Genomic DNA, 272,983 nt, shown 5'->3' on the forward strand with positions numbered 1-272,983 from the left:
CCGGCTCTCCCTATAAGCGATCTAAGCGGCTGCTTAGAGCTCCGCCGCCACTAGGGGGCCGCCTAACTACAGATTGTACTCGCCCGGCATCGCCGCAGTCAACCAACCGTCACCGTGTAAAATCGTTGTCTGTCTTCCCTGAACTTGGAAATTTGACCTAAAAAATTTAACGAATCTATCCATCGGGTGCAGAAAAACAGAAAAAGAAGAAGGATGACGATGAGGAGACAAGTGCAAGGTAAATTAATTTTTTAATAACGTAATTTAAGTTAAAGGGTTAGTTCACCCAAAAATGAAAATTCTGTAATTAATTCCTCACCCTCATGTCGTTCGACACCCGTAAGACCTCCGTTCATCAACACAAATGAAGATATTTTAGTTGAAATCTGATGGCTGAGAAAGGCTTCAGATAGGCCTCCATTGGCATTCAGTACATTCACACTTCCAAGACCCATAAAAGGCACTTAAAACGTCGTTACAAAGTCCATCTCACCACAGTGACTCTACAATAATTTTACGATGCGGCGACAATTGATCCCTTTCGTTCAGTCACTACGACGTAACGTTAGTGACTAACGAATGGGGGTTTCGCTTAGAAGCCTATCATCTTCGAGCTTAGAGAAAACGCCCAATGGCGTGCCAATGCCATAGGGCATGCGGAATTTGCATACGTAACTCCGCCTCACAGCGTGAGTATATAAGGAAGTACGTGGCAATATCGCATTATGTTTCTGCTTTCGGAGCCAAGAGAACCAACCTCTTCACTCCTACAGCCTTCTGAGACTCTGTCAGCTTCTTCGAGACGAGCAGCTTTCCAGTCGGTGTTGGTGTGACGGCGCGTTCCAGTTTTCGCATACTTCCTGCCTGCTGATCTGCGCAGTGGTCCGTTTGACAGCTGGTGTGTGTTTCCCTGGGCGCTTCGGCATCGACTGCGAGGCTTTCCTCTCACAAAAAGAGCTTGCGCGTGGCACGTCTTTTTCAAGACGGCTCGCCCGTGCACTTCCGGGTGCGATCGATTTCCGCTGCTGTCTATGGGCACATTCACTGCTCGAGCGTGTTTGGGCTTCAGCACGTTCGGGCAGTGTTTGCGGATGTGTCACGTTTCCACTGCGGGAACGTGACCATCGCGATGTCGCGGACGAGACTCAATGATCTCCGTGAGGAGAGAGAGTCCCCTCTGCCACACCCCAATCTACCGTCCCCGAGTGAGATGGTACTTTGGCTGGTGGCCAGGGTGACCTGAGGGCGATGCTGTGGTATTAAGAACCCCGACGATCATTCCTCGGGCCACGCCCCCCTCTTGCACATCGCTTCCCGCGAGTGTTGGACTGAATCAACGGCCCGTCTCTGACGCCTCGTTCGTTCAGTTCACGCTCCGGATAGCAGTGAGATGTCGATCGCCACATCCCAAGGTGGGCTGGAGTCCTTTGGGGATGACAATTAGGTTGTGCTCCGCCTCCGGGTGTGTCAGCACTGCCTGATCCGACCTAAAGTTGACAGCCATGTTATCTCGGGCAGCCGCGAGTCTCGCACTGGTGTGGAACTCCGCCCAGTCGCGGGTGCTCGTGGTTGCGTGATTGGTTTTTGGGGGCGGCACCCGACAGCTGTTGGGCCCCGCCCCCAATGCCTTTCGCTCCCGGGGTGCATGAGGAGGTCACGCGGTCCTGGAAGTCCCCGTGCTTCCCGCGACCGTTTGGTGGCCTCTTCCGCCTTCTCTGCCCTTGATGGGGCCGCGGCCTAGGGTTTGCCCCGTGCAGAGGATCTCTTTTCTCGGGTTGGAGATCGACTCGGTCGCCATGTGCACGCAGCTTACGAGCGAGCACGCGCAGTCTCTGCTGACTTGCCTCCGTCAAATCGAGAGCAAGAGTGCGGTTCCACTGAACTATTCAGAGGCTCCTGGGGCATATGGCATCTGCAGCCGCGGTGACACTGCTCGGATTGCTTCATATGAGACCGCTTCAGCACTGGCTTCGCGATCGAGTCCCGAGATGGGCATGGCAGTCTGGCACGCTCCGGGTCCAAGTGACTCGGGCCTGCTTACAGGCGCTCACCCCGTGGTCGAACCTCAGTTTTCTACGGGCCGGTGTGTCCTTAGAACGAGTTTCCAGGCTTGTTGTTGTATCAACGGATGCCTCTGCCACGGGCTGGGGTGCCATGTGCAATGGACAAGCAGCCGCGGGCTCCTGGACAGGACCCCAGCGCCTCCTGCATGTCAATTGCCTTGAGTTGCTGGCAGTACGGTTCGCCCTGCACCGCTTCCGAGCGTTGCTGATGGGTCAACATGTGCTTGTCCGGACAGACAACACGGCCGTAGTAGCATACATCAACCACCAGGGCGGTCTACGCTCCCGCCGTATGTCTCAACTCGCCCGCCATCTCGTTCTATGGAGTCAAAAGCGCCTTAGGTCCCTTCGTGCTGTCCATATTCCGGGAGTCCTGAACCACGCAGCCGACGAGCTCTCGCGGTTTTCAGCCTCTCCCGGGAGAATGGAGACTCCATCCCCAGACGGTCCAGCTGATTTGGGAACAGTTCGGGGACGCGCAGGTAGATCTGTTTGCCTCCCACGACTCTTCCCACTGCAGCCTGTTCTATTCCCTGACCGAGGGCACGCTCGGCTCGGATGCACTGGCGCACAGCTGGCCGCGGGGCCTACGCAATTATGCGTTCCCCCCAGTGAGCCTACTCGCACAGCTCCTGTGCAAGATCAGGGAGGACAAGGAGCAGGTCCTTTTGGTCGCCCAGTACTGGCATGGCCGGACCTGGTTCCCCGAACTCATACTCCTTGCGACAGCCCCTCCCTGGCCTATTCCTCTGAGACCGGACCTCCTCACTCAGAGACGGGTTACCCTATGGCACCCGCGTCCCGACCTGTGGAACCTCCACGTGAGGCTCCCGGACGGGACGCGGCAGGTTTGAGTGGCCTGCCACCTACGGTAGTCACCACCATCACTTCCGCTAGGGCAGAGTCCACTCGGCATGCCTATGCGTTGAAGTGGAACCTCTTCGTCACCTGGTGCTCTTCCCGCAAGAAGACCACTGGAAATGCCCGATCGGGTCCGTGCTCTCGTTCCTCCAAGAGGGGTTGGAGCGAAGGCTGTCTCCCTCCTCCCTCAAAGTTTATGTGGCCGCAATATCTGCCCACCACGATCTCTTGGAGAACAAAAAGGTAAGTCAGCACGACCTGATCATCAGGTTCCTGAGGGGGGCAGGGAGACTGAATCCTCCTCGCTCTCCTCTCGTACCCTCTTGGGACCTCTCAGTAGTCCTAAGTGCTCTGCAGAGGCCTCCCCTTGAGCCTTTGCGGTCGGTCGATATTAAGTTCCTGGAAGTGCTCTCTCAAAGCAAAGGCTGTCTCACTGGATAGTGGACACCATTGTTTTGGCTTACCAGCAGCAAGGTCGACCAGGTCGACTCATTTTTACGTTATTTTACCGTTTTGAATTGAAAATATCATTTACACAATTCATGTGTGACGAAACATTTAGCATTATACAAATAAGAGTGAATGTGTGCATATTTAAAAAAATATATATATTATTTGCAAATAGTTAACTTCATAACTACAATCCCTTTAGTAATTAAATTACTTTAAGTAAACCAATAATATGAGGATGAGTGAGATGGCCAATCAAATCAAAGAAGGCGGGACTTGTGGTGTGTGCACAGCAAAACGAAGCGATTATTCGCATTGCGTTACTCGTTGACTCGCGGATAACAGGATTACGCGTCATGCTAATATTTCAATTTGCGTGGAAGACACGTTTGAGACGATTATCGCACGTTCGCGGGCAAACAAGTCACCCACTTTCCGTCCTTCGCGTTGAGTTTGAATGCAATCTACTCGCACAAACAATTAAATTTGCGTTTGGTGTGAACGCATTATTACTGTTAGTGCAACGCTTTAGTTTTAGCAGTGAAAGTGTGTATCGTAAGATAATAATTGACAACCGTTTTACGACGGAAACGTTCAGCGACTGACCGTTATATCCAGTGACGCAAACTACTAATTTTTACGATATTTTACCCTTTTGAATTGAAACTGTCATTATTAACAAGATTCATGTAAATCAAAACTGAATTTGATGTGACGAAACATTTAGCATTATACAAATAAGAGTGAATGTGTGCATATTTAAAAAACATATATTATTTGCAACTTCATAACTACAATACTTTACGTCCTTAAATCCCGTTAGTAATTAAATTCCTTTAAATAAACCAATAATACCAACGGGTTTTGCGCTCGACTGTGTGTTTTGAATGTAAATGCGCGCCTCTAGACCGTTACGTCAATAGCTAAAATAACTTTAACCTTATTTTTCCTTCCACTGCCCCGCGCCTCAGAACGATTGGCCGGTCTGCCGTTTACTCGTCTGTGATTGGTCCGCTGTTTTTTAGGGTGGAGCCCACGGAGGCGGGAGACTATCAGATCTGCTTCGACAACACCTTTCAGCAGGTTCTCCGAGAAGATGGTCTTCTTCGAGGTCATCCTGGACAGCCCGTCCAATGACGTGGGGGCGGACGACGAGTGGGCGGGGCTAGGAGAGCCAGAGAACTTATTAGAGTACAAGCTGGACGGCATAAAAGTGAGTGTCACACGATTATATAGTGTTGATTTATAAAGGATTATTTCGCTCCATGGGCAACATCTAATACCGTTTGTTGAAGTTAAATGTACGCGGAACCCCAGTATTTCTGTTAAAGCACTTTTTCACAAAACGAGAAATGTTTATTTGGCGTTATTAACGCTAAACAGTGTTATTTTAGTATAATTTATATACTACTATAATACTTATTATTTGAGTAATTTTGTAATTTGTATTCTTATTTCTCTTTAGCTTTATTTTATCTTCAGTTTTAATCATTTTAGTAGTTCAATTCATTTTATTTCAAATTTGTTTAAGTTCTAAATGTTTCACCTTTAATATTTATTTCAATTACTGTAAACAAGTTGTTAAGTTTTAGTTTTTGTTAACTAGAAAATCTCGTTAAATTTAGAGAAAAAATTTGAATTAAAATTGAGAATAAAGTTGTTTCGAGAAAAAGATTGAGAATCAAATGTTTTTCAAATTAAGTTTTTTCCCCCTTTAATATTTATGTTTTATTTAAATTACCATAAACAAATTAACAGTTTTAGTTTAACAAGAATGAGAAGAATCTCGTTAAATTTAGAGGAAAAAGCAGAATTAAAATGTTGAGAATAAACTCATTAAATTGAGAATAATGTTTCAAGAGAAAGAAATGTTTATTTTAAATTTTTTCAAATTCTACTTTTTTTCCTCTTTAATATTTATTACGTTTTTTTCAATTACCTTGAACTATTTTTAACAGTTTCAGCTTTTGTTAACAATAAGCCTTGACTTTAAGCAAAAAAAAACAAAACGATAATATGGCCTGGACATGTGTTCATCATCGACAAGATTGTTTTCTTTAATTGTATTTAACTATATAAGCTTGTTTCTGCCACCGAATACACAAATATGAAAGGTAATTGTGACTTTTTTCTCAGAATTGCGAGATTTAAACTCTCAATCTATAATAATCAACTTCGAGGAAAGTCAGAATTGTGAGAGTCACAGTATTTATTTAACCCAGAACATGAAATGGTAGAATCCATAGATGAATAACTTGTTTTTCCTCCCCTTTTCTGTGGCAGGCGTTATTAACTTTAACTTTTATTTTAGTATTATTTATATACTAGTGTAATTACTTATTATTTTAATTTAGTTTCAGTATTTTAGTTTTGTGCTTTTGTCATTTTTATTACTTTTTATTTAAGTTTAGCTTTATTTAAATTTAAGTAATTCAGCTCATTTTATTTCTAATTTTTGTTTTAAATTCTATGTTTTTTCCCCTTTAATATTTATTTCAATGACCGTAAACAATTTTTTAATAGTTTTTGTTTTTAACAATAACAGCATTGATTTGAAGTAAAATTGAATTTCTTTTAATGTTTTATTTTGGGTGAAATATGGCTTGGACATTGTTCTCTTACGAGAGGTTCTCTCGTATTGCGTAAGTTCCTTACGCTACGGGAAAGTATTCTTTCTTCGAGATTTCTGAAAAACCCAAAATTATCCTTAATTTTGTAACATTGTCAACGCAGTGCGGCAGCCTGGCAGACCATAGCAGGCTATTCCAGCGTGCTATTGGCTGCTCTGCTGGCAACTGCAGCAGCCTATCGGTGAGCCCGCGTGACGTGGCGACCAATGAGGGCGCTTCGCGCCCACCTGGCTTCATTTGCCTACAGGTGGGGCGTGGCCACGTGTATATAAGCAGGGCTCACGGGCTGCATATTCGATTTTCTTTTCTTCAGCGAAGCCCTTCGCATCGCTGGATCTGGAACCCGCAGCCGTGACCGCGCAGACAAGCAAGCAGAGGACAGCGCCTGAGGAAGCCGGCAGCATCGCGCCACCTTCAGCCATCCGTGCCTGCTCTGCTATCCGGCAGCCCCATATCCTTTTACGCTCAAAGTGTTGTCGCCGCTGCGTCACACTTTTCACAAAAAGAGCCGAGCGTTGATACAAATGTCTCGTTCCACCTGCGGCTCGTGTCACGCGCAGCTCAGCTCCGGGGACCGCCATGTGATCTGCGCTCTCTGCCTGGGCCGTGATCACGCCGCCGCCGCACTCCTCGCCGGCGGATGCCAAGAGTGCAAAGAACAGACGATGTCGACCCTGCGGGCTCGACTCGTCCTGTTCGACGATGATATCCCTCCAGTACCTGCCACGCCGCGCAGAAAGAAGCGCCGCTCGCAGCGGACTCCGGAGTTCGCAGAGAGAAGCTCGCCGGAACCTTTCCCGCCCGCTTCACTCTCGCCTTCCCCGCCCCCACCCCAGGCCGCCATTTCTGTTGCCGCCTCCGGGGATGAGGCGGATGCGGCCGCGGAACGCGCCTACAGCTGCTCCATCATGGCTTCCGACAGCGAGGACTGGTCTTCCGCGACCTCTTCAGTCCGGGGCTCCGGACGCTCTCGAGAGGGTGAGGACGCCGAACTTTTGCGCCTTCTCACCCGGGCTGTCGAGCAGCTAGGCCTCGAATGGGCCCCGCCCAAGGTGGCAGCGCCGAACCGACTTGACGGATGCTTCCTAAACAGTCGCCGCCGTGCGCCCACCTCCAGGACTGCACCCTTTCTGCCAGAGCTTCACGAGGAGCTCGCGAAGTCCTGGAACGCGCCATTCTCCGCGAGGGTCTCGTCTCAGGCTTCTTCGACGCTCTCACAAGTTGACGGCGCGGCTGAGAAAGGCTACAACGCTATCCCTCCGGTGGAAGAGGCGGTCGCAGCGCACCTTTGCCCGCCTTCTGGTTGGCGCTCAAAGGCTGCCCTCCCGTCTAAGGCCTGCAGAGTGACGTCATCGCTGATCGGCCGCGCTTTCGCTGCCTCCGGTCAAGCTGCGTCTGCTCTGCACTCTATGGCCGTGCTGCAAATCCTCCAAGCTAATCTCCTCCGCGACCTGGACGAGAAATGCTGTGACGCTGAGTTAATCACGGATTTGCGAAGCGCGACGGATCTCTCCCTTCGCGCCACCAAGACCGCAGCACAGGCCCTCGGACGCTCTATGGCCTCCCTCACGGTAGCTGAGCGCCACCTCTGGCTCACGCTCGCGGACATGCGAGAAACAGAGCGCGCGGCCTTCCTAAATGCCCCGCTCTCTCCGTCTGGGCTTTTCGGACCAGCGGTCAAGGGGATCGTCGACCGTTTCTCCGAAGTGCAGAAAACGACGCAGGCCATGAACCTTTTCCTGCCTCGACGCCCCGGCGCTAGCAATAGCTCGCGCTGAAGCCCGAGCCTCCAAAGTCCTCCTAGCCAGAGGCGAGAAACGACGGTTAAGTCCCGCCGCGGCCGGACCACCGTCAAAACTCTTTTTCCTGTCAGCCCCCACCACTGTGGCTGCTGCAGATGGATTTCACGCAGCCAACGAGCCGGCAAAAATGCCTTCTCGCCTGTCAATAACCGCCGTTTTTACGGCGAACCAGAGAAATTACAAAAGTTGCATTATTTCTGGTTGCACGGCTCACGCCGTATGTTTCAAATGCAGTAAATGTGCCCACTTTTCTGTGTTCACCCCTGCACACAAGCACTATAAACCCTGTGTCCCCCACTCACATAAAGCGGCCACCGGCCGCTCGAGTGCTAGAGTTAGGTCACGTGTCCGCTTGTTTGCGTCCACGACTAATCACCACACGCGCTGTCACACAGCCACTCTTAACCGGTCATGTTCCACGCGTAAGAGTTGTGCCCGCTCAAACGCGCTCACACATTTTCGCGAACATTATGCCTCAGGCGCGCCGCGCCACACACCATTTGTTTTCCGCCCAGGGTGGCCGGAGCGATGAGTGTAGGGCCGCACACAAGCCACTCCCCGCTCAAAGCGGCAGAGATGCAGTGTGTAGGGCGGCCAGCCATCGCGAGCGATCGGCTGGCCCACAGCACAGAGAGCGCGCGCACTGCGCCTGCCCCTCCTATACAGGCCGTCAAACCCGCGAAGCACGGCGTTTCGAGCCCGGAGGCCGTTCTATCCCGTGTGGCGCACGCGAGAGCGTGGGAAGCCATTCCAGGTGTATCAGAATGGGTGCTGAAAACAGTGAAGCACGGCTACACTCTGCAGTTCGCTCGCCGCCCTCCGCGCTTCTGTGCGCGTACAGAGACGAAAGTGAGCGAGGAAGTAGCACATCTACTTCGAGCAGAAATAGCCACGCTGCTGTGCAAAGGGGCTATAGAACCGGTTCCCCATTCTATGAGCGAGTCAGGCTTTTACAGCCGGTATTTTCTCGTGCCAAAAAGGGATGGGTCGCTCAGACCGATTCTGGATCTGAGGCGTCTGAACAAAGCTCTTATGAAAAGATCGTTCAAGATGCTCACGACCAAGCAGATCCTCGCGCATATTCGCCCGAGAGACTGGCTAATCTCCCTAGATTTGAAAGATGCATATTTTCAAATCAAGATAACGCCGCGTCACAGGCCATTCTTACGATTCGCCTTCGACGGCCAGGCTTATCAATACACCGTCCTTCCGTTCGGCCTGTCACTAGCACCCCGTACATTTAAGAAGTGCATGGACGCGGCCCTCGCTCCTCTGAGAAATCGAGGGATGCGAGTATTGAACTATCTGCAATGCTGCTCAGCCATCTGGACAGCCTAGGGCTCACGGTCAATTGGACCAAGAGCTCATTAGTGCCCACGCAATCAACCTCATTTCTGGGTTTGAATCTGGACACTGTGGCAATGTCAGCCCGCCTGTCACCCCATCGCGCGCGCCAAGTTCGGCGCATGGCTGCGTACTTTCGGCCGGGCAAAATCGCACCTCTCAAGCTTTTTCAGAGGATGCTGGGACGTATGCCCTCAGCTGCAGCTGTGCTCCAGCTGGGCTTAATGCGCATGCGCCCGCTGCAATGCTGGTTAAACGCCCGAGTGCCTCACAGAGCCTGGGCGTCCGGTGGCTTCAGGATCAGAGTGACTCAGGGCTGCGTGTCAGCCCTAGAGCCCTGGTTAGTAGCCGACTGGTACCAGAGGGGAGTGACGATGGGAGCCATCTCACACCGCAAGGTCATCTCGACGGACGCCTCCACCACGGGTTGGGGCGCCGTTTTCGAGGGCAGATCAGCCTCGGGCCTTTGGTCGAGCGAGGAAAAACTCCTACACATAAACTGTTTGGAGATGATAGCGGTAGAGAACGCGCTCAGGCAGTTTCTCCCGCTTATACGAGGACACCATGTGTTAGTCCGGTCGGACAACACCACAGTGGTGTCCTACGTGAACCGGCAGGGCGGTGTCAGGTCCAGAGGTCTGGGCAATCTGACAGAACGCCTGCTCGTGTGGGCACACAGCTCGCTGCGCTCGTTGAGAGCTGCGCACGTGCCGGGCCACCTCAATGTGGGCCCGGACAAGCTGTCCAGGGGCCTCATTCTCCCAGGAGAATGGTCCCAGCACCCCCAGACAGTCCAGCTGGTATGGCGCCTGTTCGGCAGAGCGGAGCTCGACCTCTTTGCAACAAAAGAGAACGCCCGCTGCCCGACGTTTCTGTCCAAAAGCGAGGATGCGCTGTCCCAAACTTGGCCCAGCCTCCCGCTGTATGCTTTCCCTCCGATCTCCCTATTGCCCCAGGTCATAGCGAAAATCAGGGAAACGCGCCGTCCGGTGCTCCTTATAGCACCGCGCTGGGAGAACCAGATTTGGTACCCAGAGCTGGTGAAGCTGTCGCACTCACCCCCCTGGCCAGTTCCGCTGAGAGCAGACCTTCTCTCTCAAGCAGGAGGGTCAGTTTGGCATCCACATCCAGAGCGATGGTCTCTGCATGTATGGGTGACCAACGGATACCCGTTGACCTGCCCGAAGGGGTTATGAACACGATTTCACACTCTAGAGCCCCCTCGACGAGGCGGTTATATAGTTCTAAGTGGTCGGTGTTTACTGAGTGGTGTGTTTCCAAGGGATTGGACCCACAGCAATGTGGGGTCCAGCGGGTGCTCTCCTTCCTCCAAGAGCTTTTGGAATTGGGCAGGTCCCCTTCCACGCTCAAAGTGTATGTGGCGGCTATAGCAGCGTTCGCTCAGACGACGCTAGGTAGCACGCTAGGAAGGAACGAGCTCATCATCCGTTTCCTCAGAGGAGCCAGACGGATGAATCCCCCGCGGCCCCCGTCGGTTCCTATATGGGATCTGGCCTTGGTCCTAGAGGCCCTGAAGGCTCATCCCTTTGAACCGCTCGAGACTGAGGAACCAAGGTTCCTTTCGCTAAAAACCGCGTTTCTGATAGCTCTGGCTTCAGTGAAACGCGTGGGGGATCTACACGCGCTCTCAGTGAGCCCGACGTGTATGGAGTTCGGTCCTAATGACTCTAAGCTCATTCTCAGACCGAGGCATGGTTATGTCCCCAAAGCGATCGGCACTCCCTTCAGGGCGCAGATTATCTCCCTCTCGGCTCTGCCAGCATCCGATGAGGGGGACGGTGGCAATTTCCTCTGCCCTGTCAGGGCATTGAGGGTTTATGTCACACGCTCCGCCGCCTTCAGGCGTTCTGAGCAGCTATTTGTTTCGTTTGGTGGGCGCACTAAAGGTCTCGCCTCCTCGAAACAGACCCTGTCCAGGTGGATAGTGGACGCGATTGCAACTGCATACGCTTCCAAACACCTGCAGTGCCCGCTAGGTGTCAGAGCACACTCCACCAGAGGCATGGCCTCTTCGTGGGCTTGGGCCAGAGGGATTTCCATCCACGATATCTGTATGGCGGCAGGCTGGGCCTCCCCGTCTACGTTCGTGAGATTTTACAATCTGGAAGTTCCTGCCTTACAGGCGAAAGTGTTATCAGTTCAATAGGGCCGTTGGTTCTGCCCAGTGATTCTGCGCAGACATAGCTCACATACTGGTAGTAAGTTCGGTACTAGGCTCATGTGAATTTGAAGGAGACCGGCGGTGCCGTTCCCTCATTTACGAGACGAGCTGTTGTGAGTTTGAAGGTGACCGGCGGTGCCGTTACCTCACTCATATAACAAGATATTGTGAATTTGAAGGCGACCGGCGTTGCCGCTCCCTCATTCATGAGACAAGGTGTGGTGAATTTGAAGGAGACCGGCAGGTGCCGTTCCCTCATTCATGGGACAGGGTGTTGTAACCACCCGTCGTAAACCACCCGTCAGTTCGAATGAAGTGTCTGTATATGTGGTGGCCCGTTTTCCTTACCGGCCACCCTGCCCGAGCAGTGTTATGGTCCCCGGTTCCCTGGGATACATATGCTGTATGCGAGGCGCGCACGGCGTTGACAATATGTTCCCGTAGCGTAAGGAACTTACGCAATACGAGAGAACCTCTCGTAAGATAACGATACTCGGTTACTTAACGTAACCTCGGTTCTCTCTAGAAGAGGGAACGAGTATTGCGTTCCTTGCCGTGCGCCCCGCGGGCTTTTACGCTTCAGAACTACGAAAACCGAATATGCAGCCCGTGAGCCCTGCTTATATACACGTGGCCACGCCCCACCTGTAGGCAAATGAAGCCAGGTGGGCGCGAAGCGCCCTCATTGGTCGCCACGTCACGCGGGCTCACCGATAGGCTGCTGCAGTTGCCAGCAGAGCAGCCAATAGCACGCTGGAATAGCCTGCTATGGTCTGCCAGGCTGCCGCACTGCGTTGACAATGTTACAAAATTAAGGATAATTTTGGGTTTTTCAGAAATCTCGAAGAAAGAATACTTTCCCGTAGCGTAAGGAACTTACGCAATACTCGTTCCCTCTTCTAGAGAGAACCGAGGTTACGTTAAGTAACCGAGTATCGTTTTCTTTGATATTTCATAGATCTTCTTGAATTTAACCATTCATGCCACCGGATACAAAAATATGAAAGGTAATGCGACTTCTCATCTCATAATTCTGACTTTTTTTCTCAGAGAAATGTTTATTTGATCATCTTTCTGAGGTGTAACTCGATGATTATTAGTGTTTAATATCACAATGTGAGGCGAGTAAATGATCCCCAGACAGGCGTTATTAACGTTAAACAAGTTATTTTAGTATTGCTTATATACTAGTTTAATACTTAACAAAATTACTAAATTCAAATAACGTTACCTTTTATTTCTGGTTAGCTTTATTTACATTTTTAGTAATTCAGCTAATTTGAATAAATGTACGTTTTTTTTACCCTTTAATATTCATATTTTATTAGTTTTATTTAAATTACCGTAGACAATTTTTAATAGTTTTTGTTAACAATAACAGCCTTCTTGTTAACAACTAAAACTAATAAAATAAAATTTTAACTTTAGAACTTAAATATGAATTACTAAAAATTATTAACTGAAATTAAAATAAAGCTAAAATAAAAAGTAATACAACTTTCTCAGAATTGCGAGTTTATATCAGATTTTGTCGGACTCTCAGAATTTCTCTCACTTCAACTTTTGACTTTTTTCTCACAATTTCTCAGAATTGAAAAGGTATAGTTTTCATAGGTATAGTCAAAATCTGATAAACTCAAACGTTTCGTTTTTCTTAATTGTACTTTTGTCATTTGTATTACTTTTTATTTCTGTTTAGCTTTATTTACATGTTTAGTAATTCAGCTGATTTTATTTAAAGTTTTTTTCAAGTTTCTTTTCCCTCCCTTTAATATTCATATTTTATTAGTTTTAAACAATTTTTAATAGTTTTTGTTAACAATAACTAAGAAACTACAACTGTTAAAAATGGTTTACAGCAATTGAAATAAAACTAATAAAATACATCAAAGGGGCAAAATTTCAACTTTTGAACTAAAAAATTTGAATTACTAAAATGAAGTGAAATTAAAATAAAGCTAAACATAAATACAAAGTAATACAAATGACAAAAGCACAATTACGAAAAACTAAACGTTTGAGTTTATCAGATTTTGTCGGACTCTCAGAATTTCTTTTTTTTCTCTCACAATTTAAACTATTTCTCAGAATTGAAAAGGTATAGTTTTCATATAGGTATAGTCAAAATCTGATAAACGCAAACGTTTCATTTTTCTTAATTGTACTTTTGTCATTTGTATTACTTTTTATTTCTGTTTAGCTTTATTTACATTTTTAGTAATTCAGCTCATTTTATTTAAAGTTTTTTTCAAGTTTCTTTTCCCTCCCTTTAATATTCATATTTTATTAGTTTAAAAAAATTAACAGTTTTTAACTGTTAAAAAAATGGTGTACAGCAATTGAAATAAAACTAATAAAATATATCAAAGGGGCAAAATTTCAACTTTAGAACTTAAAAATTTGAATTACTAAAAATGTACTGAAATTAAAATAAAGCTAAACAGAAATAAAAAGTAATACAACTTTCTCAGAATTGCGAGGTTTATATCAGATTTTGTCGGACTCTCAGAATTTCTCTCACTTTAACTTTAGACGTTTTTCTCACAATTTCTCAGAATTGAAAAGGTAGTTTTCATATCGGTATAGTCAAAATCTGATAAACTCAAACGTTTCGTTTTTCTTAATTGTAGCTACTTTTGTCATTTGTATTACTTTTTATTTCTGTTTAGCTTTATTTACATTTTTAGTAATTCAGCTCATTTTATTGAAAGTTTTTTTCAAGTTTCTTTTCCCTCCCTTTTAATATTTTATTAGTTTAAAAAAAAATTACAGTTAAAAATGGTGTACAGCAATTGAAATAAAACTAATAAAATATATCAAAGGGGCAAAATTTCAACTTTTGAACTTTTGAATTTTTGAAAAATTTGAATTACTAAAATGAAGTGAAATTATAATAAAGCATTCCATTGAAAATAAAGTCGTGTTGAGAAACTCGTTAAATTTCAAGAAAAGTCGAATTAAAATGTTTTTGTTTTGTTTTGAGAAAAAAACTTTAGAGAAATTCTAAATAAAATGTTGAGAAACTTGTTAAATTGAGAAAAAAGTAGAATTAAATTGATAATAAAGTTTTGTTTTGAGAAAAAACTCGCTAAATTTAGGAGAAAAAAGTAAAAATAAAATGCTGAGAATGAACATAAAATTGAGAATAAAAAAAGTCGTATTTCAAGAAAAAACTATTTAGAAACATTCTAAATAAAATGTTAAGAATTAATTCATAAAATTGAGAATAACGATTTGTTTTGAGAAAGTCGGATTAAAATGTTTAGAATAAACTCATTAAATTGAGAATAAAGTCGTGTTGAGAAACTCGTTACATTTCAAGAAAAAAGTTCAATTAAAATTAGAAACATTCTAAATAAAATGTTGAGAATAAATGTATTCAATTTTGAGAATAAAGTCATTGTGTTTTGAGGAAAAAACTCTAAATTTTGGGAAAAGTCGAATTAAAATGTTGCGAATTAACATTCAATTTGGAGAATACCGTTGTCGAAACAACTTTATCCTCTATTTAGTGATTCTCTAAAAGTAGCTGTTTTTCGTGTCATTATAATGAGTTTACTCTGCAGACGTGTGATCATTGCTTGACCCTAATCTCCTGCCGTAGGCTGTGATGAATAAATCCAACAGTAGAGTATCAGATGCCCTTTTATTGATAATCATCACTCGTGCTTTTGTTCGCAGTCCATGCGAAACGTCATGAAAGAGAGAGAAAATACATGAAGGAGTGAAGGGTTTCCACTCCCTGTTAGTCACACGGTATAAAAGCCTTGGGTTTCCAGCTCAAGCCGAGTGAGACTCGTGTGGACTGAACCTCAGAGGAGTCCAGAGGATGTGTTAGTGCTAGTCTTCGCCTGTGCTTGAGATGCTCAGAGGAGGCATTAGGGCGGACCCTCAGGAGGAACAGGAAGTGGGTAAAGACGTCTGTAAACGCAGGTGTGACGGCACACATTTAAAGTGTTGCTCGACCTCCCAACACCTTCCCTGAAGTTATAGAAAACTATAAACTAGAGATGCTCCTATCAGCATTTTTGGGGCCGATCACCCATTACCGATCACCAAGATCATGATCTGCCGATTGCCGATCACAGAATGGCAGGGGAATGGCAATCTTTTATCTACAATCTTGCAGAGTTTGCACCATTTGTAGAAATGAAACTAACTCTAAATTAACTGAGTCAAGATCTTGAAGAACCACCAAGTGTTTATTTTAGAAAATGAGATAACTTAAGGCTACTGTAGGCCATCTTTCCCAAATAAATGTATATAATAAATGTATATAATTATCTCACCTAAATATTTGATCATGCAGTACATTTTTGTTTTTAAAAACTAATTTTCAGGTAGATCTAACATTAGTATTGAGGTAAGATATACTAAAGACATTTAATAAGAAATCAAATGTAAATTAATATTGGTCTTCCCTGAATAAATTAAATTAGATTAATCCTTACACTTAAGGTTGCAAAAGTTAGTCATTCAAGAGCAGTGAGTGTAATAAAGGTGCATCAAACAACACAAGACAAAGAGAAACTCAGAGACAACAGCAGTTTATTCGACAGCTGTCACTTTAAGAGCGAACACGGATACGGTTACAGTTGCACAAACGTTCACTCGCGAGTCACCACGGGGTTTACGTGCATACTCGTCAAGACGGTAATTTAGTACATACATTTGTGTGTATCTGACCATTTCAGCGCAATTTGTACTCGCAAGCTTTTTGTGAGATGGCTTGTGTGTGTGTGTGTGTGTGTGTGTGTGTGTGTGTGTGTGTGTGTGTGTGTGTGTGTGTGTGTGTGTGTGTGTGTGTGTCTCTCCAGACCATGCGCGCGAGTGCTGAGCGGTTTGAACACTGGCAAGACTTAAAAATAAATGCAAATGATAAACTTTAGTGACGATGCGACACTGCCTCGATTGTGCAAAGTGGCAAATCCTGTGTCAACTGTGCAGCTGGATTTTAGTGCAGATGCGATGATATGAAGCCATTTGAGCATTCTGAAAGGGAGAGAGAGAGCGCGCGCACGCGGTGATTCACGCGCGCTGTTTGTGAACTTAAGTTACGTCCCACAGAAAGTTTTCAAATGACTGCGTAAGTTATTTAATATAGAAATATGAATTGTACCTCACCTTCAGCATTATAATTATTTTACCCGCGCTGGAAAGAGAATGAGACGGTGTCGCTGCATATCATGCCCTAGCTCTCACGGCATTTTATGTGTCGTCAGCATGCGATCGGTTCATGAGATCGGCCTTTTTGGAGACCGCCGATCAATCATCCCAAAGCGATTATCGACCGATCGGAGCACCCCTACTATAAACTTATTACTACAAGTGCTACTATTTGAAGTGTATCAAAAATCATGTGTCACTCAAACTTTGAGTTGACGCCCTTATTTGCACGTTTGTGTGTGTGTGTGTGTGTTTGTGTGTGTGTGTGTGAGATGTTGGTTCCTTTGGTTGTTGAAAGTCTCAGTCCAGTAGAGACGGCTCTGATGGTCTGATGATAATGGGCCGGTTTGGAGGTCTCCTGCTACACACACACACACACACACACACACACACACATCAGGGTATTATAGTACTGTGAAATCGGTTTCGCCTTTTCCAAAAAACACTTACTTTTAATCATTAATTCCATTTTTTCAAATGGAAAAATTAGAATTTCAAATGGTTAATTGTATAAATCAATAAGCATGTCTAATAAACTCAAATTAACATTTTATTAAAACTTGACAGAAAAGACAGAAAATACCCTTTTAATAATAATAATAATGCCCTGTGAAATAAGTTTGATAATTTCCCCCCAAATTCATTTTTTTTTTCCATTTTCAGGTTTTATTTTCTTCAGGATTCAGTTTTAATGGTCAAGTGAAGTTTTAGTAATCAATAAGCCTAAAGAATGAAATTATGACATTTAGACAATTTAACAACAATTTATTAGAAGTTTAACAAAAATGACATTTTTAGGGCCCTTATTCATTTTAATTAATTGAAATTTAGACATTTCAAGATTCAACAACAGTTTATTAAATGTTTAATATTTTTTTCCAAATTCTCTTTTTTCCATTTTGTTTTTCCACATTTCTGCTTTAATGATCAAACTAAATTATAGTAAATAAAAAAGCACGTCTGATGAATTGAAATGTACACATTTCATGATATAAGTTTAAGAAACATGACACTTTTAGGCCCTATGACATCAGTTTTATTATAATGGTTTTGTCAAGTAAAATAAATATGAAACATTTTATTTTTTCATAAGTTTCTCTGGATTTATGATTTAATATAAATGTATTATCAGAAACGAAGGCATAAAACATTAACAACTCAATTCATCTTTTAAAATGTAAGCGAATGAAAATCCAGCAACAGACGCATGGATGAATAATGAAGGGATTCCTTGAAACAAATATTTAGAATGATAACATTTTAATAATTTTGTTATTATTATTATTATATACTAAAGCAAATAACTATTAGTCACAACTAATATCAGTAAATCATGTAATATTTGACTGACTTGAAGAATCATGAATATTAATTACCTTCAGCCAGTGGGAATAAATGATTGGTTGAAAGGCAGCCAATTAGAGAATCTTACTACGAATAATCTGTGGCTCATGAATATTTAATTTGTTATGGGACTTGACATGTGATCTAATTAATATTCACGAGGCTGTGTAGGAAGAGTCGTACCTGGGTATGCCGGGTGGCAGAGCGGGCGGCACGCGGGCGGGGCGAGACGGCACCTGAGGGGGCGGAGCCTCCAGAGCGCCACTCCCAAACACATTAGCGCTGACTGGAGGCGGGCCGGGCCTGGATGGCACAGGCGGGACTCCAAACGCAGGGGAGGGGTTCAGAGGAGGCGCGGCCGGCGGGCCGGGGGTGGGGCCTCGCACTGCAGGGGGCCGGCCCGGGGGCGGGGCCGTGCCGGAGGACGGCTTGCGCTGAGATGGAGGACTGACACACACACGTTTGGCTTTAAATGCGCTTCCGTTATCACCAGAGCCGTGATTTATTAGAGGAGCAGTACCTGGGGTCGGTGTGGATCCAGGTGTCGTCCACCGGAGGCGGGACGCGCGCGGATATGGTGCTGGTGCTGATGTCACCGATGATGTGCAGCGCCTCCTTGAGCGCGTGGTACATGCGCAGCATCTCGTCGCGCCGCTGGGCCTGGTCCGCAGACTCCTCCATCAGACTGGTCTGATCGCCGGACGAGTACAGGAACGCCAGCAGCTCCGAGTGGATGAACTCCTTCGCCTGAGACACACACACACACACACACACACACACACACACACACACACACACACACACACACACACACACACACACACAGAGACACACAGAGACACAGACACACACACACACACACACACACACAGAACAAACCCCGCATGAACTCACTGACGACACTTCCAGGTGGAGACTAGAGATGTTCCGATACCCTTTTTCCCTTCCCGATACCGATTCCGATACCTGGGTGTGTATCTGTATATACATCTGTATACACAACTAGCCCTGTATGAATTGCTAGAATTATTTTATGGTGTGCTTCAGACTTATCCCTTAATAAAACATGAACAAATACATACAGTGAACTACATTCATTACAGTATTTTCATTATCTGACATGCATTTGACAGTAATATTATTTATTTTTATTATATTTTTTTATTAAATCTAACACTGCAAACTGAAAAAGGTATTTTAGTTGTACAATATAACTGTATAAAAAACAGTGCAAGAAATAAATGTAGGAATATAAAAAAAATATATATATATATTTATCAGAAAATAATCTCTTTACAACAAAACAAGTGAAAAATAAGCAACCATCTAGGCATTATTAATAGTAGTAGAGACGTATTATTATTACATAGAGACGTAGCTAAATCTACTGTACAGCAGTAGCCTAAAATATTCTGTCAATTTAAAATGTTTTAAACCGAACTTTTATTTTGAAGGGTAGCCGTGAAGATATTTCAGTGTCTGTGTTCCTTATATGAAAGTTTTCCCAAAATGAAACGGTAAATTCTCATGAAGTGACAGTTTATGCGTTTGTGTCCTCATATAGAGACCATAGACTGTGAATATGGACGTAGAGAAACTGGTGGAGTTTGCCGCTTGAGTGACACACGGCAGAGATTACAAAGACAGCGGGCGAGTGTCACGCGTGTGTGTGTGTGTGCGCGCTAGGGATGGGCGATATGGACTTAAAAATTTATCCCGATATTTTCTAGTATTTATTGCGATAACGATATCAATGACGATAAATGTAGTATCATTCCCCATGTTTTTGGATACAAGTGAGAGCTGCATGCATTCTTGAGAGACTCAGAAAAACAAACAATGATCTAAAGTAAAAAGTACATGTCATCAAATAGGCTCCTATAATACATTAAAAAAAAATAATAATAATAATAATATATATATATATATATATATATATATATATATATATATATATATATATATATATATATATATATATATATATATATTAGGGGTGTAACGATTCATTTTAACAACGATTCGATTCGTATCACGATTTGAGGTTGTCGATACGATTCAAGGACGATATTGGTTCATTTAGAACGATACGATCCAAAACGATTCAGTGACTTGAAATCGATTCAGTAACTTTTTAGCCAAAAATTGTGTGACTGAAATAAATATCTGGATACTGGTCAGTGCAGGTGAAATTTCCTAGATTTCTTTTGTTTCTTGTAAGGGAATCAGGTATCAATTCATTATGGATATAAACAAACAAGTAAACAACAATTAATGGCAAATGCATTCAAATTTTATTTGAATAAAGTGCAACCAACAGTTTAGGTTGAATTAACAGGAAGTTAACCTTTTCTGCTCTCATTTTAAATATTCAATACATTTTCAATAAAAGCACAGTAAGTGCAACCAACATTTCAACAGGTTAACCTGCTACTTCTGCTTTTGTTTTCCAACATAAAAATATTACAATATTAATATCAAAAATAAAGTGCAACTAACTTCTCTTCAGGTTTAATTAATAGTAGGTTTACCTGCTACTTTTGCTGTTGTTTTTCAACATTAAAATAATACAAATACAAAAATAAAGTGCAACCAACATTTCTTCAGGTTGAATAAACTGTCTGAACCTGCTACTACTCTCAGTTTAATAAACAAACAATATTTAACAAAAGATAAAATGTAACCAACTACCCTTCAATGACTACAGATTTATTTTTCAAAAATATCACCATGATCTGACCACAGAACACTTGTCTGTGCGTTCACTATGTCTCCAGCAGTACTAAAACTCGCTCTGCTGGCACACTGGTGCCAGGAATGCACAGGTAACAAGCAAGGGTTGAAAGTACAGGTAGCGCTTTCTCCTGGTGGCTTGATAATTTCTCGCTCGTTGGCTTCTCCTCTGCCATGCGCCATGCTATGTTTTGTTTTCTTAGCGCTGCTGCTGCTGGTGCGTTGCGATGATGTCACAGATAGGCAGACTGAATCGAGTAACGTTTAACGCCTTTATTATTAAAAGTGCTAAGAAAAAACATCCATATAAAGTCTGACGTGCTTAAATCCAATGCGTTATTTCCTATTATCGATACAATCGATTGATTACCTTCTAAAACGATGTTAGATCGATATATGTCGTCCGGAAGGCCAACTTGCCGAGCACAGATCGATGTAGTTAGATCATAGGAAAATAAATCGATGCATCGATGTAGTAGATGAATCGTTACACCCCTAATATATGGACAGTGAAATGCTCGTTGGGTCAGCAGGGTCAGACAAAAACATGTGGCGGAGAAAAGACACCTGTTAACTGCAAAAGACTTAAGAATTAAGGTGAAGAATTAAGTGTGAAACCATCAGGAACCCTTTAGTCTCCAGCGCCACCATTTTCCAGATAGGTTGAGAGTGACTCTTGAAGGACCAGCACCACATCCTCTAGTACCACTGTTTGAAGAATTCATCTTCCAGAATCTGGCAGTACGTTTTGGGAGTTCATTTTTAGTCCATCTCTGCAAAACGGACTTCAGGATAGACTAAAATGAACTCCCAAAACGTACTGCCAGATTCTGGAAGATGAATTCTTCAAACAGTGATGCTAGAGGATGTGGTGCTGGTCCTTCAAGAGTCACTCTCAACCTATCTGTCCATAAAGCCTATAAAAAAACCTTCTTCATGTATTTTACAACACTTCAGCTTATGATTCTTATCTAGTGGGGGTCATTTTTTAGGATTCTTTACCTAACTGAAGTCTCTGAGATCCTGACACCTTCACTTCTGGAGACTCCAGGTAGGTTGCAGCTTTGGAAAATGGTGGCGCTGGAGACTAAAGGGTTCCTGATGGTTTCACCCTTAATTCTTCACCTTAATTCTTAATTCTTTTGCGGTTAACAGGTGTCTTTTCTTCGCCACATGTTTTTGTCAGATCCTGCTGACCCAACGAGCATTTCACTGTCCAATGGTCACGCCTTAACTGCAATGTCTAGTATTGCATTAGTATTGCATCCTTCTCATGGGCATTTAATACTTTTTGACTTTTCAGTCTGAGTTAAATCTCTTTTTTGGCTCAATTTATCTGTAAAAGAAAACATGCCTAATAATTCTGCACACCTGAATATAAGGTGATTTTCATTTCCAGCCTTCATGAACAATTATATATCACTTATACATTATTAAATACTAAATCAATAGTAGTTATTAGGATTACTGTGGTTTGGAATTGGTCAAATGTGCCTGGAAAAAAAATATGGTCAGAAAATCAACGTGCCTAATAATTCTGCACACCCTGTATATATATATATATATATATAATTATTTTTTTTATGTGAAATTCCTCACCAGCCTTTTCAGAAATGGAAAAGTTGCAGATATAATTGTCTTCTGTAAAAGTGCAGGTAATGTTTAAATAGTGCAACTGTGCTGAAAAACAATACACAATACAAACAAAAATAATTTTGAAATCAATGACAAGTTTAAAATGTAAACCGATTCTGTATTTATTCATACATGGTGCAAACAGTGGTAAAAATAGCAGAGATAGCAAAAGTAATTATCCCAAAAATGTCTTCAGATTACAAAAAAGTTTACAATAATTATTTAATGATAGAACTTCAGTAATTTGAGTTAAGATAATAATACCACGAATTCTTCTACTAATAAAAATAAACTGCACTAAGGAATAATGAGCTTCTGGGTTCATGAATATTAATCACGTTGTCAGCACTCATTTAAACTGATTTGTTGAAATCAAAACACATAGGTGCACGCCAGCCAATGAGATTCCCGTTTGTGCATTCGTTTCTTCCTGTTCATGAAAGGCTGAATAATTCCAAATAAACGCCATTATTTTACAGGAAAATACAACAAAGGATATTGTTTACATGTAGCATGTCAATTCTGTGTTGTGTAAGACTCTCTCGCTCTCTCTTTGAGTGTGTGTGAAACACTGGGCACTCTCAGTCGCGCGCCTCACACTAGTGTTTACTGCGCGTCAAATACACTACGCATTCATTGAGATGAACTGAAATACTATGCTTTACCGATCGATTGAGACAGAGCGAATCTCTTAAACGCTCAGTCCAAGTGCTCAGCGAGTGAAAATACATCTGTATGTACAGGTTCAGATTGCCCTCAGGTAGCCCCTCGTTTAGCTATGAACTCTTCCGCCATAGTTGTTTTCGCTCTGCACGTGAGATGCGGATTCAGTGCCGCCGCTCCCATTGCGCTGCGCTTAGGGCACCGAGTGCTGCGGGGGCACCACAAGAAAATCTCTCTACAACCCCCGTTCAGCTATACAAATTGACAGATGCAACCACTGCGGCCATCATAAAGTAATAACGGCCAGCAGCGGCACTATGCGGATGGGTCGCGCTATCAACTAGGCTTTATCGTTATTATCGCGGGAAGACAAATTCTTATCGTGGGGAGAATTTTTACCGGTATATTGCAAACGATAAGATATCGCCCATCCCTAGTGCGCGCGCGCCATCCACACAGAGACGAAATACTGCTAAACAGCCAGTAAACAGCGGACATAGCCTACTGCTAATGCGTTTTCATTTCTTCTTCGCTGCTCTAAACAGTGGTTCCTTGTGGCAAAACAGCACAACATCCTGTGTTTGCAATGCATTCTGAGCACCGAGGAAGAACCGCGCAGTGGTTAGGCAAAGCTCGCGGTCATAACTAGGTCTTGTTTAAGAAAATGGTATCGGATCGGCACATGGGTTCAAGTACTCGCCGATACCGATGCCAGATTTTTTGTGGTATCGGTGATATTTCCGATACTAGTATCGGAATCGGAACAACTCTAGTGGAGACCGCAGAAATCCAATTAAATAAAACCCAACGCAAAATAAATAAATAATAAAAATAAAAATAAATGTAATAAAAAATATTAATAAATAAACCCCAAAAATCCTTTAAAAAAATTATTAAATAAATAATAATACAAAAAATAAATACACCCTAAAACTCCTTAACAATAATTAAAAAAATCGTATAAATCATCACCATCACAAAAACATAAATAAAATAAAAATGATACATAAAAAAAGGAAAACATAAAATAAACCTCAAAACATAAATAAGAGAATGAATGAATGACAAAAAACTAGGGCTGTCAAAAGATTAATCGCGATTAATCGCATCCAAAATAAAAGTTTGTGTTTACATAATATATGCGTGTGTACTCTGTTAATTATTATTTATATAAAAATACACACACATTCATGTATATATTTAAGAAATATTTGCATGTATATACTGTATATACATTTATATAATCTATAATATATATAAATATAAATGTTTCATATATAAAAATAATATTTTTTTCTTAAATATATACATGCTTGTGTGTGTATTTATATATAAATAATAATTAACAGAGTACACACGCATATATTATGTAAACACAAACTTTTATTTTGGATGCGATTAATCTTTTGACAGCCCTACAAAAAACATAAATAAATAAAGCAACCCAAATAAAATAAATAAAAACAAAAAATCCATAAGAAATTAAAACATAAAAATAAATAAATAAAATTTATTAATTAAAATAAACAATAAATTAACAGATAAATCAACCTAAACACCCCCCCCACAAATAAAACATAAATAAATGAAAAAGAAATAAACCCTGAAACAGCTAAAAATAAAAAAATATTAAATCAAACAAATAAAATAAAATCAAACCCTTAAACTCCAAATGTACAAGCCCCGCCCACCCTTCTGTGATTGACACCTGACTAACGCCCCGCCCCCCCTCTGTGATGACACCTGACTAATGCCCCCCCCTCTGTGATGACACCTGACTAATGCCCCGCCCCCCCTCCCCCTCTGTGATGACACCTGACTAACGCCCCGCCCCCCCCTGTGATGACACCTGACTAATGCCCCCCCCCCCCCCCTGTGATGACACCTGACTAATGCCCCGCCCCCCCTCCACCCTCCCCCCTCCCCCTCTGTGATGACACCTGACTAACGCCCCGCCCCCCCTCTGTGATGACACCTGACTAATGCCCCCCCTCCCCCTCTGTGATGACACCTGACTAACGCCCCGCCCCCCTGACTAACGCCCCGCCCCCCCTCTGTGATGACACCTGACTATTGCCCCGCCCACACTCACGCTGTTGATCATGAGGTGCATGATGGCCTTGGGCATGAGGTCGCGGATGCTCTTGTTGACGATGCCGATGTAGGAGTCCACCAGGTTCCGGATGGTCTCCACCTGCCTCTCCAGCTGAGGGTCCATGGAGAGAGAGTCGGCCGGGCCCCCGTCATCGTTCTCCGGGTGGTCCTTCTCGGGATAGACCCCGGCCCGCAGGAACGAGGCTTTCCAGCTGTCCACGTCCTCCTGAGAGTCGCAGGCCAGCTCGATCTGACGCAGGTCTTTATACATGTTCCTGCATCAGCAAACACAGAGTTATGAGTTATGAGTCTGCATGAGTTATGGATCTGCACTTCAGATGATGTGAAACATGAACAAAGCTCCAGGTCAGCACAGTTTGGACAAACATTTGATCATTATGAATCAGTATCGCTAGAAAATAATACGTTTCAATTATTGCTGTATTTATTTATATATATATATATATATATATATATATGCAGGTCTGAATGACAGGAAAGGATGCATATTTACAAATGACATGAAGTTGACCAGACAAAGCATGAAATATTTTGTGTTCATATTGTCTGCAATGAAATACAAGTCAAAGTAAATTTAGAAATCAAAAAAAGTATTTAGTCAGCCACCAATTGTGCAAGTTCTCCCACTTAACAAGATGAGAGAGGCCTGTAATTTTCATCATAGGTACACTTCAACTATGAGAGACAGAATGAGAAAAAATCCAGAAAATCACATTGTCTGTTTTTTAAAGAATTTATTTGTAATAAGTATTTGGTCACCTACAAAAAAGCAAGATTTCTGGCTCTCACAGACCTGTAACTTCTTCTTTAAGAGGCTCCTCTGTCCTCCACTCGTTACCTGTATTAATGGCCCCTCTTTGAACTCGTTATCAGTATAAAAGACACCTGTCCACAACCTCGAACAGTCAGACTCCAAACTCCACTATGGCCAAGACCAAAGAGCTTTCAAAGCACACCAGAAACAAAATTGAAGACCTGCACCAGGCTGGGAAGACTGAATCTGCAATAGGTAAGCAGCTCTGTGTGAAGAAATCAACTGTGGGAGCAACTATTAGAAAATGGAAGACATACAAGACCACTGATAATCTCCCTCGATCTGGGGCTCCACGCAAGATCTCACCCCGTGGGGTCAAAATGATCACAAGAACGGCGAGCAAAAATCCCAGAACCACACGGGGGGACCTAGTGAATGACCTGCAGAGAGCTGGGACCACAGTAACAAAGGCTACCATCAGTAACACACTCCGCAGCCAGAGACCCGAATCCTGCAGTGCCAGACGTGTCCCCCTGCTTAAGCCAGTACATGTCCGGCCCGTCTGAAGTTTGCTAGAGAGCATTTGGATGATCCAGAAGAGGATTGGGAGAATGTCATATGGTCAGATGAAACCAAAATATAACTTTTTGGTAAAAACTCAACTTGTCGTGTTTGGAGGAGAAAGAATGCTGAGTTGCATCCAAAGAACACCACACCTACTGTGAAGCATGGGGGGGGGGGGGCATCATGCTTTAGGGCTGTTTTTCTGCAAAGGGACCAGGAGGACTGATCCGTGTAAAGGAAAGAATGAATGGGGCCTTGAGTAAAAACCTCCTTCCATCAGCAAGGGCATTGAAGATGAAACAAGGCTGGGTCTTTCAGCATGACTATGATCCCAAACACACCAGCCGGGCGATGAAGGAGTGGCTTCGTAAGAAGCATTTCAAGGTCCTGGAGTGGCCTAGCCAGTCTCCAGATCTCAACCCCATAGAACATCTTTGGAGGGAGTTGAAAATCTGTGTTGCCCAGCGACAGCCCCAAAGCATCACTGCTCTAGAGGAGATCTGCATGAGGAATGGGCCAAACTACCAGCAATAGTGTGGAAAAACCTTGTGGAGACTTACAGAAAACATTTGACCTCTTTCATTGCCAACAAAGGGTATATAACACAGTATTGAGATGAACTTTTGTTATTGACCAAATACTTATTTTACACCATAATTCGCAAATACATTTTTAAAAAATCAGACAATGTGATTTTCAGGATTTTTTCTGATTCGGTCTCATAGTTGAAGTGTACCTTTGATGAAAATTACAGGCCTCTCTCATCTATTTAAGTGGGAGAACTTGCACAATTGGTGGCTGACTAATAGGGATGGGCGATATGGACTTAAAAATGTATCCCGATATTTTCTAGTATTTATTGCGATAACGATATCAATGACGATAAATGTAGCATCATTCCCCATGTTTTTGGATAAAAGTGAGAGCTCAGAAAAACAAACAATGATCTTAAGTAAAACGTACCTGTCATCAAATTAGCTCCTATAATACATAATATATATACATTTATTTTTTTATGTAAAATTCCACACCAGCCTTTTCAGAAATGGAAAAGTTGCAGATATAATTGTCTTCTGTAAAAGTGCAGGTAATGTTTAAATAGTGCAACTGTGCTGAAAAACATCACACAAAACAAACAATAATAATTCAAATCAATGACAAGTTTTAAATGTAAACCAATTCTGTATTTATTCATTCACTCATGGTGCAAACAGTGGTAAAAATAGCAGAAACAGCTAAAGTAATTATCCCAACCATGTCTTCAGATTACAAAAAAGTTTAAAATAATGATTTAATGATAGAACTTCAGTAATTTGAGTTGATAAAATAATACCACAAATTCTTCTACTAATAAAAATAAACTGCACTAAGGATTAATGAGCTTCTGGGTTCATGAATATTAATCACGTTGTCAGCGCTCATTCAAACTGATTTGCTGAAATCAAAACAGTAATAGGTGCACGCCAGCCAATGAGATTCCCGCTTGTGCATTCGTTTCTTCCTGTTCATGAAAGGCTGAATAATTCCAAATAAACGCCATTATTTAGCAGTAAAACACAATAAAGGATATTGTTTACATGTAGCACATCAATTCTGTGTGGTATAAGACTCTCTCGCTCTCTCTTTGAGTGTGTGTGAAACACTGAGCGCTCTCAGTTGCGCGCCTCACACTAGTGTTTAATGTGTGTCAAATACACTGCACATTCATTGAGATGAACTGAAATAGTTTGCTTTACCGATCGATTGAGACAAAGCGAATCTCTTAAGCGCTCAGTCCAAGTGCTCAGCGAGTGAAAATACATCTGTGTGTACAGGTTCAGATTGCCCTCAGGTGCCCCTCGTTTAGCTATGAACTCTTCCGCAGCTCTGCACTTGAGATGCCGATTCAGTGCCGCCGCTCCCATCACGCACTGCGCGTAGGGCACCAAGTGCTGCGGGGGCACCACAAGAAAAGTTCAGCTATACAAAGTGACGAACGCAGCCACCGCGGCCATCATAAAGTAATAACGCTTAGGGCATCAACGCGGCCAGCGGAGGCACTGTGCAGATGGGTCGCGCCATCAATTAGGCTTTATCGTTACTACCGCGGGAAGACAAATTCTTATCGTGGGGAGAATTTTTACCGGTATATCGCCCATCCCTACTGACTAAATACTTTTTTGCCCCACTGTAATTATGATTTATCTTTCAATGAAAAGCATCAATAAAAAGAGTTAAACTAAAATTATAATATTTGTTTCAATTATTGTTATCTTTTATGTATATATACAAAATTACTACATTTATCCAAATGTGTTTATAATAATAAAATACAAGTATATACTTTATTCATATGATATTATACATATTTATTATTTATATCCATTATTTAATTGGTTAATGTATTATTATAAATGTCAAATTCATTAATTTACTTATTTATTAATTTACGTATTTATTCATACAATGTTATAAATGTATAATATATTTATTTACTTATATAATATTTTGAAATATTTGTTCATATAATATCATACAAGTATAATATCTATTAATTTATCATAAGATTAAATAATTAATGTAAAAATATAAATACATAATTGATCAAAAATTTATTTTACAGTACCACTTTAAAAAAAAAATTATAATACTAATATTTATATCAGTCTTAATTTCTTCATTTTCAAGCGTTAAACCATCATCAAACCTTTATTTCGGCTCCTCTTTGGTTGACAACAGCCAGTTTATTATGATTAAGATTTTGATTATTGATCTTTACCGCTGCTCAGTGTTGAAGATGGCAAAGGTGTGTTTGGTGGACATGAACCCTTTCTCCACGTCTCTGAGCTTCAGGTTATCCAGAGGCAGCATGAACTTCTTCTCTTTCTCCTGGAAAACACACACACACACACGTTTTATTTCCACAAAAGATGAAGAATACACATCTACACACACACACACACACACACACACACACACACACACACACACACACACACACACACACACACACACACACACACACACACACACACACACACACACACACACACACACACACACACACACACACACACACACACACACACACACACACACACACACACACACACACACACACACACACACACACACACACACACACACACACACACACACACACACACCTCCTCGTCCTTGTACCAGGACAGAGACTCTGTGGTCAGGATGAACCAGTAGTCCTTGGACCCGCCCTTCATGATGCTGATGTTGAGTGTGAGCCAACCGCGCCGGATCACCTGCAGCGGGGGGAGGGGATATGATAATGAGGCGGGGGAGTGGACCAATGGGCCGGCGCGTGAGCTGGTGCTGCTGTACCTGGTTGGGCATGGCCCTCTTCTTGCTGACGGTGGCGCTCCGCTGCTGCGCGCTGAAACACACTGAGGTTAGACCGCTGCCACTCAAATCACAGGTCAACAGAGGGCAGAGGTCAACAGAGGGCACTCACTTGGCAAAACCGATGAAGTCATCGTGGTTGGTGTTGATGTAGGAGAGCTCGATGTCGATCAGCAGCATCACCTGCGACACACACACACACACACACACACACACACACACACACAGGTGTGAATAAATGAATGAATGCGATGGGATAACAGGAGGAGGGTTGAGGAACACACACCTGGTCTTTAGTTTTGCTCTCTCTCTCTCTGACGTATGTGGTGACGATTCTCTCCGTCTCTTCTCTCAGCCGAGGATACGAGTTCAGCTAGGACACACACACACACACACACACACACACACACACTAACGTGTCATAAACACGCATGAGCAGGACTGCAGTGATGTGTGTTTAAACACTGACGGCCTGTGATTAGTGAAATAATCCCCACAAAGCAAAAACACAAGCGGAGCTCATCCACCACAGACAAACACTGAACTAACAGCAGTTACTGCACTGGATTTGATTGGTTAAGAGATCTGTCAATCAAAGAGGGTTCGGTTACTGCACTGGATTTGATTGGTTAAGAGATCTGTCAATCAAAGAGGGTTCGGTTACTGCACTGGATTTGATTGGTTAAGAGATCAGTCAATCAAAGAGGGTTCGGTTACAGGACTGGATTTGATTGGTTAAGGGATCTGTCAATCAAAGAGGGTTCGGTTACAGGACTGGATTTGATTGGTTAAGGGATCTGTCAATCAAAGAGGGTTCGGTTACAGGACTGGATTTGACTGGTAAAGGGATCTGTCAATCAAAGAGGGTTCGGTTACAGGACTGGATTTGATTGGTAAAGGGATCTGTCAATCAAAGAGGGTTCGGTTACAGGACTGGATTTGATTGGTAAAGGGATCGGTCAATCAAAGAGGGTTCGGTTACAGGACTGGATTTGATTGGTAAAGGGATCGGTCAATCAAAGGGTTCGGTTACAGGATTGGATTTGATTGGTTAAGGGATCGGTCAATCAAAGAGGGTTCGGTTACAGGACTGGATTTGATTGGTTAAGAAATCTGTCAATCAAAGTGGGTTCGGTTACAGGACTGGATTTGATTGGTTAAGGGACCTGTCAATCAAAGAGGGTTCGGTTACAGGACTGGATTTGATTGGTTAAGGGATCTGTCAATCAAAGAGGGTTCGGTTACAGGACTGGATTTGATTGGTTAAGGGATCTGTCAATCAAAGAGGGTTCGGTTACAGGACTGGATTTGATTGGTAAAGGGATCTGTCAATCAAAGAGGGTTCGGTTACAGGACTGGATTTGACTGGTTAATAGATCTGTCAATCAAAGTGGGTTCGGTTACAGGACTGGATTTGATTGGTTACGAGATCTGTCAATCAAAGAGGGTTCAGTTACAGGACTGGATTTGATTGGTTAAGGGATCTGTCAATCAAAGAGGGTTTGGTTACAGGACTGGATTTGATTGGTTAATAGATCTGTCAATCAAAGTGGGTTCGGTTACAGGACTGGATTTGATTGGTTACGAGATCTGTCAATCAAAGAGGGTTCAGTTACAGGACTGGATTTGATTGGTTAAGGGATCTGTCAATCAAAGAGGGTTTGGTTACAGGACTGGATTTGATTGGTTAAGGGATCGGTCAGAAGCGGTCATGTTTTACCTTCTCGGTGCACTTGTGGATGAGCGTGGCGAGTTCAGACACCACCAGGTCTACACACTTGAGACACGGCTCCTTCAGTTTAACAATCTGCTTTTTCACTATGGCCTCAAAGGCCAGGTCAGGGGTGAACAGCCCCGTCCTGGAGGATCATGGGACAGCGGAGGTGTTATTTGGATAATTAGGGGCACAATACTGGGAAAAAGTGGACGGGTGGATGAAAACAGAAGCACATAACGGTCCATGCGTTCCTCTTTCCTAAACGGGACGCATGGGATTGCAGCTCTTTGTCCGTGACGGTTTTCTAACAGTATTTGACTGTAAACACAACACTTATGGGGCAGCTTTGGTCATTTCCTGAGGTAGAGGGCGGTTGGTGTTACATGAGTGTTTTTGCTTTGCGGAGCCGTTAGCGGCGTGAGTCGGGCGGGTGTTAGCGTGACATGCTCGCTCTCCGTCTACCTTCAGTGTGCACTGCCTGACCGTATTGATGAGCTCCTGGATGACCAGGTCAATGCATTTGAGGCACGGCTCCTTCAGCTTGATCAGCTGCTTTTTCACAATGGCCTCGAAGGCCATGTCAGGGGTGAAGAGCCCCGCCCTGAGGTCACACACAGAACACACGGTCAGAGTGAAACCATGTCCGATCACAGAGAGAACGACTCTAGTAATGAGCCCATGTTGAATATGTGTGGTGTATCTATGATTAACATGGGTCAAATGTGAGAGGTTAAGCGATGAAAGCGGACTCAATGATCGGGGATATTCCTGAAGTGAGTATGGTCGTGTACAGTGTCAGTGTGCTCTTGCCTGACTCCATGAATGTTCTTGATGGCGTAGCTGATCTCTCTCCTCAACTCCTTCTCATCAAACTCCATCTAAACACACACACACACACACACACACGTTTATCCACAGTGTTATATGATTAAAAGCATGTCAAATCAGTTATTATTTACAACATATTAGAGCTGCACCATTCTGGATGAAGTAAGAATCACGATTCTGAACTAAACTAATTAGTTTTTAAATTAATCTCTTGAGTGAATGATTCAATGACTCACTAATAAAGACTCCACTTGTTTCATTACTGGGTGAATCAGTGTTTTTGAACGAATCTCTTGATTTATACCCATCTTTCATCTGAAAGCCACATTTCTGGCATCTGTAAAACGGCATTCTTCCATCTTAAAAATATATCTAAATATATCTTTTTTTTTTTTTTTTTTTCAGAATGGCTATACAGCTGAATAAAATTATGCTGCATTATATTCCTGTTTAACACTGTAAAGCTGCTGAAACAATCTACATTGTTAAAAGCGCTATATAAATAAAGTTGACTTGACTTGACTTGACTTGACTAAATTACGACATATGCTCTCAATGACAGAACAGTTAGTTCATGCGTTCATGAGCTGTAGATTATTGTAATGCTCTACTGGGTGGTTGCCCTGCTCGCCTAATAAACAAACTCCAGCTGGTCCAAAACGCAGCAGCTCCAGTTCTTACTAGAACCAGGAAGTGTGACCATATTAGCCCAGTTCTGTCAACACTGCACTGGCTGCCTATTAAACATCGCATACATTTTAAAATCTTGCTTATTACTTAGTCCAGTACTTGATTGAGCTCTTAACACATTATCCTCCATCACGTCTACTGCGTTTATCCCGAGGTTAACTGCCGGATTCAGATCTGCACCTAGACACAACCACAACTCATCCCTGGAGTGTCAGAGAGACTGTGACTAGACTCTCCCCTGTGACGCCTCCTTCACTTTCCCTCTGTACAGATAAAAACGTTACCGAAATTATCGAAAACCAATAAAACGCTGTATTATGCAGGCCAGACAAGTAATTTGGCGGTCATTTTGAAAGAAAAACGCCACGCCTGCGCACATACAGATTCAAATGCTCTTGCCAATAGACTGAACACATAATGCTTACATGTGTGCCGTCACCTTTCTCACAGAATCTGCGTTTAACAAATCTCTTGAATGAATGATTCAATGACACACTTTTTAACAGTCACTTGTCTTCACATACTGGTGTAACGATGTAATAATCGTTATTTGAAGCATCAAGTTTCTTTCAAAAGGTGATTTACTCTATTTTACTCTATCAGTGTTTATATCTGAACTATAAACTTTTATCTGGTTCTTCTGTGATATCTGTGAATCTGAATGACTGTAAGACAGAAATAATGATGCTGTGTTGATGAAAAGAAGCGGTTTATTAAGCGGTTTTATAACTATCCAGATCTGAATGTTCACTGTCATCGGACTGGACAAAGGTTTAACAGACATAGAGCCGAATCGCTGACATTTAGGAATAAGATCAGACCTTATCACAATCTTTTAACGATTACTCATGCAGCTCTACATGCTGCAGGTTTGGCATTATTATTTAAATCAGAATGGAAGCTGATTAGATTGAAAAAGAGATCCATTAACACAGACGTGCTCCTCATCAGCTAGAGAGACTCCAGCGAAACCAAACACAAACCCGGTTGTAACGCTTTGACCAGGATGGCTCTCGTGAAGTCAATTGAAGAAAGAGTTTAGAGGCGGAAAGGCTGTATCGCACACATTTAATGGCAGGTACACAGGCATCGCGATCCTCTCACACATGAGAGATTACTCTTAGCGTCACAAAATAAAACTAACAAAACAAAAGTATATCAAGAGGGTAGAGCACGCTTAGCATCTACAGGGGATCCCACTCTCACTCAACTCAAAAGCGTCATCACGCATAGCGCACGTCATGAATGACGTGATCAGTCTCTTAAAGGGGCACACCGCACAATAATGTGATGCATGTAAATAAACAGTTTCGTTCGTTACAGATTCCCCCCCGGAAAGAAAAAGGCTGTCCCCAGCCGTACACAACATAAGGACAACATATACATCCAGCCCCATACATGGAAACATGGAAAACCCATTAACCAAACTATGTTTCACATACAGAAGCCAATACCTGGCATACATGTCAGTATGAGCTACACATTACACTGTATGCACTACAAAGACATCTAAAAAAACAAAAGCCTTTGAAAACCAAACCATGTGTACAAAATACAATTTTCTGTTTTTCTTTTTAACATAACATACGAAAACTTAAGAACCAAAATGAAATGTACAAGTTCTTATTCTCTTATCAGAAAATAATATCTCAGAAGAACATTTAAACACAGATGTTCAAACCAATAAACTCAACATCACTTCAGGTCTAATTTGTCGGTATGATACTCATTAGTCCATCCTCTATCTGACCAACCCAATGTGATTCTAGGGGCCAACCTAGGTCTGAGATTGTAACGAGGGCCCTGAGGGACAAAGTCAAAGTCAGGGAGGTCTGTACTACCTGTAGACACGTCAATGTCAGCGTCAGAGATGCGAGTACAACTTGTGTATTCCCTGGTCATGTCATGAGCATTTTCAGTGAAACCGTCACAATCAACAATAGTCTCATCAGGTAAAGCAGCGCATGTCTCCTGAGATATATCTCCATTCAACTGTGTTGTTTGCCGACAGTCCTCAAATACACCATAGGGCATTTCAGATGCATCCTGAGGCACACTCATCGTATTGCTGCCGCACGAGTTCCAAGTGTGAAAAGGCTGCATATTGACCACATGAAAGACTCCAGCATCCTCACCAGTGTCCAACTTCGCAAGTCTATAGTTCACACTAGACAAGACTTGAGTGACACGATATGGACCAGAGTACAGGGGAGCTAGTTTAGCAGTAAAGTTGGCTAAAGCATCCAATTTAGGATGAGTTCTCACTCTGACAAGGTCACCAATGTCATAAGTAGCAGATCGGTGTCTTTTATCATAGTGCAGCTTCCTTTTGTCATGACTGGCTTCCAAAGCTGCCTTAGCATGATCATGTGCTTCCTGCAGTGACAACCTCAAACGCTCAGAGTATGGGACTTCAGTTTCCTCCATCCCATCCCAGACAGGCTGAGTGACCAGATCCAGAGAAGTGTCCAACTCCCTCCCATACAACATCATAGACGGTGTTTGACCCGTGCTTTCATGTGGCGCAGTCCGTAGTGCAAAGCAGATTTGTGGGATATATCGGTCCCATGAGGTGTGTTTGTCATCCACGTACGCTCGAATGGCCGTCTTGAGAGTACGGTTTACCCTCTCTGTTGCAATCGTCTGTGGGTGATATGCAGTCGTTAACCGATGTTCAGTTCCCAGGGCAGTAAGCACATGTCCAAATAGCTCGCTCACAAAAGGGGAACCTCTGTCTGAAATTAAGTAAGTGGGGGCCCCATGACGGGAAAAAACTTCACTCAGCAATTTGCCGGCTGCCACATGAGCTGTGGCTTCTCTTACTGCCACAATCTCAACCCACTTAGAAAAGTAGTCGACAAATACTAAAATGTGAGCATTTCCCCTGGAGGTACGAGGTAAAGGGCCCACAAAATCAACACCAACATACTCCCAAGGTTTCTGAGGCCGAATCGGGACCATTAGACCGGCAGGCTTCCTTTGGCTTGGTTTTGTCAGTTGGCAAACTGTGCAAGAGGTCACATATTTCTTTATCTCAGATGCCATTTTTGGACAGAAAAACCTGAGTTTCAGACGGGCTAAGGTCTTAGTTATTCCCAGGTGACCCGCAGTTGGATGATCGTGATAATACCTCAGCAAGGTACCCTTGAGAGACTCAGGAGCATACAGCTTTAATGCTTTCAAAGGATGGATACCGCAAGCAGGTTTGGGGTCGTTGTAGTACAATAGACCATCTTGAATGCAATACTGAGAGCATCCTTCAACTTCACCCTCCTGTTGGAGCGCGGCCTCCATTTTGCGGAGAAGGTCACCAGTAACTGGATCATCAAGCTGTAGTTGTCTGACATGAGAACGGTCCGTGAGAGTCACAGAAGAAAGCGTACGGAGGTCAAGACCACCAATCACAGCGTACTCAGGAAGTATGTCCATTTGCGCCGACTCGACTGTTAGGGGATTCCTCGACAGCGCGTCAGGCACCGTGTTTCGAGCACCAGGTTTGTAGACAATATCGAAATCGAAGTCTTGAAGGCGGTGAGACCATCGTGCTAGACGGCCAGTGGGATTCGGGCGGGACATCAACCACTTAAGTCCACTGTGGTCAGTGAAGATCGTGACATGGAGACCCTCAACATACGGCCTAAAGTGCTCCAGGGCCCAGATGACAGCAAGACACTCTTTCTCGGGCGTGGAATAAGTTTTCTCAGCTTTATGCAGGGCCCGACTAGCGTATGCCACAGCCACATCTCTACCATTCTGATCTCTCTGCATCAACGCAGCTCCAAGGCCTGCGTCACAGGCATCAGCATGAATGAAAAACAGGAGAGTAAAGTCGGGGAAACTCAACACAGACGCCGAAGTTAATTTTCCTTTAAGCAGGTCCATAGCTTCCTGGCAAGCCGTGTCCCAGACAAAAGGAACGTCGTTTTTTGTGAGGTTGAAGAGTGGCTCAGCAAGGCGAGCATGGTCTTGCATAAATCGACGATAATAGCCTGTCAAGCCTAGGAACTGCCTAATTTGCTTCACATTGACAGGTGGTTTAAAGTCCGTCACAGCCTTCACCTTGTCTTGTTCCGGCAGGATTCCACTTGGACAAACCCGATACCCCAAGAAGGTAAGCTCTCTGCGACAGAACTGGCATTTGGCTAGTTTAATGGTATAACCGGCGGACTGAAGCCTTGAAAACACTTCCCTGAGATCCTCAAGATGTTGTTTGAAGGGTGGGCGAAGCCACAACAATGTCGTCCAGGTAGACCGCACAGGACTTGTATATAAGCCCAGCCAAGACGCTGTTCATAAGTCTTTGAAAGGTCGCCGGTGCATTGCACAGACCAAATGGGAGCACTCGGAACTGAAACAGCCCACAATGTGAAACAAAAGCAGTCTTCGGTTTTGAGCCTTCTGCCATGGAGACTTGCCAGTATCCCCGAGCAAGGTCAATTGTAGTCAAAAATTTCCCTCGGGAAAGGAAGTCAAGGGACTCATCGACTCTCGGCAATGGGTAAGAGTCCTTTGTGGTGAGCTGGTTTAACCCACGATAGTCCACGCAAAATCGTGGTTCACCACAAGGTTTCTGCACAATCACAACCGGGGCAGCCCAGGGGTCAGCAGCAGGTTCAATAATTCCCTCGTGCAACATTTTCCCTATTTGGTCCTCGATCAATAGCTTTTTAGCTGGAGAAGTTCGATAAGGGGGAAGGTGAACTGGTTTGGCATTTCCCGTGTCTATGGAGTTCTCAGCTAGAGTAGTACGGCCCAGGTGACCATCGAAGAGGTCCGGAAAGCTTACAAGTAGTTCTGTCAATTGTTCCTTTTCGGCAACACTCAGACATGCATCTTCAATTTTTTTCTTGAAGCGCAGAGGATGGAATTTCCATGAACAACAAACTGTTATCCAACTCAAGCCCTGCTCCGTCATCCAATTCCTCCATGAATAAAGGATTTTCACCCATGACGACAGTTCTAGATGGGACATGAATCGTAATGGACGCACGCAACATGAAGTCCATCCCCAAGACTACTGTTGAGGGAAGGCGTGGGACAATAGCAAAACGGTGGTAAAAACGCTGTCCCATAAAGCCAAAAGCCAGCCATGTAAGCCCCACGGGCAGGCATGCTCCACCGTCTGCCAGTTGTATAGGGGAAGAGGTCCATGGTTGAAACTTAGCCTTCAATCTGTCATGATTTTGAACTAGGTCTGCCTGCACTGCAGAAAGTGATGCGCCAGTGTCAAGGGTAGCATCAACCACCTGGCCACGTAGGTTAATTTTAACTCTTAATGGGGTGTTCCAACAGGATGATGATGTGGTATCTTCCACATGACAAAGGACAGGTTGTGCAGGATCAGTCAGTTGAGGCGAGTTCATCTTCTGGAGGGAGGATTGCCTCTGCGAATCATCCTCCCCCCTCTGTAGTTTCCCCTCTGTGTGACAAAAGGAATGTTTTCCCCTCCATTACTGCTTTCGCCGTTGTTTGTATCCTTTGCATCAGGATTCTGTCCTGAATGTACATCAGGTGACTCGCTTCGTTGTGAGCTCCTTCTGGGAATTGGGTTGCAATCTGGGCACGTGCGAGATGTAAAGTCAGGGCGTGAGCACTTGTAACAGTAAGTTCCTTTGTCAAGTTTAGCTTTACTCTGCCCCGAAGGTGGGAAACAATTACTTGGTCCAAGAACCACATGGAGCTCATGAGCCCTCAGGAGGAGATCCATGACTGGGGAAACGGAGGTTCCATAGAGTGCAACTCTATATTTCTCAAGAGCATGTTTAGAAATAAGGTCAATTTGTTCTTGCTCGGGTGGGGGGGTTTTCAGCTTTCTGAACTCACTTAGCATGTGGGCCACAAAAGTAGGGAGGGGTTCTTCAGGACTCTGTATACGGTCTAGGATTCCTCTCATTATTTGTTCTTGACTGTTGGAGGGAAGGAAGACTGTCCTGAAGAAATCACAGAACTGGGCCCATGTTACGACATGAGTGTCAAGGACTGTGAACCTTTTTTTTGGTTCTTTTGCCAAAAATCGAGGCAGCTCGAGGAGAATTTGGGCATCGGTTAAGTCAAGTGAGGTCCTGTAAACATTGACTGACTGGAGCCAGTCCTCTGGGCTTACACGTCCATCTCCTGCAAATACAGGTGGCTCAAGCCTTGACTGGTGCAGTTCGGATGCAAGGATTCTACTAGTATTGCTCACATCAGAAGGATTAGCCTGTGGTGAGAATGACACGTTTCTGAGGGAAACATTATCAGTAGTTGTACCTTGTAGTGGCGCTTGGCCTGGTGAAACACGGACATGTGGCGTAGAACTGGCCATAGGAGGCAGCTGGTCGTGTGGAGCAGCAAGGGTGTCCACCTCAGGAGGTCCAAACCTTCTTAATATGCTCTGCTGCAACTGGAGAGAGTCATTGAGACACTGTTGCAGCACCGATACTTCAGCTTGTAGCAGTTCCACTTGAGTCTCCAGACTCACTGCAGCACGCTGCGCTGACTTTTGTCTCCGCCTGGGAACAGAGTCTGGCAATGAGTAGGTCAAGTCAGTCTTAAAGTCTGGGTAGGAAGCCATCACAGTAACTGCGCATTCACATAAACAGTGGTACACGTCTGTAAAATTCACAATGTAACCCAGAAAATATAAATTGACATCAAAATGCACACACCATCAGATGAAACTTAAACAAAATTCAATAATCCTACTGTGAAATAGCAAATGTCACCAAAAACATACAGATTTACTCTTTTATGGTAGTTCAGTTTTTATATTGTCCATCAGTATACCCAGAGCAAAGGAACACGCTGTTTCGAAGTGAATATAATGTTCTCAAAGTCACTTGACCATGTAAATGAGTGCAAAAAGTTAGAAATTGCCCAGTTCGCACAAGCAGTTCAGTTCACAATGGATTAGGAAAGAAAAACTTCCAAGAAAACTGTTCCCAAAAATTTTTGTTTCTCCCGTGCTCCCAAATTCAGATCAGACAAACAAAAAAGGTGGTTGTGCTGTCCGTTTGTGCACAAAGTACATTCAAGCACGCAAAGCAAAAAAAAATTATATCCGTGCTACAATATCACTGAAAGGTAATGGTCCAAAAGTCAGTCTGCGTTTGAAAACAGTGAGGAAAAAGGAAAGTTGGATCACTTCCAAAAATGAGGGGAGAAAAAATTATAATCCTCTGTTCACAATCAATCTATTTCACTCAGTCTTTTACCCTGGGCAAAAAAAATTCTGACGAAGCACAGTCTAAATTTATCAAATTAATCAGCTGTCACTTCCAAGAAAAATATCAGGCTGAAGTGGAGAAAAGGAGAGAAAAAAAAAAAAAAATTCCCTCAGCTGTCATTGCACGCGGTCCACGCACACGTGTCACCCAGCGTTTGCAAGCTAATCTCACCAGTCTCTGCCATGCCAGTTGAACACTTCCAAAGATCTCCACCCACGATCGGAGTGTATCAGGTTCCAAGTAGATGACGGATCCAGATTCAAGTTGTTCGGGCGCCAATTGTAACGCTTTGACCAGGATAGCTCTCGTGAAGTCAATTGAAGAAAGAGTTTAGAGGCGGAAAGGCTGTATCGCACACATTTAATGGCAGGTACACAGGCCTCGCGATCCTCTCACACATGAGAGATTACTCTTTCTTAGCGTCACAAAATAAAACTAACAAAACAAAAGTATATCAAGAGGGTAGAGCACGCTTAGCATCTACAGGGGATCCCACTCTCACTCAACTCACTAGCGTCATCATGCATAGCGCACGTCATGAATGACGTGTTCAGTCTCTTAAAGGGGCACACCACACAATAATGTGATGCATGTAAATACACAGTTTCGTTCGTTACACGGTGGGGCCCCAGAACAGCTCAGACTCCAGAGGGTTAAGACATTTTAAGACTTTAAGGCCTTATTTAAGGAAAACCTTATTTAAGACATTTTAAGACCTTATTTAAGGAAAACCTTATTTAAGACATTTTAAGGCCTTATTTAAGGAAAACCTTATTTAAAGGTCCCATGGCATGAAATTTTCATTTTATGAGGTATTTCAACATTAATATGAGTTTCCCTAGCCTGAATATTGTCCCCAAGTGGATAGAAATGTTGATCGGTGTAAAACCGAGTTCTGGCTGTCTTTCTCTGCCTTTGAGAAAATGACAGGCCAGACGAGCCAATCCTGACGTCTCCTGGTTTGACGTCCAAGCAGGAACGGTTTCCTCCCTTTCCTCCGCCCAGAGAATCTGCCACGCCCATGCAAACGCTCGAGAGATCATTAACGTTACTTGTGAACGAGTGAACGCTGGCAGTTTCTCAGTGTTTGAATGTACAAATGAAAACAGAAGTCTTTTTTTCAGTTCCTTCTGATCTGTGATCAGTAATTTCTTATGTGTAGCTAATTATTTATTATTCATGCACACGCTGCGGCTTCTCTCTCTCCCGACAGACAGACAGAGCGGTGTTTTCGTGTTTTCTATCTTGTGAGTCAGTGTTTTTGTACGTCCTCGTCGCGTCTATCTGTTCTTAAATGTGCATACAGTCGTTTCTGCTCAACATGAGTAACATCTTTAGAGATAAACCTCACACACGCCGAAGCTCGGCCTTCAACATCCCCGACCCCCAGTACTGCATCTGGCCCACAGCGGAGGCACCAAACGTGGCGTGAGATTAAGCAGAAGGGGGGTAAGCGTGATGGTATCAGGCTAGGCTAGCCAGCTTTCCCCACAATAAACTGGATTACATTCGATTACTGCTGTTGTGTCTTTGTTTGCGCTGTGTACTCAATGCGCGTCACTGACGCTTTTCATATGATTGGAACATATCTAGAAATACTGCTTTAATCAACACTTACTAACTCGTTCATCTCGCTGTAATGGTACATTGCATGTTACAAAGTTGGTAATAATGATGAAGACGGACTCGGCGTGACTGGGACTCGTGTTTATTCAGAACTCTCAGATACAAACACAATAAACTCGCACTGACTGACAGCTCTCTTAACTCAGTAGTTACTATAAATAACTTTGTTAGCAATCGCTCCGTCTCCGTGATGTCCGGTTCGCGAACGAATCATTCTTTTGAATCGGTTCTTTTTAGTGAACCGAACCAGTTCACCAAATCGGACTGAATCGTTCTAAACGGTTCGCGTCTCGAGTCAGCGCTGATCCATTATTTACTAAAGTTACTAACTTTCTGACATGAGTGACAGCCCCTCCGACTAGAAATAAACTATTAACCTGAAGTATATTCTAGTAACTATAACAGTTCACTGAACTGAGACTGACAGAACTGATGTGAAGTGAACTCAGGTCCATCCGTCTCTCTGGCAGCAGCTCGTGCGTCGTAGACCTCGTTAAACCACGCCCCCTGCGCTCATTTAAAATGCAAAGATGTCAGCCAATCACAACAGTGGGCGTTTTTACTGAAGTCTCACAGCAGACACGCCTCTTGAAGCAGGGCATTCAGCCACAGGGCAAACAGCAGTATAGAAAAAATGCCTTTTATTTCTAAATTATGACATTTTATGATGTAAAAATCCTACTAACAATATAAGTACACCTCAGGAAACACTATAAAATAATAGAAAAATGCCATGCCATGGGACCTTTAAGACATTTTAAGGCCTTATTTAAGGAAAACCTTATTTAAGACATTTTAGGCCTTGTTTAAGGAAAACCTTATTTAAGACATTTTAAGGCCTTATTTAAGGTAAACCTTATTTAAGACATTTTAAGACTTTTTAAGGCCTTATTTAAGGAAAACCTTGTTTAAGACATTTTAAGACTTTTTAAGGCCTTATTTAAGGAAAACCTTGTTTAAGACATTTTAGGCCTTGTTTAAGGAAAACCTTATTTAAGACATTTTAGGCCTTGTTTAAGGAAAACCTTATTTAAGACATTTTAAGGCCTTATTTAAGGTAAACCTTATTTAAGACATTTTAAGACTATTTAAGGCCTTATTTAAAGGAAAACCTTATTTAAAGGACCCCGTTTATGCCACCCTGGTTTTTGAACGAATCTCTTGAATTAATGATTTAATGACTCACTCATAAAGGCGAATAAACGGGGCTAACCGTACCTTAACCAGCTCAAAAGGGAAGCGCTCGTGGAAGATGCGGTTGATTCTCGCTCCGCCGGAGAGTTCCAGCGTGTCCACCTGATTGCCAGAGCCCTCGATCCGCTTCTCGAAGTCCACGCCGAACTGCTGCACCATCCTACACACACACACACAGTAGTTTAATGTGCATGTGTTCTCTTCACACTCATTTGTGTCTTTAATTGTCAATGGCAGAACATGTGTGTGATGTAGATCTCGATGTGTGATATGTTAATGGAGCTGTGTGTCCGCCGGGTCTCACTGCAGCAGAGCTTTGGTCTTGCGTGCTGGATCATCTGGTTTGAAGTTCTTGTACTCCTCCACCTCTTTCTCCAGAGACAGCATCTGAGACTGTAGTTTACTGCGCAGCGCCGGCAGAGTGTCGCGGATGTGATTCGTCAGTTGCTGGAAAGAGGCGATGTAAACGTGTCACATCCAAGCGGTGTGTTTTAATGGAGCGGCTGAAGCGTCTCCGGTCAGAATGATGTGTGTTTGTACCTGGTTGAGTGTTTTCTGCAGGTAAGGTGTGCCCATCCGCTCCGCTATGTGTCTGTACGACGGATGAGACAGGAAGAACTTCCTCTCGGCAGCCAGAGCGGCTCGGATGTCCTTCCTGCCGTCAATGTCCTTCTGACTGCGGTTCACCACACCAATATAACCTGGAAACACACACACACACACACACACACACACACACACACAGATGGCATTCAGACCCTGATCACTGATAAGAGAACAAAATCATCACTTCCTGGGAAACTGGTGCAGAATATTAGGAATAAACTGTATACGTTTCTGCAATGGGACTCTTTTCCCGCCATCATAAATGAGTGTCGTCTCATGCTGCGTTCACACCGGACGCGATTCGCGCGAGTGAGGCAGCGCGAAGGACGCAAATTGAGCATTTTGACCGCGCAAATCGCTCAAGTTGAAAAATCTGAACTTTGGCGGATATTTCGCGCCGCGTTAATCAATCAGGCGCTTGCTCTAGTAGTGACAACAATGAGGAGAAAATCTGTATATTAATATCTGGTTCAGACAATATGATTATCACGGTGATAACATTAAATGACATGAAACACAACACAGTCTCTTTTTGTTAAATGCAAGTTTATGTTTGATCAATAATACAAAAGTATAAGTAAAAGGTATAAGAAGCTACACATTAAATAAAGCAAACAATTCAGTCAAACATTCAAAGGCAGTGCTAGGAGGCTAACGTTACAACTGCAATGTACAGTTATAGCCTAAAAATATAAAGTAATGAAACTTCTCTTTGCCCTCAGCCTAAACGATTTGCCAGGGAACAAATTATAGATCCATGAGAGCAAAGATCGGCCGTTACAAGACGAATTATATCTGGAGACACCACAGAGACATCAGAGCCAGCGGCAGAAGGACTGGCTGAGGAAAGGCTGCTCTTGCCGGGTTAATGAGCGCCGCTGATCCACTGGAGCTCACACACACACACACACACACACACACAGACATCAGAGCCAGCGGCAGAAGGACTGGCCGAGGAAAGGCTGATCTCACCGGGTTAATGAGCGCCGCTGATCTGCTGGAGCTCACAACTCCCACAACACCAGATCACATGTTCAAATAGGCACTCTTCATATAAATAAACCACAGATTTGAGCTTTAAACAACTACATTATCGACTGAAAAAGTCTTAAAACTACGTTTTGTCACACATTAACAGTAGATATTAACAAAAAAAGACGTGTAAATGTCACCTAGTGACCAACGTTTTAATAATAGAATCAGGTCCCAGCCACAGAAACACAACAGTCAGTCACGGTTGCATACAAAGAAATACACTTTATTAAATGGACAAACAAGCACCAAATAGGAAACACTGATACGTAAGAGAAAAGAGTTCACTGAAATCAAGTCTCTGAAACCCCTTGGAAAGAGGTAAGCTTTAGTGACTGGGTAGCTTCTCAGCTTCTCACAGCTGTCCTCCCTCAAAACCGTCGAACGGACACGTCCAGAGGATTGCGATAGTCGTCAGACCCACAGGAAGAAAAGCACAGTACTCCAAGCAGCAAACGTTGAGAGAGGTTTGAAGATAGCCACAAAGTACAGTACTCCAGGCAGCAAACGTTGAAAGAGGTTCGAAGATAGCCACACCGTCTTCAGGACAACGACAGACGTCAGAACCACAGAATGGATATGGCAGAGGCTAGAAGCAAGTAACCACAATAAACACTACACCACAGATAGCAAGAGAACGCACATTCACACTGTGGAAGTAAAATATAGTTACGGCCCTTCAGGCAACGATAGCGAGCGTTGAGTGAGGTTCGAGGATAGCCACACAATCTTCAGGACAACGCCAAATGTCGGGACCGCAGCATGGATATGGCAGAGGCTAGAAGCAAGTAACCACAATAAACACTACACCACAGATAGCAGGAAAACACACATTCACACTGTGGGAATAAAATATAGTTACGGCCCTTCAGGCAACGATAGCGAGCGTTGAAAGAGATTTCACTGCAATACACCGGTGTTCAAATGGAAGGGCTTGGGAACCTGGGCTTCCTTTACAGAGCAGGAGTGTGAAATGAACACAAAGGCCGATCGACTGCCACCAGCAACAACCTCCTCTCTTCCAAAGGACCAGTTTTTATCTTCCTTCAAGCCAAGCATGGCCAGGTGGTAAACAATTAGTCACTAATTGGAATCAGCAGCAAGGCAGAGGCAATAATAATATTACTCAATAGCAGGAAGTATCACCCAAATATGGATAAAAAGGTGGAGCATTATAACAAGTTCTAATAGACTAATTTCATCACATTAGTAGGGGAGGAAGCACCATCCACATATGGGCATAGTAATAAAACAGGAAGCGGGTTTGCAGATTTGTCCATGGGCGGGTGTCTAAAAAGAGTCCAATAGGGCAGATTTAAGTAATTGCAATACAAAACCCACTACAGATTTGATGCACATGCACCATGAATAACCACTACAATTCAGTGCAAATTATGTTCATGCACACAGTAACACCATCACACGATACACCACACACACAATAAGGCCCTAATGTCTCTGCAATTAAAAAGAAAAAAAAAAGAAAAGATAGTGCCAAGTCAACCTGTGACATAAACACAGCCCATGTCAGCCATTTCTCAACGAGACGAGCCGCTGGCAGAAGCCCCGCCCATGAGGAGAATTCGCGGCTGTTGTGCAGTGAATGTCACGCCCGATTCGCGCGAATTTCATGCACGATTGAAGCGAGTAAACGCCACATCACAGTGTCAGGCGAAACGCACACACACACACTCCATCAATCACATGAGACGCTTCTAGAGGGAATTAAACCAAATCATTCTGATCTCATACTTTGACTCCGGCGTTTCAGAGCCACCAAACCAACATTTGAGATGCTGCGACGCCATTGGTCCGCTGGTCCAGTTATCCAATCACAGCCTCTGCTGAGGCACAGTCACGTTAGGTATTAATTCAGTAAATGTGTTTCCATTCAGGTTTTTTTTTTAATGTGATTATTTTGCATTTGATTATTTTATTTTTCAGCAGTGCTGGTTCTGGAAGCTGGATCTTGTTTTCCCATAACAATTTATATTAAGTATATCGCAACATATGCATACATATTCAAGTATTTTCAGAGCGTAGAGACATCATTTGCAGTGCTTCATAGGAGTCGGTGGGGTTTCGATTGGTGGGCTTTTCCATAGAGCATCATGGGTAATGTAGTTTTTCCACCAGGAGTTCCGCAGTTAAACACTGTGATTTTAAAAGAAAACTGAGCTTCAACACCATCGATTAACAACTCACAGCTCACGGTAGGGCTGAGTTTGAACGGTTTAGGACTTATTGTTGAAAACTCATCTTTCTTTGTAGGTCCTTATTTACTGATAATTTGTCATTAATGTTGTGCAGATGTGTGTGTTGTATAATACTGGTGTGTAATGTATGTTTGTGCATATGTTTAAAATGTGTACAGCACACTGGTCAACTAACAGTTGTTTTTACACTGCATTTTTTTGTATTTTTGTCTCGTTTCCAGTCCAAATATCTAAAAATACTTAAATCATGATAATTTTTTTCTTGTTTTCTGGAAATCAAATCAAATGAAGTTTTTGCTTAAAACAAGCAGAATGATCTGTCAATGGGGTCAGAAGAATAATCTTGTTTCTGGTCTGAAATCTTGTTTCTATCCAAATCAAGATTATTTTTCTGACCCCATTGGCAGATAATTCTGCTTGTTTTAAGCAAAAACCTCATTTTGATTTGATTTCCAGAAAACAAGAAAAAATATGTAATTTTGCTCTTCTAGTAAAAGCCTCTTGATGTAAGTATTGTTATATATTTACAGTAGAAACAAGACACAAACACTGTAGAAAGAAGAGCATGTTGTGCTTTATGAATAAGTTGCTTTGCTTATTGCTAAAAATCAGTTGTGAGTTCTTACTTCCAGAGCCGACTGTTGCACTTCTGAACATTTGAGTCATTTTTATAGTTTTTATTTCAGTTAAAGTTATTTTAGTACATCAAGTTACACTCAATAAAAACCTTGGCAACTAGCTGAAGTGAAATAAACTTCACATTACATTTTATTTAAGTTAAAGCTGCACTATGTAACATTTTTTGCACTAAAATATCCAAACACCACTAGGCCAGTGTTATATATTTTGTTGAGTACTTACAATATCCCAAATGTTTCCAACTATTTGTAAATGGTGAGATGCTATTTTACCCGAGGAACCGGGACGTGTGGGGGCGTGGCCTGTCGATGACATCATATCCGCGTTAGTTTGCGGTTTTATTCTGCAGAAACGCTTTCCTCTCACTGCAGTGTGAACAAGTGTCACAGCAGCGGCGAGAGAACGCACAGAGTAACGCCATCCCATCATCAACACACTCAGATGTGTGTAATATGATCTTCAGAGCTGCGTTTCCTCACACTCATGAGCGGAGGAGAGGAAGTGGCCACTGTGGCTTCATAATAAAAGTCCCGCTGCTCGCGAGGCATGTGTTGCGTCATCTTATTAACACTAGAACTGCCACGGGGTAAAATTTACCCATGGCTGTTTTTCAAATGTACAGGTTTCCAATAAAATATCCAAGTCTCCCAGACACTGACTTTTACTAAAACTGTGTTCTTTACAATCCCCTGTTGGTAAAAATTGTTTAGATAAAACCAGATTTAAAAACGGGGCATTTATACCTATAAGCGCCAGCTGGTCAAATTTACCCCGATATAATTCCTCTATTTTCGCGCTGTGTTTGAGCAACGCGTCGGCTTACTGTAAACATTCACACAACGCACGGTCAAATAAAGATGCTTTAGCCTGTTTATAAATGTTCAAACTTTGGATTAATTATACATTTTTGTTTTGCAATTGTGTATTGAGTTTGCTACGGTGTTGCTATTTATTCAAGTCTGCCCGTTTCCCTAAAAAAAAAAAAAAAAAATCCAATATGATGGAAATAATAAAAAATTTTCATGATAATCCCAAGTTTATTGGTGTTGTTCTCTTATTCAAATTATAAATGATATAACTATACAATTGAATAATTAATTAGGTCAAACTGTGCGTATGTTATCCTTATCGTAAGTTGTCATTCATCTTATGCAGTGCTGTGTATTATTACTGCTCTTCATTGTCTATTTCAGGTATTTTAGTAATTTAAATAATATGGGTTATCTTAATATGAGATTAATGACGTTTTATTATAATATTACACCACCCAAATATGTATATCTAATTCCCGTCGTCATTGCAGGCTGGTTTAGCCTACAGTCACCAAAAAGTGATTAGTGTAGCTGCTTAAAATAGCATAAAACAACAGGACAAAAACATAGTTAATGACTAAAAATATTAATTTCATGACTCTATACATTACTTTGTGAAGACAGTGGCATAATACGATACGTTTATTAGCCGTATCAATACAGTAATAATCTGCATGGGTAATTTTTACCCGCTGGCGGTTTTAGGTATACAGCGCCCCCTGGTGGTTCTAGAGTTAACAATGGCTCCAGCGGTTCCTCAGCTCCACAACACTCGCTCCTGCTCTGCTTCACTACAGTAACGTTAATAATCACATCCATCCTATCCCCATTCTGAGGTGAAGACCACATGTCCCGAGATTCTGCGCTCAAATGTGACCTCATCAAACTACGCCTTTGTTTTGAATAGCGGACGGAAAACGTACACAGTGCAGCTTTAAGTGTGTGTGTGTGAGATTAGTGTTGTCCTCACCTCTGCGCAGCGGCAGCAGCTTGTTCTCCAGGATGTCTTTGGCGTCCGTTCCTTCATCCATCAGGTCCAGTTTGGTCATCACGCCGATGGTGCGAAGGCCTGCAGGGCAAAGGGCAAAGGTCAAGATGAAAGCGCTATTTCGGAATGTTCTCTGAACGTTCAAAGCCTCCAGTTTATTAAACGTGTACTTATTGGAACAAACATTACATTTGAATGTGGGAACAGTCTAAAACAAGAGAAATGTCTGACTGAAACATGTCAGAAACACACCACTCCATGAGCAATGTGTAAACAGGGTTCCCACTCTATTCCTGAGATAGTTTTCAATTTCACTACAGCGGGAATAAAAGACAAGGATCACGCCAAATATTGCCTCCAGTTTATTGCCATGACTGAACTATAAAACAGTTTTTAATGAGCTCTTAATCAGACATTATGGACGCTTGTTTACGCCACAAGATAAAATATGAAAAAGGTAATTGCGACTTTTTATCTCGCTATTTTGACTTTCTCACAATTGCGAGTTATAAAGTCAGAATTGTAAGATATAAACTCGCAATTCTGAAAAAAAAAAAAAAGTCTTCTTTTCCCCTCAGAATTGGACTTTATAACTGGCAAATTGTGAGTTTATATCACAATTATGTGAACTCGCAATTGCGGAAAAAAAGTGATTGCGTGATATAAACTCACAATTGTGATATATAGTCAGAATTGCAAGGTATGAACTTTCAAATGTGTGATAAAGGCAGATTTGCGAGTTTATATCACGCAATTCTGACTTTATAACTCCCAACTGCAAGTTTATAATCAAAATTATGTGCTAGGATGTTTGCTAAGATGTTCTGGTGGTTGCTAGGGTGTTGCTCCGCATTTTGGGTGGTTGCTAGGGTGTTGCTATGTTAACCTTATTAATGTTTGCTTAGCGGTTGCTAGGGTGTTGGCTAGGGAATATCTAGGCGGTTGCTAAGGTACTCTGTGTTTGCTATGGTGTTGTTAGGGTGTTTGCTAGGGTGTTACTAAATGGTTTAGTTGTTTGCTAGGGAGTTCTGGGTGGTTGCTAGGGTGTTGCTATGTTAACCTTATTAATGTTTGCTGAGCGGTTGCTAGGGTGTTGACTAGGGAATATCTAGGCGGTTGCTAAGGTATTCTGTGTTTGCTATGGTGTTGTTAGGGTGTTTGCTAGGGTGCTACTAAATGGTTTAGTTGTTTGCTAGGGAGTTCTGGGTGGTTGCTAGGGTGTTGCTATTCAGTTGCTATGGTATCCTGGGTGGTTGCAAGGGTGTTGCTATGTTAACCTTATTAATGTTTTCTGAGCGGTTGCTAGGATGTTGGCTAGGGAATATCAAGGCGGTTGCTAAGGTATTCTGTGTTTGCTATGGTGTTGTTAGGGTGTTTGCTAGGGTGTTACTAAATGGTTTAGTTGGTTGCTAAGAAGTTCTGGGTGGTTGCTAGGGTGTTGCATGTTAACCTTATTAATGTTTGCTAAGCGGTTGCTAGGGTGTTGGCTAGGGAATATCTAGGCGGTTGCTAAGGTATTCTGTGTTTGCTATGGTGTTGTTAGGGTGTTACTAAATGGTTTAGTTGTTTGCTAGGGAGTTTTGTGTGGTTGCTAGGGTGTTGCCATGTTAACCTTATTAATGTTTGCTAAGCGTTTGCTAGGGTGTTGGCAAGGGAATATCTAGGCGGTTGCTAAGGTATTCTGTGTTTGCTATGGTGTTGTTAGGTTGTTTGCTAGGGTGTTACTAAATGGTTTAGTTGTTTGCTAAGTAGTTTCTCGGTGGTTGCTAGGGTGTTGCTACGTTAACCTTATTAATGTTTGCTGAACGGTTGCTAGGGTGTTTGCTAGGGAATATCTATGTGGTTGCTAAGGTATTCTGTGTTTGCTATGGTGTTGTTAGGGTGTTACTAAATGGTTTAGTTGTTGGCTAGAGAGTTCTGGGTGGTTGCTAGGGTGTTGCTATGTTAACCTTATTAATGTTTGCTAAGCGGTTGCTAGGGTGTTGGCTAGGGAAAATCTAGGCGGTTGCTAAGGTATTCTGTGTTTTCTATGGTGTTGTTAGGGTGTTACTAAATGGTTTAGTTGTTTGCTAGGGAGTTCTGGGTGGTTGCTAGGGTGTTGCTATGTTAACCTTATTAATGTTTGCTGAGCAGTTGCTAGGGTGTTGGCTAGGGAATATCTAGGGGGTTGCTAAGGTTTTCTGTGTTTGCTATGGTGTTGTTAGGGTGTTTGCTAGGGTGTTCCTAAATGGTTTAGTTGTTTGCTAGGGAGTTCTGGGTGGTTGCTAGGGTGTTGCTATGTTAACCTTATTAATGTTTGCTAAGCGGTTGCTAGGGTGTTGGCTAGGGAATATCTAGGCGGTTGCTAAGGTATTCTGTGTTTGCTATGGTGTTGTTAGGGTGCTTGCTAGGGTGTCACTAAATGGTTTAGTTGGTTGCTAGGGAGTTCTGGGTGGTTGCTAGGGTGTTGCTAGGCGGTTGCTAGGGTGTTAGTTAATAACTAATAACAGTACATTATCAAACTGCTGCAAGTGGCAACACAAGAATAAACATCATTAGCCAAACCCAGCGTTCCCGAGCGACACACTTTCTGCGGTTAAATGTTTTGGGCCGGCGATAAACTCTTATTAAAGAAAACGTACTCGGTTACTCAAGTAACCTCGGTTCCCTGAGAGAGGGAACGAGTATTTTACGCAATACTCGTTCCCTCTCTCAGGGAACCGAGGTTACGTGAGTAACCGAGTACGTTCCCTTTCGAGAGGTCTCTCGTATTGCGTATGGGAACCCAATTTAAAACGCTGTGCGTGCTAACTGACCCAATGGCCTGAGGCACGTAAGATGGGTAACAGTGAGTCACAGGAGACCTACAAAGTGGGTCTCTTGAGAGGACATAAAGAGTATATAGGCCGGATAGAATCGGGCCCTATGATATAGAATTATGACCGGATATAGCCGGCCTTATAGATATATAGTGTAATACATGCTATGAAAGTTCCAACATGCTTGTGAGAACTTATCATGTATGAATAACAGGGAGACCAGACGCATCGGGTCTAGTTAATAACGATAGGCAATACCTATTAAACGGAGATAATCCCAGCTTGTAAAGCGGGGACTTCCAGATTATAAAATCTGATAAAAGTGGACGGAGAGGCCCAGCCTGCCGCCGCACAGATATCTTCTAGCGTGTCCATGCCCATGACGAGGCCATGCCTCTGGTAGAATGGGCTTTAATGCCTATAGGGCAAGTTAGATCTTTAGACTTATAAGCCATAGAGATGGCGTCCACTATCCAGTGTGAGAGTCTCTGCTTCGTGACAGCAAAGCCTTTAGTGCGGCCACCGAAGCACACAAAGAGCTGTTCCGATTGCCTGAAAGGGGCGGAGACGCTCTAGATACAGTCTCAGCGCTCTAACTGGGCAGAGCAAATTCGCGTCCTTTTCGTCTTGTGACGCGAGCAGGGCCAAAAGAGAAATCACCTGTGCCCTAAAGGGAGTAGAAAGCACTTTAGGAACATAACCATGTCTAGGTTTGAGGACGACCCTGGAGTTGTTAGGCCCAAACTCGAGACAGGAAGCACTCGCGGAGAGTGCATGTAAATCGCCCACTCGCTTGACTGAGGCAAGTGCCAGCAGAAAAGCGGTTTTCAGTGAGAGGTGCTTTATGCTCACAGACTGAAGCGGTTCAAAGGTAGAGCCCTTCATAGCTTCCAACACTGTGGCAAGGTCCCATATAGGGACTGAGGGGTGGCGAGGCGGGTTCAGCCTTCTGGCCCCTTTAAGAAAGCGTACTATAAGTTGGCTTTTCCCCAGTGATTGTCCCGTGACCTGAGCGTGATAAGCTGCTATGGCGGCAACGTACACTTTGAGCGTGGAGGGGGAACGACCCGCGTCCATTAGCTCTTGAAGGAAGGCTAGCACTTCTGCCACCTTCGTGCTGTACACCAGTTAGAGAATACCGACCATTTCAGTGCATAGAGCCGCCTGGTTGTGGGTGCTCTAGCTTCAGAAATAGCATTTAGAACTCTTTCAGAAAGGTTCGTGGGTATTGGTTGATGGGCCAAACGTGGAGAGCCCACAGTTCGGGGTGGGGATGCCAAATTTTCCCCTTCGCCTGAAGGAGGTCTTTCCTCAGCGGAATCGGCCATGGGGCTGTGTCTGACATGAGAGTCAGTTCAGAGACCCATATTTGATTCTTCCACAACGGGGCTATTAAGAGCACTGTGGAATTGGTTTCCCTGATCTTTTCGATGGCCTATGGCAACATCGCGAACGGAGGAAAAGCATACAGAGGGAGACTGGGCCAGACATGGGCCAGCGCATCTCTGCGTTTGGAGAAAATATTGGGCAGTGAGCATTGTCTTCTGAGGCGAAAAGGTCTACTTTCGCTTCGCCGAAGGTGCTCCATATCAACTGAATCGTTTGCGGGTAAAGAGACCACTCCCCGGGGGGAATACCGCCTCTGGATAACATATCCGGACCCTGATTCAGGATACCTGGCACGTGAGCCGCCCTCAGGGAGCTCAGGAAGTGCTCTGCCCATAAAAGGAGGTGATTCGCCATGGAATGTAGGGAGCGTGATTTCAGCCCGCCCTGGCGATTTATAAAGGATACCACTGACATGTTGTCCGTTCGGACCAAGACATGGTGACCCTTTATCTACGGAAGGAAAGCATTCAGCGATAGGATGACCGCTTTCATCTCTAGACAGTTTATGTGTAGCCTTTTCTCTGTATCTGCCCACTGGCCAGAGACTGGCTTGCCCTCGTGTGGGGCGCCCCAACCTAGGTTGGACGCGTCTGTCGAGACCAATTTCCGTTTCGTAACTGTACCCATCATAACACCTGTTTGATACCAGGTGGTCGCCTTCCAAGGAGCCAGAGCTTTGACACAGCTGTGGTTCACTTTGATGCGAAACTGGCCTGATCGCCATGCGTGAGCCGGAACGCGGGAGTTTAGCCAGCGTTGGAGGGGGCGCATGTGTAATAGACCTAGTTTGAGTACTGCTGATGCAGAGGCCATAAGACCTAGCATCCTCTGAAAACGTTTGAGAGGAACGCAAGCGCCAGCTTTGAATGACTTCGCCATGTTCTGAATAGAGAGGGCGCGCTGCGACGTAAGCCGCGCCCTCATCTGTATTGAGTCTATGACTGTACCCAGAAAATATATATTCTGGCTGGGAGACATTGAACTCTTGGCGATATTGATCCTGAGGCCCAAACATTCTAGATGGTTGAGCCAGGACTTGTGTATCATCAACTGTGCCTCTGATTGGGCTATGACGAGCCAATCGTCGAGGTAGTTGAGTATCAGCATGCCTTTCAGCCTCAGCGGGGCTATGGCTGCGTTCATGCACTTCGTAAAAGTGCGGGGTGCCAGGGATAAACCGAATGGCAGGACTGTGTATTGATAAGCCTGACCCTCGAAGGCAAATCTCAAGAATGGCCTGTGACGGGGCGCTATCTGAACGTGAAAGTATGCATCTTTCAGGTCGACCGTGAAAAACCAATCCCTCGGGCGAATGTGCGCGAGGATTTGTTTCACTGGGGCGAATGTGCGCGAGGATTTGTTTTACTGTCAGCATCTTGAACGAGCACGTCATAAGTGCTTTGTTCAGATGTCTGAGGTCTAGGATGGGCCGGAGGCTGCCATCCTTTTTTTTTTTTTGGAACGAGAAAGTAACGCTTCACCGGCGAGAGCGAGGCACATGGAGAGGTACTCGGCGTGCAGTCGCTCGGACGCTCAGGTGGCCTCTGGTCGCGACGTTTCTTTTAGCGCGGTCAGAGGAGCGCGGTTGGAGACGCTGAAGCTGGCGAGGCGAGCCCGAAGGGTCTGCAGAGCCATCTCGTCGCACTCGGGGCAGCCGCCCTCGTTGAGTGTAGTCTCAGCGTGGTCGCGTCCGAGGCATGCCACACAGATGATGTGGCGGTCCCCGCCGAGGAGAGGTGCTCAGCACGCAGGAAAAGCGAGGCATTTGCAACAACGCTCGCGCTCTTTTTGAGGTGGGTTGCAGCGGCAACACACACACACAAATAACACAGACAGAATAAAGGATATATCGTCGGATGGCGCAGATGGAACGGGAGGCGGCTGAAGGCGGAGACCAAGCGGGAATCCGACATCCTCAGGGCTGCAGAGAAGTTCCGCTGAGTGCTGTGCGACGGCGGGGCTTCTATTCCGGAGGTCAACGAAGGTATCGCTGAAGGAGATTAAATCTGATTTCCTATGGCAAAACACGGTCTTTTATAGCCTTAGATATGCTAATTCTAGAGACCTTGTTCGGCGGGAATTTGAGCGACCCCTATTGGTTCGCTCTCTCTGCCGCCTCGCCATAGGTTCATGCAGTTCCCACTGCACAGCCAATCAGCGCGTAGCTCGCGCTGGTCTATCGGCTGTGCAGCGGCACTGCGTTTTACATAGACACTTTATAGAATAAAGTTTTTGCTTCATATTCTCGAGAAAAGGAGTTTTTCCCATACGCAATACGAGAGACCTCTCGAAAGGGAACCCTAATTGTCGATGTGTTTGTCCCAGGGCGAGTGGGACCCCTGAAGACGTGAATAAAGAGCAGATGAGTCTGATGGAGCCTCACCCTGAGGATCCACCTCTTTGCTGATCTTCAGCGCGTCAGAGTTGGCGAGGTTGGTGTTGGCAGGCGTGACTGCCAGGATCAGGCAGTTCTCCCTGGAGATGAACTGCAGCAGCATGTCTCTGATCACAAACACACACACACACAGCCGTCAGTGTTTCCATCAGGTCCTGTAGGCCATCAAAGACGCGGCTCGTACCTGATCTGGATGTCCGTCGGCTGGTCTCCCACCGCCACCTTCGTCATGCCGGGGAGATCGATCAGCGTCAGGTTTAAGACTGAGAGAGAGGAGGAGAGGGGTCAGATCAATAACTGAAGATGGAGGAGAGGGGGTCAGATCAATAACTGAAGATGGAGGAGAGGGGGTCAGATCCAGAACTCAAGATGGAGGAGAGGGGTCAGATCAATAACTGAAGATGGAGGAGAGGGGGTCAGATCAATAACTCAAGATGGAGGAGAGGGGGTCAGATCAATAACTCAAGAAGGAGGAGAGGGGGTCAGATCCAGAACTCAAGATGGAGGAGAGGGGGTGAGATCAATAACTCAAGATGGAGGAGAGGGGGTCAGATCAATAACTGAAGATGGAGGAGAGGGGGTCAGATCAATAACTCAAGATGGAGGAGAGGGGGTCAGATCAATAACTGAAGATGGAGGAGAGGGGGTCAGATCAATAACTGAAGATGGAGGAGAGGGGGTCAGATCAATAACTGAAGATGGAGGAGAAGGGGTCAGATCAATAACTGAAGATGGAGGAGAGGGGGTCAGATAAATAACTGAAAATGGAGGAGAGGGGGTCAGATCAATAACTGAAGATGGAGGAGAGGGGGTCAGATCAATAACTGAAGATGGAGGAGAGGGGGTCAGATCAATAACTGAAGATGGAGGAGAGGGGGTCAGATCAATAACTGAAGATGGAGGAGAGGGGGTCATATCAATAACTGAAGATGGAGGAGAGGGGGTCATATCAATAACTGAAGATTGAGGAGAGGGGGTCAGATCAATAACTCAAGATGGAGGAGAGGGGGTCAGATCAATAACTGAAGATGGAGGAGAGGGGGTCAGATCAAGAACTGAAGATGGAGGAGAGGGGGTGAGATCAAGAACTGAAGATGGAGGAGAGGGGGTCAGATCAATAACTGAAGATGGAGGAGAGGGGGTGAGATCAATAACTGAAGATGGAGGAGAGGGGGTCAGATCAATAACTGAAGATGGAGGAGAGGGGGTCAGATCAATAACTGAAGATGGAGGAGAGGGGGTGAGATCAATAACTGAAGATGGAGGAGAGGGGGTCAGATCAATAACTGAAGATGGAGGAGAGGGGGTCAGATCAATAACTGAAGATGGAGGAGAGGGGGTCAGATCAATAACTGAAGATGGAGGAGAGGGGGTCAGATCAATAACTGAAGATGGAGGAGAGGGGGTCAGATCAATAACTGAAGATGGAGGAGAGGGGGTGAGATCAATAACTGAAGATGGAGGAGAGGGAGTCAGATCAATAACTGAAGATGGAGGAGAGGGGGTGAGATCAATAACTGAAGATGGAGGAGCTACAGCCCCAGAGGAGCTCACCATTGGGCGAGGAGAGGGAGTCAGATCCAGAACTGAAGATGGAGGAGAGGGGTCAGATCAATAACTGATGTCCCCTTCTATTGAATGACACTGGTTTGATGTCTCTATCTCCCTGACAAAAAAAGCTATTACAAAAATAAAGTTATTTTTAGACATGCAGTACCCTTTTCCACCAGTAGGTCAAAAAAGGTTGTGAAAGTGGGCCCCTGATGGAGGAGAGGGGGTCAGATCAATAACTGAAGATGGAGGAGCTACAGCCCCAGAGGAGCTCACCAAAGGGCGAGTACACCCTCAGGTTAATGGGCACTGGAGAGATCCCCTTATTGGACCCTGTGATCCGCTCCGTCTCCGCCTCGATCTCCAGCCGAACCTCGTCAAAGTCCACGAACTTGCGGCCCTTGCAGTGCAGGAACTCGGCATACTCTACAGAAACACACATTAATACACCATAATCACATTATTAATATCATATTCCCTGTTCATTTTAGTGTGCGTTTGAGTTATTTAGTTGTGTTTTTGGAATAAATCGACTTCTTAATGCTCAGATTAAATATGCCAAACTCATCTTCTGAACACAAATGAAGGGATTTGTAATGAAATGAGAGATTTCTGTCCTCCATTGACAGGCTAAGCAACTTCAGAAAGTTCATAAAGAGAAACTGATCCATACGGATCATTGAGCGGATGATTCCAGATGTTTCACAGAGACTCCATGGCTTTATTTGATGAAGGAAAGTCTGACGTTAGGGTGAGGAAATGACCACAGGATTCTCATTAATGGGTGAACTGGCCCTTTAAGAGACGGACCGACTGTTCATTTATTCATACATTTGATCTGCATTATACAGTAAATTACAGTTTTTATGAACGGATTCTTCCATTCCCGCAACGCATAAATCATATTTAAAGCCATGATATTGAATTTTAGACTTTCTGATGAAATGTAAGACATTTTATAAGGCCTTAAACTGTGGAGGGTCTAATTAAAGGTGCAGTGTGTAATATTTATGAGGATCTATTAACATGACTGACCAAGATGGCGGCGCGAGTAGATCGCGAGGCTCAGCGTCTCTCCAGATTCTGCAATTTTGCGGTATTTTTCCTGTTCTTCTCGGGTCTGTTCGCACAGAACAGTTGTGCCTTTACATCGTACACCCGCGCTGAGCTTTTGGATATTGGTTTGCGAATTTCCGACAGTTTTATGGACAATCTACAACTCCTTCCTGAGATCGCTAAGACACCGGTGACTCTGCACTCTACCCGGCCGGGCGGAAGTGCACGCAGACGGCGGCGTGATCGTAAACAAAGGCGAGGGAGACGTGGAGGAACGCGTGCTAAGCTAACGCTTACTCCTCATCGGCTCTCTTTACCCAGCATTTTCCTTGCCAATGTACGGTCGCTAGTGAACAAAATGGAGGAGATTCGACTCAGCATCACACACAGTAAGAAACTTTTGAACTGTAACGTCCTAATATTCACGGAAACCTGGTTAAACAGCGGAATACCGGACACCGCTATCGAGCTAGCGGGACGCCACACACTCCGGGCGGATAGAACATTAGATGGCTCTGGGAAGAGCAGAGGGGGTGGATTGTGCATTTATATTAACAAAGCTTGGTGCACAAACTCTGCTATTGTTGGGAGTCATTGTTCAGCTAACCTGGAGTTTCTCATGGTTAAATGTAGACCGTTTTATCTACCGCGGGAGTTCACCTCCACTATTATCACAGCAGCTTATATTCCACCCGATGCTGATGCCAAGCTTGCTATGAAAGAACTTCACGCAGCCATCAGTAAACAACAGACTGATCACCCGGAAGCTGCGTTTATTGTTGCAGGTGACTTTAATCACTCAAACTTAAAGTCAGTGCTACCCAAGTTTCACCAGCATGTTTCCTGCCACACCAGAGGAAACAAAACCTTAGACCATGTCTACACAAACATGGCCGGAGCCTACGTTGCGACACCCCTCCCCCACCTGGGACAGTCAGACCACCTCTCTTTGTTTCTCAGACCCAAATATTCACCCCTCATCAACCGCGTGAAGCCATCAATGAAAACCATCAAGGTGTGGCCTGCGGGGGCAGACTCCACACTCCAGGAAAGGTTTCTAAACACAGACTGGAGTATGTTTGCTTCTCAAGCCACCAGTGGCGCTCACACGGACATTGACTCCTACACCTCCTCAGTATTGGATCATATCAATACCACCATCGACAGTGTTACAACCCAGAAACAGATCACCACATACCCAAATCAGAAGCCTTGGATGAACAGGGAAGTACGACTCCTGCTGAAGTCACGCAATACTGCCTTCAGATCAGGAGATGCACAAGCCTACAGCGCATCCAGGGCAAACCTGAAGAGGGGCATCAAAAAGGCCAAGCACTGCTACAAGCTTAAGATTGAGGGTCACTTTTCCAACTCTGACCCTCGACGCATGTGGCAGGGCATCCAGGCCATCAGTGACTACAAACCCCCCCACTCCACCCCCGCAGCCACTGATGTCAACTTCCTGAATGAGCTAAATTACTTTTATGCTCGTTTTGAAAGAGACAACAGAGAAACTGCCACCAAGCTCAAACCCTCAGCTGACCACCCACCAATCACACTCTCCACCACAGATGTCTGCAAGGCACTGAGCCGGATCAGCGCGCACAAGGCTGCTGGACCAGACAACATCCCTGGACGTGTGCTCAGGGCATGTGCGGAGCAGCTCGCTGGGGTTTTTACAGACATTTTCAACCTGTCTCTCGCCCAAGCAGCTGTACCATCATGCTTTAAACGCACTTCCATTGTGCCAGTGCCGAAACACTCCAGCCCGAGGTGCCCTAATGACTACCGCCCTGTAGCACTCACACCCATCATTATGAAGTGCTTTGAGCGGCTGGTCCTGGAACACCTAAAAGACTCTATACCATCCACATTGGACTCACACCAGTTTGCCTACCGCAGCAATAGGAGCACAGAGGATGCCGTTTCCATGGCACTGCACTCTGTGCTCACCCATCTGGACAGTAAAAACACTTATGCACGCATGCTGTTTGTTGACTTCAGCTCAGCATTCAACACTGTCATCCCATCCAAGTTAATTGCCAAACTTGGAGACCTGGGCATCAACACTTCAATGTGTAACTGGATTTTGGACTTCCTAACTGACAGACCCCAGAATGTTCGATCAGGATCCACCTGCTCCACATCCATCACACTCAACACTGGTGTACCACAGGGCTGTGTGCTAAGTCCGTTTCTCTACTCCCTCTTCACCTCCGACTGCAAGCCTGTGTATGGAACTAATTCCATCGTCAAGTTTGCGGACGACACTACGGTGATTGGTCTCATCAGCAACAACGATGAGACTGCCTACAGGGAAGAGATCCAGCACCTGGCCACATGGTGCGCTGATAATAACCTGCTCCTCAACACCACCAAAACGAAGGAGCTCATCGTGGACTTCAGGAAGGAGTCAAGAGGCACACACGACACCATCCACATCAATGGAATGGCTGTTGAACGTGTCTCCAGTTTCAAGTTCCTGGGGATCCACATCTCGGCGGACATGTCGTGGACGACCAACACCTCCAGCCTGGTCAAGAAGGCTCACCAGCGCCTCTTCTTCCTGAGGACACTGAGGAAGAATCAGCTCTCCTCGGCTATCCTGGTGAACTTCTACCGCTGCGCAATAGAAAGCATCCTGACCAACTGTGTGGCAGTGTGGTATGGGAGCTGCTCTGTTGCGGAGCGCAAGGCACTGCAGCGGGTGGTGAAAACTGCCCAGCGCATCACAGGGACTCCACTGCCTGCCATCGAACACATCCAGAGGAAACGCTGCCTGCATCGAGCTCGCAGCATCCTCAAGGACTCCTCTCACCCAGCCCACAGACTGTTTTCTCTCCTGCCCTCCGGCAGGCGTTTCAGGATCCTCCGGACCAGGACCAGCAGACTAAAGAACAGTTTTTTCCCCAGAGCTGTCTCTTTATTGAACTCAAACCCCCGTTGATCCACTTCCCTCATAAACTGATAACTCTCCTACCTCACATCTGCCTTCACTTTGTTATTTGCACTACTGACTGTTTATTACAGTAACAACTGTTTACTTATGCATTCTGCACTACCACACCGTAACTGGATAATGCTCATCTGCACTGCCGACTGTATTTACAGTAACAATGTTTACATTTGCATTTTGCACCGTACTTCTAACTGGAATATGCAACCACTTTCCACTGCACTTTTACACTTTCTTTCGGATAGCTCTGTCCATAATTTATTGTACTAACTTAATCCACTGCTATATTCCTCATATTAGCCTAACATATTATTGTATACCTCTAACTGTAAAATTCTGTTCAAGTAATAACCGTCTGTATATTTATTCATAGTACATAGTCACCTGTAAATTCTGTTTATAGTAATAGCCATCTGTATATTTATTCATAGTACATATTCACCTGTAAATTCTGTTTATAGTAATAGCCATCTGTATATTTATTCACTGTATATATTCATCTGTAAATTCAGTTCTACTTATAGTAATAACCATCTCTCTACTTATACATATTTATATATATTCAGAACATTTTTATGCCCTGCACTTACGCAACCATTGTATATATCCTGCACTTGCTGCTATTGCACTTCTGGTTAGACCTAAACTGCATTTCGTTGCCTTGTACTTGTACTTGTGTAATGACAATAAAGTTGAATCTAATCTAATCTAACAGAAATGCAATATAATTGAGATTTTTAAAACAGAAAATGTGTTAAAAATGTTGAAATACTTCATACTAATAAGATAAATTAGACTGTTTATGTAATAATAATCACACATCACATTCAGTTAACATTGTTTTAACTTCTTAACCCGCACCGGTTCGTGGGCGGGGGGGTTGACGGAAGTGGGGGGGTGTGTACTTTTATTTACTTTTGTTTTATACAAAATATTCAATCAACTATCACAAACTATGCATCATTTGAAAGCTAAAACACTCAAGATTCATGTTCTGAACTTGTTTTTGCAATAAATACACCAGAGAGGAAAGGGTTAAATGAAACGCTAAAGGACCGGCCATGTAAACATTAGAAAAATATCAGCGTTACTCATCTTTCATCTCCTGTCGTTCAGATCAGATCGGACGAATCCAATAAACACCCGCATACATCTCTGTGTAAGAGTCCACTCTTCAAAATGCATCCCACTTTTTAATCCAAAACAACGAAAAAATAGGGAAAAAACTAAAAATCCTCCGTTGTATGCAAGAGAGTTTTGAGTTAGCGTAATCAATCATGTCCATTTTCAATGAAATATCGATTCTAATCCGTGTCTGGCAAACTCCCCCTGCTAGAATAGTTTCTCCCACGTGCAATCGTTCAACCCTCGTCTCTCTCCTTCAATCAGAGACTCTTCTGGGATGCATCATATAGAGGAAGCGCTTTACAGGCTTGGTGAGCTGTCAATCATTGCGCCCATGGTTTTCGTTGGATAAAGGCACTCGGTGCCCAGCCAATGCCTTTCCAACAAAGGTTTGATTGACGGACTTAGTAACCAATCAAAAGGCATTATCTTGCGCAGTTTACGTAAGTAGGCTTTGGTGAATACTGTTTGTGCGCTGGCTGCGCGCTCTCCATGGCGCAACTGCAGTGGAGCGCGCAGACTCTTACTGACACTTATTATCAGCTAAATTAGCTTTTTACACTTTGTAATCTCTGTAAATAGTTGCTTTAGTTTTTCAGTAACTGTTTATCCATTATAATTAGTAGTTTATTGCAGTTTATTGCCGATTTATTTGAATGAAAAACTACTCTTTACAATAGCAAATGTTCTGAAATAAATGGCCTTTTTGAAATGACGCCTAGACTTTTCTTGACATAAAAGCTCACAGAAGCCACATTACTGAGAGAATCATCCTCATATTTGAATCATGACATGATTAGACATTCAGTTTTATATTTAAGTTATTTTCAGGCTCTTAACATTAAATTATAATATTTTTTTCCCTAAGTGAAATAAAAATTAAAAAAACGTGAGTCACTTACATGTATATTACTCTGTTCCCATATTACTTTGAGTTATTATGACTCTTGGGTAGCAATATTTCAAGTGTCTAGTTTAAAATAAGACCAGGTTTATGAATATAGATCATAGGGTTTAAGAGCTGCAGACATTTTCATTTGGGTATATCGTTTTCAAAGAATTCTCAAAAATGGGGCGCTTGTTAAGAGGTTAAAGGTTCAATGTAGTATTTATGAATATCTATTGACAGAAATGCAATATAATTTAACATTAACACATTTTCTCTTTTAAAAATCTCAAATACTTCCTACTAATAAGATAAATTAGACTGTTTTTGTGATAATAATCACACATCACATTCAGTTTACATTGTTTTAAAGGTGCAGTGTGTAGTATTTATGAGGATCTATTGACAGAAATGCAATATAATACACATAACTCTGTTTTCAGACCTCACATAATGAGCCGTTATGTTTTTATTACTTTAGAATGAGCCGTTTCTATCTACACACACCGCGGGTCCCTTACAGTGAGGACGGCATTTTGTGCCGCCATGTTTCTACGGTAGCCCTAAAGGGACAAACTTCTCTACAGAGCACTAGTCCCTCTCTGCTCCCTCTTTCGACATGTTTGTCCTGTGTGGGCCACCATAGCTTCTCTATGTGCTCTGAAAGGGAGGGGCGAGCAACACCACCAGATGCTGCTAAAACTTACACACTGCACCTTTAAGACCCGCAGAAACCCAGTCAAAATTAAGGTTTTCTTTGTGAGCAAACTGTAATTCAAAGATGATTTTTAGCGCCATCATAATGTATTATTGTGATATAATTTCGAGGATGTGATGTGTGTAAGAAGGTGTGATGTGTGTTTTACCCGCTTTACTGTAGACCAGCTGGAGAATCAGAGGCCTGCGCGTCACGATGCCGGACCCTCGGGGCAGAAAGTCTCTGAGAAACAGAGAGAGTGTGTGTAAACTTCATCACTACACACTGAAAACTGAGAAAAGAGCAATAACTCACACACACACACACCCTTAGAGACGAGAAATCATGTTTCACTTCCCAGAGCAAAGTGCACTGACATGAGATTGTCACATACATGTGTGTGTGTGTGTGTGTGTGTGTATATGTGTGTGTGTGTGTGTGTGTGTGTGTGTGTGTGTGTGTCTTCCTGTTGCCCAAGCAGGAATCCTGAAGATGTCAAGTCAGCACACGCTGAAATCTGTCTCACACACACAGTTATTATCTTCATTTCCAGCCCGTATGCCGTCATTCTTCCCATAAACTGAGTCACATTATGGGCGACTGTGATGGTGCTTTCGGAGAGAGACACGCGTGCGGTCACAATGAATTGCTGTATTGTTGAACAGATCTGCAGAAATCGCTCATAAAAACGGGTTTGTGTCAACATAAAGGTCAGTAAATGGTGCATTTCCATACTATGGACGTCAACTGTTTGATTATATTCATCAGAATATCTTTTGTGTGTCCAGCAGAAGAAATAAAGTCATTCAGGTTTAGAACTTGAACTATCCCTTTAAGGCCGGTTTACACCAACAACAATATCTATGCCTTTAAAGGGATAGTTCACCCAAATATTTAAACAACCCCATGATTTAGTGCCCCTCAAGTCATCCTAGGTGTGTATGACATTCACAAGCAGAGATATATTAATACATATCCTATTAATAAATATCCTATTAATAAATATCCAGAATGGCTGTTTCTGTTTTGAAGTCCATAAAAGCGTCCATCATAAAAGTGCATCTATCCATCATAAAAGTGCATCTGTCCATCATAAAAGTGCATCCATCCATCATAAAAGTGCATCCATCAATCATAAAAGTGCTTCTATCCATCATAATAGTGCATCCATCCATCATAAAACAGCATCTATCCATCATAAAAGTGCATCTGTCCATCATAAAAGTGCATCTGTCCATCATAAAAGTGCATCTATCCATCATAAAAGAGCATCTATCCATCATAAAAGTGCATCTATCCATCATAAAAGAGCATCTATCCATCATAAAAGTGCATCTGTCCATCATAAAAGTGCATCTATCCATCATAAAAGAGCATCTGTCCATCATAAAAGTGCATCTATCCATCATAAAAGTGCATCTATCCATCATAAAAGTGCATCTATCCATCATAAAAGTGCATCTATCCATCATAAAAGTTAGGGATGCACCGATATGAACATTTTGGCCGATACCGATAACCGATAATTCTTAATATTTGAAAGCCGATAACCGATATATTGGCCGATAAATCTAAATACAAATTTTAATAAACTCTGAGAGCCTGATTACAAAAACAAAAGGCTCACCATTAAAAGCCATGTCCCAAACACTTCAACATAAATCAAACCTATACACTACAGTAGCCTATTTGAACCAGTGTGAGATTCCTTACCTTTTCAAATTAATTTTACACTCCTATGGCCAAATTTTTTTTTTTTACACTTTACAATAAGGTTTAATTTTTGTTAGTATTAGTTAACCAACAATGAATGAACAATACTTCAACAGGATTTATTAATTTTAGTTCATGTTAATCTCAACATATTCAGACCCAAAGTTGTGTCTTTTAACATTAGTTATGAACTGTGAATGGACTGTTACAAAACACAAACATTTTATTACTAAAAGAAACAAAGGTTATTGCTCTCTGTTTGTTCATGATAGTTAATGCATTAATAAAATGAGACCTTATTTGTAAAATGTTACCAAAAATTATATTGTCTAAAAAATAAAAATAATATACCTAAATAATGCAAACAAGTAATTGAATAGCATTACTTAGGCTGCATAATAAAGAATCAGAATGCAAGTGCATTAAATAACCTCCGCACAGACGATAAAGAAATGGTTTTAATCAAACCATATTGTTGATGGAAATGATACGAGAACAATAAAAGTGCTAATTATAAAAAATAATGCTTCTGTGTTTTTGAAAAAAAAAAATATGTTTAATATTACAGTAATAGTAAACATCTGTAATATTAGTCTAGTCTATTAGGAATAATGTTGCTGTTTGAGAGCGCGCTGAAGCTGGAGAGAATGAACGAACAACCATAAACTGAAGCGCTTAGAAGTTTAATTAACAACTAAACGCATCATATATGAGAACAATCAGATATTTATACAAAATAAATATAATATTACAACTTATATTAGCACAAAATCACGCATAGGTGAAGGGTTTTAACTCCTGTGGATGCTCTTCCCCTGTTTAAGAGCGTGCTGAAACTTAAGATGATCACCGGTACAGTGAAGCGCTGCGGGTTATTGACTTAACCAAACACATCCTATATGACTTTAATCAGATGTTTATACTACAAAAACATAATATTACGACTTACATATGCTTAAAATGACGCGAATGCACAAGCGAACTTGACTGCTCGTCATGAAGGTGTAACTCCGTGGGCGCGCTCTTCCCTCAACAAACGCGCTGAAACACAACGCTCTTTTACAGCCTATTCTATTCTCATTATCATTTTATGTAGATTATAGAAGACTTGCGCTGCACATGTTGCACATAACTGTATTTTCCTTATCGAAGTGATTCCAAACATATTTAGAGCAATTCAAACCCATCATGGTGGAAAGCGCGTCCATCTCAGCTGAAGGAAATAATACATTATCTATCGGCTTGACTATATCGGTCAAATTTTCTTATTGGACCGATAACGATAACATCAAAAATAATCATTTATCGGCCGATAACGATATGTTGCCGATATATCGTGCATCCCTAATAAAAGTGCATCTATCCATCATAAAAGTGCATCCATCCATAATAAAAGTGCATCCATCCATCATAAAACAGCATCTATCCATCATAAAAGTGCATCTGTCCATCATAAAAGTGCATCCGTCCATCATAAAAGTGCATCCATCCATCATAAAAGTGCATCTGTCCATCATAAAAGTGCATCTGTCCATCATAAAAGTGCATCTGTCCATCATAAAAGAGCATCTATCCATCATAAAAGTGCATCCATCCATCATAAAAATGCATCTATCCATCATAAAAGAGCATCTATCCATCATAAAAGAGCATCCGTCCATCATAAAAGTGCCTCCATCCATCATAAAAGAGCATCTATCCATCATAAAAGAGCATCTATCCATCATAAAAGTGCCTCCATCCATCATAAAAGAGCATCTTTCCATCATAAAAGTGCATCTGTCCATCATAAAAGAGCATCTATCCATCATAAAAGTGCATCCGTCCATCATAAAAGTGCCTCCATCCATCATAAAAGAGCATCTATCCATCATAAGTGCATCTGTCCATCATAAAAGAGCATCTATCCATCATAAAAGTGCATCCGTCCATCATAAGTGCATCTGTCCATCATAAAAGAGCATCTATCCATCATAAAAGTGCATCTGTCCATCATAAGTGCATCTGTCCATCATAAAAGAGCATCTATCCATCATAAAAGTGCATCCGTCCATCATAAAAGTGCCTCCATCCATCATAAAAGAGCATCTATCCATCATAAAAGTGCCTCCATCCATCATAAAAGTGCATCTGTCCATCATAAAAGTGCATCTGTCCATCATAAAAGAGCATCTATCCATCATAAAAGAGCATCCGTCCACCATAAAAGTGCATCCGTCCATCATAAAAGTGCCTCCATCCATCATAAAAGAGCATCTATCCATCATAAAAGTGCCTCCATCCATCATAAAAGAGCATCTATCCATCATAAAAGTGAATCTATCCATCATAAAAGTGTATCTGTCCATCATAAAAGTGCATCTGTCCATCATAAAAGTGCATCTGTCCATCATAAAAGTGCATCTATCCATCATAAAAGTGCCTCCATCCATTATAAAACAGCATCTATCCATCATAAAAGTGCATCTGTCCATCATAAAAGTGCATCTATCCATCATAAAAGAGCATCTATCCATCATAAAAGTGCATCTGTCCATCATAAAAGAGCATCTATCCATCATAAAAGTGCATCTGTCCATCATAAAAGTGCATCTGTCCATCATAAAAGAGCATCTATCCATCATAAAAGTGCCTCCATCCATTATAAAACAGCATCTATCCATCATAAAAGTGCATCTGTCCATCATAAAAGTGCATCTATCCATCATAAAAGAGCATCTATCCATCATAAAAGTGCCTCCATCCATTATAAAACAGCATCTATCCATCATAAAAGTGCATCTGTCCATCATAAAAGTGCATCTATCCATCATAAAAGAGCATCTATCCATCATAAAAGTGCATCCATCCATCATAAAAGTGCATCTGTCCATCATAAAAGAGCATCTATCCATCATAAAAGTGCATCCATCCATCATAAAAATGCATCTATCCATCATAAAAGAGCATCTATCCATCATAAAAGAGCATCCGTCCATCATAAAAGTGCATCCGTCCATCATAAAAGTGCATCCGTCCACCATAAAAGTGCATCCGTCCATCATAAAAGTGCCTCCATCCATCATAAAAGAGCATCTATCCATCATAAAAGAGCATCCGTCCATCATAAAAGTGCATCCATCCATCATAAAAATGCATCTATCCATCATAAAAGAGCATCCGTCCATCATAAAAGTGCATCCGTCCATCATAAAAGAGCATCCGTCCACCATAAAAGTGCATCCGTCCATCATAAAAGTGCCTCCATCCATCATAAAAGAGCATCCGTCCACCATAAAAGAGCATCTATCCATCATAAAAGTGCATCCATCCATCATTAAAGTGCATCTAACCATCATAAAAGAGCATCCGTCCACCATAAAAGTGCATCCGTCCATCATAAAAGTGCCTCCATCCATCATAAAAGAGCATCTATCCATCATAAAAGTGCCTCCATCCATCATAAAAGAGCATCTATCCATCATAAAAGTGCATCTATCCATCATAAAAGTGCATCCATCCATCATAAAAGTGCATCTGTCCATCATAAAAGAGCATCTATCCATCATAAAAGTGCATCCATCCATCATAAAAATGCATCTATCCATCATAAAAGAGCATCTATCCATCATAAAAGAGCATCCGTCCATCATAAAAGTGCATCCGTCCATCATAAAAGTGCATCTGTCCATCATAAAAGAGCATCTATCCATCATAAAAGTGCATCCATCCATCATAAAAATGCATCTATCCATCATAAAAGAGCATCTATCCATCATAAAAGTGCATCTGTCCATCATAAAAGTGCATCCATCCATCATAAAAGTGCATCCATCCATCATAAAAATGCATCTATCCATCATAAAAGAGCATCTATCCATCATAAAAGTGCATCTGTCCATCATAAAAGAGCATCTATCCATCATAAAAGTGCATCCATCCATCATAAAAATGCATCTATCCATCATAAAAGTGCATCTATCCATCATAAAAGTGCATCCATCCATCATAAAAATGCATCTATCCATCATAAAAGAGCATCTATCCATCATAAAAGTGCATCTATCCATCATAAAAGTGCATCTATCCATCATAAAAGAGCATCCGTCCATCATAAAAGTGCATCTGTCCATCATAAAAGTGCATCTATCCATCATAAAAGTGCCTCCATCCATTATAAAACAGCATCTATCCATCATAAAAGTGCATCTGTCCATCATAAAAGTGCATCCATCCATCATAAAAGAGCATCTATCCATCATAAAAGTGCATCTGTCCATCATAAAAGAGCATCCGTCCATCATAAAAGTGCATCCGTCCATCATAAAAGTGCCTCCATCCATCATAAAAGAGCATCCGTCCACCATAAAAGTGCATCCGTCCATCATAAAAGTGTATCTGTCCATCATTAAAGTGCATCTATCCATCATTAAAGTGCATCTATCCATCATAAAAGAGCATCCGTCCACCATAAAAGTGCATCCGTCCATCATAAAAGTGCCTCCATCCATCATAAAAGAGCATCTATCCATCATAAAAGTGCATCTATCCATCATAAAAGTGCATCTGTCCATCATAAAAGTGTATCTGTCCATCATAAAAGTGCATCTGTCCATCATAAAAGTGCCTCCATCCATCATAAAAGAGCATCTATCCATCATAAAAGTGCATCCATCCATCATAAAAGAGCATCCATCCATCATAAAAGTGCATCCGTCCATCATAAAAGTGCCTCCATCCATCATAAAAGAGCATCTATCCATCATAAAAGTGCATCTATCCATCATAAAAGTGCATCTGTCCTTCATAAAAGTGTATCTGTCCATCATAAAAGTGCATCTGTCCATCATAAAAGTGCCTCCATCCATCATAAAAGAGCATCTATCCATCATAAAAGTGCATCTATCCATCATAAAAGTTCATCCATCCATCATAAAAGAGCATCTATCCATCATAAAAGTGCATCTGTCCATCATAAAAGAGCATCTATCCATCATAAAAGAGCATCCGTCCACCATAAAAGTGCATCCGTCCATCATAAAAGTGCCTCCATCCATCATAAAAGAGCATCTATCCATCATAAAAGTGCCTCCATCCATCATAAAAGAGCATCTATCCATCATAAAAGTGTATCTGTCCATCATAAAAGTGCATCTGTCCATCATAAAAGTGCCTCCATCCATCATAAAAGAGCATCTATCCATCATAAAAGTGCATCCATCCATCATAAAAGAGCATCCATCCATCATAAAAGTGCATCCGTCCATCATAAAAGTGCCTCCATCCATCATAAAAGAGCATCTATCCATCATAAAAGTGCATCTATCCATCATAAAAGTGCATCTGTCCTTCATAAAAGTGTATCTGTCCATCATAAAAGTGCATCTGTCCATCATAAAAGTGCATCTATCCATCATAAAAGTGCATCTATCCATCATAAAAGTGCATCTATCCATCATAAAAGTGCATCTATCCATCATAAAAGTGCCTCCATCCATCATAAAAGAGCATCTATCCATCATAAAAGTGCATCTATCCATCATAAAAGTGCATCCATCCATCATAAAAGAGCATCTATCCATCATAAAAGTGCATCTGTCCATCATAAAAGTGCATCTGTCCATCATAAAAGTGCATCTATCCATCATAAAAGTGCATCTATCCATCATAAAAGTGCATCTATCCATCATAAAAGTGCCTCCATCCATCATAAAAGAGCATCTATCCATCATAAAAGTGCATCTATCCATCATAAAAGTGCATCCATCCATCATAAAAGAGCATCTATCCATCATAAAAGTGCATCTATCCATCATAAAAGAGCATCCGTCCACCATAAAAGTGCATCCGTCCATCATAAAAGTGCCTCCATCCATCATAAAAGAGCATCTATCCATCATAAAAGTGCCTCCATCCATCATAAAAGAGCATCTATTCATCATAAAAGTGTATCTGTCCATCATAAAAGTGCATCTGTCCATCATAAAAGTGCATCTATCCATCATAAAAGTGCCTCCATCCATTATAAAACAGCATCTATCCATCATAAAAGTGCATCTGTCCATCATAAAAGTGCATCCATCCATCATAAAAGTGCATCTGTCCATCATAAAAGAGCATCTATCCATCATAAAAGTGCATCCATCCATCATAAAAATGCATCTATCCATCATAAAAGAGCATCTATCCATCATAAAAGAGCATCCGTCCATCATAAAAGTGCATCCGTCCATCATAAAAGTGCATCCGTCCACCATAAAAGTGCATCCGTCCATCATAAAAGTGCCTCCATCCATCATAAAAGAGCATCTATCCATCATAAAAGAGCATCCGTCCATCATAAAAGTGCATCCATCCATCATAAAAATGCATCTATCCATCATAAAAGAGCATCTATCCATCATAAAAGAGCATCCGTCCATCATAAAAGTGCATCCGTCCATCATAAAAGTGCATCTATCCATCATAAAAGTGCCTCCATCCATTATAAAACAGCATCTATCCATCATAAAAGTGCATCTGTCCATCATAAAAGTGCATCCATCCATCATAAAAGTGCATCTGTCCATCATAAAAGAGCATCTATCCATCATAAAAGAGCATCCGTCCATCATAAAAGTGCATCCGTCCATCATAAAAGTGCATCCGTCCACCATAAAAGTGCATCTGTCCATCATAAAAGTGCATCTGTTCATCATAAAAGTGCCTCCATCCATCATAAAAGTGCATCCATCCATCATAAAAGTGCCTCCATCCATCATAAAAGAGCATCCGTCCATCATAAAAGTGCATCCATCCATCATAAAAATGCATCTATCCATCATAAAAGAGCATCTATCCATCATAAAAGTGCATCCGTCCATCATAAAAGAGCATCCGTCCATCATAAAAGTGCATCCGTCCATCATAAAAGAGCATCCGTCCATCATAAAAGAGCATCCGTCCATCATAAAAGAGCATCCGTCCATCATAAAAGTGCATCCGTCCATCATAAAAGAGCATCCGTCCATCATAAAAGTGCATCCGTCCATCATAAAAGAGCATCCGTCCATCATAAAAGAGCATCTATCCATCATAAAAGAGCATCCGTCCATCATAAAAGTGCATCCATCCATCATAAAAATGCATCTATCCATCATAAAAGAGCATCTATCCATCATAAAAGAGCATCCGTCCATCATAAAAGTGCATCCGTCCATCATAAAAGAGCATCCGTCCACCATAAAAGTGCATCCGTCCATCATAAAAGTGCCTCCATCCATCATAAAAGAGCATCCGTCCATCATAAAAGAGCATCCGTCCACCATAAAAGTGCATCCGTCCATCATAAAAGTGCCTCCATCCATCATAAAAGAGCATCTATCCATCATAAAAGAGCATCCGTCCATCATAAAAGTGCATCCATCCATCATAAAAATGCATCTATCCATCATAAAAGAGCATCTATCCATCATAAAAGAGCATCCGTCCATCATAAAAGTGCATCCGTCCATCATAAAAGAGCATCCGTCCACCATAAAAGTGCATCCGTCCATCATAAAAGTGCCTCCATCCATCATAAAAGAGCATCTATCCATCATAAAAGTGCATCCATCCATCATAAAAGAGCATCTATCCATCATAAAAGTGTATCTGTCCATCATTAAAGTGCATCTATCCATCATAAAAGAGCATCCGTCCACCATAAAAGTGCATCCGTCCATCATAAAAGTGCCTCCATCCATCATAAAAGAGCATCTATCCATCATAAAAGTGCCTCCATCCATCATAAAAGAGCATCTATCCATCATAAAAGTGCATCTATCCATCATAAAAGTGCATCCATCCATCATAAAAGTGCATCTGTCCATCATAAAAGAGCATCTATCCATCATAAAAGTGCCTCCATCCATCATAAAAGAGCATCTATCCATCATAAAAGTGCATCTATCCATCATAAAAGTGCATCCATCCATCATAAAAGTGCCTCCATCCATCATAAAAGAGCATCTATCCATCATAAAAGTGCATCTATCCATCATAAAAGTGCATCCATCCATCATAAAAATGCATCTATCCATCATAAAAGAGCATCTATCCATCATAAAAGAGCATCCGTCCATCATAAAAGTGCATCCGTCCATCATAAAAGTGCCTCCATCCATCATAAAACAGCATCTATCCATCATAAAAGTGCATCTGTCCATCATAAAAGTGCATCCATCCATCATAAAAGTGCATCTGTCCATCATAAAAGAGCATCTATCCATCATAAGTGCATCCATCCATCATAAAAATGCATCTATCCATCATAAAAGAGCATCTATCCATCATAAAAGAGCATCCGTCCATCATAAAAGTGCATCTGTCCATCATAAAAGTGCATCTATCCATCATAAAAGTGCCTCCATCCATTATAAAACAGCATCTATCCATCATAAAAGTGCATCTGTCCATCATAAAAGTGCATCCATCCATCATAAAAGTGCATCTGTCCATCATAAAAGTGCATCCATCCATCATAAAAGAGCATCTATCCATCATAAAAGTGCATCCATCCATCATAAAAGAGCATCCATCCATCATAAAAGTGCATCTATCCATCATAAAAGTGCATCCATCCATCATAAAAATGCATCTATCCATCATAAAAGAGCATCTATCCATCATAAAAGAGCATCCGTCCATCATAAAAGTGCATCCGTCCATCATAAAAGTGCCTCCATCCATCATAAAAGAGCATCTATCCATCATAAAAGAGCATCCGTCCATCATAAAAGTGCATCCGTCCATCATAAAAGTGCCTCCATCCATCATAAAAGAGCATCCGTCCATCATAAAAGTGCATCCGTCCATCATAAAAGAGCATCCGTCCATCATAAAAGTGCATCCATCCATCATAAAAATGCATCTATCCATCATAAAAGTGCATCTGTCCATCATAAAAGTGCATCCATCCATCATAAAAGTGCATCTGTCCATCATAAAAGTGCATCCATCCATCATAAAAGAGCATCTATCCATCATAAAAGTGCATCCATCCATCATAAAAGAGCATCCATCCATCATAAAAGTGCATCTATCCATCATAAAAGAGCATCTATCCATCATAAAAATGCATCTATCCATCATAAAAGAGCATCTATCCATCATAAAAGAGCATCCGTCCATCATAAAAGTGCATCCGTCCATCATAAAAGTGCCTCCATCCATCATAAAAGAGCATCCGTCCACCATAAAAGTGCATCCGTCCATCATAAAAGTGTATCTGTCCATCATTAAAGTGCATCTATCCATCATTAAAGTGCATCTATCCATCATAAAAGAGCATCCGTCCACCATAAAAGTGCATCCGTCCATCATAAAAGTGCCTCCATCCATCATAAAAGAGCATCTATCCATCATAAAAGTGCCTCCATCCATCATAAAAGAGCATCTATCCATCATAAAAGTGCATCTATCCATCATAAAAGTGCATCTGTCCATCATAAAAGTGTATCTGTCCATCATAAAAGTGCATCTGTCCATCATAAAAGTGCCTCCATCCATCATAAAAGAGCATCTATCCATCATAAAAGTGCCTCCATCCATCATAAAAGAGCATCTATCCATCATAAAAGTGCATCTATCCATCATAAAAGTGCATCTGTCCATCATAAAAGTGCATCTATCCATCATAAAAGTGCATCTGTCCATCATAAAAGTGCATCTGTTCATCATAAAAGTGCATCCGTCCATCATAAAAGTGCATCCATTCATCATAAAAGTGCATCTGTCAATCATAAAAGAGCATCTATCCATCATAAAAGTGCATCCATCCATCATAAAAATGCATCTATCCATCATAAAAGAGCATCTATCCATCATAAAAGAGCATCCGTCCATCATAAAAGTGCATCCGTCCATCATAAAAGTGCATCCGTCCACCATAAAAGTGCATCTATCCATCATAAAAGAGCATCTATCCATCATAAAAGTGCATCTATCCATCATAAAAGTGCATCTGTCCATCATAAAAGTGCATCTATCCATCATAAAAGTGCATCTGTCCATCATAAAAGTGCATCTGTTCATCATAAAAGTGCATCCGTCCATCATAAAAGTGCATCCATTCATCATAAAAGTGCATCTGTCAATCATAAAAGAGCATCTATCCATCATAAAAGTGCATCCATCCATCATAAAAATGCATCTATCCATCATAAAAGAGCATCTATCCATCATAAAAGAGCATCCGTCCATCATAAAAGTGCATCCGTCCATCATAAAAGTGCATCCGTCCACCATAAAAGTGCATCTATCCATCATAAAAGTGCATCTGTCCATCATAAAAGTGCATCTATCCATCATAAAAGTGCCTCCATCCATCATAAAACAGCATCTATCCATCATAAAAGTGCATCTGTCCATCATAAAAGTGCATCTGTTCATCATAAAAGTGCATCCGTCCATCATAAAAATGCATCCATCCATCATAAAAGTGCATCTGTCAATCATAAAAGTGCATCTGTCCATCATAAAAGTGCATCTATCCATCATAAAAGTGCCTCCATCCATCATAAAACAGCATCTATCCATCATAAAAGTGCATCTGTCCATCATAAAAGTGCATCTGTTCATCATAAAAGTGCATCCGTCCATCATAAAAATGCATCCATCCATCATAAAAGTGCATCTATCCATCATAAAAGAGCATCTATCCATCATAAAAGAGCATCCGTCCATCATAAAAGTGCATCCGTCCATCATAAAAATGCATCTATCCATCATAAAAGAGCATCTATCCATCATAAAAGAGCATCCGTCCATCATAAAAGTGCATCCGTCCATCATAAAAGTGCCTCCATCCATCCATCATAAAAGAGCATCTGTCCATCATAAAAGAGCATCTATCCATCATAAAAGTGTATCTGTCCATCATAAAAGTGCATCTATCCATCATAAAAGTGCATCTGTCCATCATAAAAGTGCATCTGTCCATCATAAAAGTGCATCTATCCATCATAAAAGTGCATCTATCCATCATAAAAGTGCCTCCATCCATCATAAAAGTGCATCTATCCATCATAAAAGTGCCTCCATCCATCATAAAAGTGCATCTGTCCATCATAAAAGTGCATCTGTCCATCATAAAAGTGCATCTATCCATCATAAAAGTGCCTCCATCCATCATAAAAGTGCCTCTGTCCATCATAAAAGTGCATCCATCCATCATAAAAGAGCATCTATCCATCATAAAAGTGTATCTGTCCATCATAAAAGTGCATCTATCCATCATAAAAGTGCATCTGTCCATCATAAAAGTGCATCTGTCCATCATAAAAGTGCATCTATCCATCATAAAAGTGCCTCTGTCCATCATAAAAGTGCATCTGTCCATCATAAAAGAGCATCTATCCATCATAAAAGAGCATCTATCCATCATAAAAGTGCATCTATCCATCATAAAAGAGCATCCGTCCACCATAAAAGTGCATCTGTCCATCATAAAAGTGCATCTGTCCATCATAAAAGAGCATCTGTCCATCACAAAAGTGCATCTGTCCATCATAAAAGTGCATCTATCCATCATAAAAGAGCATCCGTCCACCATAAAAGTGCATCCGTCCATCATAAAAGTGCATCCATCCATCATAAAAGAGCATCTATCATCATAAAAGTGCCTCCATCCATCATAAAAGAGCATCTATCCATCATAAAAGTGCATCTATCCATCATAAAAGTGCATCTGTCCATCATAAAAGTGCATCTGTCCATCATAGAAGTGCATCTGTCCATCATAAAAGAGCATCTATCCATCATAAAAGTGCATCCATCCATCATAAAAGTGCATCTGTCCATCATAAAAGTGCATCTGTCCATCATAAAAGTGCATCTGTCCATCATAAAAGTGCATCTATCCATCATAAAAGTGCCTCCATCCATCATAAAACAGCATCTATCCATCATAAAAGTGCATCTGTCCATCATAAAAGTGCATCTGTTCATCATAAAAGTGCATCCGTCCATCATAAAAGTGCATCTGTCCATCATAAAAGAGCATCTATCCATCATAAAAGTGCATCCATCCATCATAAAAATGCATCTATCCATCATAAAAGAGCATCTATCCATCATAAAAGAGCATCCGTCCATCATAAAAGTGCATCCGTCCATCATAAAAGTGCCTCCATCCATCATAAAAGAGCATCTATCCATCATAAAACTGCATCCATCCATCATAAAAGAGCATCTATCCATCATAAAAGTGTATCTGTCCATCATAAAAGTGCATCTGTCCATCATAAAAGTGCATCTGTCCATCATAGAAGTGCATCTATCCATCATAAAAGTGCCTCCATCCATCATAAAAGAGCATCTATCCATCATAAAAGTGCATCTGTCCATCATAAAAGTGCATCTGTCCATCATAAAAGTGCATCTGTCCATCATAAAAGTGCATCTGTCCATCATAAAAGTGCATCCATCCATCATAAAAGTGCATCTGTCCATCATAAAAGTGCATCTATCCATCATAAAAGTGCATCCATCCATCATAAAAGTGCATCTGTCCATCATAAGAGCATCCGTCCATCATAAAAGAGCATCCATCCATCATAAAAGAGCATCTATCCATCATAAAAGTGCATCTATCCATCATAAAAGTGTATCTGTCCATCATAAAAGTGCCTCCATCCATCATAAAAGAGCATCTATCCATCATAAAAGTGCCTCCATCCATCATAAAAGAGCATCTATCCATCATAAAAGTGCATCTATCCATCATAAAAGTGCATCTGTCCATCATAAAAGTGCATCTATCCATCATAAAAGTGCATCTGTCCATCATAAAAGTGCATCTATCCATCATAAAAGTGCCTCCATCCATCATAAAACAGCATCTATCCATCATAAAAGTGCATCTGTCCATCATAAAAGTGCATCTGTCCATCATAAAAGTGCATCTGTCAATCATAAAAGAGCATCTATCCATCATAAAAATAAATCTATCCATCATAAAAGTGCATCCATCCATCATAAAAATAAATCTATCCATCATAAAAGAGCATCTATCCATCATAAAAGAGCATCCGTCCATCATAAAAGTGCATCCGTCCATCATAAAAGTGCCTCCATCCATCATAAAAGAGCATCTATCCATCATAAAAGTGCATCCGTCCACCATAAAAGTGCATCTATCCATCATAAAAGTGCATCTGTCCATCATAAAAGTGCATCTATCCATCATAAAAGTGCCTCCATCCATCATAAAACAGCATCTATCCATCATAAAAGTGCATCTGTCCATCATAAAAGTGCATCTGTTCATCATAAAAGTGCATCCGTCCATCATAAAAGTGCATCCATCCATCATAAAAGTGCATCCATCCATCATAAAAATGCATCTATCCATCATAAAAGAGCATCTATCCATCATAAAAGAGCATCCGTCCATCATAAAAGTGCATCCGTCCATCATAAAAGTGCCTCCATCCATCATAAAAGAGCATCCATCCATCATAAAAGTGCATCCATCCATCATAAAAGAGCATCTATCCATCATAAAAGAGCATCCGTCCATCATAAAAGTGCATCCGTCCATCATAAAAGTGCCTCCATCCATCATAAAAGTGCCTCCATCCATCATAAAAGTGCATCCATCCATCATAAAAGAGCATCTATCCATCATAAAAGTGTATCTGTCCATCATAAAAGTGCATCCATCCATCATAAAAGTGCATCTGTCCATCATAAAAGTGCATCCATCCATCATAAAAGTGCATCCATCCATCATAAAAGTGCATCTATCCATCATAAAAGAGCATCTCTGTCCATCATAAAAGTGCATCTCTGTCCATCATAAAGTGCTTCTATCCATCATAAAAGTGCATCCATCAATCATAAAAGTGCATCCATCAATCATAAAAGTGCATCCATCCATCATAAAAGTGCATCTGTCCATCATAAAAGTGCATCCATCCATCATAAAAGTGCATCTCTGTCCATCATAAAAGAGCATCCGTCCATCATAAAAGTGCATCTGTCCATCATAAAAGTGCATCCATCCATCATAAAAGTGCATCCATCAATCATAAAAGTGCATCTCTGTCCATCATAAAGTGCTTCTATCCATCATAAAAGTGCATCCGTCCATCATAAAAGTGCATCCATCCATCATAAAAGTGCATCTGTTCATCATAAAAGTGCATCCGTCCATCATAAAAGTGCATCCATCCATCATAAAAGTGCATCTATCCATCATAAAAGTACATCCATCCATCATAAAAATAAATCTATCCATCATAAAAGAGCATCTATCCATCATAAAAGAGCATCCGTCCATCATAAAAGTGCATCCGTCCATCATAAAAGTGCCTCCATCCATCATAAAAGAGCATCTATCCATCATAAAAGTGCATCCGTCCACCATAAAAGTGCATCTATCCATCATAAAAGTGCATCTGTCCATCATAAAAGTGCATCTATCCATCATAAAAGTGCATCTATCCATCATAAAAGTGCATCTGTCCATCATAAAAGTGCATCTATCCATCATAAAAGTGCCTCCATCCATCATAAAACAGCATCTATCCATCATAAAAGTGCATCTGTCCATCATAAAAGTGCATCTGTTCATCATAAAAGTGCATCCGTCCATCATAAAAGTGCATCCATCCATCATAAAAGTGCATCTGTCAATCATAAAAGAGCATCTATCCATCATAAAAGTGCATCCATCCATCATAAAAATGCATCTATCCATCATAAAAGAGCATCTATCCATCATAAAAGAGCATCCGTCCATCATAAAAGTGCATCCGTCCATCATAAAAGTGCCTCCATCCATCATAAAAGAGCATATCCATCATAAAAGTGCATCCATCCATCATAAAAGAGCATCTATCCATCATAAAAGTGTATCTGTCCATCATAAAAGTGCATCTATCCATCATAAAAGTGCATCTGTCCATCATAAAAGTGCATCTGTCCATCATAAAAGTGCATCCATCCATCATAAAAGTGCATCCATCCATCATAAAAGTGCATCTATCCATCATAAAAGTGCATCTGTCCATCATAAAAGTGCATCTGTCCATCATAAAAGTGCATCCATCCATCATAAAAGTGCATCCATCCATCATAAAAGTGCATCTATCCATCATAAAAGAGCATCTCTGTCCATCATAAAAGTGCATCTCTGTCCATCATAAAGTGCTTCTATCCATCATAAAAGTGCATCCATCAATCATAAAAGTGCATCCATCAATCATAAAAGTGCATCCATCCATCATAAAAGTGCATCCATCCATCATAAAAGTGCATCTCTGTCCATCATAAAAGAGCATCCGTCCATCATAAAAGTGCATCTGTCCATCATAAAAGTGCATCCATCCATCATAAAAGAGCATCCGTCCATCATAAAAGTGCATCCATCCATCATAAAAGTGCATCCATCAATCATAAAAGTGCATCTGTCCATCATAAAGTGCTTCTATCCATCATAAAAGTGCATCCATCAATCATAAAAGTGCATCCATCCATCATAAAAGTGCATCTGTCCATCATAAAAGTGCATCCATCCATCATAAAAGTGCATCCATCAATCATAAAAGTGCATCTGTCCATCATAAAGTGCTTCTATCCATCATAAAAGTGCATCCATCAATCATAAAAGTGCATCCATCCATCATAAAAGTGCATCTGTTCATCATAAAAGTGCATCCGTCCATCATAAAAGTGCATCCATCCATCATAAAAGTGCATCTATCCATCATAAAAGTGCATCTATCCAACATAAGAGCATCTATCCATCATAAAACAGCATCTATCCGTCATAAAAGTGCATCTATCCATCATAAAAGAGCATCCATCCATCATAAAAGTGCATCTGTCCATCATAAAAGTGCATCCATCCATCATAAAAATGCATCTATCCATCATAAAACAGCATCTATCCATCATAAAAGTGCATCTGTCCATCATAAAAGTGCATCTATCCATCATAAAAGTGCATATATCCATCATAAAAGTGCATCCATGGACTTCCGGTTGTCGGCTGATCAGTATGGCGGATTAGTCTTTGAGCTCCTCAAAGTTGGGTTGTACTTTCCCCTGAAATTCAAATTAATTGCTTTTGAAATAGACAAATTTTGTCTGAAAATATGCCAGGGGGAGGCAAGAGAGGGCATAGGAAAATGCAAGGAGATAAAGAACAGCTACATTTTGAACAAGACGAAGCACATGTGAACGCCGAAATAGAAGATGACGACGGCGAGGCATCAACGCAGACCCTACACGAAACAATGCTAACTATTAGCAAACAGATAAGTGGCTTACGGACGGAGCTGAAATCGGATCTGGATGCTTTCAAAGCAGACATGAAACAAGAGATGAATACTCTTAAACATGACATCAACCAACAACTAACAGTGACAAAGCTAGCGGTGCAGGAACAGAGTGAAAAACTCGAAGAAGCTCAGAATCGCATAGGAGGAATTGAGACTTGGTCAACGGCAGCTAACGACGCGCTCAAACAATTACTTAAGGAGCAAAAGAAGATGCTGGACAAGATTAACGACCTGGAATCAAGGGGGAGAAGGAATAATTTGAGAATTTATGGGGTCCGCGAAGGAGAAGAGGGCAATTCCACAACGACTTTCGTTGAAAACCTACTTCGAAGTGAAAAGTTGATCAGCGAGGGTACTGACCCGCAAATACAACGAGCTCATCGCTCCCTTGGCCCCAACCCTCCCGCGGATGCCCCCCCACGATCCATCATCGTGAACTTTCTTGAATTTAAGATCAAGGAGACCGTACTGAAAAACGCGTGGCAGAAAAAGATACTCATACGAGATAAGCCCGTAACGTTTGACCATGACTATACTACGGCAGTGGTCCAACAGCGCCGAGCTTATAAACACATTAAGAGCGCGCTAAAGGCCAAAGGCATCCGATTTCAATCACCTTTCACCAACCTTCGAATCCATTGGGACACTGGCCCACGGTTGTACCACACCCCGGTGGAGGCTTTACGTGAGTTGAGAAATCAGGGAATTGAGGTGGAAGAACCCAAGGATCGCGGAGGTCTCGACACGGCTGTCCTGCTGGATCAGCTGGAGAGTGCATCACCATGGCAACCCGCTCCTCGCCACAGAGACAAGGGAGCTATCAAACGCGTACGCGATCGACTACAGGAGTTTCAACGTTCCCCGCACTAGCTAAATGTCGACATGTCCTACAGGTGCTTCTCGCTTGTTTATTTTGGGACCATTAACCCACACATAAAACATGTGCTGATTAGATCTACGGTTGTAGCTTACGAAGTTCATGCTACTTTAGGCGTTAAGAATATAGTTACCCTACTTTGAGGATGACAAATCTGAGCTGGAATGAGTGAAACTCATTTTGCGTTATCACTAGTTCTGGGAGGGGGCCCTCGCTTCGTGCGTGGCTTTTCCCCCTCACTTAATGTTGGGATTACAACCCAGAGTGTACTTTTAGTACCTCATTTTGGAAGTCATTGTGTTCATTCTAAATATACTTCTGTGTGTTCATTAGTTCTTTTTTATTGCTTTTTATTTTGGAGGCTTTGGGAGGAGGAAGAGCTACATTTTATTTTATTATCTGATGATACAAAAACTTGAAATAATGTCACTGAATGTAAACGGTCTTGGGAATGCAATCAAAAGAGCAAGGGTAATGACAAAAATAAAGAAAGAAAATAAGCACTTTATCTTTCTGCAGGAAACCCATTTGTCACCACAAGAGCACGAGAAATTAAAAAAATTTGGATACGAGAAAATATGCCACAGTTCTCATGTTCATAGTCACAAAAGAGGTGTAGCCATCCTCATCTCGAAGTCGTTGAAATTTGACACATATAAAGAAATAAAAGACAAAGAGGGGCGCTATGTTATAATGAAAGGCAAAGTTGAAAGCAGCAAATTGACTTTAGTTTGTATATATGCACCTCCAAATAGTGAGAGACACTTTTTCAAAGACTTATTTGATATGATCACTCTAGAATCTGAGGGAATTTGTATTTGTGGTGGGGATCTCAATGTAATACTGAATTATAATATTGACACAACTAGCCAAACCAGAAATAAAAAAGCAATTGGAAAATTTGTAAACACTACACTTAAAGAAACTGGTCTTGTAGATGTATGGAGGCTATTACACCCCACACAAAGAGACTATACCCATTACTCTGTCCCGCACTCTGTACATACACGGATTGATTATTTTCTAATGCAAAAGGAAACATGCTACAGAGTGTTGGACTGTAGAATTGGAGTCGCTGATGTTTCTGATCATAATGCAATTTTCTTAACTATCCAAATAGACTCCACACCCAAAAACTCTGTGTGGCGGCTCAATGTGGGTATTCTCAACAATGAGAAAATTGTGAATGATATTAAGCAAGAAATTGATACATTCCTTAGAGAAAATGATAATGGGGAAGTTGACCCGTTAATCCTCTGGGATGCGTTGAAGGCTGTGCTGCGGGGAAAACTAATAGCTATAACTGCACAACTTAAGAGAGCTAGAAAAGAGAAGTACGAAAAATTGATGATTACTTTGAAAGAGCTAGAAGATAAATTTAAGCATAAAAGAGAATTAAATATACAAAAACAGATAAAGGAAGTAAAAATACAAATAGAAGAATTACTTAATCAAGAAGTAGAGAAAAAGGCAAGATACGTCAAGCAAAGTTATTATGAACTTGGTCCCAAGTCAGCAAAGTTACTTGCTCGTAGACTGCGGAAACAATATGCGGATACTGCAATTCACAAAATTAAAAACCCAATATCCCAGAAAATTGAAACTAAACCTGAGGAGATTGAAAAGATTTTTAGAGAATATTATCAAAAACTTTATTCACAAGATGAGACCGTGAACAAGTGGTGCATAAGGAATTTCCTTTATTCATTAGATTTACCTAGCATTGGGATGATACAGAACAAAACAATCACCAAAGAGATTTCACTAGAAGAACTAAATAAAGCGCTGGGAAAAATGAAGACTAATAAAACTCCGGGTGGTGATGGGTTTCCTGCGGAGTGGTACAGAAAATTTAGTGACAATCTGAACCCAATTTTATTAAGATCTTTTAACTGGACGATAAAGGAAGGCCGCATTCCACCATCTTGGAAAGAGGCCATTGTGTCGTTGATTCCCAAGGAGGGGAAAGATAGAGAGGATTGTGTTAATTACAGACCCATTTCCATTTTGAACGTGGACTATAAATTATATACTTCAATTATTGCTAAAAGACTGGAATCATTTGTTACAGAATTGATTGATGAGGATCAATGTGGGTTTATTCCAGCTAGACAAACACAGGATAATATTAGAAGAACTTTACACATACTCGGAAAAATCAACAGAGATAAATCAAGTACAGCTCTTATAAGTTTAGACGCTGAAAAGGCATTTGACAGGGTGGGGTGGGAATTCCTGTACCAGACGCTTGAAAGATTCGGATTCAATCAAGACTCAATAAAAATTATTAGGGCAATTTATCAGCAGCCTACCGCCAGAATCAAGGTGAATGGGTCTCTAACAGATCGTTTTTATTTGAGTAGAGGGACGAGGCAAGGCTGCTGTTTGAGCCCCATCCTCTTTGCTCTGTACATTGAACCATTGGCACAGGCTATTAGACAAGAGGAGGGAATAAAAGGTATTACTATGGGACAAATGGAGCACAAAATAGGATTATTTGCTGATGATATTATGCTATATTTGCAGGAGTTGGACACCTCTCTCCCTAAACTTCTGGAGATAATTGAACAGTTTCATGTTTGCTCTGGTTATAAACTAAATATCACAAAAACTCAAATTATTCACTTTAATTACTGTCCAGGAGAAGAAATTAAGAATAAATTAAATATAAATTGGAAAACAAAAACAATGAAATATTTAGGCATAATCATAACAAAAAACCCTGAGCTGCTATACAAAGCAAACTATAAGCCAATAAATAATAACGTAAAAAAAGATTTGGAGAGATGGTCGACCTACCCGTTAGATTTTAGTAGCAGAATAAATGTAATAAAAATGAATATTCTGCCAAGGCTCCTGTATTTGTTCCAGTCGCTTCCAGTGGAAATACCACTTCAACAATTTGCACAATGGGACAAAATGGTGTCAAGGTTCATATGGGGGGGGGAAACGTCCCAGAATACGTCTCTCTACTTTACATCTTCCAAAAGAGAAAGGTGGAATGGCTTTGCCAAATTTAAAACTGTACTTTCAAGCTGCACAACTACGACCTTTGTGCCTTTGGTGTGATAACTCTTATATTGCACGATGGAAAGATATTGAGACTTTTGTACCAGGTTATAATGTTCAAACCCTGTTGGGGGAGGAAGGCCTAGATGACACTTTAAGGAAGGGTCTGAATCCTTTAGTTAAATTTTCTCTTGAAATATGGTTCTCTTTGATTAAACAATTGAAACTTAAAAATGATCAAAGAATACTAAAATGGATCGCACTGGACAATAGTTTTAAGCCGGGTATTAATGACAGGACTTTTAAGGATTGGATGAATAGGGGACTGACAGCTTTCTGTATAGCAACTAAAAATAACAAGATGAAGAGTTTTCAGGAGCTAAAGGATAGTTTCGATCTAAATAACCATGACCTTTTCAGATACTTGCAATTGAGAGATTACTACTGCAAAGAAATTAAGGGGACTTCTTCTGACGTGGTAAACCCTCTTATTGAAATAATGTGTGGCGCTTATCAACAAAAGACTAATAAGACTGTGTCTAAACTCTATCGGAGTTTGATGGAGAACTTGAAAAACACTACACTCTATGTAAAAACAAAATGGGAGTCTGAATTAAAGATTGTCCTCACAGAGGAGGAATGGTACCAAACATGCCGTCTACTCCAGACCTCCACCAACTCCCAACAGTGGAGAGAATTTAATTGGAAGTGTTTTATAAGGTTTTTCATCACTCCTTATTTGAAGAGTAAACAACTTGGGATACCTCAAGACTGTTGGAGGGACTGTGGTAGTAGGGACGCAAACCATGCTCACATCTTCTGGACATGTCCTAAAATTCAATCATTTTGGACTATTGTTAACAATACATTACAGAAGGTACTGGGATACAGGATCCCAAAGGATTGTAAAGTTTTGCTTCTTGGAAACATCACAGAAAGTGTGCGGAAGGAGGATCTTTATTTATCCAAGATTTTGTTATCTGCTGCCCGAAAGGCTATTACTAGACTTTGGCTCAAATCGATCATCCCAGATCAACAGCAATGGACAAATATAATTCAAAGCATTTTCATAATGGAAAAATTAACCTACACTATAAGGTTAAGAGAATCATCTTTTAAGGAAAAATGGAGAAAATGGACCGATTTTCTTGCCCTAGAGTCTGCATAACTGTTCCTCATTATATAACTATGCATTATGTGTTGAGTCTGTGAGATTCTACGGATTGGGTTCTGGTAATTTTGCACAAAAGATGAAAGAAGTATTGCATATGTAATATGTATGGTTTATTATTCAGTGTTTCCAAAGATCATAATTTGACTTATTTTTTGTTTAAATTGTACTAGATACCTCCTCCTAGGCCTCAGTTGATTTGGTTCAATGTAGGATATTATTATTATTATTTTATTTATTTATTTTTATTTTTTTTTTATTTTTTGTAATTATTTTATTTTGTTGTTATTATAAAACTTCAATAAAGATGCAAGTTAAAAAAAAAAAAGTGCATCCATCCATCATAAAAGTGCATCTATCCATCATAAAACAGCATCTATCCATCATAAGAGCATCCGTCCATCATAAAAGAGCATCTATCCATCATAAAACAGCATCTATCCATCATAAGAGCATCCGTCCATCATAAAAGAGCATCCATCCATCATAAAAGAGCATCTATCCATCATAAAAGTGCATCCGTCCATCATAAAAGTGCATCTGTCCATCATAAAAGTGCATCCATCCATCATAAAAGAGCATCTATCCATCATAAAAGTGCATCTATCCATCATAAAAAAGCATCTATCCATCATAAAAGTGCATCCATCCATCATAAAAAAGCATCTATCCATCATAAAACAGCATCTATCCATCATAAAAGAGCATCCGTCCATCATGAAAGAGCATCCATCCATCATAAAAGAGCATCTATCCATCATAAAAGTGCATCCATCCATCATAAAAGTGCATCTGTCCATCATAAAAGTGCATCTATCCATCATAAAAGTGCATCCATCTCCAAATAAAGGCCTTCTGAAGCTAATCAATGGGTTTGTGTAAGACAAATATCCATATTTAACACTTCCTAAAGTCAAATATCTAGCCGCCGCAGGACTGCCTTCCGTATTCAACTTACGAATAAAGCGTAACTGGAGACGTCGTAAGTGTTTTTAACTGCAAGAGGCATTTTTTAATATAACTCCGAAAACTAGCGTAATTTTCATTTTATTGCGTAAACTATCCCTTTAACTACAACTATAACGAATCGTCGATGACGTTTTGTTTATTATAAGGGCGCGTTGCCGCTTTAAATGCTCCTGACAGCAGGGTGGAATCTGATTGGCTGTCGGTGTTTATTATAGTTTAGTCATCAGCTGGGGGGAAAGTCGTCAAGTAGGTATGTCTGCAGCTTGGAGAACTCCAAATGGGGGCGGGAACTCCAAAACGGGGCGGGAGCTCCAAAAGGGGGCGTGGCTTCCCACTGACAGGAAAATACGACACTCAAAGCGCGCTAAAGAATGACACTGAAGGTAAGTCGAGATTGTTTGAAATAACGTTATTTTTAACGTAATTTTTGTTTATTTAATGACAAATGTAAGTGTAATGTTGTTTTCTTGTGTGTAGTTGACATTGATATTAAAGGAAATATAGAATGATAGCGACTATTCTTGGACAGCATGATTCATGATTACACGACACTCAAAGCACGCTAAAGAAAATGACACCGAAGGTAAGTCGATCATGCGATACGAGATCGTTTGATATAACGTTAGTTTGAAAGTTTATGTATTTTTTTCGTTTTAATGACAAATGTAAGCGTAATGTTGTTTTCTGGTGTGTAGTTGACATTGATATTAAGGGAAAGATAGAATCCTAATGACGATTCTTAGACAGCATGATTCATGGAGTTTCTATCATGTTTTTTCCTCAACTTTTAACGCTTAAGAAATGTACAGTATGCAGTTTGTGTTGTTAATAGTGAGTGATAAATTAGTGTGATAATTTAGTGTGTGTTAATGTTGATTTTTATATTAGGTACATGGATCAATAATTTCATCTGGGCAGACACTTTCCGTACAGTATAAGCATGGATCCTTCCACTGTCCTGTCTGTCGTTTCCAGACAGGACTTGAGTCTGAGGGAAAAGCACATATTATTGTGCATTTAAATACATTTTTGGACTATACAGGTAAGAGATCATTTGACAATTGAACAAATTCAACAGTATATCAAAACTCTTATGTTTTAGTTGACAATTAAACTTAACCTTAAACATCATTACCACCACAAGTACTACTAATTATGTTATTTTATTATGTAAAAATACTTTTTAGGTTTCAGAATATACAAATGCCACCAACACTGCAGGGTATCGCCCCATTTCCATTGCCCAGGCTGTATAGACACAAGGATAAGGAGAAAAGATTTCTTAAGTCTTTTACCAAACTGCTCTGGCATTGCCTCCACACTGAGCCCCAGCAACGTCTTCACGACGAGCCAAAGCAATGTCTCCACGTCATGCCCCAGCAGCCTCTCCACGTCATGCCCCAGCAGCCTCTCCACGTCATGCCCCAGCAGCCTCTCCACGTCATGCCCCAGCAGCCTCTCCACGTCATGCCCCAGCAGCCTCTCTGTGTTGAGCCCCAGCAGCCTCTCCACGTCATGCCCCAGCAGCCTCTCTGTGTTGAGCCCCAGCAGCCTCTCCACGTCATGCCCCAGCCGCCTCTCCACGTCATGCCCCAGCAGTGTCTCCACGTCATGCCCCAGCAGCCTCTCTGTGTTGAGCCCCAGCAGCCTCTCCACGTCATGCCCCAGCATTCTCTCTGTGTTGAGCCTCAGCAGCCTCTCCACGTCATGCCCCAGCAGCCTCTCCACGTCATGCCCCAGCAGCCTCTCCACGTCATGCCCCAGCAGCCTCTCCACATCATGCCCCAGCAGCCTCTTCACGTCATGCCCCAGCAGCCTCTCTGTGTTGAGCCCCAGCAGCCTCTCCACGTCATGCCCCAGCAGCATCTCCGTGTTGAGCCCCAGCAGCCTCTCCACGTCATGCCCCAGCAGCCTCTCCACATCATGCCCCAGCAGCCTCTTCACGTCATGCCCCAGCAGCCTCTCTGTGTTGAGCCCCAGCAGCCTCTCCACGTCATGCCCCAGCAGCATCTCCGTGTTGAGCCCCAGCAGCCTCTCCACGTCATGCCCCAGCAGCCTCTCCACGTCATGCCCCAGCAGCCTCTCCACGTCATGCCCCAGCAGCCTCTCCACGTCATGCCCCAGCAGCCTCTCCACGTCATGCCCCAGCAGCCTCTCTGTGTTGAGCCCCAGCAGCCTCTCCACGTCATGCCCCAGCAGCCTCTCTGTGTTGAGCCCCAGCAGCCTCTCCACGTCATGCCCCAGCAGCCTCTCTGTGTTGAGCCCCAGCAGCCTCTCCACGTCATGCCCCAGCAGCCTCTCTGTGTTGAGCCCCAGCAGCCTCTCCACGTCATGCCCCAGCATTCTCTCTGTGTTGAGCCTCAGCAGCCTCTCCACGTCATGCCCCAGCAGCCTCTCCACGTCATGCCCCAGCAGCCTCTCCACGTCATGCCCCAGCAGCCTCTCCACGTCATGCCCCAGCAGCCTCTCCACGTCATGCCCCAGCAGCCTCTCCACATCATGCCCCAGCAGCCTCTTCACGTCATGCCCCAGCAGCCTCTCTGTGTTGAGCCCCAGCAGCCTCTCCACGTCATGCCCTAGCAGCATCTCTGTGTTGAGCCCCAGCAGCCTCTCCACGTCATGCCCCAGCAGCCTCTCCACGTCATGCCCCAGCAGCCTCTCCACGTCATGCCCCAGCAGCCTCTTCACGTCATGCCCCAGCAGCCTCTCTGTGTTGAGCCCCAGCAGCCTCTCCACGTCATGCCCCAGCAGCCTCTCTGTGTTGAGCCCCAGCAGCCTTTCTGTGTTGAGCCCCAGCAGCCTCTCTGTGTTGAGCCCCAGCAGCCTCTCTGTGTTGAGCCCCAGCAGCCTCTCTGTGTTGAGCCCCAGCAGCCTCTCCACGTCATGCCTCAGCAGCCTCTCTGTGTTGAGCCCCAGCAGCCTCTCCACGTCATGCCCCAGCAGCCTCTCCACATCATGCCCCAGCAGCCTCTCCACGTCATGCCCCAGCAGCCTCTCTGTGTTGAGCCCCAGCAGCCTCTCTGTGTTGAGCCCCAGCAGCCTCTCTGTGTTGAGCCCCAGCAGCCTCTCCACGTCATGCCCCAGCAGCCTCTCCGTGTTGAGCCCCAGCAGCCTCTCCACGTCATGCCCCAGCAGCCTCTCTGTGTTGAGCCCCAGCAGCCTCTCCACGTCATGCCCCAGCAGCCTCTCCACGTCATGCCCCAGCAGCCTCTCCACGTCATGCCCCAGCAGCCTCTTCACGTCATGCCCCAGCAGCCTCTTCACGTCATGCCCCAGCAGCCTCTCTGTGTTGAGCCCCAGCAGCCTCTCCACGTCATGCCCCAGCAGCCTCTCCACGTCATGCCCCAGCAGCCTCTCCACGTCATGCCCCAGCAGCCTCTTCACGTCATGCCCCAGCAGCCTCTCTGTGTTGAGCCCCAGCAGCCTCTCCACGTCATGCCCCAGCAGCCTCTCCACGTCATGCCCCAGCAGCCTCTCTGTGTTGAGCCCCAGCAGCCTTTCTGTGTTGAGCCCCAGCAGCCTCTCTGTGTTGAGCCCCAGCAGCCTCTCTGTGTTGAGCCCCAGCAGCCTCTCTGTGTTGAGCCCCAGCAGTGTCTCCACGTCATGCCCCAGCAGCCTCTCTGTGTTGAGCCCCAGCAGCCTCTCCACGTCATGCCCCAGCAGCCTCTCTGTGTTGAGCCCCAGCAGTGTCTCCACGTCATGCCCCAGCTGCCTCTCTGTGTTGAGCCCCAGCAGCCTCTCTGTGTTGAGCCCCAGCAGCCTCTCTGTGTTGAGCCCCAGCAGCTTCTCCACGTCATGCCCCAGCAGCCTCTCCGTGTTGAGCCCCAGCAGCCTCTCCACGTCATGCCCCAGCAGCCTCTCTGTTTTGAGCCCCAGCAGCTTCTCCACGTCATGCCCCAGCAGCCTCTCCGTGTTGAGCCCCAGCAGCCTCTCCACGTCATGCCCCAGCAGCCTCTCTGTGTTGAGCCCCAGCAGCCTCTCTGTGTTGAGCCTCAGCAGCCTCTCCACGTCATGCCCCAGCAGCCTCTCCGTGTTGAGCCCCAGCAGCCTCTCCACGTCATGCCCCAGCAGCCTCTCTGTGTTGAGCCCCAGCAGCCTCTCTGTGTTGAGCCCCAGCAGCCTCTTCACGTCATGCCCCAGCAGCCTCTTCACGTCATGCCCCAGCAGCCTCTCTGTGTTGAGCCCCAGCAGCCTCTCCACGTCATGCCCCAGCAGCCTCTCTGTGTTGAGCCCCAGCAGCCTCTCTGTGTTGAGCCCCAGCAGCCTCTCCACGTCATGCCCCAGCAGCCTCTCCACGTCATGCCCCAGCAGCCTCTCTGTGTTGAGCCCCAGCAGCCTCTCTGTGTTGAGCCCCAGCAGCCTCTCCACGTCATGCCCCAGCAGCCTCTCCACGTCATGCCCCAGCAGCCTCTTCACGTCATGCCCCAGCAGCCTCTTCACGTCATGCCCCAGCAGCCTCTCTGTGTTGAGCCCCAGCAGCCTCTCCACGTCATGCCCCAGCAGCCTCTCCACGTCATGCCCCAGCAGCCTCTCTGTGTTGAGCCCCAGCAGCCTCTCTGTGTTGAGCCCCAGCAGCCTCTCCACGTCATGCCCCAGCAGCCTCTCTGTGTTGAGCCCCAGCAGCCTCTCCACGTCATGCTCCAGCAGCCTCTCTGTGTTGAGCCCCAGCAGCCTCTCCACGTCATGCCCCAGCAGCCTCTCTGTGTTGAGCCCCAGCAGCCTCTCCACGTCATGCCCCAGCAGCCTCTCTGTGTTGAGCCCCAGCAGCCTCTCCACGTCATGCCCCAGCAGCCTCTCTGTGTTGAGCCCCAGCAGCCTCTCTGTGTTGAGCCCCAGCAGCCTCTCTGTGTTGAGCCCCAGCAGCCTCTCCACGTCATGCCCCAGCAGCCTCTCCACGTCATGCCCCAGCAGCCTCTCTGTGTTGAGCCCCAGCAGCCTCTCCACGTCATGCCCCAGCAGCCTCTCCACGTCATGCCCCAGCAGCCTCTCTGTGTTGAGCCCCAGCAGCCTCTCTGTGTTGAGCCCCAGCAGCCTCTCCACGTCATGCCCCAGCAGCCTCTCTGTGTTGAGCCCCAGCAGCCTCTCCACGTCATGCCCCAGCAGCCTCTCCACGTCATGCCCCAGCAGTGTCTCCACGTCATGCCCCAGCAGCCTCTCCACGTCATGCCCCAGCAGCCTCTCCGTGTTGAGCCCCAGCAGCCTCTCCACGTCATGCCCCAGCAGCCTCTCTGTGTTGAGCCCCAGCAGCCTCTCTGTGTTGAGCCCCAGCAGCCTCTCCACGTCATGCCCCAGCAGCCTCTCTGTGTTGAGCCCCAGCAGCCTCTCTGTGTTGAGCCCCAGCAGCCTCTCTGTGTTGAGCCCCAGCAGCCTCTCCACGTCATGCCCCAGCAGCCTCTCCACGTCATGCCCCAGCAGCCTCTCTGTGTTGAGCCCCAGCAGCCTCTCTGTGTTGAGCCCCAGCAGCCTCTCCGTGTTGAGCCCCAGCAGCCTCTCCACGTCATGCCCCAGCAGCCTCTCCACGTCATGCCCCAGCAGCCTCTCTGTGTTGAGCCCCAGCAGCCTCTCTGTGTTGAGCCCCAGCAGCCTCTCCACGTCATGCCCCAGCAGCCTCTCCACGTCATGCCCCAGCAGCCTCTCTGTGTTGAGCCCCAGCAGCCTCTCCACGTCATGCCCCAGCAGCCTCTCCACGTCATGCCCCAGCAGCCTCTCTGTGTTGAGCCCCAGCAGCCTCTCCACGTCATGCCCCAGCAGCCTCTCTGTGTTGAGCCCCAGCAGCCTCTCTGTGTTGAGCCCCAGCAGCCTCTCCACGTCATGCCCCAGCAGCCTCTCTGTGTTGAGCCCCAGCAGCCTCTCTGTGTTGAGCCCCAGCAGCCTCTCCACGTCATGCCCCAGCAGCCTCTCCACGTCATGCCCCAGCAGCCTCTCTGTGTTGAGCCCCAGCAGCCTCTCCACGTCATGCCCCAGCAGTGTCTCCACGTCATGCCCCAGCAGCCTCTCCACGTCATGCCCCAGCAGCCTCTCTGTGTTGAGCCCCAGCAGTGTCTCCACGTCATGCCAAAGCAGCGTCTCCGCATTGAGCCATCACTTTGTAAAGGACCAGCCTGGTAATATTAATTGTGAATATGTGACCCGGCGGCCTGTTAGAGCTATTAAATCAAGTCCAACAATTGTGGACTGTCCTCACTGCAATATGTCATTGCATTTAAAAAATCTGAAGCGCCATATGCAAAGAAGGCATTCATCAAAGTTCCCAGATATCACAAAAGAACACCACTTACTGAGTCAGCCTATAGACCCACAATTAGGCATTTATGCAGTGGCAAAGGCATTTCGTGGACCTCCTGTTCCTGTTCATGTCCAGCATAGTATTCAGGGGCCAAAACAGCACATCGAGTGTGAGCTTGAAGAGTGTTGCCTCTACTCTGAAGTTGCTGGCAGAAGTGGACACCAGACATTTCGATGTTGCCACCTGCGCTCACTAGATTACTGTTCTGTGCCTTCTAGTTATTGCACTCTGGAAGAAAATGCATTGAACGAAATGGTAGCTGCACATTGGTTTGGTGTAGAAAAAAAGCTATGTGTTTAGAACGGCTTAAGAATGCTGGCTCTGCTCCACTTGCTGTGTCTGTCAACATTGGACCTGACACAATCCACTATATTTCTGTTTTGGAGCGAAAACTGTCGTACTATAGTCGTGTAGGGCGAGTGATGGTGGCCTACAACTAAAAAAAAAACAGCTGGCATTGTCCTTGTGCTAAACCACGGGCATCCTGTATACATAAGTACATTGCCAAATGGTTTTTGTTCCAAAAACAAACGGCATCTGTTCAAATCTGTGAAATCTACAGAACAAGCAGAGGAAACCACAGGCAATCATCTGGAAGAGGGTGAGATTTCATGTGATAGCCAACAGTATCCACTTGGAAAAGAGCTGTTAAGGACTCTCACATACATCCAGAAATGCAAGAAGTTGCCAGCCAAGCTTCCCAAGGATGTATTGACACCATCAATTGAGCAACACCCCCCAAAAGAATTCATACCATCTGAAATGTTTTGCACTGAATGCAGTGGACAAAGAGTCCTTAGGTGACCCCATTCTCTTATCAAAATGTGCAAAACTTGTAACACTAACGCGTATCTTTGAAGGTAAGTGGAAAAAGCTGCACAGAACAAATTCCTTGTTATAATATTCATGCATTAAAAACACATTTTAACTATAATCCTTTTTTCTTATAATGTATTTGTATCAAATATCCAGGCATATCAACATACTATAAAAAGTGCTTCTATTGTGGAATGATATACCGATATCAAGAGTGGGCTGATGGTGTACACAACTATGATGACCATGTCATTCTTAGCCTTCACTTCTGTCTGTATTTACGGGCGTCTCTCCAGGTTAGGTTGTAGGACTATGTAGTCCTTGCTTGTAATAAAATTTTAAGTATTTCTGAATTTTGCAATTCATGTGATATAACTTGTTTCATAAATCATCTTTATGTCCATTTTAATTAAATATTGTTAAAAAAATTTAATTAATAAATAGAACAATGTTATCAATATAACAATTATCTTTAATGTTTTACTTTTATAGACTCACACAGCAGCAGGAAGGGTTTTTGAGACCATGGAACTGGCATTAGATGTGAAGTTACCGCCGCACAGCCGTATACTGCGGGGATACATGCATTTCGAAGCTTTGACAGAACACGAATACACATACTCGTGTGTAAAATGTGGCTCCAATCCAGCCATTGTTGAAATGGATCTGCATAAGAAGGGAGTTTTCAACCTGCCAGGTGAGGATTATTTTTTTACATACTAATTTTAGGTGTTACTGAAAGAATTATCATCATAGTATATTTATACACTTGCTGCAACTGTCTTTCACAGTAAGTGAAATCCCTGCTCCATCAGAGTACACTGGTATGGTAGATATGGAAGAATTTTGGACTTCAGTCTCTTCAGAAATCATTTCTGATGGACTTAGAGAAACCTTCAGTAAGGCATAAATTACTTAACATGATTTCATACAATATTAATGTATACTTTGATTTAATGTTATTTTCTTTTACCTACGTACTTACAGATCAGGAAACAAACTTGTTTAGTGTACAGCCTGACTACAATAAATGGGCACCCTGGATTGGGCCACAAACCAGGAACTCGAATGTGGTCTACAACACCGAGTGGGAGAAGGTACACAAATCACTAACATCATCTGAGAAGGCCAATGTGGAAATTCCTGAAGATAGACTTCTGGAACAAGTGATGGCAATGAAGGTTAACCATTCTTTTCACATTTGTTTTCACCATAATGAATGTATTCTTAGCAGGGCTCGACATTAAGCCTATTCACGTGCTTGTCATTCACTTGTCTGAGTAAACAATTGTTTTTTTGTGTGTTGTAAATTTATTCTGAAGCAATATTCTCAACAGTGTTCAATCAGCTTTGACATATTTAAATCTGCATATCTTTCACTGTTGCTGTGAGATGCGCTATGGTTCTGCTGTGATCTTTGTTTGGAACTATTTTTCGCTGCTAAAACAGAACAAAAACAGTCAATATTACATCTAAAATGTAAGAGACTTAATGTTCATTAATTGTTTATGGAACTGTCAAATTAATCAGTGTCATTTTCAGTCGTGATGGTATTCAGGAAAACAGCACTCTTGGTCATGTGATGTTGCTTAACTGTATCATATAAATATAAAACTCCATAATTTGTCATTTTAACTGTGTATGTTAATTCTCTTTCACTTGCCCCTTCAAAAAATCCACTTGTCCCAGACAAGCGTTAATGTTTAGCCCTGCTTAGTCTTTAAATAAAATATAATGCTTAATATTTGTGTTTTTGCTGTTTGACAGGTGGAAGAGGTGAAAAAACTATGCAAGTCTTGTGGCATGAACTTATCAGGGTCTAAAATTGATCTCATTCTGCGTCTTCGCACTGAAATAATGAATCGTAGTGACTATGACAAAATATTTGCCAAAGTGTGGGGTGCCTCAGGTAAATATTACTATTATTACTAATTATATTAGTTATACTTATTTTTGGAATGAGTATTGTGCGTTGCTAAAGGTTTTTTTATTTGTTTTATATTTATATTCTTAGTTGGTTGGGCTACAATAATGTGTCCATGTGGAATAGTGTACAGTTTGAAGTTCAACTTGAGAGCAGAAAGTCCAAGGGACTATATGGACTTGTTGATGTCATGGCAGCACATTCCAAACATAGTAATTTATGACTTTGCCAGAGGACTTGCTACTCATGGAAATATACGATTTCCCACAGTATTGCCCTTTTCTCCTCATGAGGGAAGATTACTAAACCCAACTGCTGAAAACATCCAGCATGCTAAAGAAGGGAGGGTTACAGTTAGACTTCCGTGGTTAATAAAGGCAAAGGAAACTCCTGATGTAAATGGGCATCCCTTAACAGGATCATCTGAGCATTATGTGCTCTATGATAAATTGCATGAGGGAAATACCAAGGATGAGAAAGATGTGCTAAGGAAGATTGAGCTGGTTCCTGAACTTGCTGGCCGTATCAACAGTCAAGTGGTTGAACAGTTTTTCTCACAAATGGAAAAGAATAACTACTTCTCTCAGCCAAATCGCAAACCTCAGGCCCTGCAGGGTTTCATGGACACTAAAGGGGCATCACATTCAAGACCAACTGGTATGTTAGAAAGTGTATGTATGCATGTATGTATGTGCCATGAGTTTACATAACATTGATTTTTAATGTTCAGATCAACTATGTCTTGGATGCAAGTAAACCAGCCAAGGAGCTGATAGTTAAGGAGGGATCAGTCTGCCTTACCCGGGAGAATTGGTTGTCTCTTGGTCTGCAAAGGAACATGGATTCATTTGTGAGTACCATTCTAGTGGAGTTGTTACCCCTGTTGCATGTTATGATGAGAATGTTATAAGTATATATGCATTATTATATATATATATATATATATATATATATATATATAAAAAATATATATATATATTATATATATTATATATATATATATATATATATATATCATTTTTTTTTTCTTTTTGAAATTATCTTTTAAACAGGTAGGAGATGCATGTTTGGATGTTGTGCGCAGTATGGCACAAAATCAGGTATAATACTTCCAACATTTAACAGTGCAGTCGAGTCTATTCATAGTTTAAAAAGTTAAGACTTTTGGATTGTTTTTTATTGTTTTGCAGGGGAAGGACATATTTATTTCTTCATTGCACATTCCACCAACTTGGCTCTCACCTACACACTGTGATCCTCTAATATCTCTCCCAGTAAGTTGGGCTAGATAGAACTTACATCAAGTTTTGCAAATTTGCATAGAAGAGATATTTACTTAGCTTTTAGTCTATGTAACCATAATCAATGTATATTCAGTAGCTCAGTGACATCACTGTCATACACTAGAAATAGGACTTTGAACCTTACAATTTGGATGAGAGCATGTTTCAAATGCTTTACCTCATGAGATGCTGTGTCTTAGATATTGACCGGCTCTTTCGCCTATATAGAGTACTGTACACAGTTCAGTTAAGTACTTGGTTGAATTTTTTGTAAAAATAACGTTACAAATTTTCTTTCTTTTTCTTTTTTTTTAATCAGGCAGATGCGTCTATGAAAGAAGCTCTGTTTTTCCCACTGTGGGTTCCAGGACACTACATGCTATGTGTAAGTAGTTTATATATTCACGCCTCTCCTCTTTAGCAATCAAGTGGGGATTGTATGTCTGTCAACCTGTATTGTATTGTATTTTATTGTATTGTGTAATGTTTTCAAAGTGTTTCGGCAATAATACCTTCAAAGGCCTATTCTGTGAAGCGTGGCATTTGTTTCTGGTTTAGATTGCATATTTCCTGCATGTAGGTGATGAAGCCTCAGCAGAGAGAGTTGGTCTTTCTGGACTCTTTGTACCACAAGACACAAGGAGAATTTGGAGACATGTGTCGGGTAGCTGTTAGGACCACAGCCACCAGCTCCTAGTTGTTTGCCGAAAGGCCTGGGAAAGTGTTAATGAGTAGAGTACACAGTAGGTAACTATTAACGTCCAAGTGGTTTTATTAGGACAGCTGTCTCACCACACGTGCTCTCCAAAGGAAGTTCAAAAATAAACAAAACAAATAATTAAAAATACAAAACTCAACAATATAAATCATAAAGAAAACATGCTAGAAGCAGCAAAACATGGCATCAAATCTAGCCTTGAGGCACAAGCCTCTCACAGTAAAGACTCACATCTTTCAGCGCTTGACTGTGCAAGCTTCGGCTCTTGGCCCATCTCTTCCCCCCAGGCTCAACTAACCTCTCCCCTTTTATGCATGGAATCTTCCCGCCAAACACTAACGGACCATACCAATAGTAGGGGTCAGGAAACTTCCATGACAATCAAAATGCATTCAATGTCTATGCTGTTACATATGCATTTAAACAGAAAACAATCTCAACTAATACCATCATTCAAATAAACAATATGAAAACAATCATAATACATTAAACAATAAATCATTGTATACAACACTGTGCAATGATGTTCCTGTGATGATAACCCCTCCCAGGTTCATCATCACACACCCCCCTTCCTCTAAACAGGCACGACCTCAGGAGTGCCGTGACAAAAAGTCGGCCAAAACATTAAGTGCTCCTGGTCTATACTGGATTTCAAATTTAAAAGGTTGAAGGGATAAATACCATCGCGTTATCCTTGCGTTAGTGTCTCTCATTCTCTTGAGCCATTGCAACGCTCGATGATCGGTCTCAAGCACAAAGTCTTTACCAATCAGATAGTACTTTAACGTATCTAAGGCCCATTTGATGGCTAGAGCCTCTTTCTCCACTGTGGAATACTTAGTCTCTCGGGGAAAAAGTTTTCTACTTATGTACTGTACAGGACGACGATCTTCTCCTTCCCCCTGTAACAATACCGCCCCCAGTCCCATCTCAGATGCGTCCGTTTGTACCACAAACGGCAATTCGAAGTTCGGACTCTGTAACACAGGGTCTTTGCACAAACAAGACTTAAGATCTTGAAAAGCACGTTCACATTCTGGTGTCCACTTGACTCTAGTGGGACTGCTTTTCTTTGTAAGTTCAGTCAGTAATGCAGCTCTGTTGGCAAAGTTAGGTATAAACCTTCTGTACCAGCCTATCAAACCTAAAAAGGATCTGACACTTTTCTTTGAAGACGGAGGTGCACATGACAAAATTGCTTGAAGTTTGTCCACTTGAGGTCTCACTGAACCTCCTCCAGCGACATAGCCCAAGAAGGAAACCTCCTGTTTGGCTATTTGGCATTTCTTTGCGTTCACCACCAGACCTGCCCGTTGAATTCTTTCAAACGCCTTTGCCAGGTGTTCCAGATGCTGTTCCCAGGACTCACTGAAAATGACGATATCGTCGATGTACGCTGCTGCGAAACTATCCAGGCCCCGTAGCACTTGATCAACCAGGCGCTGGAAGGTCGCTGCGGCCCCATGCAGACCAAACGGCATATACTTAAAATGATACAGCCCTGCAGGAACACGAAAAGCAGTCAAGTTCTTAGCAGAATCAGTCAATGGTACTTGCCAGTATCCTTTACAAAGATCTAAAGTTGTCAAATACTTAGCTTTGCCAAGTCGCTCGATCAACTCGTCGACTCTCGGCATCGGATAAGGGTCGAAAGCTGATACTGCATTCAGCTTTGAGAAATCAACGCAGAATCTAAGAGTCCCATCTTTCTTTGGCACCAGCACGACTGGACTGCACCATTCACTTGTGGACGGCTCGATGATGTCTGACTCCAGCATCATTTGCACCTCCTCTTTCAAGGCTGGGATCAGGCGTGCTGGCACTCTGCAATGGTTTTGCCTAATCGGCTCTGCTGCAAGTAAATGAATATTATGCTGCAAAAGTGTCGTTTTTCCTGGTTTATCAGAAAACAATCCCCCTGGTACTAGATTCTGGAACTCCTTTTGCTTTTTAGGTGACAGATGATCTATTAGTGGATAAGTTGATTTTGAATTAACAGGAAAATATTGTTCCTCCAACTCCTCTTCCTCCTCCACTTTCCTTGCCCACAGCTGCTCTGACCATGAGCCTTTCCTCTCATTCCAAGGCCTTAACAGATTAATATGGAAAATTTGTGACTTTTTCCTACGATCAGGTACAGAAATCTCATAATTCGTGGGACTTAGCTTTCTCAGTACTTCATATGGTCCTTGCCATTTCGCCAAAAGTGAACTTTCAGTAGTAGGAAGTAACAACAGTACCTTCTGCCCTGGAGTCAGCGTTCTTTTCCTACTTGACTGATCATACCAGAATTTCTGCTGCTGCTGTGCTTTGGTCATGTTCGCCCTCACAGCCTCCGTCATAGAATCCAGTTTCTCTCTCATCTTCATAACATACGACAGAATGTTTGTTTGCTCACGTGCATTACCTCCTTCCCAAGCCTCTTTTAGTACATCCAGCGGTCCACGAACCTGACGTCCATACAGCATCTCAAATGGTGAGAAGCCGGTTGACGACTGTGGGACTTCACGATACGCGAACATCAAATACGGCAACCATTGGTCCCAATCAGTACCTGTATCAGACACAAACTTCCGTAACATTGACTTCAAGGTCTGATTAAATCTCTCCACCATACCGTCTGTCTGAGGGTGATAGGGAGTGGTCTGTATGGGATGTATACGCAACATTGAGCAAACTTGTTTCATCAACCTGGATGTAAAGTTAGTGCCCTGGTCCGTAATTATCTCTTTGGGCAATCCTACTCGAGAAAAAAGTTGAACTAGTGCATTCACAACCTGTCTTGTCTTAATGTTTCTGAGAGGAAAAACTTCTGGGTAACGCGTAGCGTAATCGGCAACAACCAGAATGTACTTATTACCTGATCTACTTTTTTCCAAAGGTCCTACAATGTCCATTGCAATACGCGTAAATGGTATGTCAATAATAGGTAAACTTACAAGAGGTACCCTATCACTCTTTTTAGCTGGTCTCACCATCTGGCATTCTGGGCATGATTTACAAAAATCCACAACATCTGTATAGAGCTTAGGCCAATAAAACTTATTAGCTATTCTAGACAGCGTTTTCTGTTGACCTAAATGTCCTGCCCACGGCACTGAATGACCCAACTGTAATACTTTCAACCTCATTGACTCCGGTACCACCAATCTCTCTTCACCTTCCGCACTTATTAAGTACAACTTATCATCTTTGATAATCAGCTGATCTTTCTGAGTAGATGTTGTACTGTTAGCCTTCGCTTTCTCAAACAACAGTTTCAAAGTTCCATCCTGCCTTTGCAACTGCACAATATCACAAGGAATTTGCTCCAGATCATCTGTGTTAGGCTTTGTCACCTTTTCTACCACTTCAGTACCCATAACTTTAGCTTGACGTTTCTCCCTCTTAGATTTTCTATTTTTAGACGTCACATGAAATGGTAAATCTTGTAAAAGCTGTTTACTAACCTCCTCTTGATTAGCCCGAGCTCTAGTTACAACCCTAGCATCTGCTACGTTATCACGCTGCAACAAATCCACCAACACAGGCACATCTCTGCCTAATATCACTGGATAAGGGGATCGGTCAATTACCCCAACAGATAACCTATAAGCTTGACCTTCAATTTCAATCACAATCTCAGTCTTAGGATATTCCTTTACATCGCCATGAATACAACAGACTCTCAGTTTATCATGATTCAGCACATTTGACTCTCCCAAACATTCTGATCTTACTAATGTTTGACTAGAACCAGAATCAACCAATGCTTTAAACAAAATATTTCCAATCTTCACCTCTACTACTGTGTCTGTGTTTAGTTCGATCTCATTTAACTTCACCGACGATCTTAACTCATAACCCAAGCGAGTATTAGACATATTTTGCACCGGACACTCAGATTTTTTATGCCCTGCCTGGCCGCATGCATGACATATAATCACAGATCTACTGTTATACTGGCTAACTCCACCAGCTCGCACACTGCTACTCATAGTAGAACTGTTTGAAAACGTACGACTATCATGATCAACATTTCTCAGACCACTACCCTTAACATCCCCAGACTTACCGGTTGGACTGTGGTTGATGCCTCGCCACCGTCTCGGCTGATGTAATGAACGCCTCGCCGCAATGAATGTCTCTGCCAGTTCTGCCGCTTGTCTACACGAAGTAGGACCATTCTGTTTCACCCACGTTCTCACTTCCGGATTCAGCACTTTGAGAAACTGCTCCAGCACTATCTGATCCCCGATCTCTTGCTTGGTTCGTCGTGAAGGGACCATCCACTTTTCATACAGATCTTTCAACCGGACATACAATTCACGTGGCGTTTCCTCCTCTTCCCGACTGTACGCTCTAAAACGTTGACGGAAGGTTTCTGGGTTAATTTCAAACTTGTCAAGTATCACTTGCTTAACACAATCATAACTCAGTGAATTATCAGGTTCCATGGCCACATACGCCGCTCTTGCCTTGCCTGTCAACAATGGTAAGAGATGTAACACCCAGTCCTGACTCGGCCATTTACACGCCTGAGCAATACGCTCAAAAGTCATCAAATAATGCTCAATGTCCTCATCACTTGACCACGGCAGCATTCTTGGGCTGTTAAAGCTTACCGAACGATGACCTTGTGTTGCCATTGCAGCTTCATCTGTAGCAGCTGATGTAGTCACTTCACCTTGTGCTTGTTGGTGCCTGGGACGCACACTTGAATCAGAAATCACCTCCGTCGTCGTCTGTCTACTGCTCACCACTGATGCTCCATTTGCCAGTCGATCCTGTCTTTCCTGATGCACCTCGGACTGTAGCTGTACGAATTGATGTTGCAGTATCCGATATTTGTGCTCGTGACGTTGTGCTTCCTTTTCCAGCCGTTCTTCTCTTTGCTGTTGACTATCCAGAAAAGTTTGCAGCATTGAGGCCATCTGCTCTGCCGCACCTCCTGAAGCCATTTCCTCATGCACTGCAGGTAAACTCTCTGCATCTCGTTGCTCTGCTACCTTATCTTCCTTGCTCTTAGCTCCGTCTTGTTTCTTTGGTGGCATTTTCCTCTTGACAACAAGTCAGCACCTGCCACTTCCGGTTAAATGAGGTACAGCTGGAACCACCCGATTACCTCTGCCTGCGTACTCATTTCCCTTTCAAGGCCTGAAAGCACCGCTGCCACCATGTGTCGGGTAGCTGTTAGGACCACAGCCACCAGCTCCTAGTTGTTTGCCGAAAGGCCTGGGAAAGTGTTAATGAGTAGAGTACACAGTAGGTAACTATTAACGTCCAAGTGGTTTTATTAGGACAGCTGTCTCACCACACGTGCTCTCCAAAGGAAGTTCAAAAATAAACAAAACAAATAATTAAAAATACAAAACTCAACAATATAAATCATAAAGAAAACATGCTAGAAGCAGCAAAACATGGCATCAAATCTAGCCTTGAGGCACAAGCCTCTCACAGTAAAGACTCACATCTTTCAGCGCTTGACTGTGCAAGCTTCGGCTCTTGGCCCATCTCTTCCCCCCAGGCTCAACTAACCTCTCCCCTTTTATGCATGGAATCTTCCCGCCAAACACTAACGGACCATACCAATAGTAGGGGTCAGGAAACTTCCATGACAATCAAAATGCATTCAATGTCTATGCTGTTACATATGCATTTAAACAGAAAACAATCTCAACTAATACCATCATTCAAATAAACAATATGAAAACAATCATAATACATTAAACAATAAATCATTGTATACAACACTGTGCAATGATGTTCCTGTGATGATAACCCCTCCCAGGTTCATCATCACAACATGTCCTACCAAACTGTCCTAAGGTTACTTAAGGAAGAAATGCATTTTGGCAGCCACGTTCTCCTGGCCTCCCTGTTATGTTTCATTTGGCGGTCATGTTCTCTGGCCTGCAGTTAACAGGGAACACTTTATGTGTGACTTTAGAGTATGTACTATTCATGCATCAGTTTGTGTTTAAAAGTGTTGGTTGATTAATTCAGTGTTCCAAGCTAATAGAACCTTCACCATCCTTTTTTTATAGGAAACTTGCACATAATCTTGTACCTGGAAAGTGGTCAGAAAAAAATGGATGTGATTTAAAGGTAACCATACACAAAATGTGATTATGAACCATTCTTCTTGCATTATCACAGTGAATAAATAACTGTAAAGTTGTCTGTTCAAACAGGGAGTTCCGGCACAGGATTATGGAAATGATTGTGGAATCTTCATGATCATGGCAAGTTAATATTTGGACCTTAAACAAATTAAATTGACATTTTGTAGAACTACAATTAACTGATACTGTTATGACAGTCAAACCTAATTTTAACACTGTTCAACTATAGTGCATGACAACCATGTTGTTAAAATTTTATTTTTATATGCAGTACATCTGGTACATGGCAATGGATGTCTGTTTTGACTTCACCGTTGTAAGTTTTGAATTGTAGTCTCTTTAAGCAGTCGTGATAAACTGAGTAATTTGAGTGTTCCCCCTGTGTCTACATGACTTAATATTAAATTGAAATTATTTAAAAGAAACGTTTCCCTTTTAGAAGGACATGCCAGATCTTAGGAGGTGGTGGTGGTGTGTAATTCTGATGGATTACTTTCATCTAGAGAGGTACAAACTGAATCAAATGAAATCAACCATTTAATACAACTGTTAAAATAAAACTATAAAGTTTTGTTTTTTTAAATGTGCATTTGTAGTTATGGGCGAAGATTTGCACATTGGACAGAGGAGGGCAGACAAACTCTGAAGGGAAATTTCACACCTGTCTTCCGGATACCAAAGAAGAGGACGTGTCCAGTCCCCACAGTAAGAGTTTTGACCAGAAACAAGTTTGCCATTCTTTGTTTTTCTCTTTTACAGACATACCCTGCTATGAAGTCATAACAGACCACATTCATTCGTGTCTTGCACATTTCCACAGAAGCATCACGAGTCAAGAGATTTGCAAGAGCTAAGGAGCATGATGAAATGGGCGCAGCTGTTACAACCTCGTACTGATGTATTTACCATCATGTCATCACTGATGTGCATGAATTTTTTAGATGGCAATTTAAGCTTTATGAGGACTGCTTTGTCATTATTTATATTGAAAACAGAGTATTTCCATCTGTTCTCATGAAAAGTTAGTTGGATCACATTGATTAATGGAATTATATGAACTGGAATTATATGAATTATTTTTATTGTTCATATTACACGTTTAAGCTTTTATGATCATCACGTGATCAGTTAAACGTGCATTTCTACAGGGTTTTAAATAACATAAGCTGAACAATAAAACATGTTGAAAAGTTGAAATGCATTCTTGTCTTTTTTTTCTTTATTAACTTTTTACATTACAGCCATTAAAAAAGAAATTAAGAATTGCAAAAATATATGTATATTTGATTATTACTGTAAAAGTATATTGAAGTGTGCATACATGGTATCACATGGTATAAACTATTACATTTCTCCAATGTATTGTTTGGATTAAAGCAATATGTTTTGTATTTATTAGTGTTCTTTTTCCAATTCAATTGTGCAGTCTAACACAAGAGATGCCGTAATGATTTGAAAAATAATGGTAATTTTAAAAAAAGGCACGGATATATTGGTGTAGCACATTTTAAAACTATAATATATTATAACATTTAAAATGTATTATACCATTTTATATATTAAATATAATATTTAACATATAAATTATGATTTAAAATGTATTACTTATATTATAATATTTAAATAAATAATTGTATATATAAGATCAATTGAATTTTGTTAAGGAAGTTTTATTTTAAAATGCTGTTTAATTTGCGCCCTTTTATTCTGAAATGTAATTCATTGACAATTCGCGGAATCCACAGCCAATGGCAAAAGTTGTTGCTCGTGGAGATCCCGCCCTATATTGGAGTTCCAGCCCCGTTTTGGAGTTCCCGCCCCCATTTGGAGTTCTCCGAGCTGCAGACATACCCCCCACCCAGCACCAGACGTCTTTTGGACGTTGTTTTTTGGGCTAAATCAAGTCGGCCCGTCATAGCCTTCATTTAGCCCAAAAAAAGACGTTGAAAACTGGGCTCTGTTTGGTCCGTCAGATTTGGTCCAAATTTAGCCCAAAAAAGACGTCGAAAACTGGGCTCTGTTTGGTCCGTCAGATTTGGTCCAAATTTAGCCCAAAAAAGACGTCGAAAACTGGGCTCAATTTGGTCCGTCAGATTTTGTCTAAATTTAGTAAAAAAAAAGACGTCTAAAACTGGGCTCAATTTGGTCCGTCAGATTTTGTCTAAATTTAGCCCAAAAAAGACGTCTAAAACTGGGCTCAATTTGGTCCGTCAGATTTTGTCTAAATTTAGCCCAAAAAAGACGTCGAAAACTGGGCTCTGTTTGGTCCGTCAGATTTGGTCCAAATTTAGCCCAAAAAAGACGTCGAAAACTGGGCTCAATTTGGTCCGTCAGATTTTGTCTAAATTTAGTCAAAAAAAAGACGTCGAAAACTGGGCTCTGTTTGGTCCGTCAGATTTGGTTCAAATTTAGCCCAAGATGCGCGTCTGTTTTGGACCACATAATATAGGCTAGTCCTACTATAGCCATAAACATAAGTCCGTCTATTAAAGCAAGTGAAGAAATAGATTGTTGTAGAAATGGTTTCAAGTTACGTGCGTGTCATCGCACAACCAGCAGATAAATGATTTGTGTATAAGCAGTACGTTCGCAAACCATATATAAACATAGCCTACTGTATGATTTGGCATGGCAATAATCCAGAAAGAATCGCCCCTAGTGGGCCATATCTCTTTGAAAACGCTTGTGCTGTGTATTAGTACATCTATTTCTGAACATTTAACAATCACTACATTCAGTATGCCCATAAAATATCACAGTATTTTAAACACCATTAGACCATAATAAACTCGAGCACTTATATAGCATATTAATAAATTCATTTTAATTGCACCCATATGTAATATATTCACATTTAGCTATATGTGAAGTGCATTGTTAAATATATTGAAATGCTTTTAAAAATATATGTAAAAAAATACATAGAAAATGCTTCATGTTACATCTGTAATTGTACATTGTAACGGTGGCAGGCCCAAATAAACTTAAATAAACCGTCTAGGTTAACTATGCATAGTTCGGGCGCCAGACAAGCTTAATCTTGTCAAAATAAAATTTCTATTTGTTGCCTTTTCCACCGGTTACAAACATAAATCAGAGTCTCACACAAAGAAAGTTCATATTCCCAGTTATATATTTTCACCAAACTACCAAGGAAACAAACAAAAATAATTCACAAGTTCATTGTCATGGTTCTTGGGTATATTTTCATAAACAATAAATGTAAGAAAATCACACAAAACACCAACAAAGGAAATAAAAATAAACAAATAAATAATAGAAAAACTTTCTGGAAACAGAAAGGATGAAAAAGTATATAAAGAGAAAGAGATCACCTTGGTTTCACTTCAAAAATAAATAAAAAAAACAATCATTCTTAAACACAAAAAAAACAATTATTTACAATGGAAACAAATAAATAATTAAATATATAAGACAATACAAGTTGAGGCAAGTATCTCTTTGGACAGTCCCGGCAGATTCAACACCTTTCAAAAGGTTCGCTGCTCAAACCGTGCAAATTAAATAATATATAAAGAAAAGCATTCAAACTGTCAGTTCATATATCACAAAAAAGAAACTTTTACACGCTAAATCAAACCAAATACCAGAAAATGGGAAACAGTCTTTGGTGATATGTGATGAATGGGCGTGCGTGAAAGTTCAGGTATGTTTGCGGGTTCGTGTAGAGTGTGTGTGTGTGTGTGTGTGTGTGTGTGTGTGTGTGTGTGTGTGTGTGTGTGTGTGTGTGTGTGTGTGTGAGGAGCGCTGAGCTCGGGCCGGCAATGGCAGGGAGGAAACAGTTTTTTTGTCGGTTGGAGTCTTTTACACTAAGGGAGTTTAAACAGGAGTTCGTTCACCTGAGCAGCTCACTCGCGCTCGTCAGCCACAAAGACTTCGTCACCCTGCAACCAGCAGCCGAGAGTACATGCTGCACTCCAAAGATCGCCCCGGAAACTCACGTCCGCTTCAGCGACCCAGACTGGCTCAAACAGCAGCGATGCGTTCAGTCTCACCAACTAGGTGGATGTCTCAGGTAATCTGTTTTCTCTCTTCTTTTTTTTTTTTTTTTTTCCCTCCTCTCGTTCCTCCTATGACTCCTCCTTATATACACATTTCCGGTTAATTTATTTCCCTCCTCCATCCGACCACACAGCAAAAAAAAACTCCCCTTTTTTCCTCGTACTGCCACACTCTCCCCCCCTGGAGAAAACAACCCATGGTTGTAAAATAAAAGGTGGAAATGGGGATTAAAAACCCAAGAAATCTTCATCCTCACTAGCGGATTCTTGGAAAATTTCAAGGATTCGCTGTCTTTCTTGGATTTCAAACTCCTCTGATGTGGGGTAACATGGTTTCAAATTAGTCACATGCACAGTGCGAACATCTTCCCCGGTGGACTCCAATGCCACTTGATAATTCAACGGACCCTGCTGCTTTATGATCCGGTAAGGACCCTTCCATTTGGGAGCAAGTTTTGCACTGAAGTAATGTTGTGCACTGGACTGGGCGAAACTGTTTAGCCACACACGGTCCTTTTCTTTAAAGAACACCTCCCGTCTTTTTTTATTGTAGTTCCTAAGCTGTCTTTTTTGTGCTTTTTTGCAGCACTCCTTTGCCTTTGCTTGAAGCTGGACAAGATTATTGACAACATCATAGGAAGGTAGATCGGGAGATAGATTCCTACCGTGCAACAGTTTGTCCATTGGACCTTGCAATTTTCTCCCCAAGTGGAGTTCTGCGGGACTCATGCCAATGGACTCCTGGACAGCTGAATTGACTGCAAATCGTAGCTCAGGTAAGTATTGATCCCACTTCTTATGGTTATCATCTACGTAAGCAGCAATTATATACTTTAGGGTCCTGTTTACTCTCTCGGTCATATTAGTTTGTGGGTGGTAGGCAGTAGTGAGTTTTTGTGAGACACTCCACTTACCACACAATTCCTTAAATACAGCAGAAAGGAACTGGGAACCTCTATCAGATAAGATAAAGTCCGGAACACCCCATCGTGTCAGAATCTCTCTCCTGAAAATCGTCGCAACGGTTTGTGCATTGGCCTTCCTCATAGGACACAGCTCCACCCAGCGGGTAAAGTAGTCCACAAAGACAAGAAGGTACTCATTCTGTTGGGTACTGCGGGGCATTGGTCCCATAATGTCTACCCCTAACATTTCGTTGGGATGAGAGGTGCTGATTTGTTGTAATTTTCCTGCAGGTTTACGATTTTCGCTTTTGAGGGTTTGGCACTTCACACACCTTTTGACGTGATTCTTAACGTCCGCCCACATCCCCGGCCAAAAAGCCACGTCATGCAGCCTCTGGTAAGTTTTGTAAATACCCATATGACCACTTAACGGATTTGCATGATAGTGTTGCAGGACTGTCGAAATCAGACTGTTGGGCATGTATATCCGGTAATGACATTGGCCACTCTTCAACCGTGTTGTGTGGTACAGTTTATCTTCTATTACCTTATACTGATCTTTCAGATGATCACCATGTCCTGCCAGTGTTTGGAATATTCTGATGACATCAGGGTCTTTGTGTTGTTCCTCCCATATGGCAGCGGCAGAGATTGGAAGGTCTGATTCCTCAGTTCGGCTGGCATATACGCTATATCCAGGTTGGGTGTGGATCCGGGACAGAGCATCAGGTGCTACATTCAGCCTCCCTTCCTGTATTCAACTACAAAATCAAACTTCTGCAGTCGAAGAACCCATCTGGTAAGTCGGCTGGTGGTTTTTGTAGAGCTCATTACCCACTGCAGGGCTGAGTGATCGGTCACAACAGTCTAAATAATGCTGCCACCTTTCTAGAGCCCACACAACAGCAAGACATTCCTTCTCTGTCACTGAGTAATTCGTTTCTGCTTTGTTTAGGGTCCTACTTGCATATGCAATCACCTGCTCTGAGCCCTGGTCCCTGCGCTGCGTCAGCACCGCACCCAGTCCGGTGTCGCTGGCGTCGGTATACACAATAAATGGACGTTCAAGGTCGGGATGTCCGAGGATGGGAGGTGAGGTAAGGCATGCTTTTAGCAGTTCAAAAGACTGTTGACATTGGGGTGACCACTTAAATGCATGACCTTTTTTTTTCAAGGCATTAATGGGCTCTGCGATCTGTGAGAAATTTTCCACAAACCGGTGGTACCACCCGGAGAGTCCAAGGAAGCGTTGAACCTCTTTGATATTACGAGGTACTGGGTATGCACGTATGGCTTCCACCTTACTTGGGTCTGTGGAGATACCATGAATATTCACCACATGCCCAAGAAAAGTCAACTCCTGAAGACAAAACCTACTCTTCTTTAGGTTTACAGTCAACCCAGCTGTCCGCAATCGATGGAGAATTGTCTGAAGATCGAGGAAGTGCTGGTCCATGCATTGTGAGTACACTATAATATCGTCAATATGGACAAAGTAGATGGTACCTCGCAATTCTCTCAAAACTGTCTCCATCAATCTTTGAAAGGTCGCTGGGGCATTTTTTAACCCAAAGGGCATGACTCTAAACTGATATAACCCTGATGGAGTGATGAAGGCTGTCATGGGCTTGCTATCTGGGTCCATTGTTACCTGCCAGTAGCCACTGTTAAGGTCGATGGTCGAAAAGATGGACGCACCAGAGAGGGATTCAAGAATCTCAGTGATGTTCGGGAGAGGGTATGCATCACTCTCTGTTATAGCATTAACCTTCCGGTAATCAACACAGAATCTCATTTTACCATCTTTTTTGGGAACTAGGACCACAGGTGAAGCCCAGGCCGAGTGAGATGGTTCCACGATACCTGCCTGTAGCATCTCCTCCAGCTGCTCTCTCACAACAGCTTGCTTTGCAGGACTCATGCGATACGGTCGCTGTTTAATGGGCACTGGATGGGTGATATAGAGGTGGTGTTGGAGAACATCCGTCCGTCCTGGACGAAGGGTACACACCTCGGGATTGGACTCTAAGATTTGCCGTAGGTGTTGTTTTCCATCCGGTGGTAAGTGAGCACCATTCACAGCCAGGTCTATTAACTCTTGATCATCCAAGTTGTCAAGTGGGCATGATGGCAATGGGGGTGTGGGTGGAGGAATGGAACTAAGCAGGGAGAGGCTTTGCTTGACACTCTTTTGATGTCTCTTTTCCAGGTGTGGCAGTTTCACTGCAGGTATACTGGCCTGACCTGGTTGAAAAGGGTAGTCTTCATTAGGGGCAGACTTGAATGAATATTTCCTGTCTGTCACGTTAATCTGCAGTCCACTAGAGAATATGAAGTTCAAACCTAAGATCACTGCATAGGCAAGGGATTTGGAGGTGAGGACAGCCACCCACACTGAGAAAGTCTTATCATGGAGAACAATGGGCAGACTTATCCAGCCTAATGGTACCTCTGCCACACCATTAGCTAAATAAAGAGGTCCAAGGGTCCAAGGGTGAAGTTTGACTTGCGGGTTAAGCTCTGACCAAAGGTTTTCATGGAGGAGGGTGTAACTTGCGCCTGTATCCAGTATAGCCTTTCCTCTCCAAGTGCCAATACTAATGGGTATTACTAATTGTTGTGGTACCGCAGTTGGATGATTTGGGGTATTGAGACCGGTGGTGGTACTCTCTTCCATGGTCATAGATGGCCAGGGTGTAGCTGCTGCAGACACTGAGTTGCTGGAAGGGGTAGTTGGCTGGCGAGGTGGACCACCAGACTTCAAAGGTTGGAAGAAACGCTTGTTATTGTTGGCACGATACTGATCAGATGGCTGGTTAGAAGAAGCAGACGTAAAATGTGGGCAGTTTCCAGGCGAGTGGTAACCTTTACACCTCCAGCGCTGTACTTGAGGCTTCTCCACGGGTTGGTTAGGGATTGGTCTTTGTGGCATGGTAGGTGGTTTTATGGCCTTACGTCCCTCATATTGGATGTGCTGCACATAATCCTTTTCCAGCTGGTGACCCAGCTTCACTAGATCTTCGACCGTGCTTACTCTGCTGCGTAGCTGGCTGGCAAGATAGGGCTTGATATTTTTAAGGATCAATTTTACCATGTCACTCTCTGTTAGGGCAGGCTTCCACCTTTTGCAGAGAGCTCTGTACGAGAATGCAAAATCCCTGATGGATTCCTTCTCTCCTTGGATCCTATTTCTGACCCGATCTGCCAGCTCATCTTCATAATCCTCCGAGAGGAAAGCTGAGAGGAAGGCGGATTCAAACTCACTCCATGTTGTTATAGAGGATCTGGCAACTTCCCACCAGTCACGGGCAGTTCCATACAGGACAGTTCGGAAAGTGGCCAGCAGGTCTGTATCAACCAAGGGATGTAGTGCTAGAAAATCTTGACAACGGGCCAGATATAGCAACGGATCTGGGTCGTCGGATGGCCTTCCAAAGGTGGGAAACGTTAATTTCAGGTGGTCACTTCTTACCCCTGTAGCAGCGGATGGAGGTGCAAGTGCAGGTACAGTCACTGAGGGTGAGGGAGGAAGGGAAGGGAGCAAAGTAGAATCAGGAGGGGATGGTAGTCTCTCCTTAAGCAGATCCACCATCTTCTTTTCTTGAGTCTTGCATTGGTCAGTCATCTCCGTCTCAAACTTCCTTAAGTTGGTACAAAGACTAGCAGTTTGACTGTTACATTGCTGTATTTCTGTTGTCAGCTGATCATGGCTTTTTTGAAAGTGCTGTTGCATGGTTTTTAGGTCTTGTTGAACTTCCAGCTGGAGCTGATCCACCATGAAGCGTACCTCAGATACAACAGTAAATTCTACTTTTTGAAGTTCACCTGATATCATGAGTTTTATGGCTTTAGTTAACTGATCAGCCTCAGACTCATCCTGTTTTCCACTCGTGGCCAATAGGGTGAGAACTTGCTGCTGGTTGTCCCTCACTTTGGTAGAGAGGTTATTAATTTGGTCACTGTGCTGAGAAGAAGCTGCTTTCAGCCCCTGGGTAAGTTCACCGACTGCTTTTGTTTGAGTTTTTACAAAATCCAGAAGTGTATCCCAATTACCTTGAACCCTTGAAGTAAGTTGGTGCATTTCTCTTCCAGGAGTTGGGAGAACACCGGGCAAATCCTGCTGGGTCACAGAGAAAGAAGAAGAAAGGTCAGGTGATGTGCATAGCTGCATGGGGCCTGGCCCCTCTTCCCAGGAAAGGGTTTGTACTGGAGTGCTAAACTGGACATGTGATTCAGGATAGCTGGTTCTAGAAGGCACTTGGGTGTATGGAACATGTGGTGAAGGATGACCAGGAGTAACCTGAGGATGTGGGACAGTTGGCCATATAGGGGTTGCAACATCTGGAGGAGTTTCAATATCCACACAAGTGGACATAGGGGATGGTGTAGTGGTCATATCTGCAAATACAATGAAGTGTGCACAATGTTATGTCAAATGTAAGGTGTATGTGTGTCAGGAAACAATCAGAACATGCATAAAACAACAATATGACAATGTTGTAACAGTGTTCAATAAACAAGTTTAACCCACATACATAAATTACACATTTCTTTCTTTAAGTATTTAAACACCAAGTCACACTTCAATTGTCCTCATTAATGGTTACCTCTCCTTAAATACAGGCTTTTCCCCCCAAAGTTCAAAGGACACAGGTTACCAAATACACTTTCCTCCAAAGGATAGCAAAATTGCCAATCACAGTTTGCAGCGGGTGTTTCACAAAAAAGATTTTCAGTTCAAATTTTCAATCAAAAACAAAAATTCAATGTTTTTTGTTGTTTTTTTTCAAAAAAAAAAATTCATGTCCCTGTTCGGGCGCCACTTATGCAACGGTGGCAGGCCCAAATAAACTTAAATAAACCGTCTAGGTTAACTATGCATAGTTCGGGCGCCAGACAAGCTTAATCTTGTCAAAATAAAATTTCTATTTGTTGCCTTTTCCACCGGTTACAAACATAAATCAGAGTCTCACACAAAGAAAGTTCATATTCCCAGTTATATATTTTCACCAAACTACCAAGGAAACAAACAAAAATAATTCACAAGTTCATTGTCATGGTTCTTGGGTATATTTTCATAAACAATAAATGTAAGAAAATCACACAAAACACCAACAAAGGAAATGAAAATAAACAAATAAATAATAGAAAAAAATTAATTAAGCACCCTTAGTTTCACACAACATTTCCTCAACAGGAGGTACTGGAAACAGAAAGGATGAAAAAGTATATAAAGAGAAAGAGATCACCTTGGTTTCACTTCAAAAATAAATATAAAAAAAAACAATCGTTCTTAAACACAAAAAAAACAATTATTTACAATGGAAACAAATAAATAATTAAATATATAAGACAATACAAGTTGAGGCAAGTATCTCTTTGGACAGTCCCGGCAGATTCAACACCTTTCAAAAGGTTCGCTGCTCAAACCGTGCAAATTAAATAATATATAAAGAAAAGCATTCAAACTGTCAGTTCATATATCACAAAAAAGAAACTTTTACACGCTAAATCAAACCAAATACCAGAAAATGGGAAACAGTCTTTGGTGTGATGTGATGAATGGGCGTGCGTGAAAGTTCAGGTATGTTTGCGGGTTCATGTAGAGTGTGTGTGTGTGTGTGTGTGTGTGTGTGTGTGTGTGTGTGTGTGTGTGTGTGTGTGTGTGTGTGTGTGTGTGTGTGTGTGAGGAGCGCTGAGCTCGGGCCGGCAATGGCAGGGAGGAAACAGTTTTTTTGTCGGTTGGAGTCTTTTACACTAAGGGAGTTTAAACAGGAGTTCGTTCACCTGAGCAGCTCACTCGCGCTCGTCAGCCACAAAGACTTCGTCACCCTGCAACCAGCAGCCGAGAGTACATGCTGCACTCCAAAGATCGCCCCGGAAACTCACGTCCGCTTCAGCGACCCAGACTGGCTCAAACAGCAGCGATGCGTTCAGTCTCACCAACTAGGTGGATGTCTCAGGTAATCTGTTTTCTCTCTTCTTTTTTTTTATTTTTTTTTCCTCCTCTCGTTCCTCCTATGACTCCTCCTTATATACACATTTCCGGTTAATTTATTTCCCTCCTCCATCCGACCACACAGCAAAAAAAACTCCCCTTTTTTCCTCGTACTGCCACAACATATACAGTATGAGAAAAAATATATTCATGCCTTATGTAGCTTATAGCCTATTATAACCTATATAATCTGACTTCAAAATAGTTTTACATTCTTACTACTGCTTTATTCTCATTCAATTTACAGTTTAATGTAGGCTAGGTTCACAGGCCTGCTATCCACTTAATGTATCAAGTTTCAGGACATTTGATCTGATTATCAAATAATTCACTCCCTCAATTTGGTTTAGTGTCTTCGGAAAAAGTCCTTTAGCATCTACTGTTGCAACCGTTATGCTAACGTTAACTAAGTTATAGACTTGAGCTCTTGTTTATGGAAGTTGGGGCTTTTAAAATCACATCTTATGTGTAACGTTAGATGAGATATTTTGATAGTTTTGTTTGGAAGTAAGCTAATTAATGTTAACCTAAATATATATCACCATGCATTTGTAATTTTCTTTTGCAAAATTATATATATATATATATATATATATATATATATATATATATATATATATATATATATATATATATATATATATATATATATATATATATATAAATTAGGGATGCACCGATCCACATTTTTTCACTTCCGATCCGATCGCGATACCTGAATTTGGATATCGGCCGATACCGATACTATTCCGATACCAGAGCTGTGTTTGCTTTAATATTATTATTATCATTATTGTTGATTTTATATGATGCTGACATAAACTCCACTCAACAGGCAAGTATATGTACATAATAGTGACCCAAATAATCACGGTTATCAATTTATAATCAACAAACAAAATAAATCAAGCAGCTCCAAGCACTTTTTTAAGCTAGATTCTATGGGATTTTCTTCCTTATAATGGCCGTCATCAATGGCAACGCATAATGCATAAATCTCTAATATTATCTCTGTAAATATATTCTCAAGCAATATTCTCATCAGTGTTCTATCAGCTATGACACATTTAAATCTAGCATATTTTGTGTAACAGCCCATACAGTATCCTAGTGAAATAAAGCATATATTTTCATTATGATTTGACAGTTTATTTTATTAAATATCAAAAATCCAAAAGGTGTGCATCATACCTAACACCTAGATGAACACTTTACTGTCAGTTTTATGACTAAGTCATTCTCTTCAAATGCCATTTAAGTAAGAAACTTGTATAGCCTACCAATGTTTTATGTAACTTTAGAGACGGTCCCTAGATTCACGAACGTCAAGCCAACCTAATGCCAGACATATCAGATGCGCTATGGTTCTACTGTGTTTTGTTTGAAACTATTTTCGGTGCGGAAATATAACAAAAACAGTCCAGCACTGTATGATGAATAAATCTCCTGCGTACGTTACAAAGCAAGTTCATCTCTGATTTCAAGTGAATGAGAGCCGTGCGCGCTCTGAACAAAACTCTGCTAATCTGAACGCCTCTGATCATAATATTCATAAACTCAATAGAAACACGTGTGATTGGTTATTATGCGCAACGCGATTATAAGAGATGGCTTTTGAGAAGACCATAATAAGTTAAGTGGCTAGTGTGAGTGTTACGCACCACAGCCGAAATACACGCAGATGGCGATTGTTAATATCAAGCCCTGATTATTATCTCTTAAATGTCACCCTAGTCTTGTCTGAACTGAACTGATTTTTTAAATGTTTGATTGCGTTCTGTGTGTTGTACGACGCGAAGGAGCTTCCACCTCTCTGAATTACGGTTTTGCAAACATTGTCTTGCTCTGCGGTGTTTCCAGTGTGAAGTATTTCCACGCACAATGCTGGCTGCTCAATGTTATCCTGCTATCTGGCTGCAAACTGCGGAATGGATTTCCTGAGCGGGGCGTGTCTCATAACTGTGTGTCTCATTGAGCCGCGCCTCCGTTCAGGAAATCCATTCCATAGTTTGCAGCCATCTAGCAGACAAGCCGGCGGGAATAACTTTTGGAGTCATTTCAGCAGACAACGTTAAAGCGCAGACATGGCTCATGGAAATCGGATTTCTCCGCAGGTTGGATCGGGAAAATCCGATACGTGAATTAAGCTGGTATCGGTCCCGATACCGATACTGGATCGGATCGGCCCCATCCCTAATATAAATATAAATATATATATACACACACATTTTTTGTTCTTTTAAAAAGGCTTTTATTGTTTACACTGTATTAGTATTACTAAATAAGTAAACCTAAAAATGTAAATTCTGTTATTTTAGGATAATTTTTTTGCATATCTGTATATTACTCTTTTTCTATTCTGCATTTTACCTCTGCTATAGTTTATTTCTAATAAACCTGGCACTGTATAGGCTACTAAATATTTTTGACTAATGTGCGTAGATTCTTCCTGGCTGATGGCCATAGATGGAGCATACTCCTGTCGAAGAACATCTCTAGACATTATGAACCATATGACTGGTAAGTAATACCAAAGTCCCTTTATGAAAACATACATTAGCCTAACTCTGTCTGTTTTACGTGTTGTTATTTTCAAAAAACCATATTAGAGATGTGAATGCGGCATCAGATTTGAGATGAACCGCGTGCTGAACATGCCAAACCGTGGGTGGAAAGCGGTACAGTTAGCTTTCTTTTGCCGAGAACTTTTACACCTTTACACTCTTATTGACACTCCGAAAAACAGAGAAGCTCGTTCACAGCCAGCTTTTGGCAAATCGGACCATGCCGCCATTTTTCTCACACCGGAATATAAACAAAGGCTCGTTCAAGAGCCCCCGGTGAGGAGGAAAGTCAAACGCTGGTCATCCCATTCAGAGATCACGCTACAGGCAGCTCTTGATGACATCGACTGGGACATGTTCCGCGCGAGTTCTGAAGACGTCAGCGAGTTCACAGAAGTGGCGCTCTGCTTTATCAACACACTGACAGAGCAAGCCACACAAACAATAACTATAACGTCCTTCCCTAATCAGAAACCGTGGGTGGACGGTTCAATCCGCACTGCAGTAAACACGCGCACTATCGCTTACAATGCCGGTCTCCTAACGGGGGATATGAGGGAGTAGAAAGCTTCATGTTACGCCCTCCGGCGCGCCGTTAAAGCCGCAAAACTCCGCCATAAAGACCGAGTGGAATCTCATTTCCAACTCAACGACTCCCGGCGGATGTGGCAGGGACTGAGGACCATCTGTGCTTTTGGAACTAAATCCTCTGCAGAGGTGAGAGCTGATCCGTTGCTGGTGAACGAGTTAAACTCTTTCTACGCTCGCTTTGATGGTAATCGCGGCAGCGCGACTCCGGCGAGTGACGCGTCAGAGAGAGTCCCTCAGAGCAGCAACAGTCACGTGATCTCTGTCTCGGAGGACGAGGTTCGGAGGGCACTCAAACGTGTGGATGTCAGGAAAGCTGCTGGGCCGGATGGTATTTCAGGTTGTGTTCTGCGGTCCTGTGCTGATCAGCTCGCAGGGCTCTTTACATCCATATTTAACGAGTCTCTTGCTACATCTGTTGTACCCACCTCCTTCAAACGATCCTCCATCATCCCTGTACCTAAGATCAGTAAACCCTCTTGCCTAAATGACTATAGTCCAGTGGCTCTCACATCTTTAGTCATGAAGGTCTTTGAGAGACTCATTAAAAACAACATTTGCTCCTCCATTCCTGACACTTTGGACCCTCTTCAGTTTGCCTATCGTCCCAATAGATCGACTGAAGATGCCATCTCTCACGTCCTTCACTCCTGCCTCACTCACATCGACAGCAAAAGTGGGAACTATGTCAGGCTGCTATTTATTGACTATAGCTCAGCCTTTAACACCATAGTTCCCATTAAGCTAACACACAAACTCCTGGATCTAGGCCTGAATTCTTCTCTCTGCCTCTGGATTGAAGATTTCCTCACTGGCAGACCCCAGGCGGTGAGAGTAGGCCAGTTCACCTCCACCTCCATCACCCTGAATGTTGGAGCTCCACAGGGCTGTGTGCTGAGTCCCCTGCTCTACTCTCTCTACACCCATGACTGTTTGTCCACACACAGCTCCACCTCTATCATCAAGTTTGCTGATGATACTGTTGTCCTGGGTCTCATCTCCAACAACAATGAGACGGCATACTTGGACGAAGTGGAGCAACTGACATCATGGTGCCAGGACAACTGTCTCTCTCTGAATGTTAACAAGACCAAAGAACTGATTGTGGACTTCAGGAAGAGACAGCATCGGTCATACTCCCCTCTCTTGATCAGCGGGACACCGGTAGAGAGAGTGAGCAGCTTCAAATACCTGGGTGTGAACATCTCCGAGGATCTGACCTGGACTACACACATCCAGACACAGGTGAAAAAAGCCAGGCAAAGACTGTACCACCTGCGCCAGCTGAGGAAATTCAGGGTTTCACCAGCCATCCTGAAAACTTTCTATCGAGGGGCGATAGAAAGTGTCCTGACTCAGTGCATCACAGCGTGGTACGGGAACAGCACCAGTCACGACTGCAAAGCCCTGCAAAGAGTGGTGCGCTTATCCGAGCGCATCTCAGGCTCAGCTCTCCCGTCTCTGCAGGACATCTACACCAAACGCTGCAGAGGTAGAGCTACTAAAATCATTAGAGACATTAATCACCCTGCAAACTCTCACTTCACCCTGCTGCCATCGGGTAAGCGCTTCCGTAGCCTGATGGCAAAGACTGAAAGACTCAGGAGGAGTTTCTTCCCCCAGGCCATCAGACTCCTGAACTCAGTCACGTGACCTCACTTCACCCCGCACACACATAAACATCCAGTTTAAACATTAACATCCACATACTGCCATTGCACTGCACTTTACGTTCCTATTGTTACTGTGTAACAACCTGTAATAAACCTGTTTGCACATCATACTCCTATTTGCAATTATACCTATTGCTTGCACATTATACTTCTTCATATATATATATATATATATATATATATATTTTTTTTTTTTTTTATGTTAACCACTTATTTTTAAGTCTACAGTTTATCTCACTTATCATATCCACTTTTTATATTTTATATTTTTATTTTTTATTTTTATATTTTTATTTTTATCTTATTTCCTATTTCTATCTTTACTTGATTTATTTATAATTCTACTTATGTTAATACTTTTTATTCTAATTTTATTCTATTTCTATTTTAATTTTCCCTTGTGTTTCTTGTAACTGTTATTTGCACTGTCCATGGAGCGGACCTGTTTACATTTCACTGCCAGTTGTATATTGTGTATATAACTGTGTATGTGACAAATAAAACTCTTGAATCTTGAATCTTGAATCTTGAATTATTGTTAAGTTAAAGCTACATATTCATGCATGAAGTTAAAATCATTGTTATTCTGTTAACAAAGACTTTCTGACAAGATTCTGCCATTTACTCACCCTCATGTTGCTCCAATATGACTTTCTTCTGGGTAATACAGACAAAGCCATTTGAGATTTGAAGAACTGTTTTGCCCATACAATGAAAACAATGTTGTGTTCCATTGACTTTCATTGTATTGACAGAAAACCCATACATTTTAAAATCATACCATTTTTGGTGATGACATGAGGGTCAGTACAAGATGACCGTATTTCCAGTGTACTGCCCTTTTAACATTTCAGCAGTTTACTTTTTTGTAGTACTTGCATAGTCATTTTAATTGTGCAACATTTGCAATGTATAGGAAGTAACAAAACTGTTGAAAATGTTAGTAAATTGTTCTCATGCTATTAGTCAGTTTCCAGTCTTTTGTGCCCTGAGGTGGAAATGCCCTAACAGTGATGGTGTATACTTTACATTTTGGACAACCATTGTTTTTTTTGTTGTTTTTCATTTACATTTCTGTTATTGTTTTCTTTCTTACTTTAGATGCTGGAGAAAAACAGCCAGGCTAAAGCATTCAAAGTGGAAGCTTCTGTCGTGATTGGGATGGTGGAAGGAGCAGAAGAACAAGAAGTTGATTGATGTTGTCTGATTTACCTAATGTATAAAATTTAACTAAAGTTTCATTACTCACCTTCATGTTGTTCCAAACCTGTAAGACTTTTGTTCATCTTTGAAACACAAATGAAGATCTTTTTAATGAAATCTGAGAGATTTATGTCCCCTCATTTCACAGTTTACCCCAGAAAGGTAGTAAAGACATCATTAAAGTAATCCATATGACTCCAGTGGTTTAACCACGATTTTATGAAGCGACATGAATGCTTTGTGTGCGCAAAAAAACAGCATCTTTATTCACAAAATGTATATCTGACACATGTTCACCCCCATACATCCGTGTTGTGCTGCTGTGAGAGCTGGTGCACTTGTGAATATGCGTCAAAGATACATCATTTGTGAATAAGACGCTTTTTTTGTGCACACAAGGCATTCGCTAAAAATATCTTCATTTGTTTTTTGCACAAAAGTCTTATGGGTTTGGAGCTACACGAGGGTAAGTAATTAATGACAATTCATTTTTGGGTGAACACCGCTTTATTGAATTCTAATGTTTTTATAATTGGCCATTGTGCTGTTTTATAAAAAATAATAATATTTGAAAAAAAAAATATATATATATCTTTATACAGAAAAGATGGATTCATTTTATCAAAAGTCACTGTAAAGACTTAAATTGTAAAAAAAAAAAAAAAACTTCCACAAAAATGTGCAGCAGCACAACTGTGTTCAACATTGATAATAATTACAAATGATTCTTGAGCATCAACTCTAGAATGATTTCTGAAGGATCATGCGACTCTGAAGAGTTCAGCTTTGATCACAGGAATAAATTACATTTTACAATGTAGGGGAGAGCGGGGCACAACCTAACGCTTTTTGACTTTCTCAGTTTGTGTAAATCCGCTTGGGGTTCAGAGTATTTTTTTTTCCCCACATTAATTGCACACATGTCTAGAACAATTATGTGGTTTTGTTTCAGTAATACAGTGTATACTTTTTTCTTGATTTACCCCGAAAGAATGGAAGTGAAATGTGACAACATGCTCCATAGCTGGGGTACATTATAACATGTGGTGGGCCACAACATGACCAAATGACAGCTTAAAATGTTACCTGTTATAATAAAAAAATATACAAGACAAACTATAATATTTTGTCAACAAAATACAATTATTAACTTTTTAAAATAAAATAATGGCATTTTTGAATCATTAAAGATATAAGCATTTTTGAGTTTGACTACAAACACATCGCTAAATACAGCTATTGCAGCATAGTTCAAAACATAATAATAATTAATAATTTCTGAACATTAACTCTCAGTCATTATTGACCCTTTTCTCATGGTTTCTCAAAAGAATTCATAAAAGTATAGAATATAATGGCATATTTCTAATAGGGGCTCATTGTAACCTCATCTGCACAACTGGGATTTAAACCCGGCTCGTGTCTTCTGCTGTTAGATCAGCATTAAAGAACATCTCAACTGTTAAATAACAGATATAAGATTAAGATATTATCGGATTTGTCTTATTTTAAATAAACACAAAAAACAGAGATGAAAACTACCCTTGTGAAAAAGTAGTGTGCTTAATTGTATTGAAAGTGTACTTTTTGTGTACTTAAAATCTTAAAAGTATACTTTTTAAAAAGTGCACTTGCAGATCATATGATATAATTAAAATTAAAGGCCACTTAAGTATACTTAAAGAGAATACACTTTAATGACAATATTTATAAGCACACTTAAGTGCACTTTTTTAAAATGCACTTTGTAATAATATCTAATTAATTTTTACTTAAATAAAGTACACTTTCATGGCAATATTTATAAACACACTTAAGTGCACTTTTTATAAGTGCACTTTGTAATAATATTGAATTAATTTTTACTTAAGGAAAGTATACTTTCATGACAATATTTATAAAAACACTTGAGTGCACTTTTAATAAGTGCATTTTTTAATAATATATAATAAATTTTTACTTAAGGAAAGTATTCTTTCATGACAATATTTATAAACACACTTAAGAGCACTTTTAATAAGTGCACTTTGTAATAATATCTAATTAATTTTTACTTAAGGAAAGTACACTTTCATGGCAATATTTATAAACACACTTAAGTGCACTTTTAATAAGTGAACTTTGTAATAATATGTCATTAATTTTTACTTTAAAAAGTACACTTTCATGACAATATTTATAAGCACACTTAAGTGCACTTTTTTAAAAATGCACCTTGTAATAATGTCTACCTATATTTTACTTAAACATATTTAAAATAATTATTGTTATTTATATTTTATAAAGTACACTTATTTTTATATTGACATACTAAAGCACATGGAAAAAAAATGTCCAAAATTACATTTGTTAATGTATTCTAAATGTGTTTAGTCTATAATGTATACTGCGTGTATTAATGTATTTCTTCTAGCTTCAATACACTTTTTAAAATTTGTATCACTAGCTCCTGCTCTATGAACTCAACTACAAGTGTCAGTTTTTTTTACATAATATTTGACATAAAGTGTAATTTATGAGAGGAGTAGCTTAGCTATTTGTGCTTAATGTAATAGCAATGTAGTACTGTGTGTACAGATTAATTTCAATATCATTATGATGTTCTACGCCGATAAAACACATTTAATTGCAAGCAAAAGTTGAACAAATCTAAACAAAATAATTCTGCATTCAAATTCAGTTAAAAAACATTTAATTTTAATCAGACTACACTACACTGTAAACATAATTGACTTTTAGTTAGGTCAATGAGTCAAGTTATTTTAACTTACAGTCCAACTACACAGTGAGTTAGAACATCTTCAACTTGAACAGAAATGGAAAACATTTATAATCAACATTTAACCATGCACAAAATATATTTCTATTTAATATTTTAATGCGCATGCGCCAAAAATACTACGTCATTATTTTGAAAAATGCGCTGTCCGCCATGTTTCTATGATCGCGATGCGTGAGGAAACTGAAGCTGATCAAACAACGAGAACAACGGAGTGAACCTTTTGGATCATTGGATGATTACAGATGAGACGTTATGTGCTGCAAACGTGTCAAGTACGTATATCTTGATTTAAGCTTTCTTGATTTTTAATTTTCACCATAACATGGCAGTTCTTATTGCGGTCAAGAGTGTATTTAGTTTAATCGCAGATAGACGCAATATGGACTCGGGAGGTGAATGAATCATGTTTCCTATCATCATGTATCTATGATTGCATTATAATAATTTATTATTTCGGAATGTGATCGTGTGTGTGGGCGTGTTCGAGGAATTTGGCTGCTGAAAATACAATATTTTAATCGAACTCAGAATTTTTAAATGAACTAAATGACTTAAAGTTATAGTAACATTAGACATTTATATACAATTAATCCATATTATAACGACCAGTAATATTCAATATATCACCCACCTCTAGAAATAATGCTTGTAATGTATTTATTTATTATTATTTTTTTTGCATTTGGAGAGTATGATGTTAAGTTATTATTTGTGTTTTTGTAATATTTTGTGCTTATCTGGAGTTATTTTTTTATTTTTATTTTGTAGGATCAGTATAGATGTGTTATTGGAGATCCAGTGCAAGCTGTGTGGAATCACTGAGCCGTATTGATGAGGTGAAGTTATTGTTATTTATGAATTTATTCCCAGCCATGACACTGATCACACACTACAAGCTAAAACACTGCTATCAAGTCTTTTAAGCTTTAGCTTTTAAATGCTTTGCATCTTGTCCATTTGTAAGTAATAAATTCCCACCTGTGCATTTACACCCCGAATCATTATATATTTTACAGGTAACAACCCAAAGGAATGGGGCCTCAGCATTGCTGTGCCAGCTGTGGCAAATACAGGAGCATCCTTCATGGAGATGGTCAGATGAAACTTGCAAGGCAAGATGAGGACAAATGGAAGAATAGCTTTCTCAATTTGCATGGTTCTTGGGTTATTTATATATATTTAAGTTATGTTTAATTCCCTGTAAAGTGGGAATAAAAACGTCTCGGTTACGTATGTAACCCTCGTTCCCTGAAGGAGGGAACGGAGACGTACGTCGGAACTGACCGACGAATTGGGATCTGTTTCAGAGACCAATCTACTTCGAGTGTATTAAAAACGAGCCAATGGACATTGGCATGCGGTGCACGCATTCCACGCGCCGCCCCGCATTGCGGGTATAAATACGGAAGTGGAAGTACCGCATATTGTTTTCAACTGAGGAGCCGAGAAGAGTGGCTCGGGCCTTCAGCTGAAGCACAGCACCTGGCGACGGGACGTACGTCTCCGTTCCCTCCTTCAGGGAACGAGGGTTACATACGTAACCGAGACGTTCCCTTTCAGTCGGTCACGTTCGACGTACGTCTGAACTGACCGACGAATTGGGATCCCTACAAAAACGCCAGGGATGCTGGCCCTTCCAGCGCCCTGCCTGAGCTCGCTGGACCACTCCTAAGTTGGAGTGGGAGTCAGGGCTCCCGGCAGGGAAGGACAGTCACTGCTGTTCCTGCAAGACCCACTCAGCGTGACTATAGGATAACGCTGGGAAAGCGTGCCCGTCTCGGGAGATGGCACGCTGCGGAGCCACATCCTTCAATGGAAGGAGAGGTGGAAATACGCATCAGGAGTAACCTAACCTAGGGTAGTGCAACTATGGAAAATCTCTGGAGTGGACCCAACCTGATCCCAGGGGGGGAAGAACACATCCCAGAGATGACAGAGCGGGCTCTGTCGAGGGAAAGACACGGGGCTAACCGAGCAGGGTAGCAGATACCGTGGAGAATACACATATGGGGTAGTCGTGAGGGGACCGCAACATATGGAACCCAGCCTACACACACGTTCCACAAGCATACGGGTGCAGGCCTGGCGCCAGACGGCCGCAACGTCTGGCACTGCAGGGGTGACGGAGGAGCTCGACAGGGTTAGCCGTTTCCGGGGAACACAACTGGAGAAGATAGACGCACGTATCCGGCCCAGAGGGCGGGAGTGGCGTTGCAAGCCGACACTTAGAACGGGCACTTAGCGCTACTGGCCACTGGGGGCGAGGATGCGGGAAGATACCGGCTCTACACGGAGGCTATAGAATCTAGCGAACGTGTTAGGTGTCGCCCAGCCCGCAGCTCTACAAATGTCTGTCAGCGAGGCACCTTGAGCCAGCGCCCAGGATGAAGCAACACTCCTTGTTGAGTGTGCTCGCACCCCGAACGGGCAAGGTACGTCTTGGGACTGGTAAGCCAAGACAATGGCATCCACTATCCAGTGGGCCAACCTCTGCTTGGAGACAGCCTTTCCCTTCTGCTGACCTCCATAACAGACGAAGAGCTGCTGTGAGGATCTGAAGCTTTGAGTCCGGTCAACGTAAGCGCGAAGAGCGCGGACGGGACATAAAGCTAGGGCTGGGTCTGCCTCCTCCGAAGGCAGCGCTTGCAGGTTCACTACCTGGTCCCGGAAGGGAGTGGTAGGAACCTTGGGCACATATCCAGGCCGGGGTCTCAGGACAACGTGAGAGTTGGCCGGCCCGAATTCTAGGCACGATTCGTCGACCGAGAGTGCATGCAGGTCCCCTACCCTCTTGAAGCCAATGCAATCAGGAGAACTGTCTTCATGGACAGGATTTTTATCTCAACAGACTGCAAAGGCTCAAATGGGGGACCCTGAAGTGCTCTGAGCACCAGGGCTAAGTCCCAAGAGGGTATCGAGGTAGAACGAGGAGGATTTAGTCTCCTTGCACCTCTGAGGAACCTGACGATTAAGTCGTGCTTACCTAAGGATTTACCGTCTACTGCATCATGATACGCCGCTATTGCTGCGACGTACACTTTGAGGGTGGAGGGAGACAGCCTTCGATCCAACCCATCCTGCAGGAAGGAAAGCACAACGTTAATCGAACACTTTCGTGGGTCTTCCCGGCGGGAAGAGCACCACTCGACGAACAGGTTCCACTTCAGAGAGTAGAGGCGCCTCGTAGAGGGGGCTCTAGTTGAAGCGATGGTGTCTAACACTGCTTGTGGTAGGCCACCTAGAACCTCCGCGTCCCGTCCAGGGACCAGACATGGAGATTCCAGAGGTCTGGACGCGGGTGCTATAGAGTGGCCCGCCCCTGAGAAAGCAGGTCCTTCCTCAGGGGGATCGGCCAGGGAGGGGCTGTCGCGAGGAGTGTGAGTTCTGGGAACCAGGTCCGGTTGGGCCAGTAGGGCGCAACTAACAAGACCTGCTCCTCGTCCTCCCTGACCTTGCACAGTGTCTGTGCGAGAAGGCTCACTGGGGGGAACGCATACTTGCGTAGGTCCCGGGGCCAGCTGTGCGCCAGTGCATCTATGCCTAAGGTACCTCCGGTCAGGGAGTAGTACCACTGGCAATGGGTCGAGTCCGGAGAAGCGAACAGGTCTACCTGTGCAACTCCGAAGTGGTCCCCCAGCCCGTGGATGAGGCATCCGTGAAGGCCACAGCATGCCTCGACACCTGTTCTAGGGACACTTCGGCCCGGAGAAACGAGGGGTCTGACCACGGACTGAAGGTTTGGCGACAGTAAGGAGTAACTAGGACCCGGTACTGACCGCTCTGCCACGCCCATCTCGGGACTCGGTCGTGCAACCAGCGTTGAAGCGGTCTCATGAAGCAATCCGAGCGGCGTTACCGCGGCTGCAGATGCCATATGCCCCAGGAGCCTCTGAAATAATTTCAGTGGGACGGCTGTCCTGCCTTTGAACGTATTCAAGCAGTTCAACACTGACCGGACGCGCTCCGGAGTGAGGCGCGCCGTCCGGCTGACCGAATCCAGCTCCATACCGAGACAAGAGATCCTCTGCGTGGGACAGAGTTTGCTCTTCTCTCGGTTGACCCGAAGTCCCAACAGGCTGAGGTGACTGAGCACCATGTCCCTGTGTTCGCACAACTGCTCCCGAGACTGGGCGAGAATAAGCCAGTCGTCAAGATAGTTGAGTAAGCGAACGCCGCGTTCTCTGAGCGGAACAATGGCTGCCTCTACGCCTTTCGTGGAGACGCGAGGCGACAGGGACAGCCCGAAGGGCTTCAGGTCGATCGCTGCAAACCAATCTTGGGGACGGATGCACTGAAAATTGTGTTTCTGCATTAACATCTTGAACGGGAGCTTGTGCAGGGCCCGATTCAAAATGCGCAGGTCCAAGATTGGTCTTAACCCACCCCCTTTCTTGGGTACAATGAAGTAGGGGCTGTAGAACCCCGACCTCATATCGGCAGGAGGAACCGGCTCGACCGCGCCCTTCGCCAGCAGGACATCGATCTCGGACCGCAAGACATGGGCATCGCTGCTCCGCACGGAGGTGAAGAGGATACCCCTGTACTTGGGAGGCCGGCGTGCGAATTGAATCGCATAGCCGAGTCTGATGGTACGGATGAGCCAGCGAGACGGCCTGGGGAGACCTAGCCAGGCCCCCAGAGACCGAACTAGCGGGATCAACGGCACCACAGACGTACCCGGGGTGAGGCAGCGAGGTGGAGTATTCAGACCCGACTCGGGAGGCCCGGAGGCGGCCCGGAGTGTTGCCTGAATACTCCAGGTGGGGCAGAGAGTGGGTGAGAAGGCCCGGGGAAGTCCTCGGTGCCCAATCTGCTGCCCCCTGGCGAGGGGTGAGAGGGGAGGAAAGGAGTGGCAAGGCCCGGGGGCGTCGCACACTGCCAACCTGTCCCTCTCTGGGCTCAGGGAGGGAAGAACTGCTCTGAGAATGTGGGTACCGCTGGACTCCGGGGAGCCAGCGGCAGGACCGAAACCAAAAAAATATTCTCCCCCCGGTCCTCCTCCGGGGGAGGGAGGGGTGCGGACACCGTCTCCCCGAGCAATTCCTCTCTCGCTGGGCTGCCCGTTTCAGGGTCGCTTGCCCTTGTGCTTGCTAGCAGGCTCGCGGGACCCTGGACGGGTTGGGCACCTCCCTTGCGCCCGGCCACCTGCTGCCTGGGTGGGGGCGGACGCAGGGTGGCGCCCTCGGCGACAAGCAGATGGAGGTGCTGCGGCCGACGACTGGGTGTAGGCAGCAGCTGGTCGTCGGGGCAGATTTTTTTTTATTTTTATTATTATTATTATTATTTTTTAGCCACCTCTGTCTGCTTCTGGGCCACCAAGAACTGCTGGGCGAAGTTCTCGTTGGCGTCGCCGAAGAGGCCAGCCTGACAGACAGGGGCAATGAGGAACCGAACTTCGTCGGGCTCACGCATATCTGCCAGGTTTAGCCCCAGCTTCCTGGACCACTGGTGTGGACATCGCCTGACCCAGGGAGCGTGCAGTGACTTTCGTCACTCCGGAGAGCGAGGTCCATCACCGCACGCAGTTCCTGCATAACCCCTGGGTCGGGACTACCCTCATGCATGCAGGACAGAGGGCAGTGAGAGAGGGAAAAACTTATACAGGTTATGGCCCTTTTGGTGTTCCATATTTTGACACCAAATAGTTCCATGCTGTTAAATTTTTCCAATGCACATCCGGGCAGCCACCCCGGAAAGCATTGCTGTCAACTCTGAATCTGATTCAGCATGAGCACACACCATTATAGTGGGAAACTCAGCATTATCATTTCCAGCGCATAACAGCCCTCTCTCCGATGCAGCAATTGACATCTGTCCTCCGCCAGATCGCCAAATGAAACGCTAGATCCCCTTTTTTTTTTTTTTTTTTTAAAGGACCAGCAATCCCATCTGTAAGCTACCAGCAGGCATGTGAGAATGAGCGTGGCCGTCAGACTTGACGGCACACGGCGCGCTGAACAATCCAGCCCCTATGAAAGAGCAAGGTGAACAACGCGCCGACGTGGTCATGTTCTCGTGAGAGAACATGAACCACCCACAAACAAAGTCTCAGCACGCTCGTGATGCGATAGAGGAGTGGGGGCCCGAAGAGATGTACTCGGCGGGGAAGCCCCACTGTAATCCTCAGGTCACCAATGCTTATTAGCCAAAGTAATCCTTTTCTGGAGCCCCAGAAAAGAAACTAGATCGGGGAATAAGTGAAGGGACTCAACCCCGTTTGAGGTTTCATAGTCTCGACCGCGCATCAGAGCGCCGAGTGACGCGCTGGGTTGCCGTGACAACCCCCGCTATCAGCCGGCGCGAGACGGCACACGGCGCGCTGAACGCTCAAGCCCTTACGAGAAAGGTGAGACGAACAACACGCCGACGTGACCACCCTCTCCTGAGAGAGCATGAATCACCCACGAAAGCAATCTCACATGTTTATATGTGAGAGAGATCGTGGCCGTCAAATGAGGACAGGAAACAACCGCATCCAGAAACACACGGTTTGAATGACATCATGAAAAAGACGCAGGGTCAAACCGTGTTGCTCTTTTAGTGACAGAGAGAAGAGAAAACCGCTCCGAACGTGCCGAGGCACACAGGGGAATAGCCGCGGCTTACAGCGGTTTAAAGGTGCAAGCCCGCTGTAAGCACTCAGAGGGAAACGCCCAGCGAACCAACAGTTTCACTTCTGGTCGCGACCACCGCTGTACAGCACCGTCACACCGACACAGGAACAGGTAAGCTGATCTTCTCTCGTAATGTCTTGAAACTCGTTCGTAGAACACACTCTTCGCAGGAAGCATGAAAGCTCGGCTCCGAAGTTGAAAGCAATATGCGGTACTTCCACTTCCGTATTTATACCCACAATGCGGGGCGCCGCGTGGAATGCGTGCACCGCATGCCAATGTCCATTGGCTCGTTTTTAATACACTCGAAGTAGATTGGTCTCTGAAACAGATCCCAATTCGTCGGTCAGTTCCGACGTACGTCGAACGTGACCGACTGAAAGGGAACAATTATTAAAATGTCCTCTATTTTTAAGGCCCAGTGTCCGTGAAGATGATGTGGTCCGTGGGATCTGGTGTTTGTGGGGAACGTGAAGGAACCTCTCCCAGCTTCTACTGTGATGTTGCCCTGACGACTGAGGTAATTCATCACATAGGTGATGCAGTTGCGGTCAAAAGTTTACACACACCTTGCAGAACAAACTGCTTCATCAGGGCAGTCCTAAATAAAAAGACAACATGCTAATTTTTATGATCCCTCTTATTGCTAAAATAATTTTTTTTTTAACAGATACAGCAGTGTGAATATAAACTTTGGAGCGCAACTGTACATCTATCGCTTTCATTTAATTGAGCCAATTATAATAATCGATAGATCTGTTTTATAAACAATTGTTTTCTTTCTGTTTTCTTTTTCTTTTCTCAAGGTATATATTTTTTGCTTTCCTGCTTTGGAACATGTCCATTCTCATCTACTGTGGAGAGATGGTGCGCAGGTTTTCTGCCGATGGAGAGCTTCTGGAACATTGACATAAACAGCACTTTCCAACAACTTCAAAATAGTTGGTGATGAAAAATTAAAAAAAATAATAATTGTGCCTTTGGAGTTCTTCAGGTTATTTATTTATTTTTATTTTTTACTTTCATTCACCGTAATGCTGGAATAAGATTTTAGAATAAACCTTTTGGTCCTAACTTTGGTGCTAGTCAAGGTTTAAGAGCTTAAAAGTTTGGTAACACTTTAGAATAAGATCTCATTTGTTAACATTATTTAATGTATTAGCCAACATGATCTAACAGTGATGAGCAATATTTTTTTACAGTGTTTATTAATATTTGTTGACCTTAGTTAATCAAATATAGTACAAAGCTAGTTAATTACTTTTATAGCCATTGTTCATGTACGTTAACAGTGCATTAACTAATTAACTTATACAGCTTTTGATTTTAAGATTGCATTAGTAATAAGGTTGTAACGGTACACAAAACTGACGGTTCGGTACAGCAGGGAGAGAAAACTAAATATAAAATTGCTTTTTTTTTCAATTAAAAAGTGGTTTACTGAACAAATTGTCATTGTCCTTAAATTAATTCAATTATATCTAAAAGTTTCTTAAAGACATACAAATTATCTCTGCAAGACTATATAGGAAGCCCTTACTTGCACTTGCACAGTACGCAAACATAATCATTTATACACAGTGGCTGTCATTTTCCTGACAGATTTATTTAAACATTACGTACATTACTCTAATACATTAAATAATCAAGACATCACTTAACAGGTTCAGTAGACTTTAATGAATATAAAGGCTAATATAGGTCATATATTTAGTGAAAAAGTAGATTTTTCTAGTGAACTAACAGCTGTGGACACTGAATGACTTCTAGTAAATACGATGCTGCGTGACATTGTTTACAAGCTGTTTTACTGACGTCTTTCCGCCGTTGAAACACTGATTGAGTGATTACACAACATGTGATATCTTTCAGTAAGTTGTAATGTATCCTCAACACACCTTCTGATGTTAATTCATGTTTATTCTTTGACTATAATGAGATGATTGCATTCACTCGCTCTGCGCTGCCGCTTGAACTGACGTGCCTTTACAGTGATCTGTCACGTCACATTAAAGAGCATCAAAATGGCATTTATCACTCGAATTTCATGATAAAATGGACTGAATACTTAATATGTTTGTGTAGGAATTTGGATTGAAGTGTGTTCTGTGCGTAAAACAAGCCGACTGTTAAAGATTGCCATCATACTGTTCGGTACACACGTGCACCACACCGGAAGTCCTGTACCGAAACGGTTCCGTACGAAATTACGAATACGTTTGCCGTTACACCCCTATTTAGTAAATGTTGAAATAAACATTAACTAAGATTAATAATTGTTTAAAGTATTAGTCATTCTAAGTTTGTTAAATGAAGTAGTTAACTAATTAAACGTTATTGTAAAGCGTTACCCAAAGTTTTGAATCTTAGTGTTGTACATGGAATGATACTTTTCTTTACATTTTGTTTGTATTAATTCATGTGTTGTGTGAGTGTGAGGTACTGTGTGTTTGCTTCTGTGTGTGTACTGGTAATCCCTATGTTATTGGGACCAATTGACCCCAAAAGTATAGTAATACCAGTAAATTTTGACCTTGTGGGGACATTTTTTTAGGTCCCCATGAGGAAACAATCTTATAAATCATACAGAATAATGTTTTCTGAAAATGTAAAAAGGCAGAATGTTTTCTGTGATGGGCAGATTTAAGTACCATTGTATGAGGAAGATTGTGCATATAATCCTCATTGTCCTCCAGACGCTTTCTAAATGAATTTGTGTTTTTGTGAATTGTTTCTTGGGATTTTCTTGTGCATCAACAAAAAGGTTTGTGTATTTGTTTTACAGATTGTTTTGTCAATAAATGTAGAGGGTTTCAATTTGGATTTGTTTATTATAATAAATTGCAGCTGTATTATTAGAAAAATGTAATTACAAATGTATTTAATTATATAATAGTGTATATGTAAATTACGTTAAAGTTTACTTTAGTTCACATTAATTGCTTTCAATATATTGAGCAGTGCACTTTAACTATATTTTGAAGACATTAGAAGCAATTATGAAAGTACATATAAAGTTGTATTAAAGTCCCACTTAAGTTGTGCCAAAAAATCACTCTTAATGGCAACTTATTACATTTTATTTCACCTTAATATGTGATGCATTTGAAATCAATTACACTTAATGTGCATTAAGTGCGCCGAAAACATTGCATTTAATTCACACTTAAGTGTATTTTTAGCTGACATTAAAATATATTTTAGTTCACATTAATTACTTGTCAGTACATTCAGAAGTACACTTTTACCATATTTTAAAGTACATATAAAAATATGCTAAAGTCTCAACTAATTGCATTTTAACATGAACTTAAGCTGTGATAAATTTGAAATTAATTACAAATCAAATGCACTTAAGCGGTGAAAAATTTAATTTAATTCACACTTAAGTGTATATTTAGCTGACATTAAAGTATATTTTAGTTCACATTAATTGCTTTCAATATATTGAGCAGTGCACTTTAACTATATTTTGAAGACATTAGAAGCAATTATGAAAGTACATATAAAGTTGTATTAAAGTCCCACTTAAGTTGTGCCAAAAAATCACTCTTAATGGCAACTTCCCAGATAGCAAAAAATATCGGCACGGCTTCTTTTTGCCGCCGGCCCTTAGCTGTCGGCTATAGGTGCGTCCCGCTGGCGGTGATGAAACGTTTCCCGCCGAATACGTCACTCCCATTTCTTGCGAGATGCCGCGGCCGACTAGCCGGCGGGCCGCCGGCTTCATTTTCTCTGGCGGTTGCCTCCGCCTAATGGACCGCGGCCGGCTGGCGGCAAGCCGCTGTGAAATACAAGGATTTCTACTCTCAAATTCGACCAGCCACGTTGGCTATGTTTGGCTTGTTGGGAAATAGAGTGGAACTGACAGCATTTTAACTAGTTCTCACATTTGAAGCGATTATAAAATCATAATAGCCTATATGTGAATTATATCAAATATTAGTTTTTTTTGCTCCAAAGCCATTAGGGTTTATAACAGATTCCTGACTCTTGATTCCATGATAAGGTTAGGTTTAGGAAATTACATTTAAATTTTCACTTGATTATTTGCATGTCGAGTGTGTTTAAACAGTGTTGGTCAATTTGACCCATAGGCTAATGGATGTAATACTTTTTTTTTTTTTTTTTTTAGCATAATAGGAGGGTTAAGAAAGTTTGAAAGTTCATTTTAGGATATTGAACACTTTTATTTTTGTATTGCCCTTTTTCTATTTCTTTTTGGACTGACTTTAAAATAGACATGACAAAAAATTAGAACTTAGAACTTCATGACATTTTACTTTGTTTTCAAAACCCATATTTTTCTGAAAAACAAAAATATATTATTAATTATTTAGGAAAAATTCTACATTCATAAGACAAGAATAACTCAAAAGAAGTCCTCTAATATTACCTTTTATAAAGCTGATTTTTACAATATACTTTGAAACCCTTTCAAACATGAGGTCGCAAAACAAAAAGCTTACAAAAACAGAAACCTGAAAGCTTTTCAATTTCATGTGACTGCCTTAATATTATAAAGTATTTTCTAACTCAGAATTCTTATTTTTATTATTTATTTTATATACATTGTTACATTTGTTGTTATTCTTTGTTCTACATATTCGGAACTGTACCACAATGCTTTATTATTTTTATTTTTCTCTCATTGTACTTTTTGTATTGTACTTCTCTATAAATGTACTAATTTAAATAAAAATAAAACCAAACCAAACAGAGAAGTACCTCCACCGGCCGAGAGGGGCAGTATACCTAAAAAAGACGGAAGACAAACCGGAAAAACATATGAAACAGATTTACCAACAGCGGCCGGCAACTCATCACACGGTTTTAGTATTTGAAGAGAGGAGATCAGAAAATATCCTCGACTACGAGCGTTTAAGTAAGTACATGTTTGCTTTTTGTGTAACACAATATTATGTTCATTTTTGATGTATATACAGGTAGGTTGTTTTAATTTGTTTGTTCCGACACGCACGCTGATATAGTGCACAATGCACAGTGTTAGCTAACACGTGCTGTTTCGCCTTTTTTACACACTGAGTTCAAGCATGTTCTACATGTTAAAATGTATCTAGCTACTGTAGGTAAATTATCCAAAGCTTTACATCTAGAAAGACTTAAGTTTAACTTTTGGTGTTTTCTAACAAAACAGAATGATGTATATAGGTTATTTAAATTATTTTGTTAGTCCGAACAAGCATGCTGCTAGGTCAGTTTTAGCAAGTGTTAGCTAACATGTGCTGTGTTGCTACTGTTCTTCTAGCATTTAAGGTGATTTATGAGTTATTTCTCTGAACTGCTGTACTTTTTATGTTTGAGGACAATGCAGTTTACTTGAATCACTACACTGAATTAATACATTTTACTGTTCCACATTTGGCTGACCAGTTTTCCCCCCACAGCATAACTACTGTATATTCTGTATATAACGTTAACAATGTGGTTTTGTTCACATTTTCTTGCAGATACCTTGACCAGAACACAATCGGTTATCTTCATCCAAGAGACCTACTGTTGGACAATCGTTTCGGCTTTCAAGGTAAATAAATTGTTAGTCACAATGTCTAGTTACTGGGCTATAAGGAGAAGAATATTGAAAGGAGTTGAGATGGACAATCAGGAAATTGCAGCTGTTGGAAACTTTAACAGTATGGAAAATTGTGCCTTTAGTTGTTGTGGTTATATATATATATATATATATATATATATATATATATATATATATATATATATATATATATATATATATATATATATATATATATATATATATATATATATATATATATATATATATATATATATATATATATATATATATATATATATATATATATATATATATTTTTTTTTTTTTTTTTTTTTTTTTTATGTAGATTTCTAGAATGAGAACCAAGCCCTGAGGGAGGACAACCAAGCCCTGAGGGAAAGCAATGCACGAGCAGGTGAGAACATGCACTCTTTCTTAAATTTTACTTCTTTGACTGTGATGTAGGTCAAAAATTACCAAATGCCTTTCATTTTGTAGCTTCGGATGGCAGCGGCTCACTTCAAGAGCAGGTGAAGCAAGTGAAACAATGTTGATGACATTTGCTCGTACTGGGCAATCAGGTACAACTTGCAAACAACACCTGTGGTTGTTGGTTTAATTCCCACTGGGGCCACCTGTACATGTAGTAGACCTAGTTGTAAATGTCATAGTTTAGTAGTTGAGGGACCAGGACTGACTGCTTTATTCTTTTATTCTGTGAACCCCTGTAGGTGCAGATCAGACCCTAATGCTGCGACGTCTTGGAGAGTTTGGCGATGTTGTGCGTAGCATGGACAACAAAATGGACACTATGCTGCAACATTTCAGTGCCAATGTGTCTTTTGGAGAGTTCTCCCTGCCAGGGGGTCTGTTACTCCCCCTCGACAACCCATTTGGCGTTGCTTGACAACAGTTTGAGGCAGGATAAAGAGCTCCAGTAAGTGTGCTGATTTTGTTTATAATGATGTAGGGTAATTTAAAAAGTACAATTTAAGATTGTACACTGCATATTCTACAGTCTGAATCCACAGCCTGTCACATTTTTATATTTATGTATGAGAAGCTTCAGAGATATGTAATTTGTAACACTTTTTTGTATTTTCAGCTTCGGTTTTTGACAATCAAATGTGGGAGGGACCTAAAGACAACCGTGTGGCGAATGCTTCAGAGTATCTTCTCTAATCACCTTTCCATTAATACAACCTGGACTGGTGTAGGGGATAAAGCATGTTTTAGAGACATGTTCCTGAAGACCATTGTTTAAAGTAATATATATATAAAAATATATAAATTTGTTATATATTTAAGTAGATGTGTGTGGCCTTATGCCATTCAAATGGAATGCAGATCTGTATTTTCTACAGGAGCCATTCGGAAGAACCCGGCAACCCAGGATGCCACTGATGAGGCGGTCCAGGTTAACGTTATGCGTTACCTGAAAGGAGCATCTGATCGTGAAGGTGGAAAAAGACGCCGCACAGCTGAGAGGGACCCACAGCCGACCTCTTACACCTAGGCTGACTACTGACACCTGGAACCCTTTCTTTATCCTGCAGTCAGTAACATCAAGACCCCTAAAGAAGCCAGAAGTTGCAGGCTACACTCACCCAATCCACACTGTTCACTGTGGAAATTATTTTATTTTTTTTAATTCCCTGTGACCCTGCCTTGAAGGCAGCTCCTTGGATGGATATGGGATGGCGAGGTTGTTTGTCCTTTATATAGGCGCACAAGAAATCACTGAAGATAAGCCAATTTGCGCTGCCTCATTCTGGAGGTCGGGGAAAACCAGAGAACCCCATAGTCAGGCTTGTTATAATGGTCTGTTCTACTACTGTTCTATTCTTCTCCAGAGCTTTACTCTAAATTATTACCATTTATCCTATTGTTAGAAATGGCTTGTTAAATGTGATGTTATACCTCGATTTATTTGGTATCCTGCACATTCTTTGGTACCAAATATCCTCATTATTTGATATAATGTTTAATGGTAATTCTTTTCATCCCAGAGCTGACCTCTTTGTTATTAACAAATATTGTAAGTGTTATAATTTGCTTGTAAGGCTGTTTTTTTTTTTAAACCAAAATTTAATTGGAAACATGCAGGTTCTTTAGTAAAAATGTTTGTTTTTGTTATTTATAGGCCTATTTAAGCTTATTTATTGTCTGTTATTTATATTTCATTTATATTATCTTGTATCATTGACAGTTACTGTACTTTGAAATGTGGAATAAAAATGCCAAATGGGAATTTATCTGGTTTCTTCAATTATTATCCATCATAAACTGCATGTTACAAATATATGAATAATAAATAAATAAATATTTATTAATTATTACACAATAAGCGGTGGCAGATCGCTCGAAAATAGCGTTTGCCTCCGCCGGGCCGCCTTCTGGTATACCGACTCATTGCTATCTGGGTTATTACATTTTATTTCAACTTAATATGTGATACATTTGAAATCAATTACACTTAATGTGCATTCAGTGCGCCGAAAACATTGCATTTAATTCACACTTAAGTGTATACCTTTAAAGTATATTATTTGTGCAATAAGTACACTTTAAAAAAGTACACTAAAGTGCACTTTTTTTTCACAAGGGTAAACTTAGGTAAGAAATGTACTTTTGCTATGGTTAAATACATGTTCAGTAATATCTTCCAGAGATGTTTTAATTTTGGCGCTATTTTTTCTCTTAATAATGTTGATATAGCAACTAGTAAATACACCAAGTTTCGTCATCCTGGCATGTGTGGAAAGGGTTAAAACATGCGCGTTACAACGAACGCCGCGTTATGTTGTGCCCCGCGCTCCCCTATTCATATAAAAGTAATTTTTTATAGTAATATTTCACACTATTATGGTTTTTACAGTTATGTTTGATCAAATGCAGGCTTAATATCCCAGCGGGCACCTTGATGTCAATTTGACGTCAAATATGAGTCAAGACTTGACCAATATACTGTACACACCATTTTAAATTCAGTTTGGACAGCAATTTCTTCCAGTGTTAATTGGGTGAAAATCGGAAGTTAATCCCGCACTAAAATTAATTTTATGGACATGTTGGCCAAAATTTTTGACGTTCAATTTACATCAAATCAATGTCATGTTTTAGATATCAAATTGATGTCATATTGACATCACATTGACATCAATATTTAGTAATTATTTTTCTTTAAGTTTAAGTATTTTTTCTTAACTGAGGCCTCGAAACGCATCCATTTGGCATTTCCTTTCGAACTGTGTTGGATTTGTAACATATTTTACATGAATCAATGTTTTAAAATCGTGTTTGCAAAAACAACAATAAAAAAAATCTTAAATGATAAAAGTGCCACAATTGTCCCACTTTCACGTGGAGGAGTGGCATTTTGCAGTAAAATGTAATGCGTTAATTATAAATGCTTATGTTTGTAAATGCTGCGTGACTTTGACGTGTTTTAATGGGCGTGCGCGTTGAACATTCAACTCGATTTCAAACACTGGAGCGCGCAGAGTTGCCATGGAAACGGCGCAGCAAGCAACAGCTGACAACCAACCGACAAGCTGCAAAGCTCCCTCTGTCGCTTTTGTTTTCACTGCTTTCAGGTGAGTTTAGTCTGTAAAGTTACACAAATAATACACACAACTGTTCCTGACCCTTTTCTTACGTGTAATTGACGCTTCTGTTGAATATTTACTTTATAGAAATGTAACTTTAGTGTCTTCGAAGTTCATTAGCATCTCAACCGTCTCAGAACAGGTAAGTTAACGTTAACGTAAGCTCTTGTTTATAAAAGTTTGGACTTTTAATCAAATATTTATGGTAGATGACAGGTTTTGATAGTTTTTGTAAAGGTTTTGCTGCCAATTGAATGGGTCATTAGAAGTTGGCTAATTAATTTACAGTAACGTTAAATGTTAATCGATGACATCACTTACACAGAAAAAAATGCGATCGCGAAAATTGGCTGAAACTGGTTAAAATATTGAAAAAAAAATGTTCTGTGATTTCAGGAAGGACAAAATAACCCCTCTACAACAGAGGGGAAGCTCTCAAGATCCCAACATGTCTGAAGGAAGCTGCTGACAGAGAAGTAGGAAACACAGGTGAACTGAAGAAGTTAATTAATCTCATATCCATTTGAACAATATTTTTCACCTATCACATACATCTATCTTCTCTTTATTTTCTCATATTAAATGTTTTATTTATTTAATTCATTTTAGAAGGCTTTGACATCCAAATATAAGTGACGCTGTATGAAGAATATTAAATGAATAAGTAACTAAAAACATAAATTCTGATACCCTAAGAATAACAGAAATATGTTCTGTATTAAAGGGTTAGTTCACCCAAAAATGAAAATTCTGTCATTAATTACTCACCCTTATGTCGTTCGAGACCCGTAAGACCTCATATTCGGAACACAAATGAAGATATTTTTGTTGAAAGCTGATGGCTGAGAAAGGCTTCATATAGGCCTCCATTGGCATTCAGTACACTTATACTCCCAAGACGGATAAAAGGCACTCAGAACATCGTTACAAAGTCCATCTCACCACAGTGACTCTACAATAATATTACAATGCGATGACAATAGTTTTTGTGCGCAAAACAAAATCAAAATAACACCTTTATCCAGCTTGTTATTGCCTTCCGTGTGTGTCTCCACGACGCATGCGTGAGAATATGACGTAGCGCCGGGGTTCGAGAATCCATGAAATGCACACTTGAGCCCCATTTTGAGAACTACGCCGAGACCTAAAGCACGATCAATGTAGAATCCAACAGCTTAGACACGCGCGTCTTCCTCTGATTGTAAACAAATCACTTCTGGGTCATGTGTCCGAACGCCGGATCTGCGTCATATTCTCGCGCATGCGTCGTGGAGACACACACGGAAGGCAGTAACAAGTTGGAAAAAGGTGTTATTTTGATTTTTTTTGCGCACAAAAACTATTGTCGTCGCATTGTAAGATTATTGTAGAGTCACTGTGGTGAGATGGACTTTGTAACGATGTTCTGAGTGCCTTTTATCCGTCTTGGGAGTATAAGTGTACAGAATGCCAATGGAGGCCAATCTGAAGCCTTTCTCAGCCATCAGCTTTCAACAAAAATATCTTCATTTGTGTTCCAAATATGAACGGAGATCTGACGGGTCTCGAACGACGTGAGGGTGAGTAATTAATGACAGAATTTTCATTTTTGGGTGAACTAACCCTTTAATCTTTCTCTTTTCTGAGAAAGATCTTCTTTTTTTTACCTTTCTTTCTCACATTTCACCTCTGCTGTAGCTTCTTTCCTTTTAATACACCTGGCATTGTATACTAAATATTGTTTGCTCTGTGATAAATTGTTTATGTTGATGCTTTCCAGGTTGAAGCCCTGCACCGTAGCAGAGTTGGAGTGGATCTCCTATTGAACCTCTCTTAAGGTGCTATGAACCATGTGACTAGTAAGTGAAACCTCAAACATACACGTTCAAAAGTTTGGTGTTGGTGTTGTATATCTTTGAAAAAAGTATCTAATGCCCACCAAGACTGCATGTATTTGATTAAAAGTACAGTAAAGACAATAACATTGTGAAAGAGTATTAAAACAGCTGTTTTCTATTTGAATATATTTTTAAGCGTAATGTATTCCTGTGATCAAAGCTGTATTTTCAGCATCATTACTCCAGTTGTCAGTGTCACATGATCCTTCAGAAATCATTCGAATGATTTGCTGCTCAGTTATTATTAATAATGGAAACAGTTGTGCTGCTTAATATAGATTTTTTTTTTATTCAACAACATTTATTCAAAATAGAAATCTAATGCTACATTAGTCCACTAAGACCTTTGTTCATCTTCGGTACACGAATTAAGATGAACAACGGATTTTTGTTGAAATCCGATGGCTCAGAAAGGCCTCCATACACTAAGCACCATGACGCATGGACGAGAATATGACGTAGAGCCGGCGTTCAGGCATCCAGGAAATGCACACTTTAGCACCATTTGAGCACTAAGCCAAGACCTAAAGCACAATCAATGTAGAATTCAGCAGCTTAGATACGGCGAGTCTTCCTCTGTTTGTAAACAAAGCTCCTCGCTTTCGGCTCTACGTCATATTCTCGCGTTCACGTCAGACGCCCAGACGGGACACAAGAACGCTTCATTAAATTATTGTAGAACCACTGCAGTGAGAAGGACTTTTTAACAACGTCTTAAGTACCTTTTATGGGTCTTGAGAGAGGAAATGTTATTGCTGCCAATGGAGGCCTTTCTCAGCCATCGGATTTCAACTAAAATATTTTAATGTGTCTGAAGATGAACCAAGGTCTAACGGGTGTCGAACAACATGAGGGTAAGTAATTAATGACAGAATTTACATTTTTGGGTGAACTAACCATTTAATTGAATGTTGGTGCAACTCACCCTATAGTGTGTTTCATGTTAAAGGGTTAGTTCACCCAAAAATGAAAATTCTGTCATTAATTACTCACCCTCATGTCGTTCGACACCCGTAAGACCTCCGTTCATATTCGGAACACAAATGAAGATATTTTAGTGTAAAGCTGATGGCTGAGAAAGGCTTCAGATAGGCCTCCATTGGCATTCAGTACATTTCCTCTCCCAGGACGCATAAAAGGCACTAAAAACGTCGTTACAAAGTCCATCTCACCACAGTGACGACAATAGTTTTTGTGCGCAAAAAAAAATCAAAATAACACCTTTATCCAGCTTGTTCTTCCCTTCCGTGTGTGCCTCCACGACGCATGCGCAAGAATATGACGTGGCGCCAGCGTTCGGGAATCCATGAAATGCACACTTTAGTCCAATTTTGAGAACTACGCCGAGACCTAAAGCACGATCAATGTAGAATCCAAAAGCTTAGACACGCGCGTCTTCCTCTGATTGTAAACAAATCGCTTCTGGGTCATGTGTCCGAACGCCGGATCTACGTCATATTCTCGCGCATGCGTCGTGGAGGCACACACGGAAGGAAAGAACAATTTGGATAAAGGTGCTATTTTGATTTTTTTTTTCGTACAAAAACTATTGTCGTCACTGTGGTGAGATGGACTTTGTAACGACGTTTTTAGTGCCTTTTATGCGTCCTGGGAGAGGAAATGTACTGAATGCCAATGGAGGCCTATCTGAAGCCTTTCTCAGCCATCAGCTTTACACTAAAATATCTTCATTTGTGTTCCGAATATGAACGGAGGTCTTACGGGTGTCCAACGACATGAGGGTGAGTAATTAATGACAGAATTTTCATTTTTGGGTGAACTAACCCTTTAAGCGTTTTAAAAACCTCCTGCTGTTTTTAGTGACTGAAATAGTGCAGCAGGAGCTGCCCTCCAGGGCTCGCAACAGTCATGTGACTGAAAACTATGACTAGGCATGTGTGTCCACTGGTGTGGAGCAGAGTGAGCGTTTTCATTTTTATGTTCATTTGGAAGCTGAGCTTCTCCCTCACGTGCGAGCGTGAAGCTCAGCTTCTATAGGAATGAAATGAAAACACTCGCTCTGCTCCACACCAGTGGACACGCACCATAGTATTTGGGGCGCTAAAGACACACCGTACCTTTCAGCTCGGTTTAATATCCTTGTCATCATCATTTCCTTTTTTAGAAATTCTTCATCCACAGATCACAAGACTATGGTGTTCTTACCATGGAATAATTAATAAATAGGCTAAAACAAACCGGCACACAGTTTGCTAAAGATCAGTTCTGTCAGTAGCCTACTGTAGTTAAAGTCTTTTATTATTAGAATGGCAGTACAACACAGAAAGTATAACACTAGCTTTAGAGAGTTTAAATTACTTTGTGAATAAATGATAAACAAGTGATGGTTGCTGAAAATCGTATTAATGCTTTAAATGCTGTGAAACGAGTAATACAATATTTGCTCCATCTTCATTCAGGTGCTGTACAGCAGTCAAGCCCAGCATCTTCAGAGGCTGATATAAACAAAATCATATGAAGAACTATATCTGCTCCCGACAGATATGGGGGAATGGGCAGCGATTGATCTGTGTTCAGATTCAGATTAGGTGTACATTTATCTACATCAATCATCTTTTTCCATGCTATTTTAATTTGCTTTATATTGTTTCTAGATACAAAATCCTGTATTGTATGTACCAAAATGCAATAGTATTTTTTACATATAAGCCTGATGAATAAATTGTTATTACATTATTACTTTTGTGTCATTATTTTGGTGGTCCGGAAGACATCAATGCGTGGATGTCAAATTGACATCAAGTTTTTGACATCAATTTGATTTGCATTTTTGACCTGTTTTTTGACGTCAATGTTTGATGTCAATTTGACGTCATTTTGACATCAATTGCCCGCTGGGATGTGATCAGGAAAGTGTTTTTGATGTGTCAATAAATGGTACTCTTTTGTGAATTGTCTTATTGTGACAGTAATTATGAATATTAAATATAATCATGCATTCACGGTTGAAATTAGGCCTGAAAAAGACGTCTTTTAAACTTTCACTTTACAACCAAATTTAGACGTAAGTGGGACGTCCTTGTATAGACGTCTTTTCAACGACCTAAAAAAGACGTCTTTCACCTTTCACTTTTCAACCAAATTTAGACGTTAGTGGGACGTCCTTTTATAGACGTCTTTTCAACGACTTGAAAAAGACGTCTTTTCACCTTTCACTTTTCAACCAAATTTGAACGTTGTAACGTCTGGCAATGTCGTCTTTTCGACGTCTTTTCAACGTGTTTTTGCTGGGTGGGCCTTGTCAAAGTCGTTGAGAAAGCGACATTGAACAGGCCTTTAAATGTTAATGTTTGAGTTAACTATGTTAACAGATGTTGTTCACCTGCCCACGAAGTTCTCCAGCACCGAGCTCTTCCCGGCGCTCTGGCCGCCCACCACCGCGATCTGCGGCAGCTCCAGACTGCAGCTCTGGCCGATGGAGCTGAAGGCGTCCTGCAGTTTGTTGATGAGGGGGATCAGATCCTCCATCCCGCGGTTCCCCATGACGAGCTTTAGTCAAACACCACACACAACGGAGAAACTCCACTGATCACTTTATAACTCGCGTGACTGCCGTGACTCAAAATAACCCGTTTTAACACGAATAAAACCGACTCGAGATGTCGAACTCCACTTGTCAGACAGTGAGAGAAAAGCGACGGCGGAAAGTTTTCCCATCCGGTCAGCAGACCACCATAAACTTCTGAAGGACAGCCCTGGTTCAAACCGCGCGTTCCTATTGGCCACCGCGGATGTCCGTCAAGAGATGGGGCGTTAGAACAGAGACAATGTTTTTTTTTTTTTTTTTTTTTTTTTTTTTTTTTTTTATTGCAACCACTTATAGACAAATCAACCAACCAGGTACATAGACAAATCACAAATTAAACCATATGATCAGTCATAGGTTGAGCATAGACAGTATCAACCAGAGAACATAATAAAACCAACCGACATACGAAAATTAAAAACAAATAGATACCAAAAAATAAATAAAACAAATAAATAAATAAACAAGATGACACACAAAGGGCTTTTAAATTAATTTGTACTTATCTAACAAAGAAATCAAGTTTAGGGCTTTCCTGTTTTTAACCAAATTTAACGATTTACACAAGAGTTTGAACTCATTCCTCCACTGGCTAAAGTTAGGTTTACATTTAAACCATCTGCACTTATGAATGAAAAACTTTCCGAGACATAACAAAAAATTACCAACAAAATCAAACTCTTTGTTTTCCATACATAAGCCAAACCTAATTATCTTCACAGTAAGGGACGGGAGTCCAACCCCCCTACACCTTAACCAGTTCTGCATGTCTCTCCAAAAAGGTTGCACCCTATCACAGTAAAAGAACACATGCTCTAAATTTTCAATATTTGTTTCACAGAAAACACAATTGTTCACATCAAAATTAAATTTCAATCTTAAAAATTCATTAGTAGGATAAATTTCGTTCAAAATTTTGAAGTTCACCTCCTTAGCTTTAGGAGGGAGGGGAAACGACAAGTAATGTTTCCTTATTTTTTTAATTTCAAAGGTATCAAAATCCTTAAGTATGTAATCCCGTTTAATAGGGTTTGGATAATAAGCATGTAAAAGTAAGCTTCTAATGACTCTGTTTGTGCAATTTTTGTCATAAAAATCATAACCCTCTAAGGAGAGCTGTCTCAGTTCTGGGGAGACTTTTGAGTACAGAATGTCTTCTCTAACCATTAATCTTACAACAATAGGAATAGCTCTAATCATTCGCTTGTAAATATTACCTGAACACTGCAGTTGGAATTTCTCGCAAAATTCTCTATGCAGTAACAGATTTCCATTATCATCTAAGAAATGAGCAACTGCCCAAATCCCTTTGGATTTCCATTCGTCAAAATATACCGATTTTCTGCCAAACCTAATATATCTGTTATTCCAAACTGGAGTGTTGTGAGGTGTAAAGTTATGTTTAAACAATAGTTTCCAATAAAGCAGCACTTGCTGATGAAAGGTTGAAAGTTTAACTGGTAGCGAGGTAAAATCAAAATCACAACGCAGGAACAGAGACAATGTTAGTGTAGTTTAACCCTTCTTTCATTACATACATAAAATACTTTAAGCAATACATAAAATCCTTTAGTAATACATAAAAAAAATACTTTTGTATTAGTGAAATACAATTGTACAGCTGTGTCTGAGATAATTTACGCGGGTGTTGACACCCAGTGGGCATTTGATGTCAATCTAACATCAAAATGACATCAAACATTGATGTCAAAATTACGTCACGAAATAGGTCAAAAATGAAAGTCATTTTGACGTCAAAGTGTCGATGTCAATTTGATGTTAAGATTTTGACCTCTGCTGATGTCATTTTGATGTCATGCTTTGTTGTTATTTGATGTCAATTCTACATCTATTTGATGTCAGGATGTCATGATGTTGATGTCATTTTAATGCTATTTTGATATCATTCAATATCAAGCTTCGATATCAATTCAACATAAATGTGACATCAAACATTTATTGACATATTTTGATATTTCAATGTCAAGCATTACTCAATTTCAACCCAAATGTATAATGACTGACAACATACACATACTTTGAGATCTGATATGTTTTTATTTAGTTTTTTTGTAATATAGTGGGGCCGCTATGGATTCACACTTCCAGAGCTCTCAAGTGCCTGTAAAAGAGAACAAGAAAGCAAACATTAAAATGGGCCCTGTCTATCAGTAGTAGGCTACTCTTTATTATTATATTATTATTAATAGTATATAGACAACTAAAAGATAACCCACATTATAGCCTAATCACATGCAGTAGTCAGAGGTGCAGATGTGTACTAATATATGATAATGGATCAAACCTTTTGTTAATCTGTTAAAGGGATACTCCACCGTTTTTTCATATTAAACCATGTTATTCCCTTAACTAAAATGAGTTGATACATACCTGTCTCGTCTCAGTGCATGCACTTAATCTTTCTCACTCGCTGTGACAATTTGATATAGCATTTAGCTTAGCATACAAAGCCCAGTTCATTCAATAGTACCAAACAGATACAGTTATTAGCAACCAAACACCTTCACGTTTGCCCTATTTAAAAACCCAGCAAACATTGGTCCGACGGCAACGTCGTGTCCCTGGCCAAAAATAGTCGCGGTAGGACGGCATAAATCGGTAAAAGTATGTAACAGAACATTTCTTAAAAATGCACTCAGATACATTTGTACATGTCTACAGTTCTCTCCGGTTGCATGTATAATAGTTACTTTGACTTTTAGCTACGTGTAGTTCAATATATACCCTGTTGAGAATCCGTCGTGAGAAGACGTCACTATGGTGACGTCTTTTACACGTGCATTTATAGTCCATCATGACCCTCTATGAAATCATTGTGAAATATGCAGAAACTGCTTACACCTTGCATGGTTAATACTGCAATAATTAATTTAAGTGCCCCAAGTAGTTTTTAAGAGGTTGTGCATAGACGTCCACTGACGTCCCGTACACGTCTAGTCAAGGTTGTGTGAATAGACGTCCACTGACGTCCCGTACACGTCTAGTTAAGACGCATTGTAAAAATAGAAAAAAAAACTTTGTGAAATACAAGATTTATATTTACTTTATCTTGTTTAAATAAAATATAATCACAAAGTGCCCTGTGTGGTTAAGTGATTGTGAATCCACTGCATTTGAGTCATTATTTAAACCTGTTTTATATTCGTTGCTATTGTTTTTATGGAATGTATGCATATACATGTAAAACAGATATATATCCGGTCACCATTTATGTCTGATTTGGATGTAGATTGCCAAAATTGTGCTACCAAAAGAGAGTAATACATCTCGCGATATTACAAAATCCCGCGATAGGATAGATTCTCGCGATATGGTGTTAACGTGTTCTCCCCACTCCGGCACATTGAACGACCACGAGGAGCGGAGGAATTGAGGAGGGGTTGTATCGAAACTTTGTATTAAAAAAAATCTACTGTTGGGTAAGTACATTTTGTATTATTAGATTGACGTGATTGAGTTTTACTTGTTTGACACGAAGTAACTGAAAGAAATGATGCCCACATTGTCAACTGAAATTGTTTGGCTAATATTAGCTAGTAGGCTAAAAGTTAATTTGAACTTATACAACGGTATACCATAGTATAACGTATGTTTAATGATAAAGTTAAAGTTATTACTGTAACTTTTTAATGTAGACTTTTGAGAGTTTCTTTCAGAAAGTACATTATCTGAAAGAGACGGAAATGTTTAGCTGAATTTGGACATGTATGTTGCTTTAAAACTGCTTTAAAAATATTTTGTAATTTTAGAATTGCTAAACATGTCCTCTGAGTACCAAAAGAAGTGGAGACGACGAAGGGCAAGGGTTGATGCCTTAGTGGAACATGGTAGCAGCTCTGAATCCGAGGGGTCAGTGGAGCCAGTCTTGGCTGGGGAGGGCAGTCCACTCGCGGAGGGATCAACATATGACGAATTACATCCTATGGAGGGCTGTAGTTCTTCCATCAGCACAGTTGCAGTGTCCATTAGGGATGATACTGATGAAGAACACAATTGTGATGCAGATTCTACTGAAACAGAGTCTGAGCAGTTGGATGAGACTTCACATTCAACAGATGAAACGCCTTCTCTCCATGTAGACTTGGCTCGTTGGGCTACTGCTACAAACCAGACCCACAAGGCACTAAATGAGCTTCTTTGTGTGCTCAGACGCCATGGCCATAGACTTCCCAAAGATGCAAGAAGCCTTCTTGATACTCCACAAGGAGTGCCAGTGCAAAACAAATGCAATGGACAGTATATTTATTACGGTATTGAGCGTTACATTCTTGAACACATTTCAAAAGAGACACTGCCAGGGCAAGTTGAACTGTGCTTTAATGTGGATGGCGTGCCATTGTTTAAGTCAAGTAGAATGTGTTTCTGGCCCATTCTTGGTCAAATTGCGAACTGTCAGCCATTTATTGTGGCTCTGTATTATGGGTCCAGCAAGCCTGACCCTGTTGAGGAGTTTTTACAAGACTTCTTAGAGGAGTTGCAACCGCTCATCCAAAATGGAGTTTCATTCCAGAATTTGGTTCACACCGTTACAGTGAAGGCGGTCCTCTGTGATGCACAAGCCAGGTCATTTCTAAAATGTATAAAAAGTCATAATAGTCTGCATGGATGTGAGCGATGTGTTGCAGTAGCACAAATGATTGAAAGGAGGGTAGTTTACTTGACAAAGGGTCCTTCTGAAGGAAGAACAGATGAGGTATTCAACCGAGCTGGATACCTTGATCATCAAAAACAAATATCACCTCTTGTTAGAGCTGGTATTTTGTGTGTGAAACAGTTCCCCCTCGACTACATGCACCTAGTATGTCTTGGAGCCACGAAAAGGCTGCTGACATACTTGTGGCGTGGGCCAGTTATCTGTCGACTGAGTAAGGCTCAGAGAGAGCAAGTTCAAATGAACATTACTCAGTTGAAACGAGCTTTGCCTGCAGAGTTTTCAAGGCAGCCAAGAAGCATGGAAGACTTGGATAGGTGGAAAGCTACTGAGCTACGTCAGTTCATGCTCTACACAGGACCATTAATCTTGAAGGATGTGCTTCCTAATGACCAGTACCACCACTTTCTTTGTCTGAGTGTTGGTATGAGCATTCTTTTGGATGAATCAGATGAGAAGAGAGAGTCCTATCTAGGATATGCACACAACATTCTGGAGCACTTTGTGGATACCTCTGTGGATTTTTATGGACCCACCTTTCCAACATACAACATTCATTCCATCAAACACTTGTCAGATGATGCTGCAAACTTCCACTGCTCTTTGAACGATATTTCATGTTTTCCGTTTGAAAACCACTTGCAGGTTATCAAAAAAATGGTGAGAAGTGGCAAACAGCCGCTGGTGCAAGTCACAAAGAGACTTGCTGAAAGACAATGTCTTGATAGACATGCCAGACGATCCAAAAGTACAACCAAGCTAAAAGCAAAGATACCTGACAACTGTGTGTTCCTAATGGATAATGCAGTGGGATTTATTCAGGAGAAACGAAGCGATGGAACACTAAGGATGGATGTGTTCAGGGAAACTGACTGTGACTGTCTCTTCGAAAAGCCATGCAACTCAAAGCTCTTCAACATTATGTTTGTCAGCGGTGACTTGACAAAGGCAAAGCGAATACTGACAAACACCGAAAGCGTCTACAAAAAGGCTGTGTGTCTTCCTTACAAACAGGGTTTCGCTATATTCCCTCTGCTGCACAAACCAGAATGACTAGACTTGGTAATAATTCATTTTTTTTAAATAATACTTTCACTGTTACTTCAATAAGGTTTGAAAAGGCACCTAACACTAATTAGCGATAACATTAAATCCACCTGATGGTTTTAATCTTGTTAACGGTGGTCAGCATGATCTGACTTGGGTGTAATTCATGCAACAATTAACATTCTTTTGTATACCATTACTAGCATGTATGATGCAAAATTATATCCAATTGCTTTTCCACTGTTGGAATAAATTGACAGAATTTAGTGTCCTGAAAATTAAACTCTGTCCTGTTGTTTTATCTTTTAGGTAATGGACAATCGGGGCAAGGCAAAAAGATCTAGAAAGAGGAAAGTCTTCCATGACTTTGTCAATGGTACATTATTATTTGGTTCTTCAAAGCGGCTTTAGGTTATCATTTGTTGATATGTTCATTGTCTTTCCTATGTGAACCTGAAATTCACAACTTTTGTTTTATTCAATTCAGACATGGACCTTGAAAATGACAGTGACGTGACTGACATTGAATCAACTCAGCTCAGTCAAAGTCTCCTGCCAGTCAAAAAACGTGAGTTGCCAACTTTTATTATGTTATTGTGCGTCTTTAGCCTAATCATAAATATTCAATTTGTAGAAATTTAATTATAACCCTTCAAAATGAAGGCTTTCAAAGGAAGAAGTTTTTTGGCATGGAATTACAATGATTTGATTGCCTAATCATTGCACATGTAAATTATGATCTTTATTAAAAGCTCAGCATAAGTGTTGGATTAACTTTCTTTGCTTTTTTGTACAAAGGAAAAGCAGAACCCAAAAAAAATAAAGAAGCTGATAAAAGGACTGTGTCCTACCCAGAACCTCCTCCAAAATATAACAATCCAAAACCCAAGCCTGGTAAATGCCTCAGTTGGAAAATACACTTAAACAAATTGTAGTTATTTGGGGGGGTTAATATCATTAATTACAATTTCATTTCATTTACAGCTGAAGGTCATTCTTCAACCAATAAAAAAAAAGAAGGTATGGTAAACTGTAGATATGACTTGTGTAGATATGGCTTAAATAGTATACACATTTGTTAATGTTCTAATTTGTCATATGTTCTTGTTTGTGCTAAAGATCAAGTTGTGTGTCCAACACACTTGGATGAGACGTGCCCGACCCCTGACTTTGTCTACCCTACGTTAAGTTGTAAGTTTTTGACTGCTTTGCTTAATACTATGAAAAATAATCATGCTTTCAAATGGACTGTTATATATTTTGATATGAAACTCCACAATGTATATAAATTGTTCTGATGTATTTTGTTTACACAGGTGATAGCAGACTTCATGACAGTGAACATGGTGTGATTGATCCATACCATAGATTATGCAACGACACTATGAGACGTACGTGCTACTGATCATTTTTGTTATTTTTTTGGTGCATCCCCTGAGTGCATTCCCACACTTTATTATGTCATTCTCATTTGGAGGTAAACATGTATTCCATGAGTCAGGTATTTTGCCTGAATGTCAACATAATATACCAAAACTTTGATTTTAAAAAGCGATTTATTTTAAACTGCTATAACAGTTCAATGTGAATTATATTAAATTACTATAATGTACTATGTTTTTAAAATAAATTCCTTGTTTATGTTTATTGTACTGAATGAATGAAATTACATCTAAGGTGGAATTTGTCTCCCAGGGTCACATAACGAACAGACTTCCAGAGAGGGAGTTCATGAATCGTTCTCTAGGCCATCTGGGAGAACCGAAAGAGGCATAGTATTGTTTTCTTGTTTAATATTTTTTTGTTGTTGTGGTAATTGTACAGTTATGGTGTTTATTCTTTAATGTGTCCTTTCTTACCTTAAGTAACATATTATTTTTCACACCTTTTTTTTTAATACCTGTATAGTATTGTCTCCAGTCCCAAATTATGGATTGACGCCCCCGCACCAGTACCAGAGGACGCCCCAGCACCAGTACCAGAGGACGCCCCAGCACCAGCAGCCCCAGTACCAGAGGACGCCCCAGCACCAGCAGCCCCAGTACCAGAGGACGCCCCAGCACCAGCAGCCCCAGTACCAGAGGACGCCCCAGTACCAGAGGACGCCCCAGCACCAGCAGCCCCAGTACCAGCACCAGAGGACGCCCCAGCCCCAGTACCAGAGGACACCCCAGCACCAGAGGACGCCCCAGCACCAGTACCAGAGGACGCCCCAGCACCAGTACCAGAGGACGCCCCAGCCCCAGCACCAGAGGACGCCCCAGCACCAGAGGACGCCCCAGCACCAGTACCAGAGGACGCCCCAGCACCAGTACCAGAGGACGCCCCAGCCCCAGCACCAGAGGACGTCCCAGCCCCAGTACCAGAGGACGCCCCAGCACCAGCAGCCCCAGTACCAGAGGACGCCCCAGCACCAGCACCAGAGGACACCCCACTGTATGTGAGAACTTTAGTTGCATCTTATTTTAAACAGATTCAACCTTAGTGACAACACAGCTTAGCGTATAAACATGTACATTTCTCTGAATCTGATTTAATAGTTACAACTATAGAGCTTGTGTTATTGTTCCATAAGAGAGAATTAAAAGTACACCCAGCTGATTTCATAACTAATGTATTATTACACTGTGACGTGATTTACTGTTAATATTTACACTTCCATAAAATGAACTACATTTGAATATTTATGGTACTTAATGAAGTTACATTGTAAGGTGCAATTTGTCTTGCAGGGTCACAAAACAAACAGCCATCTGCCAGACGGAGAATTCAAGAATCGGTCTCAATGCCATCTGGGAGAACCGAAAGAGGCATAGTATTGTTTTGTTTGATGTCATCTACCTAGAAGAGGAATTTTTTAGTAATCGGACAGTTATGGTGTTCATTCATTAATGTTTCCTTTCTTACCTTAAATAACTCTGTATTATTTTTCACACTTTTATTTTTAATGTCTATTTAGCATTGTCTCCTGTCCCAAATTCTTTGAGTGCGGCCCAGTCCCAGAGTGCGGCCCAGTCCCAGAGTGCGGCCCAGTCCCAGAGTGCGGCCCAGTCCCAGAGTGCGGCCCAGTCCCAGAGTGCAGCTTCCAGAGAGAGAATTTATGAATCGGTCTCCATGCCATCTGGGAGAACCGAAAGAGGCATAGTATTGTTTTCTTGTTGGATGTTATCCAGCTAAACAGGATTATTTTTAGTAATCGGACAGTTATGGTGTTCATTCATTAATGTGTCCTTTCTTACCTTAAATAATTTTGTATAAAGATGTATTATTTTTTAACACTTTTGTTTTTAATGTCTGTTCAGTATTATCTCCTGTCACAAATTCTTCACTGGCACCCCAGCACCAGAGGACACCCCAGCACCGGAGGACGCCCCAGCACCGGAGGACGCCCCAGCACCAGTACCAGAGGACGCCCCACTGTATGTGAGAACTTTAGTCGCATCTTATTTTAAATAGATTCTACCTTAGTGACAACACAGCTTAATATACACTACCAGTCAAAAGTTTGGAAAATGTACTAATTCGATTTTTGAAAGAAGTCTCTTCTGCTCACCAAGGCAGAATGTATTAAAAATAAAGAAAAAGCTGTAATATTGTTAAATATTATTTTACAATTTAATAACTGTTTTCTATTTTAATATATTTTAATATTTAAATATATAAAAATACAAAAAGCTGTAATATTGTGACAGTTCTGTTGTGACTGTTTTCTATGTGAATATATAGTAAAGTGTCATTTATTCCTGTGATCAAAGCTGAATTTATCATCATTACACCAGTCTTCAGTGTCACATGATCCTTCACAAATCATTCTCAAATGATTTGATGCTCAACAAACATTTATGATTATTCAGGGTACCCGCGGGATCTTAAAAAGTCTTAAATGTCTTTAAATTCAAAATCAAAATTTTAAGGCCTTAAAAGTCTTAAATTCGCTGAAGTATTGAGTTCTAGGTCTTAAATAATTTTAAACGGGTCTTAATTTTCCTACGTCCATGTAACGCTACTCCATTGCTCATTGAAATGCTCCCGCGATGTTTTAGAGAGTGTGTGTGTGTGTGTGTTAGTTCGTTCTTTCGCTAGTGAGAGACCAACATGCATATTCTTTAGCAGCCAATCAGCTTTCGTGTTATTGGCGCGGGTCTCTTTCAAATTGTACCACAGACACATCAAACGGATTTTATTCTTCAGCTTCAGTTCTCCAGTTCTTCCAGTTCACGCGATCGTGATAGCAAAGGCGAATCTTTCCTAACTGCCATCTTGCATAATGACCAAATAAAAGTTTGATATGCCCGATAGCACTAAACAAAGAGTTTAAAAAGCGATGGAAACCCCGAACTCATTCGACACGGACTGATGTCAGACTGGCCGCAGATTTTGCACGCGTTTGCCGCCTCAGCGCTCGCGCGCGTGTACCGAGTCTAGGCTCATTCATAGATATCCATATCTATGGGCTCATTACTGTAGGTCTTAAAGTGAAAGCAACCCAATATAGCCTAGCCTATTAACCCCCCCTCCTGCCTGTGTCGTTAGTATTAATCAAACAACAACAACGGGGAAAAACAAACAGTAGCCTACCTAAACTAAAGCACTGTTTGTGTCTGTATATTTAAGTTGAATCTTGTTTGACAATAGGACAAATAAATACATGCATTTTGTTTGTTTTATTGCCATGTGTGACTATTGTGCATCTAATATAATGATATGGTAAATGTGGCATCCTAATTATGAAAAAAAAAAAAGAAACATGCACATTTCTGAAAATGACCACCACAAAATCAGTAATTTTGATCTCACAAAAAAATGTAGGCTATATACATACACACACACACACTACCGGTCAAAAGTTAGAGAACAGTTCGATTTTTAAAATGTTTTTTAAAGAAGTCTCTCCTGCTCACCGAGGCTGCATTTATTTGATCCAAAATACAGCAAAAACAGTATTGTTGTGAATATTTTTTATTTTTTACAATTTTAAATAACTATTTTATATTTCAATATATATCTTAAAATATAATTTATTTCTGTGAAAAAGCTGAATTTTCAGCATCATTGCTCCAGACTTTAGAGTCACATAATCCTTCAGAAATCTTTTTTTTTTAACTTTTTTATCCATCAAAGAATAAAAAAAAAAAAGTTTTACACAACTGTGTTCAACACTGATAATAATCATAAATGTTTGTTGATCATTAGATATATGAGTGATTAGTGAAGGGTCATGTGACACTGAAGACTGGAGTAATGATGATAAATTCAGCTTAGATCACAGGAATAAATGACACTTTACTATATATTCACATAGAAAACAGTCACAACAGAACTGTCACAATATTACAGCTTTTTGTATTTTTAATAACATCAATGCAGCATTGGTGAGCAGAATGTAAAAACATTAAAAAATCTTACCATTCTCAGACTTTTGACCGGTAGTGTGTTTGTATATTAATCCTGGTGGGATTGAGCTATGAGGAAGTGCAAGATTACTAATACTTTGTTCAATTTGAATAAATTAATTTGCTTTGCAAGTAATTTTGTGATTCTGCATTTCCTTTTGTACTTTTTTTTTTTAATTGCGTGATATAGGTCTTAAATTTAATTCATAATGGTCTTGAAAAGGTCTTAAATTTGACTTGGTGAAACCTGCAGATACCCTGTTATTATCAGTGTTGAAAGCAGTTGTGTAAAACATTAATTTTTCATTTTTTTGATGAATAGAAAGTTCAAAAGAGCAGTATTTATCTGAAATAGAAAGCTTTTGTAACATTCAAAACGTTCAGAAGTTTTGGATCGGTAAGAATTTTTTTTGGGGTGAGAGCTTAAAGAAATTTAATACATTTATTCAGCAAGGATGCATTAAATTGATCAAGTGACAGTAAATACATTTATAATATTGCAAAAACTTTATTTCAGATAAATGCTGTTCCTTTGAACTTTTCTATTCATTAAATAATCCTGGAAAAAAAATTGTGCACAACTGTTTTCAACATTGATAATGATAATACGTTTCTTGAGCAGTAAATCAGCATATCAGGATGATTTGTGAAGGATCAAGTGACTCTAAAGAATGGAGTAATGATGATAAATTCAGCTTTGAATCACATCTACACGATGGTCCTGAAAAATGAATAACAGCATTTCCTAATGTTGTTTTGCCTCTTAACAGCTGCATCAAGGAGTGAGCACAGAAGTGAGGGTATGTATGTTAATGGACTGTTCCAGCCATGGGGTTGTCCTATCCAAAATTTAATTTACATTTTAAAATTGTTTTTTTGTTTTTAAATTTTGAATTAGGTGGCACCAGACCCTCAAAGAGCGCCTACCCCATGTCAACTACAAGTAAGAAATATTATATGTGGTGGTTTTAAAACACTGACCATTAAAATAAAATGCCTTTAAAGGTTCCATGACGTTGATCTTTTTTTTTTGGAGGTGTACTTATATTATGATTTTTACATCATAAAATGTTTCCGTGTGTACATATTAATCTTATTTTTCTTTAAGAATTCCAAAGGAAGATGTTTTCGATGTTGTTCGATTTAAAAGACCAACTTAAGGAAATAGTTGCCATTCTGGACCCTGGCAGGTCTACAACGACTCTAAAAAAAATGGATTTAGAGAGTGACTTAAAACTCTTTGAAGAACACATCAAAGATGTTGATAACAGGTCGATCTGCGTAAGTTATGACATAAAATATGTATATATATGTATGTGTATATATCCATATGTCTTTCTATAGCATTATTTACATTTTCACATTTAGGTCCAGCAACTGTCCAGAGTTGGTGGGTCGTCTGTGAGAGATTGTGTAAACAAAGTTATGAACAGGTATGTATTTCCCTTGAATTGTGTATTGCTGCATAATATTTCAGGAAAAAAAAAAAAAAAAATATATATATATTGATTAACACCATAATTAACCCACCATTTATATTACTGTAATTTAATTTATCACTTGTTCTGAAGTTTTAATAAGTCCTTACTGGCTCAGACAGTCAGCCAGACTGAAAACAAGAAATCAAAACATGATTTCAGTGTAAGCCATGAATGACATTCATTACTTGTCTCAAAAAACTTTGGATATAGATAAGGACATGGTTCATAGCACTTGTTACATGATAGATGAGTAGTTGTGAAAGTGTATGTTTTAACATGGCATGCAATTGCTACGCTGCACATTAGATTCAAGAGTTTTATTTGTCACATACACAGTTATATACACAATATACAACTGGCAGTGAAATGTAAACAGGTCCGCTCCATGGACAGTGCAAATAACAGTTACAAGAAACACAAGGGGAAATTAAAATAGAAATAGAATAAAAATAGAATAAAAAGTATTAACATAAGTAGAATTATAAATAAATCAAGTAAAAGATAAAAATAGGAAATAAGATAAAAATAAAAATATAAAAATAAAAAAATAAAAAAAGTGGATATGATAAGTGAGAAACTGTAGACTTAAAAATAAGTGACATTATGACATTACTGTTAATTGTGATTTATTGACCTTATTTGGTTATTTTTCTTAGGTGAAGTAATCCTACATTTCTTTCACAGGATGATGTCAAATGCTTTGATGGGGAAATTCAATATGAGGGGTGGTGGCCAGCTCGAAAAGAAGGCATTTAAAGCCACACCTTTATATGGGGTAATTCAAGGTAATTTTAGGCATATGCCAATCTAAAAAAACTCTTGTTCCTTGTATATTGATGTAATTTTTATTGGTAAGGGTCTTTCTCAAGGTCACCACAGTGATATTGAAGAGCACCCCCCCCCAACTGTTCTAACACCCATTTAAAGCATAACATGTTTTATACAATACAAAAAAATGTAATGCATGTTTATTCCCTTTTTCTAATGTTTCATTCATGTTTCTTTCTTGTTCCATGTTTTTTTAAATTTAGCTCTAGATAAAAAAAATAAAAACATTTTTTGAAAATAAGTGCATGTTATTTAATTTTATTTATTTTAAAAAGAAATGTATTCTCTTCCCTTAGATGCTGTGAAGAGGTGGAGCCCAAATGCTACAGACTGTGAAATCGACGCAGCAATGGCGGAACACCTGAAGCACGCACCAGGAAGAGCTGGGGGTGGTGGATACAAAAAATGAACCAAACTATTTTAATGTGTTTTAAGGGATAGTTCACCTAAAAATTTAAATTGTCATTTACTCACCCTCATGTTCCAAACCTGTATACCTTTCTATGTTCTGCTGAACACAAATATATTTGGAAGAATTTGTAACCAAGCAGATCTCACCTCCCTTTAATACCATAATAATTTTTCCCTACAATGATAGTTAATGAGTTGAGATCTGCTTGGTTACAAACATTCTTCCAAATATCTTTGTGTTCAGCAGAACATAGAAAGGTATACTGGTTTGGAACATGAGTGTGAATAAATGACAGAATTTTCATTTTTGGGTGTACTATCCCTTTATATAGTAAAAAATATTTAATATTTTGTAATGGGGGTTTTAGTTTGGTTAACAGATGTTGAACATTAATGAAAAAAAGAGAACATTTGCGGCTGTTCAAGAAAAATAAAATTGTGATAAATCAGAACATGCTTTTTTTCCCTTATGTCCACAAATAATGTGTTATTGTTTGTAAAGTACACGTGATTAAAACGTTTTATGGACGTTCAGGTCTGACTGGACCGATTTTGGACCTTTTTAGAACGTTTGTCAATGTGTTAAACCTTCCACGGTGTTACACAAAAGGTGTGTGATTATTTTATATGCAGACATATTATATATATATATATATATATATACACACGTAAATTAAGCAGAAACCCATTTAAACGTCCAGAAAATGACTCATTTAGACGTCCATGGACGAGCAGAAAAGACGTGGAAATCACGGCCAGATGACGTCGAAGACGTCCGTTTAACTATCATTTTGGAACTATTTTTCAACCATGCAGGCTTATATATATATATATATATATATATATACACACTTAAATTATGCAGCAACGCATTTAAACATCCAGAAGACGACGCATTTAGACGTCCAGGGACGCGCAGAAAAGACGTGGTATTCACGGCCAGATGACGTCGAAGACGTCCGTTCAACTTTCATTTTGGAACTATTTTTCAACCATGACGGGACGTGTCGGAGGGACGTCTTTTCAACGGTCATTAAACGTCATAATGTTTGCTGGGAACAGTCACACGAATAGTTGAACGACCAAGTTTGGTGACACAAAATAAAACGTGACGCTTTTCTAAGCGGGTTAAAAAGGAGAACTATAATGTATGGCGGAATAGCACTTTTGACAGTACTTCGGCTCCGCGCAAAAGCCTGAAAGATCCTCTCCCTTTCCGGCCGGTTCACGTCTGCTCTGCGGCAGTGCGCCGACTTCACAAGGCAGGAAGGCTGCGTATGGAGAGCGAGAGAGCCGCCCGATGGAGCTGTCATTTACACGGGCGTTTGTCTCACGCAGGTGAACGCGGCTCGTGTATTGCAAATACAGTTGAATATTGTCCATTATGTCACATTTCCCGTGTTCTCCTCCGAGCCCTCTCTGTCTCGTGCTTTGCATTTATGATGGGCAGCATATATGAGCGGAGAATGCGCAGCTGAACGCGGCTCGTGTATTGTAAATACAGTTGAATATTGTCCATTATGCCACATTTTCCCGTTTTCCCCTCCGACCCTGTCTGTCTCGTGCTTTGCATTTATGATGGACACAGATATCAGCTGAGAACTCTGTCTCATAGAGACATGCATGATATATGTTATATCATGCTCATATGATAAAAGTAACCTTTAAAGTTAAGATTTAAATGCTTTAAGGATGCTTTAAATCATTTAATCAGACATTTGAAGTTTGGGCAAAAACTTCTAGCAGTGTTGTGTTTTCGCGTACTTTACTTTCTCTTTCACAGCGCTGGATGTCATATGGTGATGGTTAAACGCGAGACACTTCACTGCATGATTTCATGATGAAATTTGTTATGTAAACATATCAAAGTATGAATGAAAGCACATGATCGGAGCTGTTTTCTTGGCTGTTTGTTGTTTACCATTTACATGCAAATGTTAAACAGGGTTCCTACACAATTTTCATTTCAAAATTCCATACTTTTCCAGACTCGAATTTCCAGACTTCCTACAGATTTTTCCGACCATATTTAACTTGTTCGGATAAAATGTTTTCAAATTCAACTGCTAACAAGTGTTACATTCTAAAGATTTAGTATTGGCGTTTTTGCCTTTGATTAGGATAGGAAAGTAGCTAGACAGGAAGTAAGGAGGGAGAGAGAGGGCGGGATTGGGAAAAGTCCATGAGGCAGGACTCGAACCCGGGTCTCCCGAAGCACAACAGCACTACATGGCGAACCACTTACCCACAATGCTATCGGCACCGACAAGTCTGTTACACTCTGAGTCAAAACCTCTATGTAGGATTTCTAATATTTAGAAATCCTATATTAAAATTGTGCCTTCTTTTGTGACCTTAACGATCAAAATGCTAAATCAGTCACAATTTTTTTAAAGGGTTATTAATTTACCCAAGAATTTAATTTCTATCATAATTTACTTACCCTCATGTCATTCTAAACTAATAAGACTTTTGTTAATCTTGGAAATCTTGGACACATGAAGATATTTAAAGGATTAGTTCACCTCAAAATGAAAATGTCCTAATCATTTACTCACCCCAATGCCATCCAAAATGGCACCAACTCAAAAACTTAATTTATCTTTCACTGAAGAAAGTAAGTCATGGATATCTTGGATGGCATTGAGGAGAGTAAATGATTAGGACATTTTTATTTTGGGGTGAACAAGTCCTTTAATAAAGGGACTGAAATCTCTCAGATTTAAAATATTAAAAATGTTAATATAATAAAGTCTTATGGTTTTGAAAGACATGGGGGTAAATAAATGACAAATTTTCATTTTGGGTGTACTATTCCTTTAAGGACTCCACTATTGACTCTGTTTTATCCTCAAACCCAACTTGCTTTCTCAAACTACAAAGTGCAGTGTTAACCACTGTTGAACTGAGGAAAGGAAGGAACACACAGGTCTGACCTTTACTGCCATAGCTAGGCTAAAAGTCTTTCATTCATTGAAAAAAACGATTGTGTATATATTTATTATATACATTTAGAAATTCTTAATTTTATATTTAGAAAATGAAATAGGGACAATAGTCTGGAAACATAAATATTTTTCCATACTCTGATTTATTTTTTCCATACTTTTCCAGACCTGGAAATTACTCAAATCAAATTCCATACTTTTCCATACTTTTCCAAACCCCGTAGGAACCCTGGTTAAAGGACAACTCCGGTGAAAAATGAACCCAGGGGCAGTTAACACATGATTACCGAGTAGATCGTTCTCTGGGATGCGTTTTCATGAAAATCGAATGTAAAGAGTTTTATCTCTAAAAACAGATTCACTCATAACGTTAGTATATGGGGCACATGGTAAGTCAAATTAAATCGCTAGTTAATACCACTAACAAGACTCAGAATAGCCTCACACTAACACAGCAGCATGTCTAGTTGTCTTTACAGAAATACTCACATATATGATATAAGTGAACTTTATTTATAGCATTGGAGTCGCTGTACAAACACTTCCAGGGTCTAAGTTACTCTCACAGATCTGCAGTCACAGTGCTGCTTACGCTTGTGTGTAACAGCCGTCAGAGGGAGAGGATCTTTTTCAGTGACTTTTGCGCGGAGCCGAAGTACTGTCAAAAGTGCTATTCCGCCATACATTATAGTTCTCCTTTTTAACCCGCTTAGAAAAGCATCACGTTTTATTTTGTGTCACCAAACTTGGTCGTTCAACTATTCGTGTGACTGTTTTTAAATAGGGCAAACGTGAAGGTGTTTGGTTGCTTCTAACTGTATCTCTGTTTGGTACTATTGAATGAACTGGGCTTTGTATGCTAAGCTAAATGCTATCAAAATGTCTCCGCGAGTTAGAAAGATTAAGTGCATGCACTGAGACGAGACAGGTATGTATCAACTCATCTTAGTTAAGGGAATAACATAGTTTAATATAAAAAAACGGTGGAGTATCCCTTTAATAGTGTCATATGTCAGGATCTCATTTCACTGCTAGTAATCAGTCCACATTTTGTACTGAATTGTAGAATGTGAACATTCATTCAAAGCCAGAGAGCAGCGTTTTCAAAACATCATATTCTCTTGGCTCTTCCCTATGTAAGGCTAGTGGTGTCTCATTTCCATGGTGAATATTTTTACCCCCATGTCTTGCCACTCTGTTTAGAATGACATGGTGTAGGCGTAAAGCGAAGGGGACGGGTAAAAACAGAGAAATGGGATTGGGCCTAAATCTACATCGTTGTTTGCAGCAGCTCCTACCTTCCGGCGCCCAGTGCCCCCTCTTCTGCAAATGGTTGGCCATCAGGCTACCAATGGAAGCTTCCGTGATGCCAGGTTGTGACTTCTGGATGGCACCTGAAAAATTTAACAGCACTTGCCATTTATCTTGCACATACTGATCAAAATAAAAATCATGTAGAGAATAGAGCAATAGGTGATGTAGGTGCACAAATAGAATATAATTACCTATCATGACCCTATAAAGTTCCATTCTTCTGAATGGCAGCTTGTCACCAGTCCCATCCATGTTCATAATGGACATGAGCCTATTTGTGAGCACTCTGTCAATAAAAATGGGAATAAACAAAGTTATACATGCAGTACAGCAAGAAATGTGAAATAATGTCCAGAGGTACATGCCTGTTTGCGCACATGTGTGTGGCTAACAGTGTGTGCGTCAGACTGAGTTACTGCACACAGACACGAGAACAGTGGCTCATCGTATCTAGCTCTATCTCTGACTGTGAATAAGCTAATTTCACAAAATGTTGGCGTACTCATTTAAGGAAAAGAAGAGTCCATAAATTTTAAGATATTAACAGCACAACTTCAGAGACTGACCTTTTCATCACATTATTGATATTTTCCCGCAGGGTAGCTCCACCAATTTTTGACATCTGAGCTGTCTGAAGGAAGAATTTAGAAAATATGCAGAAATGTATATGAGGTACAAGAATATGTTAATAAGATATTGTATGTGGAATAATTACATCTGTTGGCAAAGGTTTGTTTTCCTTTTTCGTAGTAACCTACCATGAGTTTTCGTTTTTCCTCGCTGGTTAGCTGTCTGTTAAGCTGTTGAAGCTGGTCTACGGAGTCGATCAATTCTAAGTGGAACTGGGAATGCGGGGGCTCATAAAAACGCCCAGCTTCAGAGAGCTTTGCTCTCATGTCAGCTAGCAAGTACAGCACTCGCTTTTGGAACTCTGAATGTCAGACCAAAGAGAGCAATATCACATCATATTCTGCACAACAATTTTCAATGCAGCAGCTATTTTTGTTTAGAACACACTTACTTTTCTCTTCCATTGGGAAGACATCTTCTCTCTCCCGACTTGTGTGGTCTTTCAAGGGTCCTGGACCTGGAACGATTGTGTGGTCTTTCAAGGGTCTTGGACCTGGAACGATTGTGTGGTCTTTCAAGGGTCCTGGACCTGGAACGATTGTGTGGTCTTTCAAGGGTCTTGGACCTGGAACGATTGTGTGGTCTTTCAAGGGTCCTGGACCTGGAACGATTGTGTGGTCTTTCAAGGGTCCTGGACCTGGAATGATTGTGTGGTCTTTCAAGGGTCTTGGACCTGGAACGATTGTGTGGTCTTTCAAGGGTCCTGGACCTGGAACGATTGTGTGGTCTTTCAAGGGTCTTGGACCTGGAACGATTGTGTGGTCTTTCAAGGGTCCTGGACCTGGAACGATTGTGTGGTCTTTCAAGGGTCTTGGACCTGGAACGATTGTGTGGTCTTTCAAGGGTCCTGGACCTGGAACGATTGTGTGGTCTTTCAAGGGTCCTGGACCTGGAACGATTGTGTGGTCTTTCAAGGGTCCTGGTCCTGGAACGATTGTGTGGTCTTTCAAGGGTCCTGGACCTGGAACGATTGTGTGGTCTTTCAAGGGTCTTGGACCTGGAACGATTGTGTGGTCTTTCAAGGGTCCTGGTCCTGGAACGATTGTGTAGTCTTTCAAGGGTCCTGGACCTGGAACGATTGTGTGGTCTTTCAAGGGTCCTGGACCTGGAACGATTGTGTGGTCTTTCAAGGGTCCTGGACCTGGAACGATTGTGTGGTCTTTCAAGGGTCCTGGACCTGGAACGATTGTGTGGTCTTTCCAGGGTCCTGGAACGATTGTGTGGTGTGTGAGGTGTTTCCATGTTCGGGGTCCTGGAACGATTGTGTGGTGTTTCCCTGGTGTGCTCTTGACCAATCACTTGATGGCTGGAACTGGGCGCGGAGCTGGACTTGGATTTCTTTGGTGGCGGTGGCAGGGAGGGGCCTATTTGATCGCAAACAGTGAGACAATAGCAAGCAACTAACTTCACTTAGAAAACTGTATATTTACATGTTGATGTTTTAGTTTAAGATATATGGCCTACTTACCATGTCCTGATGAATTTGCCTCAGAACTTAACTGGTAATTCGGTGGGGTATCATCAATTGCTTCATCTTCATCATCTGTGTAACATATGAAACAGCCACCTTATCGCACTCACAGTACTAAAAGTTTCCTGCTTAGAAGTCTCAGTGTTAAACACAAACTATTTTGGACCTGCTACACAACTGTTTCATTATCATACCTTCAACAAAGTCATCAAATGTTTTTTTTTTCCCAATCCTCTTGGGCTTAGAGATGGCCAGCTCATCGCCACTACCCTCAGCAGCTGTCAAGAAGTTGTATAACTCGCACTCCTCCCTGTCCACTTGAATAAATGAAAACCATGCATCAACGATAATGATTATGAAATGATTTTGATAAATGATTATAAGCAAGTCCTTATTACAGCAAATGACGTTGACTTACTTGATGTTAATTTCAGCTTTATGAGAGGAAATTTCCTCCACTTTTCCTCAGGCTTTTGCATCTCTTTCATTGCTTTCGATGCGTCGATGCCAGGTGGCCAGTGCACCATATCATCAAGCACCCAGGACTTTGGGATGACTCCTTCCTCTTCTTTATTTCTCTCCCTCCAAACAGCCCGAACCCACATGACAAAAACTTGACAGAGAGGGAATATTTCGATTTTTAGTCTGGATCCAGGTCAGTGCAATTACCAGAACTCTCACGTACTACTATATTGTTGTGCTTATCTGTACTTTTCAATGTTACCGACTGAGGCAGTTTGGCGGTGGAGGCTGAGGCAGGACGGAGCTGGAGGATGAGTGGGTGGCAGCACAGTGGTGGAGGCGGAAGCAGGAGGGTGGAAAAACATAAAGGGAAAAGACAACATTAACATTATATGCCCATGTATCTGTTTTACATGTATGTACTGCATACATATATGCAATACCATGTATGTTGCTAAAAACAGAATAAACAATGTTGACAACCTGTTTTAAATCCAAATCCTGATCTATGGGGTGGACACTTACAGTTCAACTTCGTTCTACTCCATGTAGCATAGGAAATAGAATATACCCTGAGTTGGTCGCCTCACGGTTGGGCGGCAGGCAGACAACTTTACGGTGCAACTTGTGCCTCGTGATCAGTTGGCGCTTTGCTCTGCTGAGGTCTCGAACACGAACGATGTTGAGTAGTCTGGAATCACAGGGGTCATCAAAGAAACTCTCTGTGTCATTATGGTGTATCACATCACAAACCAAAGAGCCGTCTGAACGTTTTTCCTTCACAAAGGCAAAATCCTCGTTGTCCAGAAGGAAACAGCCATCCCTTAAAGTGGTAGATACATGAGTGAACGTCTCTTTGGCTACACGTCTGTGTTTCGTTGACTTCTCTAGCTCTGTTAAGCGTTTGGCAACCTGGGCAATAGGATTTTGACTTTGCCTGACCATTTTCTTCAGTGTCTGCAGGTAATTTTCAAATGGAAAGCTTGAAACATTGTTCAGGGAACACTGGAAATGCTTAACATCGTCTGGCAGGTGGGTCAGCGAGTGTACATTGTACACAGCAAAGGTTTTGCCATAAAACTCTTCAGACTTTTCAACGAAGTACACAGTCAAATCTCTGGCATACCCTAAATACTCGTTTCGCAACACATCATCAGAGTTTAGCAGAATAGACATGATAACTGTGAGTGCAAGAAAATGTTTGTAGAAAGTAGGTGCAAGAACTTCCCTCAAAACAACTGGTCCTGAGTAAAGGAGGAACTGTCTAAATTCTGTGGCCTTCCACCTGTCAAGTTCCTGCAAACCCCTTGGCTGGCGAGCAAACTCCCTTGGCAACTTTCCATTCAATGATTTCAGATGATCTGAAATCCTGCTCCTTTGATGAAATGACAACTTGCATGTATTAGGCCCTTGCTTCATGAAATGCAGCATTCTCCGAACCACACCCAAACAGACCAAGTGCATGTAGTCCAAGGCAAACCCATGGATACATGAGATTCCTGCAACAGTCAGTGGGGACATCTGAACTTGATGATTCTTATATACACACTGATGGAAACCGTCTTCGGTCCTTGGAACGGCACCTGGTTCTTTGGCCCACAGAAAAACCCTTCCGTCATAGGTGCCTCTGATAGTGCATCGCTCACAAGAATGATAACTGTTGTGATTCTTAATGCACTTTAAGAATGCCCTGGCAGGAGCATCACATATGAATGCTTTCACAGACAGTTGAAGTTCTTTGCCTCCATGAACAATGCCGTCTTGCTGCAACTGCTGCAACTCCTGGAGAAAGTCACTTAAGTACTCTTCCACTGAATTTGGTTTAGCAACTCCACAGTAGAGGGCCACAATGAAAGGAGCAAAGTCATGAAAGTTACAGAGTATGGGCCACATTTGCAAGTTGGAGGATTTAAAAAGGGGCACACCATCAATGTTAAAGCACAAATGTAGGTGCTCAACGATTCCTGGACGCTGAGACAAAACTTTTAATATGCCAAAAGCAATACCAAAGTAGGCATAGTGTCCACCACATTTTTCAACTGTTGCCACTTTCTTTGGTGTTTGCAACAGTGTTCGGGAATCCTTTGGGAGCCGATGTCCTTGTCGCCTAAGGATCTCCAGCAGCTCATTAAGAGCAATTCGCTTGCAGCTGTTCGTGGTGGCCCAGGCTGCCAGCTCCTCACCCAGATCAGGAACGGCTTCTTCTGAGGACTCATCAGTCAGATTTGGGGTTTCTGAGTCAGACGATAGCACCACATCAATATCTGAGTGATCAGGTGACAATGTAGGTGACAAAACCTCCTCATCCACATTTCCCAGCATTTCATCCTCCTCACTCGAATCCTCAGCCAGTGCAAGGACTTCAGCATTACGCTTCCTCCAGTTCCTTAGATATGCCATCACACTGCAGCGATGCTGGAAGACATGTTTTATTAATTATAGAACAATTTAGTAGTGCTGGGCAGTATACCGGTCTCCCGTTAGGTTGTTCATTACCACGGTAACCTCTTGCGCGTCCACTCTGAATGCGATTTTGAAAGCATCGGGAGCTAAGCTGATCGTAGTGAACATTGGTAGCAACGGTTCTACGATCTACTAATGTGATCTCATGCAAAATGCAGATCAGTGATTGGATATATCATAATATTCAATAAAATAAACAATACAAAACATTTAAAAATGATGCAGATGAGACATCATTTATTAAACATATACAGGCTTCAGGTCCAGTGTTTTTAAAAGCATTAATTACCTAATAGCAATTTATGTTGATTTACATATCTGAGTGAAAAAAACATTTTCTATGTATCCACCTCAGCCTACAGGCTATGCCCATTGATTAAATATCAACAAGTAGGCTAATCAAATCCTATGGATGTAACATAAACATCACTTGCAGTGACATGACAGTGAACACAGTTACATGTGGACTTATTAGGGGCGCCAATATTCCGTTTAAAACGGGAATAGTCCTGGCATGTAACTGTGCGATGGATACCCGACCCAAGCCCGGATATTAGGGCTGCAACAACGAATCGATAAAATCGATGATGAAAATCATCGATAACAATTCTCATTATCGATTCATCGGGTCTGCCGTCTGTACGCAAAGCTTCCACCAGTCACGGCAAACTACAGCACTGAATAAGGCATTTTTATATATAGGTACTACTGAAGTGGAGATTTCGGACTTTGAATATGAGAGAAAAGTCATTTAGAGAAAATGGGCTTTAAGTATTTATCATCAGCCAATTAGAAAAGATTGATAATAACACAGGACAAAAACTGAAAACATGCTATAAAGTCTCTCTGCTGTTCCTTATTCCCTTTCTAAAAATCTTGCATCTTAATCTTTAAATGCCTAAATAAACTTTATGAAAATGTAAAATAAAGAATAAAAACATTAAAATGTCATTAATAGATAATAAGATAATAGATAATAATTATTGGACAAATATTATGTAGTACAATAAAATATCTACTTAATATATACTGAACTAAAATATAGTGATTTTGTATTGTATTGATAAAGTTACACTTAAGAATAGCACCCGAAAAACATTAATGTCATCTCTCCATCACAACTAAAATGCTGCTGTGAATGTCTTCAGAGTAGTGCTCAATGCATTATGCATTATTATTCAGAAAAACAAAATAGTTGCGAATAGCGAGGCTGCATCTCTCTGCTCAAACCCATTTCGCGCGCATTTCTCCTGCATGAATCCCGTGACCGCTGAGCGCGAACTCAAAGCTTGTCAGTCACGACTCTCTCGAGCAATAACCGCTCACAAAAAACTTCCGTTGTGTTCAATAACCCTTTCTACACTGCACAATGAATTACATGCATCACATTTGCACTTGGTTGTTTATGATTAGAGAACTCGGCGGCGGAGGCCTCACCGGATTCATTCACCGGTGACTGATATAACAGCCTTCCATTGGACAAAGCCGTTTCTAAACTCATCATACGCGCGTGACCGTTCTACAGCTTAATGCAGCCTTTAAATGACAAGAACTGACATAAACCCAGCAATCGACTCTTCTCATTGTAATCTATGCATCCATGTATCAATGTAAAATGCAACAGACAGCTAAACCCGGAACTTCATTTAGGCCCTGGTTCCTGCGGTCGAAACACACCGAGTTCCCCCCCAAAGTTCCTGGTTCCGGGGTAAAGTTCCTGCGGTGGAAACGCCGCTATACATAAAATACTTTAAGCAATACATAAAATCCTTTAGTAATACATAAAAAAATACTTTTGCATTAGTGAAATACAATTGTACAGCTGTGTCTGAGATAATTTACGCGAGTGTTGACAGTCAAGCACTTGTCACGAAAATGTCAAGGTAATAGTTCGCCCAAAATCTAAAGAAAAAAATATATAAAGCACACTTTAAGAGTATCTAAATGCCCACATGAAAAAATACTATAGTATATATAGTAAAATTACTCTAGTGTTTTTGAACCGTAGTAAATACTACAGTAAATTAACAAAGTAAATACTATAATATACCACAATTTACTGTAGTATCTTTACTATATTATGTATTTACTAGGGTAATTTTACTATAATATACTATAGTATTTTTTCATGTGGGTGTTTTGCATCTTGATCCTCTGAACTGGCCCATCCTTAAGCCTCGCCTTAAAATCGTTATGACCGTTATTTTATCGGACGATCTTTCGCTATATGTAAGCCTGTTTACAGTTAAAGGTGTAGTGTTATCCCACATGAAAAAATACTATGGTAAAATTACTCTAGTAAATAGTGTTTTTGAACCGTAAATATACTACAGTAAATTAACAAAGTGTAGTAAATACTATAATATACTACAATATACTGTAGTATCTTTACTATAGTATGGTTCAAAAACACTATAGTATTTACTAGAGTAATTTTACTGTAATTTTACTATAATATACTATAGTATTTTTTCATGTGGGATGAATTATAGTCTCACACGAAAATGTCACGGTAATAGTTCGCCCAAAATCAAAAGAAAAACATATATAGTGCTAAATAAAGCACAATTTAAGACTATCTAAATGTTTTTGCATCGTGATAATATTTTCCTCAGAGCCCATCCTGGGCCTCGCCTTAAAATAGTTATGACCGTTATTTTATCGGACGATCTTTGTAAGCCTGTTTAGTGTTTACAGGGAATGGTATTATACGAATTATAAGTATAATGTATAGTGAAATTTCACAATGTAAAATTTGTTAATGGTCCTAAAGATTTAGGCTACTTGAAGAAATAAGACAATTCGTGAGAATCTCCCCATGTGAAAAAATACTAGTAAAATCACTCTAGTAAATACTATAGTGTTTTTGAACCACACTATAGTAATACTACAGTAAATTGTAGTATACCTCAGTATTTACTATAGTTTAGCAATTGACTAATACTACCGTATGATGTAGTACCTTTACTATATAGAGTAATTTTACTATAATATAATATACTAGGCTATAGTATTTTTTCATGTGGGCTCAAGTAAAGATCAGACACACATCTTTCTTCTGTGATATTTATGCAGATTTCCACACAACAGCACAACTGTTAGTACAATATACAATAGTTATACTTACTCAATAGCTCTATTAACGGTTAATCTTGAGCAAAGTCCCACTTTTAACCAGTTCATTCACATACATGTACTCTGTTAATGAAAATATATGAGTTATATGTCATAAATGTAAATCATGTGTATGCCGTTAGTATGGAAGTCCATTTCCACCACATAAGAAAAAAAAATCATACCTTTGTAAATCATAAGGCGAATGTTTTTTTTTTTTTAAATGAAACCCATTCCATGAAGCTCTACACACTGTTCTTGAGCTCATCTGAAGGCCACAGTGGTGAAAGTGTTCTAAGACTTAAAATGTAATAACAATGGGGTTCAAATAAAGTATCAAAAGCAAGTATTCATATGGTTTTATTGAACAACACTGCTAAAATACATAAAGCAACAAACATAATCAACTTGTGTGCATTATGTATTATAACAAATGCCTGCAGAGGGCACCAGTCAAGGCATGAGAAGACATTATGATGATTCTGGATCGGTTTGTTCTTTACTTTAAATGACTACAGCCCCATTGACTCTCTATGTAAATGCATTGATGAAGTTAACAGTTGGATCTGCCAAAACTTTCTTCAGTTAAACAAAGACAAAACTGAAATCACTACATTAGGAAACAAAGATGAAATTCTCAAGGTGAACGCATATCTTGAGGCTAAAGGTCTAAAATCAAAAAATCAAGTCAGGAATCTTGGTGTGATTTTGGAGTCAGACCTGAGTTTCAGTAGTCATGTCAAAGCAATAACTAAATCAGCTTACTATCATCTGAAAAATATTGCAAGAATTAGAAGCTTTATTTCCAGGCAAGACTTAGAGAAACTCGTTCATGCTTTTATCACCAGCAGGGTGGATTATTGTAATGGTCTTCTCACTGGCCTTCCCAAAAAGACCATTCAGTCCTTCCAGAAAAATGCGGCTTTTTTTTGTGATTGTTGCGGGCAAAAATCCTTGATTATGCGGCACATTTTCTTAAAAAATGCGATGAAAAATGCGGGATATTTATGCAATTTTATGCGATAAAATTGCGGGAACTTGCAAAAACTGCGGTTTGATGAGAAAGAGAAAAAAAGCACTACATCACAGAAAGTGCTGGAATATTTAAGTTCTCATCTTGTTTTATTGAAGACCTTAATAATGGCTCAAATTTACAAAACATTTAGTCAATCAAGTTCTGTAGCTTTACAAAAGGAATATGCTACAACTTCTGAAAAAATTAATAAATAACTTCCTGTTTTACAGATGTCGCTATACAAAACAGACATTTGAGTGCTTCCAATGCACAAAGTGCAATCTCTTAAAGGGTTAGTTCACCTAAAAATGAAAATTCTGTCATTAATGACTTCCCTTTATGTTGTTGGACAGAAATTAAGATATTTTAGTTGAATTCCGATGGCTCAGAAAGGCCTCCATTGGCACAATGTACACTCTCAAGACCCATAAAAGGTAGCCTACTAAAGACGTCGTTACAAAGTCCATCTCACTACAGTGGTTCTACAATAACTTTATGAAGCGACGATAATAGTTATTGTGTGCAAAAAAACGAAATAACGACTTGTATAGTGATGACGGATTTCAAAACACAGCATCATGATGCTATGAATCATCGAGTCGATTCATGATTCGGATCGCGTGTCAAACTGCTGAAATACGTGACTTTGGCGATCCAACCCGCTGAATCGACTCATTGATTCATAACGCTTCAAACCGCTGAATCAACTCATTGATTCATAACGCTTCAAACCGCTGAATCAACTCATTGATTCATAACGCTTCAAACCGCTGAATCGACTCATTGATTCATAACGCTTCAAAGCTTCATGATCCTGTGTTTTGAAATCAGTCAGCACACAGGGAAACTGCTTTGCTCTTTTGCTGTTATTTTTGTTGGCCAATGGGAGTTTGTGCTTCATCATGGTTTCACCGGTATCTATGGTTTCTCCACGGGGTTTGAAGCTTTTCGATGACGTTCGCGTCGGGTAATCACGTCACTTCAAAACGTTCCCATGGCGGAAATGGCGGCTCTTGTGTGAAGTAAACGAACATTTTTCAACTTTCTGCTAATATATATGACTTTTTTTGCAACGAAAATGCGGGGATTATGAAATCATGATAGCCCCGCATATTTTGCACGCGGAAATAGGCAATTTATGCGGCGAAAGTGCGGCGTATTTGAAAAAATGCGGCCCCCGCATGAATATGCGGACTTTGGCTGATTATGCGTTAAATCACGCGATCGCACAATCGCGTTTTTCTGGAGGGACTGACCATTAGACAGCTGCAGTTCATACAGAACGCTGAGCAGAACCAGAACATTATGACCATATCACACCAGTCCTCAGGTCTTTACACTGGCTTCCAGTTACATTTAGGATCGATTTTAAAGTACTATTACTTGTATATAAATCACTTAATGGCCTAGGACCTCAATACATTGCAGATATGCTGATAGAATACAAACCCAACAGATCACTCAGATCATCAGGATCAAGTCAGTTAGAAATACCAAGGGTTCACTCAAAGCAAGGAGAGTCTGCTTTTAGCTATTATGCCAGCCGTAGCTGGAACCAGCTTCCTGAACAGATCAGATGTGCTCCAACAGTAGCCACTTTCAAATCCAGACTCAAAACACATCTGTTCAGCTGTGCATTTACTGAATGAGCTATGCCACTGTACGTCCGACTGATTGCACCTTATCTTATGCATTTACTCAATGAGCTCTGTGCTTTGTCCGAACTGCTTGCACTTTAATTATGTTTCAATTTGACCCTGTTTTATTTTTAGTTTTTAATTATACTTTTTATTTTTATTATTTTTTATTTTGTTAAGGCTGTCTGGGTGGAAGAGGTTGAGAGACGGGGGAGCGATAAATCGAAATCCCTCCGGTGCGAGGACGATCCGTTTAAATCTGCTCTGACAGATAGATCTGTATAGCCTTGGTGGTGAGAGGAAGTTAGGCCAAGAAGATTTGAGGAAGGACTGTGTAGATCCGCTCTGATGGTCGAACAAAGTAGAGATAGCCCTGGTGTTCCTGTCCAGGAAGATTTGTCTGTAAGGGTGCTGTCTAAATGTTACCTGACAAATATTTTTAAAGTAAACCTGACTCTCCATTTTCTTCCACCCCAGATAGGGGATTTCATCTTTATTTTTATTTCCTATTATAACTATTATACTATATATATTTTTATTTTATTCACTTATGACTATTTTAACTTAATTTCTGTGTAAAGCACTTTGAATTGCCACTGTGTATGAAATGTGCTATACAAATAAACTTGCCTTGCCTTGCCTTGCCTTTAGCGTGTTTCTTCTTGTGGGTCTGAAAACTACCAAAATAAGTGAATCTTTCGCCGCAGATGGAGCAGTGGTAAGGTTTCTCTCCTGTATGAATTCGCACATGGATCTTCAGGACGTCTGATTGAGCAAATGTCTTGTCACAGTGTGAACACTTGTATGGTCTTTCTCCTGTATGAATCCTCTTGTGTTTTTGTAAATTATTATGTTTACTGAAACTCTTCCCACAAACGCTACAGTGATACGGTCTTTCTCCAGTGTGAACTCTCTGATGAAATAAAAATTCCGTTGAATTATAAAAGCCCTTCCAGCAGACGGAGCACAAGTACGGTTTCTCTCCAGTGTGAATCCTCTCATGACAAACCCAACAAGATTTGTGACGGAATCGTTTATCACAGTGTTTGCACTGATATGGTTTCTCCTCAGAGTGTATTCTTTGGTGTGACTTTAGAGAACTTGAGTGTGTAAAGGTTTTCCCACATTCGCTGCACTGGTACGGCCTCTCATTGGTGTGAACACGCACATGTACCGTCAGATGGGATGAGTATATGAATCTTTTCTCACAGTGAGGGCACTTGAACGGCCTTTCGCCCGTGTGGATTCGCTTATGAACGTTACGATATTTTTTGGTGCTGAAATACTTCCCGCACTGTTCGCAGTGAAACTGCTTCTTCACGCTGTGCTCTTTTGAATGGCGTCTCCTTATTTTTAAGATAGGAAAGCTAAGGTCACAGGTGAAGTCTTTCTGTTCTGTGTGTCTTCGCTCATGTCTCGCTAAACGTCCCTGTGAGCTCAATGTTTTCCCGCAGGTGATGCAGGAAAATCTCTCGGCCGTCGGCTGATCTTTTGATCTTGAGGCCGTTTCATCATCTCCATCAGAAGATGAACCGCTGTTGTCATCTGAAAGGACCAAAACATTATTAAAAAGTTAAAACATTAAACTGTACTCGGATGGAGTTAAGCTACGTCCACATTAATCCGGAAGTTCTCATGCTAATCTTCTCGCACAATCATTTGTTAGCAAAATATGCAAAAAATCATCATTCAACAACATTGGTCTACTGTCATCTTGACTGTTCTTCAAATTAGAGCCCGACCGATAAAGGATTTTTAAGGACTACAAATATACTAGTTATAAATATAGTGATTATTACTTTATTTAGGCAGAATAAGTTTGTTTCCCAAGCACATTAATGTTAGCGGTCTTCCACTGATACCCATGGCATTAGCTAGTCAAGTTTATGATAAGCCATAATTTAGAAATGGACAATATCATACTGCAAATTAAATTCATTATTTTTTCCTCAATTCTACAAACAATACCCCATAATGGCAACGTGAAAGAAGTTGTTTGAAATCTTTGCAAATTTATTAAAAATGAAAAATATACGTATATTTTTTCCCTCAAATCGTTCAGCCCTACTATCAGATATTTATACTAGCCTTACTATGGCCATCAATTCCCCTATTATTTGACATGATCTGAGGTCAAACCTGATCAGGAGCATCAGAGACCAACAGCCAATATGAACCTGATCCTACAGAGTCTCTGCCGAATGACCAAAGAATGACGTTCAAGAGTCATGAGAAACAACAAAACATCATGAGAGAAACACACCTGCAGGAATGAAGACCTCATCATTCCCATCCTCCTCCTCCTTAAAGCGGTGTTGTTGTTCGTCTACTGTGGTTTCGTCTCCTCTGCTCTCTATCAGGTTCCTGCAATCCTCCAGTTTGACAGAGCACATCTTCAGCAGCATCTGCTGTTCTCCAGCATTACAGTCAGAGGTTTGATCAGCGGATCCATGATCCTGAGCTTCTGTCCCATCGTTCCCATTGTCATCAATCCCATCATCCTCCTCCTCCTCCTCCTCCTCCTCCTTAAAGCGGTGTTGTTGTTCGTCTACTGTGGTTTCGTCTCCTCTGCTATCTATAAAGTTGCTGCAGTCCTCCAGTTTGACGGAGCACATCTTCAGTGGCATCTGCTGTAGGGATGGCAGACGCGAAACAGACGTTTCGGGGCTTTGCCGAAATCCCGAAGCGCAGATGTTTCGAAACACTGCTCCGAACTGTGATTCGAAACACCCGTGTCACGTGACTATGGCTAAATGAAGCTTCAAAGTGTTTCATCAGGTGGCGCCTGGCGAAACTGCGTTGATTAAAGGGGGCGGGAACAAACCACACAGTCACACATCTGTATGAAACTAATGCCGCGTTCCAGGCAACCCGTAACCCGAGTTTTTCTAACCTTCTACCCGTGAAAGTGGACTGGAACGGCAGCCAAACCCGTGACTTCCCACCCGTGAACTCGTACTAGATCTATTGCTGCGTTCCAGGCAGGTTTTTGAGCGCGTAAATTACAACTTCAAACCACGACTCATGACTTTGTAGTGTTCCAGGCAAAGTCACGCCAAACTGCCTAAGCGCAAGGAATTGTGTGGTAGTTAGATGTAAACAAAGCATGGCGGACCGTGCGGGGTGTATGCTCATTTACAATCATTTCTATTGCCAAAGGTGCTTACTCCTTGCTTGATTGAGGGAAATGGAGGAGAAAAACAGCGCAGACGGCAAGAAAAGCCGTTATACCTTTTATTTTACGTTATTTGTATATTTGTTTCATAAACACTGCATCTGTAGGAGGCTGCCATTGTTGCTTTGCGGGCTATGTGACGTCAAAACTCGTAACTGGGAGTACATCGATCTAGTACGAGTTCACGGGTGGGAAGTCACGGGTTTGACTGCCGTTCCAGTCCACTTTCACGGGTAGAAGGTTGGAAAAACAGTTACGAGTTTTGACGTCACATAGCCCGCGAAGCAACAATGGCAGCCCCCTACGGATGCAGTGTTTATGAAACAAATATGCAAATAACGTAAAATAAAAGGTATACCAGCTTTTCTTGCCGTCTGCGCTGTTTTTCTCCTCCGTTTCTCTCAAATAAGCAAGGAGTAAGCACCTTTGGCGATAGAAATGATTGTAAATGAGCATACACCCTGGACGGTCCTCCATGCTTTGTTTACATCTAACTACCACACGATTCCTTGCGCTCAGGCAGTTTGGCGTGACTTTGCCTGGAACGGTACAAAGTCACAAGTCGTGGTTTGAAGTTGTAACTTACGGGCTCAAAAACCTGCTTGGAACGCAGCATAATTCCCCACAGTTTAAAAGTGAAGTAAATCCATCTTCACCTCGTGGGTTTTTGTGAGAGGAGAGTGATTTTGTGATAGCAGTGATTTTGTGATAGCAGTGAGATTTATAGTGCGCTTTGGTTAGTTATATTTAGGCTAGATTTAAATTAGATATATTGACTGATAGGTATAGACAGTGACATATAGTTAGGATAGATATACGCCCAGCTGAAAAAAACCTCACACTGGAGTGCGCTTCACTGATGCGTTCAAACACAGCAACTCCTGGTGAGCAGTCTCAGTCTTCATCTAACTTTATGGAGATAGGTCATCTGAATAATTATGAACATTATACTTTTATACTTCATATATGCTGTCCGTTTATGCTTTGTAAGTAATTGTTGTTTTAATTTTCATTCAGAGCCACAAATGTCAACATCAGGCCCATCATCATCATCAACAACAACAACACAGCAGAAACCCAGGACAGTTTATGGGAACTGTTTGATAGTCGTATCCGTGAAACCCAGACGACACACAGTACTACAGCTGATGCAACCGTAGAAGTGAAGAAGTACCTGAAAGATGCGTTTTTGCCCAGAACGCATGATCCATTAATTTATTGGAAAGAGAGAGCAGTAATTTTCCCTCATTTGTGTGTACTTGCAAAAAAATATTTGTGCATGCTAGCAACAAGTGTCCCTTGTGAGAGGATTTTTTCAAAGGCTGGAGAAATTATATGTAAAAAAAGAAGTCGGCTGAGTCCTTCAACAGCAGAGCAATTAATATTTTTGAATAAAAATGTTTTGTGACAAATGTGACACATTGTGGCTTTATTTATTTTATTAATGTTCATTTTGTATAACAAACAAAATATATATAGTTCTTTACAATGACGAGGCTACAGGTTACAAAACCCAGATCATATAGTTGTCAGACAGATGTTAAAAACAATTTTTTTACATGGATCATTGTCTAGGTATTTCAGATCAACACATGCAAATGACCACTAGATGGCGCCGTAGAGACGGGTGTCAGATTGATTCGAAGCTTCGAAACAATATGGCACATTTGCTTCAACTGCTTCAGTGCTTCACGAAGCCTCGGTCTACCCATCACTAATCTGCTGTTCTCCAGCGTTACAGTCAGAGGTTTGATCAGCGGATCCATGATCCTGAGCTTCTGTCCCATCGTTCCCATGGAAGGTTTATTAATTAAAAAAAGGAACTTTGCAAGTCACAAAAAATCCAACAAAAGTTCTTCTCAGGACACGCTTAGCCAAGACTCAAAAACTGAGTGAGGAACAAGTGAAAAAACACAGCTAAATACTCAAGGGGAAACAAGGCACAGCTGACCTGGATAACGTTAACAAGGACACACAAGGAAGAACTAAGGCAGAGGGGAACACAGGGGACCTCTAGAGGCCCGGAGACAAACAACAAGTGTGGTAGAGCAAATGCTTCATTCAAGCGGCTGGTCATTGTGGCTACTTCTTGAACGACTGGTCAAACTGTCCAAGAACAGACAGAAACCCGGTCTGAAAGTCCCTCTGCTTTCTTCCGCTTCTGACTGGTGGAATGCCAACTCTTGCCTCCTCATCTCTCCTCTGCCTGGCTATCCAGTAACAGCTGAATATATTGGTCTGTTCTTGTCCATGCTGCAGGACGGCCCGGTTAGCATCCTCCATGTCCCTCAGTGCATCAAAAAAGTCACAGTCCCTTTTCCTTTTCTCTAAGTAGAAAAATTGCACAGAAACACATGGAAATTAATACACAAGGCAACCATGAAACAATAGAAACCATCAATTAATTATTTAAAGTGTTTTCACTACAAATAATGAACAATTGTTTGTCCAGCTTGAACAATGCCCAGTGTGCAAATTTTATCATGGGCAATTTAAGTTTACAATTAAAAACAACAAAACCATTAAGGATTACACATCAGTTTTTAAATATATACACATTTTTGTCAGCTTTATAACGTACTGGTGACCGCGGGGGAAAACACGCTGGTCTCCGTTGCCTGCGATTCATCAGGGCCACTCGTTACGTCTGGAAAAGCACGTTGAAAAAAGTTACTGCAACGTGTTTAAACACTGCAACGAGTTTAATAGATGATACCAAGATGATACATTTACCTTCAACCCACTCGGATTCCTGGATGGTTTCCAACAACGCACTAGCCGAGTCTTTCGTTACCGCTGCCCTAGAAAAGGACGGTCTGTGTCCCAGCAACGCGTCCAGGCAGTCATACCACTTGTTGATACGCCGGTCGGAACCGCTCCGGTTGTTATGATCCTTTAATTTCTTGTAATCTTGTCTTAATTTCTTCAACTTCTCTCTGCACTGTTTTCCAGTGTGACTGGAACCGAGTCGATATCTTCAGGTATACCTTTTCATTACGGGTCGCCATTTCCAGTTCCCGCTGGATGTCCTCCTCCGCATATATGCTCAATAAAGCCTGAACCTCGTCGACGGTCCATCGAATTTTTTGTTGAACTCCATTGTTGCAAAAAAAATATTTACTGAACGCAAAACCCACGGAACCCACCTCGCAAAAGACTTGTAAATATGGCGGTGGAAAAAAAAAATAGCTGCGAGAGCTCAACCAATCAGCATGTTCAGCGCCCAAGTCCCACCCCCGAAAGTTCGCGAACTTTTGAAAAGTCCCACCTCGCAAGCAGGGCCGTTTGGAGGGGGAAATATTTACCTGGAACTTCATTTAGGCCCTGGTTCCTGCGGTCGAAACACACCGAGTTCCCCCCCAAAGTTCCTGGTTCCGGGGTAAAGTTCCTGCGGTGGAAACGCCGCTATACATAAAATACTTTAAGCAATACATAAAATCCTTTAGTAATACATAAAAAAATACTTTTGCATTAGTGAAATACAATTGTACAGCTGTGTCTGAGATAATTTACGCGAGTGTTGACAGTCAAGCACTTGTCACGAAAATGTCAAGGTAACAGTTCGCCCAAAATCTAAAGAAAAACATATTTATTGCTAAATAAAGCACACTTTAAGAGTATCTAAATGCCCACATGAAAAAATACTATAGTATATATAGTAAAATTACTCTAGTGTTTTTGAACCGTAAATACTACAGTAAATTAACAAAGTAAATACTATAATATACTACAATTTACTGTAGTATCTTTACTATAGTATGTATTTACTAGGGTAATTTTACTATAATATACTATAGTATTTTTTCATGTGGGTGTTTTGCATTGTGATCCTCTGAACTGGCCCATCCTTAAGCCTCGCCTTAAAATCGTTATGACCGTTATTTTATCGGACGATCTTTCGCTATATGTAAGCCTGTTTACAGTTAAAGGTGAAGTGTTATCCCACATGAAAAAATACTATGGTAAAATTACTCTAGTAAATAGTGTTTTTGAACCGTAAATATACTACAGTAAATTAACAAAGTGTAGTAAATACTATAATATACTACAATATACTGTAGTATCTTTACTATGGTATGGTTCAAAAACACTATAGTATTTATTAGAGTAATTTTGCTGTAATTTTACTATAATATACTATAGTATTTTTTCATGTGGGATGAATTATAAGTAGTCTCACACGAAAATGTCCCGGTAATAGTTTGCCCAAAATCAAAAGAAAAACATATATAGTGCTAAATAAAGCACAATTTAAGACTATCTAAATGTTTTTGCATCGTGATAATATTTTCCTCAGAGCCCATCCTGAGCCACGCCTTAAAATATTTATGACCGTTATTTTATCGGACGATCTTTGTAAGCCTTAGTGTTTACAGTTAATGGTATGATACGAATTATAAGTAAAATGTATAGTGAAATGTCACAATGTAAAATTTGTTAATGGTCCTAAAGATTTACTTGAAGAAATAAGACAATTTGTGAGAATCTCCCCACGTGAAAAAATACTATAGTAAAATCACTCTTGTAAATACTATAGTGTTTTTGAACCACACTATAGTAATACTACAGTAAATTGTAGTATACCTCAGTATTTACTATAGTTTAGCAATTGACTAATACTACCGTATGATGTAGTACCTTTACTATATAGAGTAATTTTACTATAATATAATATAATATAATATACTAGGCTATAGTATTTTTTCATGTGGGCTCAAGTAAAGATCAGACACACATCTTTCTTCTGTGATATTTATGCAGATTTCCACACAACAGCACAACTGTTAGTACAATATACAATAGTTATACTTACTCAATAGCTCTATTAACGGTTAATCTTGAGCAAAGTCCCACTTTTAACCAGTTCATTCACATACATGTACTCTGTTAATGAAAATATATGAGTTATATGTCATAAATGTAAATCATGTGTATGCTGTTAGTATGGAAGTCCATTTCCACCACATAAGAAAAAAAAATCATACCTTTGTAAATCATAAGGCGAATGTTTTTTTTTTATTTAAATGAAACCTATTCCATGAAGCTCTACACACTGTTCTTGAGCTCATCTGAAGGCCACAGTGGTGAAAGTGTTCTAAGACTTAAAATGTAATAACAATGGGGTTCAAATAAAGTATCAAAAGCAAGTATTCATATGGTTTTATTGAACAACACTGCTAAAATACATAAAGCAACAAACATAATCAACTTGTGTGCATTATGTATTATAACAAATGCCTGCAGAGGGCGCCAGTCAAGGCATGAGAAGACAATGGCCCTCATTTATCAATCTTGCGTAGAAACGGGCGTATATATTGGCGTAAGATTATGCTTACACTCTTCTCACCGCCTGATTTATGAAGCTGTGCGCACCTCTGAAATCCAGGCGTACGCAAAACCTGCCCTTGATAAATGCCGCGGCTGAAAACGATCGTCATTAGAATAACACGCCCCTATATATTCAAGTATCTGGCTGCGTCCCAATTCGCCTACTTATACTACGTCCTAAAAGTATGTACTCTTTTTGTGAAGAAAAAGTACATACTTTTGAGTGTGTAGCAGAAGAGTATGCAAGCTTTGGGACATACTACTTCATCATCTTTAACGGACTCTGTTACGTGCGTCCCGTCACCGTTTAAACTGCCCTGTCAATCATCATCACAGTTCAAATCCCCCACTTTCAATTTAATTTCCTACCGTATCGGAGAGAAATGTAGTCGCTCGTTGATCTGCCTTTCGTGGGTCTTTAATGCAGAGACTCCTCTCAAGTGTTAGCAAAGTTAATGGCCAAACGCATCATTACAAAAGTTCTCAATGCTGCTGAAGGAGAAATATAATGTGGATAATATTGAATAAATATCTTTTCGTCCGGTTAAATACTGATAATTGCTCACTCAAACCACTTTATCTAATCCTCTCCACTTAACCGTCAGACTCGCGTAACCGCCATGTTTGTAGTTTTTAAACACTTTTTATCCTCGTTTGTAGTTCTAATCGAATCCTCGTCCATCTCGCAATGGGTTGTGGGCAATATCAGCTGTTAGAGTGCGCATCGATCTGCACTTCGGATTCTGACCGGAAATAGTAAACCATCCGGGAATCTTTGGAATACTTTTTTCAACATACTAAGATTTGGGACATACTAATTCTTTTTTCGAATACTATTTAGTACGGATAGTATGCGAATTGGGACGCAGCATCTGCCTCCCCCACGCCCTCATTTTACGCCATGGACACTCGGAAGACGGCAATGAAGCGAAACTTCTCCGACGTGGAGATCGAGACCATCACCGGGGAAGTGGAAAAACAAAACAAAATTGTTTTATTTGGGAGTTTAAAGAGTGGGATTAAAGGCGCCCACAAAAAGGTGTACGGTGGAAATCCAGTTTAAATAGCTGTTTGGATGAGAAATTACCTATCACAATTCATTATTTTACAGCATGTGTTTTGAAATAATTAGCATTTAATTTCGTATCACGTCACATGTATTGGGGTGTACAATAGTGATGATGATGTGATGTGGAGTACCATTCATTCACATTAATATAATTGCATGACAATTTGTTAGATTCTTATTATTATTATGATTTGTATTATTAATGACGCTTATTGTTATTTAGAAGAAGAATTTCGTTATTATTATTATTATTTATTTTATTATTATTTAAAAGAAGAAGAATGTCATTTTTATTATTTTGTCAGTCTGAATTATGTTCAGTCCCAGTCCGTGCGCAGCTGCCAGGCCTAACCAACGTCAGGTAAAGCGCACAGGTTCGCAACTGGAGGAATACATATCAAATGCTTTGGTAAAGTCACACAAATTAAACATTGAAGTCCATGTTGCACAAAAATAAACACTTAAGTTTATAATTACTTCCCTATTCGCACGGGATTAGTATATGTGGGGACCTCTGGTGATTTGTAATAATCGCAGAGAATGTCTGTGATCTTAATGCTGCCTTCACGTGCTATCGGAAATTTGATAATTCCCACTTCTGAAGTCGAGATTACGAGCTCATCCCATTAAAATTTCGAAAGTGGAGTGCGTTCATGTGCAATTTTTACCTAGGAAACTCGAATTTACGATAATTCCGAGAGCACGTGAAGGCAGCATTAATCCCGTGCAAATCGGCCATGTCTGTAATATGTAAAGTAAAAATCCCCCCGCAAATGACCTACCATATTTCGCCGAACACCGAGGTCCTGTGATAATATTAGTCCCTTGCGAATCGGCATCTATTTGGCCGGGATTAGGCGGATCGTATATAATTTTTGCAAGGTTTTTGTGTCCTGTGCGCATTTCTATCTTTATCTTTCACGAAGAATGGAGCTAGGCTGCATATAATGCACACCGTTATGACTTCCCGTGCGGCCGCGCGGATTATAGGCTACTACTTTCACTTTAGAATGAGCACAATTTGGGAGTAATTGCTTGAATGGTGTGTTTAATATTATTCTTAATGAAAAACACAAAAACAGAAAAGTAGCCTACAATGACAACTCGCTTAAATGGGCACTTTTACATTAGCTTTGAAACTGAATCTTCCGTCGTATATTGTTATTATACGAAATTATTTTGTATTAGGCCTACTATAAAACAATCAAAATGATATCGATACGACTGTTTATAATTTCATACAGCTATATAACGAAAAAAAAAATTCAAGTAACATCATATCCGGGAGATAAGTCAGTAAATTCGAGTAAAATCACAGCTTATCCCGTGCGAATGCGCCACGCAAAATTCAGATGTGGGGGAGTAATTTCTAAATCACACGAGGTCCCCAGATAATACTTATCCCGTGCAAATAGGGCTTTATTTGTTGTTGTTGTTTTTTTTACAGTGGGTCATAATATAGCATATCTTTGTCAGTGCGTTTTGTGGTGTTAGAAAAAAATTTTCTGCGCATTTTCGCACTAACTCAAAACGTGCGTACACCACCTCCTGAGCTGGCGTAGGATTTGAGCGTGCCGTACGCCAATGTCCATATTGATAAATCTCAGTCACCGTGGTTTTGGGTGTATGCCAGGTGTATGCTGGAAAATTGGTGTACGCAAGATTGATAAATGAGGGCCATTATGATGATTCTGGATCGGTTTGTTCTTTACTTTAAATGACTACAGCCCCATTGACTCTCTATGTTAATGCATTGATGAAGTTAACAGTTGGATGTGCCAAAACTTTCTTCAGTTAAACAAAGACAAAACTGAAATCACTACATTAGGAAACAAAGATGAAATTCTCAAGGTGAACGCATATCTTGAGGCTAAAGGTCTGAAATCAAAAAATCAAGTCAGGAATCTTGGTGTGATTTTGGAGTCAGACCTGAGTTTCAGTAGTCATGTCAAAGCAATAACTAAATCAGCTTACTATCTGAAAAATATTGCAAGAATTAGAAGCTTTATTTCCAGGCAAGACTTAGAGAAACTCGTTCATGCTTTTATCACCAGCAGGGTGGACTATTGTAATGGTCTCCTCACCGGCCTTCCCAAAAAGACCATTAGACAGAACGCTGAGCAGAACCAGAACACACCAGTCCTCAGATCTTTACACTGGCTTCCAGTTACATTTAGAATAGATTTTAAAGTACTATTACTTGTATATAAATCACTCAATGACCTAGGACCTCAATACATTGCAGATATGCTGATGAAATACAAACCCAACAGATCACTCAGATCATCAGGATCAAGTCAATTAGAAATACCAAGGGTTCACTCAAAGCAAGGAGAGTCTGCTTTTAGCTATTATGCCAGCCGTAGCTGGAACCAGCTTCCTGAACAGATCAGATGTGCCCCATCAGTAGCCACTTTCAAATCCAGACTCAAAACACATCTGTTCAGCTGTGCATTTACTGAATGAGCTATGCCACTGTACATCCGACTGATTGCACCTTATCTTATGCATTTACTCAATGAGCTCTGTGCTTTGTCCGAACTGCTTGCACTTTAATTATGTGTTTCAATTTAACCCTGTTTTATTTTTAGTTTTTAATTATACTTTTTATTTTTATTATTTTTTATTTTGTTAAGGCTTTCTCGGTGGAAGAGGTTGAGAGACGGGGGAGCGATAAATCGAAATCCCTCCGGTGCGAGGACGATCCGTGTAGATCTGCTCTGACAGATAGATCTGTATAGCCTTGGTGGTGAGAGGAAGTTAGGCCAAGAAGATTTGAGGAAGGACTGTGTAGATCCGCTCTGATGGTCGAACTAAGTAGAGATAGCCCTGGTGTTCCTGTCCAGGAAGATTTGTCTGTAAGGGTGCTGTCTAAACGCACAGTTACCTGACAAATATTTTTTAAGTAAACCTGACTCTCCATTTTCTTCCACACCAGATAGGGGATTTCACCTTTATTTTTATTTCCTTTTAATTCCTATTATAACTGTTATACTATATATATTTTTATTTTATTCACTTATGACTATTTTAACTTAATTTCTGTGTAAAGCACTTTGAATTTCCACTGTGTATGAAATGTGCTATACAAATAAACTTGCCTTGCCTTGCCTTGCCTTGCCTTTAGCGTGTTTCTTCTTGTGGGTCTGAAAACTACCAAAATAAGTGAATCTTTCGCCGCAGATGGAGCAGTGGTAAGGTTTCTCTCCTGTATGAATTCGTACATGAGTCTTCAGGACGTGTGAGTGAGCAAATGTCTTGTCACAGTGTGAACACTTGTATGGTCTTTCTCCTGTATGAATCCTCTTGTGTTTTTGTAAATTATTATGTTTACTGAAACTCTTCCCACAAACGCTACAGTGATACGGTCTTTCTCCAGTGTGAACTCTCTGATGAAATAAAAATTCAGTTGAATTATAAAAGCCCTTCCAGCAGACGGAGCACAAGTACGGTTTCTCTCCAGTGTGAATCCTCTCATGACAAACCCAACGAGATTTGTGACGGAATCGTTTATCACAGTGTTTGCACTGATATGGTTTCTCATCAGAGTGTATTCTTTGGTGTGACTTTAGAGAACTTGAGTATGTAAAGGTTTTCCCACATTCGCTGCACTGGTACGGCCTCTCATTGGTGTGAACACGCACATGTACCGTCAGATGGGATGAGTATATGAATCTTTTCTCACAGTGAGGGCACTTGAACGGCCTTTCGTCCGTGTGGATTCGCTTATGAACGTTACGATATTTTTTGGTGCTGAAATACTTCCCACACTGTTCGCAGTGAAACTGCTTCTTCACGCTGTGCTCTTTTGAATGGTGTCTCCTTATTTTTAAGATAGGAAAGCTAAGGTCACAGGTGAAGTCTTTCTGTTCTGTGTGTCTTCGCTCATGTCTCTCTAAACATCCCTGTGAGCTCAATGTTTTCCCGCAGGTGATGCAGGAAAATCTTTCGGCGGTCGGCTGATCTTTTGATCTTGAGGCCGTTTCATCATCTCCATCAGAAGATGAACCGCTGTTGTCATCTGAAAGGAACAAAACATTATTAAAAAGTTAAAACATTAAACTGTACTCGGATGGAGTTAAAGGGTTAGTTCACCCAAAAATGAAAATTCTGTCATTAATTACTCACCCTCATGTCGTTCGAGACCCGTAAGACCTCTGTTCATATTCGGAACACAAATGAAGATATTTTAGTGTAAATCTGATGGCTGAGAAAGGCTTCAGATTGGCCTCCATTGGCATTCAGTACATTTACACTCCCAAGACCCATAAAAGGCACTTAAAACGTTGTTACAAAGTCCATCTCACCACAGTGACTCTACAATAATTTTACGATGCGACGACAATAGTTTATGTGCGCAAAAAAAATCAAAATAACACCTTTATCCAACTTGTTCTTGTCTTCCGTGTGTGCCTCCACGACGCATGCGCGAGAATATGACGCAGATCCGGCGTTCGGACACATGACCCAGAAGCGATTTGTTTACAGGCAGAGGAAGACGCGCGTATCTCAGCTGTTGGATTCTACATTGATCGTGCTTTAGGTCTCGGCGTAATTCTCAAAATCGGACTAAAGTGTGCATTTCATGGATTCCCGAACGCTGGCGCTACGTCATATTCTCGCGCATGCGTCGTGGGACACACACGGAAGCGAAGAACAAGTTGGATAAAGGTGTTATTTTGATTTTTATTTGCGCACAAAAACTATTGTCGTCGCATCGTAAAGTTATTGTAGATCCACTGTGGTGAGATGGACTTTGTAACGACGTTTTAAGTGCCTTTAATGGGTCTTGGGAGAGGAAATGTACTGAATGCCAATGGAGGCCTATCTGAAGCCTTTCTCAGCATCAGCTTTCAACAAAAATATCTTCATTTGTGTTCCGAATATGAACGGAGGTCTTACGGGTCTCGAACGACATGAGGGTGAGTAATTAATGACAGAATTTTCAATTTTGGGTGAATTAACTCTTTAAGCTACGTCCACATTAATCCGGAAGTTCTCATGCTAATCTTCTCGCACAATCATTTGTTAGCAAAATATGCGAAAAATCAACATTCAACAACATTGATCTACTGTCATCTTGACTGTTCTTCAAATTAGAGCCCGACCGATAAAGGATTTTTAAGGCCGATACTGATACAAATATTTGGTGATTTAAAAATCTGATATTCTGATATATCGGCCCGATATATTATATATATATATATATATATATATATATATATATATATATATATATATATATATATATATATATATATATATATATATATATATATATATATAGCAGAAACATGTAAAAACAACTTTCCCTTACATTAGTTATTTGTAGTTATTCATGAATCTCTAAAATAATATGATAATGCAGTTTAAAAATAAACTTGTTTGTTTTATTGTCACAACTGAACAGAGGAACATAAAAATATATATAAAATTCTGATAAATAAAATGTATTAAGAATACAAACTTAAGATGTGAGACTTAAAGTCCTTTGGATGAAAACACAATAACAAAAACAAAACAAAAAATCAAAGTTACCAGTATTATTAATAGATGTGGTAAGCTTCATAAATATAACTTTGAGCAAGACTGGAAGTTCAGTTAAGTTCTGATAAATAACAACAGCAAAATATAATATATAAGCCGCCTGCCTTCTAAAATGCAGTAAATCCATTATGTGCTGCAACGACTTTCGTTCGCTCCCCAAGTGCCTGACTTATGATTTACAATGTAGGGACTGGAACTACAAATATACTAGTTATAAATATAGTGATTATTACTTTATTTAGACAGAATAAGTTTGTTGTGATTCCCAAGCGCATTAATGTTAGCGGTCTTCCACTGATAGCCATGGCATTAGCTAGTCAAGTTTATGATAAGCCATAATTTAGAAATGGACAATGTCATACTGCAAATTAAATTCATTATTTTTTCCTCAATTCTACAAACAATACCCCATAATGGCAATGTGAAAGAAGTTGTTTGAAATCTTTGCAAATTTATTAAAAATGGAAAATATACGTATATTTTTTCCCTCAAATCGTTCAGCCCTACTATCAGATATTTATACTAGCCTTACTATGGCCATCAATTCCCCTATTATTTGACATGATCTGAGGTCAAACCTGATCAGGAGCATCAGAGACCAACAGCCAATATGAACCTGATCCTACAGAGTCTCTGCCGAATGACCAAAGAATGACGTTCAAGAGTCATGAGAAACAACAAAACATCATGAGAGAAACACACCTGCAGGAATGAAGACCTCATCATTCCCATCCTCCTCCTCCTTAAAGCGGTGTTGTTGTTCGTCTACTGTGGTTTCGTCTCCTCTGCTCTCTATCAGGTTCCTGCAATCCTCCAGTTTGACGGAGCACATCTTCAGCGGCGTCTGCTGTTCTCCAGCGTTACAGTCAGAGGTTTGATCAGCGGATCCATGATCCTGAGCTTCTGTCCCATCGTTCCCATCCTCCTCCTCCTTAAAGCGGTGTTGTTGTTCGTCTACTGAGGTTTCGTCTCCTCTGCTATCTATAAAGTTGCTGCAGTCCTCCAGTTTGATGGAACACATCTTCAGTGGCGTCTGCAGCATCTGCTGTTCTCCAGCGTATACAATCAGAGGTTTGATCAGGGGATCCATGATCCTGAGCTTCTGTCCCATCTTTCCCATCCTCCTCCTCCTCATGGAAGCTTGAACTCCTCACAGCATCTCGTGACTTTTCTAATCAGATCATACATAAACAAAAGGGCCTTTGTGTTGATGTGACTATCTCCACTAATTAGATAAGAGCGTTGAATTTTATAGCCCGAGACATTCACGTGACTTCACATCCACACACACACACCCTTTGTGCGAATGGGCGCACATACTTAGACAAGACACAGGACTGTTTGCGTGACTCACACACACATCTGCCTTATATGAACCATGTGGACCAAAACTGCCTCCCTAATGTTTAAATATATATATTGTGTTGATTTAATGTCTTTATACGATGTATTAACCTCCTGGGACCCAGAAAAAAAAGTGTTTTGAATTAAGTATTTTTTCATGTCATTACGTTGTTTAGAGCATAAGAAACAAATGGAAAAAAAACATTTTTGAAAAATGATATTTTATTCATATGTTATGATATGTCCTCTGTAGTTGACACCAGGACTGAGTTGTTTAAAAAATAAAATGACATGAAATTGCATGTATAGGCAAAAACAATGGGATTTATTTTTAATTCACCAATCAATTTTTAGGTTTCAGGTTTTTTTTTAAACAAACTTTATTTAGAGATGATTCTGAACTATGTTATGAAATGCATTCATATACCATTTTACTTTATGAAATATGTGGGCAAAATAACAATACTTGGATTTTCCCATTCAATACAATACATCTATACGCTGCATCTAATTTGCATATTAATGTGTTCTTGGTGCAACATGTAATGAAAATAGAAGTGTAATAATGGGAGTAATAATTGGCAACATTTTCATAATAATATCTAATATTTAATAGGAATATTGATATGTAATTTCATTCCCTATTCACTTTGTTATGTCTCCAGAATGCCTGATAAACAAGATTTGAGTCCTGGCGTCCTCTACAGTGGTCATTTATGAAATCAATGCCCTGTTTTGTAACAGAGTCTTATTTTGATCAGAAACCCCATACATTTTCCTGAGATGTTGATTTATAACAAACAATCTGAAAATTAATCAGATTTAAATTTTAATTAAAAAATATTATCATATTTCCATAAGAGTGCTAAACATTAATATCAGCCGTTTTTAAAGACCAAGAAGTTGTTGTTGTCCTGGTGAAACCTCCAAACCTTTATTATCTCTGTAAAGTCCCGAATATGCTCTTTAAAAGGACATCCAGACTGTGACATGTGACATGTATGATGTCAGAGAAATCCCCTAAAATATAATGTCCACTACAGTGGACAAAAGTCTATTCGTGGGTCCCACACACACACCCTTTGTGCGAATGGGTGCACATACTTAGACAAGACACAGGACTGTTTGTGTGACTCACACACACATCTGCCTTATATGAACCATGTGGACCAAAACTGCATCCCTAATGTTTAAATATATATATATTGTGTTGATTTAATGTCTTTATACGATGTATTTGTCACGAACCGGGCTCGAACTCGGGTCTCTGGTGTGATGAGTGAGAGATCTACCGCTTAGCCACAGAGGCGGGAATGTTGGACCCAAACGAAACACTCCAGGCAACACTTCAGGTAAGGAAGGTTTATTAATAAATAAAAAAAAGGAACTTTGCAAGTCAAAAAAAAATCCAACAAAAGTTCGTCTCAGACTGAGGTAAAAATAGTGATACTGCAAAGAATCACAGGAGAAAATAAAAACTCCACGAGGGGAGAAAAACAAAAACAGAGAACACCAATAACTAAGAACACCTTACTTGAGACAGCTTGGAAGGACTCAGTGGGGACACAGCAGGACACGCTTAGCCAAGACTCAAAAACTGAGTGAGGAACAAGTAAAAAAACACAGCTAAATACTCTAGGGGAAACAAGGCACAGCTGACCTGGATAACGTTAACAAGGACACACAAGGAAGAACTAAGGCAGAGGGGAACACAGGGGACCTCTAGAGGCCCGGAGACAAACAACAAGGAGGCAGGATGCTGACAGTATTAAAATAGCTAGGATGTTTACTCTATGTAAATCAAACTTTGTACGCCAGTAACTGGAAATCCTGTATCTCTGCACTCTCAATTCGCAGAATGATAGTGTGCGGTATCTTTCAAACCGCAGAAACCCGACTGTGAATCTCGTTCACAAATTACAACAAGATGCATTATTACAAAAGTACCAGCTTTCTAAGAATAGAGGTTTAAAATGAGCACCCCTTTTGATTAGCCAAGAGGAGGGGGGTGTCCAGGAACAAAGGAAAACTCACGCCTTCTATCTCCCGGACGTGATTGGATCCCTCCAACTGTTTGGGCGTCAGTCATCTCATCTATAAGAACGAGAACTGACCATTAACTCTTTGCATTTTCGCCACGGAGAGGAAGACCCCTTGGCCTTCGCCACAACGAGAGAGACCCTTGGCATCCCCGCGACGGAGAGAAACACCGGCAGCTTCCTCTAACGACTTTCCTAAGCTTCAGAGAAATTCTCCTGCACCTGAAGACCCGTACCGAACTCCCCTGACGATTCGAACTCAGACACTTACACACGAGAAGCCATAGTAATGCAAGTATTTTATTTCACAATCAAACTGCGTGTAAAAGGTTGTCTGAATTATTCCTGTTTACGGGATTGTTAATTTCTTGAGGTCTCTTGCGAAAGGGCTGTGAAGCTGTCTCTCTCTCTCTCCCTCTCTCTCTCCCTCTCTCTCTCTCTCTCTGTCTCTCTCTCTCTGTCTCTCTCTCTCTCTCTCTCTGTCTCTCTCTCTCTCTCTCTGTCTCTCTCTCTCTCTCTCTCTGTCTCTCTCTCTCTCTCTCTCTCTCTCCCTCTCTCTCTCTCTCTGTCTCTCTCTCTCCCTCGTTAATTCTCTCTTTCCATCATTCTCTCCCCCTTTATATTATTCGTTAAGTTTGATTTTTCCCTGTTTTATACCATGTTGTTTGTGTAGCACTGAGAATGTAAAACGGGACAGATATAAGTGCACCCCCCTTTAAATTTCAAACTGTTAAAGTTATTGTTAGTTACCTGTATTACTTTATTGCATTGTGTTCAATTTGGTGAAACTCGGAGTCGTCAGCAGGGGGCAGCCGGGAGTTGCATGGCGCATGAGTGGCTGACTAGCGAGCAGCATAGAAGTAATATTCAGTACGAGATGAAGCGCGCAAGTGCAGAGAAATGTGCTCCTTGTTTGAACGGTGATTTTTTTGTGTTTTATACAGGTAAGCTGACAATAATCTTATTACTGGTAAATTCATAACAGTATTGTATTCTTATAGAGCTGTAGTTCATGCCTGAGATGTGAAGAAAAGCTGAGTTTTTACTGTGATTACGATTGTCATGCGTGAAATGGTGGACGATAGTGTTAACAACTCAACGGGGAAATTAGTAACTCTTAATGTGAACAAAACGGAGGAATAAAGGCTTAAAAATATATATACTCGAGATGTGAGTGCGTGACGAGGGATAATTAACCAAATAGATGTGTACGAACATTATTAAGTCGTGTGTATTGACGTGTCTGGGCAGTCTGAGTTAACGAGGCACACGTGTCTGTTATTGGTCCGTGCATAGACCTGTTACCCTCATTTACCATTACTTCGTCAGCCATTACATGTAAAAACGATTTCAGTACTGTTAAATAAGAACTCCAGTCAGATTCAGAGGTAAAACACTTTTATTAATCATTTTCTGAGTTTATAGTGAGAACACAGTAACTGTTAAACGGTTGAAACATAGTTCATGATATATTCAGTTCATTAGCTTATTTCATGAAAGAGTAAAAACGGATTAAAAGATAATTAAAACAGTGATATGAAAGAGAATTAAAATATGTGTGCAGTTATCAATGCTAGAGTAATGTGAATGTAGACTAAACTATTACTGAGATCTGAATATCTACTGTTACTAATTCTAAATGCTATTTTCATGGTTATGTTTAATGATTCACTTGTATTCATTTTAAAAAGAAAGTTTGTAATACTTTAATGATGGTATTCATCAGACCTTTCCTTTAATGTCGTTTATAGCGGGCACAGCACATGTTTAGATCTATTTTAATGTTTGTGTATTCAGGGCATGTATTTCTTGAGAATTGAGTACTGTATAAAGAGTAATGCGCCTAGTGTTACGTACCAGCTTAGACATTTGCACTATCAGACATGTGATTGTTTATGATAATTTGTAAAGGTATCACAGGACAAGAGCATAGAAGTAATATTCAGTACGAGATGAAGCGCGCAAGTGCAGAGAAATGTGCTCCTTGTTTGAACGGTGATTTTTTTGTGTTTTAAACAGATAAATAAATGTGTTGCCCCAGGAAGTGACATCGCTTCATTCCTAAAAGTGTAACATATTTTGGCGAGCCAGCCAGGAGGAGGCGACAGAGTGACCAGCACCATTAACCCCCTCCTTCCCAACGAGTCGAACCTTGAACAAAATGGACGCCAGTCAGAATGTACGTGACAAAGTGAGTGCAGCTCTGTGGCAGCTAGGGGAAGATTCTCTCATTGATGTCTGCAGGTACCTGAACTGTGATAGCCTGGACAGTGGAGAGCCCCGCAGCAGGACACGGAGGGCGCTCATCAAGATGGCCGAGCGTCAATTGGATGAGCTTGAAGAGAAACTAGATGGAGATGAAGGTGAACAGTACTGTGTTGATTTATTATCATTCATTGAAAGACAAAGTAGGGGGCGTATTCAGTTAGATAAAGTGTACCCATCAGAGAAGCCAGCTACAAAAGAAGAACTAAAAAAAGATTTCTCGCCACACACCTCTCTTTTAAAGACTGATTCACCATTCAAGAGCCGGCTAGAGCCAGTTAGCCCATTGCCGGAGGTAACGATGCGAAGGGAGTTTAAAATTTGTGGGCAAATTGGAGAGAGTGGTCAGAGGGACAAATTGTCGTATCTCAGTTTAGTCCGCCAGATTGAGCTGGGAATACAAAAGGGGCACACACAGACTGAAGTGGTTGAGGCTGTAATCAGGGCTGTCAGTCCAGGACTGCCGTTGAGAGACATGTTAGAGATCAAGCGTGGGCTGACGCTCAGTGCACTCCTCACCATCCTAAAGGGCCACTATCGAGTAGACAGTTCGACAGAGCTTTACCACCAGCTTCTTAACATCTCCCAAGAGCCCAAAGAGACTGCCCTGAACTTTGTATTCCGTGCGATCGAGCTGAAAGAGAAACTGTTGTGGAAAGCCGCGAACGAAGACACCGATGAGCAGTACAGCAGAGCTGTCATTCAACGCAAGTTCCTCCGCTCGATCGAAACTGGACTGTTGAGCGATTCTGTAAAGTTCCAAATTCTACCCCATCTCAGTGATGTGAGCATAACAGATGAGGAACTGATACAGCAAGTGGATGAGGCGGCCAAAGTCGAAAGTGAGAGACAAGAGAAACGAAAAAGATCTACTGCTGGTAAAACTCCCAAAGTACAAGAGCTTCAAGCAGACTCTCAGGTAAAATCCACAGCTGGCCAGAGCCCCTCTAAACACATGGAGTCCGACTCAACAGCGTCAATTAAAACAGTAAAGCGGAATGAGACTAAGTCTGACAGCATAAACGCGCAGCAGATGATGGAAGAGCTTCGCAAGGAAATGCAGCAGATGTTTCGGGCTGTAATGGAAGCAAGTCCCCGCCCTCATGGACTGAAGCCGGGAGGGAGAGGCTGCAAAAAGTGCAAGGAGGAAGGAACAGGTGAGAACTGTTCGCATTGTTTCAAATGTGGGCAGGAGGGCCACTTCTCTCGCGGGTGCAGAACCACGTCGGGAAACGGGCAGGGACTGCTGAGGTGGGGCCAGCAGTAGTCCAAAGCCAATTGCCCCGAAACGAGCAGCCACCACCCAGCCCAGTCATGCAACCAACAACAGCCTTGGAAAAGAGAGCAGCTGGAGCCTCATCAGCTGTAAGTGTGATTAACTACATACCGCCTCGACACCAGCCACAGTTGATAAGCCTTGTGGGTAGCCGATGCATTGTAGATTGCGTTATGGACAATTGCCCAGTTAGAGCCCTGTGGGACACGGGAGCACAATCCAGCATTGTGAATGACCTCTGGCGACTGAACCACCTACCCCACACTGTTGTCAAACCCATCTCAGAGTTATTGGGGGATGAGACACTGACAGTCTTTGCTGCTAATGACACCCCCATTCCATATATCGGCTGGATTGAAGTCAGTTTCAGACTAGGCAGTGGCCACACCAAGACAAATGATTTACAAGTGCCAGTACTAGTGTCAAGCGACCCAGCAGTTGCCAGTGACCCCATTATCGGTTACAACGTCATTGAGGCCATCCTCAACAGAAAAGAGGAAGACACTGAAGGTGAAAGGAAGCACCTGGCACACAAAGTGAGTAAAGCTTTTGCGATAACAGTGAAGACTGCTCATCGTGTGGTGAAGTTGATGCAGAACGCTGATTCAGAGACGGGAGTAGTTCGGACTGGCGGAAAAAGAGTACCCATACCAGCAAAACAAGTCACCACTGTCTATATAAGAGCGCATGTAAGTTCACGAGCCCAAGGCCAAAAGATGTTCTTTTCACCTGACATGCTTAATCCCCCACCAGAAGGCGTGATATACAATGATGTACTGGTGCAGATCCCAGAAAAAAGAGTGCCATACATACCCATCTCCATGACCAACACTACGGATCGCACCATCTATCTCGACCGTCACAGAATGATTGGTCACCTGGAGCCCATCAAGACCGTATACACAGCACCTGTGCGAACAACAGAGAATGAGACGACAGCCGTAATGAAGGACAACGAAGAGACAAAGTCTAGAGAAGCAAGTAGAACACAGCCAGATAACAAGCAGGCAGGAAGACCAATGTCATGGGACCCCCCTGTAGATCTCTGTCATCTCCCAGAAGGACAGCAGGAGGCGGTAAGGAGGGTGTTGAGGGAGGAATGTGAAGCCTTTTCCTTTGACAGTGATGATGTGGGCTGTATACCATCCCTCAAGATACATATAACCCTCCAAGATACCAGCCCTGTTCAAAAGACCTACATGTCTGTCCCAAAGCCTCTTCACAATGAGGTTAAGGAGTACTTGCAGGATCTATTGAGAAGAGGGTGGATCACACACTCTCGATCCCCTTATTCATCGCCAGTGGTGTGTGTCCGTAAGAAGGATGGTAGTCTTCGTCTCTGTGTTGACTTCAGAGAACTCAACCGTAAGTCAGTCCCCGATCGCCATCCGATACCGAGGATTCAGGATATGTTGGATGCTTTGGGTGGAAGCTCATGGTTCTCGGTCTTAGACCAGGGTAAAGCGTACCACCAGGGTTATCTGGAAGAGGAGAGCCGCCCTCTCACAGCTTTCATCACACCCTGGGGGCTTTATGAATGGGTGCGCATACCCTTTGGTCTGAGCTCGGCACCCGCAGAGTTTCAGAGGAGTATGGAGCACTGTTTGGCAGACCTGAGAGACACAATTTGCCTCCCATACCTTGATGACAACCTGGTACACAGTAGGAGTTTTAAGGAGCACTTGGAGCACATCCGTCTTGTTCTCCAGCGTTACAAGGAACATGGTGTGAAGCTGACCCCAAAGAAATGTGAGCTGTTTAGATCGAGTGTGAGGTTTCTTGGCAAGTTGGTGACAGGAGAGGGTTACACAATGGACCCTGCAGAGATGGCTCCGGTGCAGGCGTTAAAAGAGAAGACCCCTGCCACAGTGGGTGATGTGCGCCAGATCCTTGGGTTCCTCTCCTACTACAGACCCTTCATCCCCAATTTCTCCCGTGTGGCCCACCCGCTGTATAACTTACTCACTGTCCCCAACCCCGAGAAGTGCACTCCAGACCCGACTGTGAAAAAGCCCCGTACAACAGGAAAGAAAAACAAGGGTCACTTACCATCGCAGACACCTGTACAGTGGACCAACTCTCACCAGGAAGTGTTGAACCAGTTAATAGATGCACTCACAAAGCCCCCTGTCCTTGGATATCCGGATTTCACCCAGGCATTCGTATTACATTGTGACGCATCCCAAGTTGGTCTGGGAGCGGTGTTATACCAGAGACAGCAGGGGAAGATGAGAGTGATCGCCTATGGCTCCCGCACCCTGAGTCCAGCAGAGAAGAGGTACCATCTGCACTCTGGAAAGCTAGAGTTTTTAGCGTTGAAGTGGGCCATCTGTGAACGTTTCCGGGATTATCTTTACCATGCCCCATCGTTTGTGGTATATACAGATAATAACCCACTAACATATGTACTCACCACCGCAAAACTCAACGCAACAGGACACAGATGGGTGGCGGAGTTGGCCGATTATAACTTTACCATCCGGTACCGCCCAGGCAAGAACAACTCCGATGCAGATGGGTTGTCACGGATGCCCTTGGATATTGAGGACTACATGCGTTGCTGTACGGCTGAGGCCAGTCAAGATGTAATCAATGCATCCATGGAGAGGGTCATAACGGAAAGGAGAAACCCTTGCCGGGGTGTGGGGTTGATTCAGGTCAGTGCTTTGAGCATGGTGAAGGACAGTGAAACCAGCCAACCTCTCACCGCAGATCAAATTCGCAAAGCACAGGAGGAGGATGAAATCCTGTCAAGAGTCCTCTGGTACAAGTCACAGAGCAGGAGGCCGAGTAGAACTGAAGTGAAAACAGAGAACCCTGCAGTGGCCATACTGCTGAAACAATGGCTCAAGGTTCAAGTTGGTCCAGATGGTGTCTTGCGCCGCAGAACTTCCCGTCGAGAACAACTGCTGCTCCCCAAAGCTTATCATCCGCTGGTCTTCAAAGAACTACACCAGGATATGGGTCACTTGGGGGTCGAAAGGACGCTTGACCTGATTCGAGAACGGTTCTACTGGCCACAGATGAGCAAGGATGTTGAACATTTTGTCAGTAATGTGTGTGAATGTCTCAAGAAGAAGAAGCCGAGTAAGCAGAGCCGTGCACCTCTGGTGCCCATCCAGACCACTTATCCCTTCCAGCTCGTCTCCATAGACTTCCTGCATTTGGAGAAATGCAAGCATGGCTATGAGTATATATTAGTGGTAATGGACCATTTTACGAGGTTTGCGCAGGCCTACGCGACAAGGAATAAATCGTCCAAAACAGTAGCTGACAAGATTTTCAATGACTTTGCACTCAAGTTCGGGTTCCCAAGCAGACTACATCACGACATGGGCAAAGAGTTTGAGAACAGACTGATGGCTAGCTTAAAAAAACTCTCTGGCATCCAGGGCTCGCACACAACACCATATCACCCCCAGGGTAACGGGCAGGTGGAAAGGTTTAACCGTACCCTGTTGTCCATGCTGCGTACCTTGGAGGACTAGGAGAAGGAGGATTGGAAGGAGTCCCTCGCGAAAGTTGTCCACGCGTACAACTGCACAAAGAATGAGGCAACGGGTTACGCGCCTTATTTCCTTACCTTTGGACGTTCTCCTCGCCTGCCTATTGATCTTTTATTCAATCTGGAAAAAGATGAGGCCCATGACACCTATGATGACTATGTGAGTCTTTGGAAGACGAGAATGCAAGAGGCATACCAGATTGCGGCAAAAACAGCTGTCAAGGGGGCGGTTCGGGGAAAAGTCCTCTACGACAGAAAAGTACAGGGGAGAGACCTTCACCCCGGCGACAGAGTTCTCCTCAGAAACCTCACTCCCAGAGGGGGTCCTGGAAAGATCCAGTCCTACTGGGAGGGCCAAGTGTACAAGGTGAAGGAGAGGAAAGCTGATGGCAGCCCAGTTTATGAGATCAGTCCAGAAAATGGTAAAGGAAGAGACAGAGTGGTTCACAGAAATCTTCTGCTGCCCTGTGATTTCCTTCCCCTTGACCAGCCACCAGCAGAGATTCGTCAGCCACAGAAGGACTCCCAGGGCTTTCCAAAGGAAAGAACCAAGCCAGAACGACAGCATCGGCAACAGCTAGAGCAGAGTGATACCTCCAGCGACGAATACAGTGGCAACTACCAGTGGCATCTCAGACCTGGCCGAGGGAGACGGCAAAGAAAGGGTTTACTGAATCCTCTAGCAGAGCCTTTTCAGCCTCAGCAGAGTCCTCAGCGTCACGAAGAGGATGTGCCACTACATAGCGAAGAGGATGTGCCACTACATAGCGAAGAGGATGTGCCACTACATAGCGAAGAGGATGTGCCACTACATAGCGAAGAGGATGTGCCACTACAATCTCAGAGACCTGATGTGAGTTCTGACAGGTCTGAGAATGTTGAATCAGAGGCCGACCCGCTGGTTCGGACGCTGGGAGAGCGACAGGCGGTAGGACCGCGACCCCAGAGACTGAGACATCAGCCTGTTGTACTAAGTTATGATACATTGGGTCAACCGTCCTTGATAAAAAGAGACTGTAAGGTAACAGACAGCCAGGTAACTCAGACTAAGGGTTACTGGAGGCCTTGGATGGCTGAGGTGTTCTAAAGAAATGTTCACTTGTTCCCAGAAATGTCAGGAGACATTTAATTTTGTGGGGGAGAGTGTAGCACTGAGAATGTAAAACGGGACAGATATAAGTGCACCCCCCTTTAAATTTCAAACTGTTAAAGTTATTGTTAGTTACCTGTATTACTTTATTGCATTGTGTTCAATTTGGTGAAACTCGGAGTCGTCAGCAGGGGGCAGCCGGGAGTTGCATGGCGCATGAGTGGCTGACTAGCGAGCAGCATAGAAGTAATATTCAGTACGAGATGAAGCGCGCAAGTGCAGAGAAATGTGCTCCTTGTTTGAACGGTGATTTTTTTGTGTTTTATACAGGTAAGCTGACAATAATCTTATTACTGGTAAATTCATAACAGTATTGTATTCTTATAGAGCTGTAGTTCATGCCTGAGATGTGAAGAAAAGCTGAGTTTTTACTGTGATTACGATTGTCATGCGTGAAATGGTGGACGATAGTGTTAACAACTCAACAGGGAAATTAGTAACTCTTAATGTGAACAAAACGGAGGAATAAAGGCTTAAAAAGATATATACTCGAGATGTGAGTGCGTGACGAGGGATAATTAACCAAATAGATGTGTACGAACATTATTAAGTCGTGTGTATTGACGTGTCTGGGCAGTCTGAGTTAACGAGGCACACGTGTCTGTTATTGGTCCGTGCATAGACCTGTTACCCTCATTTACCATTACTTCGTCAGCCATTACATGTAAAAACGATTTCAGTACTGTTAAATAAGAACTCCAGTCAGATTCAGAGGTAAAACACTTTTATTAATCATTTTCTGAGTTTATAGTGAGAACACAGTAACTGTTAAACGGTTGAAACATAGTTCATGATATATTCAGTTCATTAGCTTATTTCATGAAAGAGTAAAAACGGATTAAAAGATAATTAAAACAGTGATATGAAAGAGAATTAAAATATGTGTGCAGTTATCAATGCTAGAGTAATGTGAATGTAGACTAAACTATTACTGAGATCTGAATATCTACTGTTACTAATTCTAAATGCTATTTTCATGGTTATGTTTAATGATTCACTTGTATTCATTTTAAAAAGAAAGTTTGTAATACTTTAATGATGGTATTCATCAGACCTTTCCTTTAATGTCGTTTATAGCGGGCACAGCACATGTTTAGATCTATTTTAATGTTTGTGTATTCAGGGCATGTATTTCTTGAGAATTGAGTACTGTATAAAGAGTAATGCGCCTAGTGTTACGTACCAGCTTAGACATTTGCACTATCAGACATGTGATTGTTTATGATAATTTGTAAAGGTATCACAGGACAAGAGCATAGAAGTAATATTCAGTACGAGATGAAGCGCGCAAGTGCAGAGAAATGTGCTCCTTGTTTGAACGGTGATTTTTTTGTGTTTTATACAGATAAATAAATGTGTTGCCCCAGGAAGTGACATCGCTTCATTCCTAAAAGTGTAACATTTGTTTTCTCCTACATATATATATGAATATTTACCCTGTGTGAATCGTAGTTTCTGTATACGTTAGTTGTTTTATTAAAACTCAATAATTTAATTGAATTGAACCCGTATTGTTTTGCTCACAAAGATCGAAGTCAATGAGACGTAAGATCTTAGCTACCAATCAAGCTTGATTTTCTTGTTACAATTTCAGTAATACAAATTGTACAAACATGGGAAATATTATTTGTCCTGATCAAGCAGATTAATGTTTCTTAAGGTTTGTAAGATTGATAATTGATGAAGAAATCAATTTGGATAAAGGTTACTTTTACATGATTAAAGGTTCCGTTATAAGTTAATATTGTCTGTACAACAAGCTAATTATATTCATAGACTCATGAATATTTATACCATTTGAATTAATTATTCCCTGAAACTCAATGTTGTTACATCTCTATCAAGTTCCTGCAGTCCTCTAGTTTGACAGAGCACATCTTCAGCGGCGTCTGCAGCATCTGCTGTTCTCCAGCGTTACAGTCAGAGGCTTGATCAGCGGATCCATGATCCTGAGCGTCAGTATAACACAGTAAAGTGAGGCTGAGCTCTGAGTCCTGTGTGTCTCTGGATCTCCAGACTGAATCCTGAGCTTCTGTCCCATCAGTCACACACACTGAAACCTTCTCCAGATCCTGACAAACACATCACAGATAAACACAAATAAAGATCAACCTGGTGATATTAGCCTCATTACTCAGCTGTTATCTCTAGAGGTTATATTGGGGATTTGATGGCATATTTTGCTGCTGGCTTAATTTGAGATGTGCATAAGAAGTGAGAAGCTAACAAAACTTTGGTTTGATTGAGCTGAAGGATGAAATGATGAGCCGCTCAAACCTCTCTGTTGGGTTTGTCTCCTCTTTCTCTCAGCTTTGCCTCCAGTGACGCCACCTCTTTCTTCAGCTGACAGATTTCACTGATGAAATCCTCAATATCCAGCATGGACAGATCAGTTCCTACTGATTTACAGCAGATCACATCCATCTGCGCTTTCATGGTCAACATCTGAAGATGAAACAAATGGATTTACCATAATTATACTCTATTTTCTTCAAATACCTCCTTTCATCTCAAGGACAGTTTTTTTATCACTTTCACACAATAAATACTTAATTTAAAGTGAATGGTCAAATTGTTTATGATAATGACGTGACATAAAACGTTTAAATCTAGTTTTTAAAACAAAATAAGCTCAGAGGCGAAGAAAAGTGCTCAAAACAACAAAATATGTTATAAACAAGACTTGCTTTCTAACAGGAGTACTACAATACCAGAGCTGCCAACTGAGATACACGCATTTGATTGGTTTCACACGCTCACACCCCCGATTTCCCAACCCGGTCGGTCAAATGCCTGAAGGATGAGTTTATAGATCTACCAGTTACCAGCTGATCGTTATCGACTACGGTTGGCCTAGTTATGCTTTCAGTGAGGGGGTTCAAGATAAATGTGCAAATAAATACGGCATAGTGCGACCAAAAGCTCCATTCGGTTTGGGTTCTGATGAGAACGAGCCTGTAATGAGCGAAGCGGTGCAATGTGACGCTCAGCTCAATCTCACGGCCCAAGAGAATGCTCCACTCCTGAACTGCGCGCTCACCAGTAAAACAACGTTCGCTCAAATCCAGTTTTGACATGAAATTTGCCTGTACTTGTTGTAGCTATTTTGTTAATAATAATAATAATAATAATAATAATAATAATAATAATAGGCTATTATGAAAAGTGCATAGACAAAGTCAAAGACATAGGGTCAGAAATGATTTTGAATTTTGTTTAGTATAAATTGTAGCCCTTCTTAATTTTAATCAGTGTTTCAATTGCCTGGATTTAATAAATAAGCAAATAGGCAATAGCAGACAATAATCGTGACATGGAGGCGCTGGAGCGATCACACACATGAACTGGAGCGTCTCAAATAAACCCAAACTCAGCCTCACAGACATGAGAAATATGTGTATAGAAAGCTTGAAATGTTCATTTTTAAACTAAACAATTAGAAACAAGAAATAGTCAAGCAAAGCCACGCGAGCATTCTCGAGTAGATTGATCCGAACGCATCTGAAAAATAGAGGAGCAGAATGAGCTGATGCAGGGAAAGTGCATGATAAAGCAGCTTGCCCTGTCAGACGCTCTCTGAGAGATAGGCTGACAGACATATTTGACTACTTGAGATTCATATTTCTAAAATATTTGTTGTTGGACAGTAAATGTGCCATATGTGAAATTTTAAACCCACAAGTAAATATATTTTTATGAAAGTGACCATTATGGGGTAATCAAGTATTCTAATAGGCTATGCTTTTGTTTTTATATAAATTTTTAATTTAGTGAATTTAATTTTTTTTAATTCATTTTGTTTTTGGCCACCCTTTTTGCACAATGTATTGCATAGCCTACATTACATTCACTGTATTTCAATATCAACATTGCTTTTAGGACATCAGTGGGAAGGATGTGAAATAAAATTATTATTAAAATAAGAACAGATTTATTTTTTCCAAATAGAAAAACTTAGAAAATACCGGGATGTATACCGTTTATCACCATTCAACCAAAAAAGTATTAGGTTTACACAATCGAATGATTCTGACAGTTTTTGCCATTGAAATGGGGAAAAAGTCTCCCAATAACCCTGAATTCACCCCATACTCTTTGAAATCATAATTACATTGCATTATGTTGCTTGAAACCCCAAATATTATAACATTCTTCATTAACAATTGTTCAGTTATTTGTAACAATGCTTTTTGATAGTAACTTAGCTATTTTTTTCAAAAGGGTAGCTTGAATGTAACAACTAGTTTAACTTACAAGTGTCACAATGAGTCTCGGAGTCAAATGCAAGTTCAATGTTTATTTAGAAGTACAATGAGAAGTCTAGGCAAGGCACATAACACACTTCACAGAATTGAGTCCACACGCGGCGTCCCATGACGTAATCCACTCTGGTGGGTAACCGGAGAGAAATCCTCACTTTGAATGACTGACGAAATACTCCATGCACTGGACAGAAGACGATGCAGCGTCCGGAAGAAAAGGCAGTTCGTGGAACCTGGATGAGACTGGATCTCGCCTAAAAACGAAGCGCACCAGTCACACCGGAAAGGCAGAGCAGAGTTCTCTAGAGGACAGTTCTCGTACATCCAAAGACGTGTGAATTCCGGGCATAGACAAGCCTCCAGACGCCTGCGACCGAACCTGAGAATCGCTAAAGAGAGAACAAAACAAGAACCTCCGACTGGACCGACAGAGTGACTGAGACCAACCAAGGCAATGAGCACGCGACGAGAGACAGGACACTGTGCTATAAAAAGGGAAATAACTGATGAGACACGACAGGTGAACAATTAGTGAAACGAGTGGGAGGGACCAGTGAACCTGTGAGGAACCACCACCAACAGGTAAGAAATACATAAACACAAACACGATCACCCAGGAATCCTGACAGTATCCCCTCCCCCATGACCGGCACCGGACGGGCATGGAGGAGACTCACCCTGTCGCCGACGGAGATCCTCGATCAGACCAGGGTCCAGTATATCCCGGGCCGGAACCCAGCACCTCTCCTCCGGACCGTAACCCTCCCAGTCCACTAAATACTGAAAACCTCTGCCCCTGCGACGAGAATCTAGTAATCTCCTAACAGTATAGGCAGGAGCACCATCCACTAGACGAGGGGCGGGGGGTTTTGGGGCAGAGACAGGGGGATTATTCCGGGCAAAAATCACAGGTTTAACCCTGGATACATGAAAAACTGGGTAAACCCCACCAAGAATAGGAGGTAACTTAAGCTTGACCGCTACCGGACTAATGACCTTAGATATACTGTATGGCCCAATGAAACGAGGAGCCAGCTTACGAGAAGGCTCACGGAGAGGCAGATCCTTGGTGGAAAGCCATACCTTTTGTCCACACACATAACGGGGTGGAGGTCGCCGGTGACGGTCAGCCGCAGCTTTGGTTCGTCTGGAGTTTTGTAACAAGAGTGATTTAGCTTTCCTCCAAGTGCGTCTGCACCTGCGCACGAAAGCTAAAGCAGACGGAACCACTGCGTCGGGCTCCTGTGATGGGAAAAGGGGAGGTTGATATCCGACAGATAATTCGAACGGAGACAAATTAGTGGATGCGACGGGAAGAGAATTATGTGAGTACTCAACCCAAGGAAGCTGTTGGCACCAAGAATTCGGATATTTAGACGACAGACAGCGAAGCGTTCGACCGAGATCCTGATTAGCCCGTTCGCATTGCCCATTGGTCTGCGGATGATAACCAGAAGACAGGCTGGCTGTAGCACCGATCTGTCTACAAAACTCCTGCCAAAAACGAGAGATGAACTGAGGACCCCTATCTGAAACTACATCAGTCGGAATACCGTGTAACCGAAAGACGTGATCAATCAAAACCTGAGCCATCTCCTTGGCAGAAGGAAGTTTAGGTAGGGGTATAAAATGAACCGCTTTAGAAAAACGATCCACCACAGTCAATACAACAGTGTTACCATTAGATGCCGGTAAGCCGGTGACAAAATCAAGGGCTATATGAGACCAGGGGCGGGAGGGCACGGGCAAAGATTTAAGCAGACCAGCGGGAGGTTGATTAGATGCCTTATTACAAGCACAGACTGAACAGGCTAATACGAACTGTCTGACGTCCGAAGTCATAGAAGACCACCAAAAACGTTGACGGATGGCAGCCAACGTTCTCCGAATTCCTGGATGGCCGACAAACTTGGATTCGTGACCCCACCGGATGACATCGGAACGTAAACGCTCAGGAACCCATAGACGACCCGCCGGACACCCCTCCGGAACTTCCCCCTCTCGGCCGGCCTCTCTCACCCGCTGTTCGATTCCCCACACGAGGGCACCGACCACCCTCCCCTCCGGGAGAATGGTTTCGGTCCGCTCCGACCCGGAACCCTCGAACAGGCGGGAGAGAGCGTCAGGTTTAGTGTTCTTGGACCCCGGCCGGTACGAGAGGGTGAAGTTAAAACGCTCAAAGAAAAGTGCCCAGCGAGCCTGTCTAGATGTTAATCTTCTGGCTGAACGGATATATTCCAAATTCTTATGATCCGTCCAGACCAGAAAGGGTTCCGAGGTTCCTTCCAACCAGTGACGCCACTCACCCAGAGCAAGTCTAACCGCCAGCAGCTCCCGATTACTTATGTCGTAATTTCGCTCCGCTGGGTTTAACCGATGAGAGAAAAAAGCGCACGGATGCACTTTCCCGTCAACAGAGGATCGCTGAGATAAAACGGCGCCTACCCCGACATCAGATGCATCCACCTCCACTATAAATTGTTTAGCCGCATCGGGAATAGAAAGAACAGGTGCAGAGATGAAACGGGACTTTAATTCATCAAAGGCCTCCTGAGCTTCAGTATTCCAACGGAAACACACTCTAGAGGAAGTAAGAGCGGTAAGAGGTTTAGCGATCTGACCAAAGTTTCTGATGAAACGCCGATAAAAGTTGGCGAAACCCAGAAATCGCTGAAGCTCTTTACGAGTGTCGGGCACTGGCCATTCGGCGACCGCTTTAACTTTAGCGGGATCGGGACGAATCTCTCCCTCGGCTATGACGAAACCCAGAAACGAAACCGACTCCTTGTGGAACTCGCACTTCTCCGCCTTACAAAGAGCTTATTCTCTAACAACCGCTGTAAAACCTGGCGAACATGCTGGGTGTGTATCTGCATTGAGGGAGAAAAGACGAGAATGTCATCCAGATACACGAAGACAAATTTGTTAATCATGTCACCCAGCACCCAGACTAAGAGCAGTTCAAAAACCCTTATGATGACAAAGAGAAGGAGGACCGTGACGTCGCCCGGTATGGCGCAGCCGGGGCCCCACCCTGGAGCCAGGCCTGGGGTTGGGGCTCGTATGCGAGCGCCTGGTGGCCGGGCCTTCCCCCACGGGGTCCGGCCGGGCTCAGCCCGAAGGAGCGACGTGGGGACACCTTCCCGTGGGCCCACCACTCACGGGAGGGACCGTAAGGGGCCGGTGCAAAGCGAATCGGGCAACAGTCGAAGGCGGGGGCCTAGACGACCCGATCCCTGGACACGGAAACTGGCTCTTGGGACATGGAATGTCACCTCGCTGGCGGGGAAAGAGCCTGAGCTTGTGCGTGAGGTTGAGAGGTTCCGACTAGAGATAGTCGGAATCACCTCCACGCATGGCTTGGGCTCTGGAACCACACTCCTCGAGAGGGGATGGACTCTTTACCACTCTGGAGTTGCCCATGGTGAGAGGCGGCGGGCTGGTGTGGGTTTGCTTATAGCCCCCCAGCTCTGCTGCCATGTGTTGGAGTTTACCCCGGTGAACGAGAGGGTCGTTTCCCTGCGGCTTCGGCTCGGGGATAGGTCTCTCACTGTTGTGTGTGCCTACGGGCCGAACGGCAGTGCAGAGTACCCGACCTTCTTGGAGTCTCTGGGAGGGGTGCTGGAGAGTGCTTCGACTGGGGACTCCGTCGTTCTACTGGGGGACTTCAACGCCCACGTGGGCAATGACAGTGAAACCTGGAGGGGCGTGATTGGGAGGAACGGCCCCCCTGATCTGAACCCGAGTGGTGTTCAGTTATTGGACTTCTGTGCTAGTTACAGTTTGTCCATAGCGAACACCATGTTCAAGCATAAGGGTGTCCATCAGTGCACATGGCACCAGGACACCCTAGGTCGTAGGTCAATGATCGACTTTGTGGTCGTTTCATCTGATTCTGCGGCCGTATGTCTTGGACACTCGGGTGAAGAGAGGGGCGGAGCTGTCAACTGATCACCACCTGGTGGTGAGTTGGATCCGATGGCGGGGGAGGAAGCTGGATAGACTCGGTAGACCCAAACGTACTGTGAGGGTCTGCTGGGAACGTTTGGCCGAGTCTCCTGTCAGAGAGATCTTCAACTCCTGCCTCCGGCAGAGCTTCGACCGGATCCCGAGGGAGGCTGGAGATATTGAGTCCGAGTGGACCATGTTCTCCACCTCCATTGTCAAAGCGGCTGCTCGGAGCTGTGGACGCAAGGTCTCCGGTGCCTGTCGAGGCGGCAATCCCCGAACCCGGTGGTGGACACCGGAAATAAGGGATGCCGTCAAGCTGAAGAAGGAGTCCTATCGGGCCTGGCTGGCTTGTGGGACTCCTGAGGCAGCTGACAGGTACCGGCAGGCTAAACGGACTGCAGCCCGGGTGGTCGTGGAGGCAAAAACTCGGGCCTGGGAGGAGTTCGGTGAGGCCATGGAAAAAGACTATCGGCTGGCCTCGAAGAGATTCTGGCAAACCGTCCGGCGCCTCAGGAGGGGGAAGCAGTGCCCTACCAACGCTGTTTACAGTGGCGATGGGCGGCTGTTGACCTCGACTGGGGATGTTGTCGGACGGTGGAAGGAATACTTTGAGGATCTCCTCAATCCCGCCGTCACGTCTTCCATTGGGGAAGCAGAGGCTGGGGGCTCAGAGGAGGACTCGTCCATCACCCGGGCTGAAGTCACCGAGGTGGTCAAGAAACTCCTCGGTGGCAAGGCACCGGGGGTGGATGAGATCCGCCCTGAGTACCTCAAGTCTCTGGATGTTGTGGGGCTGTCTTGGCTGACACGCCTCTGCAGCATCGCGTGGCGGTCGGGGACAGTGCCTCTGGGATGGCAGACCGGGGTGGTGGTCCCTCTTTTTAAGAAGGGGGACCGGAGGGTGTGTTCCAACTATAGGGGGATCACACTTCTCAGCCTCCCCGGGAAAGTCTATGCCAGGGTACTGGAGAGGAGAATCCGGCCGATAGTGGAACCTCGGATTCAGGAGGAACAGTGTGGTTTTCGTCCTGGTCGCGGAACACTGGACCAGCTCTATACCCTCTACAGGGTGCTGGAGGGTTCATGGGAGTTTGCCCAACCAGTCCACATTTGTTTTGTGGATTTGGAGAAGGCATTCGACTGTGTCCCTCGCGGCGTCCTGTGGAGGGTGCTGGGGGAATATGGGGTCCGGGGTCCTTTGCTGAGGGCTGTCCGGTCCCTGTATGACCGAAGCAGGAGTTTGGTCCGCATTGCCGGCAGTAAGTCAGACTTGTTCCCGGTGCATGTTGGACTCCGGCAGGGCTGCCCTTTGTCGCCGGTTCTGTTCATAATTTTTATGGACAGAATTTCTAGGCGCAGCCAAGGGCCGGAGGGTGTCAGGTTTGGGGACCACACGGTTTCGTCTCTGCTCTTTGCAGATGACGTTGTCGTGTTGGCCCCTTCTAACCAGGACCTTCAGCATGCATTGGGACGGTTTGCAGCCGAGTGTGAAGCGGCTGGGATGGGGATCAGCACCTCCAAATCCGAGGCCATGGTCCTCAGTCGGAAAAGGGTGGCTTGCCCACTCCAGGTTGGTGGAGAGTTCCTGCCCCAAGTGGAGGAGTTTAAGTATCTAGGGGTCTTGTTCACGAGTGAGGGGAGGATGGAACGGGAGATTGATAGACGGATCGGTGCAGCTTCTGCAGTAATGCGGTCGATGTACCGGTCTGTCGTGGTGAAGAAAGAGCTAAGCCATAAGGCGAAGCTCTCGATTTACCGGTCAATCTACGTTCCTACTCTCACCTATGGTCATGAGCTTTGGGTCATGACCGAAAGGACAAGATCCCGGATACAGGCGGCCGAAATGAGCTTTCTCCGCAGGGTGGCTGGGCGCTCCCTTAGAGATAGGGTGAGAAGCTCAGTCACTCGGGAGGAACTCGGAGTAGAGCCGCTGCTCCTCGACATCGAGAGGGGACAGCTGAGGTGGCTCGGGCATCTGTTCCGGATGCCTCCTGAACGCCTTCCCGGGAAGGTGTTTCGGGCATGTCCAACCGGGAGGAGGCCCCGGGGAAGACCGAGGACACGCTGGAGGGACTATGTCTCCCGGCTGGCCTTGGAACGCCTCGGTGTCCCCCCGGAAGAGCTAGAGGAAGTGTCTAGGGAGAGGGAAGTCTGGGCATCTCTGCTTAGACTGCTGCCCCCGCGACCCGGCCCCGGATAAGCGGAAGAAGATGGATGGATGGATGGCACCCAGCACTTCATTGACCATGGTTTGGAAGACAGCCGGTGCGTTACAAAGGCCGAACGGAAGAACGCAGTATTCCCAGTGCCCTGATGGTGTATTAAAAGCTGTCTTCCACTCATCGCCCTCTTTGATACGTACCAAGTGATAAGCGTTGCGCAGATCTAACTTGGTAAACACGTGTGCTCCCTGTAATAACTCGAACGCTGACGACATTAAAGGCAAGGGGTACTTATTCTTAACAGTAATGTCATTCAGCCCTCTATAATCAATGCACGGACGAAGAGACCCGTCCTTCTTTTTGACAAAGAAAAATCCAGCGCCAGCTGGAGACGAGGAGCGGCGAATGAGACCGGCATTAAGAGATTCATTAATGTACTTATCCATAGCCTCTCTCTCTGGTTTAGATAGGGAAAATATGCGACCCTTAGGCGGAGAAGTGTCTGAGAGAAGTTTGATCTCGCAATCATACGACCGGTGAGGAGGCAGGGAAGCCGCCCGGGCCTTACTGAACACCCGATACAGATCAGAGTACTCCGCCGGAACTCCCGAGAGATCAACATCAGGAACCTGAAAAGTAGAACACACAACAGGAGAAGAAGCAGGACCGAGACATGAAACATGACACGAAGACTTCCAAGATAACACAACACCGTTCTGCCAATCAACGTGAGAATTATGTTTGGTCAGCCAGTCATGCCCTAAGATGACCGGCGATTGAGACTGTTCTAATAACAAAAATTCGATCTCCTCACGATGATTGCCAGAAACGAACAAACTCACAGGGGGTGTGCGATGGGTGATAACAGCCATGTGCTGTCCCTTTAAAGTCCAGGCGGAGAGAGATGAAGAGAGAGGAATAAAAGGAATAGCCCACGATTCGGCCAAACCGGCATCCAGAAAACTTGCCTCCGCACCAGAATCCAGCAACGCCTGTGACTGAAAAGACTGTTTATAATTAATGGTTACAGGAAGTGTGGTGCAACCTACGGGAGACTTTAGTGACGACACGCCCACCGAAACTCCCGAAGTCATCGGCGGGCGGTAACCCTTTTACCGGACACGCAGCGGCGATATGCCCCGCCTTACCGCAATACAAACATAACCCACGGAACAGACGACGATGTCTTTCAGTGGCGGTAAGACGGAGCTTGCCCAGTTGCATAGGTTCCTCTGTCTGGAGAGAAGGTGCGGTGAATTCGTCCGGCTCAGAGATGGCGAGATGACGAAACGACCGGCGGATGTCTCGTTGACGGTGGCGAGTCTCGACTCTCAACGCCAGGTCGATCGCCGTCTCTAGAGATGTTGGAGGATCCCGTGCAGCAATCTCGTCCTGAATGGCAGGATTAAGACCCTCGAGGAATTGAGCCCGTAGTGCAGCGTCATTCCAGCCACTGGTGACGGCTAGCGTCTTAAACGCGATGGCATAATCCGTGACGGAAGAGGTTCGTTGCAGTAGCCTTACCAGCTCGGCGGCTGCCATTTCCCCACGAAGCGACCGATCAAATAAATTCAGCATCTCCGTCTCGAGAGCCTCAAATGAAGTCGTGCACAGAGCCTTGGCCTCCCATACAGCCATTCCCCACTGCCTCGCCCTTCCGGTGAGAAGTGTCAATACATATGCCACCCTTGACGTTGAAGCAGCAAAAAGTCGTGGCTGAAGGGCGAAGACAAGGGAACACTGCTGCAGGAAGGCTCGGCAGGTGTTGGGGTCGCCGTCGAAGCATGGAGGTGTCGCCGCGTGTGGCTCACGGTCTGCAGGTGCATTCTCAACAGGTGCAGAAAGGAAACGCCCACCGTCCGGGGAACTAAGCTGGTCCACCCGGGTACTGAGCTCCGTAAATTGTTCTGACAGGGCAAGGAAATCTTTGGCAGCTACACTCAACAGAGATGAATGCTGTTCAATGACCGCTGTCTGTTGATGAAGTGCGGCATACACCGAATCTGAACTCTCCGAACTCGCTGACTCCATCAGTGGCGTGCTCATTCTGTCACAATGAGTCTCGGAGTCAAATGCAAGTTCAATGTTTATTTAGAAGTACAATGAGAAGTCTAGGCAAGGCACATAACACACTTCACAGAATTGAGTCCACACGCGGCGTCCCACGACGTAATCCACTCTGGTGGGTAACCGGAGAGAAATCCTCACTTTGAATGACTGACGAAATACTCCATGCACTGGACAGAAGACGATGCAGCGTCCGGAAGAAAAGGCAGTTCGTGGAACCTGGATGAGACTGGATCTCGCCTAAAAACGAAGCGCACCAGTCACACCGGAAAGGCAGAGCAGAGTTCTCTAGAGGACAGTTCTCGTACATCCACAGACGTGTGAATTCCGGGCATAGACAAGCCTCCAGACGCCTGCGACCGAACCTGAGAATCGCTAAAGAGAGAACAAAACAAGAACCTCCGACTGGACCGACAGAGTGACTGAGACCAACCAAGGCAATGAGCACGCGACGAGAGACAGGACACTGTGCTATAAAAAGGGAAATAACTGATGAGACACGACAGGTGAACAATTAGTGAAACGAGTGGGAGGGACCAGTGAACCCGTGAGGAACCACCACCAACAGGTAAGAAATACATAAACACAAACACGATCACCCAGGAATCCTGACAACAAGTAGCTTGTAAGTTAAAGTAGTTCTATTTAGACAAAATCATGCCTCTACATAGTGCTTTAAAATTGTAGATGCATTTTGTCTTAATAGACAAAGAAATCAACAACAAAAAAACAATACTACCCCATTCAAATGCTGATGCAGAGAGATAATGTTTTCTGTGAACCACTGAAGTGTGTGTGTGTGTATATATATATATATATATATATATATATGCACTTTTTTGGACATGAATAAACTGCAGTATTGCATATTATAATATAATATTGCTGTTTTACCTCAATGTACTGCATTTGTATTGCATCTATACTTCATTTACTGCAAATCTACAGTTTTACTGCAATGTACTGCAGTTATTGTTTGTCATAAAAAGTTGAAATTCTGACTTTAAAAGTCAATTATGAGATAAATCATAATTATAGCAAAATGAATAAAATTAAGAAAAAAATCCTAGATATAAAGTCATAATTTTGACCTTTTTATCTAATAAATATGACTTAGTATGTCATAATGATCAATTAATGTGTGTTAACTTCGACTTTATTTCATAATGTCAGCTTTTTATGTCATAATGACTTAGTGTGTCTAGTTTTTTTACTTAATATGTCATAACTTGTGGTATGTGGTATGTCATAATTATGACTTTCAGGCCATTGCCATAAAGTTCCTCTTGATCGAAGCTTTACTCAGATAGCGTACTCAGGCTTTCTCATACGCACTAATGCAAACTCAACATATTTAATGATGTGTTCTGCTATTTTGAGTCTTTTTAATTAAGTTATCCTCTTGTCTTACCTTGATTTAACCACAAAGAAAACATAATGAGAGAGGTGATAAGACCGCAAAATGTGCTGGCAACTATAGGTGGAAATTGAAACAGATAAAGTGTAAAGGAATGCAATCAAACTAAATGTATTTTAGACACAATATTAAAGTTAATTTGACAATGTGTAAGAGGAAGTCTGTGTTTTCCCTTCAGCTGGCTTTCGTGTCTTTAGGGAAATTAATCTTGATGTACTAAGTGCTGTATAACAAACACTAACACTAACACTGTACACCAACAAACATGTTGTCCTAGATCGATGTTTTCCTTTCAAATACATGACATGTTCAAATTAACCTCTACAGGTGAAGATCCTCAAAGGTTTGGTGTTCAGTAGATATGATGTTTGATGGGTAAATAGGTAGTTGTTTCACGACACTGTCTGTATTTGTGTCTAAATAGTCATTTATTTGTTTTTTATGTATATGCACTGGTGTAACAGTTGGTGTTTTTCTCTAAAAAAAATGTTATTACCTGTTTGACACCCAAAAAACAAATAGAAGAATAATTTCTGTTCTGACACATTCACACACAAAGCTGGAGGTCATGATCTGTAATTAGCTCTTTAGCTTTTCACTAGAACACATCCAAAACCCATCAACAGCACAACCACATGCAATGAGAACAAACATCATCATCATCATATCATTTCTTCAGAATTTACTTTGAATTTATCCCTCGATCTAAACCTGAGCTTCTACTTAAAAGCCACTAAAAAAAAAAACAATTCTACTGTAAGAAGTCGCTATACTTCTTTTAAACTAAAAATAAGAAAGTATATTTTCAGTCTACTTTTGATGTACTTTTCATAAATATACTTAACATTGCACCTAAGTATATTTGACTTATACTGACAGAAAACTCTAAGTTTATTTGGCCTACACTACAACTTGAAAAAAGTTGAAAAGACTGAAAAAGTTGAAAAGACTGATTTTGTTGCGTTGGTTCAGCAAAAATTTTAAAAATCTTAGTACTAATTTCCCCTAGCTTTTTCTTGTTGACTCAACTTTTGTAAATAACAGTTATACAAACTGGAAATAAGTTGTCTGTGACACACAATTTTTTTTTTAAGTTGAGCCAACTTGACATTATTTGTTTTCTGGAGAGATGCAACTATTCTGTAACAAATCCTTTGTAGTTGAGCCAATTCAACATTTTGTGTCTATTGGAAACAGAAGTTCTTAAGAATAAACCGGTTCAGATGTAGATTTTTTTTATTGAAAATATTTGGTCGCCATTATGGTGATCATTGTTTCCTTTAGTTGGGCAGTTTGACTCTTGCCATTTTATGTGACTTTGTAATAGTGGTTAACAACATTGTCATTCGTGGTCATAAATATAACAATCATAGAATCCTAATTCTATTGATCCGTACAAGCGCTAATGAGGTATCTACGTATACATCTATGACCACGCTCGTATTTTGACCTCACTTAGCAGAAGTAATGGCTGAGCTCAGAGATGATCACGTTCGTCTAAAAAGAGGTAAAATAATAGCATAAATACTGCTCGGTTTCTTGCAGAAACTGATGGTTTCTCTAGATAAGACCCTTATTCATTGTCTGGTATCATTTAAAGCCCTTTGAAGCTGTACTTAAACTGTCATTTGGACCTTGAATCGTTTGGGACCCATTGAAGTCCATTATATGGAGAAAAACCCTGGAATGTTTTAATCCAAAACCTTAATTTCTTTTCAACTGCAGAAAGAAAGACATGGACATCTTGGATGACATGGGGGTGAGTAAATTATCAGCAAAAGTTTTTTTTAAAGTGAACTAATCTTTTAAGCCTTGTCTGTGAAACCATGGGTTAATAATGTGCTAACAATTAAGTAATCGCTGTCCTTTTTCCCTCTCAAAATACACATGGCATACAAATGAAAATGTACAGGTGAAAACAAAAACCCTTAAGATAATTGCTACAAAAAAGAAGCAAAATATTAAAACCCAGCTAACGGGGAACATTTTGGTAAGGTTCTCAGTTCTATTCACATTTTTTTGTATAGAACTTTTCACAATACATAGGGTTTGAAAGCATCATTACAGAAAATGCATGTGTCAACATTACAGAATTTTTTATCGGGGTTACTGTATCGAAATGTGAAAAACACAGGTTGGATCGGGAACACTCTCCGTAGTGTGTACACCTGAACTCATTCATCACAGACTGAACGCTATTTTCACTCTACTAGCATCAACTAATCCATGACCTAGTGCAACGCTATAGGGTGCCCTACTGGTGAAGTTTGACAAGAATACCACTCTTTTAAAAATACATTGTAACAGTATTATCAGCTAATGACAGAGTAGTTTCAACTCAGTCATAACCCATGTCAAAATTTAAAGGAGGCAATATTTATCTGTCTCTTTTAAACTGCCAATAAACACTAATATCGTTTTTTTTTTTGCAGGAAGGAGCAAAACTTTTTCTAGTATTTTAGACATTAGAAGATTTGAAATGGGTCTGTAATCTGCTAATTCATTTGGATCTAGTTGTGCACAGCAAAAACTCCAGTGTTAAATCAACTTTCCTGGGAGTATATGTGAGACCACACTCAAGAGTGTTAAAGTGTTAAAATAAGAGTGTTATAGTAACACTGAAGCAGTGTTAAAGTTAATGAGATAATTAAGTGATTCATTGAGTGATGACTGGCCATTATGGAAGATACCTGATGTTAACAAGCGGAATCACCAAATGAGAAAAATCAACATTGAATTTTGAACATCAACCACCATTATGGTAAACAGTGTTTGCCTTGCTTTTGATCTTGACCCTTGACTTTGTAATATTATATTTTGTTTGGTGCTGTAGCTGAGTTGTAACAGCCAGACAAGCAATGACAAAAGCTGATTGCTTGGTGTTGGTTATGTTTTGACATCGTCATTACTTGACCTGAATCACCAACCTCATTTTGAGCCTAGTCTCTGAGTTGGGTTTATCTTGTTGATTATAACATAAGATCCAGCATTTTCAATATAAATCTAAGGATTTCTTAAAAGTTGTTCTGATAAAAAAAAAAGTAAACAAAATTCTTTAGGCACACGCAAATCAAGAATCAGTGTAGGAATCTCAACAATGGTGACAAACACCTCGTAAAGCTCATAATTTATTCATGGAGAAATGAATGATGGGAGCCATGGAAGAATTTTGATTGATGGCTCCCAGAATGCACTGCAACATGCTTTTTGATGGTCACCACTGTTGAGATTCTCAGGCTGATTCTTGATGTCTGTGAAAATGTTTTTTTTTTTTTTTTTTTTTTTTTTTTTTTATCAGAACGACTTTAAAAAAAAAACCTTGGGAATAAGTTGAAAATGCTTGATTTTATTCTGTGGAATCACAAGGCTGGTGTAAACATGTCAAAACATAACCAACACCACCTGATCAACTTTTACCCTTTGCTTGTCTGGCTGTTAAAGCAACCATAACTAAATCTAATGTGTTAAATGTCAAGGGTCGAGATCCAAACTAAATCAAACATTGATCACAACAATGGTGACTTAAGGATTGTGGTGTTCTCCTTTGGCGATTCTGCTTGTTATCATCAGGTGTTCGTCACTAATGGCCAATCATCACTCAATGAATCACTTAATTATCTCATTAACTTTAACACTGCTTCAGTGTTACTTTAACACTCTTATTTTAACACTTTAACACTCTTGAGTGTGGTCTCACATATACTCCCAGGAGAGTTAATTTAAAACTGGAGTTTTTACTGTGTGGTTTCTTAATGAGAGGTTTAATAACTGCCATCTTGAATGGTCTTGGGACATGACCTAGAGTTAATGATTAATAATTAAGTTAAATGAGTTAATAATATTGAGAAGAGGCTCTTTTGCTACAGGTAACAACTCTTTCAGTAGTTTAGTGGGTATTGGATCTAATAAACATGTTGTTGGTTAAGACAATGATAAGTTTATTGTTTACTTAAGTTTACTTCCTGTCCTATAGTAGTAAAGCACTGTGATTGTAAAATAAACGGCTAAATCATAAAACACTGTTAAAGGTTTCACATTTACAATTACATTTCTGATGCTTTAGATTTTCTCACTGAAGAAATTCATAAAGTTTCAAAAAATTCAAAAAAAAAATTGTTCAGGTGATGTGTTTTTATTTGTTAGCCTGGCCACTGTACTAAATAAAAACCTGTGTTTGTTTTTGTTATTTTCTATCAGTTTATGGTAATGCTCAGTCCTGGCTGCTTTTAGAGCCTTTTTATAATGGGATGTGCTGTCTTTCCATGCATTTCAAGGTCAAGGTCAATAAACTGAAAATTGTCATGGCTGTTTTGACCGTCTATGAGCATTGGTGTGTGAGTTGGTGTAAATAACTTTGCCAACAGGATAGGATATTTGCATTGAGAGTAAATAGATTCTGTTTCTTTAGAATGTAATATGAATATGAATCTTGTAGCGAGACATCTAGAGCTTCATAGTGGACATTTACATAAAGACAAGGAGGAGGAGCCTGGGAATCTGACAGATATATAAAGTGTGTTTGTGTCAGACTGAACAACACAAGCGGTGAGTAACTATTTTATTCTTCACTTACCTCACAGAGCATCTGCTTATTTACTGAGAAGAGACTGAGACAATGGCAGTAAGTTCATCAACAACTCTACATTTCAAGATATGGTTTTCAGTGTGATGTTAATCTCTTTTTCTCTCTGTCTCCTGTAGTTGATGGTGTTTTTGGCGGCTCTTTTCCCTGTTGTTCTGGGGAGTAAGTGCAGATATGAAGACATGCTGGTCGATTGTTCTGACCTTTATAAAGCAGGAGAAAAGCTCAGTGGGGTTTACTCCATCTATCCAGCAGGGAACGCTCTTGTCTGGGTTTACTGTCACATGGTCTCAGATGGGAAAGTTGACGACAACGGAGGATGGACGGTAGGCCTTTAGATCATTAAACACACATCAGAACACACATTATGAATCATATATTCTATATAAACCCATCACAGGTGATTCAGAGGAGAATGGACGGCAGTGTGAATTTCTATCGGGGGTGGGAAGAGTACAAGAGAGGATTTGGGAATGAGGAGGGCGAATACTGGCTGGGTAAGATCTCACAGTGTGTGTCCGTTTGTGTGGATGATCATGTGTTTGGTTGAGCATGTGCTTTGTGTGTCTGTGTGTGTGTGTGTGTGTGTGTGTGAACAGGGCTGGAGAACATGTACCAGCTGACACGTAACAGGAAGTACATGCTAAGAGTGGATCTGGAGGACTTTAAAGGAAGGAAAGGTTTTGCTCAGTACTCATACTTCACTGTGGGTCCTGAAAGTGACGGGTATAAACTGCAAGTTTCAGAGTTTAAGGATGGAGGAGCTGGTAGGAGACTTTTATTCACATAAAAATAAAAAATAAATCACACTCAGTTGAGTAAATGTGCACCTGATTACCTCAATGATGCTCTTCCTCTCTGCAGGCGACTCTTTGGCCTTCCATAATGGTATGAAGTTCACCACCTTTGACAAAGACCAAGACACAGAAAAGAGTAACTGTGCCAGAGCGTATCTCGGGGCATTTTGGTACAAAAACTGTCACGGTACAAACCCCAACGGTGTGTATTTATGGGGAGAAGCTAATAACATTGGAAATGTTTGGCGCCACTGGGAGACCAATAACGATGTCAGTATGAAATTTATCAGCATGAAGATCAAACGTGTGTCTTAGACCTTTGAAGAAACATTACAGTGTTTCTCAGAAGAAGAAAAAATATTAATTAAGGTTTTGGGTGTCCTTTCCTCTGTTAACTGTGTAACTTAGTAAATCAGGGTATATATGGTGACCTATGATAAATGGCTGTTGTTTTATATACTCTGATCAATTATTTCCTTTTTTCTTTTAAATCTACAACTGAAACAAATCAACAATAAACTTCAATAAAGTTCAGCAATGAAAGGCATTATTTGTTGATGTGGGTTTGTTTATCTCTACACTAGACCTCAGAAACAGTAAATGAGGAATTCAGTTCAACTGCTCATAAACTGATTAACTTTCCCTTTAAATACAACCCTATATGTGAATGAACAATGTGTAAGTTTCTCTTAACACAGATATCCCTGTTTATTTGCCAGTAAAGTCTGTTTTACATCACATTTTGCAACATCCAGCGTCTTTTGCTGACACACACAGTGTAATTCTCATTGAGAAGGGGAGCGCAGGGCACAACCTAACGCAGGGTTAGTTGTAACACGCATGTTTTAACCCTTTCCACATGCCAGAATGACGAAACTTAGTGTATTTACTAGTTGCCTTATCAACATTATTTAGAGAAAAAATGGCGCCAAAATTAAAAATTACTAAACATGTATTTAACCATAGCAAAAGTACATTTCTTACTTAAGTTTAGTTTTCATATCTGTTTTTTGTGTTTATTTAAAATAAGGCAAATCCGATATTATTGTAATCTTATATCTGTTATTTAACAGTTGAGATGGTTCTTTAATGCTGATCTAACAGCAGAAGACAGCTTTCCTATAGCTCAAACAGTAGAGCATGGCGCTAGCAACGCCAAGGTCATGGGTTCGATTCCCAGGGAAAGCAAGAGCTGACAAAATGTAAAATGTGTACCTTGAATGCAATGTAAGTCGCTTTGGATAAAAGCGTCTGCCAAATGCATAAAATGTAAATGTAAAATGTAGAAGACACGAGCCGCGGGTTAAATCCCACTTGTGCAGATGGGGTGTGTTGTAACACTGCGTTACAATGAGCCCCTATTAGAAATATGACATTATATTCTATACTTTTATGAACTCTTTTGAGAAACCATGAGAAAAGGGTGAATAATTACTGAGAGTCAATGTTCAGAAATTATTTATTATCATTATGTTTTGAGCTGTTTAGCTGTATTTAGCGATGTGTTTGTAGTCAAACTCAAAAATGCTTATATTTTTAATGATTAAAAAAATCCCATTATTTTATTTTAAAAAGTTAATAATTGTATTTTGTTAACAAAATAGTTTAGTTTGTCTTGGATATTTTTTGATTATATCAGGTAACATTTTAAGCTGTTATTTGGTCATGTTACATTGTGCCCCACCACATGTTACAATGTAATCCACATATGGGGCATGTTGTCACATTTCACTTCCATTCTTTCGGGGTAAATCAAGAAAAACGTATACACTGTATTACTGAAACAAAACCACATAATTGTACTAGACATGTGTGCAATTAATGTGAGAAAAAATAAATACTCTAAACCCCAAGTGGATTTACACAAACTGAGAAAGTCAAAAAGCGTTAGGTTGTGCCCCGCTCTCCCCTATGCAAGAGGACCAGATTCACTTTATTTGTCTATACCCAGATAACAAAACAAAATTGTTCTGAGAACGTTTGTCTAATGTTCCCATTAAGTTATAAAAACGTTTTTAATGTTCTCCAAACTGTTTTTAAAAAATGTTTATTGGTTATGCATGCATTAAGGAAACTCAATTGGATCAAATTGCAAACAGAGGAATGTTACTTTTAAATGTTCTCTGAGCATTCAGAAAAAAAGTAGTAACATTTAAAAAGACATTTAGATAGTACAAAGGTAGAGGCCATTTTGAGTAAGACAAAGTCAGACTCTACCACTATCAAATGTAGGCAGAGTTGGTTTGATTATACCATATGAGCGGGCAATCAACGTGTCCATCACATCGACTGCAGGGGCTTTGTGCTGTGGCTGTACACCTACTAGACACTGAAAAGGGCTGTGGGTTAAACTGCAGCTACCTAACCGGTTGATGTAAGCGACCTGTTGGAGGATGAGGTTGAGACTGGACTGGGCCTATGAAAGTAGCTGGCTGGGCATAGCGGGTCCCTGTGGAATCCTAAGACATGTATGGTCTAGGGAGAAATGTTGAGTTGGCACCTGACTGACTAAGACTATAGGTTGGTCTATGAAAAGCTAAAGAGTGCTGCACAGTTGTAGGAGGGTAAACATGTTCGTCAATCTTCAATGTAATTGTTTGGATGTGGGGAGAGATGTAATTTGCTCAGGACCAGAGTGTGAAGTTAAGGGCTGAGTGGTGACAGAATTACTCTGATGTTGTCACGTAACTTAAATGAAAACTGAGGTGAGGACTCATGAGCAGGAGAAAAGTGATTTATTTAACATAAAAATGAACATAACACAAAACAAAACCCACGAGGGGGCAAAACATATAATCAAAATAACAAACACAAACACAAACTCAAACTCAAACTCAAACTCAAACTCAAACTCAAACCTACCACAAAGGAATCACAGGAAACCGGGAGACGTAGACAAGACAACGATCAGACGAAGACTGAATACACAAAGGAACTTATAAAGGGGACAAATCAAGCAGGGAATGAGGGAACACAGGTGGGGCAAATGAAACCAATAACTAGATAACAAGGGGGGTGGGATCTAGACAGAGACAGGAAAATAACAAAAACACCACATGTGCTACACGAGACAGGACAGGCAGGTGACATTACCCCCTCCTTAAGGAGCGGCTACCAGGTGCTCCACTAGGGACGGGAGGGACAGACCAGGGAGGAACAGGAGGGACAGACCAATTCAATTCAACACTTTATTTGTCCCCAAGGGGCAATTAACAAGGCCACGTAGAGTAACACACAATCGCTATGCATAAAAGAATCATACAATAAACAAATAACACATTGTGCACAAGTGCAAATATATTAAAACAAGTCCAAACATATATAAAAAGGAATAAATACGTTAATATATATGTATATAAATGCAATTAAAAAATCACTGCATGGTGAACTTGATGGTGCTTAGAGACGGCTGTAAATTTAAAAGCTGCACCGATTTTGGAAAAAAGGTTGCCCTCCTCCTTTGTGTCCTACAGCCCGGTCAACGAAGACGTCGCCCAGAGCCACTCAAAGTCCGATAATTTTTTAACAGACTTTTACCATGCGCTCCAAGCGATTTCTGTTTTGAAGGCTGATGGAGTGAAACCAGCAGACGATAGAAAATGTAATGACACTTTCGATGTAGGAGTAGTAGAACATAGTAAGAATGCTTTTACTAACCCCAAAGGAATTGAGCTTTCTTAAGAGATACTGCCGCTGATGGCATTTTCTCAATATCTCTTCTGTGTTAGAGGTGAATTTCAGCATATTATCAAAAATTGTGCCCAGGTACTTGTACTCTTCGACGATCTCTATGGGCTTTCCGTGAATCACAGTGGTGACTGCCATAGCCATCTGCCTCTGCTTGTTGGAAAAGGTTACCACCATCTCTTTAGTTTTATTTACATTGAGTTCCAAACACGAATTGTCACACCACTCCACAAATTCCTGAAGAGCTGGGCCGGGATGCTGTTGAGAGTCTGATAGCAGAGACAATAAGACGGTGTCATCAGCAAACTTAATTAGACTACAATCAGATTGGGTGGACCTACAATCGTCAGTATACAGAATGAAGAGGAGCGGAGAAAGGACACAGCCCTGTGGAGAGCCGGTTGAAGTATAAAGGAGGTCAGAAAAGGTGTTGTTGACCAGCACTCTCTGAGACCTATTTGTCAGAAAGTCAATTATCCAGAAGATCAGCTGGTCCTCCAGATGGAAACGACTGATGAGCTTCTCAGCAAGAATATGTGGCTGTAGCGTATTGAATGCCGAACAAAAATCAGCGAACAAAAATTTAGCTGTGGTATTAGGAGACTCAAGATGCTTATGGACAATATCTGTGATAAACACTTTTGCATCATCCACCCCTCTGCCTGTGCGATAGGCAAACTGAAGTGGGTCCAACTGCAACTCAGGTTCTTTAGTGATGTAGTTTTTAATAATCCTCTCCATTGCCTTCATCACAAGAGACGTGAGAGCAATGGGCCTCAGGTCATTTAAGACGTTGATGGAACTCTTCTTTGGTATTGGGATGACAGTGGAATGTTTCCACAACTGAGGGACAACACCACTGGCCAGGGAGTTCTGAAACAGTGTCTGAAACACACTCGCTAACTGCTCCGCACAATGTTTTAAAGTTTGGCCACAGACAGTATCCGGACCAGGCGCAGATTTAACTTTGGTCTTCTTGAGGGCTCGCACAACCTCCTCTGTACTGATGGTGAGAGCACAGTCACCAGGTTTTAAAGTAGAAATTATTGTTTCTACTTGAGTACTATTATCAGTCTCGAATCTGGTGTAAAAATAATTAAGGTCATTTGGAAGAGATGTTGAACTGCTACCTGCAACCTGAATGTGCTTTCGAGCAGTGGGAGCAATATTAACTGCTGCCATGTTCTTAAGACCCTGCCAAGCTGTATGAAGGTTCCCCTGAGTGAATGTTTGCTCAATCTTGTCCTCATATTTCAGTTTGGCATGTTTAATAGCACGCTTAACCTCTCTATTAATCTCCTTTTTTTCATACTCAGAGCCGGTATAGAAAACTCTCTTTTTCTTGTTTAAAATGTTTTTGAGTTCTTTAGTCACCCAGGGCTTGTTGTTAGGAAAGATGGTAATATTTTTTGTAGGAATGATGTTGTCCACACAGAAGGAGATATACGATGTTATTGTATCTACTTGCTCATTAATATTGATAGATGGCGCTATGAGCGTATTCCAGTCAGTTGTTTCCAAAACATCCCTGTAGTATATCAATGCTGTCGTTAGTCCATTGTTTAACAACCTTTATAACCTTCTTTGTCCTCCTTATAACCGGCAAATATGCTGGTGCAAGCAGTACAGTGTATAATGATCAGCAGACCCGAGTGGTGGGAGAGCGATAGATCTATATGCACCTGTGATTGAGCCATAGCATTTGTCCAATGTTTTCCCCAGGCGAGTAGCACACGTGACATACTGCTGAAAACCTTTCAATGATTTTTCTATGAAACAGTGATTAAAGTTGCCCAGAATGAATTTAGGAGAATCTGGAGATATTAATTCAAGTCTGTCTATGGCGTTCTTAAAATGATCTGTGGCTATGGTCGCATTTACTCTCGGATGAATATAAACCACAATAAAAAGCTGTGGGAATTCCCTGGGCAGATAAAAAGGGCGCAACGACACAGCCAAAAGTTCAATGTCAGAGGTGCTCAACTTCTCCCTTATGACAATCGTTGAACACCATTGTGCATTTACATATAAACAAACACCACCTCCGTGCTGTTTGCCTGTAAGCTTATTGTCCCGGTCAAGTCTTAGGGGAGACCCAAAGCCATCAATATATAAAGTATCATCATCATCGTTCTTATTCAGCCATGTTTCAGTGAATGCTAAAATAGAAGTAGTCCTATATTGATGCATGTAGTTCAAATTAGCTTGCAAATCATCAATTTTGTTACGGAGAGAACGGACATTGGCCATGATGACTGAGGGGAGCGGTCGATGTTTACATTTCTCCCGCTTAAGTCTAGCTCTTATTCCTCCCTTTTTCTTCCCCCTTCTTGTTACCTTCTTGTTTTGAGAAGATTCCCTTGGGGTAGATGGCCATTTACATGTCATTTCCTCTGGAATCCTCTCCGTAACAGTAGCCTGATGAGGGTGAGTATCCTGGTGGGTATCCAGTTGATAAGCAGAATACATGCTCCAAAAAATGTAAAAAGACCAATGACCAAAAAAGTCTTCTATAATCCATATTGATCGCCAGTAAGCACCAAACACTCAGTCAACTAGTTAGCGATCGCTAACAATTGTAAATGTCTCCTCAAAAAAGATAAAGTGAACTGTCCGAATAAAAATGCACTCAATATACAAAAACAAACAAACAAACATACACCAAAATCTATAGTTATGTTACTCTACAAGCCTACGGTCAGCCACATGAGCAGCGACCGGAAGTTTGACACATCCTCTAGTCCTAGTTCCGGTGGTCCTTGCTCTGACTGCACCACTCAGACGCCCTGCTCTGCCCGCGCCGCCCTGGCGTCCTGCTCTGACCAGGGAGGGACAGACCAGGGAGGGATGGGAGAGACAGACCAGGGAGGGACAGACCAGGGAGGGAGGGATGGGAGGGACAGGGGAAACAAAGAGTTCAGGCGGCCAGGGCGTCCCGCAGAGTTCAGACGGCCAGGGCGGCCCGCAGAGTTCAGGCGGCTAGGGCGGCACGCAGAGTTCAGGTGGCCAGGGCAGCGCGGTCAGAGCAGGACGCTAGGGCGGCACGGGCAGAGCAGGGCGTCTGGGTGGTGCAGTCATAGCAGGGACCACCGGAACTGGGACCACCGGAACTGGGACCACCGGAACTGGGTCCACCGGAACTGGGACCACCAGAACTGGGACCACCGGAACACGATCCACCGGAACACGATCCACCGGAACTGGGACCACCGGAACAGGCATAGAGGGAGCCTTTCTCCTTCTCCTCCATTCCGGAACCACCGAGCTCGGGACCACCGGAACTGGGACCACCGGAACACGATCCACCGGAACTGGGACCACCGGAACTGAGACCACTGGAACAGGCATGGCGGGAGCCTCTCTCCTGACAGGCATGTGACAGATGTACACTATATTGTCAAAAGTATTGGGCCACCCCTCCAAATCACAGAATTAAATCACTTCTTGGCCACAGGTGTATAAATCAAGCACTAGGCCTGCAGACGCTTCTACAAACATTTGTGAAAGAATGGGTCGCTCTCAGGAGCTCAATGAACTCAAGTGTGGTACCCTGATAGATTGCCACCTGTGCAAGTCCATTCGGGAAATTTATTCCACGGTAAACTGTTAGTGGTGTTATAACAAAGTGGAAGCGATTGGGAACAACAGCAACTCGTGAAACACGTGAAATCACAGAGCGGGGTTAGCGCATGCTGAGGGTCACAGAAGTCGCCAACTTTCTGCAGAGTCAATAGCTCCAGACCTCCAAACTTCTGTGGCCTTCAGATGAGCTCAAGAACAGTGTGTAGAGCTTCATGCAATGGGTTTCCATGGCCGAGCAGCTCATCCTAGCCTTACACCAAGTGCAATGCAAAGTGTGGGATGCCGTGGTGTTAAAATGAGAAGTGTTTAAATATGAGTGTCGAAAAAAATCTCTATTAAATTTAGTTGTCAGGTCTGGATTCGAAGCCAGAGTGTGTTGCTGGAAACCCAAGGTTCCCCTCCAAATCATTGAACTGCATCCAGTGTGGACCCAAGAGGCGGGTTTAGAAGGGAAAAAACAGATAGTCTTTACGATTCTTGAGCAAACACAAAGGATCCTGCATCAGTGCTAGGTCGAGCAAGGTACAGATCCACACTGGATGATGCAGGCAAAAGAGTCCAATAACATAAAACAACGATTACAGAGAAGCTGCTCAAAAAGGTCTGAGCAGAAGTCTTTCAGGGTAGCCCATACGGGTAAACACAAAAGCATAGGCTAGGCCAGGGGTGTCCAAAGTCGGTCCTGGAGGGCCACTGTCCTGTGCCTCCAAATCTTGAGGATCTGGCTTTCATTATTGGACGACTATTAACCCCTAACCATCTACTTCTGCTTAAATCGCAGCCATTGTTGCCGCCAGGATTATTCGAGAAGGAGTATGTTTTCACTGGTATATATATATATATATATATATATATATATATATATATGTCAGATTTGTTCTGGAAGCGCTGGGTGAAGGAGTACCTTCCTGGACTTCAGGAGAGCCAGAAGTGGAATACTGCCAAAAGAAACTTTGTTCCAGGAGATCTCGTGGTGTTAGTGGATGATATGGCACCTCGAAATGCTTGGATTACAGGAAGAATTCTGGATACTGTTCCGGACAAAAAAGGACTGGTACGACGTGTACGGATTAAAAATAGAACCAGTTATCTGTACAGGCCAATAACCAAAGTCTGTCTTCTGCAGGAAGCAGAGGGGCAGTGAAGACCTTTGGACATAGTGGTCATTACATTATTGACTTTGGTGGACTTTAAAGGACTTTTAGAAGACTAGTAGTTCACTTTGTATTTTGATTGGTGTCTGTCTCCCACGGGATGATGGTGGTAGTTAATTATTACCATGAAATAATTTGGGGCCGGAATGTCGGAGCCATACATTGGGTTTGATTTGTCTCATATCATTTGATTCTTTTACCACATCTAACCTGGTATCCTTCGACTCCCTTTTTCATCTACAAAATAATCCAATAATCACCAAAACATATTTTAATGACATTAAACAGCACGCCCTTTTTATGGCTTTTGTTTCCACGTGAACAAGATACAATGCGTTGTCTTTGATTCCCTCTAAATTATCCACAGAGGCTAAGCTAAACTCAACCCTAGTCTTCTGTGCATACTAGCGGTGGGTATGTATGTACCTACATACCGATAGTTTCGAACCAGACTGACCATCTTAGAACCTGAACTACGGCGGCACTCCCAAGCGCAATGCTTCACCCGCTTGACGCACAAACTAAAACACTACAAAAGGTCCCAAAACAAACAAACCAGTACAATCACCTTATGCAAAAGTACCGCTAAGCCTAGCAGGGAATACAATCATTCATTGACAACCAATCCACAAACGTTTATAAACGTAGTGTCCCTTTCAATCGAGGCGACTGTGATAACCAAATGAGCATCGTAGCAGCAAATTTGTGAATGAATAGGCTTTACACGAGTCCAATGCATATTCGCGTCTATCGTTTACAACTTTTAAAGCAATCTCCAACATCCAATGTTGTCTGGACAATACATTTGAATCTGCGCTTCAACAAACGTTTCTGTTGACTCAATATTGCAGCGTATAAACTCAAAAATCAATCCAAACTCTGCGGCAGGTTAAGACATGTGGATTGACACTGAAGATGCGTCATGCTGAACCATTGCACATGAGGGCGAGTCACCACACAGGTGAGCACACACACTAATACAGACACCACGCCCCCAGTGCCACCCACAGTAACCAATGACGTCACTTAGCGCATACACATACACAACAGTATAGAAAAAGAGGAAATACCATAAAAGGCAAATCAAACCCAATGTATGGATCCTACATTAACAAATCGGTCAAAGGAGCAGCTACATTTGCAAAGTTGTGACAAAAGCCTCTATAGTAACCCACCTTCCCAAGAAATCGTTGTAACTCATGACAAGTAGCTGGTATGGGGAAACTACATATAGCATCAACTTTAGCGTGAATAGGTTTTACACAACCCTAGACAACCACTGTACCTAAATATATGACACAGTGAGCTTTCCAAATTTGCACTTGGCAAGGTTTATAGTCATGTTGGCTTTAGCCAGACACACAAAGAGCTCTCTAATTTGATCAAGGGGTTCAGACCAAGAAGAACTCTACAGAATAACATCATTCAGGTAAGCCTCACAACCTGTAAGCCCAGACAACACGTGATTGACTTACAGCTAAAGATGAATTAACTGCTGTTGCATTTCTGACTCCAAAAGGCATAACCGTGTACTGATGGAGCCTATCAGGTTTAACAAAAGCAGATAGTTCTTTAGCACGGGATGTCAACGACACTTGCCAACAATCTTTTAGGAGGTCAAATATGTTAACGAATTGCGCAGAGCCAACATGGTTAACACAGTCATTGATTATTGGTAGAGAGTAACAATCCTGTAGTCTGTGCAAAAACTATACAAATTACCGGGTTTACTCACTAAAATACATGGAGAGCTCCAAGAACTGAAACTGGTTTCTGCCAAGTTGTGAGCAAGTATATAATCAACCTCTTTCTGAAGTAATTTCCATTTTATACACAGTGAAATCCCCAGTGTTAAATTAACACTGCTCAGAGCACATATGGTCCCACTCTACAGAGTGTTAAAGTAACACTGAATCAGTGTTAAAGTTAATGAGATAATTAAGAGATTAATTAAGTGATGATTGACCATTAGTGGTGAACACCTGATGATAATGAGCAAAATCACTGAAGAAAAGAGGAAAACACAAGAACTATGACTGACTATAAAAAAGACATTAAGGCCCAATCCCAATTCTATTTTATACCCCTTCGCCTTACCCTACCCCTACCCCTACCTGAAAATATTCCCCTAAGAAATGGGACACCACTACTATACCATTACACGTCATCATACCCTGTTTATTTTATTATTGTCCTCTGACATTTAAACATTATAAACAGCGAAAAGAAGTGCGTAGGCTATATCAGGCGCAAGCACGTTTAACAAATTACTCACTCCCAACAGAGTTTTGCGCTGTATTTGGACTTAAAGGGGTGGTAAAACACATTGTTTTGAAGGCTTGATTGTGTTTGTGGGGTGCACTGTAACATGTGTTAATGCTTCGTTTTTAAAAAAAAATCATTATTTTTCATATATTTGACATTTATTCTACACTGCTCTGTCCCTCCTTGTAAAACGGTCTGATGCTTTCCGGGTTGTATGAAGCCAGTCCCTCAAAAATACGCAATGGGCTCAGATTGGTTAGCTGGCCCAGTGTGATGTGATTCGCTAACCGCAGTGTACGTTTGTCGGAAACGTCACGCCCCTTACCTTACCGGTAGACTGTGCTTTGGTCAGTATTAGAAACGATGGCGTCAATAAAACCACACCAATCTGAGCCCGAATCAGACCCAGAACATTTTAGTGAAGATGATCGAGCAGAACCTGTTCAGTCCTAATGAGTAAAGACTGCGGATCTATAGTGATCGCTACTGAATGGCACTGTTACTTTTGTATTTTTAGAACGATTATAGCCAAATATCTGTCGCAAGAACTATTAACCCAAAACACTAAACACTGGCTTTACTATAGTAGCCAAATCACACACAGAACCATGTTTAGCATGCCTGTAGATAAATAATACATAAAAGCTCTAATCAAAGAATCATTTACACTAATGCCAAGTTCGCTGTTGAGATTTTAACGTTAGTGTTTGTAACGATAGGTGTTCGTCGGAAAACGTTAAGTATGAATAAGCATTTAACAGACTGGTTTGCAGAACAGTGTTGTCATCTGTTTACTTCCTTGCTACAACCTATTACAGGAAAACACATCGATGAAAAATAAATCAGACTTACAGGTTGTGGCCCGTAAACAGCTTCTGTTTGTAAATCCAGCTTTCAGGTCAAGCCGTTGTGCATATCCTGTATTGAACTCGCGAACATTGTGAAAGTTTTCCTCCGTGAAATGTGCTGCGGGAGGGAGCCCCGCGCGCGTCGTGCATTCACACACTGGCAGTGTTTGTCTTATGCAGCTGACGTTGTGCAAATCCGGTGTTGAACTCGCGAACATTGTGAAAGTTTCCCTCCGTGAGATGTGCTGCAGGAGCCCCACACGTGCCTGTTCCCTTCTGTCTCATACACACGTTTATATAACATGTTGTATGTTAAACGCTCTGCAACGCACCCCTGTCCCTATGAAGGCTGAACAAAGCAAGTACCCCAGACCTGCAATCCGGATGAATATAACAGCGTTTCCTCGGCATCGCGGCAACAACACTCCAGCCTAACTATACCACAACAGCGCCACGATACAAAATGGCCTCACCCCCCCCTATTTAATATTCTCGGAGGAGTGGTTTATGTAAATATTGAGCCTGGTGATGTCACCAACCCTGGAGGAATGTGTGTAGTCGCCTACTGGTCGTTTGCTGTAGTTCTTAGAAATGGATTTCTTTAAAAGCAAATATCTCCCTTTGCTTTAAACTTTGAACGTTGTAACTTTGCAGATGTTGTTTATGCTAAAGCAGCAAAATTACACGCTAGCTTAAGTTAGAATAGTGAAATCGTGGTTTACCACCCCTTTAATAAAATGGTGCTCATTTTCAGTTCAAAAACGTGTGAGCCAGAGTTTCCTAAGATGATACAGAATGATACAAGCCTGGTGAAGCCGCTTTTCCATCGGGTCAAACTGTTCTCTTTGTTTATTAACCTTTCCATTCCGTGCTGATCCGAGCCGGCCGGTACGGATATGGTTTCATTATCTACTGTGGTGCTGCGATAATGTTCATACGTTATATGTCAAGTCAGTAGTTGCCTTGGTAACGCAAGAGTTTACAGTCAATATGTGATGTAAATATCGACTGCGTTATGAAGGATGACCAGATATATATTTTTACTATTATTAATATGTGTTCAAATCAATCAAATAGTGCATTTAGTAAGCTACAGAGAAACTGGCAGGCAGGCGACACGCAAGTGATCGATCCCGAGTTGCAACACACACACATTCTAGCAGCACGGAGTCGGTGGAGGGAAACTCCTCATACCCCTTAGTTTGAAGTGTGGTCCTGAAAAATCTTCGTTTGAAGGGCTATCTGGCCCTTCCCCTTACCCCTACCACTCCAGCCAAAAGAGAATCGAGACACCACTACCCCTTCACCTGAACGTACAAAACAAAGGGGTAGGGGAAAGAGAAGGGCTAAGGGGTAGAAATTGGGCCTAAATCTCTGAAGATCTCAGCAGAGGAGGATTAAACAACTCCACAAACAGCATTACCAGCTTCACACATTACTAACCAGACTGACTTTGTTTCTGTCAGACGACTACAGAAGCTCTTATTGAGAATTAACAGATTTTTTGTTTGATTTTGTTTTGAAAATTGTTAGGGCCCTATTTTAACGATCTGAAACGCAAGTGTCAAAGCGCGAAGCGCAAGTAACTTTGTGGGCGGGTCTCGGCGCTGTTGCTATTTTCCCGGCGGGATAAATGGCTCTTGCGCCCGGCGCAAATCTAAAATGGGTTGGTCTGAAGTAGCTTCATTATTCATAGGTGTGGTTTGGGCGTAACGTGAATAAACCAATCAGAGCGTCATCCAACATTCCCTGTAAAAGCAGGTGCGCAAGTTCCATTATGGATTGCTATTATTATGGCGTATTTACCAGGCGCACGCCAGGAGCGGTTCACAGCCGAGGAGACTGATGTTCTCGTAAGAGCAGTGAAAGACAGAGAAGTTGTGTTGTATGGGGATGGGAGAAACCCACCCAAAATAGCGTCGGTTAAACAGGCGTGGGAGGAAATAGCCACAATTGTTTCATCAGCTGGCATCCCCAGGACGTCGCACCAGTGCCGCAAGCGCTACAATGACATCAGAAGACAGGGAAAGTCCAAGCTTGCCAGCATCAATCGGGCACGCCGTGTAACGGGAGGTGGATCTGCCTCTACTCAGGACCTGACACCAGCAGAGGACATCGCTGCGTCCACCCTCACCGATTTTTTTTCCTGGTTCTTGACGGACAAACCAATTTGTTAGATGTCCTTATATACATATATGTCTTGCCAGAAGTTGCCACTATAGTTGGGCAAACAGGTCTCCTTAATTATTAGACTACAATTAGCCTGAATAATTTGTAAGCTAGATTTATGCCTATTTTTTCACATCTTCGTGGCACACCACAATGATTTCCGTTATCTCATGTGTTAATATTTTTTAGTGTAACAATTTATGATTTGCAAAAATAACTGTTGCATCTGTGTAGATTACATGAGCAAAGTGTATGCGCGTTGTGCACGCTATACATTATGGTCAAGCATGCGCCCTTAAAATAGCATAATGAACAACGCGCAACGCGCCACTGACTTTAGACTAGGTTTTTTCTGGTCAGTGGCGCAATTGTTTAATGGAACAGCAAAATAGAACCAGGGATTGTTTGCGCCGGAACACGCCTCCTTTTTTGCGCTGAACCGCCCAGGTAGCGCAAGTTCATTCACTAGTTTAGCGACGTGCTTCTGTGGAGGGAAAAGCGCGCTTTGCGCGGGTGCAAAATAGGAATGACACATGCGTCGGTGTACAAAGTCAATTGCGCTGGGTGCAAGATAGGGCCCTTAGTGTTTTCTTTAGTTGGGCAGTTTGATGACTTTTTAATGTTAGTGTTTCTCTGGCTGCTATAACTGAGTTTGCTATGGCAAGAAAAGCAAGAGAAAACACAATCAGATGCTGTCGGCTAGTCAGTGATAAGAATATGATCATTGTGTAGTGATTTAATTAATTGATCTTATGACTGAGTATGAACAATACACTATTAACTTTATTTTAACTGTGATTCCAGGAAAGATCCAGATCGGTTTTAATCAGTAAAGCTGAATATGTTTTGAAACAGATTGTACACTAATCACTTCAAACTCCTGCGGGATTAACTCACACACAGACATCAAGAATCTGCCTATGAATCTCAACAACGGTGACATGCTTCATGCCACAATGCATGTCAAGTGCCCTCACTCTTGTGAGGTTCAACCCTGCAGTTTCCCCCACTTGAAAGGGTATGCTTGCCTCTGAAGGTTTGGACTGGATTTTACTCAATGACCAGGAATCAATTCTTTCTTTTCTTTCTTTTATTTGAAAGTTGTCGTGGTCAAAAGCAGGTAAACAACCTTAAACACAAACACAAGTGGGTCAAAATACAATGCATTCTTGGAGCCATATATGAGTTTTGCTTAATGCACCCAGAATGCATTGCGGCATGTCACCATTGTTGAGATTCATAGGCTGATTCTTGATGTCTGTGTGTGAGTTTACTCGCAGGAGGTAGACATGCTTATTGTGTGATGTGTTATTTAAATAGAGTCCAAAACTTATGTACATATTTTTTGAAAATCGTTTAGTTTTAGTGATGAAAACACTGCTGGATCTTCTGCTGAAGAGTCACAAGGATACTATAATCAATGACTCTCAGGAGATCAGCAAATAAGGCAATATATGATGATAACAACTATACCATCAACAACAAGAATCAAGATTCTCCTGCTGTTCTCACCATATCAAACAGCTACAGCAACCAGAGTAAAAACAATGTTAACAACTCAAGGGTCAAGAGCCCAACTAAAGTAAACAATGATCACCATGATGGTGACTTCAAACAAAACTATTATTTTCAAAAAAACATCAACATCTAAACCTCAATAAGAGCTTCTGTAGTCGTCTGACATAAATAAAGTCAGTCTGGTTAGTAATGTGTGAAGCTGGTGATGCTGTTTGTGGAGTTGTTTAATCCTCCTCTGCTGAGATCTTCAGAGATTTAATGTCTTTTTTTATAGTCAGCCGTAGTTCTTGTGTTTTTCTTTTTCTCTTTTCTTCAGTGATTCTGCTCATTATCATCAGGTGTCACCACTAATGGTCAATCATCACTTAATTAATCTCTTAATTATCTCATTAACTTTAACACTGATTCAGTGTTACTTTAACACTCTGTATAGTGGGGCCATATGTGCTCTGAGCAGTGTTAATTTAACACTGGGGATTTTACTGTGTAGGATTCACTCGATATGCATGTTGTTTCACTGATTAAGCTGTAGAAACATCAATATCATGTTCAATGACATGAGTTCGGATAGGAATATCAGAAAAGAAAGAGGGAAACGAGCTAACCTACTTGGCCTTCTCTGATTCAGACAGATGAGACAAATGATGAGCCTAGTTAGCAAGAACTTCAGAGTTATTTAGTTGCCCTTCCCCTTCCCCACGAAAAGGACCTTTCATCTCCTCTAGATTGTCAGCGATGTTCTCTAGCCCTGTTCACACACACACACACACACACACACACACACACACAAAGAACATGTTCAACCAAACACTGTGAGATCTTACCCAGCCAGTATTCGATCTCTCCACATTCCCAAATCCTCTCTTGTACTCTTTCCATCCCCAATAGAAATTCACACTGCCGTCCATTCTCCTCTGAATCACCTGTGATGGGTTTATATAGAATATATGATTCATAATGTGTGTTCTGATGTGTGTTTAATGATCTAAAGCAGGGGTTTTCAAACTTTATGATGCCAGGGACCCCCAAATACGATGAATCTTTTGATGAATCATCTATTTTTATGAAAAAAAACACTTAAACTGTTAGATAAATTGTGTGACATTATAAATACAAAATATTGTTTCCAAACGTAATAAATTGGCTATACTTAATGTTGTATGTATAAACCTCAAGAAGAAATTTTTCAATTAAAAATGATTTGCATAAGCAACTTTCACAATAAATATGTGTGTAAGCAGCTTACGTACTGCATTAAGAATACCGCCTTACAACCGCAGTGAGCGAGATAAAGGGACTCACTAGAAAGATACAACGCAAACGTATACAATTCTGGAAAGTAGCCTATGTATACGGCAAGAAATGAGAGAAACATTTAGAAATGGAACAGAATATTCGGTAGACTTTATCCATTTTTGCTTTGTCTTTTTATTCTCTGAAATGTTCTAGGGACCCATGCACTCTCAGAAAAAAAGGTACAATGGAGGTGCAATATTGTTCCTTGGGGAACAAAACGTATAACTGTACCTTTAAAGGTACACAATTGGTCCTTAGGGTGCAATTATACCATTGTTTTCCTCTACTTAGAGCAGGAGTAGGCAAGTTCAGTACTAGAGAGTCACTGTCCTGCGGAGTTTGGCTCCAACCCTGAAAGACATCTATAGAAGCTCTTATTGAGAATTAAAGCAGCACTAGGTAACTTTTCAACCTTTATAATGTATTTTCAAGACTCTTGTGATGATACATCGACTTACAATAGGTTGAATGACACGTCTGCTATAGCCTGACGGGGTCTGTATCGTTTTTAATCGTACTTTTAAACTTCGGGTTTCGGGTAGTAACCCGAGAACAAAAAGAACTACAAAATTCGACTGCTTTACGGCATATACGAGCCCAACTATCATTTGTTTGCCGAATGTTATAGTCATGGCCGAAGCAGCACAGAAAAATAAGAAAGCAAAGGTTTTGTCAGAGGAAAGCAAAAAGAGGAAACGAGAAAGTGATGGGATTAAAGGCAGGATGAGGATCAACATTGGGCCAGCGTTTGCTCGTTGGCGTGAGCTGAAGGAGGAGGGGCTACATTCTTGCAAGTAAATACATAAGATGTACAAAATCATATTTTAGGATACCTAACATGTCTGTGATATTTGTTTATTTGTCTTGCATCAAGCTATAATGCAAATCGATTTTTCAAATTTGCAGATTCATCAATGGTAGCTTGATATTATAATATTGACGATATATGGTTATTACCTACCACTCAAACATTGAATTGAAGTATCATATAGAGAGATAGATTCTGTAAAACGGTAACCAATAGACTAGGCTACTATAATGACGCTGGCTTGTAAACGTGAGCATCGCGATCATTTGGCGTTTGAAAAAAATGAAACCCATGAAATTATATTCATATGACATGCTGAAACATATGCCACTGTACCTGGAATGAAGACATTTCACACGCGACGCAAGCAGAACACCTGCATGTGAACTCCTGCAGTGTTCAGGGCTATCATGGTTGTCATGTCAACAAATGCACGTGCGATGCATCCACTGATGTAGGATGACAGTTTAAGACAGTAGTAGAGGACAATATTGTTTCTCAACTGTAGGGGGACCCCGAGAGCAAAACCTACCTAGTGCTGCTTTAACAGAGGTTTAGATGTTGATGTTTTATTAAAAATGTTTGGTCACCATTTTGGTGATCAGTATTTCCTTTAGTCTGGCAGTTTTACTCTTGGCTTTTTATGTGAGTTTGTGGTTTTTGTTACAGTGTTAACAAAACACATAATCTGTTCAAATCAAAAGAAGCCATAAACAAAAATGATCATGAAGAAAATTGTTTGAATAAACTCATCACTGACTAAAAATATTAAAATATAATATTCACCAACAATAGTTTCTTGCCACAGATCAGACATTCTAAATTCTGATTTTAAATACAATTTAAAGGGGAAACTGTAGTAAACGTTGTTTGTAGAGAAGGAGGCGGGAACCGGCGGACAATCAAAACATTTAATCAAAATAAAATGGCGGCGACAGCCCCTCACGGTCGACTGCCGCCTACATACAAACAAACACAAAATGAAAATAAAAAGCTGCAGCCCCTCACGGACGACTGCAGCGAACACAAAATAAAACATAACACAAAATCCAGGCCTGGTCCTCTCTCGTCCCTCACTGTCGTCGCTCATCCTTTATACTCCCTCACTCCTCCGCAAGGGCCGAGAATGCTGCGGCTCGCAGCTGGCGCTCATCCTCTCTGATGAGCGCCGCCTCGTCCCGCCCTCACGGTCCCTCGGCCTCGCTGCTCGCCACAAAAACGTTTAGACTCAAACAGATATCAAGAATCAGCATATGCATCTCAACAATGGTGACATCCTTAATGCTGCAATGCATGCTGGGAACCATGAGTTTTATACTGTGGTGGCTTAGTAGGGTTGGAGCTAAACTCTGCAGGACATCAGCTCTCTAGGACCGAACTTGCCTACCCCTAACTTAGAGGTACACAAATGTACCCTTAAGGGTCCCGCCCCAGTGACGGCCACTTGTACCTTAAATTATACAATTTTGTACTCGTTTTTTTTTTTGTGTGGGGGACCCCAGTTTGAAAACCCCTGATCTAAAGTCACATTCGTACCGTCCATCCTCCGTGTTGTCTTCATCTTTCCCATCTGAGATCATGTGACAGTAAACCCAGACAGGAACATCTCCTGCTGGATAGATGGAGTAAATCCCACTGACTGTTTCTCCTGAGTTGTAGACGTCAGAACAGTCGATTGGCATGAATGTACAGTCACTGCCCAATACAACAGGGAGAAGAGCCGCCAAAAACACCATCAACTACACGAGACGGAGAGAAAAAGAGATGAACATCACTCTGAAAAGGAAAAAGACATGTAATAAGAATTTAGTGGTTCAGGGCCATTTAAGCAATGAAGGAAGCAGATGAGCTTACTGCCATCTTCTCAATCTCTCCTCAGTAGATCACAGTAGAGATTTTTATTATCTAAATAAAATAAATATTGTTCATAAATTTTTATATTTTTTTTCTGAAAATTGTACAAATGTTCTGTGAGGTAAGTGAAGAATAAAACAGTAACTCACCGCTTGTGTTGTTCAGTCTGACACAAACACACTTTATATATCTGTCAGATTCTTAGGCTCCTCCTCTGTGTCTTTATGGCATAAAGGTCCACTCTAAAAGCTCAAGACTAAGTAAATATGTGTTAGAAAACTATACATAAAACAAATTATGTATTTTCAACTGTTAAACTCTTCAGAGATAATGCTAAAAGATTATACATTTAAATTTTTATTCCATATACAGAAATAATGAGTCATTCATTATGGTTGTATATTAATATGTGTTTTTGACAGTCAGAATAAATTAATTTACAAATATCAGGGTTTTAATTTTTTTTTAAGGAAATGTATTTGCCATCAGTATATTTCCCATAGGGCATCACAGGGAATATGTTTTGTAATTTAATATATATATATATATATATATATTTCACTGAGAGCCCCAAATTAGATCAGTAATTAATAAAAGATAGTTCATCTGTCATTGGAGGTGTAAAATCAGGACCGGAGCATTTCAGCTGTACATTTAAACATGTCATTATTTATTTTGAGAAGGAAACATGGCCCTAAGACAGCAATTACTCATAATCATTAACATATTTACTGTTATTCATTAACATAATTTCGCTAAAGATTCAAAGGGCTAATGAGGAGCAAACAGTTCAAAGTTAAAAAAAAACACATGCTGGTTTAGGACCATCTCTCAAAGCAAACAAGACGTTTATTGAGGTGTTGAATCCCAATGCACCAGAAAGAAAAGCAAAACAGTTGTTACAATTTCATGAATGTTATTTTAAAATAAATACAACCCCATTTTCAGAAAAGTTGGGACATTTTGCAAAATGCAGAATCAAGAATCTGTGATTTGTTTATTCTCTTGAATCTTTATTTTACCGTCAAAAGTACAAAGAAAAGATTTCCAATGTTTTCACTGACTAGCTTAATTGTATGTTGTCAATATAAACAAATTGTGATTAATAATTCCAGTCTACATGTACAACACTTAATTGATCCCATGACTTCAAATTCATATGGTCGATGAATTCATATATGATCCCACAGAATTCCTCATTTAGTGTTTCTGTTGTGGAAATAAACACTTCATACAGACATAACTCTTTCACAATGCTGGAGTGCATTTAACATTTAAGAGGTCCTTTGGATTCTGAATTGTAAGAGTCGGTTTTGGTGCTAAGACAAAAGCTGAGATACATACCTCAGCAATTGAACAATAAAAGTCACTAATCTTGAGGAAAAGATCTCACACACTCACAGAAATATTTCACCCAAAATTTAAGATTTATGTAATTTTATTAAATGACAAATTCCCATTTATATTTTTTTCATAATTTTAACACAAATCTACCAAATAAACTTTACACAATTTATTTTCATTAGGATAATAAAACCTATTTATTTAAAATACATAAAGTTTATTGTATAAATTGCATAATAATTAAGAGAACTAAATCAGGATAATTAAAAAAGTTAAATAACATTTATTTGAATCATGTTAAATGTATATTCATGGCAGAGTTAGTTTTTATGCATTTACATCTATTTGATTTTATTTAAAAACTCATATTTTTAAAATCTATACATTAAAAGTAAATAAACTCTAAAAGATTTAATCAATTTTACAATTTATTTAATGCAATTAGTTAATAAATACTAACATTGTTTGAATAATAAGAGTTATAAAACAAACAAGATTCTGTTATTTAAAGTTTATGTGATTGGTTTTCATCAAAGTTATGAAAAAAAATCCATTTGGGAAACAGGAAACGACGTCACTTTCGCTGGACACAAGCCCTCGAGATATTGTGGGAATCCGTCACACACATCCCACTGAGCAAAGGCGTACGTTGAAAAGACGTCCACTGAGGAGCCAGAATGAAAGTTTTTATGACGTCTGTTTTTGACGTGTTCTGCACGTCCGATATAGACGCTCATGGAACCTCAAGGTTAAAAACTAGTTCAAATTATGGACATATTTTCCATTTGTAATTGCAAAGCAACTCACAGACAGTGTGTGTTTGTCCAGAAATCATGAAAATAAAAGAAACTTAGCTCAAACCTTTAGACACTTTAGACAACTTAGCATCTGTAATTCACACATCTTTGGATCGTGAGAGAATCGTGGGATTCAATCCAGGATCTTCTTGCTGTGAGGAGACAGTGTTTCCCACTGAGACACTGGTGCTGCCCTTAATCACAGACATAAGACACACTTTGACTATTTCTGTCAGACGTCTACAGAAGCTCTTACTGAGAATTAACAGAGCTTTAGATGTTGATGTTTATGGTGAATTTGAAGTCACCATTGTGGTGGGAAGCGTTTGCTTTAGTTGGGCTCTTGGTCCCCGTATTTGTGTGAGATTTTCTTTGGCTGCTGTAACTGTGTGTGTAAAACACAATAGTTATGGCTGAGAAAGCAAAGATAAAGTGACTTCAGGTGTTGTCAGCTTCTTGTTGATGACTAAATCATCAGAAGTCTCGAATCTGATGTTGTGCTTTCGAGTTTTATGTTCTTGTTTGGCAAATAATAATTTGTTTATATACTATAACCTTGTGAATCTGCTGTATTGACACCAATAGCAATAAACAAATCACTCATATTGAAAGATGATAAAACAGCAGGTGCACATTGTTTTGAGAAAATATTTCTCATAGTCACACACAGACATCAAGATTTTGCATATGATTCACAACAACGGTGACAATCAAGCATGAGTTTTGAGTTTTGTACTTTGAAGCTACCCATCATGCATTACAGCATGAAGTTTTTTTTTATGATTGTCACCGTTGTTGTGAATCATATGCAAAATCTTGATGTCTGTGTGTGACTATGAGAAATATTTTCTCAAAACAATGTGCACCTGCTGTTTTATCATCTTTCAATATGAGTGATTTGTTTATTGCTATTGGTGTCAATACAGCAGATTCACAAGGTTATAGTATATAAACAAATTATTATTTGCCAAACAAGAACATAAAACTCGAAAGCACAACATCAGATTCGAGACTTCTGATGATTTGGTCATCAACAAGAAGCTGACAACACCTGAAGTCACTTTATCTTTGCTTTCTCAGCCATAACTATTGTGTTTTACACACACAGTTACAGCAGCCAAAGAAAATCTCACACAAATACGGGGACCAAGAGCCCAACTAAAGCAAACGCTTCCCACCACAATGGTGACTTCAAATGAAACATAAACATCAACATCTAAAGCTCTGTTAATTCTCAGTAAGAGCTTCTGTAGACGTCTGACAGAAATAGTCAAAGTGTGTCTTATGTCTGTGATTAAGGGCAGCACCAGTGTCTCAGTGGGAAACACTGTCTCCTCACAGCAAGAAGATCCTGGATTGAATCCCACGATTCTCTCACGATCCAAAGATGTGTGAATTACAGATGCTAAGTTGTCTAAAGTGTCTAAAGGTTTGAGCTAAGTTTCTTTTATTTTCATGATTTCTGGACAAACACACACTGTCTGTGAGTTGCTTTGCAATTACAAATGGAAAATATGTCCATAATTTGAACTAGTTTTTAACCTTGAGGTTCCATGAGCGTCTATATCGGACGTGCAGAACACGTCAAAAACAGACGTCATAAAAACTTTCATTCTGGCTCCTCAGTGGACGTCTTTTCAACGTACGCCTTTGCTCAGTGGGATGTGTGTGACGGATTCCCACAATATCTCGAGGGCTTGTGTCCAGCGAAAGTGACGTCGTTTCCTGTTTCCCAAATGGATTTTTTTTCATAACTTTGATGAAAACCAATCACATAAACTTTAAATAACAGAATCTTGTTTGTTTTATAACTCTTATTATTCAAACAATGTTAGTATTTATTAACTAATTGCATTAAATAAATTGTAAAATTGATTAAATCTTTTAGAGTTTATTTACTTTTAATGAATAGATTTTAAAAATATGAGTTTTTAAATAAAATCAAATAGATGTAAATGCATAAAAACTAACTCTGCCATGAATATACATTTAACATGATTCAAATAAATGTTATTTAACTTTTTTAATTATCCTGATTTAGTTCTCTTAATTATTATGCAATTTATACAATAAACTTTATGTATTTTAAATAAATAGGTTTTATTATCCTAATGAAAATAAATTGTGTAAAGTTTATTTGGTAGATTTGTGTTAAAATTATGAAAAAAATATAAATGGGAATTTGTCATTTAATAAAATTACATAAATCTTAAATTTTGGGTGAAATATTTCTGTGAGTGCAGAAACTGTGACAACACCCTGACAAACATTCCTCCCCCCTCCCCATTTTGCCCTCTCCTTGTCCTGGTTTCAAGTCACCAAATGCAGATATATCAGTGATGATGTTATTTGTAAATTTATTGTTTTATCCTTTTCATGTTTGATGTCTTTTTAAAGGTCTCAGTGCGAATGGTAAAATGGTCCCAGTTTCACTGCAGTCACTGGTAGTATTAGAAAGATTGGAAAACTAATGAGAATTCAGTTCTCCTTTGAGTAGTCTCTTCAAAGATATCTGATCCACTCCCCCAAAACCAGGTGGGGGTGTTGCAAATATTTACAAACCTTTTGTTCTAGTTGGAGTATTTAAGGCTGGATGGTCTAACTCTCTGGGGGGAATATTCTGCAATCAGACCCCCCGTGCAAACTGCATGTAGATGTGCCAGACATGATGACTCTTTTAAATTATTTTCATATTGCTTTGCAATTGTGTTTTATGTTTTTACGCTGATCAGTTGTGTACCATGGATTCTTGTTTACGTATTTACTTTTCCTGTCTGGCCAAAATAAATGTTAACCTTGATTTCTCTTGTATGGTTCCGAAATCGTTATTCTAGTATGGATAGATGTAGAGTCCTTTATTACCGCAAAATCTAGGGTTATGATAGATCAAACCGATGACGCCACGACTGAAGCATGGAGCGCAGCGTGCGCGATATTCCGATTTCTGACTATCGCTGGGTTAGCAAGTTGTAGTCCGTGAATATTGCTAAAATTACACTTTTTGTTGAGTGAGCATGTGCAACCACTTATAGGTAAAATATTCACTCTACACCCTCTGACTAATCACAGAAGTAACCGTTTTGTGCCCGTGAGCGCGCGAAATCCGGACGCGTCATGTCTCTGTGCGATTTAGGCTCTCAGGATGAACGAATATAAAAACTAGGAAGATATAAAGAAAATCAACGATCTAAATTAAATCGAAACTAATCGTAAAATCAGCTGATAAACTCTAAATGTAGCACACTTTATGGAGTCACTTAGAATTGGAGTCAGATAAAATTATTAATGGAGTCAGATTTAAAATGAGATATCAATAAATTAGGAGAACTTCACAGAAAGGCTGAAAAGGCTTACACGCAGAATTCCTTCTGGCCAAGTCATTAGTTTTCGGTTTTTGGGCTAATGGATGGAGATTTACAGAATCTGATATACAGACTAAAAACAAAGCTTGTGTGAGAGGGTATGGAAAAAAAACCACAACTATACTTTAAAAGAATAAAAAGTAATTTTTCATTATTCATAATTTCTGGACAGAAAGACTGCAGACACTGGACAAAGATGCACATATGTCGAGCACTGGTGCTTGTGCAAACTATCAAATGGAGTGTATTTGAAAGGCTATGCGTTTGTCTGTATACTTTGAGCTTTTAACACTGTAATGTTCCTAGGATACACTCTTTATCTTCATGCTGATGGATTTCATACTGACAGCATAATTCTTCCAGGTTGACCAAACAACACCAATGGCATCATGAGTTTTATCTTCCCCCCATAAATACACACCATTGGGGTTTGTACTGTGACAGGCTGTGTACCAAAATGCCCCGAGATGCAGTTTGGCACAGTTCGCCGCATAGGTGTCTTGGTCTTTGTCAAAGGTAGTGAACTTCATACCATTATGGCCTGATAAAGAGTCGCCTAGAGAGAGGAAGAGCATCATTAACTGTATTAACATAATATATAACGAAGTCACGCTCCTTGTTTAGCCAGATGGTTTCATAATAAACAAGGAATCTTAGCAAGCTTCAGTATGTTATCAAAGCAACATGTCCGACAGCTAACACTGCTTGCTGACAGACTAATTATTCCAGAAAATGTCTTAATTATTGTGCAGTTTTCTTAACATTTACCAATGTAAGCCACATATAAAGTGTTAATGAGATATACATTATATTTACAAACAATCTGGATCCAAATTGAAGACATGTGATCCAGTGAGCATTTACATCTTTAAATGAAAGTGTCGTACCTGCTCCTCCTTCAGTGAATCCTGAAACTTGCAGCTGATATCCGGCACATTCACAATCCACAGAGAAGGACGAGTACAGAGCAAAACCTTTCCTTCCTTCAAAGTCCTCCAGATCCACTCTCAGAATGTACTTCCTGTTACGTGTCAGCTGGTACATGTTCTCCAGCCCTATTCACACGCACACACACACACATGAAGAACATGTTCAACCAAACACATAATCATCCACACAAACGAACACACACTGTGAGATCTTACCCAGCCAGTATTCGCTCTCCACATTCCCAAATCCTCTCTTGTACTCTTTCCACGGCCGATAGAAATTCACACTGCCGTCCATTCTCCTCTGAATCACCTGTGATGGGTATAGAATATATGATTCATAATGTGTGTTCTGATGTGTGTTTAATGATCTAAAGTCACATTCGTACCGTCCATCCTCCGTTGTCTTCATCTTTCCCATCTGAGATCATGTGACAGTAAACCCAGACAGGAACGTCTCCTGCTGGATAGATGGAGTAAATCCCACTTTCTCTTTCTCCTGAGTTGTAGACATCAGAACAATCGAATGGCCTGAATTTACAGTCATTGCCCAATACAACAGGGAGAAGAGCCACCAAAAACACCATCATCTGCATGAGAGAGAGAGAGAGAGAGAGAGAGAGAGAGAGAGAGAGATGAATATCACTCTGAAATATTTTTAAACCTTTGGGTAATTGACACAATGAAGGAAGCAGATGAACTTACTTCCATCTTCTCAGTCTCTCCTCAGTAGTTCACAGCAGAGATTAAATTATCTAGAAGAAAGAAAAATGTTATTGTCTATTTTTCTATTTTATTTCTGTAAATTGTTCAAATGTTCTGTGAGGTAAATGAAAAACAAAACTCACTGGTTATGTTGTGCCGCTTGTGTTGTTCAGTCTGACACAAACACTCTTTATATATCTGTCAGATTCTCAGGCTCCTCCTCTGTCTTTATAACATATTTATGATATAAATGTCCACTATAAAAGCTCTAGATGTTGGCTCAAGATCAAGTACCACATTGTTCCGTGTATAAGATGGATTTTTTTCTTGTAAATCTGAAAAACAAAAAAAAGGGTCATCTTATGTTCAGGGTCTACACTCTCAAAAATAAGAGTACACAGCAAAATCCCCAGTGTTAAATTAACACTCCTCAGTGTACATATGTGTCCACACTACAGGGTGTTAAAAGTAACACTTAAGAAGTGTTAAAGTTAATGAGATAATTAAGTGATTAATTAAGTTATGATTGACCATTAGTGATGAGAAACACAAGAACTACAACTGACTTCAGCCACAGCTTTAGATGAAATCAACTGAAGATAAAATAAGACATTAAATCTCTGAAGATCTCAGCAGAGGAGGATTAAACAACTCCACAAACAACATTACCAGCTTCACACATTACTAACCAGACTGACTTTATTTCTGTCAGACGACTACAGAAGCTCTTACTGAGGTTTAGATGTTGATGATTTATTGAAAATAATAATTTGTTTGACGCCACCATTATGGTGATCAGTGTTACTTTAGTTGGGGTCTTCACCCTTGACTTGTCAGTATTTTTTTTCTCTCTGCCTGCTGTAGCTGTTTGTTACGGTGAGAACAGCAAGAGAAAATTGATGATGACAAGTTGATGACAGATGATGTTGGCTTGTTGTTGGTGATGCAGTTGTTATCATCATATAGTGCCTTATTTGCTGATCTCCTGAGAGTCATGGATTATAGTAGCCTTGTGACACTACAGCAGGAGATCCAACAGTGTTTTCATCAGATAAACTGATCAATGTTTAAAACCTGTACATAAGTCTTGTTTTCCGGTTTAATAACACATCACACAATAAGCACTTCTAACTCCTGCGAGATTTACTCACACACAGACATCAAGAATCAGCCTATGAATCTCAACAATGGTGACATGCTTAATGCCGCAATGCATTCTGGGTGCATCATGCAAAACTCATCCATGGCTCCCAGAATGCATTGAGGCATGAAGCATGTCACCATTGTTGAGATTCATAGGCTGATTCTTTATGTCTGTGTGTGAGTTAATCTCGCAGGAGTTAGAAGTGATTAGTGTAGAATCTGCTTTAAAACCTATTCAGCTCTACTGATTAAAACCAATCTGGATCTTTCCTGGAATCACAGTAAAAAGTTATACCGCAAAGTTAATCAGTGATTTAAATCACTATACAATGATCATACTCTTATCACTGAGCAGCCGAGAGCATCTGATTGTGTTTACTCTTGCTTTTCTTGCCATAGTAAACTCAGCTACAGCAGCCAGAGAAACACTAACATTAAAATGTCATCAAACTGCCCAACTAAAGAAAACACTGATCACCATGATGGTCACATTAAAAAAGTTTCAACAAAAAATGTAATTCTCAATAAGAGCTTCTGTAGTTGTCTGACAGAAATAAAGTCAGTCTGGTTAGTAATGTGTGAAGCTGGTAATGCTGTTTGTGGAGTTGTTTAATCCTCCTCTGCTGAGATCTTCAGAGATTTAATGTCTTCTTTTATCTTCAGTTGATTTCATCTAAAGCTGTGGCTGAAGTCAGTTGTAGTTCTTGTGTTTCTCATCACTAATGGTCAATCATCACTTAATTAATCACTTAATTATCTCATTAACTTTAACACTTCTTAAGTGTTACTTTTAACACCCTGTAGTGTGGACACATATGCACACTGAGGAGTGTTAATTTAACACTGGGGATTTTGCTGTGTACAAAATTGTATCTTTTAAGGTACAAGTGGCGGTCACTGGGGTGGAACCCTTAAGGGCACATTTTTGTTCCTCTAAGTCAGGGGTAGGCAAGTTCGGTCCTAGAGAGCTGATGTCCTGCAGAGTTTAGCTCCAACCCTACTAAGCCACCACAGTATAAAACTCATGGCTCCCAGCATGCATTGCAGCATTAAGTATGTCACCATTATTGAGATTCATATCCTGAGGTGTACTTATATTGTTAGTATGGTTTTTACATCAAAACATTTCATCATTTAGAAATAAAAAGCATTTTTTTCTATACTGATATTGTCTGACATTTTTGCACCGTCTGACTCTGCAAGCACTGCCAGTCCAGAGAGAGACGGACTGGGCACACAAGACAGCTGATACATTTTTATTGTACTGAGTTGTTGAGAGCACTGTGAGCACAAGTTTATTTTGTTTGTATCTGAGAGTTCTGAATAAACACGAGTCCCAGTCACGTGACCCTGTCTTCTTCCTCCTTATTCTACGAACTTTGTAACATGTGGAACCCCTCTCGAATACTTTTACTATGTTTTTTCACCATCACAGCCGTCGAGATTAACGAATCATCAAAATGTTGATTATAGCCTTATTTTTCTATCTTTTCCCATCACATGAAAGGCTTGAGCATTGAGTACACAGGCAGTCTGTTGATCAGTGAATGCAGTGATCTCATCATTGCAGTGCTATTTCTCTCACAAAATGCTTTCACCACAACTAACAGCAAACACGACATCAACATGAATACAGTAAGAGCTTTGTGCAGCAGAACAGCATCATTCATTATAACAGCAGTTTCGGCAAGTGTGCAGATACACTCACGATGTTTGATTCACAGCTCCGAACATTATAAAGAGTGTGTTCTTTGATCGCTCTCTGTAGTTTAATCATTTAAATAACAGATTCATTTCATGCTACTAACAGAAACGCTGTGAAGTTGATCGTTTTAGTCACTGGCTTGATTCACTGATGCATTACGCTTAGGGCATCAAGACGGCCAGCAGATGGACTGACAGTATTAGTATTAAGTGATTTAGACAGAAAGTCTGTGTGAACTTAAATGATTAGCTAGACATCAGAAATCACTGATCACAGATCAGGCATTAATGAACACTGTTACTCACTGTTTGTGGCAGTGCTGTCCAATCCATATGGTAAAGTCTGTTTGTAAAGCCTGTGCTGACATCGCGACTGATAAACGGAATCCATTTTCTCCAAATTCTCTGGGCGGGCAAAGCAGAGAAAGGGGAGGTGACCGTTCCTCATATGACGTCATACAGGGAAGATTCCAGATTGGCTCGTCTGAGCTCTCATTTTCTCAAAGGCATAGCAGGACACCCAGAACTCGGTTTACACCTATCAAAATTTCTAGCCACTTGGGGACCATATACAGGCTAGGGGAACTCATATTAATGTTAAAAAACCTCATAAAATGAACCTCATAAAATGTCATGCCATGGGACCTTTAACATCAACGATACACCCACAGCCAATAGGGAGCATCAAATATGAGTAAAACAAGTGTTTCCCCCAGGACGGATAAACGCATCAACCAACTCTCACTAAGCAGCCAATAAATATGGTGTGTCAGAGTGTAATGTTAGAAGATGGCGAGCCCAAAAAGACTAACAGTCAAAGAAAAGCTTACCACGGTCCTAAAAGCAGCCGTTTCAGAGGGGCTGATGAGTGGGTCTCCGACTTTACGGAGAAACTGCTGTCTTTTCAGCGCTATGTGATCGGCCTAAGCAAAAGAGAGAGAAAGGTAATGCCGATCAACACCTATGTTTTTGACATGCCAAAATCTGCCACTGTACATAAAAAGGTGAGAAATCATTCATAGTGAAATCTACTGGAAATGAAAACTGATAGTTCATCTGTCATTGGAGGTGAAACATAAGGACCGGACCATTTCAGCGGTACATTTAAACGTTATTATTATTTCAGTCAGGTCCACTTAAGTCAAAGACACCATAGACAAACATTTAGTCAACTTTTTATTGCATATTTTGCAAAGATTTACATTTGGCGGTATGGCTCTGTTCTAAATTCCCCATCCTTTGCATGAGCTCCATGAAAAGCCAAGACAGGGAACAGCAGCAGATTCTGGGGACAACCTCCCCTTTTAAACTGGGAGGGCAGAGCAAATCCCCCATTTAGAACAGAGTATGCATCAATGACAACAGAATGACATGATTAAGTTAAGCAGTTTAAGGAGGAGCTGGGGAGGAGGTGGGTTACAAAGCAGCGTGCAGCAGAAGCGTCCAAGCAGGCAGATTGAAGTGAAGCTATGCTTAAGTAAGGCGCCCTGTTTGAGAGAAGCCAATTGAGTGCATAGGATCACCTGAATCGGATCAGCTGAAAGGGGCGGAGTTAGAATTTCCCAGCTGATAGCGGAGCTTGACTACGTGGCTCGCCAGAACTAACGCTGGATGCTTGATTTATTTTGAGAAAGAAATATGGACCTAAGACAGCAATTACTCATAATCATTAACCTATTTACTGGTATCACTGTAAAGCTGCTTTGAAGCAATCTTTATTGTAAAAAGTGCCATCTAAATGAAGGTGGCTTGACTATTCATAAAGATAATTTCCCTTAAGATTCAAAGGGCTACTGAGGAACAAACAGTCCAAAGGTTGTTTTTAAAAAAAAACACATATCACATTCTAAAACACAAAACAGCAACAACACCATTGTCAAAACCCTTATCTATAATAACACTAATCATTAGACAACTTAGATAGTAATCTAACCTTAGATAGTTACTAACCTTTGATAGTTAACACATCTGACTATCATCATAAAACCAATTTCCCCAAATGACATTGGCTTCTGCTTGTGAATGAGCTACAGTCACGTTGTTCAAGCAGTAATGATTCTGACCAGGTGTGAATGTGTTTTTCTTTCTAACTTTTCAATAGTGCCAACTCTCTTTTGTAGCGTCTGGAGTCTCTCTCTCATGGGATCAAAGGGATGAGTCATTTTGAGGAACATCAGAGATGCTCTTCTCTTCCACAGCTCTGCATATAAATTAAATCCCTGCTCCAATGGTTCCAACAAGTCTGAGTTAGATTGCACCACTGACTGGTTAATGACCAACCAGAGTGTGACCAGAAGATACGATGAGGGTCCTGTGAGAGTTTCAATCAGATCCTAATCAGCCAGACCTCTAACTCACCCGTCTGAGAATGGCCGGAGATTCACACACACACACACACACACACACACACACACACACACACACACACACACACACACACACACACACACACACACACACACACACACACACACATATATATATATATATATATATATATATATATATATATATATATGATGACCCTTTTGTTATATGAATGTTGACCACAAAGTATATATATGTATGTGTTTGTGTGAGGTTAATCTTAAATGCTGAAATTGCTCTGTAAAGAATATTCCGGCTTTGAGATATTCAAACCAAGGCATGTGTGATATGTAAATGTTTCTCTTTCATTGTCTTAATCAGCGGTGCCTGGTATATGGTTATGAAATGTATGATTAATACAGTTAGCAAACTTGGAAGTAAAACTGTATTAACTTTGACACATCATAAAACATGCAAAGTGGGTCGTTAAACAAGGACAAAGAAAAACCTTTCCCGCTCAGAATTTGCCCCCTTTGATTGGTCAAGCAACCAAGGAGAGGAGTGGAAAGTTGTCCTCAAGACACAGGAAAGAGCTCTCTCTCCCTGCTCTTTTCTTTGCATCGCTTTGACTTCACATCTTGCTCCCGTCTCGTCAGCATGGCTCGCGGGCTTCGGCCCCGCGGCCCAGCCAAGCTGGTTGTTTCCTTTGAAGATCGACGCGCTCCGCGAGACGGCCGGCGGCTCCGTCAGAGTGCATGCATCACTGCGCACGAGGAACCTTCTCAGCTGGGGCGAGGTGAACTTTCCCTTCCAAGACACTCGCTCCTCTAACACCTTTAAATCTCCAGCGGACCGACTAAGCTCCGGAAGGACCAAACGGAGAGAGAGCTTCAGCGCATGAACACTCTGAGAAACCCCAACGCACGCATCTTGCTTTACACAACACAAAGAAACCATGCAAGCATCAATTCTATCGAAATTTAGATGAGTTTTAAGATATTGTACCCCTGTTTAAGGTGATGATGGTTCTTGCTGGCTCTAGTGGTTACGTTTGGGAAAGTGTCAGATCGGACACGATCATACCCTGCTTCCTTTCCCTTCTCCTCATCCTCCTTCTTTACTTTCCGTTATTCTGTATATACATGTATCCTTTATTTAGTCGTATCCACGTTTTGATTGTCATTGTTGTTGCTCACAAAACACGAGTCCTTTTAATGTAAGATCTAAGCTACGAGCTCTTATATCATTGAATGCTTTAATTAATACCAAAACTCGGAAAGTTTGTCCTTTGTGGCCAGAGGGATAAACTTCCCAGAAATTGGGTAGAAGACCTTGTGAAAGTTGATAAGGATTGTACTGCTCGTTCGTTAAACAGAATGGATCAGAGGAATTTTGAATCAACTCCTCAGAGGTTATTCTGTGATTATTTAATATAGATATATATCCGCAGTTAATTGCAATAAATTGTTGTTAACCATATATATATATATATATATATATATATATATATATATATATATATATATATATATATATATATATATATATATATATATATATATTGCATAAATACCTCGGTTAGGTATTCCCCTTTTTGGGTGATTTTGGAGATTTATGATTTGATTATAACCTGTTATGATTAACCATAAATCCCGAAATATTAATACCCATAATTCCCTATTGAGCTAATTCAATTTAATAATATATGTAACCCTAAAACGCTACACTTTCTAAACTGCTGAATTTAAGCAAATCTTGAAAGCCCAACTTTCTTTTTTGTGAAAAGCAACAAAGTCTTGTCTTGTGTCCCATCTTTCCACATGCAAAATAAACAATTTACTGATTTTCCTTCTGCTCTCCAAACATTGTCTTGCAACGTGACATGGATAGTTAATTGCAATAAATTGTTGTTAACCATATATATATATATATATATATATATATATATATATATATATATATATATATATATATATATATATATATATATATATATATATATTGCATAAATACCTCGGTTAGGTATTCCCCTTTTTGGGTGATTTTGGAGATTTATGATTTGATTATAACCTGTTATGATTAACCATAAATCCCGAAATATTAATACCCATAATTCCCTATTGAGCTAATTCAATTTAATAATATATGTAACCCTAAAACGCTACACTTTCTAAACTGCTGAATTTAAGCAAATCTTGAAAGCCCAACTTTCTTTTTTGTGAAAAGCAACAAAGTCTTGTCTTGTGTCCCATCTTTCCACATGCAAAATAAACAATTTACTGATTTTCCTTCTGCTCTCCAAACATTGTCTTGCAACGTGACATGGATAGCCAAGGACAACAACCTCTAAATTTACTTTTGAGTTGGAATGATGGAATCTATAATGGTTTCTTGCATGCATGAACTACTTAGTGTGATAAATGCAGACTTAAGCCCTATTCGCATGGGATTAGTATTATCTGGGGACCTCTGGTGATTTGAAATAATTGCAGAGAATGTCTGTGATCTTAATCCCGTGCGAATCGGCCATGTCTGTAATTTGTAAAGTAAAAATTCCCTCACAAATTACCTACCATATTTCGCCGAACACTGAGGTCCTGTGATAATAGTAGTCCCATGCGAATCGGCATCTCTGTGACTCGGCCGGGATTACGCGGATTGTATATCATTTTTGCAAGGTTTTTGTTTCCTGTGCGCATTTTTTTCTTTATCTTTCACGAAGAATGACGCTAGGCTGCATATAATGCGCATGGTTATGAATTCCCGTGCGGCTGCACGGATTATACTTTGAAAAACACAAAAACAGAACATATGACAAACTCGCTTAAAATGGGCGCTTTTACATTTAGCTTTGAAACTGAATCTTCCGCCGTATATTTACATTTACATTTATGCATTTAGCAGACGCTTTTATCCAAAGCGACTTACAACTTGGGGGTACAATAAGCGATTGGTCGTGAAGAGTCGAGTGAGCGCAACAAGTGCCTGAAATACTTGGTCCGTGTACATTTCTCAGTGTAGCACAGGCTAGAGTAGGGAGAGAAAGAGGAGGAAAAGAGGAAAGGAAAGTTTTTTTTTTTTTTTAGGAGGTTAAGTGCTCACGGAAGAGATGAGTTTTTAGTTGACTTTTGAATGTTGTCAATGAATCCGCATTTCGGATGGTGGTGGGCAGATCATTCCACCAGCTGGGAACGTTGAATGAAAATCTTCTGGAGAGGGATTTTTTGCCTCTCTGTGATGGTACCACAAGCCTTCGCTCCTTAGCTGAACGAAGGCTTCTGGTGGGGGTGTGACGACATAGAATCGAGTCAAAGTATGCAGGAGCTGAGTGCGTGGTGGCTCTGTAGGCAAGCGTCAGCGACTTAAACTTGATGCGAGCAGCGAGTGGTAGCCAGTGCAGAGAGATGAAGAGTGGGTCCTTTTGGGCTCGTTGAAGACCAGACGTGCCGCTGCATTCTGGATCATTCGAAGTGTTTGGATCGCACAAGAGGGGAGTCCAGCCAGAAGCGCATTGCAGTAGTCAAGTCTAGAAATAACCAGGGCCTGGACAAGAAGCTGTGTTGCGTGTTCTGTTAGGATATTGTTATTATATTGCTCAGTTAAGTTTTTAATTGTATCGTCTGTTCTCTAACTGAACTAAATTATTTTTCTTACTATAAAACAACAAAATGATATCGATACGACTGTTTATAATTTCATACAGCTATATCTATAACGAAAAAACATTGACAAGTCTTGACATCATATCCGGGAGATATGATCAGTAAAATCACAGGCTTGCTTATCCCGTGTGAATGCGCCACGCAAAATTCAGATATGGGGTAATTTCTAAATCACACGAGGTCCCCAGATAATACTAATCCCGTGCGAATAGGGCTTTAGGGTATGTTTACACAACAGCGATGTATTGAAAATAGAAATGTTTTTTCTTTGGACAGAGGGCAACGTAGTCAAAATGATCCCCGTTCACACACAGCAAAACCCCCAGTGTTAAATTAACACTCCTCAGTGTACATATGTGTCCACACTACAGGGTGTTAAAAGTAACACTTAAGAAGTGTTAAAGTTAATGAGATAATTAAGTGATTAATTAAGTCATGATTGACCATTACTGATGAGAAACACAAGAACTACAATTGACTTCAGCCACAGCTTTAGATGAAATCAACTGAAGATAAAAGAAGACATTAACCCCCGGTTTCACAGACAATGCTTAAGCTAATCCTAGACTAAGATGCATCTTTGAGCTATTTTAACTGAAAGAATCTTGCACTGACAAATCTTAAAATATGTCAGTGGCATTGTTTTGTCTCAAGATGCACACCAGTAATGTTTTTTTCTTGGGCACGTTTATAAAAGTTACTTAAATGTCCTAATTGAACTAAGGCCTAATCCTGGCTTAGTCTAAGCCCTGTCTGTGAAACCGGGCCTAAATCTCTGAAGATCTCAGCAGAGGAGGATTAAACAACTCCACAAACAGCATTACCAGCTTCACACATTATTAACCAGACTGACTTTATTTCTGTCAGACGTCTACAGAAGCTCTTATTGAGAATTACTTTTTTGTTTATTTTGTGTTGAAACTTTTTTAATGTGACCATCATGGTGATCAGTGTTTTCTTTAGTTGGGCAGTTTGATGACATTTTAATGTTAGTGTGTCTCTGGCTGCTGTAACTGAGTTTGCAATGGCAAGAAAAGCAAGAGTAAGCACAATCAGATGCTGTTGACTGCTCAGTGATAAGAATATGATCATTGTAAAGTGATTTAAATCACTGATTAACTTTGTTTTTACTGTGATTCCAGGAAAGATCCAGATCGGTTTTAATCAATAAAGCTGAATTTGTTTTAAAGCAGATTGTACACTAATCACTTCTATCTCCTGCGAGACTAACTCACACACAGACATAAAGAATCAGCCTATGAATCTCAACAATGGTGACATGCATCATGCCACAATGCATTCTGGGAGCCATGGATGAGTTTTGCATAATGCACCCAGAATGCATTGCGGCATGAAGCATGTCACCATTGTTGAGATTCATAGGCTGATTCTTAATGTCTGTGAGTTAATCTCGCAGGAGTTAGAAGTGCTTATTGTGTGATGTGTTATTAAACCGGAAAACAAGACTTATGTACATGTTTTAAACATTGATCAGTTTATCCGATGAAAACGCTGCTGGATCTCCTGCTGTAGAATCACAAGACTACTATAATCAATGACTCTCAGGAGATCTGCAAATAAGTCACCATATGATGATAACAACTGTATCATCAACAACAAGCAAACATCATCTGTCACCAACTTGTCATAATCAATTTTCTCTTGCTGTTCTCACTGTAACAAACAGTTACAGCAGCCAGAGAGAAAAAATTGCTCACAAATCAAGGGTCAAGAGCCCAACTAAAGCAACACTATTCACCATAATGGTGGCATCAAACAAAACTATTATTTTCAATAAATCATCAACATCTAAACCTCAGTAAGAGCTTCTGTAGAAGTCTGACAGAAATAAAGTCAGTCTGGTTAGTAATGTGTGAAGCTGGTAATGCTGTTTGTGGAGTTGTTTAATCCTCCTCTGCTGAGATCTTCAGAGATTTAATGTCTTCTTTTATCTTCAGTGGATTGCATTTAAAGCTGTGGCTGAAGTCAGTTGTAGTTCTTGTGTTTCTCATCACTAATGGTCAATCATAACTTAATTAATCACTTAATTATCTCATTAACTTTAACACTTCTTAAGTGTTACTTTTAACACCCTGTAGTGTGGACACATATGTACACTGAGGAGTGTTAATTTAACACTGGGGATTTTGCTGTGCACGTATCTCCATTGCTTGGACTCATGTGTGATTAGGGACAGCTATGTCTCATTATCCTTTTAAGCTTAGCCTGTTTAAGCCCTGTGTCTTCACTCACTCTTTGCAAAGTCTTGTTAATGTCATGCTGCATTTCAGAGCACTCGCTCATCTCCAGTGTTATGGTTCTGACCTTATGGCTGGTTTCCTAGATTTCCCTGTTGGCATGTATTTGGGTTATTGATTACCCTTAATAAATGGCTGCATTAAGATCTTCAACCTGTGTCAGAGCAGTTTGTGATGCCTATAGACTAAGCATGTAATGCACATGTTTTTGAGGTTACATTCAGATGACAGTGCTGTCGTTTTCAAAACCTTGCACTTTGAAACCCGTTTTCAAAAGCTGGCTTTTTCAGGCCCCCAAAATGGCATTGTTGTGTAAATGAATGGCACAAAAAGCACAAAAACACCTCTTTGCACTTTGGTCTGCTCTTTTCCTACATTTACTCTGTGAGAAATATTCACTATAATCTCCAGATTTGACAAGAACTCCACAGGATCCATGTTTTTTAGGGTCAGAGCACTACTGCTTTATCAAGACCCTGAATGTCTATAAGACTTCTGTGATCACTAACACTAATTTTCATTTCCAGTTCTTGTTAAATTCAGACAGAGATATGCATGTACCAACATTTTTAGTTGTCTTTTCAATCAAAGATATAAATGACTCCTCTTCTGATCCAGACACTGTAATTTCCTGCCTCAATTTAACTTCTGTACCTTTAAAATAATATTGCCCAGCAATTTCTCAATGACTTGACACTGTTGCTACGATAAGAGTTCAACAAAATAGATACTCTATTAGGGGAATAAAATATAATTGTTACCATTGTTGTGTTTTGATGCTGAATGTTGAAGTCTGTGAAGTCAAGCATGATAAATTGCAAGATATTGTTACAAATATAGAGAGATTAAATCAACCCAATTAAAAGTTTCGCAAGGTGTTTATGACATAAGTGTTAACTATAAAATTGTAAAATATTATTCAACATGAAAAATAGGCTAGTTAATGATTTAGTTAGAAGTTAGGTCACCTTTTAAAAACAACTTACTTATTACATCCCTTCCTTTGAAACAAATAACTGTGATTTCTTGTTCCATCGCTGCATCAATAAGAAGATAATTACAAAAATATAAATTAAGTTCAAGTTGCCCAACCAAAGGGAGCACTGATCACCATAATGGTGAGTTTGAACAAAAAAAAACGTTTTAGGAACATTTGTGAAGTCAGCTTATGTGGTTTTCTCTCAAAATTTTCAGTTGAATTGACAATTCAACATTCAAGATGATGAATGTGCAGATGTGCAGAACACAACTGTACAGCACAAACGGTCTTGCTTTAAATGCCTAAAACATCAGGAAAAACTGAGTGCCCACAGAGCTACAATAAACTTTATAACCTGTAAGTTGACGAAAACATAATAAGATTCACTTACTGCCATAGATGCCTACATTCTGACTGAAAAACACAAATCACTGACATTTGCTGGTGAACAACCTTGTAAATCCATTTGAGTTACATTTTGGTAAAATGCCAATAACATAAGACATAAATCTACAATCCAAACTTTGATAATATGGTGTTTACTTGTTTAAATAATACAGTTTTTTAATTTCCTGAATAGTGGCAGTTCTACACCAATCTGCAATTTTGCCTGGTTTTAATAATACAGTGAAACCCGTTGAACACTGTCTGGTGAACCAGTCCTCATTAGGTCCTCAAAAGGCTTATAAATTGGTCGAACCATATGTATATTTAAATCTAGTCTTCAGGCTCAGTTAGGACATAGAAAATATCATTATCCTGATAGAAAAACAACAGAAGTCTATGAGATACCCTCACTAATAAAGTGAAAAAAAAACATGTGTGAGTTTGTAGACATACACTTTTGTAGTCTTGCTGTCATCATGATCTCTCCTCTATGATCCACACTATAAATACACAAACACACTAAATACACACACAAATGCTTAGTATGTCAGTATTAGTGTACGACATATTTGAGTATCTGCAGTGAGCAGTTTGGATCATCTAGTTTGAGCAGCTTTACTCCTGAATCTCCTGGGTGATTGTAGCTCAGATCCAGCTCTCTCAGGTGTGAAGGGTTCGAACTAAGAACTGAAGACAAATAACCACAGCCTTCGCCTTTTACCATGCAGCCAGACAACCTACAGACACAGAAAATGTACAGACAAACATCAAGATGAAATCATATTGTAAATTATCATGAAAAAACTCTTCTTATAATTGTTAGTGGCCTGAGAGATATGATCAAAGATTTAGTTGCAGGGCTACAGTAAAGATGCAACAGTTTCTTTCAATATTTTTCATAGCTATAATTAATATGTTGAACAATCCTATATGTCTCCTAGTGTTTATAAATGGGTCCATTTATGTACTACAGGATTTATTTATTATTTAGTTTAAATAACTTTACATTTCTTCTGGTTAAATAATAATCTGAAATGAAATGTTACCAATCCTTATGTGTCAAATCATTGTATCAAACGTGGACAAGAAGAGACTGGTTGTGGAAGTTCCGATATTATGAGACAAATCTCTCATATTCCCCAAGGAAAATCATGACTCCATGTCTGGTGAAGCCTCGTGGAGGTCATGAGAATATGAGGTATGTGTTCTTAGTTTTAAGTAACCAGCTGAAGTGTGCTGGCGGTGTGAGAGAATGCAAACAAGAGTTTTGATTAGCTGCTTTTTCTCATCGATTGCCGTAGCCTATTTTCATGCTAAAAATAAACAAATACGTTTCTTGTCTATACAATTGTTCATCGCGTCTGGTAAGGACATGGTGTAAAGGCAAATTATGGATACACATGAAGGAATCAAATATTTAAGATTTTTTAGAATTATTGAAGAATATGGAATATTGCTTAACCTTTTGACTGGCACTGCACTTATTCACTCACTCTTTGGCCCTGTCTGCATAGATTTACAGCATAGCATATTGCTTTAAAAACTCAACGTGGACCACACCCTGGGATCACTTACCAATGTCAGCAATTAAATTTTCAGTCTTGCTCACTAAAAGTGGCAGTGATAAATTTGCTACATAAAATACATACAACATGGCTCATTCATTTATAGATCCATTTATATCATCAGCATTTATCATCATATCTCCCAACTGTTTAATTATAAATCATTAAGGCCATAACAACGACTTTCTGTAAAGCTGCTTTGAAACTGTATTGTGAAAAGTGCTATCTAATAAACTTGAAATACTGGCAAGTGGTAATATCTGACACCACATAAATTGTCTGTTAGAGTGTTGACAGTATCAGTAACAAACAAAGACTACAATCCTCAATTTGAAGTTTGCAGTTGAACTTCTAGTTAGCAAAGGGCTTTAACATACAGCTGAACTTAAAACAGCACAATCCTCATTAAACTGCAGCTTTTGTAAAAAAAAATCAATAGTCAAGATGAAATCATTGGTGACTGTGATTTTATATGAGCAATACGTGTTGCAGTAAGGTCAATACGGCTCTGATGGAAAGTCATAAGGATAAGCTGTAATCCAATATAATGTGTGCTGCCCTCTAGTGGTGATTTCAGCAAACTCCATCACATGATCAGCACAGTGAAAGTGACATGCAAAGGCTATAAAACCCCTACTTTAACATAGAGGGATTCAGTGAATGTGGTATTGAATGTGTGTGAGTTTTTCCATAAAAATAGTATGAAGATGAGCACAGTCAGTGATCCGATCAGAAGTGTTCAGCCGAGATGCATTACCATTTCCAATTACCATTGACACGTTATTCAAACGCATTCTCTGTGATTTTGTCCCCTCTTATTTAGTCACACTCTTTATCATTTTTTTCAGGAGCACAAAGTGCATCTCCTCTGAAGCTCCTCTCACTTCTGCATTTTCATAAGACTTTTATTTGAACATTTTTGGAAAACAGCAGTATTAATGATAGCAATGATAATAACGTTTTCGCTAATAAGGAAAGAAATTACAAAACATGAAGACAAACTAAATTCCATATTAAACCATTTCTTTTGTGGTTTTAAAATGTGAATAACTTGCAGCAAATTAAGACTAGGAATAAGACTTTTTGTGCAAACTTAAAGCTACACTATGTAACTTTTTGCCGGTTAAAAATTAAACAATACTTGCAGAAGAACATTGTTTTAGTTACAAAAGTCACAAAGCAAATAATGCACATTAAATGTACAATGTTTTATTCACTCTATTGTTTTCCTGTTGCTACAAAGAAAGAAAAAATATTTTAAACAGAAACAAGATTTTTTTTTACCTCATTGCTTGATAATTTTTTTTAGATATTTAGACTGGAAACAAGACAAAAATACTAAATAAGAAAAAAAAAATGTTTGCAGTGAAAGCACTGTTATAGATGTTACTGAGCCAATCAAGTTCAAGAAATGAAATGAGGATAACACCAGCACATTAACAGTCTAGAGAATGTTAATATACAACTTTGAATGCTTCAATGCAACAATGGTTGCAAGCTCCATCGTTACCAACACAAAAATGCACACCTGCTCGTTCCTTGGTTTCTACTTTAACTTCTGTCTTACCTCTCTTATCTTCACTCAGTCTTTCATACATATCATTCACTTCTTCTCCATCAATTGTCACAGGCCGGCTCATAGCCTGTGGCAAAAATGAGGGGACACCAACAACAAGTAAAGGCCAAAAAGAGGTTCTTTATTGTAAACCAAAAACTAGTAACTATAAACAAGGAAAGTGGAATGAGGTGTGAAAATGTCATAGTGCAAGGTGTATGTAAAGTGCATGGATGCGTGAATCTATGTGTGTAACATGTCTGAGTGGAAACTAAGTAAAACTACAAAGGAACAAACACAAACAGGATCATACCTGGAGGAGCAGAGAGAGAGAGAGAGCAAGAGGTTAGTGAGGCAGTTTAAATACCCTGAGCCCAGGTGGCTCCCATCACCAACGACCCTCCTCTGCCTGCAGGAGGAACCGGGGGAGGGGCCGTGACACCCCCCTCCTTAAAATGAGGGTCCCACCCTCAGCCCAAAAATTGGCCCAACATTTTTTAAACATCTCAAAAAAAATCCCCAAAGAAAAAAAACCCCCAAAACAACCAGTCCTGGCTCCTAGCGGTCACCGCGGGTCCTCTGACTGTCCAACCCTCCAACTCAGCAGCCCTGGTACCTAGGGAGCAATTTAAGAGAACGAACAGGCAGACAGCCAGCAGGGGACAGCAGAGAGAAAAGATAGAACCTAGGTAAAAGGAGCACGGGACAAGGCATCAGCAATGATATTATCCTTGCCACTAATGTGTCTAATATCAAGGTTGAATGGTTGCAAGAACAAAGCCCAACGCATCAGGCGCTGGTTAGGATTTTGCAAGGACTTCAGAAAAATGAGTGGGTTGTGGTCAGTGAACACAGTTACAGGGGTCAAACCGGAACCAACATAGACTTCGAAGTGCTGTAGAGCCCAAATGAGCCCTAAAGCCTCCTTTTCAATTACAGAGTAGTTTTGCTGATACTTATTAAATTTCCGGGAGAAAAAACTGACTGGACACTCAACATTATCATCATTTTCCTGGAAAAGCACAGCCCCAGCACCAATTTGACTGGCATCTACCTGCAATGTGAAAGGTTTACCAAAATGTGGTGCAGCCAACACAGGTGATGAGCACAAAAGAGCCTTAACTGCATCAAATGCCTCTTGACACTGGGTGGACCATATAAATTCAGCCTTGGCCTTCAACAGATTGGTCAGTGGGGACACTACTACAGAAAAGTTTTTACAAAAAGCACGGTAGTACCCCACCATTCCTAGGAAGCGCATCAGTTCTTTCTTTGTAGAGGGCTGTGGAAACTGCTTCACAGCCTGGACTTTCACCTCCACGGGAGAGACAAAACCCTGCCCCACAACCTTGCCTAGGTATGTGACTGTGGCTTTGGCAAACTCACACTTTGCCAAATTGATAGTCAACCTGGCCCACACCAGTCTTTCGAACAAGGCTTGAACTCTCTGGACATGCTCCTCCCAGGAGTCTGAATAGACGACCACGTCGTCCAGATACACGGCACACCCTTCCAGACCTGAGACCACCTGATTCATCAGCCTCTGGAAAGTAGCTGGAGCATTCCGCAAGCCGAAAGGCATCACTGTATAAGAGAACAAACCAAACGGAGTTATAAAGGCAGCAATCTCACACGCTCTTTTGGTAAGGGGTACTTGCCAATATCCCTTTAACAGATCAAATTTGCTAACATACTTGGCAGACCCAACTTGATCAATGCAGTCCTCCATCCTAGGAAGAGGGTAAAGGTCTGCTTTAGTGACATTGTTTACCTTTCTATAATCAGTGCAGGGTCTGAAAGTGGAATCAGACTTTTTGACCAGAAGACAGGGGGAAGCCCAATTTGAACAACATGGCTCAGCAATACCATTGTCCAACATGTACTGCACCTCGGTTTCCAATTGCTGTCTCTTCTCCGCAGATACACGATAGAATCTCTGTTTGATAGGCTTAGCATCTCCGATGTCTATGTCATGCTCAATTAAGTGGGTTTGCGATGGAGTGTCAGAAAACAAACCAGGGTAACTTCTAATTAGAGCTACTAATTCATCACGTTTCTCAAAATCTAAATGATCAATCAAAACCCTGAGGTTTTTCAAAGTCTGGGAGTTTTTCAAACGACCTTGCAAGACCTCCTCCGAAACTATATCTACATCTTCTCCCCCATCCACCAAGTTAAAACCACAAGATGCAGTGACTGGAGTAACAGTCAACGCTGACCTCACTGCTGGAGTGCCCTCCACTTTACTTAGATCCCGGGAATGATAACCTTTTAACAGGTTCACATGGCACAATTTAGAGGACTTTCTATAACCAGGAGTTTCAATAAGATAGTTCAAATCTGACACTTTGCGCAACACAGTAAAGGGACCAGAGTATTTTGCCTGAAAAGGTGAACTTACAAGAGGTAAAAGAGCGAGTACACGATCACCGGGACTAAACTCACGCAGCTCAGCCTGTCTGTCATATTTCTGTTTCATTTTCTTTTGAGAACATTCTAGTTTTCCTTTCGCCAGTTCACCAGCCCTATACAACTTCAGCCTAAAACCGTTTACATAATCAATAAGGTTCCGAGGTGGTTCCTCAGGCAAACCACCATCCTGTAGCACTGCTAACGGCCCACGCACCTTATGACCAAACACCAAGTCGTTAGGGCTAAACCCTGTGCTTTCCTGCACTGCTTCACGAGCGGCTAGTAACAGCCAAGGTAACCCCTCCTCCCAATCTGCAGACAGTTCAGTACAGTATGCACGAAGCAAGGATTTTAACGTTTGGTGAAAACGTTCCAAAGCTCCCTGGCTCTGGGCATGGAACACAGTAGACTTGTTGTGTGTAACCTTAAGCTGTTTGAGAACCTGAGCAAATAAATGGGAGGTAAAGTTAGATCCCTGATATGACTGAATGATTTTTGGAATCCCAAATGTTGAAATGAATTGAGTTAACGCCTTAACTACTGATCTTGAAGTTATGGTACGCAAGGAAAAAGCTGCCGGATATCTAGTTGCTTGACACATAACAGTTAATAAGTAGCTATGACCTGACTTGGATCGTGGTAAAGGTCCAACACAATCGATAATAAGATGCTCAAAAGGTTGCCCTATGGCTGGTATTGGATATAAAGGTGCTGACTTTACCACCTGGTTTGGCTTACTTGTGCGCTGACACGTATGACAAGTTTTAATAAACTGAGCTACATCCCGCTTTAAACGTGGCCAGAAAAAATAACGGAGTATGCGATCATAAGTTTTACGAACACCCATATGACCTGCCACATCACCATGTGAAGTTTGCAACACTTTCTCGCAACGTAGTAGGTACAACTACTTGAAAAACTGGTTCTCCTAGACCCTGATCACAGTATGGAATCCATTTCCTGACCAACAGCTCATCCAAAAGAAAATAGCACTGAGCACTATTCCTCACCACTGAATCAGGAACAACTTTATCAAACAGATCAGCCAAAATAGTATCGGCCTTTTGCTCAGCCATCAATGAATCTCTAGAACTAGTCAACTGTTCTATCTGGAGTTTAACAGGCAACTCAAGACTTTCTGGCTTACTCTCAACCTCCCTCAGAGCGGCAGAGCGGGTAACAGCACACACTGGAAATACCTCAGGAGACACACTACTGCAATCTGGAGATACACTTGCAGGGGGCACTGAAGGTTGCTTCTCAAAGAGGTTTGGTTTGCCAGCTGCCCACACCTTACTACCTGCCAAGTCATTCCCCAAAATCATGTGGACTCCCTCTACTGGCAACTGGGGTCTAACCCCAACAGCTACATCACCCTCTACCAGACCACATTTTAGGGTAACTTTGTAGAGGAGAAGAGAATGGAACTAAACCCATGCCACATACCATTACACAACTGCCAGTATCAGACTCCTTAGAGAACTGCAAAACAGATTCCAGAATAAAAGAATCTAAAGCTCCAGTGTCTCTTAATATTTTAATTGGAACATTTTGGTTTCCATCTACCAGCGACACTACACCATCCGAAATAAAAGCTGAAAAATCACAGTGAGAAGACTGAGAACCAAACTCAACTAGTGGTCGAAAAAACTCACCCTGGTGGTCAGAGGCTGTAACAGGAACTGCCATCACCGCAGGTTTAATTTGACCTGACTTTTTCGATCTAAGTAGAGGACACTCTTTCTTCCAATGTCCTTCAACTAAACAATAGCGACAGGTATTCTCATTAACTGGTGCTTTATGTCCCCCAGACCCAAACTTCTGCTGAGGCCTTTGAAAAGCGCCAGAAAAAAGTGACCTACTATGCCTAGGAGTAAAATTATTTGTATAGTGCATGTCACCATTTGACTCAAAATGACTTTTATGTGTTAGTCTGTACTCATCTGCAAGGACTGCTGCCTCACTTGGAGACTTAACTTTACGTTCATTAATGTATGTAGCAACCTGGTTAGACACAGAATTTTTGAACTGTTCTAGCACAATCAAGTTAGCCAGACCATCAAAAGTGCTAACATCAGAAGCTGTATACCACCGATTAAAAGCAGAAATCAAATCACGAACAAACTCAGAATAGGTTTGTGAATCTAGCTTTTTCCTGTAACGAAAACGTTGACGATATGCCTCCGGCACAAGTTCGTAGACCTTCAGAACTGCTGATTTAACTGTAGCATAAACTTTACTGTCAGCTACACTTAATGCTGAAAAAGCCTCACGTGCTTTACCTGTAAGTACACATTGCAACAACATAGTCCTGTCCAAATCTGACCAAGCTCTGGCTCCCGCAATACGCTCAAATAAAATAAAGTATGTATCTGGATCCGACTCATCAAATTTAGGCAACAAACGAAGATTCTGTGAAACATCAAACTGTGGTACTACTTCTGGTCTACTGCCATTTTGCAATCGTGCTATCTCCAACTGCATTTCCAAAAGCTCCCTCTGCTGCTCAAAAGTTAACGAAGGGCTGGCCTGAAAACTTGCACCTACTTCCCTTAGACCTTGCTTTAATACAGCTTTAACAGTCTCTTTAAGTTTTTTATCAACAATCTCAATCTGATAATGTTCAGCTATTTCAATTAACTGCTCCTTAGTACACAAATCTAAGGCTAACTCTGAAGGAGCCTTAACAAAACTACTCAAAATGGAAGACATTTTCCTCAACCAATACAACTATTACAAATGCCCAAAAAAACAACTCATCTGCTGCCAGTCTGGGTTTAAGGACAGGAGCCACACCCCACTAACCTCCAAAAACGACTAACTAACTGGCCCCTAGTCTTCGTGCAGTCAAATGTGGTGGGTTTTTATGCACACAAAACCAGTGGAAGTGGAAAAGACAACCAGAAACTGGCGGCCCCCCACATCCACGGAGGTGCTCCCGAGCCGATGTAGGGGAAAAGGGAAAAGGAAGCTCTACCCACGTTCACTGCCACCTAAAACAAAAACACCACGAGCCTCTTATTGACACTCGCTGATAAGCCTCAACAGGAGAGGACTCCTACCTAGACGTTAAACCCAGAAAAGGCCCAGAGTGAATTGCTAACCATATTAGCTACAAAGCTAACTAAACAAAAGGGAGCACATGGCTCTCACTGCGCTCTCCAACAATATTGGCCCAACCAAAGTATCCCCTCAAACAAAACGTTTGGCAATCTGAACTAAACTGACAAAACTACTTACCCAAGTTAACTACAAACAATAATCAAATAAGCCAAACTATTGCCCAACTACAAATAAACAACCGTATCAATGATAAACAAACTAAACAAACTTTAACTTATGGACGAGCCCCCACTTGTCACAGGCCGGCTCATAGCCTGTGGCAAAAATGAGGGGACACCAACAACAAGTAAAGGCCAAAAAGAGGTTCTTTATTGTAAACCAAAAACTAGTAACTATAAACAAGGAAAGTGGAATGAGGTGTGAAAATGTCATAGTGCAAGGTGTATGTAAAGTGCATGGATGCGTGAATCTATGTGTGTAACATGTCTGAGTGGAAACTAAGTAAAACTACAAAGGAACAAACACAAACAGGATCATACCTGGAGGAGCAGAGAGAGAGAGAGAGCGAGAGGTTAGTGAGGCAGTTTAAATACCCTGAGCCCAGGTGGCTCCCATCACCAACGACCCTCCTCTGCCTGCAGGAGGAACCGCCCCTGCAAGGCAGGGGAGGGGACGTGACACAATGTCTATGTATACAGTGTGTCACTTATTTATGAGTTCAAACTCCTGATCATTACATTAGACAAAGTGAAAAATATAAGCACAATTTCTCTTTCATGCATAAAAACCAGTCAAGACAATTAGGATCACTGACTCTTGCTCTAAAAGACTGATAAATGACAACTGATTTTGATAGCTGGACTACTATTTGTTTTAATGGACAATGTCAAGATGAGTCTAATCTGCTGCAGAGCATCAATCTTAAATCAGAACAGGACCTCATGAGGGCTATCTGGATCCATTCATAAAACCTAAAATACAGAATTTACTGTCAGAAAAAGACTGATCTACTGTGACTGACTGGAGAACATGAGCAGGTTTCGACCATCAGGTTCCCTAGTGTATATTCGCTCAGAACAGAATGTCAGATCACTTAAAAACAAATTACACTCCAGACATGTATATTTGCCCAACAGACCCTTGATGAGAGGAAACAAACAATACACAACTATTTTAAAAGTGCTTAATTATTCAATAATCAACAAAACTACACTTGTCAAATAATTTCATGGGTTCATTGATTTTGCTAAAATGAAACGCTCAACTTAAATTTATGTTTTGGCGTGATTTACTCACAATTATCTTCCTCGCTGATCCTCTCTGTTTTGATTTGGAGGGCTAGTGTGTACTGTTGATATTGTGTGGGACATCTGACGTGATGTATTCTGCTCAAACGCCTGAAGTGTCACCTGGAAATACATAAAAAGTCCTGATCAGAATGATTTTTTTTTTATATATTTTTGACTAAGAAAACAAGGCATTTCGATAAAGTTACACTAAAATAGTAACTCGTGTTGTTCATGATAGGACAGCACAAACTTTTCATTCATATTTTTAAAAACATAAATTTGAACATACCAGTTTCTTCTCAGTTTCACATCTATACATTCAAAATAATCTACTCCACTCAGGAGTTCCTCACACATAACAGAGTGGCTGAGATGAGAGTTTAACACTGCCACCATACGGTTTTGGTGTCATACTTGCAGTCTACCCAGTACTTTTGTCTTTAACCAAGATTTATCAGATTTTAAAAAACTACTACAGTACAGTGAGGAAAATAAGTATTTGAACACCCTGCTATTTTGCAAGTTCTCCCACTTAGAAATCATGGAGGGGTCTGAAATTGTCATCGTAGGTGCATGTCCACTGTGAGAGACAAAAAAAAATCCAGAAATCACAATGTATGATTTTTTAACTATTTATTTGGATGATACAGCTGCAAATAAGTATTTGAACACCTATCTATCAGCTAGAATTCTGACCCTCAAAGAACTGTTAGTCTGCCTTTAAAATGTCCACCTCCACTCCATTTATTATCCTAAATTAGATGCACCTGTTTGAGGTTGTTAGCTGCATAAAGACACCTGTCCACCCCATACAATCAGTAAGAATCCAACTACTAACATGGCCAAGACCAAAGAGCTGTCCAAAGGCACTAGAGACAAAATTGTACATCTCCACAAGCCTGGAAAGGGCTATGAGGAAATTGCCAAGCAGCTTGGTGAAAAAAGGTCCACTGTTGGAGCAATTATTAGAAAATGGAAGAAGCTAAACATGACTGGGGCTCCATGCAAGATCTCACCTCGTGGGGTCTCAATGATCCTAAGAAAGGTGAGAAATCAGCCCAGAACTACACGGGAGGAGCTGGTCAATGACCTGAAAAAGGCTGGGACCACCGTTTCCAAGGTTACTGTTGGTAATACACTAAGATGTCATGGTTTGAAATCATGCATGGCACGGAAGGTTCCCCTGCTTAAACCAGCACATGTCCAGGCCCGGCTTAAGTTTGCCAATGACCATTTGGATGATCCAGAGGAGTCATGGGAGAAAGTCATGTGGTCAGATGAGACCAAAATAGAATTTTTGGTCACAATTCCACTAAACGTGTTTGGAGGAAGAAGAATGATGAGTACCATCCCAAGAACACCATCCCTACTGTGAAGCATGGGGGTGGTAGCATCATGCTTTGGGGGTGTTTTTCTGCACATGGGACAGGGCGACTGCACTGTATTAAGGAGAGGATGACCGGGGCCATGTATTGCGAGATTTTGGGGAACAACCTCCTTCCCTCAGTTAGAGCATTGAAGATGGGTCGAGGCTGGGTCTTCCAACATGACAATGACCCGAAGCACACAGCCAGGATAACCAAGGAGTGGCTCTGTAAGAAGCATATCAAGGTTCTGCCGTGGCCTAGCCAGTCTCCAGACCTAAACCCAATAGAGAACCTTTGGAGGGAGCTCAAACTCCGTGTTTCTTAGTGACAGGCCAGAAACCTGACTGATCTAGAGAAGATCTGTGTGGAGGAGTGGGCCAAAATCCCTCTGCAGTGTGTGTAAACCTGGTGAAAAACTACAGGAAACGTTTGACCTCTGTAATTGCAATCAAAGGCTACTGAACCAAATATTAAAATTCATTTTCTCAGGTGTTCAAATACTTATTTGCAGCTGTATCATACATACAAATAAATAGTTAAAAATAATACATTGTGATTTCTGGATTTTTTTTTTTTAGATTATGTCTCTCACAGTGGACATGCACCTACGATGACAATTTCAGACCCCTCCATGATTTCTAAGTGGGAGAACTTGCAAAATAGCAGGGTGTTCAAATACTTATTTTCCTCACTGTATGTCAAACACCATTCCTTTAAAATCTTCACAGAACTGTAACACAGTAATCTTTTACTTTATAACTAATACTGAATGAACAGAAACTCTGTTCTGTTTACCTTTTTTTCTCTTCAGGAATCCCTCGGTGAGTGGCTCATCAGTGTAAGAAAAACACAGAAGTCAATCTCAAAGACAAAAACTATTAAGTTTATTGCAGTAAAGCAGCAACAAAATACACACTCAAACCACATTGAGTCCATCTTAACTAAACTAAAACCTTTTATTCACTTTAAAAAAATGTTTTACCTCCCCTATTATAAATGAATTAATTAATTTTTTGGGTAAACTTCCATCTCCATGTGACAAGACCAAGCTCCAGCAGTTTTGCAAAGTTGAGAATTGAGTTTAGATCTGTCTAGGTGTTCAAAATTGATGGAAACATTATGTACAATTAAACTTTGAGAATATTGCTTTGAGAATTTAGTTGTGGCGAATGTGATCGATGCTGTTTTTATAATTATTTCTCATATGTAGATGTATAAAGTCCAAGTTTGGGTTATAAAATTACATAATTCAAGTGAAAAAAAAAAAAAGCTAGCAAGTATACACACTAGTTTACTTACCTAAATGGCATGCCATCTGACAATCATGAATGTATATCGAGAGTATAGTTCAGAAAAGCTGGTTATAGATAATATGGTCAAAACCTTAATCTGCATTACTTCTGATCGCACAACCTCATATTGAGCATGATGTTAAGATGAACGTTTTTGTGATGCCGCCATGCAGCCAAATATTTTATACACGTAACATTTACTTAAGGCCCATTCACTCCAAGAACGTTAACTGCAATCATATATTTTTAAAAGTCATTCCAACTCTAATAGAATAGCAAAGTTCACAACAATTATATTATTGGAATCACCTTTTTGGAATCACAATTACTTTTTTCAGCTGATGAATGATAAAAACATTGACAGCCAATAAAAATCCTTGCTATTTCAAAGCTTAAAATAACATCATACATTGATTGACGTGCACGCTAGTTATCATTATAGTTATCGTTCTTGAATGAAGAAGCCTTTAATCAGAAATGTTCTGTCTATTCTATAACTCTGTCAAATACAGTCACCTTTATTTATTTAGCACTTTACACAATACATATCGTTTCAAATCAGATTTAAAGTGATAAGAGGATAATGATGCATTTCGGCTGTTTTTCAGCTGAAGCCAGTTCCAGTGTTGATTCAGTTGTGAAGATCATCAATTATTAAATTAGTTACTTTCATCTATAAAGCACTTCTGCAAAAAATCATTATCCAGCTCAGTTCAGT

General features: G+C 41.2%; 4 protein-coding genes across 7 annotated transcripts; 2 read left to right on the forward strand and 2 right to left on the reverse strand.

Moving 5' to 3' along the window:
• Window positions 1–15,862: 15,862 nt before the first annotated feature.
• On the reverse strand, window positions 15,863–146,307 carry LOC307123824 (dynamin-2-like). Of its 4 annotated transcripts, XR_013816214.1 has the most exons (21): window positions 145,939–146,307; window positions 64,236–64,309; window positions 57,623–57,772; window positions 55,980–56,058; window positions 55,784–55,902; window positions 49,196–49,294; window positions 43,461–43,621; window positions 43,225–43,367; window positions 42,945–43,080; window positions 32,188–32,255; window positions 31,840–31,978; window positions 29,947–30,033; window positions 29,773–29,843; window positions 29,643–29,694; window positions 29,453–29,563; window positions 29,065–29,174; window positions 24,966–25,242; window positions 18,363–18,589; window positions 18,026–18,289; window positions 16,730–16,859; window positions 15,865–16,060 (listed from the first exon to the last, which is right to left on the reverse strand). XR_013816214.1 is itself a non-coding variant. In XM_079812547.1 (20 exons), exons 1-20 carry the CDS (start codon window positions 146,097–146,099, stop codon window positions 16,799–16,801), a joined length of 2,589 nt encoding a protein of 862 aa, XP_079668673.1. In that variant the 5' UTR covers window positions 146,100–146,307; the 3' UTR covers window positions 15,863–16,798. The 4 variants fall into 4 exon arrangements, 3 of the variants coding, with proteins under 3 accessions (XP_079668673.1, XP_079668675.1, XP_079668674.1); XM_079812547.1 differs by having other exon boundaries at window positions 15,863–16,859; XM_079812548.1 differs by having other exon boundaries at window positions 15,865–16,856.
• Window positions 146,308–158,466: 12,159 nt separating this feature from the next.
• Window positions 158,467–159,972, forward strand: LOC307124254 (uncharacterized protein; the record flags this gene model as incomplete). Its single annotated transcript, XM_079813300.1, has 4 exons — window positions 158,467–158,535; window positions 158,623–158,687; window positions 159,420–159,520; window positions 159,860–159,972. The coding sequence occupies 4 exons, from the start codon at window positions 158,467–158,469 to the stop codon at window positions 159,970–159,972; spliced, it is 348 nt and encodes a 115-aa protein (XP_079669426.1).
• Window positions 159,973–187,233: 27,261 nt separating this feature from the next.
• Window positions 187,234–191,263, reverse strand: LOC307123358 (uncharacterized protein). Its single transcript, XM_079811878.1, has 2 exons — window positions 190,850–191,263; window positions 187,234–188,621 (listed from the first exon to the last, which is right to left on the reverse strand). The coding sequence occupies exons 1-2, from the start codon at window positions 191,256–191,258 to the stop codon at window positions 187,684–187,686; spliced, it is 1,347 nt and encodes a 448-aa protein (XP_079668004.1). The 5' UTR covers window positions 191,259–191,263; the 3' UTR covers window positions 187,234–187,683.
• Window positions 191,264–214,333: 23,070 nt separating this feature from the next.
• Window positions 214,334–221,279, forward strand: LOC307124255 (microfibril-associated glycoprotein 4-like; the record flags this gene model as incomplete). Its single annotated transcript, XM_079813301.1, has 5 exons — window positions 214,334–214,486; window positions 220,287–220,493; window positions 220,568–220,664; window positions 220,767–220,934; window positions 221,032–221,279. The coding sequence occupies 5 exons, from the start codon at window positions 214,334–214,336 to the stop codon at window positions 221,277–221,279; spliced, it is 873 nt and encodes a 290-aa protein (XP_079669427.1).
• Window positions 221,280–272,983: the final 51,704 nt, after the last annotated feature.

The sequence above is a fragment of the Gobio gobio genome (genome assembly GCF_949357685.1).
Source record: "Gobio gobio genome assembly, chromosome: 3".
Classification (NCBI taxonomy): domain Eukaryota; kingdom Metazoa; phylum Chordata; class Actinopteri; order Cypriniformes; family Gobionidae; genus Gobio; species Gobio gobio.

What these genes read in the sequence shown, in the direction of transcription:
- LOC307123824 (XM_079812547.1), bottom strand. Translation starts at nt 146,099, where the DNA reads ATGGGGAACCGCGGGATGGAGGATCTGATCCCCCTCATCAACAAACTG. An exon ending in GACTTCATCGGTTTTGCCAA is followed by an intron (nt 29,695 to 29,772) that starts GTGAGTGCCCTC and finishes AGTGTGTTTCAG; the next exon opens with CGCGCAGCAGCGGAGCGCCA. An exon ending in CTGCCACCCGGCATACCCAG is followed by an intron (nt 16,860 to 18,025) that starts GTACGACTCTTC and finishes GTGTGTGTGTAG; the next exon opens with CAGGAGACCTCCAAACCGGC.
- LOC307123358 (XM_079811878.1), bottom strand. Translation starts at nt 191,258, where the DNA reads ATGGGACAGAAGCTCAGGATCATGGATCCCCTGATCAAACCTCTGATT. An exon ending in TGAGGTCTTCATTCCTGCAG is followed by an intron (nt 188,622 to 190,849) that starts GTGTGTTTCTCT and finishes TGTTCCTTTCAG; the next exon opens with ATGACAACAGCGGTTCATCT.